The following is a 212,233-nucleotide window of genomic DNA, read 5'->3' as shown; positions in this document are numbered from 1 at the left end:
CTAGAAAAAAAAAACAAGACTATTGTATGAGCACTCTCACAGTATGAATAAAAATTTAATGACAAATTAATACGGTGTGTGTGTGTTATGCTTACATAAGAGGCTGATCAACTCACAAGTATGTTTTGAAGCCCAAATACACAGGGCTGTTTTGAAGGACTCTGTTACTACAACTTCTGTTGCTTCAGTTTTTATTCATGTTTCCGACCTTTAGTGGCAAGCTGTAGGAAGCAGAATTCATACAAAGCTGCTGCACACTGTTCTAAATTGTGCTTTTTAAGATAACATAAGATAAGATAGCCTTTATTGATCTCACAATGGAGAAATTTACTTGTTGCATTCAGCTCTTAGAAACACTCAGGGTGCAAATGGGCAGAAAATGTGAGAAAAATTAACAAAAAACAATTAAATAGTGATATCTTATGTACAATGACTACCAAGGTCTTTGTGGGGACAAAAGTATAAACAGTAAATAATTAAGTAAATGACAAAAAATGTTAAAGTCAGTATTAGCAGTGCAGGTTTACGTCATAGTGTGAGTGTTTGATAAAGTGACGCAGGTAAGTCAAAGGGGTTATTGCACATGTTACAGTCTTGGGGATGAAGGCCTTGTGGTAGCGCTCCTTCTGGCACTGAGGGTGTCTCGGTCTGCCACTGAAAGAGCTGCTCAGCTCCTCTACAGTCATGGGGAGTGGGTGGGAAGTGATGTCCATGATGGAGGTGAGCTTGGCTAATACCCTCCTGTCCCTCACCTCCTCCACAGAGTCCAGGGGACAACCCAGGACGGAGCTGGACCTCCTGACCAGCTTGTTCAGTCTGTTTCTTGTTCAGTCTTTTCTGCAATTGAGAAAAGATTTAAAATGTTCAAAGTAAGAGTGAGAGCACACATTTTTAACTCACCCAGAAGAATTAATTTTAGACACCTGAATAATGTTAAACCAATGAGTTGAAAACATGACTGCAAATGTCTAAACCGCAGGGCTGAAGTGTAAAGAAACCCCATGGAGACAAGACATTTTGTTGTTTGCTCAAGATATTGTACTGCGTAAATATTTTGGGTCTTTGCATTATACTGATTGCCATTAATCAAATTCTTATAGTTGTTTAAGAAGCAAATGTGTGTATGTGCAATTGCAAGTTTTATTCAGGTTGCCTGGAAGCACACCTGGCAAAGAAAACTATTCCAGTTTAGTAAGAATATTAGAAGAGAAAGGCTAAAAGGAAATAAGCCGGTTTTGATCTGTTGATTGTCTCCAATTATCGTTGTTTAAATGAGTGCAATCATGTCTAATAACGACTTGATTGCGCCTCAAAGTTATTCTGAACCGAACAAGACAATGCACAAACACTGGCTTCCAATAACAAGCAGCTAAATGACAGGGTTCTCATGATCAAAGGTGGATGCTAAATTTACTTCCTGATCTCATAAATGCCCCCCAAGGGTTGTCATGGAAACCTCAACCTTGAGAACGCGCTACCGGGCGAAACAGCAGGGGGCGACTGATCCTCACAAATGCGCGGGCTCATACCAGCGCAGGGGGGGTCTGCAGAGCGGAGCAGCTGCTCATGCAGGACCGCTGCAGGTTCATGACCGCATATCCAAGACCTGCGTTTTTCCCTGTTTGAATAACTATGTTTGTGCTACAACAGGATGTCTTAATCAAGAGGGTAGAGCGACTCGTATCAAGGTTATTATAGTATGTTTGACAGGAAAACAAAAGGCGTTGTAAATGTAAGTGTAATAAAACAAACACTACAGCCAGTCTAATTTAACAACAAAAAATACAACTAGGCCTACAATCGAAAGATAGATAGTTATACCTTCGAACAGAATTAAGTCTGAAATAAACCAAAAAGTTACAAGTATCAAGTTATCAAGATTGTTTTATAATATTATTAACACATTATGTTTTATTTTGCTTTTAAATTGTATTTGTTTGTCCCATATTTAACCAAAAAAGTCCCACTGAGATTATGAATGTCATTTTTGGGGAGTCCTGGCCCCAGAGTGGAACCTGTTGTACATATTTTAGTAGAAAGGTAAACCGGAGCTCCTGCGCAGGCTCGGGATGATCGTGCAAACTTCACACAGAAAGGCCCCGTCCGGCCCAGAGCTGAGCCACTATGCCACAAATGATCTCAATATGAAAAGTAAGAAGCTTATTTTGAATAGAAAATAGTGCAATCAAAAAGTCAATACAAATGATTACAGAAGAGGAAACAAAACAAACAAAACCAAAAATATATATACATTGTTCTGCTACTTGGTTTCACTTGTCACATGAAACGAGGATCCTACATCCAGAGTCGTACATTCACTGCAGTCGTGAGTCTGCAGCCGCTCCGGTCTGCAGAGTCATGATATTTGCTCATACACAGGAAAAATACACATGCCTAGTACACACTAGTGACTGGATAGAGCGGCAGCCTCACAGGTTGTCATTAGCAACCGTTCACTGACCTTTTAACAAAGATTTTTGCAATTACTCAGATATGGCCATTACTATGTAGTCAGTGTGCTTTCTTTGCCGACGTCAACATTTCTATCTATCCGAATACCTTCTATAAAACCTACAAGTACTTAAGTTGCTGCTTCAAAAATTCTCCAATACAACAAGAGTCGTGTTATCCGATTCTCGATTCAAGTGAATTTTCATGAGCCAGATTTTTAATGAGGAAATAGGCCACTGGGGGAAGGCGATTTTTCACACGTCTGGCACTAATTGGCTAAATCCTACACATTTACGCTGCTACTGCATCTATTGGAGATGCACAAATTCATTCTGTCAATTACATTTGAGGAACTGTTTCAATAAAAAGCTATCCATCAAGAGAAAAGCCTTTTATTTACTCCATTTTCCAACAAATAACTCAACATCTGCTACTACTTCAACTACTACCATCAATGCAACAAAAACGACATCCGAGTGCATTATGTGCTTGTTTAAACGGGGTGTAAGTATATAGCATGTAGGAAATACCCAGCACCATATTTCATCCGACTACAAACAACTCAGGCACAAAACAGCTTTATGCAGATGAACGCATACATTACAGAGCCAGAGTATTGCAGCCGCAGCTACAATAACTTCACAGAAATATCACCCAATGCTGCTTTGAACTCAAACTCCCACACACCTTCCAGTGCAACAAGGAACCCACTGTGCTCTTATGAAATAGCACCACACAGTAATAATAGTCGCTGCAATTTTAATTTGGTCAAAAAGGTACATTTGGTAATTTTCAATGCCCTGGTTTCAGCTTTGGTCGACAGATGAGTCATTTTTCTGAAGTTTGTGCATATAAGGGAACTTTGTTTTTGCCTTTTCCAAATGAGTCTCTGACTGAAGCAAAATAACATCAGACAAGCATCTTTTCCATGCCTGATCAGTTTTTCACTAGATGTTTGGGTGAATGGTCGGCAACAGCAGATGCATCCAGGTCTCTAACGCTGTTTTATAAAATGGCTGATCTGTTACAGCGCAAGGGAAGCAATGCCCTGTTTGTGAGCATTGTTTTTGCCAGAGACATATTATTATTCATTTAACAAATTAAATTGTCTACCACAGCCCCCGGACGAGACGACATCGAGATATTATTTCTATTGGGCCTCTGAGATGTTTTATCACATTTAGTCTAATGTGACTCATTAAGGATATTTTGTTTCAGGAGTATTTTTCAAGAAAATCACAGATTGATTTATTTGATCACAGACACTTGTAGTTAGGACGTGTTTATATTCCAGAAACAATAACTACATTTAGATGAGTGGATGAACTTAAAACTGCTGCCGTTCTGGTTAATATTAAAGTGTCCCCGATGGATACAACTAAGAAACCACATTACCCACAATTCTGAAGTTATTACTGGTTCTTTTCAGGTTTGTTGACTGTAGGGCAACATAATGGGCATATTAATAGGTTTATTTCCCTCTATGTCCAAACTATTTTCATCGCGGGCCACATCTGGCGTGGAGGGCCAGAGAGAGTGGTCAGAGCAGTGAAACGTTCAACCGCATTTAAGGACTTGAGACCTTTGTTTAGGCATGTAACCTTCACGCCAGCACTGCCTCACACAAAAATGTGTGTTATTGAGGTTATTACCAAATGTGTGCCAGGTAAGAAGCCTTAAGGCCAACAAAAAGTGGTGCGAGGGCCACATTTGGCCCTCACGTTGGCAGCAACTTTACTCGATCTTCTGCTGTTACCAAGCAACGTGAGCTCGCATCATCCGAGGGAGAGAGAGGGACGTGAGTGGGAAGAGGAGGAGAAGAGCAGGCAGTTACTATAATGTCACCTAAAGCTTCACCACCCACTTTTTGGGGAATACAAGATCTCCAAATTGAATGAGTCACAGGGTTTGCTTTACTATTAGGTTTGAAACCAGTTTAAATGAATTTATGTCCCTTTCTTTAGTACTGTGCTACTTTATACAAGAACATATCAGAGAGCTGTGATGATGGTAAAGGAATTTCACACACTTCTATAGATAGATTATGTGTTGTAATGTCATGAACACATTGGAGCTCACTTTTCAAAGAGAACAGTACTATAGAAACACATGGTGGGATTTGAAAACTGCATTTAAATTTCACCCAAAAAAATAGATTCAGAAATGACTGTAGCTTGCAACGTGACTTGTGACAGAGTGTCTTGTAAAGTCCTATATAAAGACTAGTGCATTATTAATGTGCCCCCCAAAGCCATTAAACATAACTCAAAAATAAGTACATGCAAAAAAGTGTGCTCCTTCCTCTGCCTCCACTGAGATCTCTGGCAGCAGCCGCACACAGTTCGCTGGGAAATGACTCATGAAAACAGACAATGAGAAGGCGCAAAGTAATTTAACCTAATTACAACATGACTCCAAAAGGTCAGGAGTGCGCCATCACCATGGGAACCGCCTCAGTAATGGCCGACCCGGGAGCGGCGTGTCGGGAGCCACCTTCTGGCCCGCGTCCCCACTCTGCGACAGGTGTGATCAGCCTATAATCAACTTACACAGACGTGGGTTATGTCACTACACGGTGGTATTAAAGACACTATAGCGGCTCATCGATCACATATGGACACCGTGTATGGACACCGTGTATGGACACCGGGCCAGAGGGGTAATTAGATCTATTGCTCCAATAAAGCCATGTTCTCAATTATTACTGCGTTTAGTATCACCAACACTTTAGATAACTTGAGGTTATAACTAAAAAACATGGTTAAAATGTTCTCCACACTGAAACTGGAGGTGTTAAAGCGCATTTGTTTTTATGTTTTACTAATTGTCATTTTAGTTTGAAGGGATAATGTCAATGAAAGGGGATCTTTTTTGCCTAGTGCTTTTCACATAGGCAAGATCTTCATATAAAGATCTTTATTCATATACAATTGAGACAATTGTACATTCACTCCACACTCGGTGGTGGTGAGCTACGTTTGTAGCTTCAGGTTCCCCTGGGGGAGACTGACACATGTCGCGACTGCACACATCTGCGCCCGTCCCTCTGACCACCACCATGCGTTCACACACACATCATTCATCCTGGCTATTGTACATGTTTTTAGTGGTAGGGGAAACCGGAGTACCCTGAGGAAACCTACGCAGACACGGGGAGAACATGCAAACTCCACACAGAAAGGCCCCGTCCAGGTGGGAATCGAACCCTGGACCTTCTAGCTTCTGAAGCGAGAGCGATAACTGCTGTGCTACCGTGCTCCTGAACACAGCTGTGCCAGCGGACCCTGCAACCACCAGCCGCTCACACATCACTCACACAGGTCAAAAAGTTTCAAACTTAACCAGAGACAATTTGAGCGTCACATTTTGAGCAAATTTTGAATAAATTAGTGAAATATTAAACTTCACAAAATTATAAAACCCTGGAAACAACGTAATTGTTTTAAAGTTTGGTGTGACCTCATTGCAGGGCTGTAAACAGACTTATCGGGGCCTGGGGGCAATTTACCTGGTCTTTCTTCACCAATCATAAATATCTCATGAATATATCCCCCTAGAGGCCCTAAGCGTCACTGCAGGTGTCGTAGTATGTTGCAGTTTTTTACTTATTAATTGTCTGTGAGAGTAAATACTACGCTGACAGAAAAGACAAAGGGAGAGAGAGATATTGTACCTCCAATTACACAATGGAGATTATTATTATTTTTTCACTCAAACTTGGCTGTAAATACTGCTAAAGTGGTGCTAGCCCCCAGTTAGCTTTGCCCGTTAGCCTGTTAGCTTCTTCTTTGTGATTTCATTAGTGTGTATTTGGGCCTCCGGGTCGGAGCAGGGAAAGCTGCAATTGTGGTTTTCTGGCCAGAGACACCAGGGGGAGATGAAAGACCACCCAATCATCCCATTAACACTTGTATTACCCCAAGAAGGACTACGAAAAGGATTCATTAAGGTAAAACAGTTACTTAGTACTGCTTTAAAGGGACTAGATGGAAGTTGTCTTTTTTGCGCTCGCTACTGCCACTTTAGGTCTTACGTGTAACTGCAGTCTCTATGTTAAGCTCGCGTATGACGATGGAGATGGTACTCCGGCCCGAAGTTACAACTTTATGAGTGACAGTGCTGGATTTTAGCGGCGGTTTGTGCTGAATTGGTCTGGGCTCATAAAGTAGGGGGTATAAAATACATAATTTTACCAGTTTTAAACGTCTAGTCCCTTTTATCTCGTGGTGTGGGTGAGGTGCAGGGTCTCAGTCTGGAAGAGGAACCAAAATATGAGCCACTTCTGTTCATCCTCTGAACCTCCACAACAGAGACAGTGAAACTCATGAGTTTTCATTTACATCCTAATGCAACACTGGCACTGGCACCAAATAAAGATTTGTGCAGGTGGGTAAATAAATACCTTAACAAATACATTTACTTCAGTAAATTGAAAAATAATAACATTTTTCTATTAGTCATAACCATTTAATGTTTTTTCCCATTTTTAGGAGCAAACCTCAGCCCATCATTCAGATACCAGAAATGGGTGGTTTTCATTCTTTTGTATAAAAAGTCTGGTGTTTATGAATCAAATAAATGGTCATATTTGTACCTTAGCTGTGATTTCTGAAACCAAATAAAACTCTGTCTTTCTGTAATAATTGACTGTGCATTTACTGATCTATCAACCCCTCAGTTACTCTTGGCGTGTGGTAATAGCGAGTTACTCACAGCTTAAGTCTACATTACAGACAGTTTATGGACGCTCGGGTATCTGTTAATCTAACACTAGTTTCAGGGGCAGAATCAGCCCTAATCCCATGACTAGCCTGATAAGTCCACTCACAAAGAGGTCCCACGTGTGACTGCAGCAGAGTAAACACACACCCACACGTGCACGTGTGCAGCCAAACAAACAAGTGTGCACTTTTGCACACACATACACACACACATGCCCGACAAAGTGGCCAAAAAAATCAATAAATAGCTTAAGAGGTAGCAGCACAAACTTTAGAGGCTAATTTAAAGATTAACAGATGAAGTGATGGATTAGACACGAGTAAAAAAACACTGGGATTAAAGAGTAGTAAACAATGCTCATACAAGCAGAAACACTAACTGACTTTAACACATGTAATAACCTTCAAGTGTAATCTGATTTGTCAAGTAAGATGAAGGAAAGCAAATACAGCCACAGGTCATATCAAAATGTCTGAAACAAGGTGTCATATGTTGTATATAGTTTAAGTATGTTACTACTATGGGCATTTAATTACAACAAAATACTGATAGATCAATTATTCTAAAACCTTTTTCGTGCCTACTCCATGGCTGTTACTCGAGGTTTGCACTTGCTGTCCACTTGCTCCCCCAATCAAGTTCAACAATCAGGTAAGATTCAGTCAAAAGTAAATGTGAATACAAGTGGGCCTGTCCCAATAGCATTATTTTGAACTGAGGCAGGAAAATATTGCAATAAACAATATCATTAGAAAAAGATACATGTTTCTTTCAACTCTTTAGAAAAATGACTGAAAATCTATGTTTTAAAAGTGCATAATCAAATCCTAAAGTACCACACAAGCTGCAATAAACATGACAGATAGTGTCACCTAATTTGCTTCAGTTAAAAAAAGTTTTACAAAGAAAAAAAGATCTGTTGCCGTCTCCCTTGATCAGGGGGTTAAGGTTATGAATATGGGTTAGAGACGGCAAAGGTCATGCAAGGTGTGTTTTACTCGCACACATCTTACACATAAGAAACTAGAAGGTCTTGGCTTTCAAATTAGGCATCACATTGGCATATAGACTGTAACCTCCCCTGTGAATATGCTTTGAGATCGAGGCATATGTAGAGAAAATAACTCTAACCCTAAGATGGCAGATAACAGGATAATAAATGTGCAGATGATAAATATTGAGCCCAAAAATGCATCGTTTAGCTATTCTTTATTGAACGATAAGCTGATATAGTAATTATCATGACAGCCCTAAATACAAGTAACAAATTACAGGGCGACACTGAATAGATCATGTCAAAGCTCTGGAACCTGCTTTTCTGAAATGAAATCAGAATTGTCCTGAAAGTGATTTATCTAAAGTGAGTGTGGGTGCAGGTCAGAGAACATGAGTCCTTTTATTGGACAAACTGAGCTGCACATGTTTCATCACAGACTGAAGGCGACCTCTGTGACTCACGATGACCTTTCATTTACTGCAGATTCAAAACTCGACACATCAGTGCAGCCTCTTACTGGACACGACACCGAAACACGCCGTTGCTGTGGCTTCTCTAAAGCTTCTCTTCATCATTGTGTTGGTGTGGAATGGCAACTACAAATTGCTCCAGTGACTCAACATGAATGGGTTGTCTTTTCTTTTTTTTTTGGCCGGTCGCCTTTATTGAAGAGGGGGCAGTGTTTTTGTCTGAATCGGAAATCAACATCACTTCACTGAGGCGAACAGAAGAACTCATTAGGCCATGACAAACATTAGCAAAATGTATGTGAAAGTACCTGGAAGAGCAAGGAAGCAATTATTCTCCTACATTTGGACAAATTATCGGGATTGAGAAAATTTGAAAATAGTGACAACTGGCGAAATTGTATAATCAAGGTCCCTGACACTTTTCCCACTTAGCGGCTTTTTAGAAATGTGACCAGTGACATTTCTAGTGACATTTAGTGACTCTTTACTACTTTATTACTCTTTCCTCCATGAATGATAGTGTAGGGCAGGGGTAGGCAACGTCAGGCCCAGGGGCCAAATCCGGCCCTCCAGCACAGAACCTCTGGCCCTCAAGATGATTTTGAGAAACATTATTACACAAATCAGAGAGTACTTTGAACATTATTAGAGTTAAATGGGAGAAAAAAGGTAGAAATACTGTCAATACACCCAATGAGGTCATATATTATATACAACACTGGCATTTGAAAGAAGTGCACTCTCGTTTTAAAGGGACTATACAGAGTTTAAAAAATGTTAAAATTAAGTATTTTCCTCCCCCTACATGTTTCAACAATGTCCTAAGGTGTAGAATGAGCCCAGACATGTTCACCACAACTGCCTCTAAAATCCTGCACTGTCACTCAAAAAGGTGTTAATTTGGGTCCGAAGTGCCGTCATGCACGAGCTTAATATAGAACCTGCAGTTACACGTATGACCTGAGGTGGCAGTAGTGAGTATAAAATGGCTAACTTGCATCTAGTCCCTTTAAGGAAGAAATGACATAAATCTACATGAATGAACAGATTAAATCTAAGGTTTGAGTAGATATGGTCTCGTCTTAGATGAGATAAAACCTTTAGTAGTAGTTATTCTCTTAATTCAGATAATTTTGTGTCATTTCAAGTGAAAAACAATTATTTGTCTGATTTCAAGTTTTATTCTTGCTCCATTGGCGCTATAGCAATTGCATCTTGGATTAGTTCAAATTAGACTCGAATTCAACACAGAAGAACTTTAATTCAAGCAATTTTAAGTCATTTATCTCCTTTAAGATGGTCATTTTTCCAGTGTTGTGTTTACTTTGGGCTAATAATCAGTGGCTTCGGCCCTCGGTCTGTTTACAACAAAGAAAATTGTCCCTCTGCCAAGAAAACTTGCCTACCCCGGTGTAGGGCTTCCCCTGCTTTCGGGGACCAGCAACCACTGTTATATTCATTCATTAAAACTTATAAAACTGGTAATCATGTGAGAATGTCTTGAGATGTAAATGTTTGGCCATATCTTTCTTTTCTGATGATTAGTTTTCCGTTTGTCAGTGTTTCATTTTCTCTTTATTACCCAGAAATAAATGTGTTTGCCCTGACAAACACATCAGTTCATTTGCTCTGACTTGGCACTCCCTGAACGTTCTTTTCCCCCCGGTTTGTTGTTGCTTCTTGCGCGTTACCATTTCATTTATCCAGCGCTGAGTTGATGAATGAGATTACTCAGTGACAGACAGCAGCGAGCAGAAACAGATAATTGCATTTGCACTTGGCTGTGATTAGGAGGCTGCGGTGTAAGAGTGAGGGAGGTGAGACGGGTAAGCCTGCCGCGTTACACCAGATTAGGACATGTATCTGTGGGATAAGGTTAGCTAGTGCGACCCTTCAGACCTCACCTCACGCCATCTGCTCGGACGTCCCAAAGCCTCGTGCTCCCTACACTGGATTTAAGGATTTAAGGTCAACACAGAGATGGCAAAGGCATGTTCACACCTGTTTATACTTACTAGTGCAATTTAATTTATTTTTTTCCCCAATTGAAGCCACCCCAGATTGACAATGCACTTGACCTTTCCAGTCTTTGAGAGGATCAGAGCTGGACATCTGAGGGGTTAATGGGGCGAGACTACACACTGATGAAGTTCACGGGATTAAGGGGACCGTTTCCCCACAATCCCACAATTATTTTATTAACTCTATTTAGTATTTTGCTAAATACTAAATACTATAGCAATTTGTTGAACAAAACATGTGTTGTACAATCTACAAATCAAGAAATCTACATGATACTTGGCAATTAAACATTTTCGAACTCAATTTTTGTGGATGATTTTATTCCAATTTTACTTTTTAATGATTTCATGTTTGTAAAGTAACTCAGATTTTAAAGTTCTGCCTTAAACATTATGTATTTGAACAGTTACAACTTACAACCGTCTCTTCTTATGATATTCAAAGCCTTAGCTCAGAGGTGTCCAAAGTGCGGCCCAGAGGCAAAATGTGGCCCTCAGACCACACAAGATGGTACTTTTTTCCCCTAAATTTTGACATAATTAGAACCTCACTAACTAACATTTTAGCATGATAATGAACCTAAATCAGGGGCAGACAATAGGTTTTCAGGAATATTCAAAGTTCATGTAGTACCTGGTAAAGTACAATAAAAATGTGGAAAATACTCAGCACTTTGTGAAAAGTGGTGCCGGTAAACATTTTATTTTACACTACCCATTAAGTACAATGTAATGTGCTCTGTAACAATGTGTAACAAAGTGTAATAACTTGTACCTATGTAGTACATACACAATGGAATAATGTGTATTAGTATTCTGGTGGCACATAATGTAATGAGACAGAAGACCCAAACTCTAACCCGAACCTTAAGCTCAACCCTAAGGGTCTTATGTCTTATTACATTATGTACCTCCAAAGTACTAATACATTCCATTGTGAATGTACTGCATAGGTACAAGTTATAACACATTGTTTACAAGCACGGTAACACTATATTTTACAGTACCCTTGACTACATTAAGTACAATGTAATGTGCTCTGTAACAATGTGTAGTATCTTGTACCTACGGGTTAGATACACAATGGAATAATATGTATTTGTAGTTTGTAGGCACATAATGTAATAAGACATAACTTTAACCCTAACCTTAAGCCCTAAGCCTCAGGGTCTCGTGTCCCATTACATTATGTACCTACAAAGTACTAATACAAGTTATTCCATTGTGCATCCAACCCGTAGGTACAAGTTATTACAGATTGTTTCAGAGCAGATTACATTGTACTAAATTTAGTTGGGTACGATGTATCGAGGTAGTGTAAAATGAAGTGTTACTGTGGTGTCTTACTTTGGGCTAAAATTAGGAGCTTCAGCCAAGCCTGTCACAATAATTACTATATAGACTTATAATCAATAAATGACAGATAAACAGTACATTTATTTGCAATTTTCTTTCATTTTACAAGTAATATATTATTTTTTACCCAAAGTAAGTTATTGTATTTCATGTTTATTGTGGGTTATTTTAAGATTGAAGTACCAAGTGCCATTTTTAAGCTTTAGGGTTTGTTTCTGTGGCATTAAAAGGTCTTATGGCGACAGTGGTGCAGATGGTAGAGCGGGTCGTCTCATGATCGGAAGGTCGGGGGTTCGAATCCCACCTCCTGGAAGTGCACATTGTCGTTGTGTCCTTGGGCAAGACACTTCACCCACATTGCCCCCAGTGTCTGCGTACATTGGTGTATAAATGAGAGTATGAATGGGTGAGTGGATCCTTGCTGTAAAGCGCTTTGAGTGCCTAATGTAGGTGGAAAAGCGCTATATAAGTTGAGACCATTTACCATTTACCATCTTATACAACAAACTTCAAATTCGGCACTTGGTATTTTGATGACGAAGAAAATCTGCGATCCTCAAAGCAAACTTGCTTATACCTCTGGCCTAAATGAACCTCCACTAAATGAATCCAGTTGTTTCACAGCACTGATCCCAGTGTGTGGCCCTCCAAACGAACAACTACGCTCCCCATGCAAAAGGTTTGGACACCCCTGCCTTAGCTCAAGAGGCTAATGACGCCCCTCTTCATCTGACAGCGAACAGGAGTCTCCCACCTGAGTGTAAGGTGCGGCGTGCCGCTCCACTGACCGCGGCGGGACAATGGCTGGAGGGGTGCGGGCCGTGGAGCATGAGCTAAGTTCCTCTGTATGTCTGCCCCTCATTGTCCTGACGCTCACGGGAGGCCCTGTTGGTTTAGCCCGCTAAGCTTTCCCCCGGACACACCGACGATGGCACCAGAGATAGAGAGGTCTAAAAGAGACAGGGAGAAAGAAAGGACAGGAACATGTTAAAGAATCACGGAAAATGTCAAACATGAGTCTGTCAAGGCAGCGACAAATCAGAATTGTAGAATTAATCGTAGAAATTTCACTCATAGAAGCTAATGGGAAAAAAAAGAAATTTCAAATAACTTAACACATAATTACTCTATTTCTGATGTGTTCACCATCCACGTTTCTATATATTCTGTCCCTACAACTGAATTTCAAGGCGCCTAGTAATTTTAATTTAAGACCAATGTTGGCTGTGGACGAAAGAAAAGGTTACACTGGAACCACTTTGTCATGTTTGTTAACCTATTCCCACCCGATTTACAAACCAAGTGCATTTTCTCCAGTTCTGTTTTACCTTTTTAGAGTTACAGCCGATGCCCAGTGTAACACCACAACTGAAACTTGAGTTTTTGTCATTTTTTTGGTAGAGTTTTTGTCATTTTTTTTGTTGAGTTTTTGCCACTTTTTTATATATTTTTTGGCACTTTTTAGTCAAGTTTTTGTCATATTTTTGTTGAGTTTTTGTCACTTTTTTGTCTTTTTTTGTTGAGTTTTTGTCACTTTTTAATATATTTTTTGACACTTTTTAGTCAAGTTTTTGTCACTTTTTTGATAAGTTTTTGTCAAGTTTTTGTCACATTTGTGTCATTTTTTTGGTGAATTTTTGTTGAGTTTTTGACACTTTTTTGTTGCTCTTTTGTGGCTTTTTTGTCCCTTTTTTCATCTTTGTTTCTTCTCGTTTTTGTCGCTATTTTAACGCTTTGTTCTAGAAGCTTTAAGATTTGGGTAAAGCCAAACTCGAGAACATTTGCTTGGTTAAGGCAGGGGTTAAGAGGTTAATTGCTAATAATTTTTTCTATTACTATTATTGCGAGACCGAGTTAATGCCTTTGTTGGGGGTCTTTTGTAAGAAATTGGTTAAGTATTATCAATCTTTATATATTTCCATTATTATTATTTTCATTATTGCTGTTTTGTACATTTCTAAACTAGCACTTTACTTGCATGGTTTATCATACTTTTTTTTTTTTATCATGCTTTTTTGTTTTCTTCCTAAAAGTGTCCAAAACTTTTAAATCCTGTTTGTGACTTATTTGTCTGCATTTCCTTGAGTCAGCGCCTTAAAGGTTTTGTTTACACTTTAAATCAGATTTCTTAGCTCTGATTCCTCAGCGAGACGCCATGAGACACACCGAGACCCCGGATTAGCAAGTTTAGCTTTTAAGGAGCATTGAGAAGTGCTTGTTATGCGTTTCTCTGCTGGACTTAAAAACAGATTTAATACACCCAATGTGGCGCTGAGTGAGGGAGACACACAAGCTGCTCCGCTGACAACAAAGGGAAGAGGTGCGGGTAAACAACTCATAGAAATGACAAGTAACAGGTAGCAAGTGGAGTTCCCATTTAGGTTTATAGGAGTTTAAGACCCCATTAGTCTAGTGTATAAACTTTTCTTCTTTGGCTCCATCCTCAAAATAAAAGCACTAAAAGGTTCTTTATGTTTAATGCAAAACACATTGACAGTGAGTAACACAAAGTAGGTTCACCAATAGAGCAAAGGCCCTCAAGACCATTACAATTGTTGCTGTTATGGCAATTTAAATTCTACTTATTAACACTTCTGCAGGCAGCAAATCCCAGTGTGAGATACCTTAGTATATGATTTTCTAGTTTGTTTTTGTTCTGTAGCAGTTGTTCTTGGCAGAGGGTGAGTAAAAGTAGCATTAGAAGCTCGTCTGGTATTAAAGACGTCTGTTACATGGGCCGTTGTTTATACATTGTCAGAAAGATAACAGGAAAATGTGGGTTTTGTCAACATTTGTCGTTATAGTCCGATTCACTATGTTTAGATTTCCACTATTGTGGGATTTTCGTGGAAAGTATGAAAACTATATCATTTTGGAAGCCTTTTGGTCCCTTGTCATTTTGTAAAATTGTGCAATTATACCATTTTCCCGTTAGAGTGAATGGGGAGTCTGGTCATCGCTACGGCAACTTCATGAATCATATGACAAGGGTTTCATTGACATTTTTGATAGAACGAACAAAAAGGGAATTTTCGGCCAAATATTTTTTATTTCTGCCAAGCCCCATATAAATGTTATTATCGCAATTATCACATTCTTATTCTTTTTACAAACCAGGGCAAATGCACACATTTCTTTTTTTTTCTGATTGCTTATTTAAAAAAGTTTTTAAAAATGTTTAGTTTTGATACTCTCCACAAAAATCCGTCAGAACTGCCTAGTGAGTGTGGAACGTCTTTGTGGTGTGTCTTTGTGGTGTGTCTTTATTTTGTGTCTGTTCTGTGCAGTGTTTATTATGATCATTCAAGGTCAAATTAACATTAATTGTCTGTCAGTATTTTATTTGTTGTTTGTATCTACTTAATGTCTTGTCCTGTTACTTTAAAGAGACAATAAAAGAATTTACATAGTGAACCGGACTATTAGTAAATTCAACCAAATACGACAACATATTCTAAGAAAGTACTACAGTTTGAAAACAATCTTGCAAATTTGGCCTTATTTCTATTCTTCATTGGGTATTTCGCTCTTTCTGCTTCCTTGTATCTTATCTTAACAATACCTCTTCATATTTTTTCAGTGTTCATCGTACAGCATGATTCTCCTGTATAGCCCTATAGTCTACAGGGCTACACAGAAGAATCATGTACTGTGCGATGACACGAATGTGACTATAACGTGTCAAAATATTAAAAATCACCTAGACACAAACTAGTTAAAGGGCCGTGTGGCAGGTCGGGACATTGTTGGTGAACATGCCTGTGGACCATGGGACAAGGGGTGAGGAGGGGGGGGAGAGGGGTGCTGTTGCGTCCAGGGGATTTGTACAGAGGGGGCAGTGGGACTCAGAGCTACACACTCTCACAGACACAGCAGCCTTCCTCTCAGTCAGTCCGGCTTCAGTCCGAGTGTGTGAGGGGTGTTTCAGACGGGCCCCGAACCGCCACCAAACTCCACCTTTATGAGAAACGGTAAGAGACATCTCTCATACGACTTCGCCAACTCGGTCTCTTTCTCTCTCGCCCGCTTCCAAGTCATTTTCTCTCTGCGTGTGGCGTTTTTTGGGGGCTGGCGTTTTGCCCATTCCACGACCAGACAGAGGCCTCCACCGAAGCCCTGTCGCTGTTTGCTTTTCGTTTTACCAGTGGTTTGAAACGACAGGGGGGCAAAACTAACAAGCCGTAGCCGAGCTGGGCCACTATACTCAAAGGTGGATTTCTAATTACAAGCTTCTCTTAATGATAACTATTACACGTGAAGGGATGCAATTAGTATTGTTAGACGAAACTACTCGGCGCTTCGACATCTTTCTTTGATGTAGTTCCCACTTTCACAGTAAAAATCGTATCTGTGTGGTCCTAAAATGTTCACTCTTGTCAAGTGAAGTTTGTAGATTTTGTGAAAAGAGTTTTATCTACATTGTGGTGTCCTTAATTAAGTGAAAGACAAGACAAAATGTTAGAACTTAAACTTTAAACAGGCCGTAATAAAGCAGTCATCTGTACTGATAAAACCTGTTTGCTTCTCTTTGTTACTGGCTGTACTTTAATGTATACTTGCTTTAGGGATAGAGGTCTCGATCCATGAATATCGCAAGAAAGTTATGACAAGCAGAAGTCTAAAAGACACTGAATTTGGTTTAAACATTCATAAACTTTTAATTAAAACAACACAATATTAATGGCATGTTGTTCAAGTCTGCTAAACTAGTCAGCCCTTGATTTGTTGTAAGTAGATTTCGGAAGCTAACAGGGTATTGTCCGGTCATATGTTGGCCTGCTCATGGAGGTGATTGTCGTGTGTTATCCAAAGGCACGTGGACGAGTGGGGGATGTGTTGTCTGTTAGTGTCCAAAAATGACATGAATACGTCCATCCAAAGGCTCAATCGAATGCTAGTAATTATAGTTGGCATCAAAACATTGTCCCAAAGAGAGTTTGTGATATATTAGAGAAACACCAACTTTAAAGTGATGATGAGGAATCCACTTTTGACTATAATGTTACTAATGAGGGGAAAGAGACTTTAGAGTGAAATGTTATTTCTTGTAGAATTAAATGTTATGCATTGTTAATTTATTGTTGAATACATTATACTCTTAACCTGTTGTAACAAGGATAACTGCTTTATGCTTAGGGCGCAACCTTTATTGTGGCTATTTTACTGAAATCTCTCTGCTCTTGTAAATTACAGTGTGTTGATTGTTTTGTGGAAATCTTTCATCCTTCAGCTTTAGGAGAGAGGAGCGCAGGACACAGGGAGGGATCAGAGTGTCTATGAGCTTCTGAGGCGGAGGAGTGACCGGGACGAGCCCAGATTGAGTCAGTGGCAACATGTCGTCGCCCTCGCTGCCCATGCCCTCGCTGCCCCCCAGCCCTCTGGCCATGGAGTACCTCAACGACTTCGACCTGCTCAAGTTTGAGGTTAAATCGGACACTCCTCCTTTGCCCTCTCACTGCTCTTACTCTAAGTCAGGCCTACCCCATGACCCCTCCAGCTCTCCGTACACGGGACACCCTCCACAGGACTCTAGTCTCAACTCTAGCCCGTACAACTCTCTGCCCCCCTCGCCCACATTAAGTGATGCCAATCCACCGCCTTCTGGGTCCTCCTCTATGTCTTCCTCGTCCTCCTCCATATCCTTCCCCCTGTCCCTCACCAGCGGCTTCACCCCGGGCCTGGGCTCGACTCAGGGGAACATGGAGGGCAGTCCGACCCATGTGGGGGCCCAGGGGCCCACACCGGCTTCTCTTGAGGACCTCATCTGGCTGGCTGCTCTGCAGCAACAGTTTGGAGGAGAGGTGACGGGACCGGCCACTCTACTGGGGGCTCTGGGGGGCGTCCCGGAGCGAGGGGACAGAGAGAGGGGCCCCGTCAACGGGTTTCTGGGATGTGAGGATGCAGTGGAGGCTCTGCTCAACTCTGCTGCTGCAGCTGTCAGTTCACAGGTAAAAAACAAATTATTTTTCATTTGTCACAGAGACCATTTTGTTAGAACTGTGGTATCACACCCCCAGTGTGTGATCCCCAAACTAAATGTCAAGATTTGACACCTGTTTGATTAAGTACCACAGTTTCTAGCACAAACACAAGGCACTAAATAAGCAGAAGGCTTTCATATCCCATTCAGGTAATGATGCTATTTTGGATCAAACTGACTTTTCTCTCTCCTGTTCCAGTTCCCGGGTCTGTCGCAGAGCTCCAGCAGTAACATGGGGGACTCGGGCAGTGACAGCGGGGGAGACATCTCATGTGGTAAAGGGGCCGACATGTGCCATCGGCCGCTGGTCTTCCTCTCCTCTGGTGGACAGTCTCTGACCGGTGCAGGTCCCGGGACAGCCCAGTACCCCCCGCCCCTCAGTCCTCAGGGCCGACTACACCACCACCAGCATCACCACTCCATGCACCATCACCACTCACACCATCCGCAACTCGGCCAGGTACAACGCTCAGACTGTTATGCTCGTCCAGGGCTATTTTCACAAAGCCATTTTTGATGTGAGTGTTTATTTATGTTTAGAACAACAACTCATTTATTATATCCCCTTACATATACACAAAAAAACAGTAAATTATTGACAAATGAAATATGCTTATTCCATTTCGTCATTATGAAAGAAAATTGTTAGGTTTTATATTATATTTTTCCACATATTTCTGCTTTGAAATGTTATGTTTCTTTGAACATAATTCAACCAGCTGCTTGGGATTAGTTTCATTGTCGTACATTAATCTTTGAACCAAAGAGAGAAATGATTAATCATAGACATTACCTCACCAAATGCCCTTTTAATAAAGTGTTTGTAATTCCCGAACAATTGACTCTCTCTTCGGAGCCTTTTGTGTAGCTTTAATTAAACATTTTTGAATAGTGTTGGGGACAATGTCTGCCATGTCTGCTCACAGTGTGAACAGTGGATGAGATTATGATAATATCTGCTATTATTGCCGTGTGTAATCCTGATAACTGTCACCCACACTTAGTCAGATTACACCACAGATTATGGACATGTGGTGCTCCAATGTGGCCCCTGACACACGGACAGCCTCGCACGTCCCATACGATAAATCACAAGTACGATATACAGTACGTGCCAACCGTGATCACCTCGCGCTACTTCTCCAACTACCAGGTCAAGGTTTCCCAAGCAAACAAGGCTCGCAAAAGGGAGTTTATCACTAAAACGCTCTAATTAAGGAGGCAGATCACGAAGCTGAAAGGAGAACAAGAGGAAGCGCAAGAAGACAGAACAGTTTCTTTAGTCTATTCCACTTGATAAGAAATACATGTCAAAACACTGCCCTATTATTTAATTCAAGTTTATATTTGGGGTTATCACAACAAAGCAATCGCACACTGATTCACTGTAGAACAAATCAAAGAGTAGAAAAAGTGGCACAGGTTGTGAAACATGGTGAGCCAAACTTTGAAGTTAACCTGTTGTCTGCCAGCTTAGAGTTAGGGTTAGCTTTAGGGCCTATATGCCCAGTGTGAAACCTCATTTGAAAGCCAAGACCTTCTAGTCTCTAAAACTATGTGTAAGATAAGTGTGAAGGAAACAATTTAAGAATACTGACTGCTGTTTTAGCCTCAAAAACAAAGCAATAGGTCACGAAAAGTTAGGATGTCATTCTCTTTGTAAGTCTGTTTATATGAAATTTACATGGCAAGATTGAAAAGTCTCTAAATACCTATATGGCTGTGCAGTATTCCCAAAGGTGGTCACTGTACCTGTGACTGGTGTAGGGTGAGTGTCTCTGATGCTTTGAACCAGTCGGTCGGTGGGCAAGCGTTCAACCACTCTGACCCCGTTACCAAATTGTGTACAGTATATAACACCATACAACGCCAGAAATCTCACTTTTCAGCCTTGATTATCACACCAGGAGCCTGTCATTGCCTGTCACCATCTCACATTAACAAATAACAGCATATTCTCTGTGTGCCTCCATCTGTTCGCAGTGCGGGGTGAACGAGCGCTTCTCTGACGAGCAGCTGGTGAGTCTGTCGGTGCGCGAGCTGAACCGTCACCTGCGCGGCGTCAGTAAAGAGGAGGTGGTGCGGCTCAAACAGAAGCGGCGCACGCTCAAAAACCGCGGATACGCTCAGTCCTGCCGCTACAAACGCCTACAGCACCGGCACGCGCTGGAGTCCGAGAAGCACGTGCTCACGCAGCAGGTAAAGCACTTTTCCCCAGAGTTTAAGGCAGAAACTAAGATTTTCATGAAATCAGTCGGTCATTTATTGCTTCCAATCCAGCCATGGTGTTATTTACTTTACTTTATTCGGTGAGGACAGCGCACCACAGCTATTATTAGGTTTATTTGGTGTATGCATTAATGTTAATTTACCCCCTTCTCTCTTTGTCGTAGCATTCATGTTTATGTTAAAGGACATAAAGTATAATTTGTTTACCCAACTAGCACCTGTTTTTAGGCTTAGGTGAATAACTTAGTCTGGGGGGGGCTACTTAGTCTCTGATGAATGGGAAAAATGATGTACCTATGCACATAAACCACGTCAGCAATGAGCAAAAGTCTGTAAAGAAAGGCTTTGACCACAGCTTTATCCATTTACACAAATACAGTTAAACTTAGTCTATACTCTAGTGTGGATGTGCTGATGTTACATGCTAAGATGGGGGGCATGATGAGCCACATACGGTATTGCTATTCTCATGTAAAAAACAACAACCTTGAAATATCCATATTATCCAACCAGATCACAAAACAACTTTGCCATTAGCACTATCTAATAAAGCACTTAACACATCAGCTCTGTAGTGGCTGCACATACGGATCATATCCGGCAGCTTAATGTTTCATCTTATTACCTTGAAGCTGCTTCTTACTCCATGTCTAATCGCGACCCTGATATTAAGCTTGACATACGGGATTGTTCCATAAATAGCTCCTGCGGTCAAGGGCGAGTGGTTTACAAGACTTCACACTCATTGATTAAACAATTAAGAGTGTTAAAGAGGTGCATCATCTCGTAGCATGTCTAAAATATATGCCTGAAATATCCAAACTACCAAAAAAACATTTAGTATGTATCTCACACAGAATCTATGGCAGTTCTATGATTTTGGAGAAGATAGTACTTCATACTTAATGTCGTGGGTTTGAAACCAGCCTCCACTCTCTACACTCTAAATCTCAGAAGACTGCAAAAGGACAATATACAGTACATATAATTACAATTAACCAAAATATATCACTGATTTTTGACATATTCCGTGCTGCTCTATTAAATCCTGCATTCATAAAAGCTATCTTGATCAATGTGGCAGCGTACAGTGACACTAAACACTCGTGAAACATATCATAGATTAATTACAGCAGTGCTATAGAGCTCTAGGCGTTGGGCTTGTTTTCATATAAGGAGTTGGTCGCTGGTTATCAAGACCAGGCCCGATTGCTAGTGCAGCGTGTCGGCACAGTGCTATTTGCTTTATCAGATCCGTTACTTTCCTCTAACCACAGCCTAAACGCTCTTCCCCCACAGTTGGAGCAGCTTCAGTGTGAGCTAAGCAGAGTCCTGAGGGAGAGAGACACCTACAAAGCTCGCTACGAGAAGCTCCTGGGCGCAAACCACAGCAGCAGCAACAGCGGAGACGCCCCGACCGCCCGCACCAGCAGCCCCCCCTCCCCGCCCCCGGACTACTTCCTCTGAGCTCAACCCACACCGACACCGGGTGAACAGGAACAGTGCGAGACCAGCCAACTCAATAGGTTGCGTTCAGAGCGTTCTGATGTCATAATCTCGGATCGAGGGCTGTGCGATTTCAACACAATCGAGAGAAAATGGCTTCACCTTAAATTCAACTTTGTCAGTTTTGATTTCACGAGGAAAAAGCGTCGAGATTTTAAACATAGGTCAAAGCAAATTGTACCATATAGAGTTCTCCATGCCCTTCACCTTAACATTAATCTACGGACTCTACGATGTTATGACGTCACGTGAACGCGACCTATTACGCAAACCCGGCTGTGCATGTGCGTGTGTCTGTCCATAAGACGCATTGGCAGGCTATAACTGTGAAAACCACCTCCGAGTGACTACCGAGAGATTGACTGGTATAGACTTGGCTGGAGGCTGCTTATTGAACTTACCTGACTGTGAATGACGGTTGCACATTTGGTTCCTTGCATTACTCGTGCAATGATGACAATCCTATGCTTTTAAAAGGGCTTTATCCTGCTTTAAGACTGGTGTTTATACAGTTTTACTAGTCCATGACATTTGAGTGTAAAATGTCTATGCATCATAGATAAGAAATGCACTTACTACACTTAAGGCGAGACACTACGGGTGAAGACGATGAGCTGTGTGGTTAGCTCTTACTAATGTGGAGTTTGACAATGTGTGTTAGGGCTGTGCGATATGAGGACAAACATGTGAAATTCAATCACTGTCTCGAATATTGAGATAAAGATATTGCAATATTTTAGTAGTTACCATTTCGACAAAGTCATGTATCAAAGCAAGGCATTAAAAAATATATAACCAGGACCAAAACAAGGCTTACAGTGAACCAAATTAAGAAAACATAAAACAACTGACATAAACAACACTTTTGCTTATTTTTTTAAGTTATAGTGCATTTCGTTTTGCTCTATTAGCTAAACATGCGTCTTCTCAGTCAGATAGAGCCTCAGTCTTTATGTGATATGTTTTTAGCCTATTTAAATTTCGCGATAAATATAATTTGATGATATATTGTGCAGTCCTACCGTGCAAAACTGAAAATCGGACTTAAAGGGATATTTCAGGACCTCATTTCCTAGTTATCCAGTTGATTTATGGAGATATATATTTTTTTATTCATGCAGTCCTTATATTTAAAGAGTTTAGTGGCGCTAGGCTAGTGCTGGGCTAGCGCATGTCTATGGTAACTAGTAGCCTGCATTAAAAACCTCTTCAAAATCATCAGGTAGTCCTCCAAACGTTGCCATATCTGATTTGTAGAAAGCTCCTTTGTGAATTCCACATGTAGCAATGCCGGCCGCAGGTAAACAAACAACTGTAGATCCGGTAACCTAGCAGATCACTCCGCCGCTGCGTAGCTTACAACCAGGAAGCTGATGCTGCTCAAATATAAGTTCTTTTAAATGCAAAATGGTTATATTTCAAAACTTATTCAGTCAACACAGACATTTATATGGGTAGTCTGGTGTTATAAGTGATTTGCCTCAGGTGCACTGTGCTTGGGTCAGACTGTTTTTAATGCAGGCTACTAGTTACCATAGACATGCACTAGCCTAGCACTAGCCTAGCACCACTAAACTCTTCAAATATAAGGACTGCATGAATTAAAAAAACAAACAAAAATCTCCAGAAATCAACAACACTGGATAACTAGGAAATGAGGCCCCATGTCAAAAATCCTGAAATACCCCTTTAATGCAAAAAGAATTATACTTGCCTGGTTGAGCCAAAAAAAACTTCCAAAAAGTTGAGTTTTTACCTTTAGTGTCTTGCCTTAACGAGAGGCCAGGTTTAAAGTGTAGTTTTGTTTTTTCAATAAGCTGCTAACGCTCTGAGGTCCTAGTGGTGCAGTGGTGCTGGATGTGGATGGAGTGGTGGAATGGGCTTGTATCCACATCGTGCAGTTGTATTTGCCAGCTAACATTTCACAGTTGCCTACCAAAAAGAAAAAAGAAAAAGAAAAAAGACGTTGAAGCTCACCAGGAATTGTTCTTCTTTTGTAAGATGAATAACCTCATAAAGAATGTACCGGGACCTCTGTTTTTTGGGGGGGACCTCCAGTGATTGTGCTAAATAAATGATAGGATACTGATTTGGTGTTGTATCAAACCTTAAAAAAATGTACCTTTTCCTGGTTGGAAGTGGTGACTTTGAGCCGTTGCCCGTAACTTGCTTGAAGTGGAGATGGTGGTCCGCTGAACTACTGCCCAACGCTGGTAAAAGATACAGGGAAAGGGAACAGAAATCGGCATTATTAGGTGGTTGTGTCCAGGAAAATCAAGCTATCCGCGGCACTGCCATCATTTTTATGCAATTTGCAGCACCACAGAGCGGGTCACTGTGGACTGAACACTGTGGGCTATAGATGCAGGGAAACTAATGCAAATAATATTGTTTTCATGGAGATAGATTTTTGACTGTCCCATGAACTCATTGCCAGGGTTAAAACAATAGAGATATTTATTTTGTTTGGGTGTAGGTTCAGTACAATGTTCTTTTATTTATTCACTTATTTATTCAGTATTTATTATTTGTTTATGTACAACTCTGATCATTGGACTGGTTTTATTTCACTACTAGGGTGTATTTTTTTTTACATTCTTACAGTTGTTTATCAAGTGTTGATATATCAATTGTGCTTAGGTTTACACAATGGGCACTCTGATGCTTCTCTTGTAGTGTGGTATATGAAATAAACAGTACTTTACCAACCCCCATGTGGCTTCTGAGTGCTTTGTTAAACCTGTAGTAGTAAAAAAAAAAGAAAAGAAAAAAAGTTTTAACCTCTGCCTCTTTTCCATTCATTCAACCTCCCAATTTTAGTCTTCCGCTGGCTTTCTGACCGCACGACGCAGCGCCATGCTTAGCTCCCTCTATATTATCTGTGTCCCTCTATAGTGAGGCAGTGACCCTGCGTGTGTGCTGTTGGGATGACCTCATCTCCAGCTTTACCTCCCCTCTCTCTCTGTCTCTCTCTGGCCCGGTATAATGGACCGGGATTAGGGCAATAATAGCGTCCAGGCTGCGCACTGCCGGAGTCTATTGTAGCTTTGTGTGGGAGGGACCCGACCAGCGCTGCTCTCTCCGCTCACGACCACACTCGCACAGAGGCAGAAAACATACCAAACTGGATCTGCAAATAAAAAAAAAGACTTTTATTTAATTGTATAGACTTAAAACAGGCTAAGACAACTGTATAAACAGCTATTCATTTTTGCTTAACTGAATGAGACAAACGATTAGACAAATAAAACTGTTGAGTGCTACTTTTTATTTTCATAAGAATACCAAAGTGACACAATAAAACAAATACCTCGAAGGACTTACACTGCTCACTACTCATAAACACCAATTAGTGACAGGAAGGATTGGGTTATACTGCGCCCTAGCGGTTCTCAAGGGTATGGCTTCCCTGTTAAGCCACTGAGCGCTTTAGACAAGGAGCGCCACTGCATTTTCCATCCTTTTTCTCAGAAAAATCTCCCCCCAAAACAAAATGTCACATAGGATTGCTTCTTTACCGTCCCCTGTAGTGAAACCATTCAGGTTTAGATCTACTTTGTCGTGAAGAAAGTGATAATTGTTTAATAGCCAAACACTGATGAGACATTAAGCAAGCCACGTTATATTTAACTGCACACACAGATCCAAAATGGAAAAGGAAGGATCTCATTTGAGGATACCAGGAAGAGAGGAAGTGTGTAAAGAAGCGAGGGAGAGGAGGAGGACGAGGAGGAGAGAGAGAGGGCGCAACAAGGGAGTGAAGTGGAAGGAGGGACAGAGACAAGATACGACGCTTACTTTAGTATTCCCCGCTCTCCAGCCACAGGTGAGTCAACATGGCGCGCGGTTTGGGGTCCACGAAGTGAGAGGGTGGGGCCGATTGACCGTCAAGCGCGCGGGAGGGTGGAGAAGTCCCCTCTTTTTTTTTATTTGTTTCCCCCCCTCCCTCCCTCTTTTTCCTTCTTTCTTCATCTTCGTCCGTGGGATTGTCGCGAGGACCGCTTCCTCAATTTTCAGTTTTCAGATGCCGACAGATGTGCCCGAGGAAGACAAACTCAGCAGCAATGAGGAGAAGACGAAGGTAAGAGGGGCAGATTAAGACGTCTGTACTTCATTAACCTGCTTTAATTGCTTTGTGTGCAATTAACCAATCAGATTTGCGCACGAGCGTCACTGTCAAGATGTGGTTAAGTAGCGGGGATGTACGAGTGCAACTAGTTGGCGTGTTAGAATGAGACTGATGGTCGCCTTGTCATGTTGTAATTTAGTCTTGCGCGTTTCCCGAGAGATAGAAAAACAGGGTTGTCATTATCCTGCTGCAGGGGAGGGAACGGGGGTGTCCTCATGAATGACAAAATCCCAAGAGAAGATGACTCAGTTGGTAAAACCTGCTGAATCCAAAATAACCACACTATGCAAATGTCAAGTGCTTGTCTCTAAATTACACATAGTATGATGTAATAGGCTCCCAATACAGAGCAACCCCAGTGATTTTGTGAATCTGCATGGCTGTTTAAAGTGCCAAATACAGTCACAGCGACTTTTTTAATGAGCCCACAGATTTGCTCTGGTAAGTAGATTATTATTTTTTTTTTTTTGCAAAAGGCTGACAGACTGGCTTATCACTTGTTTGGTGTCGTGATGACCTCTTTCTTCAGCAAGTTGCCCTTGTCAAACACTCAACATTTGTTATACTTTGATATCCCTGCACTACAGTTCGAGAAACTCTCTATCTTGTAGATCTTAACTTAAAGCGCAGTTTGCTCCCGGCTTTAAGCGGTGCATTTTACACTTGTGCACGGCTGTGGGCCATACAAAGCTTTGATGTGTTACACATTTAGTCACAAGGGCTACAAATTATATTGCATCCAAATATCATTGATGTTACCTTTAACTTGTTAGGAAATGCCTGAGATTTTCCACTGAAGGAAACTGTCCGCCATCTGACTGGTAGATGTTGGTATTTTTTGGTTAGTTCAATGGATCTCGCCATAAAAGTGATATACAATTATATTTAAAAAATACCGTCATCGCAAAATTCATTCATTAGACCAGGGGCTCCCAAACTTTTTTGGCTGGGACCCCAAAAATTGACACACGTACAACAAGTCGGGGCTCCCATTGTGTACAGTTATTGCATCTTAAGGGCAGAAAAACCCAAATCAAGTTAATATGTATTTAAAACTGTTTGTTTTAAGTATTTCAATGGACTTCACAAGTTATATGCTGTTTTACACTTAAAAATATAAACAGTTCCATTTTTCTTTTTATTTCATCTTAAAATCATCTGGGAACCCCCACTCAAGGCCTCGCGACCCCCCGAAGGGTACAGACCCCCACTTTGAGAACCACTGCATTAGACAAAGGTGCTTAAGTGCTGTACTTGGTAGTTTTGGACGTTTCACCGCTTGTCAAAGAAGCTGTGATACTGAATAAAGATCTTTGTTTGGTAGCAGACGACTGGATGTAAACCGGTCCAGTACAAAGATGATCAAAGCTTCCGAGTACAGATGGCGGCTTAAGAACCTTTGGCCATGATGGAAAACTCCTGGAGAAACATTTTGCAGAATTCAAATTTGTTCCCCCTCATGTTGTGCGTCAAATGTGTGATCGAGCTTCATCCGTTTCAGGAAGTTTGGTTGATTTTCTTCTCATCTCCTCCCCAGTGTGACAGCATGACTCTGTGCAGCACCCCCACCGTCCGCAGAGGAAGCACCCCTCTGCCCATTAAGCACCTGCTCAGGCGCGAAGAGGCGGTCCACGATGAGGCAGACTGGTCCTCGGGGGCAGCGGGACCCTCTGCCTCCCCGGTCAGGTTCAGCCCGGCCTTAGACGACACTCTGACCATCACAGTGGAGAGCAGGTGCGGCTCGGGCCCTCTGAGGATCGCTCTCCTGGGGCAGAACGGGGTGGGCAAGTCCTCTCTCGCCATGGCCCTCGCTGGAGATATGGACCGGACGGCATCTGTGGATTCTGATGGTACGAAAACCTGCTGCAGCATCCTGGTGTTGTGTTTTATAACGATTGTCAAATTAGGGATAGGTAGAAGCAAACATTTTCAAAAGTAGACATCTGGTTACAAAGCTTCCTGGATGAGGAGAATTATTTACTCTACAGGTTTATAAGCCAGCACATTTTACTGGTCAATATAGACGCCTGAAGAAAAATCACAATGTGCTTAAGTTTCCCAATATCAAACCTTGAAGTTCCCGTGGATCAGGTGAAGATAAGATAAGACTTTATTGATCTCACAATGGAGAAATTCCTTCTTTCCATCAGCTCTCAAGAAACACTCAGCGGGTGCAAAAGGTAAAATGAGCACATGATTACTTAAGATTGTTCAACACACAGCAGCAAGAGTACTGCACTTCGTGATGGGCAATGTAGTATGTACAAAACATGCTTATTAACTTTTATCAGGGATCACAGCGTTGGGTGGAAAATGAAAAGAGTAAAATGTTGATCTATAAGGATCATCGACATTGTAGTACATTTTCACACTAGCCTTTTCTGGAGTTCAGAAGATGATACATTTATATTGGCCGATATTATCTATTATCTGCATTTACAATTCTCTTTAAAAGGGGTCCAGCACCCGTATTCCACATTGGGCACGTTATAGTCCAGATGACGACTATTAAAAATCCCTGATACAAGGCACCACGCCCGGACTGCTCAAAGCTTATGCTGATTGTTGTTGCACAGTTATGGCCCAAGCAAGACAGCTTAATGGCCGAATTTGTTAAACTAGAACCTTTTACATATGAATTTATGAATTTATGGTAAGTAAACTAGCAAATACTAAAAAGATCATAGCTACACCAGCGTTCAAACTCCAAACTGAATGTGCAAATTTTATGATAATAATAATTACGGCTGCTGATTTTTGACAAGGAATAAATTGTCTGCCACAGTTTTTTGTCACCTCCTGCTGGCACAGATACCTTGACAATATAATAATGAAATAAATCCACTTGAAATTCAGCCTGGAATAAGAACAATTCTGCAGGCAAACGATGCAGTACCCTCCGGAATAAACTAATACTATGATCTGCTATTGCTGTATATTATTTCCCCAATACTGCTGATGCAACATTTAGAAACTCACAGCAGTTGCTCAGTAGCACCAAGTCAAAAGTTCAGTGCATAATATATGGGTGAGTGAATCCTTGATGCTATGTGTTTTAAGCGCTAAGACGGCACAGAAGCACCATCTAAATGCAACCATTCATATATAGCATCATAGAAGCTCTTATATCAAGAGTCGTAGGGTCTTGTGACAGTGGATTTTGTCATTTCTGCTACAACACAACGATATACAGTGGGTTTAGAGAAGAGGAAAAGTTATGACAAAAGCATTCAGACCTTATAGAGTTTGGCTTGTGAATGAAATAGGGATAAATAGAGGGGTAGCTCTGCAATGAGCCTGAGGCAATCCCAGTGCATTGCTGGTAAATCTAACTGAGTTGCAGCACCCATCTCCCCGGTGTGGGCCCTAACTGCCTCTCTGTTTGTGCCCAGGAGAGGGTTATGCACGCACAGTCACAGTCGATGACGAGGAGAGCGCCATCGTTATCTATGACAACTGGAGACAGGTGAGCCAGCCACACTTCAGCGTTTCCCTGCTCCCCTGTTGGCGTCTCTACTGTTAGAGAGCAGTGTTTGTTTTTAGAATTCTAGTATCTGGATAATGGGGGTGTCACATTTTGAGATGAAGCAATTATTAACACCATGATACTAAAAGTGTCATCCCTTCTAACATGAGATAAATCTGCTGTTTGTGGAACGAGGCAACAACCTCTATAGAGATGATTAAACTATAGAAAAAGAAAGAAAACAGCGATCAACTCTCAACAGCTGAGTTTACTGCTACTGATAAATAAACCTATTAAACACATTATAAATGCATTGTCTCTATAGCATAATACTTTATCTACATTACAATTGTATCTTCTCCTGAATCAAAATGTATTATTTTACAATCTATATAACCATAAATAGCCAGGAATGTTTTTTTTTTCTTGTAGAGAGTATGTAGCAATTTTCTGCTTTTCCCTTTGCCACACAAACCATCTGCCTCCCAGTGTGCAGGGATTTGCAAACCAATTTGGTATTTGACCATTTCTGATGGCCCCCTGTGACTTTGTCAGCATTGTCATTTTCATTCCTCAGGAATACATTGTCAAGTAGCCCAAGATAATTGTGCAATAAGAGAGAAACGGCTTCGGAGAATTTTATTGGATTTCAATTTCATTTGCAGCATCATGTTTGCGTATTTCTGGCGTGCACAGCAAACCGTGTGCCTCCAGCATCGAAATGTAGTGATTTTCTGGTATCGGTTTATTTCAAGCCAAATGGCTTTTCTGGCATAAATGTTTGTATTAATCTGGCATTGAAATGATTAGGCGAGTCTCCCGGTAGTCTCGGTGAAAACAAACAAGTTTGATTTCAGCTGAGACTTTTTCAAGTATCAGACAGGTCTCTGAGACATTGCAGGGACATCACAGAAACATCTCACCGGTTGAGGACAACAAATAGTGTTTGTGACAGAACTGCTTGAGACCTGTTGGAGACCTCTCGGAGATCATACACTCTGCTGAAATGTGACCTGCTTGTTTTCACCGAGACTACCACGAGACTCGCCTTATTTCCAGGTGACATCTTAGAGACATCTCCGAGATCAGCGGCAAATCGAGTCTCCAACTAGTCTCCTGGCCGGTGAGATAGGCCATTTGTATGCGTGCAATCAATCAGAGCAGAGACATTGCGCAGACTGCCAGTCGCAGTCGCCAGTGTCTCCGAAATATCTCCGCGACTCTCCTCTGGTGAGATAGGCCCTTCAGAAAGAGGCAGACCAGACAACAAATACATTTCAATTTTTTTGGTGTTTCTTCATTAAATTTCCGCTTCACTTGCTTAATACTCACTACAGGCGTTGTCTCAGCAAACTAAGCGATAATTACAAAATCATGGAAACCGTTCATACGTACTTAAAATGAATAGACAGAAAAAAAGGAACTGGCGAACTGTCTGTCATTAGACCAACTATTGCACACAGTTGCATATAGTGCCATAGCTGATTAGAAGTTGCAAAAGACAGTGGAGTTCATGTGTATATAGGCTATGTGTTACAGCAGCTTTGAGATGAACCCAAACCGAAGCTTAATTGCAAACACGCAGCGTATTGTTGTTTCCCAGCCGTGACTCATTTTCTATTGTACTTCATTTGATCACTGTGTTCTATTGTTTGCAGTAAAGCAAACAAAAATAAATTGCCAGCGGAGAGAGAGAGGGAGAGGGAGAGGGGGAAGCGAAAGGAGGACAGTGAACTTGCTGCGTCTGCTCCTGCTTTGACTGAGGAGGCTCATTATCAGGGTGTTCTGCGCTGTTTTCCGTCTCGTCCCTGGAGTGTTCATCTGTGAGGGATGAGCTGCCCACGGAGCAGATGTGCCAAATGACTGATTCGCGTTTAGGCTCATCATGTGTGGACAAATTTAACACACACAGTATAGCCGAGGCCTGAGCGAGCATAGTGGAGTCGTGCCTGTATTTGATGTTGGCATTAGGTCTGCATAATGAGCTGCCTTTGTTGTGACAGACAGGGAAGGTATAGTGGCTCCCAGTGGACTGGCTTTATGTAATTGATGTCATTTGCTTAGCAACGTAGCAACCAAGAGAACAACGTAAGGCAGCTTTAAGGCAGGCGTCTACTGAGATTATCAGACAACTTTCCATTCAAATTATTATTATCTCATCTTTAAACTTGTTACAATACAAAAGAGGTAACACGCTCTAATGTTTCGTGCTTTGATTACAGCACACATTAGCTGTGGCATTGTGTGATAAGCTTCTGCAATGGCAAAAGATCAAATGTTGCATTATTTTTTTGATGATGGGAAAGTGTGACCACTGTGCAAAGCCATCTCCAGCACATCCCAAAGAATCTCTTAACTGTGGTTAAGATCTGGGCTCTGTAGGGGCCAATCCATGTGTGAAAATGATGTCTCGTGCTCTCTGATCCAGTCTTCCTGGCATCGTCATCTTGGAATAAGAAGAAATAATCCATTGATGGAATAACCTGGTCATTCAGGATGTTTGTGTGAATGAGCTGAGCTCATTCTGTGGGCACAATAGTGTTGCTGAACCTAGACCTGACCAACTGGAGGAACCCCAGATCATTACACTTAGTTAAATCCAGGTTTTTTTTTTCGGTCAGGCAGAGTAGCTCAAGAAGATAAAAGTATAAACAGGCATACCAATTTATTCTTCAGCTTATTTTTAACTATATGTGGGAAGCCACCGTACTCTCCCCTGTTTATGGGATTTACAGCTTATGGCTGGCTTTGGACCCAAATGATGGATGTTTAAAGTAAAGTGTAGATTAATGCAGCTTTTTACATAAAGCAACTTTTGCTTTTCATTTGAATCCGTTCCGAATCCGAGAGATTTCCATCTATATATTTTTTAAATATAAGTTGATGCGTAACTGTCTGGTCTTTGTGCGTGCACTCGGTCACGCAAAAGGACCAAAGATGTTGTTTGCATTTAGCCTCTCGTCCTCTGCTCGATGGGGCCATGTCGATTTTCTAATACGATAAAAAGGGGTACTATATTGTAAGGCGTAATAACACCTTAAGAGTACTTCGACGTTCTTTTGGAAGGAAGATATTTCTGCGTGGAAGAGCTTGGTCGCTTCTAACTTCACCCCAGTTTCGCTCCATAGAGGAGAGGAGGAGAGGCTAAATGCTCCTAGGGCTGTCACGGTATGAAAATTTTACCTCACGGTTATTGTGACCAAAATTATCACGGTTTTCGGTATTATCGCGGTATTTTTTTTAAATGTGTGTTAATATGTTCAGAAAGCAGTGCTTGTTACATAAAAAAATACAGACAAAGCCTTTTCACATCAAAGTAAAGGAACTATAACGATGTGTTGTTGATCGTTTCGAGGGTATTACATGTACTATTTATAGCGTCAGAAACGAAGATAAACCGTCTATATCAGGAAAATTGTTGTTGTCCTTCCAGTGAGCTTTCGCTTTGCAGATTTGGGGAAATACCATCATTATTAAATTCATAAAACTGCAACGAGAGTGAATCTATTGCAATCTGCCACCGGGAGCCCCGTAACGCATTGTGCCATCGTGTGGAGGTATCCGCGACACGGCTTATGCTGGCGGTGGCGCTGCAGCCGCACTATGAGGCGACTCGTTACATTCTCCTCAACCCAAAGTCCCACATCAGCATTTCAGCTAAAACGCCAACGTTAACTTACTGCTATAGAGCTGTGGGAGACGGTAACGCAGGCGAGTCAAGAGGTTCGAAGTATTGCTGCATTTGCTGACACTTTTTCCTGCACGCTCCGCAAACTGAACTCTGAGGCTGATAGATTCTGCGCGCTGTCGTGTCGGACATGATTCCAGCTTCGAGAAAGTTTTGTTTGGGTTGCAAACAACAAAGTGCGCATGCGCGGAAACTGCAGCAGATGAGACGGTGGCTGGTGAGGCTCACCGTGCCTACACCGCGGGTGCGGTTATTCACCGAGATAATAATAAAAACACAAAACAAGACGGTCATTTTCACCGTCAAAATTTTTACCGGGGTTTACCGCTACACCGGTTACCGTGACATCCCTACTCACAACATCTTTGGTCTTTTTTTGCGTGGCTGAGCACACACGTAAAGATCAGACAGGTACGTATCAACTCGTCTAAGCTCAGGTAAGAACATTATCACAGTATGGAAAAACCGCGGCCTGTTCCTTTGAGATATGAATTAAGATGGATTTTGCTTTTCAGCCAGCATGTAGTCATTTGTATGTTGATTTGGCATACATTTATTTAAACACAAATGCCTGTCCTTAATCTTGTGTTGGAAACATTAAGGCTATTTTCTTCCTATCAATGCAATAGACAGTGTCGCTGATGGTGACCCCAAAAGGAAGACAAAAATACAGATCTTTTCTTCGACTGGCACCTCCAACAATACGTCTAAATGAACGTATTCAAGATCTAAAATGAGAACACTGATCATGACACTCTGATAACACACATTTATGACACTGTTACTGACATCTGAAAGCTTTAAATCACAGCTTTCATCTCTCGTCCTCTGTCCTGAGCACAATGGTGAATCAACCCGCTGTCATTCCTCTGTCACAGTGTGATACACAGATACTTATGTAACTCGTCTCTCTCCGTGCCTCAGGACCTGTCCATGCTGCAGTGTGAGGTGTGTGTGCTGGTGTTTTCGGTCACGGACAGACGAAGTTTCCACCGCACGGCTCAACTACGGCTGCTCCTCAGAGAGACCCAACCACAAACCCCCATAATCCTCGTGGGCAATAAGAGCGATCTAGTGAGGACGAGGGAAGTCTCAGCTCAAGGTAGGGCATGTTTATTTGGACAGCAGACATCCACATAACATTGTCTATCCATTTTCTTCCGCTTAATCTGAGAAGTAGCCCCTGTAGCAATTGTTTATGTTGTAATTCAATTGAGATCCAAGTCACCCAACAACCCTGGGTTCTGCTCAGGACAATGGTTAGATTCATGAGAGAAACTGACTTGGGATAAACAAGGACTTGATCGACTATGGCAAATCTCGCTTTGTAGGAGGGGATGTTTAAAAACTGCTTGATTACCAGAGACGGTTGAGCGGGAAGAAGCTCAAGGCGAAACGTTCTCAACACAAACAACCCAGTTTGATGGAAAACTCTTCAACGGCCGAGTGCTTACACAAACGCATATCATTGTTTGGTGGTTTACAGTTGGAGGGTCATGATCCAAAAGTGGGTCGAGTGGGTCGAGGAACCATTTTTAGTGGGTTGCTAGTCATCCCCATCCAAAACAGGCTCCTAAAAAGATAGGGGCATGTTATTTTTTTTACTTAAATTTAAGATTAATATTATGCATGCTTTTTATGCACTGGTGGGACGCCAGAGTCAACCACCAATTTTTGGATCACTAGACGAGTGCTCTACTAATTAAGCTACTGCCGCCATGGAGGTTTCAGAGGAGGGATGGTGAAGATGGTGAAGATGTGTCGAAGGGTTCAGGTTGACTGTCAGGAGGCCTAAAGGAAGTAGTGATGGATGAAATGAATTTAGCTGATGTGAGAGGAGAGTATGCAGATTATGGAGGCAAAGAGGCGAAGCTGTGGAATCACTCCCCCTAAAAAAAAAAAAAAAAGTCTTAATATTGTTTGGTCTTCACGAACAAATGGTGAAAGATGTAAATGTAATGTGATTTGTTGGGCTCAAGTGTAATGTGGGAGTGTAAAAGGCTGCATAAATGAAAGCACTTACTGTGTGCCCAAACGCATTATTATCTTCAATTTATCTTCACCAGCCGAGATACAAGTCGACGCCTAATGTTTCTCAAATGGTTATGTACAGCACATCCAATGAATATTAAGCACATTCAAAAAACATCAACTGGAAATTGGATTTCTCTGCAGAGCTGCTTCATTTAGTTACATAACCATAAGAAATATCCTTTACGTTTCAACTGTTCATCGTTCCTTGGTGTTCGCGCTTCTAAACAGGTGCCTTATTGCATACAGGGTTTCCTATTTGGGCTGCATCATTTTGGGAAATATACGTAATTGCAATTTTTCTGCTAAGCATGGCAAGTGAGAATGGATTTGCAATTTTAGCTCTTTTCGGAACACATTATAATACTCGCTGAATCTGAGTATGTTAAGGATTCCCCCAGGAGCCAGAGGGTCGCTGGTGTTTTGCCTGAATGCATACGCTCGTTTGGTCCCATGACACTTTATCAACAAGGCCCACGCCAGTCACAATGTGGCTGGTTGCCATGGGAATGGCCTTCAGCGTAAAAAATCCTAATGTCACTGGTTCGCTGTGGCTCCTCTGACTGTATAGAGCTGCAACTAATGACTTGTCAACTAGTCAGAGATCATTTCAAATTCAAACCAAATTAAGGTGCTGCTAACTGAGGACCTCTTGACCTCTCATGCTTTCCTAAGGAACTCACACTTTTCCTAACAGAGTGTGAACAATGTCTAAACCCCAAAACCACACAACTTATCAAATTAAATTGTTGATGACCACCTGAAGAAGCCATTGTAGCTTGAGAACCATTGCCCTAGACAGTTAGTCCAAGATGATTTTTCGACACAAAGAAAGAAAATGAATAATGATGATTAAGTTTTGTTCATTTCCTCAGAGGCCATGTCCAGTGCTGCCCTCTACAACTGCCTGTATTTGGAGATCTCTGCCTCCCTGGACCACCGGACGCCTGAGTTGCTGGAGTGTGCGGTGCGGTTAGCGAGGGGGCAGTCGCCCTGGCCGCCGGGGACCAGCATGGAGGACATGTGTGGAGGAGGCCAGAAAGAGAGCATCACGTCCCGGGCCAAACGCTTCCTGACGAGCCTGGTGCCCCGCTACCCAAAGGAGCGCGAGGTGGGCAAATTTCTGCGGCAAAAATCACGCTCGTGCCATGATCTCGGGGCGCTGTAATAATGTCTGTGTACATTGGTGTATGAATGGGTGAGTGGATCCTTGCTGTAAAGCGCTTTGAGTGCCTAATGTAGGTGGAAAAGCGCTATATAAGTTGAGACCATTTACCATTTACCATTTACCATAATAAACGGGAACACTAAGCTGGGAATGTAGTGCTTACAATGATGAGGAATAACATTATGACCACAGGAGAAGTGACAAATGTGAACAAGGGCTAAAATATGATGATACTGGTTGAATTCTGGGCTGTAGATTGTGAGGTCCTGATTTGTGCAGGTCAGTGTCCACCAAAAGCAGTGGTAGAAGAAGTACTAAATATTCTTACTTAAGTAAAAGTAAACCACTAAACCAAGTCTAAACCAGTTCATCGTAGAGAGGTCCAAATAAAATACTTTTACTTTTAACCCAATTTAAAAAATGTTGTGGAGTAGAAAGTACAGATACTGACTCTAAAATGCAGTGAAGTAAAAATAATAAGTATTCATAAAATGTATTTAAAGGTGCACTATGTAGCTTTTTATGTGTGAAAAAAATATATACATTTGTGCATATTTGACCTTTAAGTGAGTATGGGTGCAGCATAGCATATTTGCTTTTCCTCACAGTGGCCTCAGTGATGCTCCAAAATCAATTGTTTTGGGGTTTCTGGATAGTTTCTGGTATGAACCCTGAAAAACATTTGATCTTAAATGCCACTGTGAGGAAAAGCAAATGTGCTATGCTGCACCCATACAGCCACTGAATCACTTAAGGTCAAATATGCACAAACATTATTAAGATAAGATAAGATAATACTTTATTGATCTCACAGATGGAGAAATTACATTCGATGAGAGAGCATCCCGGCAGCAGCACCCATTCAGTGCGCACCACTCAATTCACACTTATTATATATATGCAAAATTAGTCATCCTAGGAGTACAATTTATTAATCTATATGGAGAGAAATGGCAAAATTAAAATGCCCAGATTAGTTTACAAAGGCTCAATAGAGCACAATACAAGACCTTTAAAGGGCATATGGCAGGTAAGAAAACACACATTATACAAAATAAACATTATTATTTTTTATGATGTTTTCCTTATTAGACATTAAGTGATAAAACAGTCCCCTTGCAACCATACTGTTCATAAGGGCTTTAAGCGAGTCCCAGTTCTATTAGTTTGGTTCACTATGTAATTTCGCCCGATTTTTGTGGAGAATATCAAAACTATACATTTTCCTAAACTTTATGAAATAAGAAACCAGAAAAACAATGTCTCCATTTGCTCTGAAATGTAGAAAAAAGGTGTGATAAGGTGTGACAATAGCGATAATAACATTTATATGGGGAGTAAAAACATAGTTTGAGGGAAATTTATGAAATTGTGCAGAAATGTACGAAATTTTGCAGAAAATTCCATTTGGTCGTTCCAATCAAAAAAGTCAATGAAACCCTTGTCATATTTTTCACGGTGTTGCCATAGTGATGACCAGAACTCCCCATTTCCTCGAATTGAAATAATATGTAATTGCACAATTTTACCAATGACAAGGGCAAATGGAAACATTGCTTTTCTCATTGCTTATACCATAAGGTTTCCAAAAAAATATAGATTGCACAGATCTACCACAATCCCACAACAGTGGAGATCTAAATAGTGAACCGGACTATATCCTTGGAATATAAAATGATCCTCTTCCTGTGTCACTTCACTTATGCTGGAGAAGACGAGGATTTCAACTTTTTTCTCAACTTTTCTTCACTTCTCTGACACACATCTTTTCTTCACGCTGACTACTAGCATAATCCCAAAAAGATGGCTCCGATGAGGCACAAACAGCTCCAGTTTGTTGTTTTTGGTTTGTCTATTAGACAGATGGTCATCTATAATCTCATGACTACCACAAAAGTCAGGCGGTCATTATGTTTTTCCTGATCATTGTAAATTGGCCCTGAGGGAGTGAGGCTGCAGACAACAGAGGAACAAAGGGAGCGTGATTCTGAATGTCAATGGCAGGACAATGTTGTGAATGTGCATCACGTAGAAACAATACTATAGTAATGATTATTCTTTATGATAATATTAATGTTTCTTACAAAAAAGCAAATGGTTAATACTGTTGTAGACTTTATGTAAATATAGTAGTTATACTTCATTGACACCCTCGAAATAAAAATGCTTTTTTTGAGTCCGCAGAGTGGCACTTCATTTTTACCCGAAGCGTTAATAGCCACAGGCTGAACAGGCCTGATCACACATTGAAATCTCATTAGTAAGTTGGCTGATGATTCATGTTGTTGTACTCTCAGCTGTTGTGGTATCCAAAGACTTGGTAAGCTCCACAATGCCCACAAAAGGCTCAGCTGGAGAAAGAAAAATATTAATTAGAGCCACAGAGATGCTGCGTGTTGTATATGGTCTGATTGTTGCCATGTTACAGTCGTCTAGGAAACAGATGTACATTTTTATCCGCTTTTTGTTGCTGAATGCACACAGCTAATCTACATACTGCAATATGCAAGGCCAAATGTATTTTCCAGGCGTGAAAGATAAAATTGCAGAGGAATAGATATCTGCTAAAGTACCACGCTCTATCCTCTTCCGTCCTCCCACTGCCGCCCACACGCGAGCACAGATTCATCATCAGGTCGTTAAAGCCGTGATTGAAAATCTTATGAAGAACCCATAGAATAGAACTGAAATAAAATCAAGCTGTGCCATGCAGTGAGTCATTCCCCTGGCTGAAGAATTACTGGAACAAATTTAAAGGTTAAAATTGTAATTGACACATAGGTCTGTGTGCGCCCTCTTGTGGTCGAAATGCAGTGTTACAAAACAGTGTGTTCACAACTTTTTTTTTTTTTTTCCGGAAATGTCAGATATTTTCATAAAGTGCTTTCTTTTAAACAAACTATATATTTTTTAGTTTTAGGTCAAGGTCAACTTTATTTCTATAGCACATTTACAACAACCACGGCTGCCCAATGCGCTTCACCTAAAAGAGATAATAAGGTCTAGGATTACAAAAATACAGAATAAGGCATAACAACACTCTAAAGTCAAGAACAAGGAAACAGAAAATACAATGGAGAAACAGCTCAACTTATTAAAAGCCTGTTCAAAGGCAGGACTTAAAACTGCTTGATGCTTTTAAATAGTCTCGGAGTATTAGTATGTGTATATAGTATGTGAGAAGTCCTGCTTTTTGTGCTTTCAATACCTGGACGTCATGGTGTGTTCAAAGTTTATGTTAAAGATAATCACTTCCCAGTTAAGACGAAAAATAAGTGGTATCAATCAATTGAAAACTTGCCAATAAAAGACAAAATTTAACACTTTATATTACTACCCTTGATACATTACACCTACCAAATTTAATACAATGCAACAATCTGTAATAACTTGTGTTTATATAGTACATTCGTAATGTAATGTGTATTGGCTGTTTTTGTTTTTCTTTAATTATCTTTACTATGACAGCTTGGAGGTGCATAATGTAATAATGTAGCACATTACATTGTACTAAATATGGTTGATACAGTGTATCAAAGGCAGGGTAAAGAATTCTATAAGACATTTTAGTTTCAGAATGAAAGTTCACATGATGACAAATACCTTGAAAAAAGGACTCCTTTAACCTGTCGTGCCTCCACAATGTACTCAAAGAACTTATAGATGTTCATATTTTACCTATTACATTCATGATCATTGATTATTTTTCTGCCGTGACTGGGTTAGAGAATGGATATACAGAGAGCTCTATCGGTATTTTGTTGCATTTTGTACAATGACAATAAAGATCTATTTATCCATCTACATGCCAATATATGTCGTCGTTGCTCAGAGAAAGTAAGTCAATTGCACTGATGTAAAAATGAATGAAAATCACCTTCATGATTTAAGAAAGTTTTAATGGAATGCAGTAACAAAGCACAAGGAAATTTGTAGTACAGTTAATTGGCCTGAAAAGTAAACAAAGACACACGGTGAATGTAGGAGCAGCACTGGACTGTTGCAGGAGCACTCAAATACTACAGGCTTGGAGCTTTTTGTCGGCCAGTTTGAGAGAGACCCAGGTGTTGAGCATGGAGGCCCTGAGCTTGCACCACACGAGGTGATTGCTGAGTCCGAAGATTTGTGCCGCGAACTGGGCCGCCGCGTCAGGGGAGAGGACCGTGGAGCAGCCAAGACCTGCGGGGAACAACACACACAGGGTAAAGTTACTGAAATGTGAACTGCTAAACGATACAATACGAATACAAATACTACCATTCATAAAAGGTCTTACTATAAATTATGAAGCCTTTAAGGTTTTAACAGGACATTGTATCATCAGTGGTTCTCAAAACTGGAGGTCAGAACAGCCCCAACTATCCTGGATGACTTGCCAATTCTTGTAATGAAATGCCTTTCTTTATTAAGCTTGATTAAAAAGGATTCTTTAATTACCGCTTGGCATGCGCAGAGACGACCACACGTCTTGCGCTCCCCAGTCTGGAGTGAGAGGAGGACAGTTGATGACAGGGTACGCCGTGTTTCCAGACATGACCGGCCCGAGCCCATTGCTTCGGCCCGCGACAGCCACAAAGACAGTGGGCACTCCATCACCTACAAGAAAAATAAACATATGCAAGTAGCAACGTCCAAATCATGAGATATTCGGTAGGGCTGCTCTACAGGTACAATCATAAAAATCAAGTTGAGATTTACACATTTGCCAACAAAAACGCTTGACAACGTGAAAATGTGCAACAGGTTAAAGTCATAATTTTTCCAATTTAGCCTTGTTATGGTCCCAATTTTAGATTTTAGTCCATATCTAATCAGCGATAACTAATAACTGCAACCCACCTTCATATTCAGCTTTAATGCGCAGTGTCTCGTCCGGGCCCTTGTGTGCAGAAGTCACTCTTAAGATGCAGGGAACGCCATACAAAGTGCAAGCCTTTTTGATTTTCTCACAATGGGCCATGTCTGAGGTGGATCCCATTAGGACGACCACTCTGCCATTGGTCTGAGACTCGTGCAGACGCTGAACACACAAACATTTCAACAATTAATAAACTTAATACTAGTAAAGACATGTAAAGCTGTCATGATAATTAATATATCGACTTATCGTTCAATAAATGCCAGATAAACAGTACCATTTACGCTCAATATTTATCATCAGTACATTTATTAGCCTTTTCCCCCCCCCCCATTTTAATACCGTATTTGCCGGACTAGAAGCCACACTTTTTTTTTTTTTTATATATAGTTTGGCTGGGTGTGCGTCTTATACTCAGGTGTGACTTGTATATCAAAATATATAATTTCACATTATTTTTACACTGATCGCCGCTAGAGGGCGCTCTAGGCTTGTGTACCAGTATCTGCGACTCCTGTACCACTGAAGATTTAGAAAACTGTAATTGAGCAGCAGAAGAAAAAGTGTGGCGTGAAGATGGAACTGAGGAAAAGCGTAGGTTACTCTTACTGCAATGAAGAAAAGAAAAAAAAGCTAATCGTGAGCTAAAAGCTCGATGGCCACAGCTAGAGGAAAGAGTTTGCAAAATGAGTGCTGCCGGGAGAGGCTTGTCAACGCTGCAGTTACGCCTCCATGTCCAGGGAGTTGCCAAGGCTGATCCGACTTCTATTCCGGAGAGACTACTAGTCCGGAAAATACAGTAATGTGTTTTATTGTATTTCACGTTTATTGCTTTTAAAGAGGGGGTATTATGCTTTTTTCAATCACATAGCACCAGTCTATAGCACTCTACAATGATGACGAAACCTTCTGTTGGTCTGTAAATGCAGTAAATTAGAATAACTGCCTTGTATAAAATTGCTCTCTCAAAATGGCTGTAGGAAATGTCTTGAAATAGGCCTCTGTCTCTTTAAGAACCTCCGACCCTTTCCGACACGCCCCCTCCACACGCTGTCTGTGGCATCAGTGGGGAGGGGGGTTCTGCTGAGGAGCAGTGGTTGGTTACTCGGCTGGTGACGAAAGCTCGGAGGCGTCTCCAGGAGGTGGGGGCGTTCCTAGGAGGACTCAGGCAAACCTATCCCTAAAATGGCTGCCATCAGAGTTTTTACAGATTACTCAAAAATACGTGAATGTGCCAAGACAACACTTCAGGCATGTTTTCAATGAGGGAATGACATAATAACATAATGTAAAGCTTGAAAAAGTCGATTTTGCATAATACCCCCCCCCCCCCCCTTTAAGCTTCAGAGTTAGTTTCTGCAGCGTTAACAGGGTCTTCAATAATATGGTTTGTTTATCACAATATTTTCCAGCCTTAATATATCGAACTTGAAATTTTGTTATCGTCACATGCCTAATGACATGATTGACATAAGAGGTGAAAAATACTCCTTTGTTGTACCTGCACTCTCTCTGCAACCCACTCAAAGTTTCTCTTCACCATCTGCATTGCTTCTGGTGTGACCTCCTTGAGATCCCGATAAACCTAGAGAAAAATAAATAAATGAGTGTCTAAAGAACATTATAAGCCAAGTTTATACACACACAGTATAAGACTGGATTGCAATAGCCTAACTACCTGCTTGTCTTTTTGCTGGCTTCTGTCTCCGGATGGCCACAGCCTCCAGGAATCGTTGTCAATCACATCAGCCAGGACGATATCTTGGGTTTTGACATTTACGCCAAACTCAATCTGAACAAAATGAAGGAAAACTTCTGTCAATGATGTGCAACAGGCATTCAAAGTGTTGCTACAGATGTGACCAGCAGAGGGCAGTGTTAAATGCCTCACCTTCATGTCCACCAGCGTGCAGTCCAGCGTGGCCCAGGCTTTCTCCAGAATCTCAAAAATGGCCACAGTGCTGCGACTCATGATGTCCACTTCGCATTTGCCGATGGCGAGTCCAGCCAGGTCGAAATTAGCCGCGAGAATCTGCTCCTCTGACCACTGCGGATCGTTGTTGGCATCATCCTGAGAAGAAAACTTTTAGCTTGGATAACGGCCCAAAACAATTACATGCGACTATCCTGGACATGAAGTAAAAGGTTCAGGCGCAACACCATCACCTTTTTGATGCTTTTAGTGGACTTTCCGTGGTGTAATTGCGTCAGTCACGTTGTCACTTGTCAGAAAGTTTCCATTAAAACTCCTCAAGTTTAATTCATACCTTGAAGAACATCTCCATCTTGAGAGGAGAAAAGCGGTAGCCCTCCTTCACTCCTGGATTCCTCTTGAGGAAGGATCCGGTGGCGACACGCCGACAAACCCACTCAATGGGAATCATCTCACAATGCGCAGCGACAAATGCCGTGTCCGACTGCTGCTTTACAAACGCCGTTTTAATCCCTGAAAATACAAAAACCTGTTAGATATTGTTGATCACCAATACAGTACATTAGCAGTTTCAGAAACAAACAGTGGATCAGAAAGCTTTAAGACCATTTATTTACATTATATTATGTTATGTAGCAGCCTGATACTTAAGCTATAATTTATTTGCAATTAAAAGTTCTGCACTGATTACCCAGCCATAATAACTACAATTTAAAAGTTGTTGCTACAAGATGTACATCGCAATCAGCTTTCAGGTGCTTCATCTGCCGCCATCCTAAATTATCTTTAGAAAAAGGCAATTGGTCACATCTCGCTGTAGGAAGTCACAAGTTCATAATTTGGTGGAGGTCGGCTGACACACCACACGCTTGGGGACAGACATGTGAGGTACGCAACATCTGTAATTAAACATACTAAAAAGGGAGCTTGGTCATTGGAAGTCAGTAGATTGTCTCCATGTGATAGCCATAATTATTGACCCACTTAAGACCTTCGTGGCAGTTGCCGAAATTTGTTATCTCGTACTAAAGGTAAAAGACTAAAGGTTGTATTTGTTCAGTGTTCTGTCCGCAGTGCTCTTTTGACCTGGTGTGACATGGACTGCGGTTTTCTATATATTTGAGACCAGGAGACTTGAACATTTGGGTTATTGAGCTCAAAGAATCAGAGTATGTTAGTGATTAATGGCTCTAGGCTGTACAGTAATTTGTCCCCATTTGAACACATTTTTTTGAGTGAACAAATCTGTGTCAAGAGTAAAATATCAATTAAACCTTTTGTCACTGGTTTGGCAAATTCAGCAATTCCTCAAATCATTAATATATCAAAATAGTCAGCACTTTTTAGTTGGACTTGGCTGAGCACTTTTGCCTCAAAGCAAGAAGGTTTTGAGTTTGAATCACAGACCGGATGATGTTCGCATGCGCTCCCCATGCCTGCATACGCCTCACCAATAACATATAGCTAACATTGTGATCTCCCTCTGGCGGTCAAAACTTTCATGAAAAAAAAAAAAAAAAAAAAGGAGCCTGAAAGGTTCCTGATCAAATATCAAATGATTGGAAAGTATTAAGACGCCTGAAACTGAAAGATTCACACAAATTGCTGGGTTTCAGGTGACATCACAGCAGCTGTTTTTGAGGAAATGTTTGGTCTTGTACAGAGAGATCATGGACGCAGCGTCTGATATCAATGATCATTTTTCTAATTCATGCATTTTCTTTTTAGCTACAACTTGTGAAAGTGTAATGCAGTCAATAGGAAAAAACTGGCTCCTGCCCCCCCGCTGGGTCCGGTGACATCATCACATTCTAGACCCTGCAACCCAGCAATACACTCGGCCTGTACTGGTGACAGACTTTAGTAGCGGTGGTTTGTCAGTAACACAGTAAATGTAGTTAAGGAATAAGGACTGTACTCAAGCTGTACTTTAGCCAAGCCTTTTTGAGAACAGAATTAACTTTTACTCCTTCACAACCTTAAATATACTACTTTACTCCACTACAGTTCGAAACAGGCTCCAAAGTAAGAAGTATAAAATTGCCAGCTTTGTCCCATTTAAAAGCGTTTGCTCATGTGCAAAGTGGATCAGCAGCCGTCATCATTCATGCATCTTTTTTTTATTCACCATTATTTTATTGTCAGATTTAGGCCCTTTTTCGTTAATACACGCAACATCAAATGGTAAATGAAGTGTAACACGGCAACAAAATAGCACATATTGTTTTTCAGCTTGCACCCGCCTGAATAAATGACAGGTATAGCAGGTGGTGGTGTGCAGATGCCACTGACTCACAAGGAAGGCGGTTTTGTCCCAGTCCTGTTGCTTCGCAGGGGGTCAAATACTTCAGTACTTTCAATTTTGTCAGAGTTTTGCTTTTGCTCTAAAGTAATCGAATTGGTTTTTAAACCACCCCCTGACTTTATGATCATTGTGTAGATACTGATAACTGCCAGTATATTATTCCCCCCCCTCCCTTTCTTAAATGTTATTATGTCTTCTATTTTGTCACTACTGCCATACACGTTTAATGTTTAGGATTTAAGAGTAGTGTAATGTGTCAATATGAGGATGCTGCAATCTTAATCAAAAGTATAGCGTGTACTTTTGCACTGCTCTCTGCCCTATAATCACTACCACACTGTCTCACCGGATTCCTGCAGCAGCTTGAACACGCTGCTCGTGGTCTTATTGGCGATGGCAGCCTTCCCCTCCATCTGATCCTTCCTCACCGCGTTCCCAGCAGTGATTTGGTCCTTGGACTGAACCAGGACCAGTCCGGGCTGATCCACGAGCTCAAAGATCTGCTTCGTCTTGCCCTCGTTGAGCTTTTGGCCAACTTTCAACTCTTAAAAAACAACAAAACAATAAAAAAAAAAACACCATATGCGTTGGGAAATGTCACAAATGCAACACTGCGGAGAAAGTATAAACGCGTTGTAGTTTTACCTGGTGTGGATGCCATGGTCGCCTGAAAGAGCGCGAGGTCCTGGAAGCGAGAAATGAATGAAATGAGAACTTTTGTGACAAGTTCGTGGGGTGATGGCGAGGCTCGGGGAGAGGCGTGCGCAGTCCCTAAAGAGGGAAGTTGTGCGTTCTTACGTACTGTTTTGTCCAATCAGATCGCCCTACCTGGTGTGCCAAGCCAATCAGCGCGCGCCCTTCCCTACCACGTGGTTGGAAGATGCCCCGTGCATCAAATTTTTGTGTGTGAAAGGATGAGTAACTTTTTCGTGTTCAGCGACGACTGTGCTCCCATTTTGATTTAGAGGAGCACATTGATTGACTCTGATCGAACACGAACAGTACTTTATCCGACTGAAAAGGCACGCACGAAGTATTTTCTTATCGGGATCTGCAGACCACGTGTTATCGATGTATTGACTCAAGTGAGAGCAGTAAAAAAAAAAAAACTTCCTTTAACTTTTTTTTTTTTTACTTCTTTCACAGTTTATTTTTCTTTACACTTTTCAAGAACCCTCTGAGGAAGATGTCATCCTCGCCGTTGTCATTTTTGTAACCCACGCAGTTGGAGGAAGCACGTGGTTGTTGCGAGAGAAGAAGGTCTTGAAGTGTAAAGGCGCAGAGCAGCAACAGCAGCCTCTTCAGACAGATCTCGCTGCTGGAGATGGAGTTTGAGGAGTCGGGCATCGGGGAAGAGTGCGGGGTTTTCGGGTGCGTGGCGGCTGGAGAGTGGCCCACCCAACTGGAGGTCGCCCAAGTCCTGACCCTGGGACTGGTGGCTTTGCAGCACAGGTAAATGACCATAATGTGTGCCTTTTTAAAGTTTTTTTTTTTAACGCAGCCTAAGTCTGTGCTTAACTTGTGGACACAGACTCATAAACCAAAGCAAAACACACACTATGAGATTGCCTTATTTACATGATGTGGGAAGTAAACAGTTGCATGTAAAGGCACTATACCTGTACTAGATTATTTTTTTCCCCTAGTGACAAGAACCACTTTTGTAGGAAAGACACTTTGCAACTACTTAAAAGAATTTGTATCAATTTCATGGACTTGCAGGCTAGTTTTCTGGTATTTCTGTGATATGACCCTGAAAAGTGATGTGCCTATAAACAATTGGGATGCTACAAATATGTTGGGACCACTACTAATGTTTCAATTTAGTGGCTTCCTCTTTCATGGTTTGTAAAAAAAAAAAAAAAATCTGATATGTATTTGTGGAATATTATTTTGTAGTACACTCATCTACAGCAAAACATTTGGATACCATTGTCCAGTGTCAGGCTTCTGTTTAAGCTTCATATTGAAACATACAAATGAGTGTAAGTTTAATTGGTTCAAACCTCAATGAATTTTAGATCTTTAAAGTTATTTATTTCATCAAAATGTAGCTGGTTGTCCTTTTTATGACTTGTCTCACTACTTTTGTGCTATTTGAGTCATTGAGTCACTTATTTATTGTAGTGTTACCCCTACTTAAGCATTTTTTGGTTGTTTCCCCACCTTTGCTTTTAAGATATGGACTAAACTAATTCCTCTGTGCAGCTTAAGTCTATAAATAATGCATTTTACGGTGATGAAATGATCCACACAAACAAGCCCAAAACACACTTTATATTATCAATCGCTTTAAATACCTGTGTGTCTTGGGACGTGTCCGAAGAAGAGGCCATAGAATGAACCGAGTTGATTTTTATAATGGGAAAGTGGCACTGTTCTTCCTTGCAGGTTTTCTCCGCAGGGACTCTGGTATTTGTGACTATGTTGAGTCTTTTCACTGATGACTGAACTGCGGGAGCAAGTACAAAAATAAAGATTTAGCAAAGGAGACGGTGTAATTTGACAGCATTGATGAGGCTCAGGCACGCGGAGGTAATCATGGGTTTGGAGCAGCTTTGTTTGAACTGCGACAATCAATATCCTTTAGCTTCACTTGTAACATCGTTATCGGTCCATGCCAGAATCATGAGACCGAGAGACTGAATTGGACAAGTCACAGAAACCAATTGTTAACATCATGTGACAGAGTGATATCAGCAGCAGCTACAACTCAAACCTCGGTCCTCGGCTTTCCTCTTCAGTCCTCTGTTGGTCAAAGGGGAGTTTCCTTTTTCTGGCCTTTTCTCCAGTTGAACTGCAATTACAACACATGAGGAGGTTCTTTGAATAAAATGATAATACTGTCCCATCCAGTCAACAGTGATCTCACGTTTTTCAATTTGAGAGAAAGTTTAATTTCCATATATGCTGCTTTAAGAATAATGAGCTCTTATCTAGCCAACCAACAACGTGGGACCCCCTTATGTAAAATGTAATTAGCATTTATAATAATTGAAGGTGCAAAACATTTAAAATCTGGTTTAATTATGTTAGTTTGGATGCTGTATATTGATATTTGGCTTAATTTCACTAAAAATATACTGTTTTCAATCAAAAATACATCAAATTCAATGTAGTGCCGTGTTAATTAACATATTTTTATGTAGTTGTAGTCTTTTGACGAAAATGTAATTCAATTTTAGTCAAGATCTAATTATTATTATTATTTTTAATTTTAGTCTAGTTTTAGTTTTAAGACAATTTAGACTTTGCATTTATAATATTAATTATAATCATATTTAATCTTGTTCCTCTGCTTCATGGAGCTGCTCCACATGAACAAAGCTCAGAGCTGATCTTTTGGCAGAGAATTTACATGATTTGAGGCTCTTTCAGACGGTCAATAGAGTGGATGATTTTGGTATCTCCTTTTCATTTTTATTTAGTCTTATTTTAGTCGACTAAAATATCTGGTCATTTTTGTCATTGTTTTAGTCTCATGAAAAACTTTTAATTTAGTTTTAGTCCAATTTTAGTCCAATTTTAGTTTGACTAAAATTAACGCTGCCCGACGTACACTTTGGGAACCACTGATCTAGACATTCAGACATTTGCCCAGAATTTCAAATCTGGGTCTGGCACACGTGTATTAATATTTTCTTCTCTTCTGCACCTAGTGTTTTTTGTCATGGCCACTTGGGCATGTGAGGAATTTAGAAAGGGGGTGTCTAGGCTTTATTGCCCCAGTAGGGGAATTTCTCCTGCGGCTTTGGCTTTGACTTGTTCTTTAACCGGTGCCTCAAGGCATCATGTCAGAAGCAGGGGGCGACCGCTGTGCAGCAGCCGGGGACACATCTTCAGATTTTGAGCCAAGGTTTCCGTCAGGGTTCTCTAGCTGGAGGTTTTTAGCCTGCTGTGCATGTTTTGGGTTGATTAAGCAAGTTAATCATATCTTGAACCAGTGTCTCTCTTGTGTCTGGGTGATTGCTTAAGAAAACCCTTACACCTAACTTTTTCTAACCTCTAAATTTGTTTTCTGGCGCTTACCAGTCAGACGATCCATACAGCTGTCTCTGCTTGTGTTTGTCCTCTGCTGTTTACTATTGGCCACAATGTCAAAGGCCACAGATGTTTTAGGTTCACAAGTGTGTCCTGTTAGGGGGGCGTTGGATGTTACATTGTTTATTTTGGGCAAATAGGCATCACTCTGCTCATCTTTATCCAAAGTGGGGATCTGCGCAGTGTCCAGGCTGTAGTCCATGTGTGACGCCTCGTGTGGTGAGCTGTTGCTATTGCTGTAATTACTCGAACGATTCATAATGGCATCAAGCTCCTCATAGAAACGCATCAAGTGTCTGGGGTCTGACTTTTCCGTCCTGCTCCGCTGAAGAGACCTGTATAGATACTTGAGGTTCTTGTACTTGGTGTGGCATTGCTTCCAGTCGCGCTCAATGCCCTGCTGCATCAGTAAGTTTGAGATTTGGATGAAAATGTCCCTCTTCCTCGTGGAGCTCTCCAGTTGTGTTCGGACGCGCTCGTCGGACCAAACGTGGATCAGGGCTCTCACTTCCTGGTCGCTCCAGTTGCGACCCGTGTCTGAAATGGTGACCACCTGGATTTGGTCCGAACTTGAGGCTTCTATCGTGAAAACACATTGTGAATATTAGTCATACACATAAGTGCAGCGAGCCTCTTAGTTATTTGTATTAGCAGGTTACCCTTTCCACCTGTAATTACCTGTCCCATTCCAGGTGCCAGCGTCCCCTTCACCATCACCATCATAGTCATCCTCGCTGTTCTCATCTTGGAACAAATAAAGAAATTAGAATAAAAACACATTATCTGGCCTTGATACAGACTACTAAGGATACACAAGTAATCACAATTAAATCTAAAAGACAGTTTAGTCACAATATGTACATGATATAACATCTTTTGAAAACAAAAAGTCTCCTGTGATGTGAATAATGAAGCGAGGGCAAGATGAAATTCTCCCCAAAAGACATTCCCATGTCAGTGTAAAAAAAAAACAGAGCAAAAGTATGGGAACCCTGCAGGCCCGAAGAAGGGGCACAGAATTGTATGAAAAGCAGTGAAGCATCTCTATCCAACTGTGAGGCATGGAGGTGAATAGGGATGCACAGATACCAGTATGGGGTATCGGCTCGATACCACACTAACAATAACTTGTACTCATATTCATTAATGAGGTCCCGATACCAGAAACCAATGCCACTTGAGGTGCATATGTTCAATTCTGATATAACTTCACTTAAAGGAATAGGCCACCGTTTTTACATACTGAGATATGCTCTTACCTCACTTTAGCCGAGTTAATATATCCCCGTCTGGTCTTTGTCCGTGCGCTCTGTCACGTAAACGGAGCACATACGCAGCCTCTCCCACATGTCATATAGCTCCAAAAAAGCTCACGATAGAAGCTACCAAGCTCTTCCACGTGTTCCCTATTTAAATAAAGTTACGTGAAGTGTTTTCATGCGAAGTATATTTACACAGAAATGTAACGTGTCGATTTTATAAGCAGATAAAAAGGGGGACTATATTGTGAGGCGTAATGATACGAGGAGTAAAACGTCCGCGCAGTAACTCCTAAAGGTTATTGACGGAAGTGAGCGGGGGAAGTCTTTGTGCTGACCTTTTTCTTTTTTACATTAATGTTATTTTGAAAATGTAGAAGATGGAAATAAAACCTGATTTATTATGTTATTGTATTGTATTGTATTGTATTGTATTATTGTTATGGGAATGTCTGCAACCTCTTAGAGATAATTTGATCATCTCCTTGCTTCATAATTCACATTTATAGATCTTTAGATCCAGGGTGCTTAAACAGATAAAAAAAAATATGACTATACACATTTTCCAATGGTAAATCCTCGTTTCACAAAGACTCAATAATAAACACACAATGTGCAACAAACTACTTTTGACCTTAACATTAATCTCTGAGTCTAAATAATATTTTTTCTGGTCTTATTGGTAAATGTCTCCTGAATATTCATTTGTTATAAGGTTTCACTTACCATCATCGATTTCTATGACCATCTCATTTTCGGCGCCTGTTGCGTTGAGCCTTGGTGTCTCTTCATCGAACAGTCTCTTGTGCATGTCCGTTGAACCTCTGTCCAGTCCTTGGTCCAGCATTATGGCCTCCACTTCCTCATAAAACTTCATGTACTTGCCTGGTCCCCCCACGTTGCTGCTGCTCCCTGCATCAAGGGTTGTCTTTACAGTTTTGTAGTCATACTTCAAGTTCTTGTATTTAGTGCGGCACTGCTTCCAATTGCGCACAATCCCAAAGTGTTTTTCCATGAGGCGAGACATCTCCTGGAAGATGGTCTTGTTGCGTAGCGTACACTTTAGGCGCTCCCGAATGTGCTTGTCGGCCCAAACGCACAGGAGGGCCCTCACCTCATCGTCTGTCCAGTGGCGGCCTCCCTCCTCTGGGGTGTCAGCATTATAGGGCAGCGCTCTGTGGACGTGAGCCTTCATTCCTGTAATATCACTTATTATTGTGATGCATGCAAAACACATGTATTGCAAGAAAATTATCAAAAAAAAAGTTTAAATGTTTTTTTGTTTTTGTTTTGAGATCTGGTGTTGTTTGAATTTGAATTGATTTGAATTGAAATGTAGTTATTTAGAAGAAAAAAAAAACTTGTACTTTAAGTTTTGACATGGTGTTAACTAGCAAATGTACTTCAATACCTAAATGCAATTGTAAATATCATAGTAATGTACATTGTAGTAGTTTGTTCTGTAAACACTAAAACTAAAAAGTTTGAAACTTCCCTTTCGGACATGTGTGACTCTTTACCTTCCTGCGTGGATGTTGTGACTAAGGAATGGTGCACTCCCCCTCTGCGCTGCTCCTCCTCCCAGTCCTCTTTCTTTGCAGTGGGGTCCTCCTTCACTGTAGTGGGGTCCATCAGGGCTGGCTGTGGGCTGTAGTCTAGACCTGGATCTTCCTGTTTTGTGTTGGTGCAGAGTCCCAGAGTCCTGCACTGGGCCTGGCACTCCCTCCAGTTGCGCAGCACCCTGAGCCTCCTCAGACTGCTAGAGAGCAGCTCGTATGTGGCTCTGCTCTCCTCTCTGGATCCCAACTCGCTCCATACTTTCATCAGGGCCAGCACCTCGGCCTCTGCCCACTGCACCCCACTCTCCACCGGGGCAGAGGTGTCTACTCTTTGTTTCTGAGCTCCCTTTTCCATGTTTAGCTGACCTCGAATGAAACGCTTGCTTTGCTTTTCTGTCTTTTGCACCATCCCCCCGTCTGGCACTGCTGCCTCGTTCCCTAGGCAACCAGGCGGCTAAGCCCGTTAGCTACGCCTCCGACTCTGAGAGCTGCCTTATGACTGGCTTAAGCTGTGTGGTGTGGGGGAGGGCCTGACTGTAACATGAGAAGCAGCTTAGTGAATAGACTGAGAAACTGCAGCAAGATGACTCTCAATATGGCTGCTCAGAATGAAAAACAAAGTGGCTTGTTTCTCCAGCTTTTATCAGAAAACACAGAGTAATGCTACTGTTTAACCTATTAGGTTAGGTCCTTGTTGGTTGGAATTTTAGCACACTTGTTGTTGGCAGTGTTGGTACCGTTTGATTGCCCTCTCCTACCGGACTGCCAGATTTATATTTGCCTTTTATTTCAAAAAGCTGGTTTATACTGGCTTAAGCCAGTGGGGCATGTTGAAATTGGGGACTTACTTACATTTGTTTTACTCATGTTTATTTTAACTTTGTTTTCTTGTAAGCTAAAGAGAATTAATTTGGCCATGAACTGATATTGGGATAAGATGACAAAGATGTATAACGCTTTGTATCTTTCTTATTAGATTAGAATATGTGCCAAGGACAGAGTATAATAAAGAAATAAAAGATCCGCACACCTTTGTAGCTCCCAAGCTTTTTTAATGCTCACCGAGTGACGTTCCATGCCTTAGCCCTTCTTCAGAGGCCCACAACCCGCAACCAAGGACAGTAGTGGTGCCAGAAATAAAGACATCATGTATTGCATGTTCATTGTATACATCATTTATAATATAAAACTGATGTGTGAATTGTCAGGAGAGAACATGGGAGATGTGAATTGCCTGTTCGAACTTCTGGCTTTAGACTAGTTACTCCTGCCTCTCAGGTTTGATTTTCAACTTCCACTGGCAGTTTCAGCCCAGACTTCATCCATCCATCTTTTTCCACTTATCTGTTGGGGGGCAGCAGTCTAAGCTCAGGGTGGTGGGTCCACATGAATACAGCCCCACAACGCTGTTCAGGCTGAGCTCAGAGGTCACCAGGCACTTTTTGCCTTGGCCTTGTTGGTCTCTCGCAAGGAGCTTCTGAACCACTCTGTGTCTCATCTGTTAGCTACAACCTGTTTGCCATTGTCGACCCCACCAGGGGTGCTCAAATGTTTCTGGTACGTTTAGGTGGTGGTTCGAGGAGGAGTCCCATGTCCATGTTTTACATATTGAGTGATTTACTGCTGCCTATTTTCATCAGGCCACAAACACACCCACCAAGCTGGGGGTCCCAAGATGATGTCATATATATAAAAACATATATTTATATAGGATTCCTAATTGAAAACAGTATAGAGTTTCACCCACTGTGACCCTCAAAGCCAAATATCTTCTGAGGTGGTACAGAGTCTCTTCAGAAACCAGTTGGTGATTTGCCTCAGGCTGAAATAGCATTAAGTTTGTTCAGTTGTTTTTTACGTGTTCAGTCTTGCTCAAACAACAATCATGGCAATGATAATATTTGCGACTGTGTTTCTGGTTGCCTACACAGGGGTCAGGAGAGTGCAGGCATCGTCACAAGTAACGGAGCCAGCCCACCCACATACACGTCCCATAAGGTAAAATGAACTGTCCCATACACGCTTGTTACATGAACTCTCATCGGGTTGCATTGTATGTTAAATGGCTTATTCTCATTCTACATTTTTGACATTTTGAACGTTGATAAGGAACTGGACAATTAATTACAGCATTTTAGTGATCTCTCTTTGCAGTGTTGTATAATCGCATTAAAAGTGCCTTAAGTGAACGTCTTTTGTGTTAACTTTAGGGGATGGGGCTGGTGAGCACTGCTTTTCCTCCCGAAGCGCTCCTGAAACTGCGCCATGGAAACCTGGGCATCTGTCACACACGCTACTCCACGACCGGCATCTCTGAGCTGCAGAACTGCCAACCATTTGTGGTCGACACGCTGCACGGCAAGATCGCAGTGGCTCACAACGGGGAGCTGGTCAACGCACAGGCGCTCAGGAAGAAGGTGAGGAGGCCAAAAACTGGGCAATAGTGGCTCAAAGGGGAGAGCGTTTCGTCAATGGAGCTTCAGGTCGGCTGCTCAGCCAGTGTATTCTGTTGTGTCCTTCAGCAATACACTTATTAGCACTTTCCTATGTAAGAGTGTGGTATGTTTAAATGAGGGATTGTTGTCTAAAGGGCTGTTGGTACAGGTTGGTGGCCAGGAGTGAATGATTTATGCACAAATACACCTTGTGTTCTTATATAGCACTGGAAGACTGCTATAGAGAATATAGGGGATGTTTCATGACTAACCAAGTCACTTCCTTAAAGCGCCCTTGACTCTAGTTTACATGACACAGAGTGAGTGCACAGGTGTTTACAGTCCATCTGTCTAAAACTAATTGGTATAATAAAATATATAAACTATAATAACCCTTGCAGCATCCATTTATTTTGGTATTGAAGCACAAATGTTGGGCTGATGTTGAAAGTAAAAGCATGTTGTATAACATATGAGAAATAGTCTTGTATGATGGAGATTTATGGAATGTATCAGTATTTGTCAAAACCTCATTCTGTAAATAAATAAGGGGAATGCTTTTATCTGTCCTTCAGGTGATGCGTCACGGTGTGGGGCTCTCCACCAGCTCTGACAGTGAGCTGATCACTCAGCTGCTGGCCCTGACTCCACCGATGGAGGAGCTGGATAACCCAGACTGGGTTGCCAGGTCAGTGTGTTACTACATGTAGAACAATGTACACGCCGGCACGGTAGCACAAGTGAGATCACTGGGCTGGTTTGCTCCAGGTTCCCCTACCACGAAAAACATGTATAATAGGTAAATCCTTGAGCCAGGTGTTTCTGACCGTTAGCCTGGCTCCACATCTGGAGATGGGTCCCCAGGTGCCTGCCTCCTGTGGCTGCCCACTGCTCAGGTTGCCCAAGCGGCACTGAAGGATGGGTCAAATGCAGAGGACTAATTTTCAATAAAGATCAATAAAGTTTAAGTAAAGTAAAAGCTTCATTTGATGGTGCTCATATAAGTCTTATATTGTGCTTAATCGGTGACAGTGGCGCAGTTTGTAGAGCAGGTTGCCGCGTGACCGGAAGGTTGTGGGTTCAAATCTCAGCTCCTGCAAATGCACACTGTCATTGTGTCCTTGGGCAACACTTCACCCTACTTGCCTCCAGTGTCTGCGTACATTGGTGTATGAATGAGAGAGTGAATTGGTGTAAAAGCGCTTTGGGCCTGATAAAGGTAGAAAAGCGCTGTATAAGTTGAGTCCATTTACCATTTAATCAACCTCCGTGAACTTGGAACCATTCCATTCTCTGAAGAAGAAACACAACTGGACACGGAAGGACAAAAATAATTTCCTCTTATCACTAACTGTTGTTTGTTTTTTGCATAGAAGAATACTAGACAGATAGTTAGTGAATGTATTTTATCATTGTCTTATTGTTGTTTTGTAGAATCAAAAACCTCATGACTGAGACCCCGACATCCTACTCTCTGCTGATGATGTTCAAAGATGTGATTTACGCTGTGAGAGACCCTTATGGAAATCGACCCCTCTGCATCGGGCAGCTGGTCCCCGTCTCTCAACTGCACAGTCCAGGTAAAGTAAAATACATGGATGCGAGTATGTCACAGCAGCACGTACGTACATGAGAGACTGATAAAATGACTGATAAAACTAAGAAAGTATTCTGAATTAAGTACTTTTACACAAGTTACTCTTACCAATTAGTAAAAAAGACTTTGTTTTGATAGAAAAAATTGTTAAGTTTATGTTTTGTTACCTTTTCCGTAGAATAATTTCTTTTTAACACATTTTTCACACTATTTTATGTTCCGTCTGTATTACATTGACAGTAATGACTCGGTTGCTTTGTACTTTATTGCCTTAACTGGAGTAATCATTTGGGTCACTACTTTTTAATTCTACTCGAGTGCCCTCATTTGACCCTCTGTGTGACCGATGGGGTTATGTACAAAGACGAGATTATCGGCGCTGGGTTGTATAACCTTTGACCGTTTCGTCAGAGGTCAGAGGTGAGTCGCAGCATCATTAAACCTTCTGCTGGGTTTCAGGAGCAGAGGAGGACACAGAGGGATGGGTCGTATCGTCAGAGTCTTGCAGCTTTCAGTCCATTGGGGCAAAGTACGTTTCCGGCATGATCTCAAGTCTTTAATAATACAATTACGATATTTTTGCAATATTTCACTAACTAAATCTTTTTGAAATTGCAATAACCATTTAACCAAGGGGACAAAAGTGTTCATCTCAGTTATATATTGTATAGCAATTTTCCAAATCTTGTTCTTGTTTTGTTTGTTTCTTCCATGATAAATTCCAACCTCAAGTCTGTTTCATTTCCAGATATTACAGAGAAGTGCTGCCTGGAGAAATCGTCCAAATGTCAAGACACGGAATTAAGTCACTGAGCATTGTCCCCCGTCCAGAGGGAGACCTCCCCGCCTTCTGCATATTCGAGTATGTTTACTTTGCCCGGCCGGACTCTATATTTGAGGGTATGACTTGTTAGTATACTATATATTGTAATAAAGCGTAATGTTTTTGGTGCCATAGTTCAGTGTTCGTCCTCTCTTCTTCAGGACAGATGGTGTACACTGTGAGGCAGCGCTGTGGTCGACAGTTGGCCATTGAAGCTCCCACAGACGCCGATGTGGTCAGCACTGTCCCGGAGTCTGCCACCCCTGCTGCCCTGGGATACGCACAACAGGTTTGACATTGACACTAGGGTAGTTTGTGCTTTTACGTCACAGCAACAAGGGAAGGTCTGGGGTTTGATTCCCAAACTTAACGGGGCATTTCTGTGGGAATTATGCATGTTCTCCCCATGTTATGGTTAAAGTGCTTTATTTTTCATTATACAACAACTTGAAGAAATTTGTCCTCTGCAATTTGACCCTTGGACGTTGCTGGGAGGAGATATTTAGCAGGTAAGGAGTGCCCGGGCACCCATCTCCTAATGCGGAACCTGGCTGGAGGATTCGCCTATTGTACATGTTTTTGGTACATGTTTACCTGAGTCCACGGAGAAAACCTATGCAGATACGGGGAGAATATGCAAACTCTGCACAGATTCCCACCCGTCCAGCTGGTAATCGAACCTGGGACCTTCTAGCTGTGAAGCACAAGCGCTACCATGTATATTAAGTTTCTCTCTGAGGATGGTTAATCTTCTGTACCTGAGGCTATCCTGGATAAATCATTGTAAAAAATGATTAAGAAGATTATGATTATATTTTGTGCTATTACTGAAAAATAAAAAAACGTATGACACGTGACATAATGCTAAACTCTAATTCCATAGTCCTACATGATAAACTACATTTCACATTTCTTTTTTCCTTTGACAGTCTGGATTGCCGTACATTGAAGTTTTATGCAAAAACCGTTACGTTGGGAGAACATTTATTCAACCAAACACCCGACTGAGACAGTTGGGAGTCGCCAAAAAGTTTGGGGCACTGACAGACAACTTTGCTGGAAAGCGGGTTGTGATCATCGATGACTCCATTGTCCGAGGGAATACAATCTCACCAATTATCAAGCTATTGAAAGAAGCCGGAGCTACGGAGGTAAAATGCTTAATGCTCTTGGCCCCAATTTATTATTTATTATGAAACTCCTCAATAGACTATGGTGCAACATGTATTACAGTGCTAATGATAGTTACAGGGGATCATCTTAGCATTTAAATTGACATAAGAGATAAGATTTTGTGATCCTACTCAAGTGAATTGATATTACTTATGACGTACATGTGCATCATCATGTCTATCAAATCTCTGTATTTGACCAAGCGAAACCTTTGTATAACTAAACTGGACGTTTGTGTTGCAGGTGCACATCAGAGTGGCCTCTCCACCCATCAGGTTTCCTTGTTACATGGGCATTAACATCCCCACCAAAGAAGAGCTGATCGCCAACAAGCCAGAGTTTCAGGACATTGCTGGATACATAGGTCTGTTGTGGTCAAATCCCATGTTTAATGAACAAATAACTTCTCGGGTAAAATTTTTGTTGGATTGATTTGACATCTCTTTTTCCACAGGTGCAGACAGTGTTCAGTACTTGACTGTGGAGGGACTGATTTTAGCCGTGCAGGGGGGAATCGCCTCCAAAGACAAAGATGAAATGATCAGTAACAACAAGTTCAGCCGAAGAGTGGGACACTGCACTGCCTGCCTCACCGGGAAATACCCAGTGGAGTTGGAGTGGTAGCAGCAGCAATACACCCAGTGGCGTGTCCAACTTTTTTTTTTTCTGGGGTGGCACTTGGTATTTGTGGGGTGGCACCAGGACCGGGGGTGGGGGGTCAAATGCCATTTAATATTACTGAGGTAAAATCTCCTTGCTGGACCAACTAACCAAAATCCAAACTGTGCCACCACTAACTAATGCTAACACCACAACAAAATAGGTTGGATTTTGTTACTTACAAAATGCCAATCAGCATTAAAGTTATGTTCATTATAGGCATTAATATTCATATTATGCCAGAAATATTCTTCCTCAATCTTCCTCAGCCCCCATGAATGGGGTGGCCCAGCACCCTGGCCACCCCCTAGACACGCCACTGTATACACTATGTACAATTACCAGAGACATTTCAAGATACGGATGTCAAAAATAAGCAGTTCTAGAATGCTACATTTTGATACACAAAATTGACTTCGTAACTTGATCCCAATAACTCCTGTGTGCATTAAATTTAAATACCGACTAACAATTTCTAAGCGTTTATCAACATGGGTTTGGATGTAATAATTTTTATTGTAGACATGAACCATAATGTCAATATTTTTGTTTTGCTGAAATTACATTATCAAGTTTTTTATTTCAGCAATTGGCTGCTTGTAAAGCGCACAAGACTGGACCAAATATTAATTTAAATGTGCTCTGTTTTCCTTTAACTTTTCAGTTGAATACTTTTTTGTTGTTGTAAGAACACAATATGTGGTATAGAAAATAAAGTCTTCAACGAATTTACTAATGATACTAAATATGCTTTTCCTGGGAATTCCTTTGATCGTACTGAGATGCACAAGAGTTAAGACTATATTTGAATGTGTAGTAGATGGCCTGCTTTTGTAGGCTAGTGTCCAGTGTAGATTACAGCAAACTGAACAAAACACTAAAAAGAGGCAACTTTAATAAGACAAGTCAACTTTAACAAGACAAATCCGACATAAAATCAAATAATTGCCATACAGAACACAATATCCAATAAATGTAACAGTTTAAAATTTACATTATGGGTGTTATAATGAAAAGTGATCCTAAAACCATTTGCCTTTACTGTGAGTGGACTCACTGACTTGTAAATTGGCTGGAACATCAGGTGATTAAAAGATTACATTACATCCTCTGCCACATGCTTTATTTTAATAACCCACTTAAAAATAGCAGTAGTAATAGTATAATAGTTTTGATGTTGCATAATAAAATTTAGAATGTGGCTTGAAAAGTCTTCATAGAAAGTCATTAGTTTCCAATTGCTGGATACTTCAAAATAAACACTAAATATTTACACAGTATAACATATACATACGTCAGTTATAACACAATCAAACTGATATCTGACTCGATTACCATTGAACCAATAAGTATACACGTTTATTAATCAGCTTAAGTTTTCTAATCTGTGTAGGTATCATAAACATCAGAACAAAACTAAAACAGTAGGAAATGCTATTCCCCCATGTTCCATAGCAAGTTGTTATACATTTTCTCATAGCCATCTCTGAAACGCTTAGAAGAGGGGTAACAATGCAAATCCCCATGGCGCTTCCTCAGAAGTGGACGATGTGGGGACAATGCGAGCGCAGCCAGATTGGAGGAAGAGTGCCACCTGCTGGCCTCTGAATTCTTGACACAAAGACGGCAAGGATTGCTACTCAGAACGGAGGATTTGTTCAGACAGACAAATCTGTGATACAGCTTTGCGAAGTCTTCGTCAACGTCCTTACAGGAGTTAGAGGAACGACTCAGCCGCTGAGTGGAGGAATCAAAGGAAAGACGGCGCTGTCTTCTTGGTTTGGCCAACTGAGGTGACCACTGCTGTGGGGAGAGACGCTGATCAGGATACTCAAGTGTTCTCCTGGATACTGCGAATTTGGATGGAGATAGAGCAAAGTTAGAGGCCAAATTGGTTCTCTTCAGCTCTTTGGAGAAACTTTGCTTCATGTACGGCGATTTGGGGCTTGCCACAGGAGCATAAGATGATCGCAATGGGCTTTCTCTGCTTACGTGTAGGTTGAGAAGACTTTTCCTCATAGGTGAGCCATAAATGTCTGACCGTTCACTGAAGCGGTCCATACTTGTCACCTTTGCTTTATAGGGACTTGTTCTGGCAGGAGAGGAATAGATGTCTTTGAGCAGGGTACTGCTGTGCACAGAGCAACTGGCAGTTTGCATACGGCGTGGAGACATACTCTTCATCTTAAAGGTGAGATCCTGAAGTGGTTTGTTTGGGGAATAGCCAGATCTTGGGGGACTGGAGTTAAAAGTTGAGTAGAATAAAGATGGCTCAGACACTGTAAAGGTCTTGTTGAGGGATTTTTCTTTTTTGATAGCAGGCATATCCATCACAACTATAGGGACCGGATTTTTTCTCACAGGTGAGCAGTAATATTGTGATTTCTGGCCATTAACCATTACACTCATACCAGGTGACGGTGACACAGTTTTAGTCACTGTAGACGCAACACTTTTCACAGGGGTTTTGAGACTATGACAGTGCTCTTTCTTGCCAGTCTCTTTGTTGTGTCTCTGAACATCATGGGAAGAGTTGGTACGCCGGTGAGTTGATTTGCGCCACGTATGGTACTTCCTCCGCACAGAGTCGGCTGCTTCAGCGACATGTTGTTGGCGCCTGGCGTTGTCTATTTTGCTGACCATGTCTGCATAGCACTGCCCCAAAGAGCTGCCATTACTGTGGAGAGACACTTCCAGTTCTTCATCCTGATCTTCTGGTTGATCAGATAAGAGACTGTAGTGTCTTTGACTGTCATCCAGTGGGTCTGTATGTCTTGTGGCATCATCTTGTGTCACTGGGGAAAATAATCAAAATATATATTTTTTTTTAATTTGCAACACATAAGGAGTTAAAGTTTATGATTGATTTACACACTGAATTCAATGATGGTGTGGAAAAATAAAATTGTCACCTTCTGATAAACTGGTGGTTTCCAAATTGCCACTTCTTTCTTTGCATGTGATATCCAACTATTTGGAAGCAGACAAAATACAATTCCTGATCATATTCATGCAATATAAATATAGTAAAGTACAAAAAACAACAGCATAAGAAAATATTTGCTGAAAGAAATTATTGTACCAGTGGATCTCTTGTGAGGTCTTGCACTGTGAAAAAATAGAAAATGTATTTATTTATTTTAACAATAGAACATGGCAAGTAATCTAATATTAGGTCAATACTTACATGACTCCTCCCTTAAGTCTGCAAAGCTCTGAAACAAATTAACGCCACGTATTAATTCATATCATGTTAGTATTTTTCAGATGTGATATACAAATGTCTGTAATAAACAAACCATAGCCTCCAATTTATCCAGATTCTTCTTTGACAGCGTCATGTAACGCCCCAATGCTATTCAAACGGGGGGGAAAGATTATTTATCGAGAGCAATAGCATGAATGTAGTTGACAATTGTAATTCATGCGTACTTTCTAGGTGTGTATCGTTCATGTCCACTTCTATTGCATCGTGTTCGAATTGTGCCTTGGAGTACTAAAACATAAGTAAAGGAACAAAAAACAAGATGAGTTCGAGCTAGCTAATGCTAATATTAGGCACTTTGCTTGATACTTTTGGACACCAACCTTTTCAGCGATTCTCTCCAGCGATCTTTGGAAGCGTCTGGCATTTGACTGCCATTGCATATGACACATTTCGTCCATAGGTATTAAAGGCAGGCGATATATATATGATTTTTTTAAAAATATTTTGATCAAAAGTAAGAGAAACGCGCTTCGGATTTGAAAAGCGGTCGGGTACCAACACGGTGACCGTTGATTGGACGATGCGTTCATATCGACTGGTAAAAACTAGTTAATCGATCATGAAAAAAAATCAAAGAAGGCAAAAATAACCATTACCATGATAAAATAAATGTACAATAAATATTTGTTAAATATGTATTTGTTAATTGGATATTTTTACATTGTAATTGCTTAAACAAAATGCCACGAGCCATTTACCCGTTTATTTTAACAAACCTCTGAACGTGGCATTAACGTCATATTTACTCGACAAACGCGACGCTCAGCACAATCAAAACATCATCAAAACATCATCTGCTTCTTGAAATCGGATGATAAAGATTAAGATGCTGTGAATACGGAGTCTGTAGTTAGTATGGAGTCTGAGACGCTGTACGGCATGTTTGCCAAAGCTGCCTCAATCCACAGTGAGGAGCCTGCAGTGACTTTTGACGATGGATCGGGGAGCGCAAAGTCCCTCAGCTACAGAGACCTGCGCGCTCTGTCAGCTGAACTTTGTGGCATCCTCCGACAGATCTGCCTCCCTACTAACGAAGTAATTGGACTGTACTGTCGAGAAAATCTCATTTTACCTGTCTGGATTCTCGGGTTAGTACCACAGATTAGGATGAGCAACTTGTGTTTCTCTAATATGCTGTCAAGGCTCAATATGTTTCAACCAAAAAGCAACAATATAGCACACAAAGTGTATTATGCCTATTTTGTGACACTAATAAAAAAAATATTCCATTTGCGCATCCAATCCCCAACAAAAAGGCCAGATTGAGCACTGGGTTGGCTGCTTAGGCTTTATTTAAAATGGGTTAACATAAAAATACTGTGTCGATTAACTATTTCCCCTGACCTCCTTTGATATTTTGACTGACGTTCTTATTGTTTCACAGAATCATGCAGACTCCCGCTGCTTATGCCCCATTGGACCCGGCTGATCCTGGTCTGCTCTCTGCCAGAGTCATCAAGCGCTGTGGTCTCATGCACTGCGCAGTTCAGACTGAGCTCTTGGAGGTATAACACCCTGACTGTACACAGGGAATGGACATTAGTGGGGTCTCGAGTGGGGTCTTGCATTGATGATGTTATTTTTTTCCATTTGTTTTAGAAATTCAAACATAGCCTTGGTGAATATTTACAGCTGGAAGTTCGTCTGGTGTTGCCCAAGTTTAAACTCACACTGGTGCAAGTGAAATCCTTACAAGGTGATGATGAGCAGGATAAACTAACTGAACAAGCAGCTCCTCATCCAGTTGGTGGCGCTGCTGAGCTAAAGAACTCCTTCGGCTATGTGCTGCACACTTCTGGGACAACTGGCCTGCCAAAGATTGTCAAAGTACCACATTGCTGTATTTGCCCAAATATTTGGTATTTAAGGTGAGTTTAGACACTCATTTTCCAATGTTAAGTGTAAGCCTGTGGTATTCATGTTTTGTGTAATTTCTTTGTAGTTCATTGTTTCAGATTAAAAAGGGGGATGTGGTTTTCCTCGCATCACCTTTAACCTTTGACCCGTCTGTTGTGGAGATTTTTATGGCATTGACTTCTGGAGCCAAATTGTTAATTGTTCCTGCTGTTCTTAAAAAAATGCCCAAGAGATTGGCTCAGCTGCTTTTCACATCCCACAGGATAACTGTCCTTCAGGTATAAACATAATCATTGTTTTCCTCCAATTTTATGAACACATCCGTTTTCACTGATTGAATGGCTAATTGACTAATTTGATGTCTTTATTTACAGGCCACACCCACTTTGTTTTGTCGCTTTGGCCCGAATATTGTGAAAGAGGGTGTGCTGTCGGCTGACTCCTCACTGAAGGTTTTGGTTTTGGGTGGAGAACCCTGTCCAACTCCTGAGCAGCTTGCAAACTGGAAAAACAGGGACAACAAAACTGAGATTTTTAACATCTACGGCATCACTGAAGTGTCGTGCTGGGCCCTCTGCTACAGGATCACTCAGGAGGAGCTGCAGTCACGTCAATGGTATGTTACCAGAGTTAAAAAGCATATTAATTAAAGCATCGAATCTGTATACTATTCAAAAGAGGTCCGCTATCAACCTGGCAGAGACTCGGCCAGGGCTATGGATTTATTTAATTAGATTACATATTTCATCAGAAAGGAGACATGATGAGAGATTTTTTCCCATTTTGTGTTAATACAATGTTTGTTTGCAGTACTTCTGTACCTATTGGGGATACACTCGCAGGCACTGTGGTGGAAGTCCGAAATGAAGACGGTGCTGTTATCAAAGATGGAGAAGGACAAGTGTTCATAGGTGGGAAAGAAAATGTGCTATTAATTTAAATGGTTGGTCTAGTTTTTTTTTTTTTTTTTATTATTATTATTACTGTAATGCTACTATAAAATCTTGACATTAAAATACCACATCCAAATCAGAGATTATGTACAAACTTGATTTGTGAATGTTTTGCTAAACACACCACATTTTTCCTGTTGAGTTTGTTCAGCCTTTATAGAAATGTCATTAAATGTGGAAATTCTTAATATTACATTTAAATTGCTCAGTGCAGGAGGAGAGCACAGGGTGTGTCTGTTGGACGTGGAGGACACTATTGTTCCTGGGACGATGAGAGCCACAGGAGACTGGGTGAGGGTCAGAGACAGACGCATGTACTTCCTGGGACGCAGAGATCGGATGATTAAACGGCACGGACAGCGCGTCAATCTGGACACAGTGCAGCAGGTGAGGGGCCTTTGGGGCACAATGCAGTCAATGGGTCACAAGCTAGAAAAGACTTGAAGTTTGCGATGCATTTTTACACATTCATCATTGTTTCAGCTCATATTATCTTTGCCGCTGGTGGAGTCGTGTGCTGTGGGTCTCCATGAAAACCAGCGGCTGATTGCTTTTATCGTGACGTCGAATGCTGAAGATGGCACAGCGATACCTGTCGTCGTGTGTGAGATGAGAGAGGAGCAGGAGGACAGCAGAGCGGGAGAAGTGTGTAAAGCCGTCGTGAAACAACTGTCCGAAGAGCTAGCCAGCTACAGCCGACCGGACACAGTGGTGATTGTCCCTGAATTACCACTGACTGCTCATGGTAAGGTAACTAATTGTGAAATATGAAGTTAACTGCCTTTGAGTCCTATTTATCTGTGTTTTTTCTCAGGAAAAGTGGACATGAAGGCACTTATGAAGATCTACCAGATGCATAGAAATGGATTCCAAGGCGGTTCACAGAGAGATTTCACAACGGAAAATCTAGAGTCCTTGTGGAGGGTACAATTTACAAAACAAAACATTTCCGACATATTGTGCGTTACAAAGGGCCTTAAAAGTCGAAAATAAAACTGTGCAATTTGCTTAAGTCAAGATATTGCTACAGTTAAATAACAAAAAGTACATCATAGTTTATATAAATCTAATCTGTAAATCACACATATTCAAAAAGATTAATGAACACAGACTTGTATAGCAATTTCTTTGTCAAGTTAGTCATGAGGAGCATGTTTGCTGGCAACAGTATAATTCAAAATGTTATTCAGTGTGCCTTTAAAGGCCCTATACCTGTTTTTTTTTGTTTTGTTTTTTTAAACCAACAATGAAAGCTTAACCTACTAAATTTAAATAGTTGTAGCATTTGTCTTATCTTAATTCCTCATAGGGACAAGTTTATAGGCACATTTCACAACTTGCAGGGTCACTGTCACAGAAATGCTAGAAAACTAACCTGCAAATTCATAAAATGTTTACAAATACTTTATAATTAGATGCACAGTGTTTTCCCCATAAATGCCTGAGTTTACAGTATACTTAAGGACAAAACGAAATTTGTTCCAAGATGAGAAAAAAAAATCTGGTGTACTCCCTTTCAGTTCAAGTAATCCTCTGTAAAAAAAAAAAACTTTGGTCCCAGAGATAAATGTGTGACATGTGATTGTATAGAAGAGATGTAAACTCTAGTTAAACTACTGAAAATGTTGTGAATTCTTTTAATAATGTGGAGGACCCGGCCCTCATCAAAACATTGATGTATTGCACTATTACTTGTTCAAAGAGCCTCCCCTTGGTGGCTTAAAGTCCAGTATTTCTTTGACCATGTTTCTTTGTGTTCAACAGGCTTCTCTTGGCCTGTCTAAAGACGTGCCCATAAACGAGGACTCCAAGTTCCTGCTCAGTGGAGGCGACTCTCTGAAAGCATTAGTTTTCCATGAAGACGTCCTCAACGCTACAGGGCTGACTTCTCCACATCTACTGGAACTCATACTCGATGGCACTTTTTCGGACATTCAGCGACACCTATCTGAAAATAAGCGAATATCACCGCTTCATAACGATGGACAAGACAAGCCAGAAGCTACGAAAAGACATTTGAAGCTGTCAGAGGTGCAAGCAAAAAGGAAACGCAAAATAGCTGAAAAAGAGACATTTAAAGTCATGAAAAGAGGAAGTCAAATGATTGAAAGAAATAGAAATAAATCGGGATATTTACAGACAGTGGGAGATGTAGATTTGAATGAAACAACTGTATCTTTGAAAATGCTTTGGTCGTCGGACACTGGGAGATGTGTGGACGCCTCCCCTGTTATTTTAGTCAAACAAATGGGGAAAAAATGCACAGTTTTCATTGGGTCCCACTCGCACCGGATCCAGGCCTTGGACTTGGACTCGGGACGTCTGGTTTGGGAGCGGGTTCTTGGGGACAGGATCGAAGCCTCGGCCGCTGTGTCTGCATGTGGGACCTTTGTGATTGTTGGTCAGTATAAACTTTTCATGTACTGTTCAAGAGTTATTCGGTAATGCAGAAAGCAGAGAGAATTTTTGGTGGATTTAGATAGATTTACATACTTTTGTCTTTGGCCCAGTACCGTCCTTTCCAAACTGGTCAAATAATCCATTTTTGTGCAGTAGTGAAGCATTTTATAACGCAAGTGGCAGTTCCACACAGTCTTCATTTTGTTACTTTAATTCTTTGTTAGGTTGTTACGACGGCTGTGTGTATTTCCTGGATGTGTCGTCTGGAGAGACTGAGTGGGTCTTTAAAACCGGAGACGCAGTGAAGTGTTGTCCCGCTATTGATGCTGAAACTGGTTTGATTTTGGTGGGATCCCATGATGGACATGTCTATGCCCTGGACCCAAAGGTGAGCTTATATTCTACATGCGTATAAAAACAAATAGCACTTATAACTCTATTATTGTGGTTCTAGTACAAATTGTTGAATATCAAAGTGAGTAGAGGTTTTTGTCTTGAGTTATGCAGTTGTAGGAAAGGTTGTACATTCACTGCACTTAACTTGTTGTTTTAAAAACACTGCAACAGCATGACCTCTTTAGCCCCTTTGGGAAGGTTGAGTTTTGTCCCTCAGAGGCTGGTTTTACAGTGTGGAGGTTAAAGCAGTTTTGCCAACAATACTGTACTTACTGCACTGTAATACGGTAATAAAGCTGGTGTGGTACATGAAGAGATGGTCCGAATGACTGCAAAATGAGGAGAGCGACACAAACAGAGAGAGAAATTTAAAAAGTAAACAGTCAACAACAAATACATCGTCTAGATCAGTGGTTTTCAAACTCTTCACACAAAGACACTATGAAATATTTTACCTTCCAAACACCACCAGGCCTAATTCCAGATCAAATCAGGGCTGAACTGGTGCAAAATAGACCCTGATTGGACTAAAGTATGTCTAAGCCACACATTGCTACAGCACAAGTTGAACGATCTCTAATTAAAATGGAAGTCTGAGTCTAAAACTGCAGAAGGTCCTGAGTAACACCTGGGAAAGCCGAAGCACCACTAATGGCTCTGCTGGCCTTGATCAAATTACATTGGATTTTTGAGCATAAATTATATTGTGTTTTTTTTTTCTGTCAAGGCTCAGCAGTGCGTGTGGAAGCGCCACTGTGGAGGAGGAGCTGTTTTTTCCTCTCCGTTCATTCATCCTTCAGCTGGGCATTTGTACGTGGCTACGCTGGGAGGTCGTCTCTTGTGCCTGAACGTGGTACGCAAAGCGAACGCCACTCTTTTCTCTCACCTGTAACCCTATTCATCTTTTTCATTTTCTTTTTAATCCCAGGATGGTGGAGAGGTGCTGTGGTCCTACTCCAGAGACGCCCCCTTCTTCTCGTCTCCGGCCGGCTCAGAGACGCGCATCGTGATTGGATCAGCTGATGGGAACATTTGTTGTTTTAGCGTCACGGGAGAACTGGTAAGAACTAGGCTTTAAAAGTGGAAAAGTATTGGACACAACTAGTTTCTCTGTTCATTCGTAGCCTGTTTACATCCCCAAAAACCTACTGATCTTTCCTTAAAATACCTTTTGTTTGTGAATTTTTGATATCTTAATGAATAAATGGATGTATTTCTATTTAATTGTTTATTTTATTCTGTTCCCCCTCCAGATCTGGCAGTTTTTGACGCAGGCGCCCGTCTTCTCCTCCCCGTGCCTGACCCCGGACCAGCAGCAGCTCCTGTGCGGCTCTCACGATGCGCATATTTACTGCTTAAATGTTTCGGACGGGTCTTTGCTCTGGAGCTTTGAGACCTCAGGCAGAGTCTACTCCAGCCCCTGTGTGTTTGCTCTCGGGACAGGGCGCACTGTGGTGGGACTGGCATCCACAGACGGGACAGTTTGGATATTGGATTGTAAAACTGGGTTAAAGCTAGCGTCGCACACCCTTCCTGGAGAGTTATTTTCTTCTCCGGTCATTTACAGGGACTCACTTGTGATCGGGTGTCGTAATGATTTTGTGTATTGTTTAAAACTGCAGCAGAAATAGTGTATTTTATAATAATTTTATGTTGATCAATTAAAACCTTTACACAGCACTTCGGTATTATGTTATTATTACTGTTGGATCTATATAAATGTGTTATGTGGTCGGGCCAGTGCATGTTAATGAACACAGGTGGGATTTGTATCTGTTGTCGCACATAATAATAATAATAACTCAACTCAAACATACAAACGCTCTTAGCCTATTGTAAATGTTGTGTCCAAGTTAAAAATATATATATAAAATTGCATGAGCAGCATTATACTTGGTACACTAACTGTTATTTAGGACGACTACAAATTTATTCGGAGACGCTGAAGAGGCACCAAGAGCCCCTACACCTGCAGCACAGTGGAGGCGACGCAAGAAGAGCTACAGGAAACAAAAAAGAAGAGGGACAAACGAGGAAGTATCCGGGCAAGACTCACAGCTAACACATGACCCCATTGTTCTGGCTAATGGACATTCACTGGAGAATAAAACAGATGAACTGCTTGGGTTGGGCACTGGTTGGGCACATTGCTCGCACGGCTCAGCACTAGCACCTGAACACAATTTTTCGAACCAATAAAACACTATGATCTATCCTCACACCAATCATTTTAGCTTTCACCTTTTGGATCCATTTATTAGGGGTTGTAAATAGCTCAAGTCTCAAAACCCTTTATGGATTTTGTGTGTGATCATTTTTTTTTATTATGTTATATTTTATGTTACAAGGGCAGAGTAGAAGAGAAGCAAAACATGAGGAAATTGACAAACATAAAACTTAAAGGAGCTATCCTTGACTTTTTAAAATTTTCTGTTTTTGGAATAAAATTTGTTTTGTCCTTTAGTATATGGTAAAAGCAGACATTTATCCAAAAAACAAGCCTTTTAAACAGTCATAATATGTCAGGCTAGTAGGCATATTTTACAGTGAAGTTTTCCTCCCTGAAAGTTGTGAAACCTGGTTTAAACTCAGCCCTGTGAGGAATTTTGATGTTGTAAATGCAGGTATAGCTCCTTTAATGTGTAATGTAATTTCATGACATACCTACATGTTCATAAGATTTCACATTTCAAATATTTTAGGAAATAATGAGCCGGCACACGTTTGTTTCAGACATCAGTGTTTAATTTACATTTTTCATAACATTTTCATTTCTTTTTAAGAATTTTCTCGTTAATATCTCTAAAAGGGACAAAAAAGTGCAAATTATACCAAACATTTTGTTACATTAACACTGCGTACACGACACGTTTGTGCACGACCAAAGTTAGAAACAAAATGACGAGTGACCGAGCCGCAGCGCCCCCTTAAGTAGTGCCTTTGACTTAGTTACAGTACATACTTACATACATACAGGCCTTTGAGTGGACCGGGAGGAGGAGTCTTTCTTTTTTTTCTTTTTTTTAATCCAGAAATGTGCATCATGTGGTTCAATCACATTTACAGAAAGTGATGGCCGACAAAAACACAAGAGTGAAATGGAGGGTAGTTACAAGATTATGTTACAGCAAGCAGAAAGTCGTCCATTTACAGCTGTGAGAAGTGCAGTCAATGCCCAGTAACACTTGTGGTCTTCAGTGCTGTTTCAGTTTCATAATATTAGTCCGATCAGGCAAAACAATAGGATTCAGTTTATTTTGGATGACAGCATAACGGCTGAGTGGTTGGTGCTCGTGCCTCACAACAGGAAGTTCCCAGGGCTAATACTCGGGCTGGTGTTTCGAGTTGGCAAGTTCAACCCCTGCCCTGTCTGAAGTCGTCCCCAGTTTCCCCCATTAACCCAAAACATGCCCACAGTAGTTGTAATTGCATATTGTAGAGCATTGTTTCTCAACCGATGATACAGTACGTACCCATGCAGCTTCAGGTGATACTCAGACAGCTTAACCTCTTAATCATTAACCGAGTGCTTTTTCTCCAGTTCAGCTTCACCCAAATCGAATTCAACAGCTAAGACCAACAAAACGGATCTTTTTCCTTGCGTTGTTGCCATGTTGTCGCAACCTTTTTAGACCTTTCTTTTCATTGCTTTTTCTTGGTCTCTTGTGGCATTTTATTTTTCTTTGGGTCACTTTTTCCTTGCTTTTTAGCTGCGTTTTTGTTACTTTTATGTCAATCGTTTTTGTCGCTCTTTTGTTGCATTTTCATCCTCGTTCTCGGCTCATTTTTGTCACTTTTTTGACGCTTTGTTCAAGACGCTTTTAGATTCGGGTAAAGCCAAACTGGAGAAAACGTTCACGGTTCAGGTGGGGTCAAGTCATGTCCGTGTCCTCGTGTAGAACTACTCTACTCCGGTACAACTACTTTAGTCAGATTTTTTTACCTGATATAGACCAAGTTTAGACATGACAATAGTCTCGTTCTGTGGGGAAAAAACACAATGGTGCAGAGCCAAAATTTTGCCAAAATGAAGGCCTTAGCGGTGCTATACCTGATTTGTGTTCTAGAAATGGAACGAAATATGCTTTGTCCTCCTTTTGTATGTGCCTTTAACACTGTGCCTCTATATATAATTTAGATTTGGAACAATTTTATGCACTTGCAGGCTAGTTTTGTGGCATTTCTGTGAAAGTGACCCTAAAAAGTGACCCTGCAAGTTGTACCGAAATGTACCGGTAAACTCGTCCCTGTGAATTATTGTTATAGAAAAGTTATCAATGAGTTTGAACCACAGCTAACATTTACATTTTGTGGCCTCCTATTTCATTATTTGTAATAAAAAAAAATCAGGTATAGGGCCTTTAAGTATAAAAATGGATTCAAACGGGCATTACGTTTATAATTCTTGGAAAATGATGACCTTGCTCAACTTTTTTAAAACTTCAACTTTGTTATTTATTGCTCTGAAGTCGGCCGTGTCTAATTTGCATGGAATTCCTGTTTGATGAAATGTTTGCATATCTGACTTGTTGCTACCTGTATGAACCCTGGAGTAGTTGAAGTCGCTCAGTCTCTCCTCTGTAGTTCCCGTCGTAGTTTGATTCAGAGATGGTTTAATTTATGTTTCTGTTCTTTGGCTCGTTAGTCCTTGTATTGAACTATTTTATCCAGGGTTTAAGTAGCTGTTTTGGCTGCTCAAGTCCTAATTCGATACTGCCAGATATTTCCTGAGTGGCACTTGCTTTGACAAGGTTGATAAACGCTAGAGTGTGCGAACTTTTGTGTCCAAACCCCTGTCTGGCAAATGAACAACTGTGCATGTTTCGGGTTACTTCCAGCCCCTGTATATGACCCTCCACTAACAAAAGTCAAGATCATCTGTGTGTTACTCGCGTCATTCACCAGTGATCCTAATGGTTTGTCTGATCGGCGTATTGTTGCTGTCACAGTCATCACGGACACAGTTATTTCCCATTAAGTAAAAAAAGAGAAAAAGGCTCAGAGAAGATTCAGTAGTGTTTAAACACAGACAAATCCATTGCTTTACATAAATAATACCGACTCGGGCAGCTGAAGAAGAGCCTGTAACACTTCTCGATTCAGACTGTAACTGTAGCCCTTGAAAAAACACCATTCAGAAACACTATAATGTCTTCACTCCCAAAACAGAAGTGCCCTTTTTGTGTCAAGTGAGCTATTTACATCCACGGCGACGCAGTTGGCTACTAAATACAAAAGTTGGCTATTGCATTGGCCAGCCACGCTAGCGATTGGCTGCTGAGAAATGCCCCTCTGGATGTGGCAGCTTTAGTTGTTTTTATTTAGGATGTGGAGAAGTGTGTGCGCATGCCTGCAATACATACAAGTGTGCAATTGTATTTTAACGTGAAGCGCACTTTAGCGGGATAATAGTACCGTCCAGTGTGGGCATAAACCTTTAGGACCCATAGGAATACAGGACGGGAAGTGCTGCGGTAAAATGAGGGGCCATTGCAGTTTGTAAAGTAAAGCGACTATTTCTCCTATGCCAGCGTCTGCACTTGAGATCATGATTCATGTTTAAGTGTGTCTTGAGTGTTTTTGGCTGTTTCTTCATTTAAGAGTAATTGTTTAATGCAAATTTGTCAAAGTTTGAACATATTTTTTGTTTCTGCCATCAAACTGAACTTTTCTAACAGACACCAACTAACAGCACAAAACAGTCCACTTTTTTACTTTTTGCTAGGATTTAATTATTTCAAATAATTATACCCATAAATGAGTACAGTCTTATTTGAATATTAATTAGGCTACAAAAAGAAGGGGGGAAAGCGTTCCCTCTTCACAAACATGTTTCTTAGCTCTGACCTGATGGGCGGTGAAGGCGATTGGGAGGATGCTGTGTATGTTTTGCAGTTTGGACATAAAGCCAAAGTCATTTTCAGCCACATCAGAGGAACCTCGCGTCTCTATTTGATGATCTGTGGACAGTCGCTCCAGGCTTTGGCCTTCCTCTTGGCCAGAGCGAGCCAGGCCGGCTCCGTGGACACCTGCGCCGAGTCGGAGGAGGGGAAGCGCTTTGTCACGTCCTTGACAGCAGGGGGCGACGGAGTGGAGTCTGCGATCTCAACTGCAAACACACACACAAGTCTCAGTCATGATTTGGCACTACTGGGAATTTGTTTTTCACACCATTCGTTTGTGATTAGAACAGCAATAGATAAAGATTCACTTAAAACAGTGCAGATTTGAAACATGTGCGTAAACTGCTAAATACCACAATCAAATGCATTTCATCAAATATGTTGATGAAATGCAGAGCAAAGGCGGCAGGCCATTATATTAACATCTAAATGATTGCAGGTTTTTGCGATTTACAGATTTCATTTGTGATTCAATTGAGATTAACATTCCTGCTGTATCCCTGAGTGAAGACATTATTTAATATGCATTTCACCTGATAAAGAAACAAAAACAGAAGCATTTACCTTATTACAGGTGTTTTTATTGGTGATAATTCTTAGCTTTTCTCTGTGCATCAGGTTTCTTTAATAAATTTGGTTCTTTAACAAATACTTCCAAATAACCTGGAATAAGTAAACCAAGTAAGTCAAATTATATTCCTGGATCAGCCATTCCAGAGAGACAAGAGCTACTCGGTGACTTGTGACTGAATGTAAATTTCCAAGCTTTAGTTAAAGAGCTTCAAAGACCATTGTATCTTCAGTAATTATTGGCAACTCTCCAATTGACAGTACATTAGAAATGGGCTAGAAAAATTAATTTACTCAAGACACTAATGATCTTATAACATAGTAGAAGACGTCATTTGAGACGGTTATATCGATTTTTACTTGGTCATCGAGATCCATTCATTTCATGTGTTTTCAACTCATTTTTATACTGGGCACCTGGCTTTTAATGGAAAGTATCATTAATCTGTAAAACGTATGATGATTTCTGCGTTTGTTCTCACCGGTCACAGAGCTGGGGAGAGTGTTGGCCTTCTTCAGTTGTTCACGGCGTTCTAAGCGTCCCAGGAGCGAGTCCGGTCTCCTGGGCTCCTCCGGCGTCTGAGGCTTTGAGCTTGGGCTGGTGCTCCCACTTCTGCTTTCTGTGGGGCTCGGCAATGTCAGCTGCGACAACAGGACGTACAGAAGTCTAATAAATGCCAAATAATTCACATTGTGACATAAAAAGTGCATTAGTCTTTCACATTACTAAAACAAAGCTAGGACTAAAGGAGAAGAGAGACTGTCCCAGAACAAAACAAGAACTCCTCAAAACCGCAAACATTTCTGGGATTCCTGATGCATTCCATAACAATAAGTGAAAATGCAAAATACGATATGTTCCACACCATCGTTTTGGTTGTGTGGTTTTTAATGTAAATCTATGGATGGTGCACAACATTTCTTTCATTACTTACCACTGAAAAAGTCTTTTGAAATGACTTATCAGGTTGCTTTCATTATGATTTCAGTGTTTTAGTTTTTTTTAATGCTGATTCAACAATAATCTAAATAATAAAATACACTCATTTACATTACAGTATATACAGTATAACAAATTCAAGTCTTATTTGGGTTCTGAATTATCATTCTGGGGTGATCATGGGCCTCAATGCCAAACTAGTTGAGAACCCCTTGTCTAAACCAGGACATATCCATGGAAAAACCAAGGTCTAACGAAAAGCACATTGAAAACTAAACCAGGACTCTGTCACCAAGAAAGAACATGGACTTGATCGGGTCTAAACCTAAAAACATGGACTTGATCGGGTCTAAACCTGGTGAAAAAAAAAAAAGTCCAAACCAGAACCATAGCAGAAGTAAACTGATGTCTAAGCTTAAAAGTGAATCAGCCCTACATCAGCCTGGTTTGTCCTCAATTGGGTCAAAAGCAAATTCCCCTTGGGACAATAAAGTAAACCTATTTGACGGTTAAAATGTTGATAAATGCCACACTTGCACATACACTGTCTCGATCCCTGGTATGTTTCTCGGCCAGCTTGGACTCTCGTTGGGTGCGGCGCTCCTCGCGGTTCTGCTGCTGCTCCCTGAAGCCCTTCTGTTTCTGCAGTGCCAGGTGGATCCACATGGGGGCCTCCTTCTCATGCACCTTCGAACTGTCCAGAGAGTGCCTGCTCTGGAGGGACGGTTTCTCTGCAAGACATAAAGACCATGTGTCCATTTCACTGTATGGAGATGCCAAAGGGTGGAGTAAATCAGGTAGTGCAGCTTTAAAACAAAAAGAAGCCTCAAGGACTTTTCCGTGTGACTTATGTTGGAGTGTGGGCTGGCGTTTTGGATGCGACAAACTCAATAAGCAGGATGACTAAAACATGCGAACGAAACTGAACACTCCAGATATGTTTTGATAGCAGTAGCACATGTAAAAATAAAATCAAGTCCACTGACCTTTCCTGATGAGCTCTGTTTTGCGGTCGGTCTTCTCTCTCCAGGGGATATTGATGGACGGGAAGAAGGACTTTTTCTCCTTAGGCTCCTCCTCTCCTTGAACGCTTCCTTGTGAGTGTCCTTGGCCGCTCTTCGGTGTCTCTTCTCCCCTACCCTTCATCTGTTCATGACTCGCTGCCTCCACCGTCCCTTCTCTTTGCCCGTGCGTCCCGTGGTGAGCTTTGGGCAGGGGTGACGGTGGGGGAGTAGACACTGACCCAGATGGTTTCGGTGAAGTCGCCGGCCTCCTATGTCCCGGCTGTTTAGAGATGACCTTCTCACTTTCCACAAGCGGGATGGGGCTTGGCGACTTAGCGGGTTTCGCCCTAGGGGAGTGGATGTACTTGCAGACCGCGCCTTCCTTTGGCGGCGAGGAAGGGCTAATAAGTCTTTCCGAAAACACAGAGGAAACATCTGAATCGGGCTCTATGGGTGTAAGAGGAGAAGGGACACCATCAAAGTTATCCCCGTCGCTGTACCTTTTCTTTCTCTTTTCTGTGGATTCTTCATTGTGAAATCGCAAAGAGAAGTTAGTCCGCCTCAACTTGATCCCAAATGGAGAAGGCGCATCCTCCCCTTCCTGAATGACATCTTCGCCTAAGTCCGTCCTGTCGTAGCTCTCACTGTACGCCCTAGTTTTTAACATTTCAGATTCAGGTTTTGCCCCAGGAACGAGGAAAGATGGCAAGTCTTTGGCAAAAACGCACTCGTCCGACACCCTCTCCACAATTCGGACGCTTTTGCTTTTCGGTTTGGGCGCTGGAGAAACTGGAGGTTCGTAATGAGGCGATGCATCACCTAAATCTTCAGGACTATAAACCTCAGAGTTTCTATTAGAATCTCCAAATTTCTTTTTCGCCGGCGTGATGGAGAACTTGGCGCTGGCGGACATCGTTTTTCTGAGATGTGTGTGGGAAAACGCAGGTTGCTCTTCTGGAAGCGGTTGGCATTTTGTCATTTCTGGATCGGGATAAGATCCATCTTCTACCCCTTTAAAAATCTTTGATCGAATGCTTGCCCACTCTGCCAGGACGTCTGCCCCGGTCGGGTCTGTGGAAAAGGAGGCCTCACTGAGGGATTTGGTCTTGCCAGATTTGCGGTCCGGCGAGGTCTTTGTTTTCGGGATCCCGGGCGTCTTTTTCTCCTCAAGACCCAGCAGAGATTTGCACGCCGTGTCTTTGATCTGGTCCAGGTTGACAGCGGGGCCACACAGCTGAGCCCCTGTTACGAGGATGGCGGTGTGCGGGATGTATGTGGAAGGCGGCAGGTTGGAAGAGTCTTCAGAGGAAGCCACTTTTGCGCTCTCTTTGTGGTCTGTGACGGCGCCGCCCTGGTGGTGAGTGGACCCAGGTGTAACAGGTGTCAGGTTTACCTAGAAAAACATATTTATTTTAGAGATGGAGTATTTGGCTTTATGCAGGTATTTGATAATAATGCCAAACACATCTTTTTCATTATCGTACACTTAGATTCGTAAATGCAATATTGATATAGAAGAAATGAAACAAAAACATCCAGTGGTTTCACTTCCTGATTTTCAACCGAATTCCCCATAAGCCCCTTCCATCCCGTCCTCCTGCTCCCCTTTACTGTGCAGCTGTTTATTGTACTAAGAATAGCCACCAGGAAAGATACAAAGATTACTCAAGGTGCACAAGTGGCTTGAAAGCATAGCTCCAGGTATGTTTTGATGAGAGAACATCATAGTGAATTAGTGATGGCATAAAAAGCATATTCCCCCCACTTTTAAAAAAATAAATAAAAAATAACACAAATGGTACTTACCTTTTGGAAGAGGATCTGCTTCTCTCCGGACGACACCTTGAATGAGAAGGGCTTCTGTCTCTCCTCCATCTCCCTCCACCTCTGCTCCTCCTCTCGCTCCTTCCTCGCTTTCTCCTCCTCCTGCTGTTTCCTTCTCTCCTCCTCCTCCTTCTTCCTCCTCACCTCTTCCTCCTCTCGCCTTTTCCTCTCCTCCTCTTCCTTCCTCTTCCTCGCCTCTTCTTCTTCTCGCAGCCGTTTCTCCAGAAGCTCCTGCTGCAGCCTTCTCGCCTCCACCTCCTCCTCCTCCCGTTTCCGGCGCTCTTCTTCCTCACGTCTCTTCCTCTCCTCCTCGGCCCGTTTCCACTCCTCCTCCTCCCTCTGTCGCCGTAGCAGCTCCTCTCTCGCACTGCGCTCCTCCGCCTCTCTCTGGAGCCGCTCTTCCTCCTCCCTGCGCCTCCGCTCTTCTTCCAGCTCCCTCATCCTCAGCTCCTCGGCCCGTTTCCTTTCCTCTTCCTCCCTCCTCTTCTTTACCTCCTCTTCGTGTTGTCTCCTCCTGATGCTCTCATTCGACAGCAGTGGTTCACAGGCCGATGCTCTGCGCTGGATGTCCGCGGAGAAGCAGGGAGCGTCAAAGTCCTCTTCCAACACCCCAGGGATAGACAACTCCTCCAGGTCCTGGGACAGAGAAAGGCTTTAACAAAGACTGCAAGAAAACTTTGTAACTTATCGTCATTTGATAAAACTGCAATGACAGCATGTTCAGAAGCTTGACCTTTACTTAACGAGTAAGGGGAGTCCTGGCCCCAGATAGGAACCTGTTGTACATGTTTAAACGCTAGGGGAAAATGATAGACTGTGAAAAACATGGACGTAACATCGCTATTAGCTGCGGGAAGCCTAATAAGAAATGGGGCAGGCTTCGGAATTTCCTTGATGAACTTTCCATTTACAATTTTTTTTACTCGCTGCCAACTCAGGTCTTCTGTGTAACTGCGGTTTCATGCATGACGGCACTTCTGACCCGAGTTAACAACTTTTTGAGTGACAGTGCAGGATTTTAGCAGCAGTTGTAGTGAATAGGTCTGGCCTCGTTCTACACAGTAATAAAATATATAATTTTAACATTTTTAAACTCCGTCTAGTCCTTTTAATCTAGGCTACTCGTCATTTGTTACTGAAATTAGCCTTGCCAAAGTTATTTGATGGATGTTTGGGGATTTAGACACTCTTTTCGACAGGGTGGCATGACAGACCAAGCTTGTAGCCATGGTAACTAACGCACATGCTGCTCTGGTCATGTCACTCAGAACAGTGTCGGTCAGTCGTGTGCCTCATCGCCTCGCACTGTGTGAGCACCTCCATCGTGGGTTCAGGCTCTCCTCTGATGCGATTCAGTCACATGATGATTAATTAAGCATGTTCAAAATCGTCTATAAAATCACACAGTGTAAGCACATCTTCACTTTTGTCATAAGACCTTACGCCATTATTACTTAAAGGGACTAGATGCACGTTGTTCATTTTTATACTCACAACTGCCACCTCAGGTCTTACATGTAACTGCAGGATCTATATTAAACTCATGCATGACGGTACTTCGGACCCGAATTAACACCATTTTGAGTGACAATGCAGGATTTTAGAGGCAGTTGTGGTGAACAGGTCGGGGCTCATTCTACACATTAGGACATGGCTGGAATATGTGGGGGGGGGGGGAATGCTTAATTTTAACATTTTTAAACTCCGTATAGTCCCTTTAAAGGAGGTGGCTCCAAAAACTCAGAATGAACCAGCTTCAGTTAGCCCATGCTGGACACTACGGGAGAAGCCACCCTCAGTCCATTGCAATTCTACAGAAAACCTATGCAGTCACAGGGAGAACATGCCAAGTCCGCACAGACAGACCCCAGGCAACGCAGGAATCGAGCCCAGGACCAACTTGCTGTGATGCAAGGTCATTTTAACCTGTCTCTGCGCCCAAAGCTCTCACTAGGCCTGAGCCAGAATATTAATTACAAATACATAGAAGCTAGACTAAAAAGATTTACCCTATGGTAGATCTTTTTTTATTTGAGCTACAATTGGTTCAAACGGAGTTAAATATCTTTTGGCTTTAAAAAGGGCAAGAATACAGTGAGATTGTGCCTGGCAAATCTCAAGAAAGTCTAAATGAACATCAAATCAGCATCTTAATGACACGGCTCAAGAAGATAATGAATCAAAGCATCATCTGTAATATCTCTCAGTCTTACCTGTGTGAATCGGCGGTGCTTGCGGGACACCCTCTGGTTCTTGGGTTTGACGGACAGTTTATGCCTAGCTGCTGCGTTGTCCAAACGCGGTCCAGACTGTGGCACAGCGTCTAGGTTTATGGATTCGATTGTCCCCGTGGGAGGAAGAACTCGTCTGGACCTCGGAGACTTCGCTGGAGGGCTGCCATGTGGGGCCGCTGGGGGAACAGGCTAGAGATACAAAGACAAAGATACACATTTGAAGCTAATGTACAAAGGAAAAGAAGAGATGGGTGGGCATCAACCTCCTGAAGGTAAGTGAGAAATGGATGTGTAGTTTCCATGTCCCTACAAGCAGCTGTCTCACCTTTGGCTCTGATTTGGGCAGCTCTGCTTCAGCCTGGGCCTGGACGTGAGCCTGGACTTGGACTTTCATGGGACTACGGGGAAGCTCCTCTTCGTCGGTGCTGCCCTCATCTCCTTCACTGCGGCGCATAGAGGGGGGCTTCTGTCCAAACTTTATACTGGATGCAATCTGCCTCTGTCAAATTACAAAACAGTTGTACTATGCAGGCTGTAATCGTGTAACAAAGTATATGAACAGCATCACTCTATTTGCAATCACTTTTTTACCAACAGACCAAAGGTTTTATCATTTGAACAAGTAGAAGGAGATAAACGTAACACCAAGAGCTTCATTTGCCTCATTGCTCAAGTAAGAACAAAATATCAAAAGTATGGCTAGGAAAGTAATTAAACCAACACCATCTTTGCCAATCACGGCCGTAACAACCTTTGATATTTGCCAAAGAGATTTTTATGGCCAGTTACAGGTAATGATCTATGACTTTATTGTTCCTCGCTTGGCCTGACAATGACATACTATATTTCCAAACATGGGCAGGACGTACGGGTTGGAAATCGACTGTGTCACTGGCTGACAGGATACTTAATTGACAGTTTTGACCAAATAATTGATCTAACTTAAATCATTAAATTTAACTTATAGCAGTACCTAAGTAACTCATGCCCCTTGAGGCCATAAGCACCACTGCAGGTATCGTAGCATGCTGCAGTTTTTTTACTTATTAATTGTCTGTGAGAGTAAATACTACGCTGACAGAAAAGACAAAGGGAGAGAGGGATATTGTACATCCAATTACACAATGGAGATAGTTATTTTTGCTCAAACTTGTGCTGTAAATACTGTTTAAGTGGCGCTAGCCCGCAGTTAGCTTTGCCCCTTAGCCTGTTAGCTTCTTCTTCGTGATTCTATTAGTGTGAATTAGTGACTCAGGTCCGTAGGCAGCGAAGTTGCAATTGTCTTTTGGCCAGAGACACCAGGGGGAGATGAAAGACCCCCCAATCATCCCATTAACACTTATATTACCCCCACAGGGACTACGGAAAGGATTTATTAAGGTAAACAAGTTGCCTAGTACTGCTTTAAGACAGTGATATACAATGTTAAGCACAAAAAAATCCAATGAGAAAGTGATTAAAAAGAAGCTGATGCATGACAAATCGACGCACATTCCAAGGTTAGCTTAATTATTCTTTAAAGAGACTATAATCACTCTGGCCCGACAGCAATAAGGCAATAAAAATACATGATGATCTTTACCGTATTTCAAAGAGAAAGTCTAACACTACTACTGTACTAAGTTATTCTATGACCACTCCAGTAGTTTGATACAAAGCTTCTTCATTCATAATGTACATAAGGCAAGCCACGGATCCTCAAGGTATTAGTCAGGTCTAAATCAAACCAAATGGGATAACAACAAAGTTTTACTTTTTCTGCCAACTTATTATGTTATTGATTAAACCAGTTGTGTTTGTTGGAAGAGTCAAATGATCGAGAGGTTTAAAGCACTGATCCATAATAATTACTTAAGTAGCTGCTCAGAGTCCAAATTATGTTTTTCTACTGATCTAATCCAAGAGACAAAACATAAAATATTCTAATAGGTCTGGTTAAAAAGTTACATCAGGGTAAAGGTGCAAAAAACAACTGTAAAATTGATTTTGTGGTGTGTCAACATAAAACTTCTGTCACTTACAGATGTATTCATAGTGGGGAAAAGCAGTCAAAATGTGAACTTAGAGTACTATTACTTCAAAAATAATATCACTTAAAGTAAGCAAGTGTGAGCAACTATTTCTGTAAAGCATTAAGGACATAAGGCGACTACTTCCTCCTTCTATACTCATCAGAATGCATCGCAGGCAAAAATTTCCCCACTGACAACGTCACGGGTCACTTTCTGTTCTGTTCTTCTGTGCGCATTGCCCTGACTGGCAAAATGTGCCGATTCCACGCACCTCGACGTCACATTATCATTATCATGAACCGACTCTTGCATTGACTCACCTGCAGATTCCTGACTTTGTCCGAGACGTTTTCCTGGGACATCGTGTGCTCTCCGCCGGCGTCCTCCTGTTTCGATGGCGTTTCTTCTGGGATAAAGATGCTGTCGTGTGAGAGCGCACGAGCTCCAATGGGGTTCACCTCCCTGCAAATAAATGAAAAAGAAATAAAGCATAAAACGTGGCATTGGCAGCGTGTCATTAGCGACTGTCACTGACTGTACTTACATGCTGCAGTGTGGCTCGCTCAAGTATTCTCCACAGCGCAAAATGAATGGGAGCTATACAGACCCGGCACTTTCGCTACATCAATTAAAGTCATCTAAGGCCTTTTTATGACATGTATTTGAGCAGAGCCTCACCCTTTACTCAGCTGATTGTGTAATAACAGCCTTTATGGGAGTCCGTTTTAGAGCTGTGACACCACACGTGACTGAACCGACTGGCTGTAAAGCTTATTACAGATGTTTACACTGAATTAATCTAATCGAGACAGCTGTAAAAACAAATGACATAATCAATAATACGCCACAATGTTGCCTGGAATAGTTTTTAGATATTTTGCTAATTGTTTTCTGTTGTTTTTTGCTGTTTGAACAATGCATAGTGATAAATGAAGGTTTTCTTATCTCTATCTCTTTGGCTCATGCTTTTATGCGCAATATTTGAGTGAATAATTGTTTAGAATAAAAGCGAAACTTCAAAAAAGTCTATAAAAGCTACACATAAAAAGAAAAGAGGAGTGAAACACTGGGGCGTTAATAAACAATAGGATGTAACAAAGGAAGGATTAAAAGCAACAAGACAAAAAATAAAAATGGGTCATGATTTCTAAATATAACCTCTTCCTGACGTGGTGGTGTTGAACTTATGATGAAATCATTCAAACCATGTGACTTTTTAGTGACGCATTTTCACTTAAAATCTTTTTTTCTTCATCCATTGTCATGTTGTCCTTTTTAAATCCTTTTTTGACCAATGACTTTTAATCAATCAAACCTCACAACTTTAAAATATATCAAGATTTGATATATTGAGGCAGGAAAATATTGAAATAAACCATTATTAAATACCTTTTTATTACCGCAGAAACTCTAAAGCTTAAAAATGACTGTAAAACTTTCTTCCAAAAGTACTTCATCTTAAAATATCCCACAATGAACAGGAAATACAATGTGACACAACTCACTTTGGGTAGAAATAAACATTAGAAAAATACAAATAAATGCACTGATAAATAGAGCCCAAAATGTTATTGCTTATCTGTCTTTTATTGAATGATAATACAATGCAGTGATTATCGTGACAGTCCTACTCAGATTTGACCCCCTTCATCAACAGAGGACTACTTTGTTTAAAGAAATGTTTTTTTTATTTGCTTGACAGGACAGCTCTGGGTGAATGGAGGTAAAGAGTGGGGAGAGACTAGGGCTGTCACAATAAATACTATATCGATTTATCATTCAATAAAAAATAGGAAAAATGTCTGTTCATTTATTAGCATTCCTCCCCATATTTCTTTGTAAAACTTGATTTTTAACTGAAGAAAATTGAGCTAATTTTAAAATAAAGGTTTACTGCCAGTTTCATGCCTGAGAGTTGACAGCATCTAGTATCGTTAGTCAATAATATCTTTTATCGCGATACTTTCCTGCCTCAATATATCAAACTTCAAATTGTTATCGTGACAGGCCTAGGAGTGACATCCTACAAGTTCTCCTACTACATCTACTTCTATTACTTCCATTACTTCTACTTCTGTCAACCTGTTTACTACTATTTACTATTACTTCTTTGCACATTATCCTGTTCTCTGAATGCACATTTTTTCTGCTACTTGCACCCCCTGAGTGTCCTTGAGAGATGATGTAACAAGTTAATTTCTCCATTGTGAGCTCAGTGACAATCTTATCTCATCTCATCTGCATACATTGGTGCGTGAGTGGTTCCTCAATGTAAAGCTCTTTGTGTAAAAGCGCTATAGAAGTTGAGACCGTTTACCATTTTATCTTACTGGCTTCTCCAGCAATTTTTATCTCTCACACAAACAATCAAATGTTAAACGTATCTGTACAATCACTTGCACTCCATTCACTAATCCTACTACTGGCACTATCACTCCTACTCCCACTCACCAGCCCAGTATAGACCGTACCTCAGATGCTGACCGGCCTCCTCATCGTCGGACACTACTCCGTTGCACACCTCCCCAGTGGAAAAGCTGGACTTAAGCTCAGCTCCATCAAATCCGGCTTTGGGCTCCCTCTTCTTCTTCTTCCTCCCAAAGAGTCGCTTGAACGGCTGGAATTTGCCCTGTCGCCTTCTCGCTGAGAACAAACAAGACACGCGACAATAAAAAAAAAAGCACCACCAATCCCACCATCTATCTTTATATCACGAGATAAAGACAGGACCAAGGGCAGGAGCCGATGAGGGCAGTAATAAAGAAATGTGACTTTGGATGATGTGGAAGTGAATGTTAAGCGGCGCGTACAGCAAAAGCTTGTCTTCAGATGCAGCCACACACAGGAAGCAGGACACATAAACAACAAAAGACTTCCTCCAGGAAAAAAGAAGCTTGCTCATTGTTTTCCAAATAAGTACAAAAGAGCAATTAGAATGACAAACGTGTGCACAATATTTACAAATGTGTATAAAGGGCAAGCAAGAAAAGACATTCATCTGATTTGTTGTATGATTTTTCTCATGCACTGTGGCATCCAATGTGCGGCCTCTCTGATGAGGGCGTAAGACTGCTACGTTCAAGTACTTTTCCCTGTTTTTCAGGAGGAAGTAGAATGTCATTGCTTACGTAACTCGTCTTGAAAAGGTAATGCCATATTGTTGTGTAATGATGATTTGAAAAAGTGACTGCAGCAGCCAAAGTTCAGGATCAGGAAAACCATCGAGTAAATGGCCCTGCTGCTATCACTCTTTATCAAGAGGAGATGTTCATTACAACGTAATTATGCTGATTAAGCTGGATTTAGTTCTGAATTACAGGTCAAGGACAAGTGATAATTTTCACTTTATCGTTGTCTCGCCTAAATTAAATAGCTACACGTAATAGATTAAGAATATGCCTTTGAAAAGCTGGTAAAAAAGGCTGTAAGTGCATTCTTTTAGGGGGTATTTTCAGCATTTTTGCTTGCTCTACGCCAAATAAGCATCAAGTTTGTGAACTGTACTGCATTGCAATTAGGGCATATGTTTTGACCTAACACACTCCTGTATCTGGAGCACACACCTTACACATTACAAGTCAAAAGCACAGATTCATTCATTAGTTTTGTTAGTGAACTGTGAGCAAATGCTTTACATTTTACTGGCCTAGTACTAATAATGAGTATAATGGTGACTCTTCAGATTTCAAAAGACTGATTTGTACTAACAACCAAACACACAGCAATCTCAACTGGGCAGAGACACCACTGTAACCACGCAATCTTGCTTGAGTGGGACCCACGAAATGAGATGACAGAGCTTTGTCTAGTCAGAGGTTATAATATGTGTGAGCGAGCCAAAACAGTTCAGCAACCACACAAACTTTCCCACATCGGACTGTGTGGACAAGAGTTTATTGACCTCGTGTAATCCTCAAGAGTAAACAGAGTCTCTTCAATAGCCAGTTGTTGTTGTTGTTCTTATTTGTTGTAGTTTACTTCCTGGTCGGTACCTGCCCACCGGCCCACAGAGTGCCGTGGGTGAGGTTACAGGGCCACTCTACACCAGACGGCTTCAGCTCGGATCCCTTTACGGCTAAAAGTAGAAACGGGTATGGGGTTTCACTGGCTAACCCTTGTGTCCTGTCCGCAGCACCGACGCATCATGGGAAACGGTGCCATGAACTCGCAGAGATGCTGCTCTCACGAGGGACAAGCAGTATTTTGGGATAAATTTGTAAACACTGACTCGAGCTTACATGTGGGTGGATGCATTCCTTGAGAGATGAAGAAATACTTTGGTTCAACATTGGCAACTGCGGCGTCCAACATCATTTTCACACATTTATCAGTAATAGCCACAGCAGAGCAGAATCTTGAAGACTTTTTCCACAATTTGAGCCCATCCTGGTACTGTCATCTTGAAACGTTCCTGCGCCATCGGCAAAGAAACAAAACCCATTGCTGTGCTTTTTTGCAGTTGGCCAGACATGCATCAAACTTCAGTAGGGCGGCATCACACATTTGACAGAGGCATCTTGAGGGTGAGATGGCAATCCTGATGGTTAGATCACAGAAGCACAATGCAACCGACAAGACAAGCAGAAACAAGCCTCCAGTCCAGACTAGCTTATTCTCAGTTGAACTTTTGACCATTAACACGGGTTACCGCCTTGCTCTTTTTGTTTTATTATAAGTTCTGTCAGTGGATATCGTGCGCTGCCTTATAATTCCTGTAATATGCTACTTTAACGATGAACGTGGAAGGTCCGCGTCTTTAACAGCAACCCATCACATTCTGTGATGTTGCCCCGATGCACTCACAGACTTGCCCCGTCTCTGCACCAGGACAATCCCATAATGCTGAGCTGCGGGCGCTCTCACACACTCATGCGTGAAACAGGACGGGGCACTTTTCGAGCAGCGGCGCATCACTCGGTTTAGCTGCTGCGTCTGCTCCTCATGTCTGCCACTCAGATGCTTTTGAACTGCTATACTGTACTGATGCACCTGGTTTTCATGCAGGCCATGAGGTGATTTTAACATGTGGCGTGTGCGCACAGCTCGCACACAAAGCAGCGAGAGACTGGATCACAGCAATGCGTTTTGAAGTGAACACGTCTGCATCAGATAACAACCACATGGAAGTAGTCAGGAGTCAATTTAAAACATATTTGGGATGCATACCACTGGGCCCCAACAGATGACCTGAATAAGACTTGACCCAAAGCCGATCAGAAGGTGCAAAGACAAAGATATTCGGTATAATTGTGGTAGGGTTGTGCATAGTGATAGCCGAGAGGATAGTGTGTCGAACATACAAGTTGCACTGTGCACAAGCATGTTGGACGCTGTGCCAGTCTGAGACCGACTTCTGGCTTCGACAATTTCACCCCAGGGCTGCATTGCCATGTCAAATAAAGTCTGCTGCCAAAAAAGAATGGCAGATTAGGTGAAAACTGAAACAGAAATCATCATGTTTTTTAGCCCACAGAAATAAAGACAAAGTGTAATGGCTTGAGTCTCCCTCTAAAACCTAACAATCAGGTTAGAAATGTAGGACTCAGACCTGAACTTTAACAGCCACATTAAATCAATACCATCAACAGCCTTTTTAACATCTAAAAAACATCTCTGTCCTGATTAGAACCAGGAAATATGACCATATTAGTCCAGTGCTTAGGTCTCCAAACTCTAAACTAAAAACTCTATAGTCTACAAGAGAGACTGTGGCCAATACTGAAAAGCCTTTAACCCAACATTTCTTTTTTTTTTTTCACATTAATTTTTTAAATCCACGCCACAGCACACACATATATTTAGTCAAAGGTCCACAACACACCATGCACTTCTTAAAGAGACAGCACACTCAGAAACACTGCAGACACTCATTTCTTCCTGTTTACCTGGGCCCTTGGACTGGGCTACCTCTAAACGCATGTCACTCTGGGTTTCCGTGGCATCCGTTGCCATGGTTGCTGCGGCGAGAGAGGCAGGAAGTGAATGCTTTTTATTTATGTGGGAGAAACAATACAGGATTTACAAATATAAAGCATTAAAGAGTTGTTGCCAAACTTAGTATTACATTGATTTTAATACACCATTTCAACATCCTAAGTTAATTTTTCATCTAATGTTGTCAAAAGAAGATGCGCTAATACTAAATCAGGACCAGAAAAGGCTAAAATGTAAGCAAAGTTATCAAGTGTTTTAGTTTTAGGCTGTGTTAGCAAAAAAGAAAAGTGTCAGATGGAAGACGTCAGTGATTTTGCAATATGTTGTGGCCTCTTGTGAAATGGTTATTGTGACACCTTTTATGATAGTGATAATTTGTCGATATATTGCGCAGCCCGAGATGAAAACAAGTAAAACCACCAGAAGGGAAAAGCAGCAATTGCTCAACCTGATGGTAAAAATATTCAGGCGAGACCACATTAACCGATCTACACACAAATCAAATGCGCAGTGGCTCATCACTTTGCTATAATAACACACAGCACCTGTCACCACCTGCCAGCCATAGAGCCATAGAGCTCCCCAATGCGCTGCGGAAACGCTCAGTGTCCCAAACCACAAGTCAACCCGGCACAACACACAACGGAGAGACAACAGTGAGCGAGAGAGCGTCTGTCCCCAGTGGGATCAGCATGCTGTAGGCTTCCTTCCCCAACGGGACAGAGACTCAAAACACGCTCTTTCAGAAATGTCTCGCCCCACAAAAAGGGCTTTGTTCCACGGACCAGAACAGAACGGGCAGCGGACAGGCTTACAGTCATCTGTGCAGGAACTGGCTTTAGCTGCCGCTCTATAGAGGGATACAGTCGTTCAACTTCAGACATGGCTGGGACAAAATGCCAAAAATACAACAAATGTTGGAAAATGAACATATGTAAGGATGCTGTATTTATTTTTCCCCTAGTAAAAGTAAAGTAAAATGGTCGAGAGGGATGCTATTTTTGATGGCCGCCTTGTTTTGATTCCCTCACTAGATAGATTAACCTCTTAACCCCCGCCTGAACCGAGCATATTTCCTCCAGTTCAACTTTAACCAAAGCTAAAAGTTTCTATAAAAAAGTGTCAAAATAGCTACAAAAATGAGACGTAATTGAGGATGAAAACACAGCAAAGAAAAGCACAAAACAGCTGACAAAAACGCAACAAAATAGGTGACAAAAAAAGCGATGGAAAAAGTAACAAAAATGCAGCAAAACAGGTGACAAATAAGCGATGATGCACGCCACAAAATGGGCGACAAAAAAGTGATGGAAAAGCAACAAAAACGGCACAAAAGAGTAACAAAAAAGCACCAAACGAGCGACAAAAATGCAACAGAAAACGCGACAAATAAGCAATTAAAACGCCACTAAAAGGGCGACAAAAAAGTGATGGAAAAAGCAACAAAAACAGCACAAAACTGTTACAAAAAGCAACAAAAACGCAGCAAAAGAGGCGACAAAAATACAACGAAAAAGTGATGACAACGCAAGTAAAAAACTTTCAGAGTTCAGATCAGTTTTGTAGGTCCTAGCTTTCGAATGAAGCGTTACACTGAAGGATGTAAACTCCAGGTGAGAAGCTTTAAGATTTGGGTAAAGCTGAACTGGAGAAAATGTGCTCAGTTAAGAAGTCAAAGTGAAATGGACTCGAACCCACGACGGTGACAAGGGCTTTGTGCTTCGGCGCTGTGACATAACCTCTTGGCCCTCCCAATCAAGGGGTAAGAGAGAGGAGTCCATATTTCCAAGCACTGTGCAGAAGTATTAAAGATATTTGAATACAATGGGTCGGGGACACACTGACTGAGATGAGCTACAATTCTTACACTTACAGTCAATCACGCTCATACTGTATGCAAACTGACGTCTTGTCCCACTGTGATTCGCCTGTATGGGCTTGAACTGCCAATCTACCATAATGGCTGTGAGGGGGAACTGAACTTTTCTACCAACCAAGCTACTGCCGCTCGAGAAGATACTGCTGACATGTTATTTTGAGATTGCGGAAAAAACTGTTATCCAACTCCTACCTCTGTTCTCTATTCTTACATTGTTTGTTCAAATCTGAGTGGAGCGGCTGTCGGTTCCATCTTTGCAAACGCCTTTGTGTCTTAGGCTGAAGACAAACTCTGTGCTGGAGACGAGAGGCACGAGGAGACGCATGTGCTCCAGAGAGGCAGAGGAAAATATCCCCTGACATGGAGATGTTGGGGGTTAGAGATGACTAGCTAAATCGGAAAACTGACTCTATCAAACTTGATATATTGTTTTAGTGGTCAAAGGATTTTTAACAACAATTGTTCAATCCCGACTCTTAAGATGCAGATGGTCCTCGACATGAAGTAAATGAATAATGATATGCAAAGCGTCCACGAGTAATCTTACGTTTTCCTGAAGTAGTATGCTTTCTATTTTTAGCACAATGACTTTAATAGCTTTGTTGTACTGGCTTATCAGGTCGCATCATAAACACTGTGACTAACGTGGACTTCTGACTGTCTCGTTGCCCCATGATCACAGGTAGACTGCTGACCGTGCAGACAAATCAGGAGCAGTTTTTTTTTTTTAAGCAGGACAGAGTGAGACAGCTGGAAACCACTGCAGTAAAACCCGAGGGGACATTGATTTGGCCGTTTGCACCAAGATTATTTTACACAGATGGAGCAGATGCTGCAACCTGCACAGCGCTCTGGGGGGAAATCTGGACAGAGCAGGTGGAGTTTTGTTGTTCAGAGGAGATGCTGGTACTATAAGGAAGAAAGTTAAAAGGAGATATGGAAGAGGAAACTATTTTGACAAATGTGGCCAAGGAAACCATGTTGGAAATATATTTTAATAGTTTTATTCTACTTTTGTAATTTGGTAGTGTAGCGTGACATAGTAGTTTAGATGTAGGGCAACACAACCCACTTAGCAAGTACAAAAAACCTATCACACATCTCAGTGCAAAATCTAGTTTACCACAAATACAACTCCTAAATAGTATGCCTGTCTGTTTTAGACTAAACTAGTCAACGGCAACTTTCCTTCTTTCGCAAGTCCCGTTTCCCTTGACAACCCGATTACAGCCAGACGAGATGCTCCTCTGAACGACCCACTTGTTCTCACTTTGTAGTCAACAAACTACAGGCTACAATCAAGGAAACCAGTGGTCAATCATGCATGTAAAAAAAATAAAAAAAAATAAGTAAAAGTCAGAAGAAAGAGAGAAATGTATTTTGTAAAAATGATAAACACCTAAGACTATACCAGGACAACTTGACTTTTAAACTCTTAAATCACTTAAATGAATAAAACATGAATACACGTGTCTCTAAATTAAACAAAGCCTGAGTAACATCAGAGGCAGCTTGCGTACCACAGTTTGGGAACCACTTATCTAAAGTATGCTTTGGCAAATCTAGAACGAATGACATCATAGTAACGTGCAATATTTGGTCATTCCTGAATTATGATGAAAATTGTGTTAGAAATCTAGAAATTACCTCCTACCTCTGCATATAATTTCTGATTGAGCAGAAGCTTGGAACCCCAGACCATAAACGAGTGTGCTATTTTTGTCCCTCGGTGCGCACCGTAGAGGTTGAGGTCAGGCCAGTTTTGAATATGGAAAATAAACACCAGCGTGTGCAGTGATTAATTACTTTGCTTTTACAGCTGCTAAAAGTGTTGACGCGGAAACTCCAGCACAAGGTACAATTAAACGCCTCATAGTACGGTAAATTTCCCTGTCTTAGTGCACAATGAACCAATAATTTAAAACATTCACAAAAAGTGGATTGAGAAAAGACTTCATTATGTTTAAGCTATTTCAGAAATCTACCTCACACCCGGTGTACACTTTATATCAGCTGTAAATCACACCGTTCTTATGTATACATACAATAGGGCTGGATACCGTTCAACAATACAAGTATAGTGTCGGGACAAAAAGAGTATAGCTACTACCGTTATCCAGAAGCAAGTAACAAAAAAACAAAAAAAACAAAAAAATGAAAGACCAAGTTTTGATGCTGTTGGTCGTGGGACAGCATTAAAGGGGCTAGATGCAAGTTGGCCATTTTATACTCACTACTGCCATCTCATGTCATACGTGTAACTGCACCATCTATATTAAGCTTGTGCATGACGGTAATTCGGACCGAAAGTAACAACTTTTTTAGTGACAGTGCAGGATTTTAAGGCAGTTGTGGTGAACAGGTCTGGACTCATTCTACACATTAGAACATTGCTGGAACATGTAGGGGGAGGAAAATACATCATTTTAACATTTTTAAACTCCGTATAGTCCCTTTAAAGGAAGTGACTTGATTGTTTCACCTCAAATAAATGATACAAATTTAAAAGACATACTTTTTTATCGAATAAATTAACATTATCGCTCCGTTTTCTGGTTCTAGTTGACAAATATTTAGTTTAGGTATCAAATCGAAAACAAAGTATCATTGAAGTATTGTTATCGGAAACAATTTAATGGTACCCAGCCTTGATTTTAAGCTGCTTTATGTCTTAGCTTAAGATTTACTTAAACCATGTTGATTTTGAACACTCTCACTGCTCACCCATAACTTCTATAAAAGGCTTTAAGTTTTATAGACATTTGATACAGGCTTCAAAATTGCATTAAAACCGAACTCTGGATGTAACTGATATAGGACTTTGGACTGGAAAAACTCAATTAGTTCTGCACACTGTCAAATGTCAGATGTCCATTCACTGTGTAAACTGCATAACGTATCACCGCACGCTGATAGCAAACACGTCACATCCCCCAAGAAAATCTGGGCAGTGTAATAAGAAACACATGTCAGAATTCAGTCTGATCTAAAATTCAGTGCATTAAATAGAAACAAGACTATTAAAAAATATGTTGGAACAGGCACTGAGCCAGGTATAAAGCTGGAATAAAAAAGCTTTAACCGGGACAAGACCTATTCGCACTTCAGACATCACATGGGCAAAACTCAGCCTAAATCAGAACTGAATCAAAACTAGCCATAAAGACAGATCAAGAAGATCAACAAGGTCTAAACCTGCAACTAATCCAGGTATAACCATGTCCTAAAGCAGCAAATCCTACACTCACTATAAACTATGACGAGGCTTTGCTCTAAGCTGCCATTGAAAAAGCCATGCATTAACCATCATTGCAGTTACGTAACAGTCTTGTCCCCGCTTTATGCTTGTAGGTGTTCTCAGCATTTGTCTCGTCTGTATTTATCCAAGGGGCGTGTGGAGGAACAATGGACATTAGAGGAGCCTGCAGCTAGTGTTTCAGGCGCGTGGTTAATTTTTCCACGGTGCCTGTCCATTCAACGCTCAAGTGGACAAAAACAACACGAGCGAGTGCCGGGTTTCCTGATGGAATATCCGAACGGACTTGGGATAACCAGTAGTGCATTAGGCCTACAGCACTAATCCAATGTTTAAAGGCATAGCTTATGAAGGGAATGCCTGCTGCAGCGAAACAGTAAAAAATAAATCTACACTCTTACGGTCAATGTGTGGCAAGTGCAGAGTAAACAGTGGCCACTCATTTCTGCACTTAGTTTATAAACCAAATAGATGAGTTACATAACAGAAGCAACACCATATCAAACTTACAACTTACACACTAAAACATAAAGGAACACTGAGCTCTGTTGTTTTCATTTACATTTAGATAGTTATAAATCCTACGCTAAATACAGCCTCTTAGAGCAGAGGTTTCCCAACATTTCAGGCCACAAACCCCAAAATCACTTAACCAACAACTCGGGGACCCCCTTCTGTAAAATGTAATTAGTATTAATAACAATTCAAGGTGCAAAACATTTAAATCTGGTTTAATGATGTTGTTTGGACACTGTTGATATTTGGCTTAATTTCACTAAAATATTGGAGAAAAAGGTTCACACTGTCTTCTTAGTTTGAACTATTCAAGATTGTTCTTTTAGTAAGACAGATCGTTTGTTTACCTATTTTACTAGTTTTCCCGCAACCCCCACCTTGGTGACCACTGTCTGAGAGCATATGGGAATGCTTGTAGCCTTTAGGATAGTATGAGGATGCTTAGCCATGATACAAACGAGTGCTAAAAGTAATCAACAACATGCACCACAAGAACTATGACACACAATGGTAAAACCATATGCTTGTCTATACAAGTTCCTTCATTAAAACCAACCAGACTCTTCACAAGCTATTATTAAATCAGCTTGCGTAAACATATTCACAACAACCAATCATTTCCGAGTATGGAGTGTAATATTCTCTCATTTAAAGCACTTTGTGACCATGTCTGTGAAAGGCGTTATATAAATAAAGATCTTCTTCTTGTCGTGCTCTTATGATGACTGGATGTATAATTTGCTCTCAATAAGCTTGTGAAGGGAGACACTTGAGCTTAAACCATCAAGAGGTGCACAAATACAATCAGATTGAAGAACAGGTCCTTGTAATAAAGTGGCTACCTCTCACTTTAGACATGGTAGTTAATGAGAATGTCCTTCATGTGTTCAAAGTAAATACAACATGAAAAACAAATCCATAGTGTACCCATCTCCTTTAGGTGTGTCAATACATGCTTTTCCACTGATAATAGATTAGTAGACTGACTGCATGTTAAATCTGGTAAATCTTGTGTAAACATTGGATTAACCTATCACTACTTTCCTGACAAGTCTTGCAATTATGATGAGTTAACAGGGCACATTTTATACATGTTCAGGAGAAATAAAAAATACATTTTAGAACATGCATGTGACAAGTGTATATGAAAGGGTAAGCAGATAGGGCTGGGTACCGTTAAACGATACTGGTATGGAACCAATACGGTATTGAAAATAATAAAGTAGAAACCAAGTGTTGATTCTGTTGGTTTAGGGACAGGATTAAAGGAAATTACTTGTTTGTTTCACCTCAAATAAATAGTACAAATTTAAAATAAATAGTCTTTTATGGAATAATTGTTCAGTTTTATGGATCTAGATGACAAATATTCTAGCATTGTTATCGAAAAAAGTATTGTTCATGTATCGGTATCGTGAACCAATATCATTAAAGTACTGGTATTGAAAAAAAGACAGTGTTTAACATTTTGTACTAAAACAGAATATGTTGTAGCTTGAAAAAGATATTGTACTGCCTAAATAATTTCAGCCATTCAAAATTGTGATTGTGATTCAATTCAAATGAATTGAGCAGCTCTACTAACAAATCTCTTTAATACGCTAATAATTTACTGAGAGAAAGACAGGTTTACTGACATCAACACATGCACAGGTCTGTTTAAGAAAAACAACATCCCACTATTCTACTCATAGTGAGTTTGCTTTTAGCTTTCTGTGACAAAATGAACGCTATCAATGGGCTGATGAAGTTTGGATGTCTTACCGCACTGTGGCCGCTCTGTGCAGGTCTGCAAGTGTCCCTCTGTTCCACCTGCCTGCTGTCACTGTGGATCTAGGGCAATACCTGGAGTCAGGTGTCACCAGCAGTTTGTGTGTGTGAGAGAGAGAGAGGGGAGCCTTTACTATGTGAATGTGTAGGCGGACAGAGCACCAAGGCAAAACATCCACTTACTCTTACTGTATGTATGAAAAATTGATTGCTCTTCCAGGGCGCAGTCATGTGTCGTAATGTAAAAGAGTGATTCAAGAGAGAAGGATGCAGTACAGTGCGCAAGTACAAGAGGCGGTTCTGCTCCACAATATGCAAAATTACCTGGCATCAAGGCACTGGCTCTCACAATATCAAAGAGACAGCCCGATTTCAGTAAAATACCCAGTGGCTATTGATTGTGTGTTTATACAAGTCTAAAACTACTGGGTTAGCAGGTTATTAAACATAATCCCATGAAGACTCTTTTGTTGTCTGTTTTGCACTGCCTAAATAATTGCATTCAACTTATTCAACGCATGCTGTCCAAAAACGCATCAAGCAGTAAACACAATCCTAAAGTCTCAGAATGTCAAAAAGGTATGATTGGTTATACCTGTTTGAACATCCGTGTCCAATATATTGGCTGGCATCCGTGTAGTTGATTCCAAACTTTAAAAGCTGTTTGGTATCACTGTCTGTTAAATGGTTTAGACATGTCAAGGCCAACACCTTTTCCCATCTTGCCTTAGTTTAACACCCTTGCACCAAATAGGGATGCTTGTTTCAGTGCATTATCCAAAATGTTTTCTGCAGGGGACGGGAACACATCTACAGTTCAATTCAATGTTTGCACCTTTGCGTTTCTTCACACCTGGCAAAGGCCATTGCACAGTACTGTATGTGGACTGTCTCTAGGCGTCTGCAGAAGGTGTGTCAGCGAGTGCATAGCCAGTCTGAGAGCTGACGGAGGGAGATGGCTGCTCTGATGTGTGCTCGGAGCTGCTGCTGAGGAGGCACAAAGTGATGCGTTGTGTCCTCCGGCGCGTGAGAACAGAGCGGCATTCAGCGTTTCAACAAGACCAGACCCACAGAGGCGCTCATTGTGGGGCCTGACTGTAACTGTCCATGCACGTGCTTTTATTTTTATAATCTTTTTTTAAATGTGGTGCAATTTTTAGATAATGCATTGAATAATTGATGGTAAGATATGCCCGCTACAATGCGCGCTACTGTGACGCAGTCTTCAAGGACCAGGCACTGAAAAGGCAAAGACTTCCTCAGCGTTGTAGGTTCGAGTCCCTCTCTCTTTCTGAAATGTTTCACCACTTAAAATAGTTACAAGTGTCAATTACATTTACATGGGGGGCTTGCATGGAAACTTAAGGGGGCCAGAAAACAGAAACCGCTATACAAGACGAGAATCAAAACACATCCTTTGGCTTTTGCATGTCCTGTTGAGGACCCGGTACTAAACACAATTTCACCATTTACTTTGGTGGGGATCACCCTAAACATAAAATTTTGTAGTCAACTTTTTAACAGCCTAACATCTGCGTATTTGAGTACTGTTCATAAACATCACGCCACTCCCCTGCCTGTCTCCTATCCATTCTCCCTCCCTCAGTTGTTCTTTGGCAGCATCACACAGCTTCTTCCTCTGGGCTCTATGCTAATGAAGGGGCTACATCAACCTGCTCTGCTGCCTATAATACAGCAGCAGGCTCACACTTCAAAGGCAGAGCTGGCTTAGAACAGAAATAGCCTCCCCCGGTGGTAAACATCCACATTAATATCACATTCACACACATAAGGACGGACAGAGACGGGGCTGCTAGCATTAGCTCCATACTTGACATTTAGTGAAGTGGACTTATGGTGATCTCTAGAGATATTACTGCCTATAGTGCTTAACTAAAGGTGACACTGGGTATTTGTGGTGAAGCGAAGAAAATGAGTCTGAAATGCCAATGTTGATAGGCCATCAACATGCACATGATTTTGGAATAGAATTTAATGTTTTTGTTCCTTTTTCCAATTGAGTGGAGAGAATGGGAAGAGACAGGATTTAGTCTCACAGCATCAAGAGAGGCCTCCCGATGGGCTTCAGTCATATGTTGTTGCTTTTTCATGTTTTAAATGCCATTTGCAGACCTTTGACAATTGGAAAGATTATTTTGTCTTGAATGTTATGCGTCACACTTGTTAGCATGTGTACAACAGAAGAAGTAGTGGTAGTAGTCATAGAAGTGTAGTTGTAGTATAGTAGACATAGCAACAGCAGCAATAGTAGTAGTATAGGCTAGCTGCAGCTACGTAAAATAGAAGATTTACATTTTGCTTTATTCAGAATTCAATAATGAAGTGAAAGTGATATAACTGGAATGCGCTTTAGCTCTGTGCCTCATCAACGTTCATTTGAAGTTGAATATTTCTTCCTAAATGTAGATCAAGGGCAGCCCCCTCAAGAATCCGTGAAATGCTGTAATTACATTTAAGTCCTTGAGCAATTCTTCGCTCGCATCATCAGAGGCTGTACCAAGTGCCAAACCTGCCATAACACTTTGTACAATACACTACAAAGTTTGAAGTGAACACTAGTGTGGATAAGAGCAGAAGTTTCCAGTGTCGATAAACTATTTCACGCTGGACAATTGTAATGATCGATAACTTTGTACACAGTTTGAGAGCTTGAATAGCAAAATCTACTTTGACTGAGAGAAAAAGTCAAAAGAATTCATCTGTGACCGCAAGAATGTAAGACACAGAACGTTTTTGGCTAACTTCCTGTTGGCCAGTGTAGGGTAATGACTACTTCCTGTCCACATCTTAACATAAATTTAAATTAAGATAATATTAAATAAAGAAAGATTTAGATGGTGCTATTTTACCAATTGTAGGCGTCAAATTAACTTTAGCCTTTACCTTCAAGACTAAAACATCAACATGAACACAGAAACTCCTCCAATGAAATATCCTGTGTAAAGTTTTTAATATGTTGTGTTTTTAGAAGAAAGGGCTACACAACGTATACACTGGGTGATGCGTAATCTATAACGCAGAAAGCCATGGCATATGACAAAAAGGTTTTTCGCTCTGACCGAGAACTGAGGTTTACTTTTTCTACTAACCCAGCCTAAAACAAAAAAATGTTCAGAGTTTTAGTCATTATTTTCCAAACTTTCTTCCTGTTTTGGTCCTGATTTTGTATTCAAATCATAGTGCTATGAAAATTCCTTCATGCTAGGTGAATCTACTGACTCAGCCCCTGTGATTACAATCTAATCAATAGATACAGTCTGGAGTTAGGCAGAATATACTGTATGACTAAGTGGAATAGATGTTTTGCATATAGCTGCCAGTCCATATGCCAATAAATGTGTTTGTGAGTCAGCTTTTTGTTGATGACAGCATTGTTTACCCTGCAATCCAATCTGACAAATGCAATGATCTGACCAAATGTACCGGCTGCTAGCAATGATCCACTAATCCTCCTCTGTCGCATGACATTCGATGCTATGATCCATTTTGGAGCACTTTGATGTCTATAATAGGTATATCTTGATAAATGATTGTGTTGTTGTGTATTGCTTAGTCCTTTGGATGAATCATTAGGACAAACAGGACTGATTTTTTGCAGTTGAAATGGGTGTGCTGCAGGTTCACCATTAAATCCAGCCAAGTCGCAAATGTTATGAACTGGTTCTTAAGATATTACATACTAATTTGTAGCTGTGTGTAAAATCTGACTTTAACTATTGGGGGAAAAAGACCATCTGAAATAAGATAAATGGTGTCAAAAGAGCTTGACAAAAGAGACGTGATGCTGTTTTTGAGTAGCTTTGGAGTAGGCTTTTGAGTAGAATTAGAGAAATCAACTTTAAAAGACACCAAAAATATCAAAGACAAGAAAAAGACATGGTTCCTTTCAACATATAATATTAAGATACTTGAAATACATTCAAAACCATTTCATTTTCCTATCTAAACCAATTAGGTTTTTTGTTTTGTTTTTTGTTGCAAGCCCTTTCTATTATCTGTTCTTTCTTTTACTACCCATTTAGGTCGGTAAAAGGAAGTTATCTATAAACATTACCCTTTGTGACTACATTATATCCTCTTTCTCAACATCCAGGATTCTACTTTTTAAGTTTTCTCTGGGCCAGACGTCCAGCCAGTAGCTTGGGAACCACCAGAAGCTCTCCAAGACTTTCCGAGCAATTCCCTCAAGGCTTTTCTGAATTTCAAAATTAACTTGTCAGTCAATAGTCAAAATTTAATTACTGCATTGGCACAACAACTTTGTCAAGTCAAATTAATAGACGCCGTTTCCCTGTGCGCTGCAACCAACAAATATAGTAAAGCATTGTAATGAAACTAAATGTATCTTCAGTCTGTTTTGAAATAATCCTCTTCGCTGTTCATTGCCCAGGGTGTGCGAGATGTATCCTCAACATACATTAGGGAGTTTCCTGAAAGCTCTAACCTCAGCATGTTTCTCTCCAAACACCCATCATCTCAGTTCGGCTTTATAAATAATAAATAAACAATAATAATAAATCTCCAACACCTCAGACATGGCTTGCCCATCTGATGTTATCCTAATGTAGTCCTAATCCTATCCCTCCTTATCACTCCTGAACAGACTCTCACCATCATTTACTGTATAACACATTACCCCCTTCGACAACCCCTCCACAATCGTGTGACCTACTTTATTTTCTTTATGGCTTTCATGTTACGCCCCTATCTCCGACCTCATATTGCGCTGGCTGTAACGGTCTCTCCAGTCTCTTAACCAGGTGATAACGACCACGGCATTGACTTGTATCGTGAGACGCCAACACAGCACGCATAAATCTTCAAACGGCAGCAGCCAGCGGTCTATACCCTGGGCAAAAATGTTTTCCACGCTCTTCACAACTGGGCCTCTGTCTGTACTAGCACACGCCAATACCGCTGACAGCGTGCGCGATTGATTTGAGAGATCCATAATTTCATTTTGCACATGGAGGCCAACACCACAGAGCCTGGCCGTGAATGCATTCCACCTGACATTTCTATAGCCATGTTGTCTGGCATATATACCCTGAGTGCACTGACAGCCCCGCATCATCCGCAAAGAGCGAAAGGCATGGATCAATACGCGGCGTTAATGGCAGATTAGCGGATGCATGTCGTATAGGGATTACATAGTCTTAATTGCAATGTAAAGGCACAAAGAGAACAAAGACCTTGGCCTCTAGATTTGCCACATATTGCCGAACAGCGTGGTAAAAGCAACGGAGGATGGTGCGTAAAAATACAATTTTGCCTCGAAATCGGCATGTTGACATCGCCTTTTACGCATTCAGGTCAGACGAGAAAAACGCAAGCACCGGCCCATTCACACACACACACAGGAGCGAATCAGCAACAAGATGAAGTGAAGGCAGTACAATCTGTGCGGATCGATGAGGATTGAGGTGCCAAATGCAAGGTCACCACCGGCGACGCGACAACGTTCAGCAACGAGACGCAACCTGCCCAGGAAGAAATAGACTGAATAACACCTACCCTTTTGGGACGCGAATCCGCCTCCCCGCTGCTCGTGAGGAGGTATAGCCCGCGACTCTATTGTGTTGCTGATGCTGCGGGCGCACGACAGAAGAGAGGCAAGATGGGAGGAGGCAGACGAGTCGAGCAGGCAAGGCACGGCACGGCGCGGCAGTCAGTTCCCCCCCTGCACAGCTGCACACGCGGACCAGAGTGAGAGAGGAGGGTACGGGGGAGGGTGTGGCATCGACTGGGGAAAGGGCGAGAGACGATGGCACAACGCGCGCATGCACTGGCACCTGCGAGATTCTGTCACGATGCGAGCGCGTTACAGCGACGTCATGTGGGCTCGTGTGCGGCGTGGACGAAGGACTGACTGAACCAGCGCGCAACCAGTCACAGATACAACGATCAATGAGGCAGCGATTCAACAATGGTTGGTTGATAAGTGAACGGGGAGGAATGGGGTTATGCTTCTGCAGCTGGATCAATACCTGAATTGATTCATGGGATTTCAACTAGAGCAATCATAACCATACATATAACATCAGCTCATAGGCTAAACATGTGTTGCCAAAGTGCCACACAAATTAGCCTACAGGTTTGCGTGATTTGAAAGGATAATAAAATTAATACTATTATTAATATTTATAATAATAACAATAACAATAATAATAATAATAATAATAATAATAATAATAATAATAATAATTTGTATTCTTTAGACTAGAGACACTGAATTTGTTGAAAAGAAATTGAGATTTTAATGAGAATTTCTTTAATCATCTGTGCATCTTTTGAAAGTGAGCCATCGGCCTGTAGGCAATATTGTAACAAGACGCTGCCCTTAAGGCAAAATAACAACCACATTCTTTTATTATTCTTATATTTCTCCATTTCTCTTTTTTCACCCACATTTTTGTCTGAGGAACAGGAAGAGGCGTGGCTTATCCCCCTGCGCAACCAAAACTTCTGCTTCTTCAGAAAGTTCAGTATGGGTACGTGGTAGTAAACTTCGGCCGACCGGTTTGGGGAGTTTTTTTTTAATTGCCCTGTTAAATTCTCCTCGGGAGGTGAGCGGGGCCATGTTTTCTTTCACGCCAGATCGCTCCGTGAAGAGGCACGGAGGAGCTCGGAGCGCACCGCCTGGAAACCTTCGGGTCACCATGAACTCTGTGTCGGTCCGCCGCTCCTCCGCCGTCCTGCCCTCTGTGCTCACCTTCCTAGTGATCGTGGCGTCTGGAGGCCTGCTCATGATGATCGAGAAGGGCATGTTGAACACCATGGAGGCGCCGGGACCGCGGGCCATGGGCGGCAGCAGCAGGGTCCGCACGGCCGAGGGCAGTAACCACGACTCGGAGGACGTGGACGACCTCCAGGTAGAGCTGCACAAAACTCTTCGGGGAACAAAGTGTTAGTTTACAGGCTTAAGTGAATATTTACAGAAACCTCATCACAGCTTTCACTCGTGTAAGTAGCCGGAGAAGAACATACATTACAATAGTTTGTGCGTAATGCGTCCTTTTGTTTTTATAAAGTGCACTGACGCGTGACACGGTACAGATGTTGCTACTGCAGACCACATGATTTATAGTGAACACCACACATCTGTTTGAAACTAAAGAGAAAAATAACAGAACCTGCAATAACAGCCACTAGAAAATGTGTTATTGCAGAGTTGTGTTTTATTGTGTAACCTCGCAAAGCACAAGACAAACTTGATATGAATCATACTCATAATAAGGTAACATAAGGTTTTAATGACTAGACGTGTGTCAACTTGATGGTTTGATTTTGTATAAATAACAAAATTGGCATTTGACAGATTTGGTAAGCCTGATAGACTATAGGCTCCAATTGCAGGCTACTTAAAATAGTCTATCAGGCTTACCAAATCTGTAGTGTGATTCTTTAAAATGTATTATTTATGTTCTTTGTGAACGTGCATATGACACAGACTCTATTTCTGCTAAAACATAGTTAATACAATTATAATTAAGGTTTCTAAAAATAAAAAAAAGTTACCCAGCTTTAGTTTGACATTTTTGTGATGTTTATATTTTCACTTCCTTATTGGACACCGACAGGAAGTGACATAGAGGCAAACAATTTTAAATGGTTACAGTAAATGAGTCAAACTGCTATGGAACTTTACTTCTATCTGATCGTCGGTCATCAGATTAAAAAGCCAAATAAAAACAACTTTTATTAATTAAATTGCTGCTTCTCTGACATCAAATGCCTATTATTACTTACCGCAGATGTTATCCACCTAAATAAGTCATATTTACAAAAGCATTTAAAGGGGCTAGATGCAAGTTGGCCATTTTAAACTCACTACTGTCACCTCAGGTCATTCGTGTAACTGCATCTTCTATATTAAGCTCGTGCATAATGACAATTTGGACCAACAACTTTTTGAGTGACAGTGCAGGATTTTAGAGGCAGTTGTGGTGAATAAGTCTGGGCTCATTCTACACATTAGAACAATGCTGGAACATATAGGGGGAAGAAAATACATAATTTTAACATTTCTTAACTCCGTTTAGTCCCTTTAAACCTGTCATATGGACTTTAAGCAGGTCTCGGTATCTTATCTGACACAGGGATTATATTGGTTTTGTTGTTTATCATATACAATATCAAGTAAATGTAAAAATGTAAAAATATTTGGTTCAGTTTAAAAAAAAATGTATGTGCATATTTTTGGCATTCTCTCCATCTCAAATCAGAAAAGAACATACAACATGTTTAAAGACTTTAGTCCTTTAAGACTTTGCCATAATTTATAAGTCAGTCCTGACTTGTGCTTTTGTTTTGAAGGTTTACCAGGACATCAGAAATCGGACCATCAAGGCCATGTGCAGTCAGCCAAACATGCCCCACGACATTTGGGCCCTTCACCCAGCACAGAGACGAACGCTACTTCAGCACATTTTAGTCAATGACCAATACGGTTTCCTCTACTGTTACGTGCCCAAAGTCGCCTGCTCCAATTGGAAAAGGGTTCTGAAAGTTCTGAGCGGGGCGCTGGAGAATGTCAAAGTCAGTATCAAGATGAACCACAAAAGTGATCTTGTTTTTTTGGGATCTTTCAAACAAGCTGAAATCAACTACAGACTGAAGCACTACTTCAAGTTTATGTTCGCCCGGGAACCGATGGCGCGGCTGCTTTCTGCGTACAGGAACAAGTTTGGCGAGATCGAGTCCTATCAGAAAAAATATGGTGTCGAGATCATAAAAAGATACAGGAAAGGATACATCAAGGATTCGAAAATTGCCGGAGACGACGTTACTTTTGATGAATTTGTCCGCTACTTGCTTGATGAAGACGTGGAGCGAATGAACGAACATTGGATGCCTATGTACAACTTGTGTCAACCATGTGCAGTGCCTTATGATTTTATTGGTTCCTATGAGAATCTCGAACGGGACGCAGATTATGTGCTTCAGCAAGTCAAAGCGCCCTCCTCTGTCCATTTCCCAGAAAGGCAGGCGTGGTATAAACCAATTACATCCGAAACGTTACATTATTATCTGTGTAGCCTGCCACAAAGACTAGTAAAGGAACTTCTGCCAAAGTATATCCTAGACTTTTCACTTTTTGCATATCCACTTCCTAATGTTACAGCTGAATACTGTCGGCATTAGCTGTGCAATGTTTTTACACAAGACACGAGGCAGAACACATCAGGAAGTGAAGATTGTGGAAATTTCATTTATTTCCGTAGTGCGATATTCCTAATGTGTTGTTTTTAATGATGTTTGTGTATGGTGTGCATTGAGACAGAGTGGTTAATACTCCTCTCTCCCAGCAGTAAGGAGGTGGATTTGATCCTGAGACCAACTTGATCCTCGTGTCCAATTAAAGCAGAAAGTTTTTAACCCTATTTTGAGCAGTTTTGCGATAAAACTGCATTTAGTATGGGGCCGTTATTTTATGAGCATGCCATTATCAAGGGGATCATTCTTAACAGGCGAAAAAGCAAAAAACGAAGGAAAACAAAGGTAGGAAAAGTTAAAAAGTTAAATTTTACAGGGCTAACTCGATCAAAAAAAGCCTTTCACCATTCATATCGACATGCATTCCTGTGTCCTGTCCCCATATTTTCTTGCCAGTTTTTGAACTACCTACTGAAATAAATGGACCTTTCAGCAATATGCTAGTTTATGGACTGTGTGTGTATGGAGAAATATTGTTTTGTATAACTGGGAAACAAAGATTACATTTGCTGTTACAGTACATTTTTGATATCCAGGTTGATAATTGAAAAAATACCAAAACCACTCAAGGATGAAAATATAATTTTGTGATCTTTGTGCACTGTTACATAGTATTTCTAAATGTTAGGTGGTATTTTGATAAAAGCAGGTTGTCAATGGAGGAACGGCTGCTGCGGTTTGGCCTGCTGGCTGAACAAATACAATTTTCACTGTGTTGAAAAAAATATTATTTCATGTACAACCCTCTATATTTTAATAAAACCAAATATTTCGTGGAGTTGTATTGATTGATAAGCGGAACTGTTCTTTATTCTTAGTACAGAAGACCACCTTGTTCAATCATAAGGCTTTGAAGAGATTAAGAGAATCTTAAAAGTCTGATTAAAAACGGTTGCTTAGTCTATGCTTGTTTAGATAGTTTAGAACTCTTGCTTCTACACGAGCGGAAAAGTACTTTATGGGTAATATTTGTTTGGATTGAAGTTAACTTGGCAGCCATGGTAGTACATGGTGTGAAAAGATTCAGTCAAGTGTGTTTTCAGTTTCTATTATTATCCACCTCGTCACATCACTGTAGAATCTCTCTAAGATCTCATAATTATTCATAGACAACTTGTGTGGGCTAAATACATGCCCGCGAGTATGGAGGAGGGAGTGAAGGAGGAGCACATGGGTGAAAAGAGCAAAGTGGCAAAATGTTTGTTATGAATAATTTAATAACTTAAAACATTTACATATGAAAAGCATTAAAACGTCACAGAGTTGCATAAAAACACTGCTACATTTTAGTTGTTGAGGTCCAAAGCCATGTTGGCGGTTTAAATCAGGAAGATACTAGTCCTTCAAACATTGATAAATTAAAAAAATATGTAATCCATATTTACCATGTTACGAGTGGCATTTTGTTGGCACAGTGGTTCTATTAAATGAATTAAGGAGGGCTCACTTTTAACCACTGGTTAAGGTTTGGCAGTAAGTTTGAGAATATATGTAAGATTGGGGATTAAAACTGACCAATATACACCTTTGGTGGGGTGGAGGTTCACTCAGTGGCTCCTCTGTTGTTGAAAGTTGTTAGTCTTTGAAGCTCACACTCCTGTAGTAAAAATGGCACAGGATTAGGAGCCAAATTATATCATTCAAATTAAACCATAGATATTTATAACCTTGGTAAACACAAGCATAATAGGCATATCCCTGCATCAGCATTCTATATTATTTGTCATCAGTCTATTGTTATAATGAGCTAAAAATCTAGTATCCAAAGGATGCCGACATAGAGTATTAGTGTAACAAAGCCTCACTTGTCGGCTGATTTGGAGTCGTTGGACCGGTCCCGAGTCCGGTCCAGACTTCGGAAGATGGAGTGTTCAGGAGAGAACTGGCGAGACGCAGAAGAGGCGCTATGAGGTGATAAACTCCTGAGGGATGAGAATGACAGGCCCTGCTTCCTCATCTCCTGCACCGCTCTCTCCCTGTGTCACAGAGCAGCAGACAAGGAAAGTTATGCAATGAAAACAATCATTGCCTTGGATATTGTTGTACATTTGAATTTCTGCCAAAGTCATGTACTGTACGATGTCTTAAAATACATTGTCTGAAACTTTACTTATTTTTTACTTGCAGTCAAACAGATGGTTCTGCTAAAACCTTCCATTTGTCTCACCGTTCAAAGCGTTCACTGGTCAGCTGTCGTTTCAACACGTCCATCTCTGTCTGCAGCTGAGAGACTTTACTGCGAAGATGAGACACCTCCCGGGCATGTTCAGCGCTGCGTTCAAAAAGAAATAGGACACATCATTATAACAAATTCAACATATTCAATCCAATTTAAACAAATTATGCTATTACTTTTTACTGTCAGCGAGGGTGAGCCTGTCTCGAAGTATTTTCCGCTCAGAGTCCTTCTCGCTGGCTGTGAGGTGCGTCTGGAACTCCTTTTGTCGATTGGTGGAGAGCAGCGTCTCCAGGTTGCGAACAGTTAATCTCTCGCTGGCCAGCTGTTTCTTGAGGAGCTCCGCCTCTGATCGAACATCCTCCAGCTCTCCGGTAAGCTTCAAAAACAGACACATTTATCAGGCACAGAGACACATTTAGACGGATGTTCAAAGGCTGCGTTTCATTTTTAAAAGGTAGCTATGGCATTTAGATGATTTCCTGTTTTTAGAACAAAGGAACACAGTGTGCAAAAACAACTCCCTATTCTCATCCCCTGTCCCAGCTTTGCCAGGTCACTCATCATAAATTCAGCTTTCTGCCCCAGTCAATTGACAAAATCTGCTGTCACTTTATACAGCGGTTCTCACTTAATCTGGCAGTGGTTATGGAAATTAACTTGCATGTTGTACTGTGATTCCAGTTAACATATTTTGTTTCTTTGTCCAGCTTTATTGGGGATGAATTGAAGGCATATGAAAATACTCCATGGCCTCACCCTCTCCAGATCCATGCTTTTGTTGGTGAGTTGTCGAGCCGCGATCTCTTTCCCAGAGTCTAATTTAACACAGAGCTCCCGGACAGAGGCCAGGTCTGACAGCAGAGCGCCCTTCTCCTCCTGGGCCTTGTGCAGCTCCTGCTCCAGACGGGACATCCCACGAACCAGGGAGGACACCTGTGCCTCGTACGCCTGCAGAGCCTGCATGTGCTGCAAGGCGAGGGAGGGGACATTGGATTATAATAAAGACAAAGACAACACAGTACATATTCTACCCATTTTAGTCAGCAGTCCTCCTTTGAGGATGTGAAGCTAAACCTACCTGCTTGATTTCCCTCTCCTGGTTGCTTACGGTGTCTCTCAAATGCTTGCGCTCAGTGTCTGTGGACAGTAGCTCTAGTCTGATGGAGTTGTTAATGCCTTCCACCTGCTGTAACTTCTGCTCCTGCTCCTCTAAGTCTGTGTGAGCCATTTTGAAGCGCTCCAGGAGGTCTCTGTTCTCCTGCTCCTGTGGATCATCACCACATAAACTGTCAGAAATGTAATTGTTAATATTAGAATGTTTAAGAAAAGACGGGCTCTTAACCTTGGCAGCAATGACTTTTTCTACTCTGGCCACTTCAGAGATGTACGAGTGGACCCTTAGCTTTAGCTCGTCTTTCTCGTGCAAGGCTTCTTCCATCTCCACGTGCACAGCCTGAACAGACACACAGGACATGGTTATTCCTCACATTTATCAAGCGTTTGCACATGGAGCAAGCCGTACCTGGTTCTCTCTGGTCATTGTGGCGAGGTCGTCCTGCAGCCTCCTGTTCTCCCTCACGGTGATCTCTCGGTCTCTCTTGAGTCCGACAACTTCCTCCTGACAGGAGTCCAACTGTCTCCTCAGACTGGCCACCTCCCGCTCACGGCTGTTTAAAGCCCCCTGCAGCTGACTGGAAGCAACAAAACCAACGCATTTCATTGTTACACATTTTTTGTGAGGAGTGAACTAAAGCCATGGACCAGCTCCTCTTATTCTGAAGCAGTATCATGTTTAAACAAGATTATTGGAAAATAAAGCTTGAGTGAAAGGTTTTTCAATAGTTTAAATAATACTAACGCCAGCGAGTTGTCCATGCTGGTCACTGTGAGTCTCACTTCTTCAATGGTGCTCTCCTGTAAACCACAGACAAAGGTCTTCATTGGTGAATTGCAAACATTGTGCATAATGATTGACTAATGTGGAATATTTCATACAAATTCAGTTACTAATTCAATTCTAGAACAAAAAAGAAATGAGATGTTAGTGTAGGAGTGGGACATATGACAGTAAAAACGGTTCTCCCGAACCTTCTTGTTGTGCTCGTCTTGCAGAGCGACCAACTGCTCGGTCTTTTGATCCACCTCGTCCTGCAGAAAGTCTTTCTCTCTGTCCAGGGCCGAGATGGACTTCTGCAGTAAAGCCACTTCCTCCTTGTGTCTGAGGCTCTGCTGATTCAGCTCAACTAACAGAAATAATTAAGAGGCAATCCATAAAGCAGAAAAACAAAATAATTGATTAAACTGTACATTTGAAATACTAACGCATTTGTTCCTCCATCTTGTCCATCTGCTCTCGTACAGCGTGGAGCTCATTGATCTTCACAGTCAGTCGGTGTTGAGTGTCGGACAGAGACCTCTCCATTTGATCCTGTAATAATCTGTAACATGCAACAACATATGATTCACACGGCTATTTCGCTGACATGATTATAGTCATTAACTTCACAAACCGTCATCAGAAATACGGTACGTTGTTTGTTGTGTCAGTGATAATAACTGTAGGAATGTAGACTCATTTTCACTGGGCTCAAAGTAGATCACAACCAGTACACGATTATCTTAATGATCTTTAGGTGGCAATCAAACTGAAACATTTGGGCATGCTTTATTGCCAAATTATTATCAGTCAGAAAACTAATTAAAACTTATTTTTTTAAAGAATGGTTCCTCAAGTGTTGCACAATGTTGCAATATTGACTTGTTTAGATAAGTTATGAATAAGTGATGAATAAGTTCTAAAAAAGTGCTTAGGTTGGCCAGCAATGTTTTTTGACGTTTACCTGAGTATTATAACAACAACACCTACAATGTAGATTTGGTCTGTGTCCAAGTGTGATAAAAAATATTACAAGAGACAAAGTGACCCACTGTCCTGGTTTCCAGGACCTCTAAGCCCGTGAGAAAACACCACTCTGAATTTGACCTTCTTTTTGAGAATGTGTGTCAGTGTGTCTCTGTCCAAGCATCTGTCTTTCAGGGATTTTGTTCAGTCAAGCATTTATTTCACAGAATTGCGTGGTTTCGGAAAATCTCAAAAACCAGCACAGAGTAGTATTTTTAGTTCCACACTTGTCTCCATTAGATCTCAGTTACAGTATAATTGCCGTCCCACTCCAGAGTCTACAGCCCTCTTCTTACCTTAGGGCGCTGGCCTCTGCCTTCTGTTGAACGGTCTCCTCTGTATTTTGGGCCAGAGCTGCACAGCGCGTCTTCAGCTCGTCCTCCACGGCCTCCCTGCTCTCCTTCAGCAGACACACCTGAGCACGCAGGTCCAGCCTCTCACGCTCCAACTGTGGGTCCATCAAAACATCACTAGCATCAGTAGTATGAAACACAATATCTAAAGATGTGCTCCAAAAATATTCTTACGATCTTAACAGCATTCTCCAGGTCAAATATTCTCTTTTCATCTTCTCGTCGGTCATTGATAGCCGTGGTCTGTGCGGCCTAAAAATGTCATCAACATTATATCAATCTGTGTTAATCCTAATAAGTAAATAAAACACCAACCTTTAATCTATCCAACAGCAAGTCTCTTTCTGAGGTTATCTGCAGTATTTTGAGCTCCACCTCTTTCATCTCATCCTCCAGATTCAAAATGCCAATCGAGTCTCTTCTTTGAGACATCTTCAACTCCTCTTGTGCCTACAAATCATTGTTATAATTTTACATGAAATCAAGTAATGCAGTATTCAATTGCAATTCACTGACCTGTTTTAATAGCACTTTTAGTTTATCTCTCTCGGTGGTTAGGGTTTTCACATTGTTTTGAATGTCCTCCATGTGTTTCTCAAAGTCCAACAGAGCCGCTCTCAGTTCGTCTCTCTCCTGAACCAAACGGCGAACCTCAGTCTCCACAGCTCCTCTCTGTGGAAAACAATTCAAATAACTTAAAATAAAGTTAGAAAAAGGACAAGCTTTACTTATGGCTAGACATGGTTTTCATTTGGTTTAGTCCTTAATGTGACTCTAAATAATAACCCATCAATTGTGAATTAGCACTAACATCAGTACGATTTTAATGTGGCATAATCTTGTTGTCCTTCATGTCTGAGGAAGGGCTCAGGCCCGAAACGTTACACGGTGTAAGTCATCATTAAATAACTTTTCTGGGAGCTACTTAGTTGTGCGGACTTTTTTCTTTTTCAGCTCTATAGTCCACTTTGGTCCTGCACACTATTCAGACTGGATGTGCGTGTTTTTTTCTTCTTTAACGATATAATCTTGTTGTATTAGGTGGTGTATTGAAATCCATGTATTTCATGAATGGCCTTTCTTACTTTGGGACTTCTGCCCCTCACTGGGCTGCGACTGGGGCTCGTGTCACCTCTGGATCTCTTGTATCTTTCTGCTTCCTGTCGATAATAATCCCTCTCTTCTTCTAAACTTTTAACAAAAGCATCAAGCCGAGACGGAGAACGCTCCCTTCCACAGACGCCATATTTGGTCCGCATGGCCTCCAGTTCCAGCACAAGGTCTTTGTCTACAAAACACAGAAAATGCAAAGGCTATGATTTGGTTCATGACAGTCATTAATTGAGAAAATACAAACAGTAACTCACCAGACGCCATAGTTTTCTCCAGTTTCTGTTGCAGCCTGGACTTTTCTTCTTCCAGGAAGTTAATGATTCCTTCCATTTTGGCATTTTGCTCCTTCAGATCTGCCATCTCATCTCTCAGACGGTCTTTCTCAAAATCTTCCTCAGAGTGCTCCTTCACGACACAAGCAAAGTGTGTTAATCACTCGAGTAGAATAATTTTAGCATTAGCAACATTGATTTTGTAGATTTTTCCCACTCAAATACGGAGTAACTTTGATGAAGAGCTCACCCTTCTTAACTTTGCAATAATGTCCTCCAAATCCCCAATAATTTTCTGCAGCCTCTGGATTTCCTCCTGTCAACCATAAAAGAAAGTTTAAAATTAATTATTACACACAGCACAGCAGGATCACTTCTATAAAGTTTCAAATATTTATACTTTGCTTTCTTGTAGTTCCAGATCTGCGGTCTCCAACACTCTGTCTTTGTCCAACTCCAACTTCTTTGCGAGGTCATCAATGTGTGTCAGCTCCTCACATAGTTCCAGGTTTTTCATGGACAGATTGGCGACTTCGCTGGAGGCCTGTTTCTTTCTCTGATGCAAACCCTGGACCTTCTGCTCCAATGTCCTGTTGGTCTCCTGGAGGTACTCAATCTATGCAGTGGTGGAAGAAGTACTCAATATGCAGGAATCCCAAAGTTAAATTTAATACCTTTTTAAGACTTTTTAAAGACCTCCTATAAAAATGTGAAGGCTTCATGATATGTTTGAGCGGTTTAAATTCATCAACTTCTAGCCAGGAACAAACTTACACTTTCCCTATTTTGACAGACAAGTACACAGTGGGCAAGCAAAAGTGCATATAGGGGAAAATATACAGAACATTTATATATTTTCGCTGTCAATTTTATGGATAAAAGCAACACAAATGGACCCCCTTTTATGGACCCCCTCGCAAACGAGATGGAACATCTCAAGGGGCATTCCATAAATAAACTTACTTACAAAAAAAAATCAATGCAAAAACAAAAATTAGTATGTTAAAATCACTTTCTGACTTTTTAATACTTAAAGGTCTTAATTTTTCAACTTTTAATACTTTTTAAGACCCCGCGGATACCCTGTTGCTTAAAAGTATTTAAGAGTTTAATGTGCATGATTTTTTATTTAATCATTTGAATCAAACCAGGTCTACAAAATGAGTAAACCACTAAATTAGGTCAAAAACTAAACCGCGGATTAAACTAGGTCTAAACCAGATCTAGACAAGGTCAAACCACTAAACCAAGTCTAAATTGGGACTAAACCAGTTCATTGTAGAGAGGTCACTTTGAAAATAAAATACTTTTACTTTTAACCCACTGTAAACGTATGCAGTGGAGTAGAAAGTACAGATACAGGTTATAAGATGTAGAGAAGTAAAAGTAAAAGGTATTCATCATAAAGTAAAGCAAAAATACCTAGAATTTGTACTTTTTTTCTCTCCACCACAGAATCTATGTGATCACAAATAGTTTTTTGTCAGCAACAGTAGACGATTGAGGTAACACATAACAAACATATTTTACAGCATTCACTTGGTGGTCATATTGCAACAATGGCAAAACAGTGTTGGCATAAAACTGGCTGGCAAATACATTTTCAGACACTTGGCAACTCCTAAGAACATACAACAAAAGCTCAGACTTCTTGAGTAAACAGTGTTCCAGACACTGCAGGAACATTAACCTTCACGAATGTCACACAAAAACGCTGAGCACTTTGCTGATGTCAGCATCGTGAATTTGCATCCCTGCTTCAACAATTTGCTTAAGGCTCTCTCAGCTCTTCACCCTTTAACGCTAAACTACTGTCCTGTCGAATAAAGCCTACCCAAATATACACAGTTTGATGAAGCACCCCAATACTATATAACTACTACGACTGGTTAACAAATATAATACTATTTATTGAATGTTACGTGTCAGTATTAATGTAATTAGACAAAATGATCAAATTCAAGAATCAGAAAGCCTTTATGTGAACTGTGCGTCTGAGAAGCCCGATAGTATCTACTACACTTTGAGCTTTTCCCATGATATAATGTTACTCATAATAGCACTCCCCTCCGGATTGCTGCCAAGTACTTGCCTGCAGATTGAGGTGTGCGATCATCTTCTCATTGCTGACATTTTGTGCTTCAAGGGAAATAACGTCATGTGGCCGCCCTCCGTGAAGCACACGATTCAAACGGTTAATCTCTTTATCCCTCCCCTCAACCTAAAACAGTCAGGGAAAAACAGCAACATTTTTGCTTTAGGCTATAATGTATGTCCATGTTTATTTCAGATTTTCCTTACCTGAATGTTGAGGTGCTCTATGGTCTGTTGACAATTTTCTAGATCAAGTTTAAGTTTAATGAAGTCTTCTTGTAGCTCATGAATTCTACAAAAAAGAACAAGTTCATTTTTAATCGTAATAGTCTTCATTGTCTTTTTACAGAGAGAGAATTGGACAGAACCTTCCATCAGCCAGAAGCAACATATCTGCTACATAAGGGTCATCGGGCTGGGGCACTGGATATGAAGAGGATAAAGGGGGAGGAATCAGATCGTCGACCTGCATTCTCTGACGCCTGAAGGGAATACTGCGTTTTTTGCCCCCTATAAAAAACATGTAAAATTATCATAATAACATAAGCTATTAAAGCCTGAGTGAAAGTACCTGGAGTTTGCACCACTGCCTGCATATTCTTCTCCTGCAGCTGCTGGATGCGTTCAGCTTTGGCCTTACTGTCCTTTTCGAGGCAGCGGACTTTGTGCACATACTGGTTATTTAGAAACTTCAGATCTGTAGTGTCATGATCCAGCTTTCTGACATGTGTCTTTAGCTCTGCAGTATAAGAAGACTTGTTTTAGTTTTCACACATTTTATGTAAAAAAATAAATGGCATGTTTGTGGAGAGTCACCACTAATGACTCGGTCCTTGTCCTCTTTCAGCTTCAGCAGGTCCAAGTGAAGGTCGTTGTTCTCTCTGACCAGCCTGGCATTTTCTGTCTTGTAAGGTTCAAGTAAGGCATCAAAGTTTTTGCCTTCTTTTTCAGTCTTCCCAACAGAAAGCTTGGCACTTCTCAGACTTTCAGTGGTATGAACCAAATCACTAGAAATATATATAAATTAAGGGAAATAATAATGGACATGGCAGACTAAAAGAAGAAAGTAATAAGGACAGTTTCAGCTAAGATAATAACCTGAAAAGTTTCTCCACCAGTGGAAGTGATTCAATCCCCAAAGGATGCCTGTAGCCCAGCTGGTCCAGACGCTTTCTCAAGTTGACAAACTTTCTCTCTGCATTGCTGTTCATGGTTTAAGATGCCGCACTGTCTGGTGGCAATACAATCTACGCATTGGTTCAGTACACAAAACACTGCATTGTTGTGAAGTTAGCATTAGCTTTAGCTGGGGGCTAGCAACAATCCCGAAATAAAGTATAAACTATCAACATCTGGGTTATAATCTACAGAAGTGCTTTGGATATGTAGCTGGTTTAGTTAACTGATAGTTTTAGTCTCGTTAGTTAACAAAGCTTTTGTATTCATGTGTCACAACAATGTTATATACAGGAAAACTCTTCACGCGTGTACTTTTACTCACCCCTTTGACAGCTAACGTCAACAAAACGTCAAGAAACGTCTCGCCTGGAGTGAATACTGCTCTCTAGTTAGCTCCACGTGATTCATAGTTAGTAAAATGTTGGTTAAAAAGTAGATTATCGCTGTTGTTGTTTCAGCGGTAAAGTGGTTTGAAAAGAGCGCCGTGTTGGGTTTGGACTCGTCGCCATGGAAGTGCGTAGTGGTGCGTTCAAGTGTCTCAGTGCAGACCGGAATAACGTTTATGCACAATTTAACTCAAAAGGTTACATTGGTAGATTTGTTTTATTCACATATGGCAACAAAATAAAATAACTAACAACAGCATGATTTATAATAAGCATTAAGCCGTGGAGTTATATTGAGTTCATAGAGTTGTTTACATTATTAAATATGTCTTAAGTCATCAACTGGACTGGGTCGGCTGAGGATTGTTTGAGTTGAGGACTTTTCGTGTCTTCAACAAAGGCTTCTTCTACTCTCAATTTGAAAGAATTCAGCCCAGTTGATGTCTTCAGGCAAATTTGAAAACTTCTACTACACTATGGTTTCCCTTTTCAACAAGCAGACACACAACATACTCATTCACACCAAGAAATGTCTTCAAGGTAAGTGTAGTAATAAGCTAGTGTATCTTCAGTCAGTGCCTTAGATGGAGAAAGCTTAGAGTCATTGCAGATCAGTTTAGTGTGACTGGGCAATGCTAGAAAAGTACTCGAGCATGTCCTGAATGGTGAACTCCATAGTGACTCCAGAGCCCGGGTAACATCTGCCTATTAAATCTTCAAAGTGCTTGTACTGCCTGATGAACTCGTCTTGCATGGAGTGCCACACCACCTAGTGGACAAAAGACAATAATGCAATGCAGATCAAGTGTACACAGTGGGCAAAATTGGCAATACTAATTTCTTACTTGAAGCAGGCTTTCCTCTTCACACAGATGTTTGTCTACTTTCCGGTAAAGGTTGTCAAGTCCCTTTTTCACTTCCTTACCCGGATACTCTTTGATTACTTTGCGTAATTCTTGTTTGTTGAAAGCCAGTTGATAGCTCACCTCTTCTTCGCGAACGCCCTGAGCAACACGTGCCTCAACTCCCTCAAAGAAGTGCTGCAATGGACAGATAACATTTGACCTCAAAATCCACCAATAGATAATTCAAATCAACCCATTATTTTCTTTCTTACATTAAGTTTTTCCAGAGGCTGACCAAGCGAGTTGATCACATAGGACTGACGATGGTCTGTGTACTTCTGCTTGGCTTCACGCCTCTCTGCATCCAAACACGAGATCTTTAGACGGGACAGAGTCGAAAAGATATGATGGAAGTTCTCCATCATCACAACATCACGTGGTGTTTTCTGGCTTTCAGAGGCCACTTTCTCCACTGTGAAGACAAAAGGCTTTCTTTAGTTAAGTCAGTAAGATAATCATAAAATTACACATTTGTTGTGATAGTTACCATTCATAAATACAGCTCGAATAAGTTTGGCATAGGCTTTGTCCAGGTCCCCACGGCGCTCGGCATTACGGAAAATAGTTTCAGCCAACTCGGCGAACTCTTCAAATCCAGTAACGAAAGGCAGGATACCAACTTTGCTTTTCTTTGAAATTTTAAATTCTTCCATCTGTCTTATCTGACCAGACTGCAAAAGAATACACAAAGGTAAGTATTCAGGGATCTCGGCTCAGACTGCTGTCTCCCCCAACCCAACGCTGGAAAAAGTGGAAGACGATGGATGGTAATGCGAGTCAGTTTGGGACTGTCCAAGGTAAACAGTAGAAGAGGTTCAAACCACGAGGGACAGGGAATTCCTCCTCGGTGGGTCCAACGTGGTTTAGCCCTGAGACCAGTTCTATAAAAGAGGCACTACTGGACTAGGGAGGTGGTCCTAATTTGATGCCGGATTTTGGAACATTGTAAACATAACCATACTTTAAATTAAATTAGAGACGCACTATCTGTTCAATTTCTTTCACTGATTAATTGAATGCTTTATCAAATGATTATTAACTGCGTCACGTAAAAAAACAAAAAACGATTATTGTCCAAAGACACATTTTAAACTTATTTATCCTAAAAATCAGTTGCCAAATTGCCCTAATCTGTTTCATTACCTTTTCAGTGTAACAACTAATTGTATGGTTTTTTTATTGCCATTAATCCATTAACTGATGACCCATGAACTGGACGAACTTACAATGCATTTGTCAAAGTTCCTCTTGACCGTGACCAGCACGTTGCCCAAAGTGGTGCTGAGATATGAGGCTGGGTCGACATTCTCCGCTGTCCAGACGTGATGGCTCATCTTCACCAACATGTAGAGAGAGTTAAAACTGTCGACCTTGTCCCCCAGAGCAATAAGACTGTTCAGCTCTGTCTCTATGCACTGGAAGATTTTATTCATCATCAGACGCACCACGTCTTTTCTAGGAAAAGAAAAAAAAAGGAAAAGTTGAAACAAAGCAGGAGCGACAGAAGTGTTAGTAAACTATCAAATCCACCACTCACTCAGATGACATGGAGTGTCTGTGCTCGTGGTGATGAGGTATTCTCGTCAGCGTGCCTCCGTCTGCCTCCTCTGTCTCTGGCTGAAAAGTAAACACAAACAACTAATCTTTACAATCATCCATCATATACTGATGCCAAGCTGCTGCAACACTCTCTGGAGCCATAGCACTAGGATCCCACTGGCTCAAGCACTCATTCAATACCAAAAAAAAACAGCTTTATAGCCAGTAGAGGGTAAGAAACCAGCTGTGTTTGTTCATGGAGCCAGATTAGGTACAGTGCACAACTATGTACTAAGGAGTATTGATTGATTAAAACACAAAAATCATTCTTTGTTACACCCAACAAATTAGACTAATCGTGACTATCTTTGCAACAGTCTGCTAAAGGTATTGATTGCTTCTTGCAGTTACATTTCTTTCCAGCAACAAATAAAATCTATACCTGTGCGAGTGGTGGCATGACTGCTTGGTGCTGCTGCAGTTTAAAGAATTTGCTAATAAAGTCCTGTTCAGCAAGACACAGTGGCTCCAGTTCACTTAGAACCTGCTCAAAGATCTGCAACAAGAAGGATGTTGAATCTATGTTAGCCATGCATGGACAGGACATACAAACAATAATCATCAAGAAAAGGCAATGTTTAGTGACTTTATATCACCTTGTCAAATTTGGTCCTGTCGGCCACGTCTAAATCAGAGGCGGACATGTTCCCCATATCCAGCAGTGAGGAGGACTGGGAGCGCCTGCTATTGGAGCCCTGTACAGTGAGTTTGTTCAGACTCGAGGTGGAGCCAGTGAGTTTCCCAGAGCTGCCATGGAGGCCTTCAGCACAACAAATTATTATGTTATTATATTTTGAAAAAGAAGGTCAGTATATTAAACCTGCAAATATCACTCACAGAAAAACAGTGACCGTTAACAACTGTGACCAGGGCAGCACAACGCCAGCAATAACTGATAGACAAGATTCTTATACCGTCCTAAGTCATTTACTTATTTCTTTTATTTATTTACTGGTTTATTTGGTCAGTACAGTGCATGTTAATGAACATACATGGGTCTCATGGATGTAAACACACCACACCGGATTGTAGCCATTGGCTAATTTCCATCAGTCGTCCCCCATGCGTACTCTCAAACACACTCTCATTCATCCTGGCTTATTGTACATGTTTTTAGTGGTAGGGGAAACCAGAATACCCGGAGGAAACCTACGCAGGCGCGGGACGAACATGCAAACTCCACTCAGAAAGGCCCTGTCCCGGTGGGAATCAAACCCAGGACCTTCTAGCTGCGAATATTGCAAATACTGCGAATATTGATCAACCCTCAATTTTGGTTCACTTAAAATGGGATCTACTTTATTCCAAGAGTAGCCGTTAACTTTGCCGACTTCGCCGAGCTAAACTCCTCCCAGTGGTCTATGTATAGTCTGCGGGCTGAGCTTAACTTTAGTGTTGCTGATGAAGCCTTTTGGATGAGAGGCGAAATGTTCTACACTTTAACTACAGAGTACAAAAGAGGACTCAAGAAACTTCATTGAAGATGGACAACTCCTGAATGACTGAGAGCCTACACAGGCATAAAAACCATTAAGTTAAACTATATGGACATCCTATACAGTCAAAGAGGAGTGAAAATCAAAGCAACTTGCCTTTTTTGTTGTTGCAGTCACATTTCATTTTACTGTGGAAAGTTTAAGACTAATAGTTCTTTTATATTACGAATACTGTGTGTTTTTTTGTAATTAGAAACCAGGCATTTGCATTACATTGTGCAGCTCTGGTCAACATGCAAAGATTATTGTCATTGTGTCACAAAATTCACGAGTAAGAAATTATGTACAATACGGTAGTTACACTTATCTCCCCCCACCCCCTTACAGGAACCTATAGTATGCATTATTGGTGATGAAGACACATAAAGCACAATAAAAGCGACTGAATTCAAGTTAAGAGCTTGATACTTACTTTCGGTTTCCGTTTTGAGTGCGCTCTCTTTCCGAGGAAGCGTGGCTGCAGCCGGTTAGAAAGGCAGGCATCAGAGACAGAGACATGTTAGGCTTAGAACATGCAGCAATGGGAGGGTGAGAGGTTAGGTGTATAGCTGTCACATGACGACGTGCACTCCAGTGGCTTTAAAATGCTAGCACAAACTTTGGAAAACAAAATGCATCACTTTGTTTTCGGAAATGAGCTGACACAGGACATAGACGAGTGCCAAAAAAGTCCATCACATGTCTTACCCAAACATACAAACATAAGAAGCAAAAAGGCTACCAGTAAATGGAGAACTTATTTTGTATAATATTTAAAGTCATACTACGTAAGATCTCACCTAATATAATAGAACACAAGCATAAATCTTTTCACCGGTCTTTCTTTTTAGTACTTAACTATTTACTATGAGTTTGCTCTCTTCAGAACTGACTGATGTTGCCACTTTGCTATGACCACAAGTGGCCAAACATTAAATGTGCATCCATTAGCTCGTTGTCCAAATGCTGTAATGTGCAACTGACAGCAAAAATGTCAGTGTCTAACTGCTCATTAGGAGTATGTTTGGCATTGCTGGCATGTTTGTCTTTGCTTTGAGCTTTAAAGCAGTACTAAGTAACTTGTTTACCTTAATAAATCCTTTTCATAGTCCCTCTGGGGGTAATACAAGTATTAATGGGATGATTATCGGGTCTTTCATCTCCCCCTGGTGTCTCTGGCCAGAAAACCACAATTGTAAATTCGCTGCCTACAGGTCGGAGGCCCCAATACACACTAATGGAATCACAAAGAAGAAGCTAACGGGCAAAGCCAACTACAGGCTAGCACCACTTAAACAGTATTTACAGCCAAGTTTGTGTCAAATGATCTCCATTGTGTAATTGGATGTACCGCTCTCCCTTTGTCTTTTTTGTCAGAGTAGTATTTACTCCCAAGAACAATTAATAAGTAAAAAAGGGCAACATGCTACGACACCTGCAGTGGCACTTATGGCCTCTAGGGGCATGAGTTACTTCGTACTGCTTTAATTGCTCTTGTGATGCAGCATGTAATATACAGTATACAGTATATAACCTGGAATCTGCAGTGTGGCCTTAAGCAAATATATTGAGGTTGAAAGTATACGTAATATAGCATGACAAAATCAACTGACACCACGGGAACACAGTGGATACAAAATATGCTCATGCTGGAAAAATGTATTTGAATGAGTCAGATCTGAAGAAAGTTCAGGTCTTACCAAACTTGCCCTTCGCCTCCTTGCTCGTGCCCGCCATCTTGATCTTGGCAACTTCAAAGAAATCTTTAATTTCTCGTTCATACAGCCGGCTCATGTAATCAACATACGTCTGTGGAGTTGATGAGAACATCTGATTAGGAGCCAGAGTCTGCTGCAATGGTGTGTGATGTTCTTTTTACTTGTCTTGTCTGGTTATGACCCAGGAATAAGTCAAGGTATATTTTCACCCTATTCTGCATTTTTTACTAATACAGTCATACCTTTACAATATTCATAATTTGACTTTTTCAGGCCCAGTATTTCCCCAGTATTTTCACTCAATTGTTATATTTTAGGGCCTCTATTATAGTGCTTTTTAAGATAACCCTCACCCTGGACAGTCCGTCGTATTTCTCCTTGTGCGTGTTCTTGAGCCACTCCATGAGTTTGGCGTAACGCAGCAGGTCTCTGTGCAGAGGGCTGTGTTTGGGAAGGCTCAACTCCACCGTGTTCTGGGACATTGTGGAGCTCTGGTCGTGGCCCTGAGAAAAAAAGAGAAGCTCAAGCTTTTAGAAACATGTGGAAGGAAAATGCTAAATCTCCAAAGAATCAAACTGGCTTCAAACGAATACTCTCAAATACAGGTGCATGTCAAATTTAATTAGGGCTGAATAAATATGAGGGACATTTTTACATCATATGTTAAACAAGTTGTCATCTGTACAAGGCTGTTGATGGGATAGAATTGAAGACCCATTCGAGAGGGTTCATCAGTTTTACATTCACTCTGGTTTGCTGACTTTATGCTGTACCTCTCTGGTATGGAGGAGTTGTCTTAGTAGTTGGACAACAAGACGGGCACAAATACTACTAAACAAACCATAGGAAATGCAATACTACGGAAGCCTCGTCTTGCCCAGCAAAGATGACGACTTTTGTACGACTAAGATCTTACACATAAAACATGTCAAAATTACACTGTCACTGTTTAAAACTATTGAAATAGCCAATCTGTTGAGAAAGCACCTTGATTATGGACATGCATCTGTATTTTCAATTAATCCCCTTCCATTCTCACTCACACTTATTGAAAACACATTATTCTTTTCTTTACATTTTTGTAGCCCATTCATTCATGCACACAGCAGTCAGGCAATGGATTTAGTTAGCACGATAGCCAACACATGAAGAAATGGTTTCATCTACTATTAAAAAATGACGTTGCTTGTAGAAACAGGATTAGATGTTAAACAGTCTCCGTATGCCATGCAGTAGACCATGGCCCAAACTCTCTTACATAAAGTAATGTAAGTTAGAATGAAGTATGAGATGACATCCAGCGGCAGACGTTGCATGTTTTCTTTTTTTCTTTTTTCGTGAGCGAGTACTCACTGGGAGAGACAGACAGGAGGATCTATAGAACTGAGGGATGGTCATTTTGAAGTAACTGAAGTGGTTGAACTGATGCAGAGACAGAGAGAAAGAGAGAGCAGAGGGCGATGAATGAGAGCGACCAGTGGGGTGAGGGAGAAGGGACACAGCACATCAGGAAGCGACACAGGAAATAGAGCTGCAGCAAACAGGAGGTCTATGTGAGGAGACAGGAAGTCGGTAAAGAGTGAGGACACCATGGAGAGATCATACAGCTGGATTTGGAAGTAACTTAAAGTAGCTATTGATTTAAATTGATAAAAATCATGATTTGCCGATGCCTCCAATTGGTCCAGAACATATGTTTAAACCACATGACAAAAGCTGCACAAAATAATGTTTGTTCCTTCAAGTACGCAAAAGCCTTTTTCATGCGACTCATAAGGTGTTACCTGGTGGACGAACACATTGTTGAGGTGATTGGTGAGACGTCGGGCAAAAGTGTCTCTGAGCTCAGCAAACAGGTGCTGCTGCTGTTTCACTGCAGACAGCTTTTCATGACCTAAAATATGACAAAATAATTACATTTACTCATAAAAGTTATTAAGTGATTTTTTTTTTCTCTAAATTATTAAAGTTAATGTACCTGGTCGGAGGGCCACATTCATGCATTGCAGAAGAGCTTCAGAAGCGTTGATACAGGCCTCGATCCCTTTAGGAGATGACAGATCTCCCTCTTGTAACGCCCTGATGTGTCCCTTTGACAAGTCTAGATAATTCTACGGGCATACAAGAACACAAATTAAAATTACATTAGGCTATAACGATTTTTGGCATAAATAATTTCAAATTCATGGACATATTCTAAATTGAAATAGGTTCAACTCACTGTCCTTCAAACGTTGAGCATAATTGCTGAATATAAGATTGAATCAGCCCTTCATTTTTATCAATACATTTTATTTACCACTAAAAACTGAATCTCATCCAGTAGTTTTCCGTTGTTCGTGTTGCTGATCTGAATGAGGCGGTTGCTCTGGGAGATCTGGTCCATCTGATCCTTCACGCTCTGCAGCATCTCCTCGTAGCTGCTCAGTTTCCCTTCAATTGTGTCGACCTCGCCTAAGGCTTCATCCAGGAGCTGCATCAGGATATTCACCTGCTTCTCAGAAGCCATAATGGACTGAATGTTGGCCTGGAAGAGGGGGGAAATGTAGGGTATGATTATGTTGTTAAAGCATACATCCAACATAATGTAAGTAATGTTTGTTTCCAGCTGATAACACCACTCTTGTTTTTTGAGTCATATTTTAACCATATCAACAGAAAAGGTCATCCTGTGTCGGTTTCAGTCGCTAGTTTGCGAAGTTGCCGAAAAGCTAGCTTGTAGGCTTATGGTAGACGATGAATTACACCCTCCTTTGAGCCAAAACAACTAACAACAAACACACTCCAAACACTGAATCGACCACTTAAGAAAGAGCAAAGGTTTGTCCTTTTAGATACGTTGTTAGCAATGACACTCATTTGGTTTCTGTTGCCGTTGTCATGCCGAGACGTCCTCTGCACATCATCTCCAACTTTCATTCTTTCTTACATGATTAGAATTAGCTTTTACTCGGCTTATGTGTAATGCATCCACAACATGACTGACCCCGTCCAGGACTTGCAGCTCCCTAGAGAGCTGTTCGGCAAAAGCTTCAGCGTTTGAGACGGCGTACTCGCACATCTCCATCATACTCTCAATGTCCTGCTCCTCACGGGTGCTCAGCTCCTGGTACTCATCAAGAGTATCTTCATCTCCCCCGGCAACACTCTGGCTTTCTCCACTTGGAACGGACTCTGTAAAGAAAATAGAAAGAAGAAAAAACATATATATTTACTATTATGACAAATGTAATGTTGACAAACAAGGAGTGCGTGGGACAGGAAGAGGTGTTAGGACTTTACTTTTTTAAATGATGAGCTTCTCTAAGGCTATAATATCTATTTCTAATATGGATGCAGATGTAATGATGCAGATGCAGTGAAATCGTCGAATATTGATTGCTGAGTTAAGATTTAGTAGATGGGGATGCAACATTAAAACAATGGAGGTAAAAAGAATGAATTTCTAATCAAGTTTTTAACTACTGAAAGTTTTACTGCAATATCTGATAACCTCTGGAGCAATTTATAAAACAATGCAATACTGTGCAATAACTGACAAAAGCATCAACAGTAGGATGAGGCAAACTATTATTCATATTTGATTAATTTAAGCTGCATTGTTTGATTTGGGAATAGTATCTTTAATTTAATTTAATTTTGAGGGGAGTGACATGACATATTTGTCTATAATGAGAATGGTTTGCTGAAGGTTAAAATGGAGAGGAGTGAGGAGGCAGTGAAATCCTACCAACCTTCCGCTTTAGGAAGTTCTGGCCAGAGAAAAGTCAAGAGAAAAAGTAAGAATAAAGAATAATTTAACACAGAAAGCAAGACAACAAACCAGGATTCAAAGAAGAGGCAGAATGTAGGTATAAGCATAGTAACATCCAGTAAAATAACAAGAAAAACACATAGTTAGCAGAGGCAAAATATCAAAGTAAATAGTAAGAGATGCAATCAATCCATGCTGTCACAAAAGGCAAATGGGTGGTAATGTGTCATACCTTCCAGCAGCTGAGGACTGACATTCACAAACTCAAGCTTCTTTCTCAGGTATCGCTGGTTTAGTTTCCAAATACAGGAAATGAAGGAGTTCTTTTCTGCAGTGCTACTGGCCACCCATTTGTACACCTTCTCAAAGTGCAGGTCGAACTCGGGATTTTCCTAAATGACCGCATTCATACATCAGTGATTTATTACTGAATGGCAAATCAATTAATTAATGGGTTTTACCTTGCTCGCATCTTTGGCATCTACTTCAGTCAAATCTCGAAGCTCCCAGGTCTGCTGCCGCTTGTAGAAATCCCCTTTGTCAGATTTCTTTACCTTTACCACCTTCACTTGAACCGGTCTTTCGGTGGTGACTGACAACAAACATTATCATTATTTAAAAGTTAATCGTGGTGAATCGATGCAACATTTGTCTGAGGTGGTTTATTAACATCTTACCCGTTGCACATAAGAAGCAGTTCTTCTTTTTCTTCCCAGCTTTGCAGACATTAACGATGCCAAGAAGGCGCTCGTCATTGGGAGTGAAGATGTCCCTCTGGAGAGCGTGCTTTATGGCTGTCATGGTGGAGGAGGCTGCTGTCACATGGAAAACATAAGATGTCAACCTCATAACGAAATGTTTGTGTGGATGCATTATTATTATTATGTCCCTACAGAGGAGTGGTTATATGTTAGGACACATCATATACTGACGTTTAGGCTCCAGAGAACAGCTTGTAATTCATGTTTCAAGCAAAAATAGTGCAATGATGTTTTTTGGCAGATGGAAACATGTCACAATGACGCTTTTATAATAAACATCATCACCACCTCGCAGCTATGTGACACGGTTTTAAGTAATAAAACGACACAAGAAGAAAAAAGGCTTAACCTTATATAAACAGTCATGGCTTAAGTCCAAACAGCGTGTAAAAGACTCCTATCCCATCAGAAATTACACATGATCTTCAGCAAAAACATTGTTGTTTTCCCTGCTAGCACGTAATGCTAACTGTCTGGCTAAAAAAAACACTAAAATGCTGTGACCTTTAACACACACCGTGATTTTACTTGTGACATATCAGTGGCCAATGTCTGAAACAAACAAACTCAATGTGCATAAATATGCTTGATAAAAAGCATTATTACCTCGTTACACCGCCACTCGACTGTTTAGCAGCTGCTCCGCCCTCGCGCTTCCGGGTTGTGTTTGTCATGTGATCACTTCAGTGCATCTGCATCATCAGCAAAGAGAAGGACCGTCTTAAACAGGTGAATATCGATACAAGAGCAGCAGACTAAAACTTATCATCAACAACAACAACAACCACACATTACTGTGTTGTAACAATAAACCGCTGGAGGGCAATGAAACAGTGGGTTCAATATGCCTGGGGGATAAGAATGTAATGATTTATCAAATCCTTGAGGGTTTAGCCATTATTAATCCAACATATCGAATTAATAATTAGAATTCAGGGTGCAGACAACTTTTCAAGAATAAACACCAGGTGGCATTGTTGATCTACTGAATGTCCGCCATTTCTTAAAGTTAAACTACAGAGTGAGAACAAACCTCTGGTCTGTTTAACTGTCATATTTTTTTATGAAAAGCTCTTCAGGGAATGTTGGTCTACTGAGTGACAACAGTAAACATTATGAGCAAAGGCATAAGATGCAAATCCTAAAATGATTGTTCAGGGACCTGATGAAAGATATAACATACAAATGCATTCATTTGTATATAGTCCTTCTGTCTCTTGAGATGTATTTAAAAACAACTGCACTTGACAACATTGCAAATCTAGAGAGCAATTTATTGTCATCATACAATGTGACCTATCCTTGAACAATACATTTATTTTCAGTTTAATGTGGGTCTTTTTTCACATTGTTTTCAATATCATGCTGGTCCCAGTGCAAAATGATTATAAATTTTAGGACAAATGTCATCACATGGTGCTGTTACAGTATGTTTTGATATTATTAGTGCCACAACTACGGATTACATGATTATTTCTTCCATATTTCTGTTCCATCACTCTTTGCTTTGCATGACTCATAGCTGAACACTTGACAAAACTGTTTCATTAATGTTTAGAATGAATGATGCAAAAGCCTGCTCTAAAACAGGTGCATGACAGTTTAAAATGCAAATCTTATATTCTTTAAATAACTGCATGCTATATTTTACAATTTAATGAAGATGTTTAAGTAAATTAAATTGTACATCTCAAAATTTGCTTATAAATTAGACAGTTTATGTGGTCAATCACATTTAGGATAGGATTGTTGGATGGACTGCTCTCTTGGTAATTTAGTTTCTAGTGTTTGGTAATTATAGAGGAATTAGCAATGAGGATTAGAGCGGCATGGTATTGAAGAAATATCTAATGGTTGTTTTTATACAAGAAAGAAGACTGAAATATGAACTGCTCAACTAGTACAAGAATAGCTTATGCATTTCAGGGTTACCAGGTTTTATAATACATAAAATCCCATTTAAACTGGTTATTCAGTTGCTTTCTGAGAATATTTTATTACCTAATGAATTGCAGTCTGGTTTGCTAATTATAATTGTGATTATTCTTGAAGTCATAATGAGGATCTACATGTGGGGCTTAGCGAGAGAGAGCATTTCAAAATGTCATTACCAGATCATGTACTACGACCCCGCGTGTACCTTTTCTTTGCTTGTGCGGCGGAAGTGGGGTGCGCTCCCATATAAATAAACCTGATGATGGCAGAGACGGGAGCCCCAGTGTCGCAGAGACATGATCCTAATGAACAGTGCGGCGTCAGGGGACAGTGATTACATCTGTCTAATCTCCATTTGACATTTACACAGCTGATCTGGACCCGATAGCCTTTTCTTTTCCTGCTTAGATCAGAAATGTACGAATTGCTATCTGCTTGGCATTTCATGTTGCCTTTTAATACACAGAAGAATGCATCAACATTGGTGTAGAGCCATAGTAGTGATACTGGCATAATACACTATTTTTGACCTAATAAACTGTGCTACTGCTTTATGTTTTGGAATTTTTCTCGCACAGACATATTCCACCATGCATTTGCTTGATTTCACACATATCTGATGGTCATTTCAGTTTTTCATATTTCAGATCCTCACTTCGTTTTAGTGCTATCACGGCTTTATGCCGTTTGACCAAGATTTCATCACATTCGCCTTGTGTTCTGCTTTTGGCCATTGCTTTAATGGCCATCAATAAAATGACAACCCCAACGAAGAACTCTTTGCCAAGCTTGTAAATTGCACAACAAACTCAAGCCGTCATTACAAAGATACAATAAGCCCTCCAGCACACAACCTCTGGCCCCCAAGATGATTTTGAGAAATATCATTGGGCAAATAAGAGATCAAATACCTGTTAAAGTAGTCTAAAAATGTTTCTGTCAGAACATCCCGCTTGGTCATATGTAATGTTAAACAGTGATTCTCTACTGGTGGGTGTGGACCCAAAAGTGGGAGTCATGGAACCATTTTCAGTGGGTCGCGAGTCTATAGGGAACTTTTATTCAATATATCTGAAATTGCATGGAAACACTAACTGTGTCTGTTACAATGAATGTTATTGGGTTGTTTTTTATCATAATTTTAGTCTTAATGGGAAATCTACTGCTTGTTCAACAAAAACTTGTGTGGAAAATACAATATTTTATACGATATATGACAAATTACATTTTTATTTGGGTCCTCGGCTTGTCATCCGAGGGTAATGGTGGGTCGCAAAGCCCTGCCACCAGAGAACCACTGATGTAAAACATTGGCATTTGCAGAAAATAGTTCTTTACTTTAGGCTACAATGTTGAGGTTTGGCCCTTGGGTGCTTTGGGAGTGATGAAAAAAGGCCTTCAACGACGCAAACTTGCCTACCCCTGTCCTAAACAGTCTATAATTTAAATGGAGTTGGTGCAGCAAAGAATTCTATTGCGGCAACTATGGTAAGGTAACTAGGTTTATAGTGAATATCTCCATAATGGCTGAACCTATCCACACAAAGCACAATGCCTTTTCTCTCAACACAAACCAAGGTCAAAGTACTGCTTCATAAATATGCCCAAAAGGACTTTCAGCCATAAGATGAAAGATCAGATTTGTAGATTATCTGTTCTGGATTTCTTCTTAAAACTGTGTCTCTCACATTGAGTTGTGTAGGTCCCTGCCCTCCAACTGAAATAATTAGCTGTTTGCACAGAATGGCGGCATCATCTCACTCAGTCAGCCCCATTGGCAACAAAAAAACCTTGCGAATGACTGACAGACCACTCTAATTAAGCCATTCTGAGATTGTTTTAAAAAAAAAAAGTCTTTTCTATTTTGCCTTGAATGTCCTTTGTATGGCATTTTTCCTCTTCTCTGCTGCCTTATTATAGTAAAAAGAAAATGACAGCATACAAGGCGAAAGAAGTTTGTTACGGCAGTAAACAACAACTCACTTCTGTAACCTCACGCCAAGGTAAGGTTGTCAGATAACAAGCCAAGAACAACACGCAGACTGCAGCAAGCATGAGAGCAGCTATTACATGAGCAATGCTGCATATAGAGCTCTCTGCTTGTTAGGCCTCGATCATTTGTGCAGCTTGGTTTTAAGGTAATCATGTCATTTAAAGTGTGCGCATGCGGCCGTTGCAGAGAAGGTGGGTTTGAATGGGACTTTTGGATCAGCCCATCAATAAGAAAATGTGGGAGTATTGATTTAGATGTTTGGTGTAACATTTGTAATTACTAGACTTGTTACTTTTATTCATTTATTCCTTTTCTGTGAAGTAATAGGGCAGAAACAGAGAGAGATACACAACCATTCAGCTGCACAATTGAAGGAAAAACCTTGAGCAATTTGTGTCATGATCAAATTGTGTCAAAACATGCAAACGAGGACCAAGGCTAAGGAACTAGACTAGGAAAATCATTCTGCTTGGTCAGATGCAAGACCTCAGTGATTTTGCGATGTATTGTGGTTTCTAAATCGATATTATGCCCGCTAATATTGTAATAACAGTAAATTAGTAGCCCTATTTAGATTACCTCAGTCACATGCACCTTAATACATGCATTTTTTTTTAATGGAGAAAACCAAAACACCAATAATGTTGCTCGAGTCTAACTCCCAACAGACCCTGCCACGTAATAGACACTATCAAGACCTTATTGCAAAGATTTATCAACGTAATAACAATAAAACATGTATCTATATGTACACATATATTGAATGTCTATAGTGTAAGAGATGCACATTAGATTATTCATTATGCTCACGTGCCATGCATTAGCATTTCATGAGAATGAGGAAAAAACACACATAAAATCTTAAATCAAACTGAACGATAATTCACATTCTTCCATAAACTCTGATTCAAATGATTTATGCTTCAGATATGCTATATAGGAACTGTTGGCACTAAGTCAAAACAAAGCTGAAGTCTTATGTATCCCCAGATCATCATGTTTATCATGCATTATTCAGAGTAGGTGACGTTTGGAAGAAAATGTATCCAGAAACTCTGAATGAATGTTCTAATATACTACACATGATTTACATTGGGTTTATCCATTCATTTATTTGTGTATTTTTGGTGGTCTGAAACTCATTCTAAATGCAGTGGTACCAATGACATTATCAAGTTGAATATGACCATTTGAGACTGCCCTGCACTATTTGTTTGCCCAATCTTAATGGCGCATCCACAGTTTATTTATTGGGAATCACTCTTTGGCGTCAAATGGAAACAATGAAAACAAACGGACTGTACCAACATAATGCTTCAACTGTAACCTTCTTGGGTGCACCTTTGGGGTTTGCCTCATTTCAACCAACCACACAAGAGCTTACTAATTCCAGTCAACCTGTAATGAAGTCTGTAAAGGTCTTGACATTTGACAACATCCAAAATGCTGGTCCAAAGGGAGAACCTGGATAGCTCATACAAGTTCAGATGACACAAAAAGACTTCCTCCCATATGGGGGCTGAGGGTTATTATGGTGAGTGAGTGGGCTAATGCGTATCTGACGGTGGTATTCATCCATTTGTGTACTACATATATGTGCAGCACAATGTCTCCTTTTTGCAGTTTTGTTGAGAGTCAAATTGGTTGAAATCAGTCTTATCCTGGTCTACTGCAATTTATAGGATGGGTCCTGATTTTGCCATATTTCTTCGGTTACTCTTGGTGCCATGTAAATTTACTTCTGATTAATGATTTAGTTCACTTTTGTTGTTTGTTGGAGTTGGTAGATCAAACATTATCCATGTATGTGAAATCATGAACTTGTCTCATAGATTCCAGCTGTCTCCACTTTACTTTTAGATATTTTAGTGGCACGTTGAGCGTCAGTAGGGGGAGGAGGACAAGGTGAGGATGATTGCTGTATTATCTGGCTCTATTTGTAGCCATTCAATTTCACTAAAGTCACACATGATTTTGAGGACAAAGCCCTAAAAAAATGTAAGTTTGCGTTCTGATTAAACAACAGTCTGCCGCTTGAATAGGCACAAACATTTCCATCTTAGACCAGTGAAAAAGGCCAAGAATAACTCTTTGAAACAATGATGAATCTGAAGCAGGTATACATATTACCATATTTAAAAAGATTATGGGTTTTAGATATAGCTTTCATTGTTAAAAATACATTAATAGCAGCTCTTGTTTATTGTGACATGTTGTATTCTGTAGCTCAAATACAATGAATAGAATTAATTAAAATGGAAGTTTCCCCATTTAATTTTGAATATATAATTAAACACAGTGAATGCGTCACTAACAAAGGTATTGTGTTCGAAGGAAGATAGGAAACATTCAGACTTAACTTCAGATCTTGTCTTTCATCATGGAAAGAGAAGAAAAATAGCCCACTTTTACTGTTCACCTTATAACAAAAATGAAAATAGTAAAATAAATGGAATTCACATAACCTGCAGTTTTGCATCTTATAGTTGAATGCCTTGGACTAGGTATGAAAAACTTTGATATTTCACAAAAGATTAAGCTGATTCAGACCACACACGGGTTTGTGCAGATAAAGGCACAATGAGGACGGTTTCCTCCAGACATAATACATCAGATGAATAGAACAGCTGCTACAAAGCAGCAAACAAGTATTTGAAGCTGCTGGTGCCTCTGGAGTCTCCTGGACATCAAGATGTAGGACCCAGAGGCTTACAGTCGTGAGCCTTCTATCCGGCCTCCCCTAAACTGTTAATTGAAGTAGTTGAAGGGAAGTACTTCAGCTTCCTGATGACCTGGTGCATGAAACTGTTCTTCAGTCGACTGGAACTGGCCCGTGGATTCTGCAGTCTCCTCTCTGAAGACATTACCTTGAGGAGACTGTGTGATGGGTGCGTTGGGAGTTCCGTGGTGATTCTGACAGCTTTGCAGGTGAGACGGGTGGAGTACGTGTCCTTAATGGAGGGGAGAGGGGCTCCGCAGATCTTCTCCGCTGCTCTCACGATGTGCTGGAGGCTTCTTCGGCAGGAGGCAGTGCTGACGCCGTGCCACACAGTGGCTGCTATCAAATAAGGGTCCTATGTTAAAATGTAACTTGACCTGTTAAAATGTTTTTGATTGAAATAGCTTTTGATTTCAGTAAATATGACCTCCTAATGCTGCAAATTCAATAAATGACCATTATCAGTTCTTTACAACCTGTAAGATGTATTGAAATGCTGTTGTGCATAATAATTCTGAACTGTACATTTTAAGTTGTATATTATGTTTATTTTGAACAAAATACTGTTATCACTAGGAGGTTTTTTCAACCACTTTCAAATGATTCTTAAGTTAAAGACTTGAAAATTATGCTGACTGTCATTTAAGTTGACAATTTAGAAAATCTGAGAAAAATATTGGAAACACTTATTTTATTATTTTGTATTTTACACTACCTGCCAAATTTAGTACCAAGTAATGTGTGTGTAATGATGTATAATAACTTGTACCTATGTGAGACATTGGTGTATGAATGAGAGAGTGAATGGGTGACTGGTTCCTTGCTGTAAAGCGCTTTGGGCCTGATAAAGGTAGAAAAGCGTTATATAAGTTGAGTCCATTTACCATTTATGTGTTACATACACAATAGAATAATTTGTATTTGTAGTTTGGTGGTACATAATGTAATAAGACATAAGACCCTAACTCTATCTTATTTAAATCTTATTTCATTATGTATCTCCAAAGTACCAATACACATTATTCCATTGTGTATGCACTACATAGGTACGAGTTATTACAGATTCTTTCAAAGCAGATCACAATGTACTAAATTGTGTTTGGTAATTGGTAATTTGGAACATATAGTAATTAAGCCATAGTGTTGCACTTTCCTTGTTATTAGGAGCAGTCAGATATTACGTCATTGTTGTTAATGGCTTGGAAAAGCATGAAATTGGTTTTACATTAATCCTGTTATTGTTGTTAATATAAATTAGAAGGTAAGTTCATTAACTGCAGGACTTAAAATGACAATTGTAAGTTGTATCTAGATTCCTGATGCTGATCTCGCTCACTCTTGACGCTCATTAATAACTTTTTACGCACTGAGCTCAGTGACGCGGGCACACGCAGCAAGTGTCCGCGTGCGAGGAGGGTGTGACACGCGCCTTCATAATTCTCTGACGTGGATTAGTAACTGTCAGAAGGGGCACAAGCCAAGCAAACAACCGAAAAAAGAAAAGAGAAAAAAGTGTGGAAGTAAGAGATGCGGACTTGCCAAAGCCGCCGTCCTGCGCAACGCGGAGCCGCGAATATCCACAGCAGGAGCGCGCACATCCCGCAGTTCAGCGCTATGAGTCCCGTTACTTTGGTCAGCATCACTGCCGTGGCCCTCCTCATCCTCACCGCGCCAGGCTGCAGAAGTAAGTCCCGTGCACACGAAAATAGGATGTGTAGCTAATATTTACAAGAAAGATGCCAATGTGCAAGCCTTTGACTTAACGGAGCAACAAAAAGGGAAATTTGTGGATTTGATCAGGTCTAAAGAGTAGCTCTTATAATAAACATAATGTAAGGTTTGAAGTCTGCGCATTGATGTGTAAAACTTTGGATACCTTTGCAACTTGACAAACTCGATTCGGAGTAACTTGATACCTCGTGTTATTTATGGCTACTGGTGAATATTTTCTTTTTCAGATTCTGCTTTTATATTGTGTTGTTTGTTCGTTTGTTTTTGCACCAGCATTATCGACCGCTTTGGACGTGGTGCAATGATTTCACAGTACAATTAGTTTTATTTTCTGAAGTAGGCAACATCAACTTAAATTATTCTTTTGAAAACAATGACAGTAATATTTTCATAGTACGTTTAGCTTGTATTGGGAAAGAGCGTAAAGAAATGTAGAAAAGAGAAATATTTTACCAATTATTTTTCTTCAAGTGTGATTCTGACATCCTGAATGTCTTGATAATTTCCTTTTTTATATATATATACAAAAATGTTAATGCCAAGCTCACTTTACATCAAAGAAAAAAAAAAAAATCCAACTTAAACTAAATTTGTTTTGTCCCGTGCATCAATGTTCCCTCTGTCCTTGTCATTGTGATAGACAGACAGCTCTGAACTCTTGATACCAGTGTCACTCTTGCAGTCCAGTTATGTAAAAAAATATATAGTTAAACATGACTTCTTTAGTTTGCAACGACAGAATGATATGAGGAAAAAGGTTACTCAAGAATACTGCAATAACGATATTACTGCAATATTTTACATGGTATTCAAACAAATGTAAACAAATATTTAATAATGGGTTATATTTTCATCAAGTTTGCCAAAACCAGACAACAAATATATCATCATCAAAACTTTATTACAGACACAAGGTCCAATTGAAAAAGAAACACACAAATAATACACACAATAAAGGAAATCTGATCTAATCTAATCTAATACACTGCATAAGGTTAAAAAAAAAAAGGAACTACATTACAAAAAATATTACTATGCCTGAACTTTTCCACACATTTACATCACCATCTGTTTTTGATTTAGGATCAATGTGCTAGCGACGAATGTGTAAATATCAGTCAAATGGTTAGTAGTTTTGCAAATATATTGTGGTTTCTCCTGACTTGGGTTTTGCGTCACCTTTTTTTCCCCCAAATATAAATATATGTGATCAGAGTATGTTACTTCAGGGCATCACTGAAATAACTCCATGTTCTACAATGATGCTTTTATCTTTGTTAATGGCCCGGGCAGTAATCATGTCAAAAGCACAGCATTTCTTTCCCTCCATCATCGCATTCGTCATCGCTGCATAGTAGACGCACATAACTGACATGGGCAAACTTTGCCATTATGAGCAGTGACCGTTTAACGCTGACAAACACATGTATAACCTTATAATGTATTATCATGTGTTTTTATTATCATGGACACAGGTGCCCCAGCAGACATATTAGAAGCCAAAACAGATCAGAGGCAGCTGCTCAGCCAGGTATGTGCCACTGAGATTTAACTTCAATAATAAGCCTGTATTTTCTCTATTCAGTCAAGTATTTATTTCAATCTTTTGCAGATAAATGCAGTGTGTTCATCCTACCTCTCAGCAGAAGTCAAGTTTTGGGTGAGTGTATTGGCGTTTAAAGAATCATGTCATTTTAAACAAAGCCCAGGAACTATAAGCAATATTGGAACATGAAAATCTCTTCTGATATGACATATAAACCATACATGAAATAAATGTTACAACATAATATTGTGTCACGCTGCAAGAATCATGAAAAACTATGTAGCAAGAAAAATGACTAAGAGCAGTTTTACAGTTGCAAGTCGTGCCGTCAAATGCGGTGTTTACCTCTGGTGTAAACCCGACCCAATTCATTAAAAGAATCGTAGCTTCCTCACAAAGAACAATCAGGCTAACAATCAAAACAAATGATCTGCATTAGCCAGATGAGAACCACTGCTAAAGAAGGTTTATTTTTTTTATGCATGTTGTTCCCTCCTGTACAGGCATCAGACCCACTAGGAGAGCTGTGCATCCTCATGTTGGTTCAAAGGTCAAAGGTAACACTTTCATCTGAAAATTTAGAACATGCGCGATCAAATGTTTATTTGCGCTTTTGTTATTGTCTTCCCAGGGGCTGAAAACACGAGAAACTAAAAGAGTAAGTATCACTGGGATTTTAACACATAAAAAGACGCCAGACTGGATGATTGGCGAATGCATTGGATATTATAATGCCTGAACAACTGCAATAATAATAACTATTCAAATTGTAATCTCAATTATTTGTTTAGTTGCAGTAGTAGTAGTATAGTTGCAGGAGTAGTAGTAGTGGTAGTAGTTGCAGTACAGTATCATAGTGTATTATTATTGTTTTAAAGTCTTATTTGATGTCCCTATGTGCAGAAAAGGACAATTTTAATCAAGATAGTCGACATCTTAAGAGATTATTCAGCATCTGTAAATGAATATTATTGATGTGATTGAGATATCACGTGTAGCGACATCCAGGGCAGGGGCTGTTATTTATTGTATGCAAGATACTATTTTTAACTTATTTTTCACAAGCACCATATTCATCACGTGACTTAGCCACCATTCTTAATACTATAGTGAAAAAGTATTAGTAACCATAAACCAGGTCAAAACCAGGTATGTGTTAAGTGCATTTGTGCTCGATTTACCTGTTGAACTTAGAAGGCTTTGGCTACATCCTACAACAAACCCATGTCCTAGAAAGGTAAACATCCTAAAATGAACAAAAAGTGGTCAATTGCTCGCCAACAGGTCAACGCTTACATGAGATATTTCCAACTCTAAATGATTTGTTGTTGCTCCACTTCCTGAGAGTTGCACACAGCAACTCAGCAGTTTGTTACACACTAGTTTGACATACGCACAGCTGCAACTCTGCGTGTGCAAGCTCTGTCTACATTAGCTGTTCTTTCCCAAGCCAGCGGTAATTACAGGCTAAAATAAGTGCAGCTGACAGGTGAACTAATTCCTCATAGCAATCAATCATTCACAACATGGACATGTGAGAGATATGAGCAGAAACACAAGGAGAGGATTTGGAAAAATGATCCTGTTGATCTGTTCATGACACTGATCACATGATCAAAACATCTGCAGCATTAAAAAGCATCTAGTGTCAAAACAATACCTTTTATTTTCCACAACGCTGAACTTGGTAGTGTCCATTTAAACGTTTTCCAGTATTTTGGAAAACATTGTTATGCATATTTATTTAGGTTACATTTTAGGTTTACAGCAGTTTCCTTCATTTGACCCATGCCTCAGTACTGCTGAGGAAACTCAGAAGCAGTGCACAAATCTCCAGATGTTATGCTATAGGATCATGGTCAGAAGCACCTGGATTAGTTTAATGTTGATGGGAGAACTTAGGAAAAACATATAAACTCCACACAGAAAATGGTCTGGAAATCCAACTCAGGTCCTTCTTGTTGTGAAGCCAGAGTGCTAACCTAGCTAGCACTAGGTTAGAGGTTAGCACTCTGTTAAAAACAGTTAAAAATTCTTATTTTGAGGTCGATATAAGGACCGGTTCCCCATCCACCATCATATTTATTTAGTCACAGTCTATGTGTCACCTCCGTGCCAGAAAAGTTTAATTCCCTTATTAATCTATGTAGAATTCCCTAATGTGGTGTGTACTACAACACCACACTACAACTATTCACACTTCCTAATACTATTACTACAGCTGCAGCTGCTGTAGGTTGAGAAATTAATCATAAAACGTATTTGTCTGTACTGTAAATTGTACTGATTTGTGTATCAATAACCAGGCTGATCTCCAGGGACCAGGGGGCATCCAGAGCAGAGGCTACTTTCTCTATCGAGTAAAACAATACTAACCAATACACATTTATCAACAACATTATTGATTCATTAATTATCATAAAAAATATGAATTATGTTTTCCCTTTCAGCCTAGAAATGGAAGAAGATCTTTAGAGTATGATTGACTGAATATCAGGTTTGTCTCACAGAGGCCCACATCACATCTTACAAACTATGACAGGATTCAGTAAGATAAGTATTTGAAGCATTCTGAAACTTTCCTCAACACTTTTCTTAATATCTTTACAGAGTCAATATCAGATTCCTTTAAGGGACCAGACCTGTTTGCACCTGGATAGAGAAACCTGGACTTTGCCATTGCTGTATATCACCTGACTGTACATAGAGTATTCCAACACCGTTCATATGTCTATATTTCAGTTTGTGTGAATTAAAACTGCTATAATGTAATCCGGTACGGTTGTGTATTTGTTGTACCTGCAAAAGTCACTCAAATTAAACATGTTTATTTGTTCCCCTTTTGTACAGGCACTGATTGTAATGAATATTGATGTAAATAGCTTGTGTGAATCTTATATATTGTTTTACCATAACAATTTGTACACAAACAACAATAAATAAAATATTAATTCAGTTAAACACGCAAAGTAACAAGGATTTGGTATGATATTTTTTTCCAGACAAATGGAGAACCTCATTAAATTAAAAACAGTGTAAAAGTGTAAGTTCAAAAGTGCCCAGCAGATGTCCCCACTGTCTCTCAATTAGTGGCAAATCTCCATAAGAAATGTGTCCACATTCTTTTAATATATAGGAAAAGAAACGTGGGAATTGAAGCCGTTTCTTGATGCTTCTTGTATTTTATCTTTTAATGTTTATCTTTGTATGTTTAACAAACGCAGGCCTATAAAGACACAGTGCTGCAGTGATTTAGATGCAGATGTGTTTTTGTCCAAACAAGACACACATGAAAAATAAGATTTAAACGATGTCATTAGTTGGTTGTGTGATTATTTACAACATACCACTTTCTTTTGACAGTCATGTGCAGGAAGCAGCAAAAGCAACTGATAAAACTGATAATTTTGTAGCATTTCTTCAGTGTGCATAATATCAACCTTCTACACACAGTAAGTATAGTCCTCTGGAAAAGAGTTGTTTTGCTCTTTGAATTAGGCAATAATGTCAGGTCGTGTGGGGCAGGTTAATGTTCCCACGTGCATTTGAACAGTCAACAACAACAACAGCAAAAAACATGAGTAGACCTACTTTTCCCATCATGTGAGCCATCTGTTTTTTTTTTCCTTTTAATGGGACAGTTGATTGTCCCCCCAGTTCACCTCATCACCTCCCCCTGTGGCCCTAACAGGTATTACACTTTATCCACTGGGGCTGTTTCCATGGAGACGGGCACCACGCGGAAGAAGAGAGGTCATGTTCAAAGGTCTTGTGGTCCCTGAACATATGGCAATTACCTATTGTCCATTGCACATAAGTGACCATAATAGCCTAGATATGTTACAAGAAAAAGTTAGGCCTGCGAGAAGAATTGTTTTACCAATTCCCCATAGTGGAAAGGATACTTTTTTTTAGCGCATTATAGGTCTACATATAAAATAACTATTGACAAAGGCCTATTTTTTTTCTATAACCAATGTTTTCAATGCAGTTTTGAGGCGTTTTTTCTTTGGAAGGCACGTGCACCCTCTCTGTTGGGGTTATTGCAGTGTGACCACCTGTCCCACGTTCAAGGTTCAGCTTTATTATAGTCCCGCAGGAAATTATAAAGTGTACTGCGCGTGACTTGCATTTGTCCCCCAGTTCGACCGATTTATAATAATAGCCTCTCCGTCACACTTTTCCGTCGGTGCAAATTACATTACATTTAGGCAAGTGAACGAGGAAAATCCAAAGTCATTGCAGAAAGTGTAACATATTTTGGGTGCCCCGGATTCCAGGGTCCTGCATTCCTAGTCTAATCCATTTCACACCATGTCCCAGCACATCGCATAACATGTTACCCTACCCGTGTGTCATGGATGTGCGCACTCGCCCAGCCCGCGTGTGGAGAGGAGCAGGAGCAGCAGAAGCAGCAGCAGCGGCGGTGAGTGCGCCTTTTTGGCTCTGGTTCAGTCCCACAGTCCTGTCAGTGTGTGCGCGCCGTCAAGCGTCAGCAGCGCCGCTCTCCTGCAGCAGGGATATCCCCAAGAACGCGCTCCTCTTTCGGGGACAAGTGTCACACCTTGAATCGGTAAGATCGCTTCCCATTTTCGACTCCCGGGAGCACTTTGTAGCCCTGACGCTTTCGGACCAGACTGTTTTGCTTTTGCTTGTTTTAGACTGGCGAAAGGCCCGGTGACCCACATTCTTACCTAATGTTAGCAAGCTAGCTCCCGGCGGAAAGTGGCTTGACATACAGTGGTGGCACTAAGTTATACGCCCGCTGTGCATTATTATAAAGTTAGATCTCAGCGGGGAAACGACGGGGCTTTATTTGTCTCGAGTGTCCGTGCGTTGACAGCGCGTGTCACTCATCGCAGAGCTTGTACCGGGGGTGGTATGTGACTGTTTGTGACTGATGCTAGCTGCTGCTGCTGTTAGCGCTGCGGCAATCACTGCTGTGTGTGCCGGCCGGCTTCTTCTACTCTGAGGGGGGGACGTGGTAATACGCTCCGTACTGCAAGGGTAATAACATTTTAATTTTTACTCAGCACCTTTGCTCATTCACACGCCTCAGTTCATCTCCTGCATGTGTTTCTTGTCCACAGGAGTGAATCTATAACAGCTGTCCATCTCACTCAAGTTGCGTTCACGTGATATCACAACATTCTTATGGGCCTATAGGTTAAAACTGGGACATCAAAATGTCTTCTTTTTTTATTAAAGGTCACAAAGTTCAATGTCTGTGCTAAGCAGTGTTCATGTCGTCGACCAAAATATTCAGTCTTCATTTTAGTCAAAGTGATATTTTTCTGACTAAAACTAAAAAAACTAAACTAAACTAAAACTAAAACTATGACTAAAAATGTACAGTTATTTTAGTCGACTGAAATAAGACTAAATAAAAATGAAAAGGAGAGACTAAAATCATCCAAACTTCTATTGACAGTGTGAAAGAGCCTCATATCATGTAAATTCTCTGCCAAAGGATCAGCTCTGAGCTTTGTTCATGTGGAGCAGCTCCATGAAGCAGGGGAACAAGATTAAATATGATTATAATGAATATTATAAATGCAAAGTCAACTAAATTTGTCTTAAATTTAGTCGACTAAAACTAGACAAAAACTGAAGATTTTTTTTTAACTAAATCTCGACTAAACTTGACCAAAAGTCATATCCCCGATAATTTTTCCGCAAAGTGAGAGCTGTGAAATTAAATGTTAAGTCAAAGTCAAATGCGAGTAGTCTTATTGAAAACTCACTATAAAATGTAAACTTGAACATTGTATAGCAAAGCTCCGTAAGGTGCACATTTAAATCAATTTGAATAAAAAAACTTTAATAATAATAGCCAGCAGGGCAGCATTTATATATATATATAAAGAGATAACAAAATTAAGTGCTCAGTTTAAGAATAATATAAACTTTTTTTTAAAACATCAGCTTGAGATTACCTGTTTTTTTGTGAACTTAATAGCTTATCTGAATTTGAAATATCCCGATATACACAATCTAATTCCATATCTCATTTAATAATATATCGATATATCTTAAATATCGATATATCGCCCAGCCCTATATGTTGTCAAAATGAATGTCTTTACCATAGAGTAATGTTGCACCCTGTCCTCCATCTGAGATTGTAGTATCATCCAATTCCAGAATGTGATTGGTGCTAAAGGTAACTCTTTGGGTCAAATGGCATTCAATAATTGCCTATTATGCTGCTTGTCACTTTTGATTTCGAGGCTGCATTCATCCACAGACTAGTCATTAACTAACTTTAGGAAAAATGTTGTGTCACAATGACCCAGAAGAAACTGAAGCGTGAAGTGTTGATTCACTGAATACTAAAGGAATTGTTTTGTCCACTCAACAACATTTTGGTTTTCTTGTATTGCAAAAAGTTCTGGTTTATATCATTATACCAAGGCAGTAGAGTAAACTGTACTTCAACAAACTAAGTTGTATCGAAATTACAATTAATAACTGTTTTATTGTCATATGTTATTCTGGAATCCACCACCCACTTTCATTATGTTGAAGATTTCTTTGTTTATTGGCTTTGACCCACCGTGTTGAGCCACTGATGTCTTACAAACTATGGCTAAGCGATATTATCTTGATCCATTTTAATTGCTGACTAATTTATTTTGATCATTAAAGCATATACATCTAGCTTTTAATAATAGGGTTCGGAAACATAGGCAGTATCCTTGGAAAAATAAACCTCAAAATGAAAGCTTTACGCTCTATGTGTTTCCTCCAAACTCGAAAACCAGGAGCTGTTGCACAAACACTGTTGGGTTTGGGATTTTTATTAAACACTGGCAGTGGCTACGTTTACATGGAGACCGAATATCTGACCATAATCTGATTTCTGGAGTTCTCAGATTATTAAAGAGAGATGTAAACAGCATAATCTGATATTATCTGATATTCATATAATCTGATTTCTCCCTGATCTTTCACATGTGTGCCTAAACTAAACAGGAAACAGCAGCAAAAAGGCAAAAAGGAAATACATAGGATACAAATACAAAGGAATTCTGAATCAGATCTGATTATTGAGTTATCTGATTTCTCCAGTTATCTGATTTTTCGTACCATGAAATTAAACTATATTCCAAGCTATTGACAACTACAAATATGTTGCAGCCAGATTAGGAGGTAAGGGCTTGCGGTCTTCACTTTACCTTAAAACTAAGTCAGTGGTTGATAATGTCTGTTATATAGTTTATACATATTTACTGACATAACGAGCAGATGGGCTCATGCCCCTGTATGGCAGGATCAGAGACTAATCCTTGCTTTATGTTTGTGAACTATACTATTACATTTCATGCATCACAGCCTGTTGGTTGGAAAGGACCTGTATGTCTATAGCTTTTCCCTGATTCCCCGATTTCCTGATCCTGATCGTTGAATTTGGTTATGAGGTTGTTCTTATTTATTGTACTTCCTGCTGGATGGTTGGATGCACTTCTTCACGCTGTTTTTTTGTGTTTTGGCATTTCCTTGTTGGATGAGCAACAGCTCGTGATGGCAATGACGGGGAAAACAGCGCCCATACAATCTGTGTACATATACTTACCCTGTAAACAATAACCGGTAGTACTTTGCAGCTCATAGTAATAGAGCTCAATGCATTCATTACGATAACTAATTCTCCTTTATTTCATGGTAAATCAGATGTAAATTACCTGGAGACATGGTATTACTGATCCGTAACGTGTGAACTCAACTGACTAACCCGTTATTTCATATACCTTGGTTAGTTTCATGCAGTTTTATAGCAAACTTGTATGATTCTTGCACTAATAAGTGGAAGTTGGTTTGTGCTTCTTTCGCTGTGGCCTAAATGTGCACTGTGTCAGAGGATCATCCCTGTAGCGTTCTGATGTCAGACTTGTCTTTTTGCTGACGTCAGAAACAGTCCAAGGAGACGTTTGTTCTCCGCGTTCATGTCATGTTGTTTTATATTAAACAGTGCTGTCGTCAGCAGGGAAGGCCACATCTGTTTACTGTATTTCACACTATCTTCTTGTTAAAATGCTGACGCAGCGTTTTGACTACAACTCTGATAACTTTGACCACATCTCTGAAAGAAAAACAATAACAATATGACTATGTTCCGACTGAACTTGCAACTTCTTATTGGCTGCGTCTGTCATTTGTTATTACAGACTTGTTGGTGTTGTTTATCAGTGTGACCTTACAGTACTTTGTCTGGAGTTGGATTATGCATGTTTTGTGTTTGCTGTCTTGTGTTGCTAAAATAATTCAAATACTTAATGTCTTGGCTGCAGAGTTGTGGAGGGAGGACAGTTCGAAGACTTACATTTCTTTGTTCCTTTAGCCTCTTGTCTTTGGTTTAACTTTTATTTATGTTATAGCACATCAAATTCTGCATAAGGCAGTCCATGATTAATTGGTTAATTGTCATCATCGGCTTAATTGATTGAAACAACTTTTTTATTTTTTTTATTTTTTTTTTTTATTTATCAGGGACGATACAATCAACATAGTTACAATTAATATTTGCAGCTGATGCGATGCATGAAGAGCTTGTAGCTAGTGCTAATTCGCAGCTCATCATTAAGCTGTATTCACCTTATTCCGCCCCGCCCACTTTTGCCACTTTTTGCTTTGTCTCTGCACTTCCGTTGTACAGACACTTCCAGTCGAGCGCGAAGCCCGTTCATTTAAACGGAGAACGATGGAAAATATTCTCCGCTGAAATCTGATGTTTAGTAAATTGATTTCTGTAAAATGGCCAATGTTCTCTTGCACCAACAAGTCTTTTTTTTCATGTAGTAACTGATTTTTTTTTTTTCATGGCGGCCCCCACGCAAACTTCCGTAATAAGGTGAATAGAAGAAGATCCCCCACAGTCGTGGGTAAATAAACATAAAACTAAGCAACTGTTTCCTAAAATATTCAAGTTCATAATTTGCCTTGAGTTAATCTTTCTCCTTTTTTGATTATAGATCATTATTATTTATGGAAAGATGTCCTTGTTTTTATATGAATTGGGTTGTACAATGAGATAGAGCCAGTGGTTAATTAATAATCGTTTGGAAAGGCAACCAATTATTTGATTAAAACAAATCCCTAACTTTGTTGCATGCATATTCCTGCTTTAATGAGTAAGTTTTGTGAACAATAAGAATTGCAATACTTGTTAGCTGATTTACTGATTGATATGCAAGTAACAAGTAAAAAGTGCAAGTGACATTAGCACCGCCATTTCAATCAAGATAAGCTTCGGTTTAAATTGTTAGGGAAGAACTGGACTTTGATATACTCACTGCTGATTAGGTCAAGCACACCTCATTTTAAACAATCTAAATGTCAAATGTATTATTTTAAGTATGCCTCCTGTTTTTCCAACATCAACGAGCTGTTGATTAGTATCGATTAAAGTCCTTGTTGTTATCGGCAAATGGAAAACCAGCCTAATCCATCTGTGAATTTGAGCCACCGTACGTGAGAGTTAAGAGAAAAGCAGAGACTAGTGCTCATTCATTCAGCAGTAGCAGCCTAAAGCCGGTGACTACAGCCTTCAGCACCACTTTCACACTTGGACTAACTCATATTTTTCTTGGTTAATGAGAGGAGTCATGACAGTCACATGAGGTTAATGTCACTCGTGGCCTTTTGTTCGTTCCTAGAGTTTTAGAGTAAGACTTCCACTGAACTGAAACCTGAGCAGCTCCTAAGGCCTTCAGCCTGGCTCCTGTCAAACTGACCTTTCCACCACTGCTCCCTCCTGGCTCTCCCTCCTCGTCCAGATATGAATAGCATGAATTCACGACTTCATCTGGAGCTATTTATTAGCAGAGATGGGAACATGCAGAATAATGAGTCATAACATTACATGGATAGTGCCTCTGACTACAGTATGTCACAACTATTGCCAGTGGTTCGTAACTGATATGGCTTCAGGACCCGCCCACAACAACCCAAAAAGATGAATTTAAACTTATATTACATGGCTTTTCACCATTTGAACCTATTTTATATATTTAATTACAAAATATACAGTAATATACAGCAGTATTTTTTATGTTCCAGATTTTCCAAAACGTAAAATCAAGTTGTCTCAATGTAAAGACTTAAAATATTTAAGATTATTTTCATATGTTTAATCTTTTGTTGCAGCCCTGACCAATGACACACACCATACATATTAAACCTCAGTTTAAGTTTAATAAAATGATTTAAATTACATACAATTTTTCCAATCCAATGTTATTGAGTAACAGTCCGATACCACATTGTGTGAATGAAAACAATAGGAAAGCCTGTAAAAAGATGCCAGCCTCTTAAAATCTTAAAATCTGATACCAGTAATTCTAATATTCTAATAAAAAAATAAAGAATAGTATTATTCTTTATTCTTTATTAGGATCCCCATTCGCTCCCTCAAAGTGGTAGCTAGTCTTCCTGGGGTCCTAAGCTACACTTAGTATAACACTTATGACCGCTCATGTGATCACTTGAAAGTGCCATTGGACACGATTTAAATTTTTACCCTGAACTTCAAATGTTACGTCATGGGATTTCATGGTACAATCCTGCTCAGACCGTATGAAGAGGTGCTGTTCTGATCACTTTGAACTCTGGTGTTTCAAAACAAGATACAACAGCCCGAGTGTTTCTGTGTGAAGTTACATCCACATGTGCTTTGTGTCATGTATGTTCTCTCAGGGGAAAGTAACAATAGCCTTGTTTGTCTTACCGTCTAACACAGCTATTACAGCAAAATAGTCTGTATGTAGTGAGTACAAACCTTTAAAAATAGCAGCATGTAATGGGTCTGTAACTTTTACTCCTGTGTGGGTTGTTTTTCTTGACCTTGACTTTGGGTATGTTTTACACTTGATCGACAACATGCAAAAGGCCTCATGCACTGGCCACACTGACTACAATCGTCATGCATTGCAAGAGCCTGGGAATATGAGACGTGGTACCTGTTCCCTGGTACCACTGTTTCCCCATCAAAGCGAGAGACATCGTTTCCATATAAGACATCAATAATTATAGTTTACAAGTTTTTATTGTTTATTATTTACCTAAATCATATGTTTCATGTTGCACGATTGAACCAAAAAGAAATCTTAGTTTTTGAACCTGTTCACTAACAATGGCTGTAAACACAATTAATAAATCAATACAATTCAGGCCCAAATTAGTGCTGTCACAATACTTATAGTTCAGCTCAGTTTCTACACTAATGAAAAAACTTAGATAACTCTACCGATGTAGATACCTTTGAATATACCTTCAGCCTTTAGGAAAATGTTGCTAATGTTACACCCACTGCTTTATGACTCATTATGATATAGTTGTAAGCACTTGAAAACAATGGTGTTCAAGAGTCAAAGTCATTATTGAAGGGGTCAGGCCATTCATTCACTCCTCAATCACACATTGCCTTGCTTGAACCTTCCAAAGTACACCAGAAACGGATCCATATTGAATTATCAGCACCCTTTTAATTCAAATGTATTTTTTTTATAATGTATCATTCACATGCACTTCATTGCATCATGTAACAAAATATAGGTTGGATTTAAAAAAAAAAATCAAATTCAGTAATATCAGTACTAAAAGAACCATCTTTAACGGCATTCTTTGCTATTTGCTAATTGCAAGCATTCAGAATGTGAGTTTGATTCAACTGTGCAGGAAATGAAAGGAAGCTATGTCCTTGAAACTGAATTTATGTCAAAAATATGTTGAATAAATCTGTGATTTTGGTTTTGCTAAGGGTTAGACGTTTGACATTGTGAAAGTGCAGGGTGACCTTTCATGCTGTTATTTCGAGGTTTTGTGGCTTCAGACTGTAATATCTTGACATATTTTGCGAGAGAGCTGAAAGCTTTTGTTGGTTGGCACATATCTGGCACATATGAGGTTTCACATCTACTATTTTGATCTGAGCATCGGTGACTCACTTGGATCCATTTTTTATTCATACATCAATCATGATTTTCTTTTGGAACAGAAAATGACTGATGTCATGCCGTGTCAACACCAGTTGAAAAGTCTTCATTAAAGTTTTTTCAATCTTTGCTTTTAGGTCACTTTGGACAGACTGTTCTCAATTAGCTTTTGGATTATTGCTGTTTCAAGTGTAAGACTTATTCTTTTGTAATTCAGATGGATGGTTATGCTGCGTAGTGTTGGCACATACTGGTCATGCAACTGAGACTGCGCAGTAATAAAAATCGTAATTTCAATTGTTGCAATTAGCAAATTAAAAGGATTATTTAGGCAGTACTATATCAACTGCAAACAACAAATTATCCCATCGCCTTGAGGTTTGGTTGATATGAAACTTGATAATTCTATAGTTTAAACTTTTATAAACATGCATGATTCTACCTTTAGTTTAGCAGTTCATACTTAAGTCTTCTCTCGAACTTTAAGTCTCTGGGTTATGTTTAAAATGTACAAACTCAATCTTCATTTAAAAACATATATTGCAAATCTAATGTCAGGTTAACTCTATTTTTCCCAAATTGTGCAGTCCTCACTTAGCTCGGTCTGAGCTGAAGTGACCCACTTGGCTCCTGTTTGGCCTCTGGCTCAGGTCCTGTTCCCCTGGTACAGGAGACCATCCAAGCCCTGCCAACCACCACTGCTGCCGAGGGGCAGAGCGTCCACAGGCAGCTTTTTAAACGTCCATACAAAGACGGCCTTTGTCCTGCTCTCAGTGGAAACAGCTGGCTCCTGATGCTCGGCAGCAGCACTTTAGGTTAAGATGTTACCACTTAGGAATTCAGCTGCACAATTGACCACAACTGAATCAAAAGATTTGAATGTCCGTGAACAAATTATTAAGATTGCAGTGAAAACAACAATCTGTCTTCATGGGATTTTTTATGTAAATCTCCAAACCCTTTAGACCTTTACGAACATGTGAATGCAGTGAATGCAGACAGTGCTTGTCTTTATTGAGCAGTTGAACTGAATTGAATTTGTGTGAACGCATCTGAAAATTTGTTGAGCTGAATCTAGATTTTATTTTCTATAAATATAATATCGAAAGCTCATTGTAATCTTAGACCAGAATTAACTTTGATTTTTTTTTAGGTCAATTAGAATTTTTAACATTTCTATTTGTCAAATGCCAGAAGAATGAGAGATTTACGTTTACATACACTTACATTGCTATACCTTTAAACAATTTGGGGTAGCCCAGATGACGATGTCATGTCTGTGGAAGCACAAGTCTGGTTCCTCCTTGGGTGCAATTTCAAGACACTTGAAGGTGCCAAGTTCATTGGTTCAAACAATGATAGAAATGACCAGTCATCACACAGATCAGAAAGAAGGCGGGTTCTGAGTCTCAGAGATGAACATGCTGTGTTCTGACATGTGAATATCAACCCAAGAACAAATGCAAAAGATCTGGTGAAGATGCTGAACCTGATAAGAGTTTGACATTATCCAGAGTGAAACAAGTCCTGTACCGACATGGCCTGAGAGGGAACTCTGCCAGGAAGAAGCCCTTACTCCAGAAAAAAAAGCCAGTTTGGAGTTTTCAAATTTTCGAGACATATCCTGTGGTCTGACGGAAAAACAAATAATAACAATTTGGCCATGATGACCATCGTCACGTTTGGAGGAAAAAGGAGGAATCTTGCAAGGCTGAGAACACTATCCCAACTTTGAAATACAGGGGTGGCAGCATCATGCTGTAGGTAGGGACTGGTGCACTTCACAAAATAGATGACATAATGAAGAAAGGACACTATGTGGAAAGAATTAGAGCAAGCTTGGGCGCAGATGGGTCTTCCAAATGGACAATGGCCCAAAGCAAACTGCTAATAACGGTTACAACATGGCTTAAGGAAAACAAAGTCAATGTTTTGAAGAGGTCATTACAAAGTTCTGATCTCAATCCAGTTGAAAATGTATGGGCAGAGCTGAAAAGGCATGTGCACGCAAGGTGGCTCAGTTACACCAGTTCTGTTTGGAGGACCAGAATTCCTGCCAACTATTGTGAGAAGTTTGTGGAAGGAAATCCACAATACAGTTTAAAGGCAAATATACCAAATATAAATCAAATGTGTAAATGCTTGGTTTGGTAAAATGTAATAAAAAATGTGTAGAAAATTCTGTCTCTCATTCTTCTGGAATTTAGCAAATAGATTAGAAATGATTTTAGAAATTCTAATTGACCTAAAAAAAATGTAAGACAGTGAGAGAAAAATGCAAATTTGTCTGTAGTGTATGTAAACATATCGTTCCCGTTCCCCTCCTGAGGGCTCAGATTATGAAAAAAGACAGTTCTACAGAAAAGAAAAGAGTTTAACCAAAGCAACTGATTTCATTAATACTGTCCCAGGTGCGGATCAGTCTCAGAATCTCTGCTTCCTCGAAGACACTTATGTGAATTGTTGGCTCCATATTTCCCTGGTTCATCATCATGAGCGCGTTTCATTCCACAGATTTCCATAAAACAGGGCAGGACACACTACAGCTCATAGCTTCCACTTCCTCTTATCCGCTGCACGAGAGCTCCCCGACCAGCCATAGCTGAGGATCCTGAATTGAGGATAGTGGTTAATTGATCCCTGCAATGTGCTTTTGGTGAGTCGTGTGACCTCTTTGGAAGAGTGTTGCCTGCTGCATAACATTATCCTAGATCTTTGATAGCACACGGAGCACACTTGGAAAAGGAATTTTCTTTCAAACTGACTTCAAAGTTTGTTTATGTTTCTCTTCCTGTTAAAAGCACAGCGATTGTGAATCCAAGGAATTAGGTTTATTAAATGCTAATGTCACAGCAGGTTTCAGGAATCCTCTGAGAAGCAGGATCAAGAAAACATAGGGTCTGTCATTCAGGCCAAACCTGATGAACACACTGCACAGCACAAGTGCTATAAATCATTCTTTGGATTAACATTTTGGCAAGCACTTGAACTAACAAGAGCAAGCACATGAAGCATCTACAATAGTAAAGCTTAGGGTATAATCAATTTAGCTGGAATGTAAAGGCAGCCCCCAGAGGCTACATTTCCATGCAATATTTGAAAAACATGAGAAATAAACTGACTTTTAGACAGATTTTATTTTATTATTTTATCATTGTATTTGTTTAAGTGAATGATATGCCAAATATTTTTGTCAAGTCTGTTTAACGTCTGACATTTGTGCTTGTTTACAACACGTCTCCCAAAAGCTGTCTTTGATAAATGAACCTGCGTCATGCTCCAAGAATGATCATCCTCGGAGCCGACCTTTATTTAACAGAGTACATTTCTGCGGATAATATTAGTTATAAGAATAATACTAGAAACTCTAAGGCGCTGTAGAAATAGTAAAATAATAAATTCAAAGCAAAATGACTAAGTAAGTTTATTGAGTACCGTACGTTTCTGAAAGGACTGACTGTACGGTACATATAGTGTGCAGTGAGTATTTGGAGCAGATGATGAAGTCACTATCAGCTGCGGCATCTTTTTTGGGGCTGGACTCTGTGTCCCGTTGCCATAGGCGCTGCTGGCACTGCCGTTGCGCTGGTGCGAGGCGTGGAGGGTGCGTGATGAGCATCGCCGTGGACCGGGACTCTGTTGTGACTCATATCCGCAGAGCTGCCCTACATCTCAGCAGCACACCCACATACTGTACACAGGCTCAGGGGAAAACACTCTGCGATGCAAATTCATTCAGTATGAACAAGGGCTGTGCAGCAGGAGTTACTTTTACTTCATACCAGCCCCAGTAGTTAATATTTTTACATGAATTAATTCATTCATTATAGTACTTATTTACTCACTACTTATTGTTAAAAGTGTCATACAATAAAGAGATCAAAGTTATGTATTTCTTAACCTACAAAGCCCACTGTTTTATTATGAAAATGAAATGAAATGTAATGTTAAAACTGAAATGTTAATCATCGGCCCTGAGGCCCAGAGAGAGAGACTTCTACCCAAACCACAGTCACTGTCTATTAATCCTTCCTCACAGGTGAAGAACCTGGGTGTGATCTTTGACTCTGAGCTGGCGTTTATTCCACACATTAAGAATATCACAAAGATTTTTACCATCTAAAGAACATAGCCAGCGTCCGCCCCATTGTCTCTCGGGCCAACACGGAGACGCTAATGCATGCTTTTATCACCAGTCGTATCGACTACTGTAATGCCCTGCTTTCTGGTCTTCCCAAAAAGAGTATCACAGGTCTAGAACTTTTAAAAATTCAGCAGCTCGTGTCCTGACGAAGACCAGGAGGCGGGACCACATTACACCGGTTTTAGAATCGCTGCATTGGCTCCCCTTGTGTTTCAGGATCGATTTTGAAGTTCTTTTAATGTTTTTTAAATGTCTTAATGGTCTTGGTCCTTCTTATCTTTCAGAACTGCTTTTACCTTATGAACCTTCATGGCCCCTTCGCTCCTCCGGCAGGGGTCTCCTAGTTATTCCTAAAGTCAACAAAAAGACTCATGGTGAGGTGTCTTTCCAATATGACGGCCCTCGCCTCTGGAACGACCTGAGGAGGAGCTCAGGGCTGCAGAGAACGTTCATGTTTTTAAGAGCAGGCTCAAGACTCACCTTTTTAGCTTAGCTTTTAACTGACTAATCTATTTATTTAATCCTAATATATAAAATATATATATGGGAGGTTGTGCCAGGCGTATTGTTTTAAATGTTGTAGTCTGTAAAGCACTTTTTGATACCTTTCGGTATGAAAAGCGCTTTATAAATAAAGTTTGATTGATTGATATTATGCAATGTAATAATAATAATAATAATAATTAAAGCCGCAAGCGGCATCGAACGGCCCTCGCGGGCCGTGCCTCCTTTAGCGCCTCTATTGCCGCGTCTATGTAACCGTACCAAGGGCGCCACACTGCATTTTATTGCCTAAATGTGCCATTAATCTTTGTCAGTAAACTTCTAAGCTACATTTTTAGCCTCTCCATGTAAGCAATGGCTCCAGCCTGCAGAGGGCGCTAGCGCGCCCGTAATCTTTTTAATTTCACAAGTGGCATCAGACGACCCTAACGGGCCGTATTTCCATGACCACTGTCCACAAGCTCCTGACAGGGGGCGCTAACGCGCTGTAATGTTGCATAATGTGACATTTATGTGTCAGCCCCATTGGACAACATGGGGGGCTCTGGGCGTCACCATAGCAACACCGTACAAAATACGATATGGGTGTCATTGGCTTTTTGGATCGGGATGCCATCAACTATATTTGTACCGAATTTCATCCATTTCCGACAAACTAATTTTTTTCCCATAATGCAATTTTTCTTCTGCACCTGGAGGGGGCGCTATCGCGCCCAATGTCACTTTTTCACACTTGCTGTGTCCAGGGGTGAAAGGTCAATAAAATGTATATTTCCGATTTTTAATCGGAGTTTGTTTGTGCGAATGGGAGCGATTTTTAGTTTTTGATGAATTGCAAAATACTTCGTAAAGATTGCGGCTTCGCCGCAAACAAACCGTAAAACGTAGCCAAAAAATTTGGATAACTTTTGATGCCCCACATCTCGAGATGAGCTGGAGCGATTTTGAGCTCATTTGGTCAAACGCCCTAGGAGGAGTTCGTTAAAATGCGACGTCAGCGAAAACGCTGACTCAGCATTCTCCGGCCTTCCTGTCAAAATGGCGGACTTCCGGTTTGTCAGGGGGCGTGGCCACAATAATTTTTTTTTGGGGTCGTCACATGACGAATGTCTGTACCGAATCTCGTCGCTCTGCGACAAAGTTTCCTTCGGCCCCTCCCCCATTGGCGTAATGTATTTTCACTTTTGTAGGTGGCGCTGTCGCGCCATTTTTTTTTTCCCCAATATGAAACACACATTTTAATTAATTTTTCACCGGACCTGAATTTTGGGCAAAGTTTGGTGAGTTTTCGACTATGTTCAGGGGGTCAAATTCCTGCTCAAAGAGCAGAAGAAAGAAGAAAGAAGACGGAAGAAGAAAGAAGAAAGAATTAAAGCCGCAAGCGGCATCGAACGGCCCTCGCGGGCCGTGCCTCCTTTAGCGCCTCTATATATCCGTGCCACAACCCTACCAAGGGCGCCACCGTTGCCACACTGCATTTTATTGCCCTGATGTGCCATTAATCTTTGTCAGTAAACGTCAAAACAACATTTTTAGCCTCTCCATGTGAATAATGACTCCAGCCTGCAGAGGGCGCTAGCGTGCCCGTAATCTTTTTAATTTCACAATTAGCATCAGACGGCCCTAACGGGCCATACTTCCATGACCACTGTCCACAAGCTCCTGACAGGGGGCGCTAACGCGCTGTAATGTTGTATAATGTGAAATTTATGTGTCAGCCCCACTGGATTACATAGTGGCCCCCGGGCGTCACCATGGCAACACTATAAAAAATACGGTATGGGTCCCATTGGCTTTTTGGATCGGGATGCCATCATCTATTTTTGTACCAAATTTCATCCATTTCCGACAAACTAATTTTTTTCCCATAATGCAATTTTTCTTCTGGACCTGGAGGGGGCGCTATCGCGCCCAATGTCACTTTTTCACATTTGTTGCGTCCAGGGGTGAAAGGTCAACAAAATGTATATTTCCGATTTTTAATCGGAGTTTGTTTGTGCGAATGGGAGCGATTTTTAGTTTTTGATGAATAGCAAAAATCTTCGTAAAGATTGCGGCTTCGCCGCAAACAAACCGTAAAACATAGGCAAATAATTTGAATAACTTTTGATGCCCCACATCTGGAGATGAGCTGGAGCGATTTTGAGCTCATTTGGTGAAACGCCCTAGGAGGAGTTCGTTAAAATGCGACGTCAGCTAAAACCATGACTCAGCATTCTCCAGGCTTCCTGTCAAAATGGCGGACTTCCGGTTTGTCAGGGGTCGTGGCCACAATAATATTTTTTGTTTGTCGTTACATGATGAATATCTGTACCAAATGTCGTCGCTCTACGACAAAGTTGACGTTGGCCCAGATTGGTCCCGCCTCCATAGACGCAATGTATTTTGATTCACCATGGCAACACCGTACAAAATACGATATGGGTCTCATTGGCTTTTTGGATCGGGACGCCATCAACTATTTTTGTACCGAATTTCATCCATTTCCGACAAACTAATTTTTTTCCCACAATGCATTTTTTCTCCTGTACCTGGAGGGGGCGCTATCGCGCCCAGTGTCACTTTTTCACATTTGCTGTGTCCAGGGGTGAAAGGTCAAAAAAATGTATATTTCCGATTTTTAATGGGAGTTTGTTTGCGCAAATGGGAGCAATTTTTCGTTTTTGATGAATCGCAAAATACTTCGGAAAGATTGCGGCTTTGCCGCAAACAAACCGTAAGACTTAGCCAAAAAATTTGGATAACTTTTGATGCCCCACATCTGGAGATGAGCTGGAGCGATTTTGAGCTCATTTGGTGAAACGCCCTAGGAGGAGTTCGTTAAAATGCGACGTCAGCGAAAACGCTGACTCAGCATTCTCCGGGCTTCCTGTCAAAATGGCTGACTTCCGGTTTGTCAGGGGGCGTGGCCACAATAATATTTTTTTTTTGGCGTCACATGACGAATGTCTGTACCGAATCTCGTCACTCTACGACAAAGTTTACTTCGGCCCCTCCCCCATTGGCGCAATGTATTTTGATTTTTGTAGGTGGCGCTGTCGCGCCATTTTTTTTTTCCACAATATGAAACACACATTTTAATTAATTTTTCGCCGGATCTGAATTTTGGGCAAAGTTTGGTGAGTTTTCGACTATGTTCAGGGGGTCAAATTCCTGCTCAAAGAGCAGAAGAAAGAAGAAAGAAGAAAGAAAGAAAGAATAATAATATTTCCGAGAAAAACAATATAGTCGCTTTCGCGACAATGTTATATTATACATTTTTGGAAAGCTTTCAACGATCCGCACGCACCCGTGGGGTTCCTGGGTGGATGACGAGCGCTTCGCGCTCGTCATCCACTATATACCCCCATTCACACTATATACCCCCATTCATTTTAATGCAATAATAAGTATAAAGGGCCCACACCTCCGGTGTGGGCTGTCACTGTTTTACATGGTGAGTTTACGGTTGACATGGGGACAGCGCTTCGCGCTGTTTTTGTGCGCTCCGCGCACTTAGGTTCAGTGCGCTGCGCGCACTGCGCTGTGATTGCGATTACAATAGGCCCTTGCGACGGCAGGCCGCTCGGGCCTAATAATAATATTTTCGAGAAAAACAATATCGTCGCTTTCGCGACGATATCATATTATACATTTTTGGAAAGCTTTCAACGATCCGCACGCACCCGTGGGGTTCCTGGGTGGATGACGAGCGCTTCGCGCTCGTCATCCACTATATACCCCCATTCACACTATATACCCCCATTCATTTTAATGCAATAATAAGTATAAAGGGCCCACACCTCCGGTGTGGGCTGTCACTGTTTTACACGGTGAGTTTACGGTTGACATGGGGACAGCGCTTCGCGCTGTTTTTGTGCGCTCCGCGCACTTAGGTTCAGTGCGCTGCGCGCACTGCGCTGTGATTGCGATTACAATAGGCCCTTGCGACGGCAGGCCGCTCGGGCCTAATGATAATGCCTTACACTTGTATTGCACTTTACAAGCCTGTATTACCAAGTAGCCTTACCGTGTTGTCATTATTCATTCACGCCATACTCGGAGGTGATAAGCTACTGTTGAACTGTTGAAACCAGTCTGCGCCATCGGCCCCTCCGACCACCACCACTACTATACTCGGGTTGTTGACAACAACAACAAAACTGATACTCAGATAATACTAAATCTTGTATGAAGTAGATTCTCAACTGAGCAGGATCAGTACTGTCAGAAAGCATCAACAATTAGACGAATATGATGGTACAAAATTTGTTCATTTTGGTATTGAAAGTATCAAAATCAAAATTTGAAATTCTCTCTTTTCTTTGTAAAGAATTTGACTTCATTTGTCCGTTTAATTTGTCCATTTCTGATGCAGTCCCACTCATTTTGCCTATTCAAATATTATTTGTTGTTTAAGTATTTGTTGTCTATAATGTTATAAGACATTATAAACAACATTTTCTGTTGTCATACATTTATTATCAGAACATTTATTATGCTGCCATCATATCTCTGCTGCTGCTATTGCTGCTCTCCCACTTTTACTACTACGATGATAGTGATGGTGATAATAATAATCATTATTAAGATTATTATCGTCATAATAATGATAATAACTACAGTATCTGTAAAACATGTACATGTCCCTATTTTTCTCTCGTTTTTTTTCTCACTGTTCTTTTTACTTGAGCTGTTTTTCTTTTGTTTTGGTTGTTGAAGCTTGTTTGTTGTTTTGTTCGTTTTGCTGTGCTGGGCAACCTATGAATAAACAAAATTAGAAATATATATTATCACGTAGGGCTGCACAATTTTGCAAAAAAAAAAAAGGGATTGCAATTTTCTAACAAATATTGCACTTACGATTAGGTTTGCCATTTGTGTTTTCAGGAGTATAATCTGATCTGCTATTTTAATGCATCTCTATAATGCATCATAAAATTTACATTAATAATTCTGGATCAACAAAGGATCCACTGGGACTAAGGACAGTTATTCCAGTTTTAATTCAAGCCTAAACGTGGCCCTGATCTGTGTCCAAACCAGGAGTAATGAGTTTATTAAGAACTTCCAAACCTAATCTGCACATGTTTACCAGGACCACTGCTAATCTTTTTCCAGACTGGATCGAGCGCGGATCCACAGTTTGTGAACCACTGCTGGTATTTCTCTCCACCCACACAGACGCAGTGGAGTGGTGCTGTTGGCATGAGCAGGGAGGTGTTGCCTGGTGCGATGTGATTAAGTTAGATCGGAGGAGGAGCGGAAAGTAGGTCATTGGGCCAGCGGGTCAGTGAAGCACAGTGACATCACAGTTATACAAGCTCTGGTCTGTCGCATTACAAAACCGCCTCCTGCTTCGGCCTGCGTCAGTGCTACCTTCTCACTATTTTTAATGAATCATCCGGATTGCTCTCGTGCCAAGTATCACCCCGGAAAATATTTGGCCACCGTTAATAGACTAACATTAGCAACACAAAGCAGACAAAACAACAACAACAACTGAAACTGGATTGAACTGGGTCTGTAGCTGGGACTGAAACAGGAGTAAAGCGGGGCCAAACCAGAACTAAACCAGGTCTAAGGCAGGATTAAACCGTGCAGGACTAAAGCATGTCACAACAGGACTAAACAATGTGGAAACTTATTGAAGTACCTGTACTTCTTGGAGTAGTTTTATCACACAGTACTTTTGACTTATTCGAGTAATATCATTTTGAAGTAACTATACTAAAGACTTGGAACTTACTCTTTCAACTGTGAGTAAATCTATTAGCCACAAAAGCTTTCATGAAAAGGAATCCAAGTTTAGTTTACTTAAAATTGAAGTTTAAAATGTTTTTGTTTTTCTATATCAGATTCAGAAAACTCCTAATTTCAGATTATTACACTCAAACAGTATTCAACACCTTATTGGCTGTTTCTATTGACAGATCTTAGTCTCAGACAAAGGTTATGGTCTTTGTGACTAAAGTAGTATTGTTGTAAAGTACTTTATACTTTGGCTTCAAAACTTGTACTTAAAGGTGCATTATGCAACTTTTTATATGAACAAAATTTGACCTTGTAGTGACCCAGCGGTTGTATGAGTGGTCAGCATGGCACCTTCACTTTCCATCACGGTGGTCTCTACAATGCTCCACCTGGGTCACTGCAAGGTCAAATACACACAAATATCAACTTTTTTTCCCCACATAAAAAGTTGTAAAATGCACCTTTAAGTGAATTCTAAGTAATGTTACTTATACTCAAATATTTTCCCATCACTGTTGAGGATTGATAAGGTTTTAAGAGGCTCAGATGTCTTATTCTAAGCTCTCATTGTAAGTTTGAATCCTGGCTCCTGCTGATGTGAACATTGTCTGCGCCCTTGGGCAAGACGCTTTACACGCCCTGCCTTTGACTGATGTGGCGTGTGCGTACGTGAGTGAATGGTGGTAGTTGGAGGCGTTGATGCCACAGATTGGCAGCATCGTTTCTCTCAGTTTACCCCAGAACAGCAACGATCATTACACCAAGTGTGGCATAGATGAATAATTACTGCAGTGTAGCACTTTAAGAAACTTGTCAACTCAAGCTTGTAAAGTGCAATACAAGTGTAAGGTATTATTATTATTATCATTATTAATGAAGACTAAACCAGCACTAATGTAATTCATAAAACAGTTCACAAACGTTCTTCACAGAAACAAGTGAGAACAAAACATCCATAAGATAAGACATATTTTAGTTTAGTTTTAGTCTTAAAGGGACTATACAGAGTTTAAAAATGTTAAAATTATGTAATTTCCTCCCCCTACATGTTCCAGCCATGTCCTAATGTGTAGAATGACCCCAGACCTATTCACCACAACTGCCTCTAACATCCTGCGCTGTCACACAAAAAGTTTTTACTTCGGGTCCGAAGTGCCGTCATGCACAAGTTTAATATAGAAGGTGCAGTTACACATATGACCTGAGGTGGCAGTAGTGAGTATAAAATAGCCAACTTGTATCTAGCCCCTTTAAGTCTCGATAATGTCATTTAATTTTAGTCAAGATTTAGTCAAATCATTTTAGTCCAGTTTTAGTCAACTGAAATTGCATGTAAACTTAGTCAAATTTGCATTAATAATATTTATTATAATCATATTTAGTCTTGTTCCTCTGGTTCATGCAGCTTCTCCCACATGAACAAAGCTCAGAGCTGTTCCTTTGGTAGTGAATATATATGATATGATGCTCTTTGTCATTGGCAGTTTGGATAATTTTAGCCTCTTCCTTTCATTTTTATTTAGTCATAGTTTTAGTCTCTTAAACAACTTTTGATTTCGTTTTAGTCCATTTTTATCACTAAATATCTGAGTCGATAAAATTAACACTGCATAAGACATAACTAAATCTGGACTAATACTAAACAGGTTACTTCTTTCTATAATTCTCTGAAGAATTTGTAATATTTAAAAAATATCAATCAAAGTAACAGGTTTGAAGTTTTGCATTGGGGTCATTATCTACAACTCCTTACATTAACTGGCCACTCCTTACTGCACTATGAAAACCTGTTTGACTGTTTCTACTGAAAAACGTTGATCTCAGATGAAGGTTGTGGTCTTTGTGACTAAAGTATGTCAAAGAAACCACGTGCTGTCGGCAGTGTGGCCCTGCATAGCTCAAAGTTAGTTTAGCGTAATTCCAGCCGGCCCCGCCTCCTTTTCTTTCGCTTGTCAAAACACAACACATCAGATACTCATTCAGCTGACAGCACTTCTGTTTTCTTAAACTACTATTCATCATTCCACATGCCTCATACATTGTCTACAAAGCTTTTCAATTACATTTTATTAAGTTTGCAACTAGTCTTAACTTGAATTCTATCTTGCACAAGACGTAGGGTAAAAGTATCTTCTGTTGACATTTCAGTGGCGTGAGACTTTTTTTGGCATCAAAACCTTTCTTCTGTAAAAGCTCTTTATAAAAATATTGTCCTTTTAAATATGTCTTGACAGAAACATGTTGGGGGTTTTAAATATTGAAGCTCAGGCTGCAATCTGGGATTTTGAGGTATTGTTTTCTTTTGTGTGTTTAAATATGTATATATTTCCCACATGGCAGATTTTATTCATGAAGCAAGGAAGAAAACGCTGACACTGTTTTTTATGGGCGAAACTCCCACACAGCAACTACAGACTGTAATTGCTTTGTGAAAGTGGGTCACATTCATATTTAGGCTAGAACTCGAGTCCCACTGGGCCCTTGTCATATGGTGGCAGTCTGTGGGCACCTGTGGGAAGACAATAGGAAAAACACTAAGGTCCACAAAAACAGTACAGCGATAAACCAGCCAAGCTTTAGTCATTTAAATTGTATGAACAGCATTCAATAGCAGATTCAAATGTAAAAAAAAGAAATATATTTTACTTTTAGCTTTACTATCATAAATGAAAAAAGGAACTACAAATGAAGGCTAACTGCAAGTCTAACCAGCAAACCTTAGGCGTCTCAGTGGAGCGGTGGTTAGCACTCTCTTTCCACACCAAGGTCCTGGGTTGGGCCTTTGTTGTGTGTTATTTGCATGTTCCCCCAGTTTCCTCCAGTTGCTCCAGTTTTTCCCATCACTAAGCTAAACATGTGTAATAGGTTAATCCTCCAGTCAGGTGAAATCACATGAACTAACAAGATATAACCTGACCAAACCAGATCCTAGCAGAACTAGCTTCAAATGTAAAACAAGGCAAAAACAAATTAACTCTAGAATCTGTCTACAAAACACGTTTGGTTTATCAGTCTGCGAACAGCTGCTACAGAAGTACAAGTTTTTATTCCCTGCTTAATTGCCTCTTTATTGTGTGTGCCAGTAGCTGTGAGACTCGTGACCCAAATTCAGACCCCCCACCATCGCCTGTAATTAGCCATGATGAGAGATTGTCACGTTTTCAATATTCATGGGAATATGGTGAAGAAAATACAAAAAAAAAAAAAAGCGCGGCGATGCCAAAGCAGGGGTTAAGTCCACCATCTGGGCCACAGTCATGAGTCTAAAGTGGGCTATTGGAATAAAGTGGATTGGATAAACTGTCCAAACTGCACTCGGGCCACTTGTGTATTTTATTACAATATTTGAAAGTGAGTGATGTGTTGTGTGGTCAATGTCACATGTTTGTTGCTGACTGAATTATGAACTGCTTAACTAATGCAAATATCAATACAAAAGTCAGTCAGAAAGCCTAAATTGAGCTCTGTGTCACGTAGTGTGTAAGATTTGCTTTCTTTCTGTCACTGGGGAGGTTGAGGAGGCTGATGATTCTGCTGATGTGGTGGAACCAAAGGGAAAAAAGACATGCAGAAGCTGGCAGGGGTGGTCAAAGTACTTGATCTCATCATTACTCTGAGAAAAGGTGCATAGACTACTTGGTCAATTATAACCCCAGTATAGTAAAAGTTGCCCTGTCAAATTATGTGAAAGTATTTGCTGAAGAAAGTCACTCATGCCCCCAGAGGCCATAAGTGCCACGGCAGGTGTAGCATGTTGCGATTTTTTTTATCATTAGTTGTCCTTGAGTAAATACTCTGACAGAAAAGACAAAGGGAGAGAGGAATTTTGTGCTACAACCCAATTACACAATGGAGATATTTTTTTTCACTCAAACTTGGCTGTAAATAATGTTTAAGTGGTGCTAGCCCACAGTTAGCTTTGCTCGTTAGCCTGTTAGCTTCTTCGTTGTGATTCTATTCTATAGTGTGTATTGCGCCTCCGACCCGGAGGCAGCGAAGTTGCATGGGTGGTTTTCTGGCCAGAGACACCAGGGGTAGATGAAAGACCGTCCAAGTCAACGCTTGTATCACCCCCAGAGGAAGTACGAAAAAGATTAATTAAGGCAAAGAAGTTACTTAGTACTTACCACCATACTTACTACCATTCTCATGGCAACACCACAGGAACAAAATCTCCTTTCTCGTTGTCGGTCAGTGGCATTAGAAACTACATCTACACAGCGCCACCTGCTGTTCATAGAGTGTGCGTGATTAGGCTTTCCACCTTTCCATTTTTTCTTTAATAGTTACAAATTGCCTTTGTAGAAATGTGGTGGAGTAACACAAACACAAGTAAAGATCCTCAAAAACTCGACTTGTGATCTTATATGCATTTATACGACTGGCCTGAGAGGTGGTTGACTGAGGGGTAAAGCTGTGAATCTCTGGTAGTGGCGGACAAGTGACATTAGTTAGATAAAAACAAGTTAGGAAACAAGGCCTTCCTGTTCGATTTATTTAAGGGGTTAGCGATTTGTCCCTGTGAGGATCTATTTTGAGTGATATCTTTCTCTTTTCATATAAGGATCGCCCCAACTATTGGAAATCTTGTATAAAATGTAACAGATGCTTTCATACATTTTTGGTTTATAAAGTTTCACATAAAAGTTCTAGGTTGAATTGTGATGCTTTTTGTTGTTGCTGAAAGCGGTTTTTGAGGTGGGCGGTTACTGTGTGGCTTTACACTTAATTTTGGGTTATCTTTTGCTTAAGTTAAGGCTAGCTCCATTACCATTCTAAACTAATTAAAAATATTGTATACTTAGTGCCTGTTGCTCAGACCGACATGTTCATGTTCAGTGTGAAAGCAGGAATGTGTCACGGTGTGGGAGGTGAACAACTGCGTCTGAGTCAAACTGACACATTTCCATCTGTTTGTTCATAATTGTGATATTTTCTCACATTATTGTCAATCTCTGTGCTCTATTGTAGGTGTTTCTTCTCCGTGCCAGACTTACCAAACAAATTTGAGAAGAGAAAATCGCTGCGTCTTCAAGGACCTTTTGGAAAACTCTGTAGCCGCAGATCAGAGACACATTCTCCTCCCGTCACTGGACTGGCCGCAGTAAGCCAGTAAGGTAAAGCTATTACACTATTTAACAATATTTGATTGAATGTAAGCAGTTCACTTCATGTTGATGTTTTTATTCCTTTTTTATAGTTTTCCCAAATGTCTATCTCAAGATTAAAAGGCCTCTCCCCAACGCTACAACGGTGAACAGGTTACAAAATGACCTCTAGCATTGACCAGTAAGTAACATGTTTCAATATAATGTGCACTTAATAACACAGTAATAACGTAGTAACTAGGGAAAAAAAGGGATTTGGATGAGCTGTTTTTGTATTACCAATAAAATACAAAACATGATTTACAGTTTACACATTTATGAGTATCATAAAAATAAAAGTAGAAGGACAGATGTGTGTCCTGTCTTCACACATTACCATGTAACTACCATAATTACCGTGTTATTACACATTTAGGCACCATGCCATTTCCATCTTATTACCATGTGCTACCAATTCAACTCCATTTAATTCATTACAACTGAAACGTTGTCTTTCCTTTCTGAATATTCCAAATCTTGTTAATTGTTCTGCAGAGATGACAGTATCTTTGGATTAATGGAAGAAGATGAGAAGGACAAAGCAAAACGGTAGGAAGTCAGGCTTTGCTTTACTTAGATGAGGTCTGTCCTCGCTGAAATAGCATGGCTCGCTTTCCTGTGGCTTCCCACAACTTTACACAAATATGCATCTGTCTGAACCCCCTGAATCATTGTATTGCACAATTAAATCCACAGTGCACAGTGGTCTCTTTATCACAGATATCTGCTCATTCCATGACTTAAAAAACTGTATTTAATTCAACAGTGTGTCCCGGAATAAGTCAGAGAAGAAGCGGCGAGACCAGTTCAATGTCCTCATCAAGGAGCTGGGCACCATGCTGCCGGGAAACACCCGCAAGATGGACAAGTCCACCATTTTACAGAAGAGCATCGACTACCTGCACAAACATAAAGGTAATACACTGATGTTTTATTAGATTAACCAACACATGTGCTCATACTGTATGTGTCGTTTATTAGAAATCGCAGCTCAGTCCGAGTCCACAGAGATCCGACAGGACTGGAAGCCTACGTTTCTTAGTAATGAAGAGTTCACTCAGCTGATGCTTGAGGTGAGATGATGTTGACACAAATGAAACCTTTGAAACATTACCTTTTTCTGACGAAATATGTGCTTTATACAGGCATTAGACGGCTTTTTCCTGGCTATTATGACTGATGGGAATATTATCTATGTCTCTGAAAGCGTGACGTCTCTACTAGAGCACTTACCTGTAAGTCGACTCAGGATGCCTTATATCAGTGATACCAAGTGAAATACAGGTCATCTTAAGCAAATACAATTCTGAGAATCAAAAAACTAATCTGTCCACTTTGTTGTTTCAGTCTGATCTTGTGGATCAGAACCTGCTGAACTTCCTGCCCGCTGGCGAGCACTCGGAAGTCTACAAAGCTCTGTCGTCTCACGTCATGGAGGGAGAGACGCTGACGCCAGAGTTCATGAAATGTAGGTTTGGCATTAATATGCGTTTGACCTAAGACAGCTACAGTTGTTAACCTTTTTAACAATTTGTTAACAGCAAAAAATCAGTTAGAGTTTTGTTGCCACATGCTCCGAGGAACCATCGACCCCAAAGAGCCCCCTGTGTATGAATATGTCAAGTTTATTGGAAACTTCAAGTCCCTGAATAATGGTGAGTGTCAGGGTCAGACTCATTTACTCATGTTTTAAAATACAGTAATTACATATACATTATCTTTCACTCACACAGTGCCTAACAGTACCCACAACAGTTTCGATGGAATGATCCATCGATCGCTCCACTCAGCCTTTGAAGACAGTGTCTGTTTTATTGCTACTGTGAGGCTGGCAAAACCACAGTTTATCAAGGTGAGCTTCATCATGTGTAGCTTAATATTTCAGTTATCGAGGTTAATGAAAATATGTTAATGCTGGTGTCATCTGCAGGAAATGTGCACTGTAGAAGAACCCAATGAGGAGTTCACGTCCAGACACAGTTTGGAGTGGAAATTTCTGTTTTTGGATCACAGGTTTGTTATTTAGTCTATGGGTTTTTATGGTGGCCATGAACAGCAGAACGAGTGTGTGACTTCTCTGTGTATTTGTCCAGAGCACCGCCTATCATTGGATATCTGCCTTTTGAGGTGCTCGGTACATCAGGGTACGACTACTATCATGTGGATGACCTGGAGATACTGGCTAAGTGCCATGAACACTGTGAGTTTCATGGAATTATTCTCAGTGAATGTTTTTTTGTTTATGTACACATAATGCTGACCTGTGTATTGTTGTGGCAGTGATGCAGTATGGGAAGGGGAAGTCCTGTTACTACAGGTTTCTGACCAAAGGGCAGCAGTGGATCTGGCTCCAGACTCATTATTATATCACGTACCATCAGTGGAACTCCAGGCCAGAGTTTATCGTCTGCACTCACACAGTTGTCAGGTATAGCGCTCAGGAGCCGCCGCAGACTGTAGTTTAATTTCTCAAGCTAATTTGATTTGATGTCTGTGTTTACAGTTACGCTGAAGTCCGAGCGGAGCAGCGCAGGGATCTGGGAATAGAAGAATCTCTGCCTGAGATCGCTGCAGACAAGGTCATATTACAATGCTATTTAACACTGACCAGGGAAAACATTGTGACTGACTGGTGAAATTATTAGTGTCTTGGCTGTGGCTTTGTCAGCTCTATCAGGAAGCAGATTCTCCAAGTTAATGTTAGAAATGGGAAAGATTAGAATGAGCAATCACAGCCAATGATTATATAGTTATACATGTGTTTACTGCGGTGGTCTTCGAAGATTATTTATTTGGCCCTCTTGTCTCAGTCCCAGGACTCTGAATGTGAGTCTCATATCAACACGTCCAGTCTCAAAGAAGCTCTGGAGCCATTCGACCCGAGCAGAACGCCCTCCGTCTCGTCCCGAAGCTCCAGGAAGTCCTCCCACACGGTCGTCTCTGAACCCAACTGTGAGTGCACTTGACCTTAGCTCTGGCTCGTGTTGAAAAAAATAATCATCACACGGATTTCAGCTATCATTGGAATCACGGTTAGTCACAATTTTTAAGATAAGATAATCCTTTATTGATCTCACAATGGAGAAATTCACTTCTTACATTTGGCTCTTGATAAGATCACTCAGGGTGTGCAAAATAGACAGGAAATGTGCAGTTAAATAGTAAAAAAAAAAAAAAAGAGGTATCTTATGTACAATTATTAAAAGCAAAAATCTTAAGGGGCAGAAATATAAACGATAAGGAAGTAAAGAATAAAATAACATTATATATTATACACATTGTATACACATTTTAATTGACTTAAAAGGTCTAATTTATAAGACAATTTTTAATATTCTATGTCTGAAATATATTAGAAAACAAAACACCAAAAAGGAGGGAAAACTTTGCACATCAGGTGCGTAGGAGATGTGGGAAAACCCCTGTGTTCGTGAATAACAATAATAATTCCTGCACTCTGCCAACCTGTCAAAAATAATTGATTCAGATAAAATGAACGTGACCATTAGGCAAATTGCTGAAAACAAATGCACAAAACACTGAACGGACATTTGTAAATAGACTTCAAAGTTGGTGTAGTTTTGTAATTGTTATTTTTTGGAATGATAATGTAATATAAATAAAAGATGGATTTGATGCAAAACAGGAGTCAGACACTCATTTTAAACACATCCAGGAGCATCACTAATTTATAATAATGAAATATTGTCTATTGAGCCAAGAGCTACATGCCTTACATCTATGGAGGCCTAAGCTACAGGGTCAGTGGGTTCTGATACATAAAACTGATAAGAAATGACATTGTATTTCTTAAATGTAGCTGTAGCGTTAGTGAGGTGCTTATCTAAAATTGCGTCAGTGATTGAGTTTCGATTCAGCCCTCGTTCTGACACTTGCATTTTCTCTTCATTATTCTCTGCAGCCTCCCAGATGAAGGGGAAGGGCGAGCGTGGCACACCGGGTCGACAGTCCGTCTCTGCCGTGGAGATGACGTCACAGCGCAGATCGTCTATCAGCAGCCAGGTCAGCCTCAAAGCAACGGATAATATTACAGACCCGACCTGTTCAGGGGTCAGCGGGGATTAAACCGGGAATAAAGCCACTAAATGCTCCTCTTTTTCTAAACGCTCCTCTTTTTCTGGGCTGATGTTTTCCGTTTTGTGCGTCTGGTTTTCCATCAGCAGTCCATGAGCTCACAGAACACCGGACAGAACGTGACGCCGATGATCATCTCACAGCCGACGCCGCAGCCTCAGCAACAGCAGGTGCAGAGCAATGCGCAGGTAAGATTGACTTTATATTTTACAGCAGTAAAAAGAAAAGCACTATCACTGAATTCTCCACTGTTTCAAAGTTATAATCGAATAGAATAACACTTTTTTTTTCTCTGGGCTGCTCACACAATACTTTATTTGCATAACCTAAATAAACAATGGAAGCACCAGTCTTTTCCAGTCACCTTGTGCATTTCTCATATTAGAACCTTCAAATTCTTTAATAATTTTCTGCAAATGAACTCATCAAAATCTATGAAAAGCCATTTACGCTTCACATACTATTTTCCACAGTGCATGAAAAGCAGTTCAAACTATTGAAGTCATGTACTTATTTTGAAGTACAGACCAAGACTGTCATGTCCAATTTCGACCACACAGTAATTTCTCTCACTTCAGCCTCATTTGTTTAAAGGGACTAGATGCAAGTTGGTCATTTTTGTACTCGCTACTGCCACCTCAGGTCTTACGTGTAACTGCAGTCTCTCTATTACGCTCGTGCATGACGGCACTTCGGACCCAAATTAACAACTTTTTGAGTGAAAGTGCAGGATTTTAGAGGCAGTTGTGGTGAACAGGTCTGAGCTCATTCTACATCCCAGGGCATTGCTGGAACATGTAGAGCAGGGGTGTCAAATATACGGCCCGAGATGACTTAATCTGGCCCCTGCCCTGTAGAGCATATTCCAGAGTATGTAAAAAAAAAAAAAAAGGAAGTCTCTAGCCCATTCCTGTGCGGAGTTATGAATTTTTATAGAATAACCAGAAGGCTCATTCTAGCCACGTGGGGGCATTACATTTAAAAAAAGGAAAGAGTTCCACAAGTGTCCAGCGGGGGGCACTGACATAATAAGAGCTCAGGATATGAACAACACATTATATAGCCACGTGGTAAATGGACAGTCTGCTCCACGGGCGCGGCCCGCTGTGGGAGCTGAATTTTGGCCCGCGACCCAAAATGATTTTGGCACCCCTGATAAAACTTCATTTTTTTAATTTTCAAAGAATATTGCTAAGCATTTTGATGACCATGTTCTTCATAAACGATGCTCAAAGCCCGTTGCATTCTGAGGGCTCTGATGTCTTCACTGACAGAAATGCTTTACTTATTCATTTACTAAGCACTATGAGCCGGCGATGTAATTCTGCAATTGTTTTGTATTGTATTTTGCTGTTTCTGTTAATCATTTTGAGAAGTGCATTCAAACTTTTGAAAATATCAGTTCTGATCAGAGAAATGTGCCAAAGCGACTAGGAAAATCTGCAAGGCCAAATGACAATAAATCACAGGTTGAACCTTTTTCACTCATGTGCTTTTGTTTTACACCTTTTTCATACAGAGATTTTTGCCGAATTACTTCAGTTACTTTACGTGTGGACCAAGTGTGAACGCGCTCTTCCTTTATACTGTATTGGTTGTGAATCAGGCAGATGGTCAGTGTAACATATGGCTCTGCAACCTTTTGTATCTAAAGAGACAATTGAGCCCCAAAATAATATGTTCTTATCTATTAAGCGCCCCAACCATTGTGAGGACTAAGCCAGGCTAGATCACAGGACTAAAATGGTCCACTTGAGGACTGCCTGATGTTTTAGCAGGACTTCACCACACCACCTTTTACTAAAATCAGGTTGTCCAGACATCGACAACCTGATCAGACTTCGGTGCTAATTTAAACTGTATTATATTTGTTTGTTTTTTTCAGTCAATGGTGGAATTCTCAAACCAGCTGGAGGCCATGCAGCACCTGAAGGACCAGCTGGAGCAGAGGACGCGGATGATCGAGGCCAATATTCAGAGACAACAGGACGAGCTCATGCAGATCCAGGACGAGCTACATAGAGTCCAAGGCCAGAGTCTTCAGGTCCGACACGAGGCTCACGGGTCACAATAGAACAGTGTTGGATTTTTTCAGTGTGCTCATAAACATGTGTGTGCTTTATGTTACAGATGTTCGTACAGAAGGGAAGTGGAGGCCTCAATGTCGTCCAAATGTCCCAGAATGCCGTGCAACAGGGAGGGGCGCTGAACATGCAGAGTCCTATCACCTCTGGGAGTTTCCAAAACAACATCCAGCAGCAGCAACAGCAGCAGCAGCAGCAGCACTCGGTCCAGCCTCAAACTCAGCAACAAGTTTTAACACAGGTCAGACAAAACTTTACATACTTACAAGCATTTACGCCCATTTTCTTAATTTGAATAGTACAGGTTTTTATCCATCCAGACAATTTGAATGATATAAATGTTTTGTGTTTCATTGACTCAGCGCTCGTCCCTGCCTTTGCCTCCTCAACAAAACTCCCTTTCGGCCCCTCTCTACAACACAATGATGATTCCACAGCAAAGTCCCGCCAACATGGTCCAGATCGCTACAACTCTGGGTCAAAACTCTGTCCCCAACGCGTCGGCCGTGGCGACGTTTGCACAGGACCGAACCGGGCAGATAAGGTGAGAGTGTTTGATGACACTGCTACTACAATGGGTCTGGAAGTATTCATGTTTATTCCCTGTATATCATTATGCTGAGGGTAAAATAACCAGTATGTAAAACGCATAAAAAACACTATATTTTTTGTATATGTATCAGTGGTGTTTTTCTTGAACTCTTAATCCCCACCTGAAACAAGCACATTTTCTCCAGTTTGGCTTTACCCAAATTTAAAAGCGTCAAAATAGCGAGGATGAAAATGCAACAAAAAAGTGGCAAAAAAGAGGGTGAAAAAAGACAATTTTCTAAAGACTATTAAAGCTTACACAAAAGTTGTTTTTTCCACTGGTTGTGTGAAGCCATTTGTGGTGAAAAAACAGTTTGCTCTTAAAGGGGCTGGATGCAAGTTGGCCATTTCATACTCACTACTGCCACCTCAGGTCATATGTGTAACTGCACCTTCTATATTAAAGGGACTATACAGAGTTTAAAAATGTTTAAATTATGTATTTTCCTCCCCCTACATGTTCCAACAATGTCCTGATGTGTAGAATGAGCCCAGACCTCTTCACCACAACTGCCTCTAAAATCCTGCACTGTCACTCAAAACGTTGTTACTTCGGGTCCGAATTGCCGTCATGCACGCACTTAATATAGAAGGTGCAGTTACACGTATGACCTGAGGTGGCAGTAGTGAGTATAAAATGGCAAACTTGCATCTAACCCCTTTAAGCTCGTGCATGACGGCACTTCGGACCCGAAGTAACAACCTTTGGAGTGACAGTGCAGGATTTTAGAGGCAGTTGTGGTGAACAGGTCTGGGCTCATTCTACACATTAGGACATGGCTGGAACATGTAGGGGGAGGAAAATACATAATTTTAACATTTTTAAACTGTATAGTCCCTTTAAATTAAATCATCATGAAAAAAGAAAGTACTAAAAATGACCCTGATCAAAAGTTTATGATCAAGAGGAATGGGCCGCTTTACCATTACATTGTACAGAACCTTCTCCACAACTATCACAAAACACTCCAGGCTGTCATTGATGCTAAAGGGGGCAATACACATAACGGGGGTCTGTAAACTTTGGATTGGGGTCATTTTGGTACTTTCTTTTTTCATTATGATTTAAAAAGAGCAAACTCCCCACAAATGGCTTCACACAACCACTAACTTTGAGTGTCTATCGTGTCTTTCATATTCTCTGAAAAAAATCATACAAAATTCTGCCAAGGTATTTTGAGCACAACTGTAAATGTGCCAAAAACATGCCAAAAAAGCGATGAAAAAGCAACAGAAGATAGCAAAAAAGCCCTACAGAACACGATAAAAAAGCATCAAAAACATGATGAAAAAGTGATAAAAAAGCCACAGAAGAGCAACAAAAAAGTGACTTAAACGCAACAAAAAAGCCACAAAAACATGCCAGAAAAGCAACAATAACCCAAGAAATATGTAACAAAAATGTGGCAAAAACATGACAAGAAAGCAACAAAAAAGCGAAGAAAAAGCAACAAAGCATGAAAAAAACACAATAAAAAATGAGACATAAAGTTGGCAACAAAAAAGTTGCGATCGGTCACACATTTTTGTCACTTTTTCATGCTTTTTTGTCATGTTTTCATCCTCTGTTCAGGTGGGGGTTAAGAGGTTAAATGTATCTCTTTTGTTATGATGAATCGATTCCCTGCTTCTCTTCATCTCCCTAAACCTCTCTTCCGTCCCTGTAAAGGTTTCCCTCAGCCCCCCAGCTCCTCACGAAGCTGGTGACGGGTCAGATGGCGTGCGGGGCGGTGATGGTGCCCACTACGATGTTCATGGGACAGGTGGTGACCGCCTTCGCCTCTCAACAGGGACAGCCCCAAACCATCAGCATCTCACAGCAGCCTCAGCAGCAGCAGCCTGAGCAGGTTCAGCAGTCACAGGTCCAAGCCATTCAGCCGGGACAGGGCGCCCTGGGGCAACAGGCTCAGTTTATCCAGGTAACTCTCTGCACACAATGAGGAAAAAACACCTGCAGTGATAGAAATGTTAGTGAAAGTTTGCACAAAGTCATATACAGTGTGTTTGCAGTGTTTTGAAATACCATTTAAGCATTGACCTCTTACCGCCCTAACCAAGTGCATTTTCTCCACTTCAGCTTTACCCAAACTACAAAACTCATCTAAACGGATCATTTCCCTCGCATTGTTGGCAATTTTTTTTAAACTTTTTTTTTTCATTACATTTTTCAATGAATTTTCGTCACATTTTCATCGCTTTATGTCACTTGTTTGTTGCGTTTTTTGTCACTTTTCTGTCACATTTCTGTTGCTCTTTTGTTGCGTTTTCAAACCCACATTTTCAACACTTTTTTTCTTTTTTTTCTTTCACTTTGTGTTTTTGTCACACATTTCGTCACTTTTTCATCGCCTTATGTCACGTTTTTGTCACTAATTTGTTGCTTATTCATACTCGTTTTTGTCTAATTTTTGTTGCTACTTTGACGCTTTTTTTTCCAAGCAACTTAGTTTTGGGTAAAGCCAAACTGGAGAAAATGTGCTCAGTTCATGCGGGGGTTAAGATGTTTCACATGTTTAACCAAATTAGCTCTGAAATAAGGCAGAAAAAGCAGTGTGAAGATGGTAAGTGATCGCATTTAGTGGAAAAAAGTAGTCAGATCAATGCTTAAAGTGCATAAGATTAGACTACACACTGGGTATTAGGGCCTGACCGATACTATCGGCCGATATTAGGATATTTTCAATATCGGCAATCGGCCAAAATCGACCAATAAGTGATAGAGACTTCCCATTTTCAGCACCGGAAAGCGCTCAGTCAAAGCTTTAAAATGAGCTTCCTAGGCCTCAGGGGAGCAGAGAAACATCACGGTGAAAACTGTTTGTTCACCTTTTTTACATATTTTATGTTATAAACTTTTGCATATAATTTTGTTATGTCTTGCTTACTAATGAACTGTTGCTCTAGGCTCCTCGATTGCTCCACGGGAACCAGTCGGCTCAGCTCATCCTGCAGGCGACTTTCCCCCTGCAGCAGCAAAGCACTTTCCCCGGCTCGGCCCCACAGCAGCACCAACAGAAGCAGATACAGACTCAAAAGCAGCAGGGGCCTCACCGAACAGACAGCCTCTCAGACCGGTAACTCTCCCTGACACAGGGGAACGTTGAAACTGCCAGATCCAGGAGGTTTATGGACTTCTGGTGAAGACACGGAGGGAGTCTGAGTGGCTCAACTCGTTATATTGCTGTTTGCACTTATCGTCTGAGCGGAGACAGACTGAGCTCTTCTCTCAAGCTTTTGTTGGTGAATATGTCCGTACTTAATGCTGTGGAGCTTCTGCAGAAGTTGACATTTCATTGTGGATGTTTTTTACTGTTTTTCCTGGAACGGGACACTAACTATTTTTAAGACTGTGATGTAGATGCTGATGGAGTGTACAAATGTTTATGTATATTATGTATTGTGTAAATATGTTGAAAAGAAACTAATATTTTATATGATGCATGTAATGAAAGCTGTAGTCTATTATCTGAGGTTTTCTAATGTTGTAAAATGTTGTTGATGCTCATTGGCTCATAATGTATTCAGACTTCCTTTCTTCAGAGGATGTTGTTTGTGTCTGCGTAGCAGGCAGCGCTGGTTGTTTAATCCGCGACCTATTTTTGACAAATTTATGGAATCTTAAGTATAGACTTGTATGCACTTTCGTTTGCACATCAAAAAGTCAAATAGAGTAAGAGAGTTATATACGGTATACAACTATTGGTACTTTATCACATAATAATGAGATGAACCTATGCAATGCTAATGCCCTATGAATTAGGACTGGATCAGACGAGTCATTTCAGCCTCCCAGCATAATTGCATATATATTGAGGTTTAGGGGAAAATAGAAAGACAGATTACTTAGAAAAGGGATAGGCAAATTTACAGTTTTTCCACATTTTGGAGTACTTTAACCGGTATTTAATCTCTAATTTGAGTAAAATTATTTCTCAAAATCATCTTGAGGGCCAGAGGTTCTATGATGAAGAGCCGGATTTGGTCCCCAGGCCGGATGTTGCCTTCCCCGACTTTTGTTGTAACTAGCTTTCTGATGACGCCTAAAAATGCAGCAGTGTTTGTAGAGTAGAATGAAACAAAACTGGCCGAAAAGTGACTTGAAGGGGCAAATATACTGAGAGGCTGGCAAAATGTAACCGCACATATGGTAGTTTACAAATAAGACACGATGAGCAGTTTGCAATGTTAAAAAGTACTTTATTTTGACATGGAAGCTTGTGCTATTCCCCCCGTTTGACGCAATGTTTAAAGGGTAATGATATGTTTTATCATTTACAGAATATTTACTTTGAGTTGCTACTTAATAAGCTAAATTCTGCCTTATGACGATCCGGTATCCAAAGATGGGGAGCGTAATGGTTATAATCTAAAAGCTGTGGATTTTGTTCAATATTGTGTTGTCTGCTCATGTTTTTCCACCCTGCTCCTGTGTGTGCTGTGGTCGTTTGGCTCATTAAATTTACTGCTCTTCTAAAGGCCCTTGAACGTTACAGGTTTGTTCACATTCACAAATGAAGCTGCAATGATAAAGCAGGGGATTCGCCCCCATTTACAGATGTGCTGCACCTGCTCAGTCTCATGTTGTAGACAATGAGCTGCTTTTTTAAGAAATATCCAAACATAAAAAGCCATAGTTCAGATTAAATACTGTTCAATGCCATTTTAATGTCCAGATACTATTAAATACTATTTTAAATATTTTATTATCTGTATTTTAATACAACAAATCTAAATATTTAGATCCATCAAATAAAAGGAATGCGGGAAATGTTGATATGTAAAAGTAAATTGGACCCAACGAGAACAAAAATCTACAAAATCTACAGAATATTTTGTCGTAACATTTATTTTGGACAATATTTGTAAGTTATGAAGTAAAACATTGAGCAATGTCATTGCTCTCACAATCATTTAGATAAAATGCAATGCTTTTTAATGACTTTAAATTGTGGAACAATTAATGATCTAATGCCTTGCAGAACCTTTTCTTTAAACTTTTTTGCAAGGTATTGAGTCCATAAAGTTACTATATTTCAACATCTGAATAATTAACATTAAAACTAAGTATCAGCACATTTTTACTGTACATGCAGTAAGGCTGAACGATATGGACAAAATTTCATATCTCAATATTAATGGCAGATATCTAGGTATCTCGGTAAAACCAAACATTTTTCAGAAAAATAAAAACATAATACAAAAGAGTGCAGTTTTATTGATGAAAATCTATATCGTTTATATCTTGCTTTTTCAATATTAATATCTTTAATGTTCATATCTTGATATCGATATATCTTTCGGTACTAACTGCACCCACTCAGAATCAATTGTTCTAGCACCTCCTGCAGTTTAGGTTTCAATAATCGGAAACAAATAAATTCAAACAATATCTCACGATATAAACTGTACATCTTTGTGAGTGCACTTTATTTAAAGCCACCACTTAGTGAGAGCAAAAACGCGCTGCCTTGCACCCACATCATGGGTTCAATAAACACCTATTTACTTTATTTTAGTTTAGGGAATGAAATATACTTAATTTCTAAATGTTTCAAATTTATATTTATTTGAAAAGAAATGAAAGGAAGCCTCGGAAAATGATTTGAAAAAGGTTTTATTGATTTGGATTTCACCCAACCAGTATAACAATCAGTGATTTCTGAATTAACTATTTCACAGCTGGCGCAGACTGTCAAATATTGACAACACAGCCGTTGACTGATCCTTAAAAAAATATTTCCATCACTTGTTATAAAGACCTCTCCCCCTCTGCGTACAGTACATGTTCCCCAGAAGGAAGGGCAAATAAATAAAACCATCTTAAATACAGGAGGGGCACACAGCTGCTGCCTGGGAGACCAACGGGAGTGACTTCTGCCATGGGACGTCCTGTGTAAGAATAGGCTCAGGTAGACTGTCTAGAAGTGAGTAACGCTTATTACATCTGAACAAGTTAGGGAAGCACAAAATATTCACATTTCATGATTACAGGGGAAGCGAGAGTCTATGCAATATCAAAATAATGCTCCGTCTTCCCATTGAAAGAAACAATATACATTTTTCTTATTTAAAAGAAGTCTAACATGGTCTACCCTAATGCAAGTTTTCATTTTTAATACATTTTTATTAATAGAGCTAGAGTAAAGGTGGCAATATATGATAACAAAGGTGATGTTTGGAAGAAGTGCATTTTTTTTTTTTCACATTGGAGTATTTATGTCCAATGTCATGAAACCAACAAAAAGTTGCATAAACCGGTGCTAACCGATAAAATTAAATAGTGTAGTGTTCTGAACTTATGTAGTTTATTCAAGCAACAAAGCAATCTAAATTAAGATGATGTTTTGCAAAAATATCTCCCACCTCTTCCAGAGCCTACTATACCTTGACACAGAGTTCTTCGCATAAACCAATTATAGAATGTCAATCTCTCAGTTCTCACATTCATTGTGCTGCCCTAAGATTAATTACGGTCTTTTCTCAAAACCAGTTCTTTGCAAATTGTACAAAGGCAGATGCTTTAAGAGTTTTACACATTGTAAGTGGCGCCACCTTGTGTCTGAATCCGGTGCTTACAACAATACTGTAAATGAAAAATGCCACTGATAATAAAAACAATGCAGCGGGTTGTTGTGAGCCGAGCTAAAAATGTATTAAAACTGTATTTTTACTGTCCCTTGACAAAACATTCAGTCTAAATCAAAAAGGCAAACAAAGGCTAGTACAATGATGAGCCACAGCATTAAAGATCCAGTTTTTCATTCATTTTGACATATTATTAGAGCTCAGATGTTGTCACTCATCTGTAGTTTTAGTTTTTCAAAGTAGATTATCCATTAATTTTAACTGTTGCCTTTGAGAAACATTTATAAAAGACTTAAGTAGATATATTTTTGGCTAAGCTACCCAAATATCAAGACAACGCAACAAATATTTCATTCATATTTCAAGTTAAAAGGAAAATACGTAATTGTCAAGAAGACTACACCTGGCTATAAATGAACTGAATCGAAAAACAACTTAAAGCGTATGGATAGTCACTGATGAGGTCTTCAGAACAACAATCCTGTCCGAGCTAATCCTAACGTCTCCCCGAAACTGTAACGTGATGCTTTCTGCTCAAAATCAAAGATCTTACCACAGAAAATATAAGAAACACTTAATATAAATTGCAAAGGTCCCCTCTACGGTAATTCCCATTGAGTGTTACAGACACTGGCTCCTGATGTTCCGACACATTTAAGGTAATATTACAACAACACAGCAATGTAACCAATTTTACATTTATGTACAGAGTCGACCTGAAAAAGCTCGGCACACTCAGAGTCCAGCGTCCGGCTTGATGAACAGAGCGGAGAGGGCAAAGGCCAGAAAGACAATTCCTCCAATGATGGTGACTACGACACAAGAAGGGAAAAAAGTCATCAATTAAGTTATGACGACTGGTGTGTTCAGCACAAGAAAATAAGGGACGCTTTCTGTGGTACAGTGCACTCGGCCATTGTCACTTTAAAGCAGTACTAAGTAACTCACACCCCTAAAGGGCATAAGCGCCACGGCAGGTGTCGCAGCATGTTACGTTTTTTTTACTCATTAACTGTCTGTGGGAGTAAATACTACACTGACAGAAAAGACAAAGGGAGAGGGGGATATTGTACATCCAATTACACAATGGAGGTATTTTTTTTCACTCAAACTTAGCTGTAAATACTGTATAAGCCTGTGTATTAGTCTGTTAGCTTCTACTTCGTAATTCTATTAATGTTTATTGGTGGCTCCGGGTCAGAGCAAGGAAAGCTGCAAGTGCGGTTTTCTGACCAGAGACACCAGGGGGAGATACAGACCCCCCCAATCATCCCATCAACACTTGTATCACCCCCAGAGGGACTACGGAAAGGATTTATTAGGTAAATAAGTTACTTAATGCATAAGCTTTAAAATATACTAAATGTGGTTTTACGTCACGACGCATCAGCTGGTCCTTCCCCTCAGAATTTTTTTTAGAAATTAGATCTCATTTCCTCGATTTTGGTGGGTTTTATATGAGGTTTTAGATACATTCTAAGTTGTATTATAGGGACAAATGTAATAATTCAGAAATTCCTTTTAACCAATTTACACTAGATTAACACTATTCTTTACAAATAATCCTGTTAGTGGCAAAACACATTCATTTGGCCAATATATTTATAGTGAATGAGGATACAAACACCGCCACAGAGATGCTATATTCACATTATGTTATTCAGAGCCTCTATGTGAGAAATACAGGTCTTACTGTAAAAATATAACATAACATATGCATCACACAGGCGAAAGGTAATGAATTACCATAACATTTTGACATACAAACTCTTACCTGTTCGGACTGATATTTTTTGAGCGATCATCCGCCCTCCTATTACGGCTAACCCAGTGCACAAACAGTGTCCAAACGTCCCGCCGACTGCAACTCCGAACGGATCCTGCAAGTTGAAAAACCAAAAGAAATTACATTAATAGTGTTTGCTAATTTTATGACGACTGAATAGATCTAGAACTGCTGTGCTCCTAAAATATTACAATCTATATCAATAGATATCAATATCAATATGTGGAAGTACATCTTCTAAACTACTGAGTGAGACTAACCTCCCGGGCAGCGAGGATAATCGTGGTGAGCTGTGAGCGGTCGCCCCACTCCGCCAGAAACGTGAGGGTGAAGGCCTGGATGAAGATCGGGGAGATGAAACTGTGCCACTTTTTCTGAGGCATCGTGGTCCCAGTCCCAGCCTCGACATCCGGCGCCCCATTAACCAGTTTAGATCGCTGGCGCTGCAAACAGGAGGTGATGTTAAGTTTCATTCTGCAGGTCACAACAAGTCCAAGGTCTTCAGTGATTAGGTTGTTTCGTAATTACTGTATTGCCACACTGTTCAACTGTCTATAAAACTACTGATGTGTAATTATCCATAATCCATCAGAACATATTATGGGTAGGGGCCTAAAACATATTTCTCCATATACATGATCAGTACACAAGTTGGTTTTATAAGGCTAATTGAGGAGAGGCCGTCACTGTGGTGGACGGAACCATTACCAAGTGTCCTACATGTAGTATTCATTACCTCTTCCTGTACAATCAATTAACAGGGCATTTATTTAATAAATCTCAGAGCTTCCAACGAGAAGTTATTCTTTCCAGTACAGATGTACCAAAGGCTGCTTTGAGTTGAGGCTGTTTCGCCTCTTAGCTATGAAGCTTCTTCACATACATCATCTGGTTTGAAACTAGAATTGCCATAGCTCCAAATAGATGATTCTCAAACATTTCACACCAAGTGAAAAATAAGTCACCACTGGATCTAAACATAATCTATAAAAAGGATTGTACCAAGTCTAAAGTTGGCAGGGTTCTAGACTGCGACCAAAATGCTCGCATATGCGACTATTTTTAGAGAATGTGCGAGTAAAAAAAATAAGTGGTAGCACCTGTGTGAGCAAAAAAAAGAAAGAAAGTCTAATAGGCTTTATTAGGAGTGCTGCAAATAACGTTATAAACAGCGCACTGACACACTGCACAAACACGCACGCACGCACCCAACGTTTTGTCCAGGCAAGTGCCCTGCTCTCCCTGTTTGTCCGAGGGACAGGTGAAATACAGACAGCAACAGAAGCCACGTGTCCCGACATGAATTAACCTTCTATCATCTGCCAATACGCACTTTCCCACAGCTTATTCCCCAAAGAAGTATCTATTTTCACTTTTATGTTCGCCTTTTGGGGCGGTAGCGCTGCAGCCGAGCAGCGAGCTCACGAGCGCAGGTCCGACAGGAGCACGCGCACGAGAGGAGACAGGAGCGACTGGAGAGGAGGAGACAGGAGCAGAAAGTGATTAGCGGTTTATGTTCCTACCTGAGCTCGCTCTGATCTCCTCGCGGACAGAAAAAGCTTGTTTTAGAGCTAACGTAAAGCTAACAGAGAGCTAACAGCTGCTGTTATGGCCCGCCCTCCCCCTCAGCCGCAGCAGATTGACCTCCTGTATTTTATTTAGGCTTTAGGCTAAAACAGGTACTTTTTGCCTGTGATTAATATGGTCTTAATTGGCAGTAATATATAATTTTATAAGTGAATATCCTGCAAGTGACAGTGATATTGCAGATTTGGAAAGAGACAAACAATTGCCAAGGAAGATGAATAATAATGGATTGAAAACACAAAATTAAAGCAGAACAATGCAAAGAAATATATAATAAAACTATATAAAATCACTAATCTTAATTTTAAAAAGTTTTAACATTGTTTTAATCATTATTAAGATCAATTATTAGTGATTTTGAACATGTTTATAACTGTCCTTGTTTTAATTTATTAAAATGGTGAATTTTAATTTTGTGTCTCGAGTCTGTGCGACCAAATGAAAAAGTTGGTAGCACCAGCGCTACTAAAATAAAAGTTAGTCTTGAGCCCTGGTTGGGCTGAAACGGGTATAAATAGGGTTAAACCAGGCCTAAACCATACCATTGCTGAGTTTGTGAAACACTGCTAACTAAATAAGCAAATATTAAATATGAAAAAAAGAAAAAGTAGTGATGTACCTCTTCATCCTTCTTCTTGATCTCTGCCTGCACCTCCTCCAGCTCCTCCTGTCCCTCATCTGGACTCATCTTCAGCCCCTCTCTCAGCATCCTGATCCCAAATATGGCAAACAGCGCCGTAGACACATAGTAGGTGTAGATCCGAGGTATGATAGTGGTTGCGTACCCAAAAAGCACTGTTGCAAGGAGAAATATTTGTCAGACGGAGCAGCATCTAAACTTGTGTTATCTCTTAAGACACTCACCAGATAGACACGTCATGACCGCCAAAGCCAGCATAGCCCCTGTGAGCACAGTGAGGCGGTTGTAACGCATGGCCATGATAGCGGCGATAAAAAACGTCTTGTCTCCCAGCTCAGAGACGATGATGACAGAGAGAGCAGCCGCAAAGGCATGGATGAAGCCCAGGTTCCCTTTCTTTGTGTCATCTTCGGGGCTTACGGGGCCTATGGGACGAGCTGTCGGGACTTTCTGTTAAAAACAAACAAAAAACAAAGGGGCTAGATTCAAGTTGGCCATTTTATACTCACTACTGCCACCTCAGGTCATACGCGTAACTATACTAAGTAACAACTTTTTGAGTGACAGTGCAGGATCTTAGAGGCAGTTGTGGTGAACAGATCTGGGCTCATTCTACACAGTAGGACATGGCTGGAACATGTAGGGGAGGAAAATACATAATTTTACCATTTTTAAACTCTGTATAGAGTCATTAAAGCCACATTGCAAAAAATGTTTGATAACCTGTTATATAAGTGCAACTAAACAATTAGGCAACTCAATTATAATAAGAAAAGCATGCCAGGTACTCCTAATGATCAGCAACATACTAACAAGGCTTCTATTTAAGATCTTTATTGTCATTGCAAAATAAACACAATGAAATTCATTTTGAGAGCACTCCCTTGCAAAACACCATGAAAAACATAAAACACCCATAAACAATCTGTATACATATCATAAAGCGATTTTTCACTGGCCTCATGTCCAGTTTAACTTTCAATAGGGCGTCACCACCCTGGGGAAGAAGCTCCTTTAGAGTTGGTTACCAGTAAAAACCCCATGAGGAAATAAATGCTTGCACTATATCCTATTCCATTTATTTAACCGTCAGTCACACAAGTTAAAACAAGTCAAGCTGTGTGCACTTCGACACAAAAATGTGCTCAAAACTTCATAAAGCTATACTGTATTTAAAGAAAAGTAAAAATATTTTTGTTTTACTTTTTTTTATTTTAGAGGTCAGACTCTCCTCTTATGATATTAAAACGTATTATATTTTATTACATTTTAACATTAGCCTTACATTGCCAACTTTCTGTCACAAGGCTACAGTAGTTTGTAAGATAAGATAAACCTTTATTGATCTCACAAAGGAGAAATTCACTTGTTACAGTCTTGTAACAAGTGAATAAACTTGTTATAGTTTATGGCCTAAAAGCCAGGACTAAAAAAAAAAGGATTGAAAGTATTAACCCTTCATTTCTTTCAAAAGTTACGAGCATATTTTTGTGTTGAATTGCCCACAAAATGAGTTTTTCTTTTTCTTTCTACAGACTGTTTACAATAGGATAATCTCCAGTTTAGAATAAACAGGAGAATAGGCTGGTGTGTCTGGCAACAAATATACACCCCTGGGAAAATTTCACTGTATTGTATTCATAATGTAAAATCTTATGCTGTATAGCTTAAACTAGGGTGATCAGATGTCCCAGTTTACCCGCTGGGACAGTCCCAGTTTGGAGCCTTTGTCCCACAACCCAAGAGATTTCTGCAAAACCACTGATTTGTCCCACTCCCTGTCCCAGTTGTCCTGATTTTTGGCCAATACAGTCCGCAAAGGAACACACTTCACTTGAAAGTTAATGTTTTTGGCCTTTGAGAATATTTATCAAGTACAGGGCTGGGCGATATATTGATATTTAAGATATATCGATATATTTTTAATGAGACATGGAATCGGACTATATCGCGTATATCGGGATATTTCAAATTCAGATAAACTATTAGTTAACATAAAGAAACAGGTAATCTCAAGCTGATTTAAAAAAAAGTTTATCTTAAACTGAGCACTTTACTTTGTTTTCTCTTTATAGATATATAAAGGCTGCCCTCAGAAAAAAGATTGACCTATTTTATTTTATGGGCTATTTCATCCAAGATATCTTTTTATTAAATGTGCACCTTATGGAGCTTTGTTATACAGTGTTTATTTTTACATTTTATAGTGAGATTTCAATAAAACTACTAGTATTTCACTTTGCCTTAACATTTAACTTCACAACTCTCACTTTGCGTAAAAAAAATATCGGGATATATATTGTATATCGTTATTCAACCTAAATATATCGGGAAATGACTTTTGGTCCATATCGCCCAGCCCTGTATAAACCAATTAAAAGTCTCAATTCCCAACACTTCCTCAATGAGGATTGGTGCATGTTATGTGGCATAGTTTTACCATTCAGCGTAGGAAAAGACTTGGAAGATTAGGAAACAACAAATGTCATCAGAGTAGGAATTGAACATATAAAAGCCTGGAGTAATGAGTGTTCCCCCAGTCAGGTTTACTACCCCATAGTGAGATAGACTTTTTACCACTGTGCAAAAAGTCCTAACCAAAAACTAAACACAAGCAGTTGTAGGTAAGGATAATCAGTTCCATTTTAGCCCCAACATATGTTTTGGTTAAAACTAAGTCATGGTTGCATAATCTAATCTAATGTAACCAAAATGAGCAGCAAACATTTCTCCTTGTGCATAACCCGGAACACATTGTCATACGTTCTTCGTTAGCATGTGCCGTTAGCTCGGAGGGGTTACTCGGGCAGCGGCTGCAACGACACTCCACAAACCTTACCCCAAGAAAGGCTAATCTGCTTTGTGTTTTGTGGGGGGTAAATACCTCTTGAAGTGGTTGTTCTTGCACAGGCTTGATCTCCTCCGGGATCGCGGCCACACCGCCCAAAAGCAGCGACACTGCGAGGAGAAACAAGAGGCGCCTCATCCTCCTCGAGCTGTTAGCATGTCCGCCTCCAACAAGAACGGACATAATTGCTCCCAGACGCGAACCAAAGGTGATATAAAGGCAGCAATATGTTCACGGTATCACATAATGCACCGGCTGGGCAAAGACGCTAGCTCCACAGAGGCATCGTGCGCTATTTCAGCCACTCTTTGTAAATACACGTCACTGTTTTGCAGCCAGAGCTAACTCCGCTGGAAGTTAGCCACATAAAAAGTGAAGCTGCACTAAAACCCTGATTGGTTCAATGCCGGGGTGATGCATGCGGTGCCTGTGATGTAGGAGGCGGACTCACGCTAGATTGGTACGTGTGTCCGTCCGTCACTCTCATGCAAATAAATTGGTCAATAATGCATAATTTGGCAGAAGGAAATGCAGCCAAATAAATCATGTATTGCTGTAGAGCTAAGTTAACCCTCTATCACACCCGAGCACGATTTTGTGCTTTTGTCCTACATAGTTTTTCATTCAAACAGAGGGAAATTTTCTCAGGGGGTGTATTTTTGGTTGTCTAAAATTCGAAAAACTATAGTAGCTAATAGATAATATACTCAAATAAACATTACAAATTAAGAATATTAATTAGCATAGATTTTTGTCAATCCAAGTCAGTAGCTCCCAAGTCAAGTCCAGGTTCTATATGATTTTATTTCATTTGTAATATATTCATTAATATTTAAGTAAATACAGTATTTTTCTCTCCTACTGAACATTCGTATTCTGTTAGTGAAACTATGATTTGGTTGGTCAGTGCAGTTAAAGGAACAGGCCACAGTTCTTCCCTACTGTGATATGTTCTTACCTGAGCTTAGACGAGTTGATGCGTACCTGTCTGGTCTTTGTGTGTGCCCGTGGAAGAGCGTGGTAGCTTCTAACTCCCCCCCGTTTGGAGATATAGGAATAGCCTATTCTGGGAGAGGCCAAATGCTAACATCTTTGGTCTTTTTGCGTGACTGAGGGCACACAGTTCTTCCATACTGTGATATGTTCTTACCTGAGCTTAGACGAGTTGATATGTACCCTGTCTGGTCTTTGTGTGTGCCTGTGGAAGAGCGTGGTAGCTTAACTTCACCCTCGTTTGGAGCTATAGGAATACATTGGGAGAGGCCAAATGATAACAACATCTTTGGTCGTTTTGCGTGACTGAGCGCACACACAAATACCAGACAGGTACATATCAAGTCATCTAAACTCAGGCAAGAACATATCTCAGTATGGAAAAACAGTGGCCTGTTCCTTTAACGTCTCTGCAGCAAAGTAATTTTGTATAAATGTTTTCATGTCACTCATTGGTGCTCAAGTTCAAGATCAAGTCAAGTTTCAGTCGACAAATTAGTGACTCATGCATGATGTATATTTTATAATTAACACAAAGATAGACAGTTATCTCATACTTTTGACGTTTATATTTCAAAATGGAAGCAAATAAGTCACAGTTTAAAACACAAATGGTATAAATGCTTTTCTTTGTCTTGGGTATGCCTCAAACTTACACTTGTAAAGGTCATGACATAGCTGTGCAGCAAGTGCCTGGTTGAAAAATACATAAAAAACAACAAGCCACCAGGTAAACGAGAGTCCTCCAGACACAATACACAGAGAAATGTAAATCAGCAGCTCAGCAAAGTAATGTGGACACGACACCAGCTCGAAACAGCCTCCCGAGGGCATCTTATGTGCCATTGTCTCAACATTTCCTGCAAAATTACAAGACAAATTTTATTTATTTATCATTCAAACTCCACTGTACATTTTATGAGCAGATTACTTCCTAGTAAATAAATAAAAATCACATAAATTACCTAAACAAACATGCATGTACTAAAGATCTGCATTAGCATTAAATGTAGGCTCCCACCTGATTTTCCAGAGCGTAGTTGTGCCAACAGGACAATAGAGTGATGCTGTAGCCATGAAGCCAGGAGAAAAAGTATGCATCCTGCTACATGACACCAGGTTAGTTGTGAAAACAGGGGACCGGGGGCTGCAAAAAAGATATGAAAAGAAGATAATTGTCGAAAAGTTAAAGCAAAGAATAAATACCATTTCAAACAGGACAGAAGAATACTTAATTGCTTAGAAATTGAATTTGTTCTGGTGTTGTTACCAATTGTACACATGCGTACCATTAGAGAGTTGTCAAATGTACTTTGTTTGTAAGACATACAGTACATAGATTACAGTAGGTACAAAATCCATAACACGAGAAGCCATAATATATTACATAATCACTGAAGGCTTCCATCTGATCTAACAGCTTAAAACAGATACACACTACAATTTACAAATATGCAAGTGTTCAGTTTTAGTAATGATTTTCATACTTTAGTTCCATTTGAAAGTTGTTTTGGTCTTGATTTGGTTTTTTAGTTCAATATTGTTAATATCATGCAGCCTTATCTGTAACTGTACCAAGAAGGAACATCTCACCTCTTCTGGAATGCTCAGAGGAAAGTGCTGTCAGACCCAGCACAAAGTAATACACAAGGCCAAAAAGATATTGCACGACATGCATGACTCCATTCGAGAAGACACTGACAAAACAGCACTCCAGAAGTCTCCTGGAAGAGTGCACCCAAAGCAGGAGGAGAAGCAGACAAGTGGTCACCTGCGGGACTAGATAAGACAACAAAAGATGTAAAGCACTGCATATTAACACAAGGTAAATAACACTCTAACACAATGTAATAAAGGCAAACATATTAATCTTATAATAAAACAATGAGGGATAGTGTGATGTGTTAACAGTAGTAATTATAAAGACATTAATTCAAAAATAAATATGTTACACATAAAATAACATTGGTCTGGGCAATTTTGTTTGCATCAGTGAGGCCATTTAATTTGTAACTTTTCTTAAAGGAACAGGCCACCATTTTTACATACTGAGATATGTTCTTGCCTGAGCGTAGACGAGATGATAGGTACCTGTCTGGTCTTTTGTGTGTGCCCTCAGTCACGCAAAACGACCATAGATGTTGTTAGCATTTGGCCTCTCCCAGTATATTCCTATAGCTCCAAACGGGGGTGAAGTTGGAAGCTACCATGCCTTTCTACGGGCACACACAAAGACCAGACAGGCATATATCAACTCGTCTAAGCTCAAGCAAGAACATGTCTCAGAATGGAAGACGTGTGTGTAACGTCAGTCATTCAAAACGACCAAAGATGTTGTTTGCATTTGGCCTCTCCCAGTATATTCCTATAGCTCCAAACTGGGTAAGGTTAGAAGTGACCAAGCTCTTCCACGGGCGCATACAAAGACCGGACAGGTACATATAAACTTGTCCAAACTCTGGTAAGAACATATCTCAGTATGGAAAACGGTGGCCTGTTCCTTTAATATAAAAATGCGTTTATAATATTTTTTCATCCTACTCCTTGTCATGGAATGCACTATTGTTGTGTTTGTTGGATTGTTGTTGTGGCATTTTGCGTTGCATAACCATGAAAAGAGAATAAATAAATGAATGAATATAAAATATCGATATATATTTCAAAAAGTTAAATGAGATGTGTTTAGTCACATTCTGGGATGTTATAAATGTGTTATAGGAATAAGTCTGGACCACAACTGCGATTTGCTTCTATTATTGTTTGTGGGCAACATTGGTTTATAATAATGTAATTGTCACGAGAGCTCACCGTGACTTTCTGTGACTGTGCTTGTGGTTCCAGTCAAAAAGGCCATTATCCAGGTTAACCATGATGGGAGTGGATGATCTTGGAGGATGTTATTTATGTACAAGAAGAGGAGACAAGCACTCCAGCTGACAGACACTGCGTAAAAGTGCCAGAACCACCTGCAATGACGAGACAAGAGGCTGAAGACAACACGGTTCCGTTTATTGGGTATGAAGTTTACGCCTTACCTTTTCGGCACGTCAAACACTCGCAGCCAATCATCGCGTTTCAAGTTCTGCTTCGTCTTACCGTAGCGAATAAGATCTTGGAATATGACAAAAATAAATGACTCATTGTAGTTTTTCGGTAGATATGACGAGAGATTATATAAACCAAAAGCTAAAATAAAACAAAACGCAAGAAAAGCCCACAGAGCATCTATAATACTGAAGCTAACAGTGCTCCAGATCATTTTCAACAGGCGTAAGTCACGAGAGCATTGTTTTGTTCAACACGTAAAAGGGTCCGTGAACATACACAACACAACACAAACGTTCCGGTCTTCGATTGTAAAGGATAAATAATTGTCAGCGTTTGTAGAGTTAAGTTTACAATATAATGTACATTTTTGGGGCAATTTAACATGCACTACGGTTATAGTTATGTTTTTTTATTTTTTTTATTTTGCAAATTCTCTATTATAATAATTAATAAGAACTAATGTACACTTGATAGATTTTTTTTTTTTTTTGCTATTTCATTATTGATGCTTTTTTGATTATATACAAGCCAGAAGTTGCTTTGAATGGGCTTTACTTAATCTGGTAAATAGCATACACTAGGTGGCAGCAGTTTACTAATTGAACCTAAGTAGGCTACTGCGCGCTGAACAGCTGTGAAATGTAGACTACTGTAATTTTGCATAATAGTACTTAGGCTATAGAGTTATTTTTGTTAAATAGATTTATAGCCTAAATGCTCCCTGAGGTCTATATGTACAAAAATAGAATATCACCTCTCTTCTTTAATCTTATATGTATGTGATTTACTTGAAATATTCACTTACTAATGTAATGCTTCAGAATTGCTAAAAAGAAAAAAAAAAAAAAAAAAAAAAGTTAGAGAAACTCTCACTCATAAACCATCTTTCCCCCTCTTCTTTTTACATGGGTGTTTTTTTGCTGAGGCCTTTGAGGAAGTAGATTCCAGGATGCCTCTTGGAGCAGCTCAGTATCCTGTCTGAGGAAGTGTGCGGAGCTTCCTCTTCCCTCCCTTCCTACTCCACTGTGTCCTCTTCTCTCATATTGTGCCAAGGCCTCACAACACCATTGGGCTGACACATACCGAAAAAATGTACTTGTTGGCCCGTGATGAATTTTGGGCCCGATCTACTACTACAATGTTAATACTGTGGTACGGTTAAGTAGGCTTCTTATAGAGTTACTCATCTGTCTTTTTTATCGTCTTGCTCTTTTTTGGGACTAAACATTTGGAGAAATAAACAATTAATAGTAGGTTGGTATATATTCGTTGTTGTAGTTTTTTTTAATACGTTTTCCCCAACATTTAATTCAGTTCATCCATTTAATTATGCTCTTTAAATAACTATAATAACAATTTCATGCTTTACATACTCATCACAATGGTATGAGGCAATACATTTTGCAACTCCTGCATGGGTTAGACTCAGAAATCAATAGTAACTGGGATATTTGATCTGTGCATTAATTGTGAACCCGCAGCACTACTTCAGTCCACTTAAGTCCTGTTTTACCATTGACTCATTGTGTTTTTTTTCCATATTCAGAATCTTAATTGCTCCAAAATCTGGCTAAGGCAGATTGTATTGAGCCTTTCGCAGAACTTCAACAGCGTTTAGTTCCTCAAAATGCTTCAATTTACAGCCTCAGTATCAAAAGTGTTGTGAATAAACAAACGCATTCCCTTCCTGAGCCCAGCCGCTCTCTTTCTTTTAAAGCTTTTCTCACTGAATGGACAATGGTCTGAGGGCATCCAATGTGTTGAATTATGGGACAGTGACCTTTGAAAACCCCCAATGAAAACAGAGCATAAACACAGTCAGTGCCAAAACAGCCCAGCGTCTTACTGGTGGACACACTGTTGGTCATAGGTGTTACCCTTGAAAACCTTTACATCCCTATGACGAGTTGAGGCTTGTCAGACATAATTTTCTTTTTGTATTCTTATTCTTTGTGCTTTTTAATGTTTTATTATTTCATTTATAATCACATTAGCCATATGGGTCTAGTCTTTCTGTCCCTTATACTTAATAAAATGGTTATTTGAAGGAAAGTACGGTTTTAAACTTATATGAAAAACTGTATGTGGAAAAAAGGACAATATCTGACCAAAAAAAATGTGTATAAGCTTCAGCACAACAAAGATTTGTGTCAAGGTGATTTGTGAATCACAACTCAAGCATAATATCTTATTTCTGTCAGCCAGTACCATTGAGGGTCAGTACTGTCGGAAATCACTAAGGACATTCCATCATTTTATTGCACTTGAATGTAATTTGGAAAAATCATCTTATTGTGATTGTTGTACCTTTTTTGTGTGGGCTAAAGGTCAACCCTCATCATACTGTGATTATATGGCTCTATGGAAACTAAACAGTGAATAAAAGTGGAAAATCTGTCATTTCCATTCAGTTGAGGTGTGTTCGATGCACAGTGCCCTCCAGGAAGTGTTGATGTGACGAGTGATGGACAGAATCCCTGCAGAAGTGACCAGGCCAGGAAACATGTGGACCAGACATGAATGTACAGTACAGTGCTGCACCACCCAATGTCCCACGGCCAGAAACCATGAAGACCTTTAACAGAATACATCGTCCAATATGTACCTTGTGCTGTTGAGTTTGGATTGATGTTACACAATAAAGGCAAGTTAATTTTGGCTTCTAAACAATTATTTCTCTCAACAAAGGTGAAAAAAGGGCGCACACAAAGATGCTGTACAACAAGCGTCCCATCACAGCTAACCTCTTAACCCCCACCTGAACCTCTGGAACTCTGGTTTGGATTTAACCAAATCAAAAAGCTTCTTGAAAAAAGTGTCAAAATAGCAACCAAAATTAGATGAAAACAAGGATGAAGAAGTCACAAAAACAGCATTGAAAGCGTTTAAAATGCAACAAAACAGCAACAGACAAGTGGCCAAAAAGTGACAAAACAACTCCAGGAAAAAAATCTTTCTAGATCAGTTTTGTAGGTCTTAGCTTTCAAATGAGGCCTTACACTGGCCTGTAAGCTTTTAGATTTGGGTAAAGCTGAACTGGAGAAAATACACTCGGTTAAGGCGGGGGTTAAGAGGTTAAAGATCATGCAGGGAATCTGGCCTAATCAAATAGGAATTCATTTTAGAAGCTTATTTTCCTCAGATCACTTCAGTAGTATTTGGAATGAGCTGCAAATTGATAGGCTTCTTTTTTTATTCTGCATGTAGGCTAGGGCTGGAACAACTAATCGATTAATCGACAACTAATGGATTATTGAAATAGTTGTCAACTATTTTAGTTTAATCGTAATGTTATGTATCGTAATGTTTTATGTTTTTCAAGTTAGGGTCTTTAGTGTTTTGTACATGGAAAATTTCATAAATATCTGTCTGTGTCTCATCCAGTCATAAAGCAAAATTGGCACTAAGAGCCTCCAAAAACACTCACTTTAAGTTTACTCCATCAACATGTCCTCAAGTGATGCCACTATAGCTTTATGTGATTACAAAAAAATAAAAAAATACAATTTTCATACACCATTCACAGCTAAGCGATTAATCGATTAATTGTAAAAAATAATCGGTAGATTAATCGATTACCAAAATAATCGTTAGTTGCAGCCCTAATATAGGCTAAACATTGTTTTCTTTCTAACAGTCATTGCAGGTTTGTGTAGCCACATATGTTGTAAGAATGCATACAGTAGAACATTAAATGTGCCTATACTATAGCTAGCTTTGTAGGTCAAAATCATTGCATCTTTAGTCACTTTTTTTAGTCACAAACAGAATTAGTCAATTACCAAACGTGGTGCAAATTAAACGCTTTTTTTAAATGGTTAGCTAGCTTTAATTTAGCATCTGGTAAACCTGATTTCTTTAGCTGAAAGCATCTTGTCCACACTGTCTGTTGTTGATGTCCGACTTGGCAGGTTTTGTCCTGTCCAGTTCAGGCCTGGCCCCTCCCCTGCTGTGCAGTGTGGTCCTCTCTCTCAGCCGGATGGGACTGCGCGCACACATCATCGGACACTGGACAGGGAGGACACAGTTCACCAGGATTTATTTTATTTTTGGTCATAATTAAGAAAAAACATCGATATTCAATGGATCTGATAAAGGGTTTGCGACTTTGATGATCACAATCAAACGTGCTGGTGGGACCTATTGTTGGATGATGGCTTTTTCAAAGTTAGTAGTTTGTCTGCTGCTTGAGATTGTTGTGCAAACGAGCTACGTATCAGGTAAGAAGACAACAATTTCAGTGCTGCCCTCCTAACTAGGCCCGGGGTGCTTAAACCTTTCATACCAAGTGTCACTTAGATAAGGATTAGAATTAGGGTTAGGGTTAGGGTTAGGGTTAGGGTTAAAATCTGAACTAAATGTGGTGTGAACCAATTAGCCTAATCCTGAACTAAATCATAAACACACTTTACATTAACATTATGTAGCCAAAACTGAAATAGGCTAAAGCAGAGTAAAAATAAATCAATACACGAATAAATAAATAATGAAAAAGACCCTGTGAAGTCACTGAAGTGCCACCAGTGGAACATATGGGCCACAGTTTGAGAACCACAGTGGCTCTTTGATTATTAAATCTACAAAAACAATCTTATATTCTATCATTGTCAATCAATGCTCTTGAATGCCTGTTTCACCAGCTGTTGAGGTACAGTATGTGGCTCATATAAAATTGATAAAAAATTAAACATGCGATCCTGGTAGATTATATTTGTAACAGTAATCAGAGTCTGTGGATTCTTATAATGTGATTTTTTTCAGCTACATCTGTTCAATTCTTGCACTACTTTTTCCTCTCTCATTTCTTATGGACTGACAGAAAAGGCTTCAAATGGCATTCTTGTCCTTTGAGATCAATCATGTATCAAATTCCAAGTGAACATCAATAATGGCTTCTCAAGCTGTACATAGCAATAACATGTTCTGATTTATATAATGGTTTACGTTGGCCTGGTGTGTTTGGCTGTACAATGCTTTAGGGCCTCTCAGGGAGGAGGCAGAAACAGGAACTCCACCTAAGGCCACACAGTCCTGGGCTATTGAGTCCAGACCGAGGCCTATCTGCCCCGGCTTCCTGTTTTGACACAACTCCGCCATTTTCAGCACTGTTGGAAAAATGGTTCTGGGTACAAAACAAACGCACTCAACTCCCCACATCTAATCTCTTGGTTTTGATCCTAGTCTTTCTGCATTATGGAAATTTGGATTTTCAATCAAACGTCATTTAGCATTTATACAAAAGCAGCATTGGGTTAAATGAGTGCTTATCATCAATGCAGTGGTCCCAAATCTATCTTTTCAAGACAATACAAACTGATCAAGAAACATAAAATGGCCATATCGGGTCATCAGCCGGGTGTCAGTTCCAATGAACTTTGTGTCAGGAAGGTCATACAAAGTATGGCTGCAAGGTATAAGATGCCAAGCTCAAGAGGCATTTTGGATTTGTGACCCCACAATCAAATAAAACTACATTCAAGACAGACATCTACACAATTGTAGTAGTTTGCCTCATTGAATAACTTCTATGCTGAAAGTTTAAGATCTTAAACACACTTTTTTTCCCCAGCTCTTGATCTTCGGTTTATGCCTGATCCACCAACGATGAACATCTATGGCGACCACAGAATGAACAAGACTGAAAACCTGGAGCTCATTTGCCGGTATTTATTTACTGAACTTGGCTTTTCCCAGCAGCACCAGTAATCATTTCAGAACTATTTAACACCATGACACAAGTTATGATGTTGGGATATTTTACCATTAAATAATAGCTTTTAATAATTGCTGAAAGTTGGCAGAAACTGGTACTGATCATTATCTATGTCTAAAATTTGAAATGACATAATAAATGAAATTGCCTTTTTGGCCAGTAGCATTTCCATACACACTGAAAGCTTCAAAGGTTTACATGGCATACTTATATTAAATTAAATATATGCAGATTCTTTTCTGCATTTGTGGCATTAAAATATAGTCTTGGGGCATTCAAAATTGCATTAAAAATCATTCAGGTGGTTGTAGTTATTCCTTTTGCATCTGTGACTGTGAGTAGTTGTAATTTCAATTCAAATTCAGTTTGACATTATTTGCATGAGAAATGTTATGAAATATGGCGGTGGGTGGCGTTTTTGTCACATGACACACAAAAAACGATGGACGGTTAAGGTACTAATTGACTCAATTTGTGTCTAGGGGACGTCAGTACTTAAAATGGAGCACACCCGTCATCAGCACTCGCTTCTCCGTCAGTGACTGCAGTGGCTCAGGCCTCTTCTGCTCAACACTGCTCATCACGAATGCCACAGTGAACGAGACAGGCTCCTACCAGTGCTCCTACAAGGACATGAAGGCAGAGGAGGGAAAGACCTCGGCATCCGTCTACGTGTTTGTACATGGTGAGTTCAAAGTTACTCTGCAGTGATACGACATTGTTAGGAGAAGAGAGAGGAGAAGAAGTCCCATTTCAGGACAAAAAATGCTCAATATCATGTTATTTTCATTGGCCCAGAAGCATACTGTCTCATTCAATCTTTGTGATGTTCTGTCATCTCAGATTACAAGACGCCGTTTGTTCCGTCTGAAAAGGACTATGAGGTGGTGTTTATCCGTGAGGGAGTGAAAGTGGTCATCCCCTGCAGAGGCTCAGTGGACAATCTCAACGTCACGCTCCATACTGTGAGTAAAACAAACTTATCTCGAGTCATCAATTACAAACAATAATCTTATCCATGTTGCTGTAAATATATGCAATTTACTTGCTCCAAGATATTATTGGCACACAGATCAGTATTTTTTGCAACAATAATGAATATTAAGCATAACATTTTGATGAATTTTGCCTCCACACTGTCAAATATAATATTAAGCTTAGGTCAGGTATTTCATTCATCACAGCAAGTTATTATACAAATTTTATCAACTGCAAAGTTAATTTTCAGTACTGATAGTTGTCAAAGAAATAAGTTTCGTGGCCAGTTCCATGTTCAAATTGAATTAATTTGTCTTTGTGTCAGAAGTATCCAAATAAGGAGCTGTATCCGGATGGGAAAGACTCTGCGTGGGACGCGCAGAGGGGGTTCACTGTTCCCAGTCACCTCGTCAGCTACGCCGGAGTGGTTTTCTGCCAAACACGCATCGGCAACGAAACTTTCAAGTCCCCGTTTTACATCGTGGCTGTAGTTGGTAAGAGACATGTCGACAAATACACTTTCTGCTGTTGATTTACTGTCACTGAAATTTGACCAACTGCAATTGAACAGTCCCGCTAACTTCTAATCACGCTCAAGTGACGGGAGGAAAAATCCCATTATAAATTACCATAGAAAAAAAACATTTGTGACTGTTTACGTCCAGGGCCTTTAAAGGGACTAGACGGAGTTTAAAAATGTTAAAATTATATTATATTTTCTATCCCCTACCTCAGCTCCAGCAATGCCCTAATGTAGAATGAGCCCAGACCAATGCACCACAACTGCTGCTAAAATCCTGCACTGTTCCTCAAAAAGGTGTTAATTTGGGTCCGAAGTGCTGTCATGCACGAGTTTAATATAGAAGGTGCAGTAGAGATGAGATCAATGCATCAATGCGAGATCAATTATGGCTTTTCTCTTATCTTATCTTATCTTATCTTATCTTATCTTATCTTATCTTATCTCATCTCATCTCATCTCATCTCATCTCATCTCATCTCATCTCATCTCATCTCATCTCATCTCATCTCATCTCATCTCATCTCATCTTATCTTATCTTATCTTATCTTATAACTGCTGTGTTTTTGTTTTTATGTCTGTGTTAAGGTGATATTTTATATGAGCAATATTTTCAATTAAATTAAATTCATTAATAAAATGCCCCTAGAGAGGGGCCATCACATTTTTTATGGGGTCCATACATACCACTGGCATTATCCCATTAAATTATGTAATGATTCAAAAGCATAAAAACCTGTCATTTGTACTTCACGTTGATGTGCTGTGTGACAAATATCGGTCCTGAGTTTTACCTTTTGTTCATGTTTTAACGGTGGTAGAAGTTAATTCTTTGGTTGGTGTAAAAGTTCTGTGGCTCCAAAGTAATTATAGTTGCAGCATTCCTATTTTAAACCTCTTTGGCATTGTCACATGATCAAATATAGATAATATTAGGCATGGCTTTTGTCATTTTTTTCCTGAGCTATTATGAAACTAGTGGCTTATGGAGTGTGTGTCGTCTTGGCAGAACAATGGCTGGTCCCTTCACTGTCGTGTCCTCCCGCATTCTCGTTTCCGCAGGATACAAGATCTATAACCTGACCCTGAGCCCATCCGAGGTCCGTCTGTCTGTGGGGGAGCGCCTGGTCCTGAACTGCTCTGCCAGCACCGAACTCAACGTGGGCATCGAGTTCAACTGGACCCACTCCGGACATGCGCTGGTCTGTGACTAAAACAATGAAACTCATACTAATATGTGACAGAACTTGGTGAATTCGAGGGTCTTGTGTGAATGAATGAACTGCATTTAGGAAATGCTAACATTAACGAACCACCAGTGATATGACCATAAGGATTTTTCTAATTAATGAACATTTAATGAAAACTGTTTAGATCAGTGGTTCTCAACTGTAGAGTCGTGACCCAAAAGTGGGTCGCAGGTCCATTTTATTGGGTTGCGGTGCTGTCCCAAGTGTGTCTGCAGACACATTTTTTTTAACAGTTTGCTACATTGATTAAGACCTAAAATAACAAAACTCTGCCAGGAAATACGGAATTTTGATGTGTTATAGTAAAACAGCATTGAAACGTAATTCTTTATTATCTTTATTATCACTTCAATATCATTATTATTTATGATTAAAAAGAAAAACAAATTAATGCGTTACTATTTATTTATTATTTTCTGTTAAAGTGACAGTTTTAGTCCTCAATTCTGCACAAGTGGCAAAACGTAAGACACTACAGTACATTTCCTGTCTGTTTCCTGCCTTCAAAAGTCCTGGTGTTTCATGAGCAGGTCAAAGAGTGAATGTGTCCAGATGTGTTCTCAGCTGACAAATCAAAGCCAACAATTCAAGAACCAAAGACGTACTAAAGCATCCAGCAAAACAATGTGGAGCACAGAAACCACAAAAAATGCAGAAAATGGCAAAAAACGCAGCTGTACCAAGAGAGAGGCAAATTGCTGCTTGTTTATGTGTCGCCATGACCCTTTTTTGTGTGTGCAGACATACAGGGAGACCGAAATGCAAAACTGAATTTGTTACTGTTACTGGTCTGTGTAGATGCTGTATCAGTGATGACGATGCCTCTGTTGACTGTGTTCTATTTCTCTGTATCTTTTGTGTACATTTGCAATGCAGTTGGTGATTTGTGGTATTAGATCATATTAAGTGAGCTATTAGCTTGGTCCATTGAAACAGAAGAAGCGCATTGCAAAATAAGCACTGGATTGGATAATGGCTCCAAGTTTTTATAGTATATAAGTTTGTTCCTGTGCAAACCTACTCCACCTTACCCTTCATGTCATTAGGATTTTGTTAGCTTGACTGTGACTGCAAGATTAATAAATAACAAAATCAATTGTGAAGAACTTTGGAAGTCTCAAAACACTTTATACATCGTCAATTATATAATTTTCCTTAGACGTCTGAGAATGGGTCGAAAGCGGCCCACACGACTCCGCATAAGAAGAAGCTGTGGAACTCTCTGGAGTTATCGAACACTCTGACGGTGGAGGGTGTGACTGTGGAGCACAGCGGGGAGTACACCTGCTCTGCCTCCAGCGGACTCATGGAGAAGAGCGCCACCACTACTCTCAAGGTCTACGGTGAGGAAAATAACACACTTCTTGTATCTTTATGTTTTGACAATACCAGAATGTAGGGTTTGGAAAAAAAGACTCACATTCCGTACACAAGAGAGCAGATAAGGGGGAGAGCTTCATCAGCTTCTTGATGTGGATATAGTTCTTTATGTGGATATGTAGTAACAGAGGTGTGTGTTTTAATAGTCAATATTTTCCTGTGTTACATTTACAGAGAAACCTTTTATTGACATGAAGGGGCCGTGGACAAGTGTCTGGGAGGTGAACGTTGGCGACAAGACACCCATCATTATCCCAGTCAAATACACCGCCTATCCCGACCCCAACTTCAAATGGTAGCCTGTACAAAACAACTTACTTGCAATACAATCCATTTACCCATTTTATGCAATATAGCGACGTGTCTCACTTTGTTTAGGCTGAAAAATGGACTTCCCCTCAAGGACGACTACAGGATCAAACCGAAAAGTGATGCTCTGGTCATCCGGGAGCTCAAAGAGATGGATGCAGGAAATTACACCGTGATCCTCACCAATAAGATCACCAAAGAGGAGCAGCGCCGCTCCTTCCAACTGCTGGTCAACGGTACATACTTTTAAACATATGCTTTCCAAAATGTTCATCTATGTTTCTCGGCAATATTAATTGTCCAGCGCAGACATTTGGTGATCAAACAGTAAGTTACCTTGTCTCTCTCGCTGATGTTCTCCACCGCAGTGCCTCCTCACATCATTGAGAAAGAGGTTGCCGTGGACACAGATGTTTACCCGTTTGGCAGCAGTCCGACTCTTTGGTGCACGGTCCGCGGGGTCCCGACTCCAGCTCAGATCTTGTGGCAGTGGATGCCCAAAGAGGACTGTCCCGACGCATTCTCGTAAGTCACTCCAAAGACACTGTGAAGAACATAAACAAAAACAAGTTTACTGTTTGGCGGAACACACTGTCTCATTACACACAGTCAATAGCTTGTTGACTTGGGAGAGAAATAGCTGCTTTCGTGATGTTGACCAAAACAAAGAGGAGATTACAATGGCTAGATTCAGATCAGAGGATGTAGTTCAAGCACGTCACAAAATCCGTTTTTAGACACATTACGTATTCGGTTTACAAATACAAATCTCAATATGACAGACATACAACATACATAAACAAATCCCTTTATCTTTCAGTGAGTGACATTTCTATCTTTGGTTTCATATGTTCATTTGTCCATTTGTTTTCTTGCTCCCTGTCCCAAACATATTATCTCAGATCTCAATGAAATCTCCAAAATGTTTACAAACTCTTTAAACAATTCAGTTTTTGACCAGTGATGTAACAGTAGGCCCACGCTAAAATTAAGCATCGTTAATTGGCTGATAACCGATTTTGTTAAACAAATGCACGATTGGATAACTCAGTACACACTTCGACTACGTCATGTCCAGCTCCTCAATAAACAACCAAAGAACACCATGAACGATTACACAGCTTTGGACGGTGATACACGTTGCAGACAGTTGTAGAAATGTTGACACATATTTGTCCAAGTGACGAGTGAAGACTGCAGCGAGGAGCCTTATCTTCTCCCTGCACATCCGGGCACTTCCTGAGTCCTGCGGTGTGTTTCCTGCAGCTGAAAAATAGCTTTGTCTGAATAAAGCTGAGTCTCCTTTTTGTTCACATAAACTTTGTAACAAAACTATTTAATTTATGTAACACAAAAGATGATATAGCATCTCTTGTCTGTTCATTGTAGCAGAAGTTGTTTAGAATTGAAGATGTTCAAGGTGTTTCTGACTTTCCTTTAGTTGAAAAGCTTTGATTAATACCCTCCTGTGTGGAGGAGTTGGGCTTTTTTAGTTAGACCTATACCCCGTTGTGTTGTTTACCATAAACATATGGTTTTGGCTCATCGGCCTTTTGTTCTGCTTTAGAACATGATTGAGTTGTTTGTTGAAGCCTCTTTCAGTCTTTTCTCTGACTGTTTATTTTTGCTATAACTGAAGATCTCCTTCCACTCACAATCCATTACAGTTTGCTGAACTACATTCTCAGAGCTCTTGGTGTAGTTGGCAAATTGGCCTGTATGTTTGAATCAAATGAGAAGTTAATGAGCTGTGGCCTGGCTAACAATGTCTCCTCTCCGTCTTTCCATAGGAACACCACACCTTTATCAGTCTTACCCTAGCTATGTACCTGTGTGCAAATACCTCTAGTTACTATTGCTTGATTGCACATTTTCCAGTCTGTTTTGCAGCCCTGCGTGTTTCTTGAGAGCTGATGTAATAAGGGAATTTCTCCATCATGAGATTAATAAAGTCCTATCTTATCTTAGCACCCAGCTTCCCTTAAGTCTGACGCCAGTAACATTTGTCTCTATAGCACAGGACCTTCCCTTATGCCTGTCCAACAAAAAGACAACAGTCGATCAATCTGACAAACTGTACAGCCTTACCGCTCACTGACCTCTACCTCACCGATTTTGCTACTGCTTTTTGCCTAAATCCCTTCCAAAGTAACACGACCCTTATGGATTTGCGTTACGTAACACTTTATTATATTCTCAATACAGTTCTGGGCTGATGAAGTCCAGATTAAAGCTGGAGGCCTGTCACAACTGGACAGACATCAAGAACAACACCAGCCTCAACAAAGTGGAGCGAATTTCCACCACCACGGATTCTGCAAACAAGGTACAGCACAATCCTTCTCCTTACAGTAAGACAAAATTATATTTCTAATGCGCACTTATTTCTATCAGAAAATCATGAGTTCTCTGAAGATAAAGAAAGCGGAGGAGCATGGACTGTACAGATGTGTGGCTGCAAACAAAGCAGGAGAAGATTCACGGATCATTTTCTTTCATGTGACACGTAAGATTTAATTAAGTGCTTTATTACGGGTTTTGCATGGGTCATTCAGATAGTGATTTTAATTTGTGATTATGTCTGCTGACCTATTGGCTTCATTTACTTTACTAGTACATATCATGCATATTTTATTATTTCCTAAGTTTGTTTTGTCCAAATATATGACCGTACGTTTGAGCCATCTTTGCTCATATTTACAGGTGGTCTTGAACTGAGCGTGTCTCCTCCTGATGAGCTTTTAGAGGAGGACGACGTGCTGCTGCGCTGTAAAGCCGACCGACACATCTACGAGAACTTGGCCTGGTTCAGGGTCCTCAACATTTCGGACCCCGTAGCTTCGGTGTTGCCTTGTCGCTCCCTCGTCCTGCAGCCAGCACCTTTCTCTCAGACCGTCCTCTCTCAAACGGGGGAAGCCAACATGACGCTAGACCTGCTCCTGCCCCAGGCCTCCACACAGGACCAGGGGGTCTACGCCTGTCAGGTGCAAAACAGCAAGTCCGGGGACAAGACCTGCCTGCTTAGACGCATCACGCTCAAAGGTAGCAACAGGTTCCAACCAGGAGAGACACAGACAGAGATGACTGTAGAGACATGAATGAAAGATGGCTGCGAGAGTATGAAAGGGAAAATGCTGTGCGAATAAAAGAGTCAGATTCTTTATTTCTGTTGAATTTGCCTCACTCTTACTCCAGAAAATATGTGCTTATTTTGAGCGGGACTGGTCAATAAAGTCAATATCTTGCTAAATATTAGGACCATACAGTCCCTCCAGGATTTCGCAGGCATTTTTTCTGATTGTTGTGGGCTAAAATGCCAGATTTCATTCAATTTTTCCAAAAGTTGCGATAAAAAGTTGCCCTTTTTTTCCTGCTTTAAAAAATATACAGTATTGTTTACATCAAAATCAAACTTGTCTTTGCATTTTGCATCATCTAAAAAAACAGAAAACTCATACAGAGCGTGGTAAAGACCCAGGCGAGGGAGAGGAGGCGGAGCAGAAACAACAACCCAATGCCATTGTCATTCAATCCAAATGACTTAACCCCGTGGAGGCGCTGGGACTTCCTGTGCACAAGTAAAATGGATTGAATTGATCCGAAACTCCTTTTAGTTGCAATAGGTTGCAGAGTTAAGGAATAGTTGCGAAGGAAGTCGCAAATTATTGGAATATTTGCTGGAAACTAGCAAGCTTTTGCAATGCCTCACTAATGTCTCACTTCATGTGCTCTGGTAAAGATGATCCTTTCCAGTTGTGAAGTGGAAGTTACGAGTGCGTTGTGTTCAAGTGCTTTTGTCTCGTAGCAAAGTGAAACCTAAAAAAAATAACCCATACCCTAACCTAACCTAACCCATAAACAAAAAAAATATCATGGAAGTCATCTACAAACTGCTGAACCACTGCTTTTTTGTATCATACTTTTATTGAGGGGTAAAAAAAAATCTTTTTTACAAGACGGTTGATGTGGAGAAAAAGACTATATTAAAATTGAGCTAAATGCACAGTGACATAAAAATGTATTATCGCTGCTCTCTTTGATGTTAAGAGGTCAAAGGTTATCTCATCTCGGGAACTCGGGCATCAAACTTTTCTCCCAGTTTTCCCAGTGGAAAATACGAGATGAGGTGATGTTCATGTGAAATGTTCTACTCGGCTACTGGTTTTTACCATAATTACGAAACCAAATGACCAGATTTTGCGTGAAATCCTGGAGGGACTGACCATATTAAGTATTCCTGTCCTTTTTCTCTAAGCTTTGAGCTTTGCAAGCGTTGACTTCCTCTTGTGATGTAGCAAGATACATAAAGCTTGGATCTCTGTTTTGTCAGATTGCTTGACTGCTGTTGTGTATGTCCTGTGATGTGCTTCAGGGCTGGAGTCGGCGCGGATCCTCAGTAATTTGACCGAGCAGAGGGTCAATGTGAGCACCACAGTCACTTTTGCCTGTGACGCTGCTGGGACCCCGAAACCAACCGTGATCTGGACCAAGAACAACCACACTGTACTGGAGGGCTCCGGTATGGACTAAAGGTTTATTTGCTCCTTAAACAAAAGAGAAACATTTGTTGACGGTGTGGTGAATTGAGTTTCAGGGCGACTGCATTGCGCATGCTCCCCGCCCTCAAAACCTTCTCTTTTACATATATAATTATGAGTGTGTTTCCTTTAAGGGGTCATTCTGAGCCAGGACAACAACATTTTGACGATTCAGCGTGTGAAGAAAGAGGACAGTGGTCTGTACACCTGCACTGCCTGCAACAGCGGAGGATGTGACGTGTCCCAGGCCTTTTTAACCACTGAGGGTTAGTTTTTTTAGATATGAAATGACAATTAAGCAGTTCCAGAGTTGTAGATCATTTTGTCTATAGGCGTGGAATATGGGCGAGAGTAAAATGTGATACTATTTTCATCCTTATGTCAAAATCCAGGTCAACTCAGGCTCATTGTTTTTGAAGTTCAATCGGACTGCATCACATCCACCATTTTTGTATCAAATGTGGGAAAATGTAACTTTGTTTCAGCTTGGAAGGAAACTTCCCCAGTTTAGCGCACATCCTCTTTGGCACATGACACTTTGGGACAAAAGCCCTGCCCTGGCCCGGCTCCTGCCTCCTCTGTCCCGCACACAAACCACAACAAACGCACAATGATCAGGGACTACGTGACACAGGTCTCGCAAACACAATACTCCCAGTGACTAATGCTAACTATGTGAATACTCGTTAATGCCCGCTGAGGGATACGGACGAGAGACTAAATACTTTTTTAGTTGGAGTTGGGCTGTTCCACTTTTCTGTTACCAAATAATCTGTGACCAAAATAATGCATTTATTTAAAGATACTGAGTGAATTTAAGCTCAGTAGTTTTCAGATTGAAGCCCACTGATGTGTGGTGAAATAAATCAATTAATTACGATTAATTAACCACTTAACCCCAACCTTAACCAAGCACATGTTCTCCAGTTCGCCAGTGTAACACCTCATTTGAAAGCTAAGACCTACAAAACCGATGGTAACTTTTTTTGTCACAGTTTTTTGTGTTTTTTCTTGTCGTGTTTTGATCACTTTTTCATTGCTTTTTTGTCACCTTCTTGATGCTCTTTTGTGGCTTTCTTGTTGATTTTTTGTTGATTTTTCATTACTCTTTAGTTGTGTGATTTTGGCGGTTTTTTTTTTTGCTTTTTCCATTGCCTTTTTGCCCTTTTCATCTAATTTTGGCACTTTTTCATGGCTTTTTCATCACTCTTTACTAATTTCAGCACGTTTTTGTTGCGCTTTTGCCACTTTTTTGATTTTAGATTTGGGTCATGCCAAACTTTAGAAAATGTGCTCGGTTACAGTTGGTGTTAAGGGGTTAATTACATAAGGTTTACTGTGATAAAACATTTTAAACAAAATTAATCACACTTTTTCACTTTCCTTTTTCCTGCAGACGTTGCTTAGGGGTGAAGCAATTTTACTGTCAATTGTGTTTATTCACAGTAAAGCCAATATAAACTTATATAGAATAGATAGAAATCTAGCTTACCGCCTCCAGCTAAGCCCGGATTGTTTACAAACAATTAAAGGGTCTATAGAAAAGAAATTAACAACAAATACTCACTTTATAGAAAGGTAACGCACACCAGGGAAAGGAGAAAGATGCAGCAGAGAACTCCACACAGAAAGGGCCCGTGCTGGTGGGAATTGAACCCGGGACCTTCTAGCTGTGAAGCAGAGGCGCTAACTGCTGTGCTACCGTGCTGCTCTAACTAGGCCTCCTTGTTGATTGTAAACAACAATCTTTCTGACATGAACATAATGCACTAATTTTTTCTCGTAACGGTTGACCTCTGATGTCTTGGTTTGACCCATTTTAGTCTCGACTTGTTTTAGTCCTGGTTCCACTCCCTGGATTAATCCACATTTTGCCTACGTTTAGTACTGGTTTAATTATACTTAAGTTCAGATTTTGTCCCAAACACTTTATACAAGTGGCAATAGACTGAAGACTGTTCTAACCTGTGGCGTGTTTGGTGGTTTGGTTTGTTCAGGTGTGGAGGAGAAGACTAACGTGGAGCTGATCGTTCCCATCGGCTCCGTGGTCATCGCCATGTTTTTCTGGTTACTCATCGTCTTCGTTATCCGCGGCAGAAAACGGGTAAGCGCTTCCCCTCTGCGCCGCACTTTTCCTTCCTTGGATTTCCCCTTCATTTTTCCACACACAGGAGTGCTGATTCTGTGTTCATTTTGACACAAGGCTTCAGATCGTTCAGGTTTTTAGGAGAATGTTTTTCTTTTAGATTTTGTCGCAATCTAACTTAGTGTTACAGATGGCAATATGACTGGAAAAGGACAGGTAAAGAAAATACACACAAAATGTATGTATGGGGCTGTGGTTTTGGACTAGGGGTGGATATATTCAATTCACTGTCTAAATGGTTGCTTAGACCTCTTTCTTTTCATTTTAATCTTCAATAATGGCTTTTTGTTTTTACCAAGAAAAAATTCACGTTGACAAAAAAATTGTCAAAACATGCTTGAAATTAAGCCAGGCCCTGATAACTTCAGAAGAAATACAGCATGGGCGAATGGCTCATTAGAATTGACTGGTTTGGCTCTGGGTATGTCGAGTCTTTTGTGGAGCAGAACAACGGGGCACTATGCTCCCTGAAGTCACGTACAGTGACCGGGCAACTGGGCCCCTCTCACTGAAAGGCCACAGAAACACTGTTTTTTTTTTTTTTTAACATAATATACCGTCTCTATGGGCTAAAAAAAAACCTTGAAAACTACAAATTCCAAAATGCCTGTGACTTTTGTAATAGTTAATATTTATATTATATTCAGACCTTTTTTTAATGTACATATGGACCTAAAGCAGCATTATCAAGACACTATAACTGGTCTTTTGTGATTATTTTGCTCAAAGTTTGCTCAATTCTGTTCAGACTGTGTCATTATCATACTGTAATGGTGCGGTCACAACATGTAAAATGTTTGTGAAAAGATGGCTGACAGACTCTGACTCTCTGTGTTTTGCATAAGTCATAAGATATATATGTTGTGTTCCAGTCCACCGGTGGAGATCTGAAAACGGGATACCTCTCCATGATCCTGGATGCTGAGGACATGCCCACGGACGAACAGTGCGAAAGACTCGCCTACGATGCCAACAAATGGGAGTTTCCTCGAGACAGACTCAAACTAGGTCAGGCTTGTTTTCTCTATAGTTCATGGAAATGTTCTCTTATTTTGACTGCAACTAGCTAGTGTGGCTATTTTATCAATAGTTTCACTTTAAAGATTTTTGTTCAATCCACTGCCACACTGACCAATCCTGTATGTTCATTTGAATGATACTGTATATGGAAAATAAATACGGTAAAGAAACCAATAATTAACATTTTTAAATGCATTAAAATATAAATAAATCAGTGAATAAATCAACAAATAAATAAAAACAGTATTTTTTACAAATGTAGCATTTTACTACTATGTTCAATTCCATAGTTTAATGCAGTCTTAACCTCTTAACTCCGGCCTTATCCGAGCACATTTTCTCCAGTTCAGTTTTACCCAAATCTAAAAGCTTCTGGATTGGCACATACAGCCTATAGGCAAGAGTACGGCCCACAAAACAGATTTTTCCTTGTGTTGTTGTCACTTTTTTGTAATTTTTGTCATTTTATTCTATTGCGTTTTTGGTGCGTATTCATCACTATTTTTTGTGGCTTTTACATGACTTTTGTTGTTTTTTCATCGCTTTTTTGTAGCTGTTTTGTTGCTGTTTTATCGCCTGTTTGGCTGCTTTTTTGTTCTTTTTCTTTCTTGTTCTTTTAAGACGCTTTTAGATTTGGTTAAAGTCGAACTGGAAAAAATGTGCTTGGTTAAGGTGGGGGTTAAGAGGTTAATGCCGTCATGTGGTGCAAAACATACTGTAATTTGTTGTCTTTAGACTAGTGTCAATAGCATAGAGCTATTTGTGGGCGTGTTGCAGCTAACTTCCCATTTGAAATTGCGTGCAGTACAGTTTTAGGGCCCAAAATCTCATATGCAAATAAGAGAATGCTACGTCCGGAAAAAGATGTAAAGTCTATGGCTGCTGATTCAGTTTTGCACGTGCTATTCATTTCACACATGGGCAAACGCTTAGTAATTGATCGTAATTAATGCATATTTTTTCCTCTTTGCATGTCTATACATCAGAACAAATCATATCTGAATCTCATTTATCCTCATATTATTGTAAATGTCTATGTTTTAGGCGAACCCCTTGGGCGGGGAGCGTTTGGACAGGTGGTTGAAGCAGCAGCTTTTGGTATTGAGAAAGCCACAACCTGCACAACTGTCGCAGTGAAGATGCTCAAAGGTTTGTCACTGTTAGCGCCGTTGCAACACCCTCCGTCTCTTATTATAGTCATCTGTTTACTTATTTAATCTCATATCAACAGAGGGTGCCACTGCGAGTGAGTATCGAGCCCTGATGTCTGAACTGAAGATCCTCATTCACATCGGGCACTATCTTAATGTGGTCAATCTGCTCGGGGCCTGCACTAAACCGGGAGGTCAGTAATCCACAAACTATGTTATATGAAAACACATAGTCTACTCCAATTTATTCGATTCTCTTGCACAGGCCCCCTGATGGTGATTGTGGAGTACTGCAAACACGGAAACCTGTCCAGTTATCTGAAGAGCAAGAGAGGAGAGTATAGCCCTTATAAGGTAAATGCTCTACCAGTTAAAGTAGTTGTATAGTGTTGCTTGTTACTAGATTCTGGGCTAAATGCTGTGTCATGTATTTATGATTGTGTTGCGTTTGCTGGTCCACAGAGGAAGCGCGTGCACAGCCAGCGTTGGGCCCGCTCAGAGGAGGACATAACTGAAGGAGACCTAGGTTTGGGAAAGGTGGCTCAGTTGGATATTTGCACTGGGACGGCCGTGTGCACCAGCGGAGGAGACAGGGCGTCAAACACCATGGACTGTCCGGAGGGTACGAAAGCTACATGTGATTTTCTTTTTTTTTTTTTTTTACTGAAACTGCCCTCATCAGTCGTAACAACAATGTGTTATGTGACTGCAGAGAGCTCAGATGAGGATCACCTGACCATGGAGGACCTGATCAGCTACAGCTTCCAAGTGGCCAAAGGCATGGAGTTTCTGTCCTCACGCAAGGTATAGGCATCACGATGAAAAGAACTCTGTCTTTCTGTTTTTGCCGCAAAGATCCTGTAAAGATTGTCGATGTAACACTGGGTGACAACAAATTTAAGTTTTGTGAGCTTATTTTGCAGAATCAAAGTAACACATTGGTTTTGCTCAATCAGGTCAATTTTTTTTACCCCTTGGACAAATTTGTAGTTTGTCTTCCATCCTGGTGCCTTTCTCTCCACAATAATGGGAAGACTGTGGTTTGTTGTAACATAATTTGCATTTGTGCATTTATTTTGGTACACAAAGCAGCTATGTTTACAAACCAGCGTGTGTTGGTGACAATTGAATTATTTGATACGCAAATTCACTTCTTAGAAACGCCCAAAAATATGACTCCCGGCTCTTTGGCTGGGGTTGTAAAAATCATGTGCCTCATGGGATAAAGGGATTGGAAAATTAGCACCACTTTGCACAAAAACCTGACCTGATACAGAAAAATTCCTGACTTTTCTAATGATTTCCTAACATCACGATTTTGGAATCAGTCTAAAAGCATGTTTCATACCTTTCAGGGAGCGTCATATTAATGCTCACAACAACTAGCATGCACCACGCTATTTGGTATCACCAGCATCAGTGGCACTTGTGGGTTTTTGATTTAATTCATTAATTGTTCCTAAAAGGGCACTCACAAATGTCCTTGAACACGATAGCTAGGGGCCAAATGGTTTTAACTATGAGTACCGATGAAAACGGTCTTGGCTCAAATTTGTCTCTGAGTTTTACGCCTTTACAACCTCACAGTCTCAGTGAAGTTGAACAATAATATTTACTTTTGCGCTGCAGTGCATTCATCGTGATCTAGCGGCCAGAAACATCCTGCTCTCCGAGAACAATGTGGTGAAGATCTGTGACTTTGGTTTGGCGCGGGATGTCTACAAAGACCCTGACTACGTTCGCAAAGGAGATGTGAGTTGTGAATAAAGTTGTTACAAAATGATCAAAGCCTACAGCATATTTATATATTTGTTGTTTAGGCACGTCTCCCGCTGAAGTGGATGGCCCCCGAGACGATATTTGACCGCGTTTACACCACACAGAGTGACGTCTGGTCATTTGGAGTCCTGCTGTGGGAGATCTTTTCGCTCGGTATATATCATTTAAAATAATTTTTTGCTGATGATTTAACATAACATTATATTTTTTCAATATAAAATATGTTTTATGACATGTCTTTTAGGAGCATCACCATATCCAGGGGTTTGCATTGATGAGTCTTTCTGCCGAAGACTTAAAGAGGGCACCAGGATGAGACCCCCAGAGTATGCCACAACAGAAATGTGAGAAACAAAGCAAAGACCAAATATATTCAACTCTAAGCAATTGCATTATACCACTTATTATTGGTAATAGTTAGATAGACATAAACCATGTTACTTGTATGCCGCCCGTCTGTCTTATTGGATAACTAAAGGTCTTTTGGATGAGAGACAAAACGTGACATTCATATTACACAGGTTCCTTCTGGTTGGACTCAGGTCCCAGCAGTTCTAGTCTTGTTCAATTTGAAGACAGTTTTATTCATCCTTTTCCTCTTTTTATAGACTTCTTTACTTGGTGGTTCTTGGAATGACAGATATTTCTTTATACTTGTATTTGCTGTGAAATGTATGAGAACTGCTGGACTTACAAATGCACATTATTCCAGATATCAGACCATGTTGGACTGCTGGCTCGACCGCCCCACAGATCGGCCCACGTTTGCAGAGCTGGTGGAGCATTTGGGGAACCTGCTTCAGGCCAGTGCACAACAGGTCAGAGCGCAAAAAAACACTTTCATAAAAATATAAAAGCACAAAAGCATGACCTCATATTGTGCCAATCTATGTCTCTCATCGCGCTCGAAAGGAACAGGCTCACACCCCGCGACCAAGCGCTGCCAAGTCATTGTGGAGAATAAATTTAAGATGTCATTATGCAACAGTGCAGGAAACGGGCGTATGCTCATAAAGTTTTCACTGTATTGAGTTGTTGTTAATCATGCAAACATGTATGCTTATAGTAAAATTTGCCAAATTTAAACGTGCACTATGCAACTTTTGGAGCAGAAAAAAAAAGTTGCTATTTGTGCGTATTTGACCTTGTAGTGACCCAGCGGTTGTATGGGTGGTTGGCATGAAGTCTTTACTTTCTCTCACAGTGGTCTCTAGGACGCTCCAGGATCAATTGTTTGGAAGGTTTTCACTGCTGACCACCAGAAAACAAACAAAACAATTGACCCTGTACCATCGTAGAGACCACTGTGAGAGAAAGTAAAGACTTTAAGCAAACCACTCATACATCCACTGGGTCACTACAAGGTCAAATATGCACAAATATCAACTTTTTTTTTCTGCTCCAAAAGTTGCCGAAATCACTTGCAAATAATTGATGGTGCAATGTACAGTTTAGTCAGTTGCCAGAATTAACTTAGGTATTAGATATTTAGATAAACCACTATTGCAACCTCCCTGCTTCCGGGTCGGAGGCGCAATAAACACTAATGGAATCACGAAGATGAAGCTGACAGGTTAACAGGCAAAGCTAGCTGCGGGCTGGCACCACTTAAACAGTATTTACAGCCGAGTTTGAGTGAAAAAAATTATCTCCATTGTTTTATTGGATGTACAATATCCCTCTCTCCATTTGTCTTTTCTGTCTGTGTAGTATTTACTCTCACGGACAATTAACCGCAACATGCCACGACACCTGCAGTGGCGCTTATGGCCTCTAGGGGCATGAGTTACTTAGTGCTGCTTTAACAATTTATGCGATATTACTGTTTGTGATATTGTGTATTTCAGTTTTTTGTTTCATCAAAGTTTCATTTTTTATTTCTTTTTTTTTAATTTATACTGTTACTCGTATACAGTTCCTAATGACAGTTTCAATGTAGGACGGGAAGGACTACATCCCGGTGACAGAGGGTTGTCCCTTAACATCTGATCCCAAGAACCTTTACAGCTCGCCTCGGAACGAAGAGGCATTGGCTGCACAGCTCCACCACTACGACCATCCTCTGTCCATAGCGTCAGTATATCTGTGCATTGTTAAGTTAAGAGGTGTTTTGTATTGTGCACTGAAAGCTTTGTGTGGCATGTTTTCTGCAGAGTGTCCCAGGAGAGCGAGAGGTGCAGTCTGAAGACGTTTGAGGACATCCCAGTGGAGCACAGCAGCGTCATGGTCAGTGTCAGAAATAAACTCAATCAACTTTGAAATGGTTTAACTGGTCAGCCAAAACACAAACAAATAAAGTAATAATCAACATGTTAATCTGAAAGAAACCAATTATTTACACTGAAGAAACTCCACATGCATGACTAATTCAACCTTAGCCCCCGCCTTAACCAAGCACACTTTCTCCAGTTAGGCTTTACCCAAATCTAAAAGCTTCTCGACTCGAGAGCAACAGTGTAACGTCTCATTTGAAAGCTAAGATCTACAAAAGTTATCGCAAGTTATCGCGTTTTTGTCATGTTTCCGTCTCGTTTTCGTCTCACTTTTGTTGTATTTTTGTTGCTTTTACAGCACGTTTTTGTTGCATTTTTGTTGAGGTTTAGTCACTTTTTTTGGTCACATTTTCCTCGCTATTTTGATGCTTTTTTAAGCTTTTAGATTTGGGTAAAGCCAAACTGGAGACAATGTGCTCTGTTCAAGTGGGGGCTATAAGGTTAAACCTTGCTCTAAATATTTTTTTTATTATTCATTTTTCTATTTTCATTAATTCAAAGGTCGGGTTAGTATTGCACTTACTGTTTTAAACTGGGACCACAAAACTGAAGGCGAGCTCGGATGTCTGGACACACAAGCACATTACGCGCAAACAAATTTTACATCATGTAAATTGTTGACAATTCAACATTATAAGTGTTGGCAGAAAAATCTTTTTTTGATTTGAGCACGTTTTCTTCATATCCTCTTGGCACACAAAAAAGCGCTTTTTAAGAAAAAATGACGAACATGGGTTAGTTGCACCCGTGCACCAGGACCAAATTTACACTTTAGAAAAGCATCCTCAAAGCATCCTCAAAGTATGGCTCAATACCAATACTTCAATATATATTTATTCATGATTTATAACAGTATCATTTGGCAGTGAACTCGTAAACAATATAAAGCTATTGTACAATTTACAGGAGGGTCATTTGGACTGCAGTTTGAGCTTCTCACCTGAAGAAGGCAACAGTTTGGATCCTCAGCTGTCCACCACGCCGAACCTTAGGTCAGTGAAGTCTCCTCTGCTCCGCAGATTTACAGATTCCCCCTTCACACCTGATAAAACCTTGACTCGCCTGTTCTCCTGTTCCCTCCTCAGTCAGTTGCTGCGCTGTAAGAGCAAAGAATCCCTGGGCTCCGAGTCGTCCAATCAGACGAGCGGATACCAGTCGGGATACCACTCCGACGACGCGGAGACGCCCATCTACGCCAACGAGGAGGTCATTCTGAAGCACCAGAAAATGAAGAAGCCCCTGCGCCCCAGAGCGATGGAGAAATACCACCCGGAAATCCCCTACAGCACCCCTCCGGTCTGACACTGGACCCCTCTCCTGTACATATGTTTATGCTCACAGCCTTTACACTTAGAGGTATTTGTACACAGGTAATTTAAGCTTGTCATGGTGCGCTTTTTCAGACTTTGAACACATTAATTAACACTAGTATTTCACAATGTGTTACTTTAGAATAATTAGAGGATTCAGAAGATTTTACCATCTCTTTAAGTGACTTCAATTGTTCCTTTTTCCTTGTCACGTCACAGCCTGATATGAAAAACCCTGCACATTCCTTGACTGGTAAACCTTCTATACGGATTACCTTTCAATAATACAATGGCAAACAAAATTTAGAATATATGGGGAAGAAGGGAAACTCACTGCCTTTATGTGCGGAGGTTGAGTCAATTTCCCCTACCTCTAAAACAAGGCCGGGAAAGCTGAGGATGCTGCAGTATCCTGTGGTGGATAGTTTACACGTTACAGGCAATAACAAGAAATAGGAAATACGGTGTTTTGGGGGGCAATGTTCTTTTCGCACCCCCAAAACCAAAATATGTTTCCACAGCTAAAGACAGGTTCCCCTTAAGGCCAGGCCAATCGTAATTATGCTTTTCCTTTTTTTTGAGACATTTCTAAAAGTTTAGGTCTGTGATAAATTCCATGTCCATGTTACATAAAAGAACAGCTCCTGTGTGCCCCAGTGCATTTTCTCCAGTTCAGTTTTACCCAAATCTACAGCCTATAAGAGTGACACCTCATTTGAAAGC

General features: G+C 40.4%; 15 protein-coding genes across 21 annotated transcripts; 8 read left to right on the top strand and 7 right to left on the bottom strand.

Annotated features, from left to right (window-relative positions):
* Positions 1 to 17,350: 17,350 nt before the first annotated feature.
* nrl (neural retina leucine zipper) lies at positions 17,351 to 21,693 on the top strand (the record flags this gene model as incomplete). The annotated part of the gene is made up of 4 exons (XM_079575672.1): positions 17,351 to 17,965; positions 18,197 to 18,457; positions 19,981 to 20,196; positions 21,526 to 21,693. 4 exons carry the CDS (start codon positions 17,351 to 17,353, stop codon positions 21,691 to 21,693), a joined length of 1,260 nt encoding a protein of 419 aa, XP_079431798.1.
* Positions 21,694 to 25,466: 3,773 nt separating this feature from the next.
* Positions 25,467 to 36,214, top strand: LOC306976754 (GTP-binding protein REM 2-like; the record flags this gene model as incomplete). The annotated part of the gene is made up of 5 exons (XM_079574809.1): positions 25,467 to 25,813; positions 27,399 to 27,711; positions 29,254 to 29,327; positions 33,940 to 34,117; positions 35,922 to 36,214. Exons 1-5 carry the CDS (start codon positions 25,757 to 25,759, stop codon positions 36,212 to 36,214), a joined length of 915 nt encoding a protein of 304 aa, XP_079430935.1. The 5' UTR covers positions 25,467 to 25,756.
* Positions 36,215 to 40,068: 3,854 nt separating this feature from the next.
* Positions 40,069 to 52,600, bottom strand: paics (phosphoribosylaminoimidazole carboxylase, phosphoribosylaminoimidazole succinocarboxamide synthetase). Its single transcript, XM_079575075.1, has 15 exons — positions 52,131 to 52,600; positions 51,337 to 51,807; positions 50,030 to 50,095; positions 49,340 to 49,930; positions 48,030 to 48,107; positions 47,611 to 47,762; positions 45,956 to 45,995; positions 45,657 to 45,854; positions 43,340 to 43,518; positions 42,964 to 43,143; positions 42,751 to 42,864; positions 42,574 to 42,657; positions 41,054 to 41,234; positions 40,652 to 40,810; positions 40,069 to 40,393 (listed from the first exon to the last, which is right to left on the bottom strand). The coding sequence occupies exons 1-15, from the start codon at positions 52,576 to 52,578 to the stop codon at positions 40,227 to 40,229; spliced, it is 3,108 nt and encodes a 1,035-aa protein (XP_079431201.1). The 5' UTR covers positions 52,579 to 52,600; the 3' UTR covers positions 40,069 to 40,226.
* Positions 46,602 to 59,471, top strand: ppat (phosphoribosyl pyrophosphate amidotransferase). Its single transcript, XM_079575076.1, has 11 exons — positions 46,602 to 46,762; positions 54,101 to 54,167; positions 54,380 to 54,586; positions 55,180 to 55,292; positions 56,039 to 56,184; positions 56,661 to 56,730; positions 56,950 to 57,101; positions 57,186 to 57,313; positions 57,954 to 58,175; positions 58,441 to 58,561; positions 58,652 to 59,471. Exons 1-11 carry the CDS (start codon positions 46,635 to 46,637, stop codon positions 58,819 to 58,821), a joined length of 1,524 nt encoding a protein of 507 aa, XP_079431202.1. The 5' UTR covers positions 46,602 to 46,634; the 3' UTR covers positions 58,822 to 59,471.
* Positions 59,472 to 60,392: 921 nt separating this feature from the next.
* Positions 60,393 to 62,704, bottom strand: LOC306977370 (uncharacterized protein; the record flags this gene model as incomplete). Its single annotated transcript, XM_079575671.1, has 8 exons — positions 62,446 to 62,704; positions 62,290 to 62,353; positions 62,157 to 62,212; positions 62,045 to 62,072; positions 61,940 to 61,965; positions 61,770 to 61,827; positions 60,539 to 61,652; positions 60,393 to 60,468 (listed from the first exon to the last, which is right to left on the bottom strand). Exons 1-8 carry the CDS (start codon positions 62,653 to 62,655, stop codon positions 60,393 to 60,395), a joined length of 1,632 nt encoding a protein of 543 aa, XP_079431797.1. The 5' UTR covers positions 62,656 to 62,704.
* Positions 62,705 to 62,901: 197 nt separating this feature from the next.
* On the top strand, positions 62,902 to 69,404 carry aasdh (aminoadipate-semialdehyde dehydrogenase). The gene is made up of 14 exons (XM_079575270.1): positions 62,902 to 63,213; positions 63,510 to 63,630; positions 63,725 to 63,993; positions 64,068 to 64,260; positions 64,357 to 64,598; positions 64,793 to 64,893; positions 65,150 to 65,322; positions 65,419 to 65,680; positions 65,750 to 65,859; positions 66,700 to 67,336; positions 67,560 to 67,723; positions 68,459 to 68,584; positions 68,660 to 68,791; positions 68,985 to 69,404. The coding sequence occupies exons 1-14, from the start codon at positions 62,981 to 62,983 to the stop codon at positions 69,360 to 69,362; spliced, it is 3,141 nt and encodes a 1,046-aa protein (XP_079431396.1). The 5' UTR covers positions 62,902 to 62,980; the 3' UTR covers positions 69,363 to 69,404.
* A 4,206-nt stretch (positions 69,405 to 73,610) lies between these two features.
* On the bottom strand, positions 73,611 to 101,431 carry cracd (capping protein inhibiting regulator of actin dynamics). Its single transcript, XM_079574504.1, has 10 exons — positions 101,103 to 101,431; positions 84,690 to 84,854; positions 82,539 to 82,680; positions 80,532 to 80,705; positions 80,186 to 80,395; positions 77,955 to 78,608; positions 76,131 to 77,541; positions 75,688 to 75,875; positions 74,687 to 74,846; positions 73,611 to 73,840 (listed from the first exon to the last, which is right to left on the bottom strand). The coding sequence occupies exons 3-10, from the start codon at positions 82,578 to 82,580 to the stop codon at positions 73,680 to 73,682; spliced, it is 3,000 nt and encodes a 999-aa protein (XP_079430630.1). The 5' UTR covers positions 82,581 to 82,680; positions 84,690 to 84,854; positions 101,103 to 101,431; the 3' UTR covers positions 73,611 to 73,679.
* Positions 101,432 to 102,038: 607 nt separating this feature from the next.
* On the top strand, positions 102,039 to 105,583 carry chst14 (carbohydrate (N-acetylgalactosamine 4-0) sulfotransferase 14). Its single transcript, XM_079574505.1, has 2 exons — positions 102,039 to 102,466; positions 103,911 to 105,583. The coding sequence occupies exons 1-2, from the start codon at positions 102,173 to 102,175 to the stop codon at positions 104,736 to 104,738; spliced, it is 1,122 nt and encodes a 373-aa protein (XP_079430631.1). The 5' UTR covers positions 102,039 to 102,172; the 3' UTR covers positions 104,739 to 105,583.
* A 750-nt stretch (positions 105,584 to 106,333) lies between these two features.
* cep135 (centrosomal protein 135) lies at positions 106,334 to 115,403 on the bottom strand. Its single transcript, XM_079575055.1, has 26 exons — positions 115,225 to 115,403; positions 114,822 to 114,954; positions 114,540 to 114,730; positions 114,295 to 114,462; positions 114,092 to 114,233; positions 113,931 to 114,015; positions 113,722 to 113,850; positions 112,030 to 112,245; positions 111,880 to 111,945; positions 111,612 to 111,762; positions 111,330 to 111,532; positions 110,761 to 110,916; positions 110,560 to 110,694; positions 110,419 to 110,496; positions 110,188 to 110,339; positions 109,312 to 109,427; positions 109,078 to 109,232; positions 108,848 to 108,903; positions 108,512 to 108,680; positions 108,332 to 108,442; positions 108,068 to 108,253; positions 107,746 to 107,955; positions 107,163 to 107,365; positions 106,978 to 107,082; positions 106,616 to 106,786; positions 106,334 to 106,407 (listed from the first exon to the last, which is right to left on the bottom strand). The coding sequence occupies exons 2-26, from the start codon at positions 114,932 to 114,934 to the stop codon at positions 106,386 to 106,388; spliced, it is 3,489 nt and encodes a 1,162-aa protein (XP_079431181.1). The 5' UTR covers positions 114,935 to 114,954; positions 115,225 to 115,403; the 3' UTR covers positions 106,334 to 106,385.
* A 440-nt stretch (positions 115,404 to 115,843) lies between these two features.
* On the bottom strand, positions 115,844 to 126,182 carry exoc1 (exocyst complex component 1). 5 transcript variants are annotated; one of them, XM_079575178.1, is made up of 20 exons: positions 126,107 to 126,182; positions 125,417 to 125,551; positions 125,201 to 125,331; positions 124,972 to 125,131; positions 124,720 to 124,737; positions 123,972 to 124,159; positions 123,285 to 123,512; positions 122,964 to 123,096; positions 122,770 to 122,879; positions 121,339 to 121,488; positions 120,968 to 121,076; positions 119,701 to 119,745; positions 118,389 to 118,552; positions 118,175 to 118,288; positions 117,731 to 117,810; positions 117,420 to 117,648; positions 116,681 to 116,864; positions 116,406 to 116,605; positions 116,134 to 116,328; positions 115,844 to 116,057 (listed from the first exon to the last, which is right to left on the bottom strand). In XM_079575178.1, exons 2-20 carry the CDS (start codon positions 125,538 to 125,540, stop codon positions 115,905 to 115,907), a joined length of 2,715 nt encoding a protein of 904 aa, XP_079431304.1. In that variant the 5' UTR covers positions 125,541 to 125,551; positions 126,107 to 126,182; the 3' UTR covers positions 115,844 to 115,904. The 5 variants fall into 5 exon arrangements, with proteins under 5 accessions (XP_079431304.1, XP_079431303.1, XP_079431306.1 ...); XM_079575177.1 differs by having other exon boundaries at positions 125,417 to 125,554; positions 126,107 to 126,172; XM_079575180.1 differs by lacking the exon at positions 119,701 to 119,745 and having other exon boundaries at positions 125,417 to 125,554; positions 126,107 to 126,172.
* Positions 126,183 to 133,611: 7,429 nt separating this feature from the next.
* On the top strand, positions 133,612 to 138,293 carry nmu (neuromedin U). The gene is made up of 7 exons (XM_079575670.1): positions 133,612 to 133,831; positions 135,354 to 135,409; positions 135,491 to 135,538; positions 135,928 to 135,981; positions 137,731 to 137,784; positions 137,875 to 137,921; positions 138,035 to 138,293. The coding sequence occupies exons 1-6, from the start codon at positions 133,675 to 133,677 to the stop codon at positions 137,908 to 137,910; spliced, it is 405 nt and encodes a 134-aa protein (XP_079431796.1). The 5' UTR covers positions 133,612 to 133,674; the 3' UTR covers positions 137,911 to 137,921; positions 138,035 to 138,293.
* Positions 138,294 to 139,835: 1,542 nt separating this feature from the next.
* Positions 139,836 to 173,404, top strand: clocka (clock circadian regulator a). Of its 2 annotated transcripts, none has more exons than XM_079574655.1 (22): positions 139,836 to 139,997; positions 162,710 to 162,855; positions 162,939 to 163,027; positions 163,381 to 163,434; positions 163,652 to 163,800; positions 163,867 to 163,958; positions 164,031 to 164,120; positions 164,233 to 164,353; positions 164,427 to 164,540; positions 164,619 to 164,737; positions 164,816 to 164,898; positions 164,979 to 165,085; positions 165,166 to 165,313; positions 165,389 to 165,464; positions 165,696 to 165,837; positions 166,808 to 166,908; positions 167,067 to 167,168; positions 168,866 to 169,024; positions 169,111 to 169,305; positions 169,427 to 169,608; positions 171,325 to 171,574; positions 172,560 to 173,404. In XM_079574655.1, exons 3-22 carry the CDS (start codon positions 163,008 to 163,010, stop codon positions 172,731 to 172,733), a joined length of 2,478 nt encoding a protein of 825 aa, XP_079430781.1. In that variant the 5' UTR covers positions 139,836 to 139,997; positions 162,710 to 162,855; positions 162,939 to 163,007; the 3' UTR covers positions 172,734 to 173,404. The 2 variants fall into 2 exon arrangements, with proteins under 2 accessions (XP_079430781.1, XP_079430780.1); XM_079574654.1 differs by having other exon boundaries at positions 165,693 to 165,837.
* A 2,764-nt stretch (positions 173,405 to 176,168) lies between these two features.
* tmem165 (transmembrane protein 165) lies at positions 176,169 to 183,473 on the bottom strand. The gene is made up of 6 exons (XM_079575333.1): positions 183,138 to 183,473; positions 180,478 to 180,703; positions 180,233 to 180,408; positions 178,287 to 178,469; positions 178,015 to 178,120; positions 176,169 to 177,052 (listed from the first exon to the last, which is right to left on the bottom strand). The coding sequence occupies exons 1-6, from the start codon at positions 183,282 to 183,284 to the stop codon at positions 176,976 to 176,978; spliced, it is 915 nt and encodes a 304-aa protein (XP_079431459.1). The 5' UTR covers positions 183,285 to 183,473; the 3' UTR covers positions 176,169 to 176,975.
* Positions 183,474 to 184,664: 1,191 nt separating this feature from the next.
* srd5a3 (steroid 5 alpha-reductase 3) lies at positions 184,665 to 187,368 on the bottom strand. Its single transcript, XM_079575269.1, has 5 exons — positions 187,130 to 187,368; positions 186,903 to 187,060; positions 185,688 to 185,873; positions 185,116 to 185,241; positions 184,665 to 184,954 (listed from the first exon to the last, which is right to left on the bottom strand). Exons 1-5 carry the CDS (start codon positions 187,351 to 187,353, stop codon positions 184,695 to 184,697), a joined length of 954 nt encoding a protein of 317 aa, XP_079431395.1. The 5' UTR covers positions 187,354 to 187,368; the 3' UTR covers positions 184,665 to 184,694.
* Positions 187,369 to 191,150: 3,782 nt separating this feature from the next.
* kdr (kinase insert domain receptor (a type III receptor tyrosine kinase)) lies at positions 191,151 to 211,702 on the top strand. Of its 2 annotated transcripts, none has more exons than XM_079575175.1 (30): positions 191,151 to 191,362; positions 192,712 to 192,805; positions 193,338 to 193,540; positions 193,699 to 193,820; positions 194,159 to 194,327; positions 195,417 to 195,556; positions 196,764 to 196,947; positions 197,159 to 197,279; positions 197,363 to 197,529; positions 197,662 to 197,818; positions 199,499 to 199,619; positions 199,688 to 199,799; positions 199,997 to 200,335; positions 201,666 to 201,812; positions 201,966 to 202,097; positions 203,829 to 203,935; positions 204,850 to 204,985; positions 206,042 to 206,146; positions 206,229 to 206,342; positions 206,414 to 206,502; positions 206,611 to 206,770; positions 206,861 to 206,952; positions 207,778 to 207,900; positions 207,969 to 208,080; positions 208,172 to 208,271; positions 208,640 to 208,745; positions 209,867 to 210,000; positions 210,081 to 210,153; positions 211,107 to 211,192; positions 211,286 to 211,702. In XM_079575175.1, exons 1-30 carry the CDS (start codon positions 191,254 to 191,256, stop codon positions 211,500 to 211,502), a joined length of 4,071 nt encoding a protein of 1,356 aa, XP_079431301.1. In that variant the 5' UTR covers positions 191,151 to 191,253; the 3' UTR covers positions 211,503 to 211,702. The 2 variants fall into 2 exon arrangements, with proteins under 2 accessions (XP_079431301.1, XP_079431302.1); XM_079575176.1 differs by having other exon boundaries at positions 194,162 to 194,327; positions 211,286 to 211,701.
* The last annotated feature ends 531 nt before the right edge of the window (positions 211,703 to 212,233 follow it).

Source organism: Gobius niger, assembly GCF_951799975.1.
Source record: "Gobius niger genome assembly, chromosome: 17".
Lineage (NCBI taxonomy): Eukaryota > Metazoa > Chordata > Actinopteri > Gobiiformes > Gobiidae > Gobius > Gobius niger.
Note: the sequence above shows the minus strand (reverse complement) of the source record. Positions and strands in the feature narration are given on the sequence as shown.

What these genes read in the sequence shown, in the direction of transcription:
- cep135 (XM_079575055.1), bottom strand. Translation starts at nt 114,934, where the DNA reads ATGAACAGCAATGCAGAGAGAAAGTTTGTCAACTTGAGAAAGCGTCTG. An exon ending in GGCAGTGGTGCAAACTCCAG is followed by an intron (nt 114,234 to 114,294) that starts GTACTTTCACTC and finishes TGTTTTTTATAG; the next exon opens with GGGGCAAAAAACGCAGTATT. An exon ending in TCGCACACCTCAATCTGCAG is followed by an intron (nt 112,246 to 113,721) that starts GCAAGTACTTGG and finishes ACCACTGCATAG; the next exon opens with ATTGAGTACCTCCAGGAGAC.
- clocka (XM_079574654.1), top strand. Translation starts at nt 163,008, where the DNA reads ATGACCTCTAGCATTGACCA. An exon ending in GGCTAAGTGCCATGAACACT is followed by an intron (nt 165,086 to 165,165) that starts GTGAGTTTCATG and finishes TTGTTGTGGCAG; the next exon opens with TGATGCAGTATGGGAAGGGG. An exon ending in TGCACTCACACAGTTGTCAG is followed by an intron (nt 165,314 to 165,388) that starts GTATAGCGCTCA and finishes CTGTGTTTACAG; the next exon opens with TTACGCTGAAGTCCGAGCGG.
- exoc1 (XM_079575178.1), bottom strand. Translation starts at nt 125,540, where the DNA reads ATGACAGCCATAAAGCACGCTCTCCAGAGGGACATCTTCACTCCCAAT. An exon ending in GAATGTGGCCCTCCGACCAG is followed by an intron (nt 122,880 to 122,963) that starts GTACATTAACTT and finishes GTCATATTTTAG; the next exon opens with GTCATGAAAAGCTGTCTGCA. An exon ending in GGAGGCGAAGGGCAAGTTTG is followed by an intron (nt 119,746 to 120,967) that starts GTAAGACCTGAA and finishes AACCGGCTGCAG; the next exon opens with CCACGCTTCCTCGGAAAGAG.
- chst14 (XM_079574505.1), top strand. Translation starts at nt 102,173, where the DNA reads ATGTTTTCTTTCACGCCAGATCGCTCCGTGAAGAGGCACGGAGGAGCT. An exon ending in AGGACGTGGACGACCTCCAG is followed by an intron (nt 102,467 to 103,910) that starts GTAGAGCTGCAC and finishes TTTGTTTTGAAG; the next exon opens with GTTTACCAGGACATCAGAAA.
- aasdh (XM_079575270.1), top strand. Translation starts at nt 62,981, where the DNA reads ATGGAGTCTGAGACGCTGTACGGCATGTTTGCCAAAGCTGCCTCAATC. An exon ending in ATTACCACTGACTGCTCATG is followed by an intron (nt 65,681 to 65,749) that starts GTAAGGTAACTA and finishes GTTTTTTCTCAG; the next exon opens with GAAAAGTGGACATGAAGGCA. An exon ending in TTAGCGTCACGGGAGAACTG is followed by an intron (nt 68,792 to 68,984) that starts GTAAGAACTAGG and finishes TTCCCCCTCCAG; the next exon opens with ATCTGGCAGTTTTTGACGCA.
- cracd (XM_079574504.1), bottom strand. Translation starts at nt 82,580, where the DNA reads ATGTCCCAGGAAAACGTCTCGGACAAAGTCAGGAATCTGCAG. An exon ending in AGCAGATCCTCTTCCAAAAG is followed by an intron (nt 77,542 to 77,954) that starts GTAAGTACCATT and finishes ATGTTTTTCTAG; the next exon opens with GTAAACCTGACACCTGTTAC. An exon ending in TCTCCCCAGCTCTGTGACCG is followed by an intron (nt 73,841 to 74,686) that starts GTGAGAACAAAC and finishes GTGTGTTTGCAG; the next exon opens with TTGAGATCGCAGACTCCACT.
- srd5a3 (XM_079575269.1), bottom strand. Translation starts at nt 187,353, where the DNA reads ATGATCTGGAGCACTGTTAGCTTCAGTATTATAGATGCTCTGTGGGCT. An exon ending in CACAGTCACAGAAAGTCACG is followed by an intron (nt 185,874 to 186,902) that starts GTGAGCTCTCGT and finishes TGTCTTATCTAG; the next exon opens with TCCCGCAGGTGACCACTTGT. An exon ending in ACTACGCTCTGGAAAATCAG is followed by an intron (nt 184,955 to 185,115) that starts GTGGGAGCCTAC and finishes GTAATTTTGCAG; the next exon opens with GAAATGTTGAGACAATGGCA.
- nmu (XM_079575670.1), top strand. Translation starts at nt 133,675, where the DNA reads ATGCGGACTTGCCAAAGCCGCCGTCCTGCGCAACGCGGAGCCGCGAAT. An exon ending in AGAGGCAGCTGCTCAGCCAG is followed by an intron (nt 135,410 to 135,490) that starts GTATGTGCCACT and finishes AATCTTTTGCAG; the next exon opens with ATAAATGCAGTGTGTTCATC. An exon ending in CAGCAGAAGTCAAGTTTTGG is followed by an intron (nt 135,539 to 135,927) that starts GTGAGTGTATTG and finishes CCTCCTGTACAG; the next exon opens with GCATCAGACCCACTAGGAGA.
- ppat (XM_079575076.1), top strand. Translation starts at nt 46,635, where the DNA reads ATGGAGTTTGAGGAGTCGGGCATCGGGGAAGAGTGCGGGGTTTTCGGG. An exon ending in CACAGGCGCTCAGGAAGAAG is followed by an intron (nt 54,587 to 55,179) that starts GTGAGGAGGCCA and finishes TCTGTCCTTCAG; the next exon opens with GTGATGCGTCACGGTGTGGG. An exon ending in CCCTGGGATACGCACAACAG is followed by an intron (nt 57,314 to 57,953) that starts GTTTGACATTGA and finishes TTCCTTTGACAG; the next exon opens with TCTGGATTGCCGTACATTGA.
- paics (XM_079575075.1), bottom strand. Translation starts at nt 52,578, where the DNA reads ATGGTGCAAAAGACAGAAAAGCAAAGCAAGCGTTTCATTCGAGGTCAG. An exon ending in CATTAAAGCTGAATATGAAG is followed by an intron (nt 40,811 to 41,053) that starts GTGGGTTGCAGT and finishes TTTTTCTTGTAG; the next exon opens with GTGATGGAGTGCCCACTGTC. An exon ending in GTCTCTGCGCATGCCAAGCG is followed by an intron (nt 40,394 to 40,651) that starts GTAATTAAAGAA and finishes TGTTCCCCGCAG; the next exon opens with GTCTTGGCTGCTCCACGGTC.
- kdr (XM_079575175.1), top strand. Translation starts at nt 191,254, where the DNA reads ATGATCACAATCAAACGTGCTGGTGGGACCTATTGTTGGATGATGGCT. An exon ending in AACCTGGAGCTCATTTGCCG is followed by an intron (nt 192,806 to 193,337) that starts GTATTTATTTAC and finishes ATTTGTGTCTAG; the next exon opens with GGGACGTCAGTACTTAAAAT. An exon ending in TTACATCGTGGCTGTAGTTG is followed by an intron (nt 194,328 to 195,416) that starts GTAAGAGACATG and finishes TCGTTTCCGCAG; the next exon opens with GATACAAGATCTATAACCTG.
- tmem165 (XM_079575333.1), bottom strand. Translation starts at nt 183,284, where the DNA reads ATGTCCGTTCTTGTTGGAGGCGGACATGCTAACAGCTCGAGGAGGATG. An exon ending in AAGAACAACCACTTCAAGAG is followed by an intron (nt 180,704 to 183,137) that starts GTATTTACCCCC and finishes TGTTTTTAACAG; the next exon opens with AAAGTCCCGACAGCTCGTCC. An exon ending in TCAAGAAGAAGGATGAAGAG is followed by an intron (nt 178,470 to 180,232) that starts GTACATCACTAC and finishes TCCTGTTTGCAG; the next exon opens with CGCCAGCGATCTAAACTGGT.